The sequence below is a fragment of the Nyctereutes procyonoides genome, unplaced genomic scaffold (assembly GCF_905146905.1).
Source record: "Nyctereutes procyonoides isolate TBG_1078 unplaced genomic scaffold, NYPRO_anot_genome, whole genome shotgun sequence".
Lineage (NCBI taxonomy): Eukaryota > Metazoa > Chordata > Mammalia > Carnivora > Canidae > Nyctereutes > Nyctereutes procyonoides.
In genome coordinates this window covers 30957957-31209588 of record NW_026575020.1, presented here as the reverse complement: position 1 = coordinate 31209588, position 251632 = coordinate 30957957, and the positions used below count along the sequence as shown (strand labels likewise).

Below are 251632 nucleotides of genomic sequence, written 5' to 3'. Positions count from 1 at the left end.
CTTTACCTCCTGGATACGAGCTGGGGTGCGGTGCTGCCCGAGTGCCCGCGGTCCGGCAGAGCGCCGCGGCGGTCTCTGCAAGCCTGCTGTCCGGGCCTCCCCCGGCCTCCCCCGGCCTCCCCCGGCCTCCCGCGGGGCCGTGGCCGCAGCACCCTGGGCCAGGGGCTGGGGGCAGGGGCCCTGGTGACAGCTCTACCGGCCGTGGGTCTCTGTATTTGACTTGACTTTTTTTTTTTTTTAAGATTTTATTTATTTATTTATTTATTTATTTATTTATTTATTTATTTATTTATGAGAGACACAGACACACAGGAAGAGGGAGAAGCAGGCTCCCTGCGGGGAGCCCCATACGGGACTCAATTCCAGGACCCCGGGATCATGCCCTGAGCAGAAGGCAGACGCTCAACCCTCAACCCTGCGCCACCCACGCTTTCTATACCTGGCTGTGGCACTCCATCCCAGCGTCCTGGGACCCAGGCCCCTGGGCCAGCCTTGCACGCTCTATTTTCAGTTTCTTGTGTCTTCCTAAGACCCCTCGGTGGATTCTTTGCTCAGTGACTCCTTGTCCGGTCTCAAGCATGTAGAGCCTACCTAACGCACAGATGCTCGTTTGTGTGCAACATGTTGCTCAAGCCCAGCTCCCAGGCTGCCTGTCCATTCCTCAACTCCCACTGCTCCCTCCTCCAGAAGAGGTACCCCCACTGCTGTTAGGTATAAGGGACACCTGCTGCTCTGGCTGCTTCCTGCCACTGCATATGGGCCTGGTCAGTGGAGCCACTGTCCAGGGAGCCCTCAGAGGGTCTGCCTCATGGGCCTCTGTAGTAGTTGAATTGTAGGTCCCAGCGAGATTCCATTTCCATGACCACGGGGCTTAATAGAGTCTAGGCGAGGGACAGCTGGGTGGCTCAGGCACATAAGCATCTGCCTTCTGCTCAGGTCCTGGGAATCGAGCCCCCGCATGGGGGCCCCCTCTCAGTGGGGAGTCTGCTTCTCTCTCTGCCTCTCCCTCCTGCTCATGCTCTCCTCTCTCGCTGTCAAATAAATAAATAAAATCTTTAAAAAAAGAAACAACATCCTTCCCCCAATATAGTGCAAGACCCTCCCCCCCAGCCCAGTTAGGATATCCAGACCTCACCAGTTTTGTAAGACAACCCTGGAGATCACCAAGTGCGTGTTTTAATATCTCAACGGAGTCTCTCCATCCAGCTGATAGATCCTTTACAATGATCGATTGGGGTGGCAAATCCTGCTATACCCATTGCCATTCCCACTGATCTGCCTAACGCAGCAAGGAGGTTACCAGTTGGACAGGCTCTCTTTATCTTAGTTTATTGTGGATAGCTGTAAATAGGGAGAGGTATTCAATATGTGCCTTGAACAACAGAGATGGGGGGAGATAAATAAGCAAGGGTGCAGGTTCCTGTCCAATTGGCAGGTTAGGCAAGTATATACCTGCGTTCCACATAGGAAAAGCAGTCCCTCTTGGGTTACACGTGAACATAAAAGAAGGGAGGCAGAGAAATTCCAAGCGAACCAGGAATTCTTGAAGTAAGGCCAAGTGATGTGTTTGCCTGCATGTATGAGGTATCTAAAGAGAAAGTATGGCAGCCCCTAATGGAGCCAAGCAGGGTTCGATGGGTTGAACAACATCCATGAATTTTGGGTAATATTGTACCATGCATTTTTGGGGCACTTGTTAGGATATGTGGTTGCTAATTTGATGTTGTTTGGAAGTGGCCTAGGAGGGGGAGAAGTTTGCCCATCATCTCCCAATGTCTATAAAACGCCAGCCCTGAGTATCTGCCATCGTTATGGTGTGGTTACATTAGTGACTGGATAGGTAGGGTTCCTACCTTGATCCCCTGGGAGTGGTCATTCCTGACTTAAATATAAGTAGTCACTCAAATCTACAACAAGTGGAAGTGGTCCCTCAATGTGGAATGAGAGGTTGGCCTGTGCTGTTGCCCATTCCAGTAAGTCAGTGGGGTCAGCCTTCTAGTTTCCTTGTGGGGACGAACTCACACACAGAACAGTCCTAAGCATGGACTGGTGTGGTGGTGGAAGCTTTTAATAGGCTTCAGACTGCCTTTATTGCCTCCAAACATGGGTGTTGGGGGTTGCCAGCAGAAAGGAGTTGCTCATTAAGGAGTTCCAGACAGATGAGTTTGATGGGCGGAAGGCCAAGGCAGCCCAAAGGGCTAATATTATGAGAATAGAGGAGGAGCAGGGGCACCGGGGTGGCTCAGTCAGTTGGGTGTCTGACTCTAGGTTTGGCTCAGGTTGTGATCTCATGGGTGGTGGGATCGAGTCCTGCTTTGGGCTCTGCACTCGGCGGGAAGTCTGCTTGAGATTCTCTCCCCCTATTTGTGCACAAGTGCTCACACATAAATAAATAGATCTTTAAAAAAAAAAGAATAAAGGAGGAGCATATCCCCAGCTTCTGACAGGGTTCCCAGTCCTGTAGAGATACTGCATATAATCCTATGGCAAAGATGAGAAACAAGAAAGTGCCTAAAACTACGAACGACTGAGAAAAGCTAATAGTCATTACTTACCTGGCATCAAGGAAAGGGCTAGATTTTTCCTGAAAAAGAGCTTCACGTCTTCCAGAAGTTCACAGGTATGCTGGTCGCTTTTTGTTTTTCTTTCTTCTCTCTCCAAGAGCTCTTTATCAGGGATCCAAAGCTTCCCCCTTGAATGGTGTATCCAGGAGTCAATACCGTTTGCCTTGATTGCAGTTGAATGGATAGGAGCACTGTATAGGGTCTGCTCCAGACAGGATGTAATGAAGGGGTAAGAGAAGGCAAAGGCTTGGCCAACACCAAGTCCCCAGTGTTGTAGACGGGGGTTCTGTCTCCCCAGGGTGGGCACCAGAGAGATGTTGCAAGGTCCGCTAGAACTTAGCCAGGTTGTTATGTCCTACACCACCACGTCTGAGCTTTCCCCATCAAGCAAGAGATTGTTGTTAAGAAAGGGGCATCCACATAGCATCTCCTATGGAGTCAGGCCTATTCCCTGGGGAGTAGTCCTAATCCTTAACAGAGCTGGCCTTGGAAGATGTGTCTCTTGGGAGAGTTCCTTAAGGTGCCTTTGGTGGAGTTCGTTAGTTTTTTCCACCTATCCTGAAGATTGTGGTCTCTAGGCCACGGGATTCCCAGTGTCATGGAGACACCCCCCCCCCCCGAGTAACAGCCGCTGTAAAAGAGGGGCTGCTGTCATTTTGTTGGTTCGGCGGGACCTGGGGAATTATTCTGAGGCTTGCTCAGTTCTCTAGAGAAAGCCCTCTACCCAGTTAGTAGAAGTGTCTGTGCAGACTAGACTCAAGATCTGGGTACGTGGGTGAAATCCATCTGCCAGGCCTCTCTAGGGTAGTTTCCCTTTCATTGTTTGCTGGCGGGGGGCTATTCCTCTATTGTGAAAAATCTTGGTAACCCTCTTGAGGCGGCTGTCCAGAGTCCTCTGGTCCTCTAGGAGATTCTTGTTGCTTTTTCCTAATGTCCAGAAGTAGACCAGCTGATAAATTTGTCCCGAAGAGTAAGCTGTCCCTGGGAATTATCGGGGTCTAGGTTGGAATGTTTAATCAATGCCTCTCGCAGCTTTTCCAAAAAGTTCTAAAAATAGGGGTTCCTCCTTTCCCTGCTCGACCTGAGAGAGCTGGGCATAATGGAGAGGTCTGTCTCCAGTGCTCTTGAGACCCTCAATGATGCAGTGAAGGGATGTCTGGTCCTCCCTCTCCCCCAGGATCCTAAGTCAGGAAGGCCTGGTTCCCAGTGTGATGTGGAAGGGCGTCACCTCCTCTGTAGCCTGTCTTCCTTCTCTTCCTTCTGTGGGGGTCTGCCCCTAGTCTAGGGCCTCCCCATGTGAGGGCAGCTCCGAAGCAGGCCGGATTCCGAGGAGGGCCTGATTCGGAGAAGGAGCCTGACATCCTTCCAGGTAAGATTGAAGACCTGGCTGACTTCCATGAGGGCCTCAATATACTTATCAGGATCTTCTGAAAGTTTTCCCATGTCTTTTTCTATTTGCTTCAAGTCCTGGAGCGAGAAAGGGCAGCAGACCTATATGGTGTTCCCTCCTCATCAGGGGCCTGTTTCTGCGAGGGTAACGGAGAAGGGTGGCAGGATGCTCCGGGCTCTGGTTTGTATGGGGGGTGCTCCGTGTTTTGGTGGAGCTGCTCCCTGTCTGCTTTGGTCAACACCTGGCTTCTCTCTCTCTCATCTCCCTCCCTTGTTCTGTTCTGTTGCACGATGGCCAGAAGGGCCGGGTGCATTGCACACTTTGTATAAGAGTCTGTGCCACCCCAAAGACGAAGACTGTCAAGATCCTCATACCATTTGCCTTGGTGGGTTGTTTTTGTTTTTGTTTTTTTACGAAAGGGGTCCGATCGCAGATGGTGTCATAGTTGGTACTTCCCTCAGGCCATCTTTCTCCATCTTCCAGGTGGTGCTTAGGCCATGCACGGTAGCAGAAGAATATCGAGCATTTCACTTTGAGGGTCTGAGGGGACTGAATGGTTGCCAGTTGTTGAGGACGCACTCTGGGGAGTGTGAACTCCGGAGGGAGGGTATATTTCCCCATCTACAGACGAAGGAGGAAGTCCTGGGCGGGAGGAAGTCCTGAGTGTCCCCCAGGTTCTCCAAATCTTGAGCAGGGCCTGAACTGGACGTCTCCTGCCATCCCCATCTCCTCTCCTCCTACCTCTGTGGCTAGGGATGGGGGTGAGGCCGAGCGGTTGCAGCAGCTCTACACCCATGTGCCCCCTGCCCCCATTTCCTTTCTAACACTAGAGTTGGCCTGTGCACTGTGGGCCTCTCCACACCTGAGTCTCAGGTGCACAGCCCTCGGTGCGTCCCAGCCCGCATCTGCCAACCATCTCCTCAAGGTGATCATCGGCAAGCCGAGTGCCCTCCCTGACTTAGAGCTCCAGATTCAAGTCCACAGCCCCCAAATGCTGCTCACTCTTATGAGCCTGAATGGTCCAGTGGCCCAGTTCCTTTTGCTTTTGGCTTCCACTGAAGAGTAGCCTTGGCCCAGAACCCTTGGGCATCAGGAGGGGGCGCTCCTTCCTGCCCAAGGTCCGGTCTGCGAAACCCTGAGGGAGGCGATGGGAAAGCCCACTGACTCTGAACTTCCCATTTACTGGCTCGGTGACTGGTGTGCTCCCACTCCCCAGAGCAATGTTTATAGGGCAGAGATGGCCCTGAGAAAGGAAAGGAGGAGCCAAGCCATAGTCACTTTGTCACGCTATTACTTATCCTCTGTATCTGGCAGATGCGTCCCCAGAGAATGTCCCCAGCACCCTGTGTTCCCCAGACCTGTGTCCAGGGGTATGGGGGTAAGGAGAGCCCCAGACAAGGCAGCGGCTTGGTGGAGCAGAGAGGACTCCCGCCCTGGAGGGGCTGGGGGTAGTGGCCGGGCTAGGGCACTGGGCAGGGGGCCCTGTGACAGCTTTCCCAGGGGTCAGTCTAAGAGCTTCTTATACACAGCTGTGGCACTCTATCCCAGCCTCCTGGGACCCGGGCCCCTGGGTCAGCCTTACACTGTATTTTCAGCTTCTTGAGTCTTCCTGAGACCCCTTGGTGGATTCTTTGCTCAGTAGCTGCTTGTCGGATCTCAGACATGCAGAGCCCAACCCGCAGATGCTCGTTTGTGCAGCGTGTTGCTCAAGCCCAGCTCCCTGGCTGCCTGTCCATTCCTCAACTCCCACCGCTATGACTTTATGCTTAATCCAACAGGAGACCTGATTTTTACATTGCTTTTCATAATTGTTATGCCTATCAACATTTTCTTCGAACTGTGGGGCTGAAACAAAACAGAAAGGAAGTAGCTCACAGACCAGATAATGAGTCAGCAATAGACATTGGCCTCAAAGTTCAAATTGCTATGTTTCAGGCCTCTTGGCTCTTCTGCAGCCCAGGCAGAGGGACTGCATGTGCAAAGGCCCTGAGGTAGAAGGGGCAAGCATGTCAGAAGAATAGCTGGAGCTGAGTTAGCCAGGGGAAGAGAAGGAACCAGAGAACCAGCCAAGGGCAAGCCTGGGTGGGGCCTCACTGGCCAGGCTGCAGGCCAGGGCCCTGGCTCCCAAAGCCATGGTGGCCACCAGAGGATTTGAGTAGGGATGTGGTTCTGCCCTTCTGGCGGCCATGTAGGAGGGGCAGGAGGGGAAGCAAGAGACAGTGATGGGCCATCACAGCCCCCCAGTGGGACTCAGATGAGGAGTCTGTGGCAGTGCCAGAGACGAGGTCAGACATTGGGTGAGTTTTGAAGAGAGGGAGGGGCATGGGAGGGCAGTGTTGGGATGAGAGTGGAAATCGGAGCTTGTTTGAGACCCACTGACCTTTTCAACAGCTAAGGGAGGTACCAGACCCCTGGTTGGCTGTGGGAGAGTGGGGCTCAGAGGGCAGGGCAGGGCAGGCTAGTTGAGGTCAGCCCAGGAGGCCGTGCAGGACAGAGAGGACTGGCCACACCCTGAGCCCTGGGCTGAAGCAAATGTGGCGGAAGTAGGGGGCAGAGGAGCAGCGGTGAGGCGAGGCGGGAGGGGGATGGGAGAGGGCGGAGAGCAGAGGTCAAGGACAAAGAATGAGCCTAGGTCAGTCTGGGGGACGGCTCACACATGGCCGGACAACAGTGCTTTGAGTGGTGCATGGACAGGGTATGACTGGACGTGTTTACAGAAGGTGGAGGAGAGAATGAGAGGTCCCTGAGGACCCGATGGTGGCCCTTCCCAGGGGGTCTGCCTCAAGGGCAGCAGGGATCTGGTGTGGGGTGCAGCCTGGAGGGACAGCCCTGCCCACAGGGAACAGGCTGGGAGAGCCGGGGTTGGCTTAGCGGAGCTCTAGGAGCACCAGGGGAGGTGAAAGCCTGCCGCTGAGGGACCCAGACTGGGAGGGGACCCCACATGCCCATATCCGCCCAGCTCAGCCCCTGTCCACCTCTCTCTACTGAGGGGACTGCTCCAGCCTCCTAAGAGAGCCCCCCTGCAGCTTGTGCATCCTGGGGTCCCTCCTACTCTGCCCTCAGGGTGGAGCCCAGCCTTCTCTGGGCCTCCCCTGCTCCCTGCCTCTGCCCCTCTACCTGTGACCAGGTAGGCCTCAACCTGGTCATCCATCTGGCAAGGACGGGGCAGCTGGGCTGTCGGACGGGGTCCGGGCTCCTTCCAGGAGGGTTTTTAACTCTGAATGCCATCTCTGCCCACTCAGGCTACCTAACAAAACCCCACAGACCAACAGACATTGATTTCTCACAGTTCGGGAAGCCAGATGGTCCAGATCAAGGTCCACACAGTTGGCTCCCAGTGTGGCCCACCCCCGGGCTGGCAGATAGCCGGCCACCTTCCTGCCATGTCCTCCTGTGGCCTTTCCTCCGTGTGCACTCATGGGCAGAGGGAGCGCACTCTCTGAGGCCTCTTCTCACAGGGGCACTGATGTGTGGGGTAGGGCCCACCTGCATGACCTCATCAAGCCCGGATCACCTCCTGGAGATGCCTCCTGGCACTGGCACACTGGGGGTTAGGGCTTCAACAGAGGAATTCTGGGGAGACACAGTCCAGTCCACAGCAAACCCAAAGCCCCTCCCCTCGGTCCCCCGTGACAGCCCCACTGGCATAACTCCACCCCAGGACTTGTGTGTCCCCCATCTAGGTGCTGAGGGAGCCAGAGCAGGGTTCTCTGGGGGCAGCCAGTGGGTGTGCACACTGGCCCTGCTCTACCTCTATGGCCTTGGGGTTCTCCTGGCCCCTCCTTAGCCAGCAGGTGGCCGGTTACCTGCTCTGCCAGCCACAGTCCCAGAGACTGCTGGCTGCACCCCCTCCTGCTGTGGGTCTCGTCAGACACGTAGCAGCAGACTGTCCCTCCCCGGGGACCAGCCCCACCCCATGGGGGAAAAGGCAGGCTGGTGCTGCCAACACCCTGAACCCAGGCGCCTGGCTGAGCCCAGCACGGAGAGGCTGCACCCTGAAAACAGCACTGTCCTATCCCAAACCCAAAGTACTGCCGGCCCCACGGCACAGGTCGATTTAATAAAGATTCTTTGGAAAAGCACATGTCAGTTGTAAAATGCAGCCAAATTAGGAAACATTGAAACGAGGTGGGGGTGGATTGTATCTCAGAATCGGAGATGTGGGGCAGCATTGCTCCTGTTGGTTTTCCAGGCGCGGCCCAAAGCCCCCCCAACCCGACCCCAGCACCCTGCTCAGTCGAGAGGCACCTGCACTCTGTGGACACTCAGCCCTGGCATTGTGCTCCTGAGGAAAAACATGCAGCCAGGGGTAATTCTGAGATGCCTCCGGTAGAAAGATGTGCTTTATCTCACAGGGATTCGCATGTGGGGAGGTTTGCGGCTCAGAGCCGATGGAGTGAGGGATTGGTGTTTCTGCTTTACAGGGGTGGGAAACTGAGAATCAGAGGGCTGAGGGCTGTGGTCAAGGGCACGCTGCACAAATTCGACAGAGGGGTCTCCAACCTGGGTGCCCCGACACTCAGCCTTCCCTGCTCCCAGCGCCACTGCCAGGCCAGGCTGTGTGGCTCGATGGCACCAGCCCCCAACGGCAGGGCCACTGAGGCTTGGCTGCACCCCCCAGGCTGGGCAGGCTCTGCACGGGGCAGAGACAGGAACTGCAGTGCAGCCGACTCCGGAACAGGCCCTGCCCTCCAGCTGGCACTTGGTGTCCAGCACCGCTGCTCAGGAGCACCACCTGTTCTCTGGAAAACTTCAAAGAGGAGGACTACTGCAGAACACTGCCCATGCCAGGGACAGAACCTGGCGGGGACAATCCTGTGCCCTCCAATGACACCTTGAGGAGGGCAGGGATGGTGGACACAGTGGCATGGGACAGGGGTCCCTGCTGTGCCCCAAGGAAGAGGTGGACAGTGGGGTTTGGGCCCCTGAGCATCACCACGGCCCTGCTGTGTCCTGTTACAGCCTGGGTGGACAGGGCTGCAGCACAGGAGCAGCCAGGGGAGCAGGGGTGCAGGTGTGTGTGTGTGTGTGTGTGTGTGTGTGTGTGTGCGCGCGCGCGCAGTCACCCACCATCCCCTTCTTGTGTCCCAAACCTGCAGTTGCATTTTGCAAACACTACAGCCTGTTCCCAGCGGTGCTCTCGGGGATGTGGGAGGGCCTTTGCTGGGGGGCAAAAGTACATTGTTGGGGGGACAGATGTAGAGAAGCAGCTTGGCGTTTGGTGCCTGGCATAGGGTGGGCAGGTAGAGACCACGGACACAGATGTGGGGCTTACAGACATTTTTCTGGGGCCCGGATGCTGCCTGGGCAGCCAGCAGGAACTGGTCTGACCTTCCCAACCAGGTGTGTCCGGGTACTCACCCGACAGCCGAGAGAACCTGGTCCAGGCCCACTCAGTCCACTCACCTCCCACCCCCCGTGGGGGGCCAGGGGCCCGGGCACAGGAGGGCACCCTCTAGATAGGCGCTGCTGGGTTCCCCTGGAGCTCCCCATACCTGCCCTTGTGGCCCTCAGTTGTATCTTATAGGAGTGGCCGTTACAGGCACTCCAGAAAGGGATTAAAAGGCCTCATAAATTGGTCTGGTGATTTGGGATCTGAAGTGCCAAAGGCTCATTCAGGGGCGTTTTATGCAGGAGGCACAGTTGAGCAGGGCAGTTGAAAGAGACAGATCACTGGAAAATTAAATGTGGGCTTTAACTGAGAAATAATCACTTTCTATGAAAGATAATGACTTCTCTGGAGGCTCATATAAAGATTTATCGGCCCCAGACATTAGTAGGGATCAGAGCCAAGGTGAGCAAGGTGCCGGCGGCAGCAATCTTGGTGTGGAAGTCTCACGGGCTCCGAGACCCAGATGCCAAAGCCCGCGCTCTGCACTCGTGGCGCCAGCTGAGATTCAGGGCGTTGCACATGGTGCTGACCTGAACCATGGATGCTCCCTTGGACCCTCGGACCTCGGACCCTGCTGTCGTAGGTGCAAGGCCTCTGGCGCAGGCATCTCCAGCACCTGCCCGCACCAAGGGAAAGTCACTCAGGAGGCCTTGGGTCAGCTGGGAGCACGGCCACCTCACGGCAACCAGAAAGGAGATAATTGAGTTTGAGGCAAATCTGCAGGGTTTTGATGTTGGAGATTTATTACCATGCCAAACGCGTGTGTGTAAAATACATAATTCCTCTCTCATGGCCTTGTAAATCCAAAAGAGTCAGCAATAAACAGAAAAAAAATTACAGACTAATCTGTTCAGAAAACGAGAAGGAAATCGATAAGAAAGCTGTAGCTCAGAATCTGTTTGGAAATCGTGTACACAGAGCGGGAACACAACCCCTGTCCCCCATCCAAGCCTCTCCTGGGTGGAATCAGCAAGAACTGTCTGAGCTGGTGCCTTCCTGAGCTGCAAAACAACTCAGTGTGTGACAAAGGTTGACCTGGCCAGCAGCCGACCTGCACACGCGGCTGCCCCAGAACTGGCGCCTGGGGGAGGGCTTCCTGGAGAGGGCCCCTCTCTGGAGCTAGAAGGTGGAGGGCGCAGGCAGACTTCAGGGCTCTCCCAGGCCAGCTTTGGGGACAGCTCCCATCTCCACTCCAAGTCACCAAAGTCTGGATCTTCCTAGGGCTCCACATAAGTGCAGTCAAGGGGAAGGGGATGAGCTCCTCTCTAAAAGCTGGGGATGCCTAAGGCTCTGGATGGGCGCAGCCAAGCCCTGGAGGGATCAGCACCCTGCCCCCACCCCTGAAGATGGCCCTCATTCCACAAGGGGCCACAATGGATGGCCACCAGGGCTCCGGTGTCAGTCTGTGGCCCACCTGCTGCCAAAAGACAGGCCAAGCTTGGCTGATGACCTTTGGCCCTTGAGCTGGTGGCTCCTCTAATCCTCGCAGGCCTGGGCCTTGGGCGCCAGCAGAGCTGGGGGGTGAGTCAGTGCAAACATGCCCCCCGCCCACCTCACCCATGCTTCCCCAGAACCTCTCTCTCCCGGCCATTGTGGATAATGCTCTCAGTCCTGGCTCATGCTCTCCGTGGCCTGCTGCCTGGCTCAGCCCTGGGAGTTGAACCCAAAGTTCAAAAAAATACCGAGCCCACTGCACTTGATGTCTCCCACCACACTGTCCTCGGCCTAGTGTCAGATGACCACCAGCACGGCCAGCTGTAGGTGACTACTCTGAATGGTGGCTCTGCCCTCAGGTGTCCAGGCTTCCAGAGTCTTCTGCACACGTGGGCACATGTGGGCACACACGAGTATAATGTCACAGGTGCCTGCATGTCACCACGGGGGCTGCACTGTCTCCTCAGGAGTCTCATCCTCCCGAGGCCGCCGGGTCAGCCTAGGGGACAGGCCAGCTCCTCTGTCAGCGGGCCGCCGGCTGGGCCAACTCCGAGACCACAGCTAGTGAGTCGCACAGGATCCTCCTAGTGAGCTGGCTGGAGACTAAATCGACCGCCTCGGCTCTCTCTGCACCGGGTGGGTCGATGCAGGGGCCCCTCTGCCTGGTGCCAGACAGCCCTGTGCCACCAGCCACCGGCAATACTGGAAGACCATCCCCGGCCATACAGGACACTCTGGATGGGGCTGGGGGCTGCAGCATCACCTGCCGTGCAGCATCACCTGCCCCCGCCCATGAGGGGGAGCCTAGCCAGCCAACCAGTTCAGACCACCCGCTGCCCATGGCCTGGGTTCCCCCATCAGACCTTGATCCACCCAACTTGTCCTCAAAGCTTCCACTGTGCGCACCTGCCCCCAGGAAAAGCCCTGACTCCTGGGACCCCAGAGACAGGGCCTCAGGCGGGGCCTTCTTAGACAAGGAGGGCACCTCTCCAGTTTTGATGGAGGCGTCCTCCTCTGGGGGGCCCCTAGGGAACATGGCATCTTCAGGTGGGGGAGGGAAGTCTTCTGAGTGGGGGCTGGTGGGGCTGGCCTCACTCTCTGCTGGGAAGGTGGGAGGCGGAGGAAGGAGGCTGGCATCCCTATGGGTAGAGGACTGGAGGTCGGCACTGCTGTAGGACAGCACGTCGTCGACAGGGGACAGGATCTCAGGCAAGACCCTGCTGGCCAGGGTGGGGCAGGCTTCCTCCAGGGCAGGGGAGTCTCCATCCCCACTATGCCCAGGAGCCCGGCCCTCAGGTGTCAGGGCTACCAGACTGCCAGGGTCCCCAGGAGGAGCCCGCAGGCTCACAGGGACCTTGGGTTCAGACCCGGCCTCCTGGGGTTTCTTGTCATTGGATGGACTCAGGTCAGCATTCCCGGGCTCCTGTGGGCGGCCAGCTGAGGCCTGCAGAAGCACAGGCTCTCCTCCTTTGGCAAAATCCACCTCTTCGGATGTCAAGGACCCCGAGGGAAAGGAAAGGGACAGATCTAAGTCACTGGAGGAAGAGGCTTTGGATGGGAGTGGATTTCGGGCAGCCTCGGGGGACTTCTGTTTGGCTCTCTCTGCATGTAATCCACTGATCATGCTCCCACTGGTTCCAGAAGCTTCCTGCTCCTTCCCAAGGTCCAAGGAAGGAAGTACAGAGCAGGACACCCCACCACTTTCCAGGTGGGATGAGCCTCCTGCCAGCGAGGAGCGCCCTAAGGCTGGGTCCGCACCAGGGCCTGGCTCCAGCAGGTTCTCCTCGTCCCAGACTTTGCTGGACGCCTCTGACAGCTCTGACCCTGACCTGGAAGAAGGCATACAATGGAGAGGCAGCAGCTGGCCCTCTTGCAGGAGGCCTGGACCTGGCTCTGGGCCTCCTGCCTCCATGGAGGAGCAGTGCAGGGCACTGGCCCCAGTGCCCCCCAGCCCCTCCCAGGCCACCTGCCCCCCACCTCCATGGAGCCCCTGGGTGTCTTGAGGAGAGAACTCCCCGGACCTGCCAGGTTCCCCGTCTGGGGCATCCCCAGCTGCCCAGTCCAACAGGGACGTGGAGCTCTCGGAAAGCTGCACCAGAGTGGCGGACACTTTCTGAAACTCTTGGAGAGAGGGGCAGGACAGCTCTTTCACAGGGGACGCGGTGTGGGACCGTGCAGAAGACCCTGAGCAGCTCCAGGGAGTGTACTTGGACTCAGACTCGGGGCCCAGGCCCAGGGGGCTGCCCTCACGCAGGCTGGGTGGTGCAGGAGCTGCAGAGAGAGGGGAGTTTGAGAGTAAGGGCTACCCCTAGGGTGCAGGGATAAGCGGCAGCCCATACCCCATGGCCTCGACCCAGTGGACCCAGACCAGAAAAGCCCAGACAGGCGGGAGAAATGTCCACAGCACCAGCGCAGTGAATCCCTGACTCTACACCGGTTAGCTCTGCCTGGACAGGGGATCTCCCTACGGTCACTCCCCTGCCACTTGGGGACCTGTGGTGGGAGGGTGGGGGTGTAGGCAGGGCTCCCCCGAAGGGCTTGGGGAGAAGGCTGGCTCTGCCTGAGGAACTGGTCTTGGACGACCCTTAGGTGGGGATTCGATGTTCCCTGTGCAAGGCAGGGGCCTCACCTGGAGCAGCAGTGAGCGGAGCAGCTTCCAGCTGAGGGAAGGGGTTGTAGGGGTCCTCCTGCCAACAGGGCTCTATCCTGAAAGCACATATGTGGGGATGTCCCAGGGGCTCCCTGGAGATGGCCCCATCCTTCCTCCCAGCTCAGGGCCTCTGCAGGTGCCTTGGGCCACCCCAAAAGCTTGACAACCGTGCCTGCCAGGCACCTGCCCCAGTGGGAAGTGACAGAGCACAGGACTCCCCAGGTGGGGGGCAGGGGGCCCCGTTTTTAGGGGTTCTGGCCTCAGTCCCCACTGGATTAGGTCTCTGAGGTGCTGTATCCAAGAGGCTCAGGGGCATGTGTTCCCTGGAAGGGCCCTACCTACAGCCCCCACCACTGGAACTTGGGCCGATCCACCAAGTGACATGTGTTTCCATAGAGGCGGTCAGACTCAGGAGGGCATGGAGAGTGCTGGGGGTGCACAGGGGACCCAGGCCAAGATGAGGGGCGCCAGGGGGGTAGTGAGGTTCTCTCAAGGAGAGGACCAGCATCTCCATGCCCCAGGGTCCTGTGCCCTGCCCCAGAGTCACAACCCCCACCCCAGGGTCACACCTCCTGTCAGAAGGTCATGCCCCCAACTCAGGGTCCCACCCGCTGAGCGAGGGTCGCTGGCCCAGCCAGTCCCCCCAAACCTCACACCTCTGTTCCCCCAACCACCAGCTTTCCATTTGGTGGGGATCCTCCATGGGGCTGCTGGAAAAATCCAGCCCCAATTTCGACCCTGTTGGGCTTGTGCTGCCTTCAACCACCTGCTGGAGAAAGACCACAGCCAGGGTATGTCCACTGCAGCCAGGACATCAGCCCGCACCCCTTAGCTGTGGATAAAGCTCCTATGCCCTGGTGGCTATGCTAACAAAGATCATCCCCTTAAAGATGGCCATGGAGCCTCCCACTTACCAGATACTCCTCCCTGCAGCGGGCTCCAGAGACCCCGCAAGGGTTGAATCCACCTGGGAAGGGCCAAACAGGCCCCATCCCATCAACACCCTCCCGTGGTGACAACCCACCCAAAGCCGCATGGTGGAGCCCCACAAAGCAAGGCCAGCCCCCCACCCCTGCAGAAGGTGCAGGGCCAAGCCTTGACTCACACTGGTTTTTGGGGGGCTGCAGGGAGCCCCTCTGCCCAGGGAACACTGGCCCTGGAGTTCCTGTGGGGGGCTTCCCTTCAGAGGCCAGGTCTCCTCCTTTGACGACAAGGAGCTGGGGTTAGGCTGCGGGTTTCCTACGAGCAAAGGGACTGTGAGCATTGACGGGCACAGAATGTGGGATATGGACGGCACAGCATCTGGGAACTCTGAAGCCATGTGAAAAAATCAGCCTCTGGAAATCGGCACAGCACCCAAACTGGCCCCCCATCATCCAGAGGGGAAGACCAAGGCAGGGAGGAGTGCCCCCAGCCAGCCCACCCCATGCTGCCTGGAGGTGGTGCTTGAGGTGCCTGCAGGAGGCCTTCCTGTGGGCAGGCCACTGCACCCAGACACGGAGGGAGGGGTCGGGGACTCCCCAGTTACACAGCTCAGGTGAGGCTCCCCAGCACGCAGGGCTGTCTGACCTCAAGCCCAATATGGCCCTAAGTGGCCAGGGCCCGCAAACAGAGTGACTGCCTTGCCCCTGTTACCTTGGCCCACGGGGCTGTGGCTCTTTGCCAGCTGGCCCCCAGTGTCAGGCCAGCCGCCGGCCACAAGCGTGTCCACTCCCCACACAGGCCTTGGAGGCAGCCGGTGACTGTCCGTAGCTGACGTGGCCTGGGGGGGTGTCCTGTCTTCCTGCCCGATGGGAAGTCTGCAAGGCAGTGAGCACAGAGGGGCTGTGACCCTGCTCAGGCTGTGCCCTCCCCAGGGGATGGGCCCTGACCAGGACACTCCACAGGTGGGACAGCATGTGTCACATCCAGAGCACAGCTGTGGTCGGTGGCCGAGTGGTTAGCACCACGGGTAAGGGAAAATGGGTCCTGGGTCTCCCCACTGGGCAGCTTCCCAAACAGGGGCTGTAGCTGGGGGCTGACTGGGGGGTGATGGGAGGGAGGGCCTGTCTGTCCCCCAGCACAGGGTGCTCTGTCAAGGTTTCTGCATGGGGATGGGCCCACCTGAGCTCTGGGAGGCACAGGGGTTGGATGCTCAGATGCCACACACCCAGACCTGCTGCCAGGCTCTGGGCACACAGATGGGCATCAAGAACCCCCTCCCTAGACACACAACATGCAAATTGCAGCCTCGAGGCGGCCGCGGGGGTACCAGGGGGCCAGGCCCCCTGATTGCTGGGCCAAGGGTCAGTGCTGGCAGGCACGCCTGCTGTACACCGCCACCACTCTCTGCTCAGCTTGCCTTGTTTTTATTCCTAGTCTCGCCCCAGGCGCTCAGGCTCACTACAACTGGGCACAGCTTGCCACACCCCCTGGGTGGCCCTGAGCGTCTCCCACATCCAGCGTGTGAACAGGATGTGGGGTCACAGGGAGCTCTGGAGCTCTGACCTCTCTGGGGTAAGGCCCAGTGGGTGCCTGTCCACCCAGGGCTACCCGGATGCAGACCCCCACTGGCCCCAGGAGCCAGGATGGTGAGGACGGAGCGCCGGGCTGCGCCTGAGCCCATCACTGCCCCCGCCCCCGCCAGAGCTTCCTCAGCAGAACAGGCCAAATAAAACTGGGACAGGAGCCCCCACAGGCTTATCGGCCCTCGCCGCACCCAGGGTCTCAGCCAGGAGCCCCGGGGGCTAAGTGAGGCCTGCCCACCACCCAGACTGGAATTACAGCCACCTGGGGGTCCCTGGGGGTGGCCCCATAGGGACGCCCCAGGCCTACCCTACGAGAGGCCTGCAGAGCTCCTCCTGTTCCTCCTGAACAGAGGAACAAAAGGACTCAGGAGATTCTCCATGGGGCTGTGGAGCTGCACCTCCAGCCAATAACCAAACATGTCTCTCCTGGCTAGGTGGTGGGGGTGGTTCTAGAAAATCTGAAATATTTCCTTATATGTAGACAGCTTCTCTGTTCCTTGACTTTCTTTTTTTTTTAATTTTTATTTATTTATGATAGGCACACAGTGAGAGAGAGAGAGGCAGAGACACAGGCAGAGGGAGAAGCAGGCTCCATGCACCGGGAGCCCGACGTGGGATTCGATCCCGGGTCTCCAGGATCATGCCCTGGGCCAAAGGCAGGCGCCAAACCACTGTGCCACCCAGGGATCCCTGTTCCTTGACTTTCTAACAGGGACGGTGCCTCACTGGTGTGATGGCAAATGCAAAAGAGGCTTTGCCCCCCAGGAGGACGTTGGCTCCTATGGTGGCCCCAGTCCACCGACTGCCTGCCTGGGCTTATGGCCCTGCCACACAGCCTTCAAACGAAGCTCTTGGGGACCAAGAGGGCACAGAGCCTGGAAGCCTCTTCAGACATCCTTGGGCCTGGCAATTGGTAGCAACATGAACGTGAATCTCAGTCCTTTCTGGGTTTATTTGAGAAGCACTCTTGCAGAGAAGCCAAGTGGGGCTTGTGGCCAGGCAGCTGAGTGGGTGATGAGCCCCTCATGGGGTGGAGGCGTGCAAAGGGCCCCACCACGTGGGAAGAGGGTGGCTGGGGGCGCTGGTGCTTCCAGAAGCAGGCAGGGGTCCCTGTGAAGGCCGCTCCTGGGTTGGGAGTTGGGGGATGAGCCCTTCCCGGAGTGGGGGCTGCCTCCCGCGTCCTCACCCCCAGGTGGCTGAAATTCCAGTCTGGGTGGTGGGCAGGCGGCCCTGGGGCTATTTTAGTTACAACAGGAGGGAAGAAGGCATTCCCAGTGTAGCTCGCTCTCTCCCACAGAAGGCTCTGGGGTCAGGTAGCACCAGTCACTGGACACCCCCTCCGCCCTCATGGTGACCCAGCCTAGGCAGGGCCCCTCTAGTCTGTCACAAGATGTCCTCGTGCTGCAAAACGAGGCCAGCCGCCACAGCCTGCAGAACAGCCCCACACCAGCCTGGGAAGGGGCTCCTGGTCGCTGGGTGGCCACACAGGTGTTGCCTGCCACCCTGGAGCAAGGCCAGTCTACTTGCTCTGTCTCACGCACCCCGTCCCCATTTAACAGATGAGGAACTGGGCTCAGAGAAGGGAGGACACCCCAGGGCTGCACCCTCACCAGCACAGCTAGGAATGAGCCAGGCCCTGTCTGTGCTCCTCCCGCTGGGCCAGGAAGCCCTGATGTCGGCCCATATCCCCACAGGCCAGCCAGTTGGAGAAGGGCCCCCTCGGGGTCCCCACTGCTGCCCTCTGCTCAGCAGGGCTGAGAGGTGAAGGGCCCGAAGCCACAAGGAAACAGTGGCCACTCGGCATAGGAAAGGCTTTTTTTGTTTGTTTTTGTTTTAGGAAAGGCTTTTAATGGCAGGCATCGCAGCCAGGGCTGCTGGTGGCGACTCACTGTTGGGCTCCTGGTCTCTCAGGGCTTCTCTGGAGGCCGTGGCTGGTGAGGTTGCGGGGCCCACGAGGTGTCGGGGGGCACAAGGAGCCCTGGGCCGGCCTCTTGGACTGTGGACTTGTTTTGGACCCCTCCATCGGAGCAGGCTTGACTCCGGGGCCAGAGCTCTGTGAGAAGCAGCGCAGGGGAGCCGTGTGAAACACATGTGCTTCGCCTGCTCTCAGGAGGAGTGCGGGGCGGGTAGGGTGAGGTCATTGGCAGCACGGGGCGTGGTGCCGAAGCAGCTGGAGGGATTGTCTAACCCCTGAGAAGCCCTGCATCCTGTGTGAACAGCCCCCAAACAGGTGCAGACATGAGAGCCAGGACTGGGGAGGCTTGGCCCAAGGCTGCTCTAGGTCACCTGTCCTACAGGTCTGCATGAGGCAGGGCACACACCACCCTGCTGCTCATCCCACAGAATCCAGTTCATTTCATCCTCACTCCGCTGGGTGAGGCCACTGGCATCCCCATGTCAACAGAGGAGATGTCCAGGCTGGGGATGTGTCCACACAGCCCCCTCCATGTGTCAGCTGGTGGGGATGGGGAGCTGGAGCAAGCACACCCTTGCTGCTTGGGGTTCCCCTTGGGGCTGCGCCCTCAGAGCCTGGCCACCCTTCCTCCCTGCCTCAGCCCCCACCAGCCCTGGACCCAGCCCCAGCTCTAGCCTGACACCCCTCCTTCCCACTGGGCTTCTCACCTCCACCTCTGGGCCTGGAGCACCTTCCCCTACCATCGGGGGTGGGCAGGTCTGGCCCCCCCTGAAGAGCCTGACAAGGGCCAAGGTGTCCAGGAAACCTCCCTGGCCCCCATAGCAGGTGGCCAGCTGCCCTCCTGCCCTCCAGTGGCACCATTTCCCAGGCCCTCCCCACTCTGAATCACAGGTGTATTGACGAGGGTTCTGTGCCATCCCATAGAGCAGCCAGGTGACTGGTCAAGCCTCCAGCCCAGTGAGTGCACCCACCTGAGGCACCCCGGTCCAGGCCTGGAACTCCTGCTGCAGATGCTTCACAGCCTTCCGCAGGGAGAGGATGTCCTTCTGGTGCTGCAGGAGCAGCATCCTCTCCTTGTGTGAGAACAGGTGAGTGTTTTGCAGGCACCGGATTTCTCTCTGAACCAGCCAGGGGAGACATCAGCGAACCCCCAGCCCCGCACAAAGGAATGCATTGAAGACAGACACATGATGAACGGGGAGAACGGGTGTCTTGGGGGGGGGCAGCCCAGCTCCAGAGGGTCTTCTCTGAGCCTGCCCACATGCCCCCACCCTTCTCATCCTGCTCAGCATGTTGGCACCCCTCTTGGGTTTGGCCAACAGGAGGCTTAGCAAGAGGCAGGAGGGAAGGTGGGGTGTTGGTCCCTGGGTCCCCCAACCTGGGTGGGGATGGGCAGGCTGCTCCTCTGCCCTCCCCAACGCCGCCTTCCCCCATGCAGCCCTCTCTCTCTGCAGGCTCTGGGCACTGTCCCCACCCTTTATTAAACTGTCCCCATCTGTCATCTGGTCCTCGCCTTGTCTCTGATGGCGCAACCTTCGGCAGGGCCATCTTGTCCAGAGTGGCCCCAGTGGACAGGGGCTCAGCCCCCAGTCCCCACCACAGTGGCTCCACCCGGCTCACTGCCTCCTTGCCGTGTGACAACTAGAGCCCTTTCAAAGCCCCCTTCATAGCTCACAGACTGGGGCATGCCCTACAGATGGTGTCGCATCTTTCTCTCTGGGTCTCCTCCCGTTGCCCCTCTGCCTGGAATCCCCACATCTGCTGCCGTGCCTCCCTAGCCCATACAGGGCAGGGGTCTTCTCTCAACCCAAAGTCCAGCAGCACCCCTCACTTCCCCTCTGAGGGTCCCTGAGCAAGCTAGCTGCCTACACTGAGCCTCAGTGTCTTCATGTGCATAAGCTGGTCCCATCACATAGCGCGCTGGGAGACTGACATGAGGTCACGAGTAGAGCAGCCCCTGGACACCAGGCTGGGAGCAGCGTGAGAGCCCCTCTGTGGTCCAGCACCTCCGCCCTGCTCAGTGCTGACTATGCTAAAGTCCCTGCAGCCTCGCAACAGACACTACTGTTACTTTCCCGAGCTTGAGCCTCCAATGTGCTATAGGAGGCAGGACTGCAGGGCTACACTGCACCCAGGCCATGCTGCTCCCTCTGACCCCTGGGCACTCCCCTTGCACCACAGGGTCCTGGGCTACATCGGACGGTGGTGATGCCTAGGAATCATCAAGGTGTGGTGCAGAAGGCTCACATTCCTGCCCAGCCACTGGGGTTGAGCTTGCCCTTACCTGCTCCTGCTCTAACCGGCTGAGGGCCTGCTGTTGTCTCTCTGCCAAGGCTGCCAGCAAGGCGGCGCTCCCCTTGCTGCCCAGACACCTGAGGGACAAGTCAGGACCCACGGCTCACCTCATGTCCAGCAAGGGGATGTGAAAACCTGCAGACACAGCCAGCCCTGGCCAGCCAGGTGGACCTGGGATGGCCCCCTCCCACTGCTCGGATAGGCTGGGGACCCCTGGGGACCTGGTGGCACCCAGGCTGTCACTCTTCCCGCCTACTCTTCATGACCACTTTCCAGAGACAGAGGGAGGGCAGCACCTGGCACCCTGGAGCTCCAGCCCACCCAGAGGTCCTTTGCGGGGGAAGGGGGGTAGGGGAGCGGGAGCCATTGTGGAACTGCAGGCCCAGAGCCTCGCACGATGTCCACTGCATAGAGGACCTTCACCAGCCTAGTCCACCACCTGGAGGACCTTCCCTGGCCTAGTCCACTGCCCTGTAGGACCTTCACCAGCCTAGTCCACTGCCCCTAAGACCTCTCGAGGAGCACCCTCTGTGGGAGGCCATGAGGGGCGCAGAGAAGCTATCGGTGCACCCAATATCAAGGGTCACTGACCAGCAAGCCCCAGGCTGGCGTGTACGTTGAGGGAGGTCTCTCCCCCTGTCCACTTGTAAGGACAAAGGGGCCCCCTGTGGGCGGTGGTGTCAGGCAGGGGCAAGGGCAGATGTTCCCGGGCCAAGGGAGACCCGGGCTGCAGGGCAGCACCTGCTATGCACCTGTCCCCCGACGGGCTGGCGGCGCAGAGGGCACTAGGCCTTGTTCGCGGTGCGTCACCGCCCTATCTAACTTTCGGCAAACATCGGTCACTAAACACCGGTCACTATCTGGCTCCATCTGTTCCTTGCTTCGCAGTCAGGCCCGGGGGCGGGGCCAGAGGGTGGGGGCGGGGTTCGGGGGCGGGGCCCGGCGGCGGGGGGCGGGACCGCGCGTGCGCTCACCGTCGTTGATGCTCCAACCAGGCCAGCTCGGTGCGCATCTTCTCCTCCAGAGTTTTCTCGCGCAGGCGCAGCAGCGCAGCCTGGTGCTGCGCGCGCAGCTTTTCCTCCCGCTGGCTCAGCTCGAGCATCTGGATCGTGAAGCGGCCGGGGCGTCCGGGGTTGGTGTTCCAGGGCCCCGCCAGCCTCCACTGGGGCGGGGCAGACCAAGCGGGCCGCTCCGGGACTAGCTTCGCTGGGTGGGAGGAGTGCCCAGCCCACGGGAGGCCACCGCCTCCAAGAAGCCCTCCCAGACTGCCCGCCTCACTCATCCCCTTGTGGTGCCTCCCTTCCTGGGGCGGGGTACCCCCCCTCCCGACTGTGAGCTCCCAGAGGCAGGGCAGGGTCCTCATCGTCTGGGTCTCCTGCCCAGCCCTGATCCAGCCTGAGCACTTGTTTGTGCCCAAGAGAGTTGGGGAAAGACTGGACCGCCTGACCTGCAATGTGCGCCCTGACAGGTGCAACCAGCCCTGCCTGAGCACTTTGTTGAGATGTCTGCTCTCACTCACCGACCCAGGAAGAGAAAGGGGCTTCGGTGGGTGTCCGTAGGAAGGATGGTGCCTGGCAGAGAGTGTCTCCCCCCGCCCCAGACCTGCAGCGGAGACCCCTTAGGTGCGGGCTCTAGGAGAGGTGGTTCTCAGCGCCTGATGGCTCCAGGCAGCTGAGGATCTAGGTCTGAAAGCTGCTGCCGGGAGCACCGGGACAGCTCAGTGGTTGAGCGTCTGCCTTCCACTCACGTCATGATCCCTCAGCTCCCTGCTCAGCAGGGAGTCTGCTCCTCCCTCTCCCTCTGCTGCTTCCCCTCACCCTCCGCTCATGTTCGCTCGCTCTCTATTTCATATAAATAAATAAAATTTAAAAAGATAAATAAAAGGGGCCAGCAGTGCCTCCCCTGAAGCCCCCTCCCCAGTGTTCCTCGCCCTGTACCTGGTGGGTGGGGTTGACCCGAGCATAGAGCCTGGCCTGCGGCAGCTGCAAAGACACTTGGTCTGGTCCCACTTCCTGCCTGGGCTCTGGGGACAGAAAGCAGTCTGTGGTTGGGCTATGTAGGGGTTCTGGACAGAGTGCTGGGTCGGGTAGGGGTTCCAGGGGGCTTTCAAAGGTAGAATGTCTGGGGTAGCTTAATACCCCGCATATACAGAGCTTCACGTGCCACATCTTTACTCCAGGAGGATTTGACCACCTCCTTTGTCCTGATGTGAGGTTGTGTGTGAACCCACTGATCATACACAGGACCAGACCCAAAGTAGAGAGGCCTGCAGGATGACGAGTCCTGTTGCCTCTCTTCTGTGGAAGGAGAGACAAGGAGTGACCTGTCTGAGGTCAGCACCAAGCAGATGGGGTGACAGCTGAACCCAAATTCTGGGTGTAAGCAGCCCTCTTGCCACTGACTGCTGCTCGCTGTCCTTCAGTGCTGGGTGGGATGGAAAAGAGACTCTGTAGTTTTAAAAAGTTCATTTGAGGACTTGTGCTTTCCACCAAGAGAGTAAAAGGAATCAGACTGTGGATTTACTGTCCTACTAAAAATAACTTTAGAATGCAACAAAACGGAAAAAATTATATATATACATGTACACATATATAAATGTTCACACACACACATATACAAAAGAACAATTTTCTGGATGCTGAACATCAGGCAAATGGCACAGACCCCTGATAGTCAGAGTTAACTGCCTTGAGAATGTTTCTAGGCTGCAGTGCAGGGAGGGGAAACTGAGGCAGAGCCCAGTAGATGCCTCAAGAAGAGGACATGGAGCTGGAAGTCTGGAGAGACCCAGGCAGCTAAAGTTTGTGGAAGAAGGACCAGGGAGGAGAGAGAAGCATGGGGAGAACCCAGAGATTCCGAGTGCTCCCCATGAGCCCTCATTGGGAACTGGTTGGCGAATGCATGAGGAAGCTACCCACTCTGGGGAGAGAGCGTCGGGAAGGAGTCCAAGGCCTGGGGTTATGCGCGTCTCTACTGGCCAGGCTGGAAAACCTCAAGATCTATGGGTCTTAGGGCCACAGACTGAGCCCTGCTTCACGGCCACCTAGCAATTGTCAAAGCAGCACCTGGAAGGATCCGACCTTCCGATCCGATCATTCTGCGTTCCATAATGAAACTCCCAATCGTGCGTGGGGGCTCGCACACAGAGCACCCAACAAGACAAAACCCAAACCATCCAGCAGGCATGCAAAGAAGCAAGAAAGCGTGACCTATAATGAGATTAACCTATCAAAACCGACCCAAATGGTAGAATGAACCAGAGAAGGACTTTGGAAGCATCTGTAACTGTATTCTCTACATTTAAGATGTCAAGTAGAATTGGGGATGACAGAAAAGTGTCCAGATGGAACTTTTAGAGACCAACACCCAAGTGCCTGAGACAAAAAAAAAAAAAAATACACTGGCTGGGACTAGTGACAGAGAGGATACCGCAGAGGATAACAGAGACACTGTAGCAGGAGCTCCCCAAGAGGACGCGCAGGAAGAAAACAAACACACGAGAAGAACCAAGCCTCCCAAGCACACATGCAGCTGCAGGTGATGAGCCATCCAGGCGAATGGAGGCCTGACGGCGAGGACACAGATGACACGGCGGCTGGACATTCATAAGCACAAGGAGGATGGTGAGCCCACAGGTGCAAGGCTCACAGCACACCCCAAGTACAAGAGACAGAAAGAGAAGCTACACCCATAGCAATCCTATGGAACACTCCAGAACGCCTACAGGAAAGCCACCAGAGGAGGAAGCGCCTCCCGTGCATGGGAAGAGGGAGTCAACCCCAGGTTTCTTGTCGCAAACGACACAAACCCAATGGCCAGGCAGAGTTGCTAACAGGAAGGAAATCCATCCACCTGAGTCTGCGTTCAGGGAAGGATATTTCAAAAGCAATGATAATGGAGCTCTGTGATGGAGTGTCTCCCTTTGGCTCAGGGTGTGATCCCGGGGTCCTGGGATCGAGTCCCACATGAGGCTTCCCGCAGGGATCCTGCTTCTGTCTCTGCCTGTGTCTCTGCCTCTCTTTGTGTGTGTCTCTTATAAATAACATCTTTAAAAAAAAAAAGGAAGAATGAAATGAATTTGTCCTCAGACTTTACAAAAGCTAAAAGGATTTGTCACCAGCTCCACCAGAACAGTTACAGCAGGTCCTTCAGGCAGAAGGATGGTGACGCCAGAGGCAAATCGGGTCTACTTGAACGGACGAGAGCCACCCCAGAAACAGGTGCACAGATACCTTGAAAGGTGACTGAGTGGAGTTCCTGAAATATTGGAGGTGGAAGGATGCAGACAGCAGGGGCAGAGCCCAGGAGAGAGAGGGACGGGAGAGCCTGTCCTACAGGAGGAGGTGGCGTGTCCCCAAATGCCAGGCTCCTCTGCCTGCCAGGGACGGTGCCTGCCAACTCTCACCTGCAGAAGCTGACTTGTCCTGCTGCGCCCAAAGCCCGTCCTGGGGACCCTGCAGGGCTGCAGCAGTCTCTCTGCTCAGTGCTGGGTGTGATCTGTGGGGAAAAGCACAGGTGTCGCAGCCCCAGCAGCCCTAGTTGCTGCCACTGGCTCCAGACAGCCTACCCGCCCTCTTCCACCTTGGGAGGTGGTGTGGCCAGCCCACCTGGGGCCCCACCTGGGTCTGGCTGTCACGGTACTTGGTGAGGTCCTCGGCTGCAGGTCTCTGCACACCTGTGGCTGCTCCCGCTCCAAAGCTGGATCTGGCCTGGCCTGGGTGGAATGTTTCTTCATCAGCTGCTGCAAGGACAGGAAGTTGGGGGATGTCATGGGGGCCCCAACCTCAGAAGTCTCCTTTGTCTGCCCTTCACAGGGAGCTGGCGGGCCCTCCCTGCCCCCCAGACATGGCTGGATGTGGGGGTGGGGCAGGGCGACAGGTGGGGCGAGGCTGGGGCTGGAGCATCCCAATGGGCGATCGAATGGCCTGTGGGGGCTGCAACAGCCACAAGTACCCAGCAGTTGTGATGCTGGTGACAAGGAGGGGAAGGAGAGAGATGGAACCCGGGGCGGTGTGTGTGGTGCCCGCATACAGGCATGTACGTGTGCATGTGTGTGCATGCACTCCCCCAGGCTGGGGTACCCTCCTGGGAAGGTACTGTGTACTGTGAGTGACTACATCCCAACAGTCCCCAAAGGTTTGCCACATCCAACCAGATCACAGATGTTGGCCTGGGTCTGGGTCCTGTCTGAACCCCGACCAACAAGCACAGGGCCTGGCAGAGGTGGTTCGGGGATGTGGGACCCCTTCCCCACAAGCAGGCGCTGACATGCCCAGGACACAGACAGGGAGGAGGCTCGGCACTCATCCAAGCCCTCTGCCCAGTGCCTCAGATGTCCTGCTTCTGCCTTAAACTAAGCTGGCCTTTGGCAGGTAGCTCTGCTGTCCTCCTCTGGGCACCAGTATAGCCCATGGTTCAGGTGGTGTGGCATCTGCCCCCCGCCAGCTTGACCTTCCGCAGAGGCAGAGGGCCCCACTCAGCCAGAGCGCCCAATCCCCCTGCGAGGGCCCCGGGCTTGGGCGGGCAGGTGGGCTAGCACTGTCCCTCTGCCCGTGAAGAGCCCCCGGGATGGGCTGGCTGACCTGTAGACAGTGTTTGAAGAGCAGCTGGTCCAGGGCCTTCTGTGTCTCCCAGACCTCCAGCTCTGCCCGCTGCCGCAGGAGGGCCAGCGCCTGCTCTTGCTCCTGCAGGTCCGGCTGCAGGGAGGGCCCAAGCCTCAGGATTCCAGGGCCCGCCCCTCACTGCTGCCCCCATCCTTCCTGGCTCCCCCAAAGCCCTGAGCCCAACCTCTGAGAATGGGACACTTCTGGGAGGGATGCCCTGAAGGCCCCCCTCATCCAGCTGGCTTGCTCCCATCGGGGCTGAGAAGGCCTGTGTCCTAAGGCTGCCTGTTCCTCGCACTGCAGGCCTCCCTCATTCTGCAGTTCCCCGCTTTGGAGCCTCTCTGCTCAGCCTCAGGGGCGAGGGGATGGGTCATAGCTGCCGTCAGCCTGACACAATGGGGGCAGGACACACCTGCAGTGACTTGAGAAAGCCCCGGGATTTCCGGGGGATGTTGGCAAGGTGCTGGAGACATTGACCTGTGGGAGCCACAGAGAAGGGGCAGCTGAGCAGCCTGGGGCACCCCTGCTCAGCCTTAGCACTTGCCTCGCAGGATGGTAGGGTGCCCCGACCCCGGGCACCACAGCCCCTTCCCCACACTTCCGGGGAGGCCGGGCCAGTACAGCCTAGGGCAGGAGGGGCCAGCTGGCTGCTACAACTCCTCCACCTCCCGGGGGCTCGGTCTGCCTGACCCGCAGCCATACCCACCCCCCTGAGCCACTCCACGTCTGCAGACACAGCGAGAGCCGAGCACGCATTCCCTGGGGGGCCCCGGGGAATAGAACACTAGCCCCTTGGAGCTTCAGCGGGAAGATGAGGTGCCCATCTCCCTGGCAGAGAGGTGACAGATGGCAGTTGTTGGCACTGTAATCATGCTCACGGGGGAGGGCCCCTGGGGGTCCCTGGGATTTCTGGGGTTGCCCCGAGAATGAGCACAGAAACCTCTGCCTCCCTGCCAGGTCAGGAAGTCCCCAAGGGCAGTGAAGGGGGTCTTCTTTCCCTTTGACGGCCCCCGAGGGTCCAGTGTGGGTTCTGCACACTGTAGGTGTTCCTGGCTCCTCTGGAGCTGCCCGTAGGGGTGGCCAGTGTGCCCCGTCCTTGGCCATCCTCCTATCTTCCCGGCCCGGCCCTGGTAGGGGCGGGCAGGGGGGTGCATGTGGGATGATCGGCACAGGTGCCAAGGCCCTCCTGATGGCTCTCAGGTGCCCGGCGATGGTAGTGAGTGTGCAGAGTGAATGCCGTCCCCCGAACTGTGCTCCTCTTCCAGAGCTTCTCCTGGTTCAGGCGGCAGGGGCCGAGGATGGCAGCAAAACCAGCTCCGGGGCATTTCCATGGCACCACCAAAACTCAGAAGCGCAACCCGGAGGGAGAAGTGGGGGCTCCGGCCACCTCGCAGGAGCTGAGCATGGGGCAGCCCTTCCCTCCCTGCCGGCCTCCACAGGGGACGGACCCCCGTCAGGGAGAATGGTTCCCAATGTCTCTTCTGAGCTGAAGTTCCCCTGGGAAGGACACATCCTCCTCTGCTTTTGCTTCATGGCTATTGAGAGAAGCTGGAGCCCGAGAAGATGCCCCGGCCCCGCAAAGCCCCACCAGCCCAGGTGCCCACTGACCATCCTGCGGGCACCCGGGAGGCCGGAAGCCTTAGCACAGGGTGTTCCTGTTACCTCTGGCCACAGCATACCAGCTCCCCAGACGGTCATCTGGGGGACACAGGCTCTGTAGTCCTGCACTTGTAGCTGTGACCCAGGAGAGAGCAGGCCGTCCCTGAGGTGGGCATGTTGTGACAAGCGTGTTCTCAGTTGGGTGGCTGGGCTCGGGGAACCAGGGCCTGAAGCCAGGAGAAGGCTGGCAGGTCACAGTGCCCAGGTCACAGCTAAACTTGTCCAGGCCACCCTGGCCGCCGGCCACACACTCACCCCTGATATTTACGCTTAAATGAAAGGGAAAGAAAACCTAACGTGCCAGCCTCAGGTCCCGCTGGCCTGATCAATGGCAGGACAGCCACGTGTGACTGATGGCTACCATCCTGGATAGCCCAGAACTTAGAACATTTCTCTCCTTCCAGAAGGTTCTGTGGGACACCAGGGTCTCTTGGGCAGTGCTAGGCTACATGTTAGTCTAGTGGACAGCACTGCCTGCAGCAGGTTAAAAGCCGCATCCGACCCCCTGTTCTGCCACTGATGAGCTTGGAGTGATGGTGCCTCTGCGAGCATCAGGCTCCTTCTCCACGAGCAGGGGCATGAGGACGGGACTCACCCCAGGTGCGCCAAGATGGGCGAGACCCCCACGTGGTGTCACAGGCTGCCTGGCTTGGGGCACTCGGGACCCTCAGGACATTACTCATGCTCCCGGCATACATTTCCCCAGCACACATACGCGGCAGGCCTTGACTGTAACTGCAGGGAGAGCCAGACCCTCAAGTCCTCACGGCCTACAGAGCCAGCTACGATCAGGATGAGTGGCAGGACCTGGCCCAGACCAGGTGTCACATGGGAGGCCTTCTGGAAGAGGTGTCGGACACAGGCCCAGCATGGGCACTCTGGGTGTGCACACTGCTGGATTTCTCTGGCTACTGGATATCCTGCTCTGAGCCACTCCAGGCAGGAGCAGCTCAGGTATCAAATGATTCTTGGGGAGGCTTCCCATGGCCTCAGGATAAAGAGATCCTGCAGGGAACTTGACACCTAGATAAGCCCTTCCCAGTAGAGAGTGAGGAGGGATGCGGGAAGGATGGAGAAGTTGGGGGAAGCCTGCACCCCATCATCCACCCTGCTCCCCGCCTCTTGCAGAAGCACCTGGAGGCAGAGCCGGCAGGAGGAGCAGGTTTTTCTGGAAGGCCTGGCACCTGGCACCAGGTTCAGCGTGTGGAAGCTGCCAGGGCCCCTGGCCAACTGCTCCTCCCAGACCAGAGTCAGAGGCTCCAGGAGGCAGCAGGGCCCTGGGACATTTCTCAAGCTGCCCCATGTCCTCTCTCTGAAAGGCACAATGGGTGTAGGTGGGAGCCCTGGGGACCCCGAGGTCCCATAGCAGGTGGCATGGGTCCCCCTAACTAACCTCTGTGTGAGGGGCACGTGCCAAAGGGGACAGCTCTGCAGGAAGGCCCGTCTTGCCCTAGTGCCCAGGCTACTCACTGACCGTCGCCCCCTGAGTGAGTCAGCGGGAAAGCTCCCCCTCAGTGGCAGGAGTCCACTATGTAGGGATTTTGTCCTTCCAACCAGTGACTGATGGTTCTCCCCCCGTGGGTGTGGGGAGGATCCCCTTCTCTGCCCTAGCTCTGCTTTCACGCCCCTCCCCATGGGCTCCAGGAACGGCTGCCTGACCCTGCAGATGTCGACTACCCCACGTGGGTACACACAATGCAGGGAACGTGAGTCTGTGTGTGTTTGTGGGGGGGGTGGTGCACGTGGACTGGGTGTCCACTGTGAGCAGCAGTGGCTGTCCTAAGGGCCAAGTGCTTCCTACCTCAACCCTAGGCTTCACGTCACCCCTTTGACTGTGGAGAGGGACAGGGGCCACCTGTGCTCTCCCAGCTTTCTGGGACATACAGCTGAGCCCAGGTTCTTGGCAGTGGGTCCAGGGAAGGTCTCCAGGCACCCAAGGCCCCAAGTGTGGAGGTGATGGACAGGGGGGGGGCCTGTACCCACTGTCCCCTACAGCTACTGAAGCAAGTGCCTCCCAGGTCTTCACCCCAACCTCGTTATAGGGACTGTCATGCTTACTCCTGCTGGAGCCTCACCATGGCCCCCACAGTGGACATCCCTCCCAAGAGCAAGGAGCCACTCCTGCTGCACACCCCTGTGGGGATGGTACATGGGGCTGAGGTGAGGGCTGAAGAAAGGGCTATCCCCTTGGGAGGGAAGGCCAGAGCCTGACAGGATCCTGGCCAGGAGGCAGCCACCCCTGTGCGACTAGGAATCTCCCTTGACCCTCACAGCAGCCAGCCATCCCCCTGCTCAGCCAACCTTCCAGAAGGACAGTCAGGGATGCACAAGTACTGGCACCTGCGTCCAACCCTGAATCCCAGCTCACCCCTGGGTGCCCTTGGGCCCTTCACTGCCCCTCTCCGGGCCACACTTTCTGGGACTGGAAACACGGTGGAAATCTCTTCCAGGAAGCCAGTCACTTGTGGCTCAGAACCTGACGTGCTGTGTGCTCTCTCTCTAGCATCTCCTGAAGCTTGACCCCACTGAAAACCCATGCCTGGGGGCAGGGCCTGATCCTTCGTCAGTACCAGGCACAGCAGGTGCCATGGGCACAAGTTGGAAAAACAGAGAGGGGTGCAAACAAATGAATTAGTGGGCTGCTAAAGCTGTTGGGGCTCTTCCTTGGGAGACGGGGAGAAGCAGGGTCAGCAGCGCCTCCACAGGCTAGAGAGTCCCCCAGAACAAGAGGAAGGGGAGGAGAGAGAGAGAGCCAGACCATGACATGAGCCCGGCAGGGGCCATTCCACACACATCCCCAGCCTCTCAGTCCTCTGGGCCTCCTACCGCAGAGCCGGGACCCTCCAGCTGCCCCTCCCTAAGCAGGTGCTGGGCGGAGCATCCTCACAGCCCCCCAGGCTCCTCAGCGCACCGGGCAGGGCTCCCCCTCCCGCCCCCACTCTGTGGCCTTGAGCAAGTCTCCTCACCTGAAACCCAGGAACCAAACCCTTCAGAAGCAAAAGGAAAGGCAGAAGCCTGGGCCAGCGGGTGCTCAGAGGAAGCGGTGGGGAGCAGGGCTGCCAGTGGCCCCCATGGGACGGAGTCTCGGTCACAGCAGAGGTGTGGCAAGAGCGATAACAAGCAGCTGGGTCCCGAAAGCCTCCAAAAAACTTTAATACTGAAGTATGGAAGCTCTCCACATAGAAAAGGATCTCTCTACACCCGTAGGACCTCACCGGAGCATCAGGCAGTGGAGGGGGTCCCCAGGGGACCCCCCCGGCCACCCGACCAGCCAGCCCAGGGCCTGTCCGCAGGCTCGCCCTTACCACAGCCTCTCATGGTCCAGGGCATGATGGAGCCCACCCCTCTGGCCGCCGGCATCTCCTCCAGCTGCAGGGAGCCACAGGTGGGGTCCAACACGGCTGGCACCCCGAGGGAGCTAGGGACACGCAAACACACGTGTGAGTGGAGTTGGCCACAGGGAACATCTGCGGGGTACGAGGTGCTGGGGGTTTTGGGGGGGGGCAGTGACCCGGGCTCCCTCGGCCTGAACGAAGAAGCTGCTCTCAGACCCACAGTGTCCAGGGTGGAAGCCAAGAACCAGAGGCCCAAGGGGGATGGCAGTGAGCCAGGAGGATGGCAGCGAGCACGTGGCACCCACAGATGCCAATACCCGCAGTGTCCCGAGCGGCATCAGTGAGGTGGCACCGTGGGGCTCTGCCCTGGGACCCGGAGGACCAGCAGCCCTCAGGAGCTGGGACCAGGACACCCTTCGCCTGGAAGCCCATGCCTGCTCTGGGTCTGTTCCCACGCCAGGCCCTTGGGGGGAGGACGGGCACTCTGGGAATGTGGGGCATCTCATCATTCCCTCTACCACCTGCTAAGGGGCACTGTTCACTGTCCATCAGGCCCAGCGCGGAGCAGGGTGGACGCAGCAACCCTAAGCCTTGCCACCACCTGCTCGTGACCCAAAATGCTGCTCTGTCCCACACCTCCAGGTACCCAAGGAGGCAGGGGCCACAGCAGGCTCAGGGACCTGCCCTTGCTCAGGCCACACTAACCCCTACCCTGAGGCTGGCCGGCACATTTCACTACCAGGATTAGGAGGAAGGCATGGGTCTGGGCCTTTCCAGAGAGAGCAGTCAGCCAAGAGAGCCACAGTGCCTGGTCAATGACAGCAGACACACAGCTCTGCCTCCCCAGAGTGCAGCTGCCACACATACACCCCCCTCCCCCACCCGCTCCCAGCGCACAGCGACTCAGGACCACCAGCATCACCAAGGACACACCAGCCAGCCATGGAGACTCGGACAAGTGCAGGGGGGGACATAGCCCTCCTCCAGCAGCCCCAGCTGTTTGCTGAGTACTTGCTACCTGACCGCTTGGCCCCCGCCCCTGCCGCCTTGGCCTTGCTGGGGAGACATTGGAGAAAAGGGCAAGCTCTGGGGAGGCGATGGATGGGCTGAACCCGGAAGACTCCAAGGTGACCACCAGGGTACAGGAGGGGACACAAGGGACCAGGCCGCTCTGGGGGGCTCATCTTACTCCCTCCTACCCAACCCTGAACTCGGAATGCCAGCCCCACCGGGCGGCTCTCCTCAAAGGCTTAGTCAAGGGATGCCAGCACAGTGGGTGGTTGATAAGCCGGTGTCCCCCCAGCTGTCTAGGGCAACGGTCACAAACATGCTCCATAAAGGGACAAGCAGCAAGTACCGGGCTTTGCAGACACAGTCTCTGCCTTTGTAGACATGAATCCACACCAGCAGGACGGCAGCCACGCTCGGGTAGAGGATGAGCGAGGCCATGTGCAGAACCACTTTATGCACAGAATTGGGCAGTGGCCCGAGGGGCTTGCTCACCTCGGGCCTAGACATTCTAAGGCAGTGGTTCTCACCCTATCACCCACAAGACTGGCCCTAAGACCCAGCCTCGTGTACTGGGTTCAGGGGGGCCAGGGTGAGCTGGGGACTCTGCATGTCTAATGGGTCCTCAGGGAATAGTTTGAGAATGCTGGACTAAGGAATGGGCTCTGGTGCCCAGCCCTATGGGTCTGAGTGTTGGCTTGACCCTCCCATGAGCTGTGTGATCCCGGCAATGTCACTGTGCCTTTCTGAGCCTCAGTTTTCCTGTCTGTAAAGTGGGAATGAGAACATATCTCACAGGGCGCTGATAGCACTGCCCGAGGTGCAGAGAGGCCACGGGTGGCAACGGCAGGCACACAGCTGGGGTGTACCCTCCATCACCCTTCCTTCCAGAGATGCTGGGGTGGACAGGCCCTGGGAGGGCAGGAGCTGGCTGGGTCCCCAACCAGAACTGAACCCCACAGCCCCAGCAGGGAGCCCTGGATCTGGGAGGGCACCGGCCTGGAGCAGCAGAGGGCTGGCCACAAGCTGGACCAGAGGGCCTTGACCTTCATCCTTGGACTCAGGCAGAGGTGAGGCCGCCAGAGCAATGAGCGGCAGCTGCTATTCTAGGAGAGACAGGCCAGGCAGTTTCCCTGGACATGCCAAGGGGCCCTGATCCCTGACCGGCAAGGCTGCTGGGTCATCCAGGGCACGACTCCGCACAGCCTGGACAGGGCCAGGGGATGGGGAGGACGCAGCGCCCGGGGTGGGGGGTGCCGTGGGCAGCGGGGCGGGGCCCTGTTGGCCGTCCAACAGTGGAGTGCGCAGGTGTTGGGTGTCCTCCGGGAGCCCAAGCAATGGGTTGACCTCGGGATCCTCCCCTCCCTGACCTCTCCTCCCAGTGGACATAGGGGTGGTGGAGAACCAGAGGTCCAGCCTGATGCTGCCCCCTGCTGGCAGCTATGGGTCTGCTCCTCCATGCGGCCTATGCGGCCTGAGGAAAGGGCCTGTGTGAGGGGGGCCCCAAAGGCCTCAGGCTGTGCTGGGGGGAAACTCAGCCCATGGGACTGGGCAGGAGGACTCGTCAATCACACAGGAAAGTGTGGCCGACGGTGTCTGGCTGGGGCGGGGAGCCAACATAGAGGAGTGTGCGGAGCGGGTGCATCCCAGGGGCTGTCCCCCCATCAGCAGGGACCTTGGGTCAGGGGCCCACTGCAGCCCAGCCAGAGCAGAGTCTCAGAGCCACTGTGCAGCCTGGGGTCCCTCGCCCTGCCCTGGCCTGGCCTAGCCAGTGGCATCACCAGAGCCATCACCAGAGCCAGCAGGCCCTGATCCCGGTCTGGGGCCTTCTCATGGCCCGGTCAAAAGCGATGCCCCCCAGCAGCCTGGCTGCACCCAGACCCCAGAGCCCAGAGGCCTCCTGTGCATGGGCTGTGCGCCACTGGCATGGCTGGGGTGTATAGAAGGCATGCAAGCTCACCTCCCGATGAAGGAGCCGAGGGCCGGGAATGAAGCCGTGTTTCTTGCCAGCCTGTTATCCAGCTCCAAACACCCGTCCTCAATGAAACCTTTGGAGAGATGGACACCAGGGCTCATTCCCCAGGAGCTGGAAGGAGGGGAGGAGCTGCTTGCGGGTGCAGGGGTTACTGAGGGAGAGGCACCCCCAGTTCTCATGGCAGGAAGGGCCTGGAGAGCCATGTCCACTCTCTTGCCCCTCTTTAGAGGTGGCAGCCATGTAAGCCTCAGGGCTAGGCCTCACCCTCCTCCCACCAGGGCCATGGTCCTGACAAGGTCTGGCTGGGCTTGGCCAGGACTGTCACCTACATCCTCTCTAGTGGCCCAGACACCTGCTGTGGTATTGTCATCGTTATTTTCCTTTTAGGGGCAGGGGGAAGTGGGGTCCCCTTGGCCACTGGTGGGGCTGGTGGTCATGCCCAGGCCCTACCTCGGGGCCTGCTGTTGTAATGGCCCCTTGGGCTCACACTCTGCCGCCGCTCCCAGTCGGGACTCCATGGCAGCGTCTGGCCACCTGGGAAGCAGGTGGGTGAGACCAGTGGCCTGGCCCGCATGTCCGTCCAGTCCCAGGGGGCCTCTCTGCTCCCATTGGGCACCAGAGCTCCAAGGCAGACTGGGTCTGCAGGCGTGGGGTCAGCGGGCACCATGATGGGGTGTGAGGATGACAGGTCTGAGACTGGGTCCCCAACAGTGTCCGGTGCCTCTGACTTGTGCAGCTTGGCCGTCAGGATGTCAATCCGTTGCTTCAAGACATTGGCCATGGTCTCCAGTGCCTGTAGCCGGGCCTGCTTGTACCGGAAGTGCAGGGGCCCCGGCATGCCCAGGCGTTCGCTCTCCTCGGGGTCCAGGTAGATGCATACCCCAGGGCGCGGGTAGCGGGTGGTCAGGTCCTGGAGCTTCAGGGGGCCCAAGGAGGAACGGGCCGACATCAGTACGGGGGTGCCCTCCCAGCCGTCCTGGGGGCCGCCTGTCTCTAGGGTCTCAGTGCGATTCAAGGCTCTGTTCAAACACAGGCAGAAGCTGCAGGGAGACAGGGCGGAGATGGTCAGGTCCAGTGCATGTGTCCTCTGTGGCATGTTTGAAACACACGTGTGCAGGGGTGAGCCCAGTGCAGCCTCTGGGACGGAGTGTGTCCATTCTCAGGGACTGTCTCTGAACAGAGAGATGGCTATAGGGCCTCGTACAACAACAGGCCTGAGAAAGACTGAGTTCTAGGGGTAGAGTACCCAGGAGCTTAGGCGGCAAAGGAAAAGACAGATTGATCAAAGTATTTCAAAATGCACAACTGGTGTGCATCGAAGGCCCAGTCAACCGAGGGAGAAGGCAGCCTCTGGGAGGGGGAGTGTTGTCACAAACCACATATCTCATAGGGGTCAATGTCCAGACGGGTGAGGAGCCCAAAATTCAACGACAAAAACATCACTTTCCATAAAAAAGGAAATCCCAGCACCTGCCATGACACGGATGGATGTGGCGGACATGGGGCTGAGGGAGGTGAGCTGGGCGCAGGGGGATAGATTGTGTATGAGCGGAAGCTCCCAGGAGGCCCCGGAGGAGTCGGACCCACAGACACAGCGGGGGGGGGGGGCGGTGAGGTGTGTGTGTGTCATGGGGTCAGAGTCCAGTCTGGGAAGACGACCACATCCTGGGGATGGATGGAGGGGACGGCCACACGACGGTGTGAGTGAAGTGACAGCCCTGAGATGGTAAATTCTATGTTATGTGTATTTCTTTACAGTTCCTTTAAAATGTGGAGGGAAAGGGGAAATATGGAAGCAAGAGGGAGGATCTACAGCCTGCCCTGTCTGGGGAGGAAGCCAGGGGCATCAGTGCAGGGCAGCCAGGAGCACCCCCACTGGCCCCTCTGCGGAGGGAGGGCGCTGGCTGCCATCTCAGCCCGAGCGTGGGGATTCCGGGACATGTGAGGGGCTCCAGCCTGCACATCCGCCCCCCGGCCCATCCCCTCCCTGGGGTGTTACCAGGGAGTTTAAAAAGTTAAAGAGTAGGGCAGCCCAGGTGGCTCAGCGGTTTAGCGCCACCTTCAGCCCAGGGCGTGATCCTGGAGACCCGGGATCAAGTCGCATGTCCGGCTCCCTGCATGGAGCCTGCTTCTCCCTCTGCTTGTGTCTCTGTCTCTCTCTCATCCTATTTCCCCTTTAGGGGCAGGGGGAAGTGGGTCCCCCTCTCTGTGTCTCTCACGAATAAATTAAAAAAAATCTTAAAAAAAAAAAGTTGAACAGCAGGTGGCCTCCCAGGTGCTCTGTGGACCTGGTGTCTCCAGGAGCACCCCAGGCAGAGTGGGGGCCGTCCCCTGACCCCACCCATCAAGATGATGCCCTGGCTTGATTAAAATACGTGGCATTGAACACAAACCAGAAACAAAGGAGAGATAAAACCAGGAGTGTTGGAGAGCTGGCAGAACAGAGAAACCGGGATCCTCCTCCGCTGCCGGTGGGGACTCAGCCAGTGAGGAAAACCACCTGCCAGTTCCTCGAAAAGGGAAACCGGACCAAGGTGCCGGTGGTTCCACCCCTGGGCACGTAACAGGAGACACGGAACAGGTGTTCCAATGGTTTGTTCACCACCGCCCAAACGTCCTTCCCCCGACCAGTGCGTGAACTACCCATGGGGTGTCCTACAGTGGGGTATTATGTGGCCACAGAGAAGGAAGGACGTCCTGGCATGCGTGACCTCAGGGATGAACCCAGAAAACATGCTCCAAGAGGGAAACCAGACCCCGCAGACTCCATCTGCACAGATGCCTCTGTAAAGGCCAAAAGCAGACGCGCTGCTGGAGGCTGCAGGGAGGTTCAGGGAGAGCTGCCAACAGGTTCGGGGTCTGCTTTTAGGGTGCGGAAATGTTCCATGACCAGAGAGGCGGTGGCCACAAACCCCTGTGGAAATGCACCCCCCATGGGACGTGGGAACCGGCACCCGTGATCACCAGCTCGGGGGGGTGGGGAGGCCGCCTGGCCAGAGGAGCCCCTGCCCCCTGCCTACCTACCTGCCTGGAGCCTCCTGGTCCCCCAGCACCATGCCCGATGTCACCTTGCTCCACTCCAGGACAGGGGACCCCAGGCTCCCGGGGGCTTCTAGGCCCTAGAGCAGAGGAGGACACAGTCAGAACCCTGCCCGGCCACAGGACCCTGGCCCCCATGTCTCAGCTGCACAACTAGCCCTGACCTCTGGATGGTCTCAGGCTGGATCCCTGGCAGTCCCCTCTGTAGGGCTGGGGCTGAGGCAACGGGGTCCCTCTGCAACCCCACCAGACCCAGGGAGGCAGGCACTGGGGGGTGCTGGGGCACGGTGGCAGAGCTGGCTGGCTCCTCGGCCTCACCACACCCATTGCCTACCCTGGACTGTGCACAATGTGGGAAGAAGGTCACAATGCCGGGGGTTGTCTGGGAGACCACAGGGACGGCCTTGCTGAGGACGGCCTCCCTCTGTTTCCTGTAGACGTCCTGCAGCCTCTGGTTCCTCAGCTCAAGGGCCCGCACAGCCGAGGCTTTCTCCTTCATGGCCTGCTGCCGCCGGGCCAGCGACTTTTGGTGCATGAACTCCCGCAGCACCTCAGAGCTGTAGGGGTGGCCCAGGACCCCCTGGGGCTTCTGGCAGGGTGGCGGCACCCGTACCTCTTTCTCCTTCCTCGGCCAGCCCCGCTTGACTCCCGAGGGAGGCAGGAGGGGTCGTCTGCCCTTGCCTGAGGTGCCAGTGCTCTGCATGAAGGAGGCACTCCAGGCCCGCTGGGCAAGAGGGCTCAGTGGTCTCCGGGCGGGGGTATCCCAGTCTTCATAAGCAGTCCAAGTCCCCTGGGGCCTGGAGGTCTGCCCAGCGGAGGCACTCCAGGGCCGCTGACGGAAGGAGGTCAGCCTTTCAGGGGGGCTCCCAGACCTCAGGAAGGAGGGGTTCCATCCTTGGGCCTCCCCGGTCCTCTGGAGCCTGGAGGCCTGCCCGGCAGAGGCACTCCAGGGACGCCGGGGGAAGGAGGTCAGCCTTTCAGGGGGGCTCCCAGGCGTGAAACCTCTCTGAAAGGAGAGGTTCCATCCTTGGGCAGTTCCAGTCTTCTGGGGATAGGACTCCCACCCAGCCAGGGTGTTCCGGTGATGCCCACTGGGGAAGCAGCCAGCCCTCTCTAAGGAGGAGTGCTTCCCCTCCATCCCAGCTTGAGGACTCTTGGAAAAGGGGCCCCGCACATCCGAGATGCTCCAGGGACCCTGCTGTTTCCTCCCTGCCAGGTTCTGCAGCCACAGCTTTGACCTCCCCAGCTCTGGCCCTGCCCTGGGGTGGCGGCTCTGGGCCAGCTCCAGCCCAGTCTGGATTTGCTGGCGGAGGTCTCTAAGGACAGCCAGGGCATTTTGGATGGTCACAGGCTGATCATAAGAAGCCAGGCTGGGTGCGTTGGCAGACACCTGCAGGTCACCGCGGAGAAAGGCTGGACTAGGCATCCGGGGGCGGACAGGGGAGCTCTTGGCAGCCCCCACTTTCCTGTTGTCCCCTGCAAAGACAGGCAGTCACGAGGGTCAGGAGCTGCAGGGCCCCAGAAGGAAAAGAGCCAGCTCTCTGCCTGCCCACAGAGGCACCCTTGGCCCAGTGCTGAGGGAGATCCCCCCTTGGCCCTTACATGCATCATGGATTTGCAGGAGGTCAGGTGCCACATATGGGTGACTCGAGGCTGTGCCTAGGCCCCTGGCACAGAGCCACACACTTTGGACATGGTGAAAACAGCAAGAATGGGGTTGACATGCGTCTGCTAGAGGGGCCCCTGCCGTTCCCATCCTGCACTCCCTGTGTTGGCAAAGCCTAGAGGGCCGTGCCCTGCCTCCCAGGAGCCTAAAACTCCTTGAAAACTCCTAAACTCCTCATCTCTCAGGAAAGAAATCCTTCTCTTAGGCTTTTAAATATAATGATTTCTGTAAGTCCCATCTGACAGCAGATGTAGAAGGCGTTCAACAGGCCCCTGGGGAGAGGCCGCTCCTGTACCCAACGCCACCTCCTTCTCTCTCGCCACCCACCGCCAGATGCCCCAGCAGAGCAGGGAAAAGCCCAGGCAGAGGCACCAGCTACCTAGTTCTGCAGTGGGGGCCTGGTCTCTTGAGGGCTTGCTCTGGAGCCTGGGGAGGGCAAGAGGAGGCCCAAGCAGAGCCCTCACCAGAGCTGGTCCTTTCCTCCAGGTGTGAATACCAACCAACTCAGAATCTTAAACAAAGAAAATGCACACACACAGCTGAGCGGCTGGGCCTTCCGGGTGAGGAGGCTGTGGGTGCCAGGCAGCCCCCAAGCCTGGTGCACATGCTCTAGAGGAGCTGGGGTGAGCCTTCGCTACCTGCCAGCAAGAGACAGGGCTGAGTCCCAGGATGACTCCATGAGGTGACCTGACCTCTCAGACCCTTGGAAGCTGGGGTAATAAAGCTTGGGCCTTGCCTTGGGGCGAAAGGGAGGCCAACTCCACAGCTAACTGCCGCACCCAGCCGAGCCGGAGGAAAGTATTTGGTCTTGTACGCTGGTGAGGCTCCATGGCAAAGGGGATGCGGCACCTACGGGGGTGTGCGGGCCGGCACGACCAGGGATCCCAGAGAGCACAACGCAAACCTGCTGCCTCCCAACCAGGAGTGAGATTTTGTTCACAGATGTTGTCACATAGGAAACATCATTATCATTATCAAAGCTCTACTTCATAAATCCCAGGTTACGCTCGCCCAATGCCGACATCAGCCCTGCCATTATTACAACCTGGGGCGCTGGCAAAGGTCCGAGGCAGTCGCCAGCCTCTAGCTCACACGCACACACACGAATACACGGACATGCACATACACATACACACACACAGACATACACACATGCACACTCACATGCACACAGACATGCACATATACACAGACACGTGCTCACATGCACATGCACGCACACAGACATGCACACAGACACACAGACACGTGCACACACAGACACACACGCACATACATACATACAGACATCCACGCATACAGACACGTGCACACACACAGACATGCAAACAGACACATGCACACAGAAACACAGAAACACACATACATACATGCACACAGAGACACATGCACACACATATACACAGACACACGCATAGACATGCACACACACAGACGTGCACACACAGACATGTACACACACATGAATACACATGCATACATACAGACACACAAGTCCACACACATATGCATATACACACATACACATAGACACAGATACACAGACACACATACATACAGTCACATGCATGCACATGCATCTGCACACACACACACACCCATCTGTACACGCACGTGGCATCTCTCCTCGGGGCCAGCCCTGGGCAGGAAACCAGATCTCCTGGGCCAAGACCTGTCCTGCGTCTCATAAAGGAGGCGTTCTTGCTAGCAAGGGTACAGCAGAGACCCTGCAGAGCTGATCCCCGGGGGTCAGGCAGCCAATAGGGTCAGGGTCCTCTCTAGCACACAGGAGGAGACCCGTCCCCGGCCCCAGACCTGGAGATAATCACAGGCCTGGAGCTGTGGCCCCAGGAAAGGGAAGGGGCCACACAAAGCCACACACTTCGTAGCCCACTCCTGTAGGAAGGACCTCAGTCAGTCCCCAAGCTGAGGCCTCTGTGGGACACGACCAAAGCTACACCACCCTGCAATCTTGCCCTCGGTACAGCCACACCCCTCCAGGACCTGTCCCCAAGACCACCCCTCCACAAGCTGCACCTCTCTGGGGGGGCCCTTGAGGCCACGTCCTCCCACGCCAGGCCCTGGGACACCTGAGGTCAAGAGCATGGTCCCAGGAGTTGTAGACCCAGTCTGGCTCTGCCTGTTTCGAGAGACAGGCTTCGGGGCCAGTGACTCTACGGAGAGTCCCCATCTGTGAGCACTGCCCCACAGGACCACCAGCATGATAAGTGGTCACTCTTGCTGCAGGAGTTGGGCTGGGAGGGGTCAGGCTGCTGCTGGCTCCAGGCAGAGTCACAGGCCAGGGCTGAGGCTGGCACTGCCCAGGGGCCATATCTGGAACTTGAATGGCATGGGGGTGAGGGACTGGGGGCTGGGCTCCTCCGCTGCTGAACTGCACAAAACTGGCAGCGCCACTTCCTCCCAGGGGCACCACGCAGGGACCCCCCACCCTGGGCAAGGGGGCTCCCCGCTGGCCTGGCCCCTCCCCATTGGCCCTTCCATCACTAGCCACTCATTCCCTGTTAGCTTGCCAGAGGGGTCTCGGTCAATAAATGGGTCCTGATGGGCACATTTTTCCTTCCGCTGAACAGTTTAATGGCAATTAATTTTTTTACGAGAGGATTTTTAATCTGTGGAAATGGATGAAGTCCCCAAGTGCCCTGTCAGAGTTCCAGGGCCAACCTAATCTATAATAAAAAATGCAAAGTGAGGTGGTATAATCTGAAATTAAATATTGGGCTTCATTTTCCTTCGGCCCGGATGGATGAATATTTTATAACTATTGCGATTTAATTTTTTGTTAACTACGGCAGATTCCTAATTCATCCAATTCCCAAGTCCTGTGGCTCTGACCTCTGACCCCAAGCTCATCTCTCCTTAGCCCAGCTGTGCCTTGGTCACTGACAGAAACTAATGGTCAAGTCCGTCAGGGTGACACAGTGCTTACGATGATGGATGCAGCCCATGGCACGCCCTCTGACCCAGTGTCAGGCAGAAAGCAGGTCATTTGTCAAGAGGGCCGTTAAAATAAAGCAAACCAAAAAGCCGAAGGGTGGGAGGAGACAATGATGCAGAAAACTGTTATACCCAGGAGGGCTTTTCCGTGGGCTTCTGGAACGTTCTCCATGGCTCCCAGCACCCCTCACTGTCAGGCTCAGGCGGAGGTTTTCCCACCTCTCCTGTGGCCTCTTACCTTACTGAACAGAGGTGTCGGCCTGGCAGCCCATGGCTGCCCACCTCCCTTGAGGGTCCCTAAAGCCAGCGTGCAGAAGGAAGATGTTCATTCATCCCACTGGAGCCAGTGCTGCCCCCAGCTGAGGTGGCAGGTCTGATGGTGCAGAGCAGAAAGAGGGGCGCTGGGCGTGGGCAGGGCACATATCCCTGGGCCCCCTCGGCCTGGAGCTGGCCTCTGTGGGCCTCAGTGTCCCCATTTACACAATGGGAGTAAGCCCAGCTGCGCTGGGGGTCAGCTATGTGGAACACTGAGTCCAGGGGGTGTGGGGCACACACAGAGCCAGCACCAAGTGCAGCCACTCTGCACCGACCACCCAGAACAGTCAAGCCCCAGAGGGATACTGCCTCCCTCCCGGCCACACCAAACTGGGGCCCTCCTGGGGGCTGCTGAATCCTGTGCGAGGGCAGGGCTGCAAAGCTATCCAGACTGGATGGCTGAGGATCTGCGGAGGAAGCCGATGCCCCGACGCCCTGCCCAGGCCCCACAGGAGAGACACCTGAAGTAGAAATTCATCTGTGGCCTCAGGCCCACCACCATCTCCATGTATTCGTCTGACTCTCCCAGTACATGGTCGGCCCACAGGCACTGCTGCGTGAGGGCTCCAAGTCCCCGGAGGGCTGGGAGACAGTGGACACGTTGCAAGGTCTCTCCTGCCACGGGGGGGCTCAGGTGGAAGCTGGTGTCCCACACTCACTGCCTGGAGTCTAATCCCAAAGCAGGCAGGGAAGGAAGCTTCTCCCTCTACCAGATCCCACCCACCCTGTGGAGCGTGGAGCAGACGTGTCCACCAGCCACCTCACAGCCGCCCACCATCACCCACACCTGTTCAAACATGCGTGCAGACTATAAATGTGTGTGGAAGCATGGCGAGTGGCCCTGTGCACTCAGAGACTCAGTCTAGGGGTGTGGGGAAGACAGCCCACAACACAGGGCTCTGTGGACGTTCACTTCATCACAGGGGGCGTCCCCTGCACAAGCGGGGACACCCCACCGCACCCCGGGGACAACCAGGGTCTATGGTCACTCGAGATGCGGGCACCAACGCCGCTCCTCCTCCGTGCATGGCCGAGTCCCCACTCAGACCCAGCCCCTGCCAACCCCAGAGCCCTGTGCCCACAGCACACAGGCCTCTGCTGGCAGCCAGCTGTCCCCAGCACCGAAAGCCATGTGCCCACCTGGTGAGCTGGGGTCACAGACTCTCACTCCCAGGCCATGTTGTGACCCCAAGTAGGCAGACCTTACCTTTGTCTTTGGCAGCTCTTCTGGGGGTGGGTGCTATGAGGGCCTTCTCCCTTTTGCAAGGACTACTTTTCATCCTTTTGGCTTTCTCCCGTGGAACTTCAGGGAGAGGAGAGAAAGAGGGACGGTGAGCAGGGACGTATGCAAGGATGGCCATGCTCATATTCCCGGGCTCCCATGGGGCACCACGCCGGTCCCGCCGGCTCCCTGGGCCTGGGCAAGAGTTGGCTGCTGCGTGCAGGACCAGAGGGGTGCACCTGACTGCCTGCCCCCCCTTGGTGGTCTGCCTGCAGCCACCCTTGGGGAGCCCTCTGCCCCAGCAGGCCTGGGATGCCACACCCTCCACCTGGGTCTCCCCCGCCCACGTCAGGCTGGCCTGCAGCCCTCGTGTTTGTTGAGTTAATCAAGGCCTGAAGGGGCTGTCACGGACAGGTGGCTGGACAGGGGCTCCATGGGGTTGCTGGTTGAGAGCTAGGGCCATGGGGGCTTTGCGTGGTAGGGTCTACCCTGGCTGGACAGGTGGGGACATGGAGATAAGCGGTGGAGATTGTCCAAGTCCCATTGTAAGCACAGTGGCCGCTAGGAGTGGACCAGCTTCTTCAGGGCCAGTGTGGCCACCTCTCCCTATGCCGTTTGGCTTCAGTGTGTCGTCCACGGCTGGGGTTGGGTTTCGTCCTCCGGGGAGCGCCAAGGAGCCAGTCAGTCAGTGACATGTGCACAGGGCAGGGGCGCTTGGGAAAAAGCTGGCCCCAAAGGACTGTGCAGGTTCTGTCCTTAACACCCAGAACCTGCTGGCAGGAAGCACGTCTGGCACCCAAGCCCACAGAAATGCTAGTTCTGTAAGATCTACTCACACGAGGCCCTAGAGGAGTCAGACCCACAGACCTAGGGGGCAGGGGAGGGGACAGGTCCCTATGTCACAGGGGCTCGGTGTGGAAAGATGACTATGCTCTGGGGATGGACAGGGGGATGGCTGCACAACAAGGTGGATGCCCTTGATGGCTCTGGACTGTGCACTTACAAGAGGTTAAGATGGTAAATCTTATGTGTATCTTGCCATAATTAAAAAAAAAAAAAAGACCTGGCCCTGCCCCACGCCTGCTTCCAGAGAGACATGACAAGAGCTGGTGACTGATGACAGCAGATGCTGAGTCCCTGAGGGACCAATGGCCAAGTTCTGACCTTGGTGAGAAGCCAGAGGGGCCTCTGTGGGGTGGGGGTGGTTGGGGAGCTGGGGCCGTTGGGGTCCCCGCGGATGGAGGGGGAGAAAGGGTGATCGCTGTGAGCCTGAGCCAGCCTGGGTACCAGGCCGTGGGGAGCTACTGTAGCTATGGGCAGGCCACAGTGGACCTGTCCCCCTGGCTTTGACCTACAGGCCCCTTGGCCCTGGCCTCACATATCCAGCTGGGATGGGCTAGTGCCCAGGGGGTCCCAAATCATATATTGGCTAACCTCCACCCCACCCTGGCCACCCTGGTGCCCCTGCACCCATCCCAGGCCTCTGTGCTAAGGAGCCCAGGAGCCTTGGGCATCCCAGGGCAGCTGGACTTCTGCCCCTGAACCCGTCTCCCTGCCCCACTCTGGGGCCTCCAAAACCTTGCTGGAATGAGGCTGCCTGTCTGCAATAGAGGGATGTCCCTCTCCCTGCTCCCCACTCCCCATCCTGCACACAGCACCAGTGACCAAATCCCAAACCCGCTGGGGGGCCCTGCTCAAAACCCTCCAAGGTGGTTCCTGGTTCCCATGGCCAGCAGTGCAATCCAGACTCTTTAAATTAAATGCTCCTGGCCCCTGGCCTCCCAGAGGGGTCCTGTCTGTCCCTCCATCCTCACCCCTGCTATCTGTCAAATGGGAGTGAGCCAAAACCTTCTCTTGGCCCCTGGAGCCTTCCCACTTGCAAGAAGTCTGCATACCTAGTACGGACCCCCCAGCATCTCTCAGGCAAGGTTGGGCCATCTTTGGGACAGGCTGGCAGTGCCTCCTGTCTGCACGATGGACCCTGAAGCCCGGGGAGGGCTTAGCCATCCTCTGTGGCTGATAGGTGACCATGCAGGCTAGATGTCACCTAGTCTGTGCAGGAGACCCCTGCACTTTGAGCCCTGGCCTGCCTCGCAGCACCTGCCTGCATTCCTTCCCTGGGTGGATGCAGAGCTTTGGAGACCGTGTTCCAGAGGGTGGCAGGCTGGGTCCCCATCTATGCTTGGCCCCTCTGTGGCGGGGGCCCCTTTAGTGTCCTCATCTGGGCGGGATAATAATAGAGCCAGTCCCCCAGGGAGGGAGAGAGGTCGCAGGATCCAGGACTGTGCTGCCCTGACGACCTCCCGCATGTCCAGGCGGGGCTGCCAGGATGGCCAGCCGGGCTGCCCCTCACCTGAGGCCTGGCGCTGGGGAATCCCCGAGGGCTCTCGCCCCCGGCCAGGGATTGCCTTGTCTTCTACTCCACACAGAGCCACACTCAGGGTGCCTAAGCCTGCAGAGGAGAGACAGGGGGGCATCGTGAGGACGGGTCTCATGGAGAATATTCAGGACAAAGTCCCCATTCGGCAGCTACTCAACAGTCTTCAGAGCACCTTTGGCGGAGGACCTGAGCTTGAGGGTGTCCCATGGGGCCGCAGAGGGGGTCGTCAGCTTCCTGGCCTTCCTCTGGGGGTCTGCCTTGGGGGCTCCACAGAGGCGTGAGGTGCTGGACCGTGTGGAGGTGCCCAGGGAGGTGCAGCTGGCCTGCCACTGTGCCTGGGCCCGGATCCTGTCCCTCAGCTGCTCCAGCCTCGGGTTGCTCTCTCTGGCTGGCCGCCAGGGCCCCAGCACCTTGGGGGGCTTCTCCTTCCAGGGTCCAGGGGGAGATGTGCAGGACTCATGGCCCCCAGAGGAGCCAGACAGGCGGCCCGATGACACCGAGCTGTCCCCATCCTTGGCCTCATCGGCTTCGGACCACACTGGGTAGCTGCAGGCCTTCCCCTGGGGGCCTGGCTGCTCGATGTAGTCGGACCAGGCCACATGGGTAGCTCCCCGCAGGTCACCTGGCTGATGGGAGGGCCTGGGCCACCTCAGGGCAGCCATGGCCTCATCCTCAGACACAGGCGGACAGAGTCCAGATTCCCTGGGGAGAGAGAAGTGGACCAGCCAGTCTGGTGAGGAGTCTCGGCCGTGCTGAGCAGAGCATTTCAGGCTGGGCGCTGTGCCCCCTACCCGGCCCAGGAGCCCGCCCTGCTCCCTCACTTTCCTGTGTCAGAATGCCCACAACTGTATGCCCACAACAGAATGCCCACAACTGTATGTCCAGTCAGCTGGACAGTCCCTTGAGTTGCCGCCTGGAGACTTTGAGGCAGGCACCTGATCGGCCCAGTTTACAGATGGGGAAATGGGCTCTGGAGAAGGCAGGCAGCAGGAGCAGTCTGGCCCCCAAGTTCTCCACCCTCATGCTGGCCCGGCCGCCCACCTGGGGAAGGAGGCTGCCCCTCACAGTGCCCTCACCTGGCCTAGTGCATGGATATAGACACCTAAGTCACGGACACTACCCGGGCTTGGCTGTAGCCCTTCAGATGGCAGATCTGCCCGGGGCCCTGAGGGGGAGTGGACAGCACCTCTGGATATTTTTGGGGTGGGACTGGTTCATTTCTCCGAGGCCGGCGGGCAGCATCCCTGTGACCAAGGTCAACATGGCCACAGCGCCAGGTGGAGGGCAGAGCCCAGTGAGCCCACCTGCCCTGGGTCAGCTGGTGCTGTCACAGAGCAGCCTGCTGGCCTACAGCCTGGCATCCATCCCCCATCAGGCTGGGCTTGCCACTGCCTGCTCCAGGGCTGGCCTCCGCCCGTCCCCTGGCCCACAAAGGAAACCCTCAGGATGGTGGGGGAAACTGGGCTGGCATGGTGTGCTGCCAGGCCCCGGGCTGGATGCAGCCTGGGGGGCCTTCCTAACCAGCTGCCCTTCAGCAGGGTGGGAGAGAATGCTGGGTGGCCTGTGACAGCATAATAACCCTTGTCACTCAGCGACAGAGCTCCTGCCGGGGCCATGGGCAGGCGCACGCCTCCTCCCAGGGCACTGGAGCCAGTAGCTGTGTGTGGGTGGTGAGCGCACTGACCAGGACTAGGGGCCCTGGCGCAGGAGCCAGGAGCCAGGAGCCAGACCGAGACATGGCCCCAGCAGCCAGATGAGAGGCTCCGTGCTCCAGCTTGACACTGCCCAGGAACCACTGCCCAGGCCACTACCCCCGGCTTCTCAGGGTTGGTCAGAGAAGCAGGCCGTGGCTGCTCAGCTCTCCCTGCTGCATGCTCGGGACACCATGTTGCCCACAGACGTAGTAGCTGACAATGCCTGAGCCCCAGGAGCCCCAGGCCTGCTTCCTTGGCCCTGCAGTTCCAGGAGAGCACCCCAGGCTGTCCCACCTGCAGTGGGCCTCCCGTTGCCTTCTCACCGACCCTGGCTGGGCAGTGTGGGGTGGGTAGGACATGCACTGTGAAGTCAGCTGGTTCTGAGCTTGGCATGGTCCCCTGAGGAGGAGAGCTGGTTCAAATCCCCACTCTGCCCCTAGTCGGCTGAGTAACCTTGGGTGACTGGAGACCCCACCCTGCCCCTGCCTCTGGGTATTGTGAGCTTCTGGTGAGTTCACTTCAGCAGGAGGGCACTAAGCAGTGCGGCCCATGTTCATGGGCAGTGGGACGGCCAAACTGGCCATGGACACTTAGTTTTCAGGATGCCCCAGAGAGAGGGGTTCTGCAACCAAAGACCTCATTTCAGGCAGGATGGAGAGCCTCCTTGAAGCTTCTTCTAAGAGCCTGTCCTGGAAAGCCAGGGGTGCCTGTAGACGGCTGCCACCAGACATGGCACGAGGCAGGGCTCTGAGCCCCACAGGGCCCTGGTCACAGTGGCCACGGCCCTAAGTTCAGTCACCAGCAGGAGAGAGGAGCCACTGCAGGTTCAGGCCCACCTGGAAGGTGAGGTGCTCCCTCTTCTAATCCATCCAGCCTCTCCTGTAGCAGGGACATGGGTGCCTCAGGCCACAGAGCCAGCAGGACCCCAAGTCCAGCCTTGGGCTCCAGGGCCCTTGGCCACACCAGGGAGCCTGGACTGATGACCTGCCTCTGCAGCTCGGTCCCCCTGCTGGTGGCTCCAAGGCCACCACTCAGCTCAGCTTCGTCCGCCTGGCTGGGAGTCCCGCCCTGCCCTGGCCTGCTTGCTCCTGGTGAGCCCAAATCGAAGCAGGTCCCGCCCCTGGCTCTCTTTACAATGTCTGCGTGTTAGGGAGGGGTTGGTGTCACAGAGGGCTGACCTGGGGTGGCACAGGGAGCCCCAGGAATTTGGGAGAATGGCAAGGCACACGCATGTTCCTGGGACATGTGGGGGATACACGGGACCTGCACACAGCCTCTGCTCCACAGGTCCTGGGGGACAGCTCCAGGCAGGGGGTGACCACGGTGTCCTCCACACCACCTTTAGAGGCTAGACAGCCAAGGAGACTCCCACAGGCAGTCAGCCTCCTCTCGCTCACATAGAGCCCCTCTACGCTGGAGCAGAAGCCCCCCAGCCTCACCGAAGGACCCCACTGTCACTGTGGCCCCAGGACCTTTCTTGAAGGGCCCCCCTCATCAGCTGAGGTCCTGGGGGGTGCTCTCCCCAGCAACTTCCTGACTTTCTGGCCCTGCTCTCTAAAGGGCAGAGGAAGAGGGTCATTCTGAGCAGCATTGGTGGGAACCAAGTGCCCCTCTCTCCTGGAAGACGGCCTGGTGGTCCCTGCTTTGCAGGAGCAGGAAAACTGTGTACAAAGCCGTGGCCATCTGCAGCCAACCCATAAAAGCAAAATCATGAAACCAGTGCATGTGACATTGTGAAAAACCCCAGCATCACGCCGCCCTCCCCCTCCTCCTGCCCTGCCAGCCACTGCCCTTCTCCGTGGGACTGTTTCACCCCACTGGGGGGCCGGAGCGGCTCTGAATCAGGAGACATGCTAGCCTGCCCGGGTCTCTCCCTGCCCAGGACCAGCTCTCCATGGATGCCTGGCCTGCAACTGCCCACTCGGCTCCAGTTCCCCAGCACCTGCTGGGGCGACCACATCTCTGTGAGCTGGGCCACGGCTGGGCCCCAGCAGCTCTGCTAACCCCATTCAGACCCCGGGCCTCCCCTGGCTACAGCCCGCACTCCCATCCTCATCACCGCCTGACTCAACCCTGGCTCACTATCTATCAATGCCACCATGCTGTGCCCTGGTCCCCATTCTCTGCCTTGCCCGCGGTGGGGGAGGGGGACTGAGGGGCAGGGGAGCACCCTGTAAGAGCCCCTAACACAGCAGCATCCAATGTGATTTTATCTCCCTGCCCACAGCCCTATTGGAGAAGCTGGCTCCATGTTCAGGGTCCCGGGGTCAGAAGCAGCAGGGTTGGGAAGGCCACAGTGGGGGGTGAGGGGGTTCTTCTTGGCCTAAGGCTTCGTGTGAAGAGCAGAGCTCCTGCATGTCCCCTCAGCTGGCACTCACACACGTGGTGGGGAATCTAGCCCCTTGGTGTACCAGGTGCCCACCGCTGACCTCAGACAAGTCATTTGCTCATCAGTAAAGTAGGCAAAGCACTAGCAGTCCCCACTTGAGGTGTTTTTTTTTGAGGGAGGCACAGGAACCACAAATGCTCACCTGGGGCAGGGCACAGGCAAAGAAAGGAAAGCCAGTGCTCCTCTGCCTCATTTGGGCCCCCTTGAGCCTGGACCACCACCCAGGCCCCCACCCACTGTCCCCATCCATGAGACGCCTGCACAGTGCAGCCAGGAAGTGACAGCTCAGCAGGCTTCTGGCCCTTGCCCCAAGGGCAGGGGGAGGCCCGGTGTGCCTACCCGCAGCTCCCACAGCCCACTGCTCTGTGCCCACCCCGCTACTGTCCTGGCCCAGGCACCTGCCAGGCTGCACTGGGTGGAGGGTAGGGTGGGCGGAACAGGGTGGGGCTCCTCTGGGAGCCAGCAGCAGCTTCTCACCGGCTCGTCCCCAGGGAAGCGAGTCCTAAGCAGACCTGAGCAGGCTTGAGGGACAGTCAGCAGATCGTGAAGGAGAAAGGCCCACCATGCCCATAGGCCCTGGGCCCCAGGGTTTGAGATCAGAGACGTGGCCAGCCACCATAGCTGGCACAGGACTGGCTGTGGATGTGACACCCTCTAGCCACCCGCTCAGATACACCCAGTCAGAGTCTCCAGCTGCACACGCCCTGGCCCCAAGCCCCCGAGCAGCAGGGGCCTGGAGAGGTGGGGTGTAGGGACTTGGAGGTGCAAAAGAAAGCACTTCGGAGGTTGACTCAGGCTGGACCACATCTGGGGAAATGACATGCAATTGACAAGCATCTGGCATACAGGGCCTCGCGGCACGAAAGCACACATCTTCCCTGTTAGAGACCGCACACAGACACACACACATGCATGCACGCGCATGCACACTGCCCAGGTCTGCAGAGTGGGGCGAGCAGGGCAGGCCAGCCTGGGTTGCTGAGGGCCTTGTGAGGGGGTCTGGCCAGGGCGGTGCCCCCAGCCTCTACCACCCACTTTGCTGCAACACCCCCAGTGTCTCCACCAGCTGCTCCCCAGAGCTGATGAGCTCCTTGCAGCTGGTGAGGCCCCCAGGGTGGCAGATGTGAGGGCGGGGACGAGGTGACACAAGGCCAGCGATTTGGGAAGACGGTTGTTGGGAGGAGGGCGCCACGGGGGAGGGCAGCTGGAAGCACCAGTGGGCGAGGCGGGGCAGAGATAAATGGCCAGGCCTCCAGCGGTGGGCTCTGTGGGTGGAGGTGGCTGTGGGCGCAACTGAAATGAAGTGAAGCCGCACCTTCACGGCCTCTCAGCTCCACAAACCACCCCAGATACATGGCCAAGACCCGTGGTGCCACAGCCCACGAAACCTGCCACCCAGGGGACCCCAGGGCCACCATCCACTCTTGCCAAGGACTCATGGCCACGCCCACGGAGCCAGCAGGGAGCTCTGCCCTCCCCCAGGACTGCCACCTCCTCATCCCCAACCCTCCCTGCCCCGAACGACTACCCAACTACCCGCAAACCTGCTCGGCCTCCTCCAAGGCCAGTCAGTCATGGAGCCGGCCACCACTGGGGCACCCTGCCTGGGGCCAGGCCCTGCGCCCAGCCCAGTGCATTCCCCAGGTGACCTGGGGCTCCTCCCCCCAGCCTGCGAAGAAGGCATTGTAACCTTGCCCACAGTCACACAACACAGAGCAGAGACTTGCCCTTGGCGCCACCTCCTCCAAACCGGGAGCACCAGGGCAGGCCGGCAGACACAGACATGCCCAGAGGCCAAAAGCATCTTCAAACAGCTCAAAACAGTCAACTGGGGGCCACGGCTTTGTGGGGCACGGCAGGGGTCTCCTTCCACCTGCTGAGCCTTCCAGCAGGACAGGACAGCCTGAGGGGCCTGTTGCCTGAGGAGTTGGCTGGATCCCGGCTGAGCGGCCTTATGGTCAGATCACGGCCTTGCCGGGTGGGACCAGTGCAGAACCGCCCATCAGCCCCATTCAGGAGCTGGGAGAGTATTTACCCCCATTGTCCACATGGGGAAACTGAGGGACAATTCATAGGTGAGAATCTAGCACTGATACCAGAGCCCAGAGGCAGGGCAGCCCAATGGGTGGGGCTCGCGGGCATCATACTCCCAGGGGCAGCCTGGCTTTGCCCTGAGACTCCCCTAAGCCCTCAGAGGGACCCCCAGACAGGAAGACCCCTCCTCAGGAAAGCAGGACAGAAGAAGGATGGCTACCACGTCCATGGAAGAAGGAGAGGTGAACATGCTTCCCACCCTGCCTGTGCCCCCACAGAGCCCTCTCCCCAGGGCAAGGGGCAGGCCAGGTGGGGCTCAGGTAGGGCCCCCCAGGGTACTCACCAGCTGAAGGCCATAGACTACGCTGTCTGTGGGAGGGCGCCAGGCAGCAGCCGCTGGCCAAACACAGGCACTCGGGCACCTGCACCCCCAGGTGTGCAGGAGGTAGGGCAGGAGGCTGACAGGCCCGCCCTGATGTTGCCAGAGAAACCCAGGCGTCCATCAGTGTAGGCTCCTCCTCCAGGCCAGCTTCCTGGAGTCCATGGGGACCGAGACTCACAGGCACATCCAGCTCACTTGGGCAGGGGACACACATCTGGGGCACACTCATCCCCCCTGGGCCCCGTGACAGGGGGCAGGGCAGGAGGCAGGAAGGGGGCTCCCTAGTGTGGTCCAGGACCACTCCCTCTCAGCCCTCCACCCCTACTTTCTCTCTGCCCCCCGGGACCCTCCAGCAACCCCCGGCAGCGCAGCCTGGCAGCTAGAGCCCCCTGGCCCCTCTAGAGACAATGTTGGGGGGCACCTGAAACAATCCACAGCTTGGAGACAATGGGGAGCAGCCCATAGGGGGAAATGGGAGGAGGCAGGGCAGCAGGGCAGCTAGGAAGTCCAGCGACCAAACTCAAAATCTGAAAGTCTCCTGCCTCCTTGGAGTCAGAGTGGGACCCTTGGCAGCGGAGGTTCAGGAGGGTCTTGGGGGTCCCCGGCAGCACCTGGACACTCACATGGGTCCTTGGGGTCTTGTCTGTGGCTAAGATCTGTGGCCTCACGCACAGTCTTTTTCTGAGGTTTTCAACTACGGGTCCTGGTCAATGTGTCTCGGAGGCTGTGCTACGTACACCACCTGCCCAGCTCCAAACTCACACCTGCAGGGGCCGGGGGAGCCTGGGAGTCCTGGGAGCAGGCAGCCCACCCAATGCAGGTCAGCGTCCTCCCCGGTGCAGCCCAGGTCAGCTATGGGGGTGATGCCAGCAGGTGGTGCCCTCTCTGTTATGGCCAGGGGAGCTGCCCCCACATTCCTTGTGTCCCTACCACCACCTTACCCCAGGAAGTAGGTCTTTCCCTCCCAAAAAAAATCTACTAGAGTCTCTCTTTTTTGTTTATTTTTATTTTTTAAAAGATTTTATTTATTTATTCATGAGAGACACAGAGACAGAGGCAGAGACATAGGCTCCCTGCAGGGAGCCCAATGTGGGACACATCCCGGGAATCTGGGATCATGCCCTGAGCCAAAGGCAAATGGTCAACCGCTGAGCCACCCAGGTATCCCTCCTAGAAGTCTCTTCCAGAAGATTCCTCTTGGAGTTCAGGAAATTTGGGTTTGAGGCCAGAGAACCTCAGAGCTCAGGGTTACACCTGCCTTCCCCAGAAGTGGTATGGAGGCAGCAGCTCCTCAGCCCCGGGGCATTGCTTGGCACAGATCCAGGCATCCAGCAAGGCCACCTTGGCCCAGAGCTGGGACTGCCCAGCAAGACCACACTGGAGGCAGCTGCACCCTGAGGCCAGAGGGTCAAGAAGGTGGAGACCCTGCAGCCAGCAGCCTGGTGTGGAGCTGGGTGCGCTGGCAGGGCCCCTCCGCCTAGAGATATCTGGCACCCAGAGGCGGGTGGGTTCAGGGATGTCAGTTCTGGTACAGATGGGTTGACCCTGCCCACTAATGTCAGAGAAACAGAGGAAGTCCACGTGGCCTGAGGTTTGTCACATGACCCGAGTGAAGACACAACCCTGTTCAAAAGGAAGTTCTAGGGAACAGCTGGGACCCGAGACCGATGCCTGGCCTGGCACTCAGCATAGTGTGGCAAATGGCAAGCATGAGCTGAGTCTGCACCCCCCCAACCCCGCCTGGGCACAAGGCCACGGCTCCACAAGGCCTGCAGAAGACGGAACATCAGAAGCCCACACAGACAGAATCATGCTTGAGCCAGTGGCCGGGGCCCTGTGGGCCCTCCACTGCCCTCACACTGGGCCACAGAGGGGAGCTGGTACGCCAGGCCAGCTGGGGGGAGGGCGCACTGAGCTGGGCCACCGGGTAGCTCAGTGTCAGACAGCAGCAGGCACAAACAGCAGGTCACTCTCCTTCCGGGATGCAACAGGGCTGGAGGCTGTGGAGATAGGACAGCCCCCCAGGGGAAGAGCTTTGCACCTGGTCCCCCTTTGTGTGCAAGAGAGATGGTGGAAGGGTAGTGGCAAGCGCCCCATGCCCCTCGCGGGTTAGGGACCTAAAAAGGGAAGGATGTCTGGGTATGGGCCCACAGGGTGGGTGCGGGGCGTGAAGGTCTCCCCTGCCCTCAATTTCCTGCCTACCAGTGAGCACCCACTCAGAAGCCACATGAAGCCACTCAGGCATAGCAGCGCCCACCAGCTGGGGTCATGGGCTGCCTCGGCGCTGGACTGATGGGCAGTGACCACACTGGCAGAGATGGAGGCCACCTGTGAGCTCTCAGGGACCAAGGTCAGTTCAGCTCACACAGTGCTGAGCCTCCTGCTTCAGAAGGGCAGAACTTCCTCCTCACAGGAGTGTGTTCAGGGCATGGGCTGGCCCGTACTGCCCGCGGGGTCCCCCTGGGGTGACAGGACCTCTGACCCTGCCATATGGGACCCCCCCCTACAACATTGCATCAAACTAGGGACCCGCTTTCTTCAGAGCAGGTGGGGGGTGGCCCTGTCCACAGCTGCCCTGGCGGCACTCAGTCCAGCTAGGCTGCCACCTCCAGGGAGGGCACAGCCGCAGGTGTGAGCCGGGTCGGACCCTGCGAGAAGAGGGTGCTTCGCTCAGGAGCTCCTCATGGGGCTGCGTCCCCAGTGGGAAGAACTGTTGGGTCTGGGGACCAAGGGCTGGAAGCAGGGTCTCACCACTCACCCAGACCCCCACGGGCCTGGCTACCTGGCAGCACTGCTTCTCCCCTACAACCCGACAAGCACTGGTCCCTGATGCGTCATGCACCCCAAACTCTGCTTTGGCCTCTCCTTCTGGGGAACCAGCCCTGCAACAAGTGGGGCCAAGATCAAACTGGTCACTCTTAGGGACAGGTGGTCTGTGGACTCGAAACCTTTGGGGCTGGCCAGACCCTGAGAAGACCCCTCCATTCTTCTGCTTGGGGGTGGAGGTGGAAGGAGCCAGCCCCGTGAGCACCCCACTCCCTGGCTTCCTGCCTCTGTCAGGCAGGGGGCCCTCATGCAGACTTCCTGCTCTGGGGGCACCTCAGAGTCCAGCACCCGCTCTCTGATGCACCTGAGGGTGGCCCCCTCTCCCATCTGCTGCACCTTTATGAGCTCGTGACTCCACAGAGAAGCTTGTTACTGTCGTAACAGTCCTTCCAAGGGGATCAAAAGTAAATGCAGGGCAGCCCCGGTGGCGCAGCGGTTTGGGGCCGCCTGCAGCCTGGGGTGTAATCCTGGAGACCTGGGATCGAGTCCCACATCGGGCTCCCTGCATGGAGCCTGCTTCTTCCTCTGCCTGTGTCTCTGCCTCTCTCTCTGTGCTAAGGAATAAATAAATAAATAATCTTTTTTTTTTTTAAAGTAAATGCACGTGGTGGGTTTGACTCCAGTGAGTCGTTTCCCTAATTTCCCAATCAGCCTGGCTCTGAGCTCTGACCAGTCCTGCAGGGAGAGGAAGCCTGGGGTCCTGTGTCCAGGGAGGGAGGCTGAGGACCTGTCTCTTCCTCCTTCCTGCTGCCTCCCTTCTTGGCTGTTCTGGACCAGATGCTCAGACGCTCTTTGGGGAAATGTCTGTGCTCCCACCTGGGGAGGTTTGTGATTTGAAGGACCAGGGTGATAGGATTCCAGATGTTTGGGGACTGAGGATTCCCGAGGGCCTCACGTGGATGCCCCAGGTGGAGGAGGGCATGCAGGATCCTGGCGCCCAACATCTCCAGCATCTGCCCCCAACCCCCACCCCACTGGAGGATTTGGAAATGAGGGGAAGGACCCGCTGTCCTCTTCCTGGGGCACCTGGAAAGAATCAAGCTGTGAAAACAGCCCGGCCCTGAGGCTACAGGGGGCTGGAGAGAAGGTGGCCTGGCTGAGCTCTGGCAGAGCCAGTGGGAGGAGGGCCCCCCTCCCCCGCAGGATGCAGGGTTTCCATGGCAACCACAGCTGCCTAGGCTGGGAACCGCTGGGCGGAGGCTCAGGGAACAGACCCCCGTGTGCAAGGGTGAAGGTGGGTGGGGACCAGGAGGAGGTGTGGTTCCCCTCCCCTGCTCTCCCTGGGCTTCCTCGCCACTGCTGGACACAGATGGACATTGCAGGGGGACCCCTCTCGGTGGCCTTCCCGGTGGCCTGCGGCAAGTCCAGGCATAGGTGTTGCTGGCACAGGCAGGGGTGCCTGGTGCTTCTTGAGACGACCTGCGGCCATGGCCCTGGGTCCAACTGTGCCCTGGAGAGCTGGCCGCCTCCAGGCTCTGCCCCAAGGCCCAGGTCCTCCACAGCTTCCCAGCACTGCGTCCTTGTGCCAGGGGAACTGGGCACAGCATCCTGCCCTCTGCCTCCCCTGAGCACCCCCTTACTGAGTAGTGGCCATGGGTCCTCTGTGTGCCCCTCTGCTGCCTCAGCTCCAGGACTCAGCACTGGAGCACACCCCTCTGGCCTGCCGGCTGCCTGAGGCATAGGTACGGGTGACCGCTTGTGAGGGCAGAGAAAGGGCAGAAACCAAGGTCCTTCTTCCTCCACACCTGGCAGTAGGTGAGGCCTTCAGGGGGTTTGGCTCCCACGGAGGCAGGTGTGAGTGTGCATGGGGGGCTTCTGCAGGAGCAAGCAGGCCCCATGGGACCAGGCTTCCTCCAGGCCCTGTGACCACACCCCAGCTGTGGCAGGTGGCACGCAGGTGGTGGGCACCCGGTGCTCAAGGCCAGGGCTGGGGAATGAGGAAGAGGAGGGGAGGGGGCACCAAGGAAGCCCCTCTTCTGGGCCCAGGACCCTGGGGATTCCTCCGGTTCTGGCCACCCTCCCAGGTTCCCAGCTAGCAGGCCGGCCCAGTCCCTCAGTCCGGTGGCCTCAGAGGCCCCCAGGCCCCCTCTGGTCCTGCTGCCAAATGGAGCACCTGTGCCAGAGACACAGGCAAACCCCGAGCCCACTGGCCCCACACACAAAGTCTGTGCCCAGGGATCCCTGGGTGGCGCAGCGGTTTGGCACCTGCCTTTGGCCCAGGGCGTGATCCTGGAGACCCGGGATCGAATCCCATGTCAGGCTCCTGGTGCATGGAGCCTGCTTCTCCCTCTGCTTGTGTCTCTGCCTCTCTCTCTCTCTCTGTGACTATCATAAATAAATAAAAATTAAAAAAAAAAAAACAAAGTCTGTGCCCGAGGAGGCAGGAGGGGGTCAGACCAGGGGTCAGGCCAGGGAGGCTGGAGGTCAGAGCCAGAGCAAGCTTCATGGCGACAGCTGTCCCTTGCAGACTGTGTGATGTGTCCTAGGCCCATGCCAAGAGCTTTGCGGGCAGGACTTTATCCTCCAGCCTCCGTTTGAAAGAAGAGAGACTCCAGGTGGGGCTGGGGCCCCTGCTTGTCAGTAGCTGAGCTAGGCCTGGGCCTGCTTCCTGGCTTGTCCCCTGCTCTGGTGGCCATATGGGCTGGGCCTGCAGTGTCCCAAGCCCCACACCATCCCTGCATTCTGAACAGCCAGGGTCCCCAAGGAGAGAGGTTTTCTCACGGACCCATGAGTGTCTGTATGGCAGCCCTGCTGAAGGAGTTGCAGGAAGGGATAGGGGCCCTACTGGCTTCCACGAGACAAAGGGGAAAAGGAGGGAGCAGCGGGGTGTCCACTGCGAGGGCCTGGTTGAGGAGCCAGGTCAGGTCCAGGGATGAATGTCACACAGCCCCACCCCAGTCGTGTCTACGCAAACCTTTCTGAGATGCCTGGGTGGCGCTCACGAGATAATGTTACGTGACCACAAGGCCACAAATCTACGAGCCTTACGTGACTCGACTCACGTGACAACCATTGTAAGTAAACACAGGGGAGTGAGTGTAGTGTGGAAAATGGGTTCCCCAGAAGACACTGCCCACCCCCCAGAGCTGTAAGCATGACCTGCTTTGGGAAGAAGGGTCTTTGCAGATGGCATTACATAAGGAACCCCAAGGGGAGACCGTTCTGAAGTTGGTGGCACCGCATTGATGGCCAGTCCTTCCAGAGGAGAAGGGGACGGGCCTGCTGAGGTCAGAGCAGAGGTGGAGGGGCGCCCAGGGCCCTAGGCGCTAGTCAAGCAGAGGGGACACTCTCCTGGAGCCTCGGGAGGAAGGGTGGCCCGCGATGTCTCGAGTGTTGCAGCCTGTTCAGAACTAGAGAGAACACGGTGCTCATTTAATCCTCCCCGTGTGTGGTCGCTCATTGGCACAGTAGCCCCAGGAGATAAGCACAGACGACCTTGCCCCATCTCAGGAGGGTTTGGTGAGCACTTGCTGTACCTCACTCACTTCCTCCCACATTCACCACCCCGTGGCCACCTGGGATGAGCGCCAGAGAGTCAGGGAGCCTGCCAAGGTCGCAGGGCAGGAGGATTGGGGGTGGACATGACACAGGCATGTCAGCGGCAGTCCTGGAATGGGGAGCTAAGGGCAGAGACCCCGAAAAAGGGGTTTGCCATTGGTGGCTTCCTTGGATTTCTTTGGGGCAGGAAGTTGGCTTTCCTAATTCTGTACAATTTGGGCTCATGTGAAGACTCCCCCTCCCAGCACACACCACAGTGGGAACCCCAGACTCTCCCCTGCAAGTGTCAGCCTCCCTCTCTCGCTATCTCTCTGTCTCTGTGTGCCTGTGTCTCCCTATCTCTCTGCATCACCCATCTACCAGGCCCACCAGGCGGGGCGGCGGGTGTGCAGACAGGCAGGGCAGGGCTTCTACCACGGAAGCTGAGGCTAAGCCCTCCCAGACCAACCTGCTGTGGTCCAGCCTCATGGGGCCCCAGGGGTGTGAGCAGGCTGCAGCCACCAGCCAGGGAAACAGGAATGCTGGGTGGCCAGGTGTTGGGGATGATGTGGCTGGTGGCTGGCTTCCCTTGGACCTCCAGCTATTTCCTGGGCCCACAGTCTCCCAGGGAGGCACTCAGCCCCCGAAAGCAGGTGGGCAGACCGTTTCCTGCCAGCTCCCTGAGTCATGTGCTCGTGGATCCATTCACCTGCCCCGCAGACACCACTGTCCAAGGACTTTTGAGGCCCTGAGGAAATGGCTGTGGGGTGACCCATGGGGGCCTCGCAGGCTATGGGGGGCCTCACCCTGCAACCTTACAGGAGAATAAGTTACTTCCCAGAGTAACGAGGTTATCCAGGATGCAGTAAACCTGAGTGATCTTACTTAAGAAGGTTCATGCACTCACGGTTCCTCTCTCTTTCTCTGTCTCCCTCCCGTCCTTGTCCACCTTTTCCCTACTCAGTTGGGGATGCATGGCACAGGTTGGGCCAGGAGTCTTCACGTCTGCTTTGGGCTTGGCTGCTGTGCTGGTGGCTCTGGTAGTGCTCCCAGCCCCCACCGGGCCCTGCAGGAGCAGCTCCGCTGGAGAGGTGGGAGTGCAGGGGGGTAGGGAGGGAGGGAGGGAGGGAGGACACAGGCCAGGAGCTGCCATGCTGGCCAAGGGGACACCCCAGTCTACCCCTGGCCTCAGTACATGCCTGGGTGGGCCTTAGAAGTTGCATGCCCTGCTGGAGCTCATGGGCCCATCTTTTGTCCCTAGGATGTCTCCAGGCAGCCTGGCTGCCACCTCCTGCTGGACTCGCCTTCATCCCGGGCCCAGGGGACCTTGAGAGTCCACCACATCTCCCCATTTCCAGAGGCTCAAAAGAACCCTGCAACTGTCCCCTGTCTCTCCTGCCAGGCCTGTCCAGGGGATAGATCAAGAGAGGAGTGAGTCAGGAAACCAAGGTTGACGTCAGCTCCCTGGCAGCCCAGTCTGGAGACCTGGGACACCAGGGCTCCATCTGTTCACCTTACAACATGATGGGCGTGCCGATGAGGCTGGATGCCAGGGAAGGCTGAGTAGGGAAGGGCAGGCATGTGGCAGGTGCCTTCAGGTAGAGGTGACACCGTTGACTTCCTACAGGGCTCTGGGCGTGCTGGCACTAAACCCTGGTCCTCTGAAAGCAGCGTGTCGGCCCTCCAGAGGTGGTGCCTCCTGGACCCGGCCCAGCACCATTGTCTGTGTCTACGTGTCACATTCCTTCCAAGGATGTATCTGGTCTGGAAATTGCTTTTCTTTTTTTTTTTAATTTTTATTTCTTTATGATAGTCAGAGAGAGAGAGAGAGAGAGAGAGAGAGAGAGAGAGAGAGAGGCAGAGACACAGGCAGAGGGAGAAGCAGGCTCCATGCACCGGGAGCCCGATGTGGGATTCGATCCCGGGTCTCCAGGATCGCGCCCTGGGCCAAAGGCAGGCGCTAAACCGCTGCGCCACCCAGGGATCCCTGGAAATTGCTTTTCTTCCCTCTAAGGCTCCTCTGGGAATAAGGCCCATTAGGGATGGATGGAGGGGGCGTGCTTGCGGTCTCCCATCGGAGCCCTGTGTCGGCTGGTGCACCAATGTCCCGAAGTGGGGAGGCAGTTAGTTACATGGCAGAATATGAAGAGGTGCTTCCACCCTCCTGCCCCCGGGGAGGCTGGGAGGAGGGAGAAGCAGCTGGGGAGGGAGAGCAGAGTGAATGGAGGAAGGCCGGGTGCAGCGCCAGTAGGCCGCAGTGGTGATGGAAGGCTGGTACCCTCCAGGAGCTCCTCCTGGCCCAGAGTGTCAACCAGGAGCCCCCTGCTCTCCGAGGACCAGGGATGTGCTCGTTCTCACAGGTCGGGGCTGTGTGGGCAATGTACGTTGGGCCTGTCACTTGGTGCCAGTCCTCATCATGCTCTACGTCCCTGCATGGGTTCTCTGGGCAGGAGGGAGTCGAGTCTCCATGACACATCTCCATCAGTGCAGGTGCTGTCCCGATCCAGCCAGGACCCAAGACCACCAGCAGGGCCCAGTGGGGACCAGGCACAATGCACAGGCAGACTGGCCCCAACACTGGCCCTCCCTGAGTTCTTACTGCGTACCAGGAACGGAGACCAGCACTATCCAGACCCCAAGAGCCTTCAGGGTCCCTGTGGGATGGAGTCACTGAACCCTATCCACGGGTGGCAGAACCAAGGCTCAGAGAGGGAGAGCAGCTTGCAGCAGGTCACCCGGTGCCAAGGGCAGGGGTGGCCCCTGTCCCGCCTGGCCTGCCAGCCTGAGCCGTTGGCCTGCTCACCGCACTGCACCCCCAGAAGGTTCCAGTTCCTCCTGGGAAGCTCTGATATAAAGCGGAGACTCTTCCAGCCCAGGGACCCCAGCTCCCTAGGCTCCCTGTTTCCAGAAAGGAAAACAAGATGCTTTCCCCGTGGTGACAGCTATAGGGCCACATGCGTTTCTCTTTTATTCTGTCATTCATATCATGTCACCATGAGGGCTTTCTTGGCACCAGTCACCTGGCCACAGACCCAGGGAACCTGTGGGGGCTAGCAGCTGTCGCCTCCGGGGACACTGAGCTCAGTTCTGGCAGAGGCAGGGCCCCAGGCAGCCCTGCCCTTACAATGAGGCTGGTGCTGGGGGCACCCAAGGTTGGAGGCCTGGGGCTGTGGCAGATAAGGGAGGCAGCCCTGCCCACTACTACCCCCCCCGCCCCCCAGGAGCCAGCAGGCAGGGCATTGCGGCCACAGCAGGGAGCAAGGCCCTGCCCAGCTCCTGTGGTCACAGGGGAGGGCGAGTAGGATGAGCTGCCAGGCCGCCAGCGCTTCGGGCGCAGATGGTTCTCATTCCCGCTGCCTCTCTTCTGTAGGAAAAACAAACTAGCCCAGGGCCAAAAGGCCCTTTTTTATCTTCTGTTTATTTTTGTTGCCATTTGCCTTTGCCTGTGGGCTGCATTCTGCTGAGGGTCCGGTGTGGAGGCCCTGGCATTTCCCTGACCTTGGGGCAGCTCCCCCAGGAGGGGCCGCAGAGCTCTGGAGGCAGGGAGCCCACTTCCTGCTCCCGGAGCTGGCACTGTCCCGTCAGGCCTCAGTGACTTTGCCAGGGTTTGGAGTCTTCTGGCGGCACCAGGACTGAGAACCGCAGGAAGGAACTGGGTGAGACCCAGGTGTGCCCTGAGGGCCTGCCATGTGCCCATTCCTAGGTCAGGCACTGCCCTGGAAAAGTGTCCTAAGGCCCGGCGGAGCCACGAGTGGGTGGCCAGGAGGCCGCAGGGTCAGGTCTCAGCCATCAGGGCTCCCAGGCGTTCACAGAGGAGGAGACATCGGGCGCTGGGGTGCTGGGTATGGGCTGGTGGCTGGGGCGGGGGGGTGGGCCCAGTGTCCTTCCAGGTCCTCAGAGCCGTCCAGACTGCACACATAAGGCCAAGGTTGGGAGGGTGAGGGGGTGACCCCAGGTTTCCGGGGTGAGAAACAGTGGGGGGCTGCCCAGTCCGGCCACACAGGCCCTGGTAAGTGTCCATCCCCTGGCTCCCTGGGTGCTCCCAAACCAGGGAGTCCACACGGGGCACAGAGCGGGCAGTTTGTCGCCAGGTCCCCAGGTGTCCCTAAAGGAGGCAGGGGGTCATCTCCCATGGCCAGCACCCCTCCCCCCACCACCAGCCTGGAGAAGGAGTGGGCAGTTGGGGCTGGACAGCAGGATGGCGGGAAGGCAGCGGATGACCGAGGGGGGCTGGCCGCCTGCCAAATCAAGGCAGGGAGCCTCAAACGGTCCCTGGAGCGGGTGGGCAGGCGCCCGCGGGTCCCAGGAGAGGCCGCGGCCCAGCCGCCAAGCCAGCACCAGCTCGGCCCTCGGCCCTCGGCGCGGGCGGGGGGCGGGGGCGGGGGCGCGGGCGGGGGCGCGGGCGGGGGCGGGGGCGGGGGGCGCGCTGGCTCCGAGGCCCCGCCCCCTCCCCGCGCGGGCGGCGGTGACATCACGGCCACGGCGGGAGGGGCGGCGCCCCGCGCGCATCACTTCCTCGGCGCCTCCCGCGGGCGGGTGGACCGACCGACGGACGGACTGACGGTGCCGGCCGACGGCGACCGGCGCAGGGCGGCGCGAGCGGGGGAGTGCGCGGCCGCGGCCCTGGGCGACCCCGGCCCCATGGCCGGCCCGGCCCCGTCCGCCGCCGACGAGCTGCCCGGCCCCGCGCGGCGCCTCTACTCCAGGTCGGCTGGGCGGCCCGGCGGGGGCCTGCGGGGACGTGCGGGGGCCGGCGGGGTGCGCGGGGACGGGCGAGAGGCGGCGGGCCCCGAACAAAGGCTGCGGCGGGCGCACGACGTGGCGGGGACGCGCCCTCCCTGCGGGCCGGCGGCCGAGGCGCGGGGGAGGAGGCGTGCGGGGCGGGGGAGCCAGGATGGGGCCGGGCATGCAGGGGGGTGGGCGCGGAGGGCGGGGGCCCTGGGGCTCCCAGGGCTTGTGCCCTCTGAGGCCAGGACTGGTGGGGGTCAGGGTGGTTGGCTGGGATGGGCTGCTGCTGGCTGGACCCCCCTCACCCGCACAGTGCCTTGGGACAGGGGGCGGGAGACCTACAGCTGTGCGCCTGACAGCTGGGTGGCCTGGCACAGCAGGTGTGTGGAGGGGGGCTGCCAGGAGCTTCCCCTGAGCTGGGCACCACCACCCCACTGCCCTGGTCTGGGTTCTCAGGAGGCAGCATGGCTGAAGGGATCGGGCTTCATCATGGGTGGGGCCTTGCCCCCCCACCCCCCGCGGACCCACCAGGAATCTGGGGTTGGGGAGGTGCCGCAGGTTCGCATCCAGGCTGCAGAGCCAGCCAGCCAGGTGAGGTGTGTGCCTGCCTGAAAACACACCTGCCTCGGGGCAGATTCATGGATGATGCCAGCGGTCCATGCTTTGTGCTCCACACTCATCAGGGATGACAGGGCGGCCCTGCCCACCTGCAGTGCATGCCTGCTTGGTGACTCCCAGCCTGTCCAGGGTGTTCCACACGGTGATGCCATGTGCTGGCCCCGGGCAGACACAAGGTCCTCTGAGGGGAACAGACTGTGCCAGGGACTGCACGGGCCCAGTCCAGCAGTCAGCACCAGTGCTGGGCAGGGGCCACTCGCTGGTGGCAACTCCCACAGGCAGGCCTGGCTGCCTCTAGGGAGCCTGACCTGTCCCCAGCTCGCACGGACACCATCATCCTGGGACCTGGCAGCCTCCCCAGCTGCTGAGCCTTCCGAGGGCCTGGCCTTGCCTAAAAGGATCCTCCAGCCCCAGCTGGGCAGAGTGTCAGCAGCAAACCTCTGCTGGGCGCCACCCCCCCACCCCCCCCCACCCCCCGGCAGAGTGAGGCCCTAGTGGCGAGTGAAAAGGAGGCCTTGCCACTCCTCCCACCTCGGTCTCTGTGTGACTGGCCAGAGACACAGCCTCCATTGTGTGGTCCCAGGATTGAGTGCCGAGCCCTGGCTGCTGGGCCCCATGGGGGCGGGGGTGTGCGGGTGGGTTTGCTGGCAGCTGACACTGGCAGCCCGCCCTGAGGATCTCCCCCCAGCACCCCTGTGGGAATGGCAGGACTTGATTGGGCAGCTCCCGGCCATGTGTGTGCACATGTGCGTCGGGGTTTTAGTCCTGGGAGACCTTGCACCGCTGAGCATGGGGGCCGCATCATGTTCATGTCCACATCCAGCATCTTGGCTTGGGAGTCTGGGGTCGGGGCCCAGCAATAACACGCCACACAGGACCCTAGCCTGGGGGAGCTGTCCTGGGCAGGGACAGGCTCTGAGGGGATACCGGAGATGCCCTGGGCCCAGCCTGACATCCTTGCAAGCTGAGACCTGAGTTGAGCTCAAAGGGGCAAGCCTGACATAGATTTGGGGTGCATGGCCCTAAGCCCTCCTGTGGCCTATAAGGACACCCCTAGGGAGTTTGTGTAGCCACAGCTCCAGGTGGGCAGGGCAGTGCCTGCTCAGAGCTGGCTTTGGGAGGCTGGCAGGCAGGGATGGGAGTCGGGGAGCCATGTGTGAGGGCATCCTGGATGGGTGGGGGCCTTTAGCTAGGGAGGAGGGAACTGCTTCCTCAGTCCAGCATCCTTGGGCCACAGTGGCTCGGGGCTGGAGGAAGGTGTCAGAGGGTCATCGGGCCAGAGAGCCCACCTGTGGCAGGGCAGCTGAGGGGTGCAGGGAGCCCGGCCTGTGGATGCCCCATGACAGGATCTACTTGGTTCGACCACTCTGCCAATGGCTGTTTGGGGGGACCTCTGGGCTGGGCCTAGCGTCCTGGCTCTCTTCCCATGCCAGATTCCTGCCTGGTGACATAGGGGTCTGGGGGACATGGGCTTGGAATGCACTCTGAGAGGGACTTGAGCCTGAGTGTGCCCATGGGCCCAACAAGTCCCCAGATGGGGCCCTGGGGAGGATATTGGGTCAGGGAGACAGAGGCAGGTGAGGCAGTTAGTGCCCAGAATTCTGCTCTATGCCCCTGGGCCCACTTGCCAGGAGCGGGGGTTTGGGAGGGAGGGGCCTACGGGCCTGGGGGAAGTGGTACAGGGGGTGGGCAGGTGGCCAAGAGGTCCCTAAAAGTGAGGAGGCCCTGGGTGGTCCTCTCCCTGTTCCCTTCAGGTAAGCACCTGAGTGTTCTAGAACTGGGGAGGCACCCCCACTGTGGGGTGACATGTTAGAGGAGTGCCCCAGACATAAGGCGGCCAGACAGGGGTGTCCTCAGGAACAGGTCGGGCACCCTGCCATCCACCTATCCCCACGCACCTCCTTCCACAGGTGCCTGCAGGCACTGGCCCTGGTAGGGCCTCTGGGGAATAATGGCCTGGCCCCAGGGCTCCCTGGAAAGAAAACCCTCAGGTGCTTTCCTGAGCGAGGTGACACTCATGTCCCTCCACAGCAATACCTGTCCCACTGTGCTCCCCGCCCTGTGCTGTCCCGAAATTTCCATGTGGGAGTCAGGGTGGCTCTGGTTTGGGGGCAGTGGGATGGGGTGAGCTGGGGACCTGGAGCATCTGCTCAATGGCCCAGTCTGGGGGTGACATCCCTGGAGAGGAAGGACAGTGGATCCATTTAGCAGAGAATGGGGCCAAGGGGGATACATGTGGTGGGAGCTGGGGGCCTGGCCTGGAGACCCATGGTGCGTAGTGCTGGAGGACTGTGTAGGGTCTGTGGGATAGACAAGTGGGGACAGGGGCCCTGAAGGAGAGCAGAGCAGTTTGGTCCAAGTGAGACTGGGCTGATGGCTTCTTCTGGGATGCTGTCTTGCATGCCAAGGCCAGGCTAAAAGGGTGTGGGCTTAATGTGGTGGCCAGAATAGTAAGGCTGGCCCCTGGGGAGTCGATAACCATTTTATTAACCGGTAAGCCTGTGGGCAAGCAGCAGGAGCTTGGCAGACAGTATCCTGCATCCTGGCCACTGTGGTCTGGCCACTGGAAGAGCTGGCCTGGTGGCCCTTGCAAGGAAGGGCACATTGGGCAGTCACAGCATGAGGGTGGATCGGTGCAGGGAGATTTGGTCCCCCTGGGGCAGGACCTCCACGGAACAGTCCCAGAGGTGTGGGGTCTAATCTCTGCTGGGCTGGTGGAGGACTGCAGGTCACCCGCGAGGCATCCATGTAGCCTGGATGACAGATCCCAGGTGGGAAGGCTGTCCCTCCCAGGGTAAGGGTGGTGAGGCTGCTGCGGCCCTGAGATCTCTGGCCAGCTCAGCCCAGGCCTGCAGAGGGTCCCATGCCCCCAGGATAGGGCTCTTGGTGGCCCTTGGGGTAGACAGGCCATCTGGAGGCTCCAGGCAGCCCTGCAGGGGGGACGTGGAGGCAGTGGGCAGGAAGGCCAGCTCCACAAACCAGCACTGGAGTGAGTGGTCCAGGGTGGCTGCAGACCAGCATGTCCTTGGGGTACACGGGCAATGCCAGGAGATAGGACCAATACCCACAGGTCTGCAGGGGCGGTGTGGGGAGACAGAGGCCCCAGAATCTTCTTCACTAAGCTGGGTCCTGGGCCTGGCCAGGCTGGGCACGTCTCAGGGGAGACAGGAGAGGGTAGGGAGAGGGTAGCCTGCAGTTCAGGCGGGTCCTGGGAGGCAGAGTAGGGGGCCTAGTGTTGATGTGAGGGTGCAGGGTTGGGGGCCCAGCTTGTTAATAGGAGCTGGATAAAAAGGAGGTGATGCAGGCCCTGCCCTGTACCTGAGCTGTCCTGAGGAGTGGACAGGCGTCCTGAGGGGTAGACAGGCAGCATTGGAGAAGCCTCAGGGCAGGGAGGAGGGTGCTTGGTCGGGACACTCTTGGGAATAGGGCCTGGTGAGGCTGGCAGCCTGGGACCAGGTCCTCCCACCTGTGCTCACCTGCCAGGCCCCCCTTGCCCCCCCCCCAGTGGCCAGGGCCTACAGAGCTGAAGCTGGCGCTGGCCCTGGCACCTGCCTTGACTTTGTATCTCTGGAATGGCCTTTGCCCTGGGCCTCGCACTCGCCCTTTGACTCGGGTTCCTCCATATGCTCTGCTCCGACTCTGGGTAGCTTCGGGGACCAGGGCCCACCCTGGCTCCCCAGTTCACTCTGATCTCAGAGCTGCACACCCTCCTCTTCCCAGGGTCCAGAGCCTTGGAGGCCTCTGCTGCCCCAGTGCCCGTTGCCAAGCCAGGCAAGTGGCCTGGCAGAGAGTCTCCACCCCGCGCCCCACCCCCCCTGCAACCCAGACCTGCCCTGTCTGCTGACGATGCTAATCCCCGGCTCTGAGCTGCCCTGATCCCTTGATCCACCTCAGTTGCTGGAGGCCCCAGACACCCTGCCTAAGGACCTGGGGTCTCTTGGAAGCCAGAGCCTTTGGCCCACCACTCTGGGGTGGGTGGAGGCAGGGGACCACGAGGCGGGCACATCCCCAGGGCCAGCAGCCCGGGTGGGGCAGTTGTCGGCAGGCCTGGAGGGAGGCCTGGAGCCCCAAGATGCCGGCTGCCTCCACGGAGACCCAGCCTGTGGCCCTGAGCTTGGCAGAGAAGGCTGTCTGCAAGGTGGTGTATGGCGCCCCCCGTCCCCGCCCCCTGCTACTGCCCGTGGGCCTGGAGCTGTGGCTGCATGTGCAGAAGATGCGCAACCTGCGGAGGAAGAGGTGCGGTGGGCAGTGGGGCAGGGGCCGTGGAGGTCAGGGTCTGGAGGGTCTCGGGCCAAGTGGAGGACACCTGCCTACCACCTCCTCACATTACTGGGCCCATGTGGGACCTGCCCGTATGTGATTCAGGATGCTGTGTTGGGCACCCCCTCACTGTGCCCCTGGGCCCTTGACACAACCTCTCCCACGGTGGTGATAAGGACACACGTCTAGGCAGGAACGCTGGGCTGGGGAGGCCACTCCCCCAGTCGTGTCTGTCAGCCAGCAGGGTGTGCTGGGCTTGGGACCCAGCAACGTCAGACTCCAGGCCCCCGTCCTCCCAAGTCACTTGGGAGGAGAGATCACTCAGCCGCATCAGAGAGCTAGTGCCAGCTGGGTGGGGACGAGCCGGCCTTAGTTAAGGAGCCGTCTGCACGGTGGTGGCCAGGCCAGGGGATGGCTGCTGGGGGCTCCTGCCATATGGCATCCGATGTACCTTCCCAGAGTGTGGTGGGTAGGAGGCCGAGACCCTGGCCCCCAGCCTTCCGAGAAGCCACCCAGGCTCTGCTTGAGTCTGGAGGGTGCAGGGCAGCGCCAGGTCCTGGAGCCCACTCTCCCCTGGGGAGTCCAGGCTGGGCCAGGGGCACTGTGATGGAGACCTCCCACAGAGAGCCCTGAGCCTGTGTGGTGTGGGGCTGTTTGGTACGCGGTCTTGTTGGAAATGTGTAAAGTGCCCATTTTCTTGACGATGCGGGAGTCAAGTGGACAGGGCACTCTGGTTTGTATCAGCAGGCTATGTGGGCAAAACAGCCGAGAAGTATGGCTGTGGGCAGATTTGTTTGTTGAGAGGATATGTGTGATTCTCCTCCAGTAACTGCTGGTCACTAGGGGGACATGGCCAATTTGGTGTGGACACCTTGAATTACCCTGCAGGCTTTCCCTGGACCCCGGTGACTGGGGTTGGCCCTTGGCCATGCAGAATGTGTCTCTCACTTTTCCAGGGCCATGTATGTGGCCACTGGGCCCCTCCTGCCACCTGCCTGGGTGCCCTGCAGCCTGGAGCCCCACTCTTCCCACCCTAGGGCAGGGAAATGTGCCAGGCCTTGAGGCTGGAACCACAGGACCAGCTGGAATAGGGCAGAGGAGGAGACCGAGGTTCTAGGTGGTGATGTGTCCTACCCGGGACCCCACAGCAGGGAGAGCTGGAACCAGGGCCAGCCTGATCAAGTGACTGCCCACACAAGGCTCTTCTGACAGCCCTGTCCTTGGGGCAGCTCACCCAAGGCCCAGGGGTCATGGGGCCCGCAGTGAGCAGGGCCCAGGTAACAGCTGGGGGGCTTGGACCCCACCTTGGGGGCTAGAAGAGCCTAAGGGTAAGGGGCTGCTTCTCTGAGGCCCCTGCCCAAAGGTCGGGAGAGGAAGCCTCCAGCAAGGGCACTAGTTGTCCCATGGAACTCCGGGCTCTTGCAGTTGGGCTGGGTTCAGGGCCAGGAACCTGGAGCAGTTTCCCACGGGTCCAGGGGTCGTCCATCCGGGATGGGCCCTGTCATGTCCTCCTGCAGTAGCGCCATGGGGATGGGGAGACCTGGGAGGTGGCCAGCTGAGCACTTCTCAGCCCGTGGGGCTGGCTGACCCTTGGCTCCCACACAGCCATGCCCCCGAAGGATGGGAGGTGAGGACAGATGATGGCTGAGCCCCCAGCTGCCCACAGAGACCTTGGAGGGCGGGGCCCATCCTAGGACATGGGATGCAGTCAGCTCCTGCCCATGTGGCCTTGACCAGTTTTCTCTGAATCTCCCAAGGCCTCGGCTGTCCTGGGTGAGAATCAGGGCCTGCCACGGGCTGCTGTGGCTGCTCTGGAGGAGGGACGTGGCCCCAGGCCTGGGGGGCCCTCATCCAGGTGCCCAAGACTTCTTGAAGGCTGTGGCCACCGTAGCCTGAGGGTCTTGCTATGGTCACAGACTCATGCCTCTTCCTGGGCTGAGCCCTGGGAGCGTGAGGGGTATGCAGTGCAGCTGGGGCACAAGTGAGCCCACCTGGGGACAGGCACAGCACTGGAGCTGGCACTTGCTTCCAGGCAGTCCTCCAAAGATATTTCCGACTGTGTGCATGGGGATGGAGGGGGGCACTGCCCCCCGAGGGCCTCGTGGTCCCGGTGACACCTGGGCAGGGAGCACAGAGGCCCCGTAGGACCACGCAGAGGTGGGCGGTGACATGTGTCCCCTGTGCGCAGGATGGAGGCCTCGTGCCTGGAGCTTGCCCTGGAGGGGGAGCGTCTCTGCAAGGCTGGGGATTTCAAGGCGGGCGCGGCCTTCTTTGAGGCAGCGGTGCAGGTGGGCACCGAGGATCTGAAGACGCTGAGTGCCATCTACAGCCAGCTAGGCAATGCCTACTTCTACCTGAAGGAGTACGGCCGGGCGCTGGAGTACCACAGGCATGACCTGCTGCTGGCCCGGTGAGGTGCCCTGTGTGCGTTTGGGGAGCTCAGGGTGCCCAGGACCCCGGGGCGGTGGGGGAGGACCACACAGTGCCCCCGGCATCGTGTGTTGTCTGTCGGCCCGTGTTCCCAGTGTGTCCGCCTGCCCAACTCTGGAACCCCATGCACACCTGTGTGTGGGCTCCATAGGCCTCACTGTTCTCTGGCCTCTGGGCCTGGGCCCGAGCTGCTCTTGCCCTGGAACACGCTCTGCTCCTTCTGCACGTGGGCAGTGGGTGCCCCACAGGCCCTTCCCTGGCCAGCAAGCCCCTGACGGCCTCTGACACCCAGCCAGCCTGTCAGAAGTTATTCACACCACCGGGCCCCATGGCTCTCCTGGGTTCCATCCAGGCACCTCCCCAGGCCCTGACAGTGGCAGGCTGGGCCCAGCAGAAAAGTGACCCTCCCCTGTTCAAGCCGGGCTCCCAACCCGAGGGGCCCTCCCCACCCACCCCAGGACCCCAGCCCAGCATGGCCCCCATTGGCCCAGGGCTGGTCCTGCCAGGCCTCCCCTACCCTCACCTGGGCTCCCTGCAGCCCGCAGCATCCTGAGCCTGGCCTTTGGCCTGGCCGCACACTGCCCCCTGCCCTCCAGGACCATCGGTGACCGCATGGGGGAGGCCAAGGCCAGTGGAAACCTGGGGAACACACTCAAGGTCCTGGGCCGCTTTGACGAGGCCGTCGTCTGCTGCCAGCGGCACCTGGACATCGCCCAGGAGCAGGGGGACAAGGTGGGTCAGCGGCTTCCAGGGCAGCTGCCCCTCCCAACCCCATGACCCGGGGCCTCATGGGAGGAAGATGGAAGAGTGATCCCTGACACACTGCAGGGCTGAGTCCCTAGCTCCCCATCCCCCTTGTCAACTCTTCCTCTCACCGACCTCCCAGTCTGGCTCCAGAGGGAGGCAGGGTGGCGTGGCAGCTGGGGATAGAGTCACTCTGGGCCTAGCTCTGTGCCGGACCTTAGGCTGTCCCACTCGGTGACCTCCCTCCATGACCCTGTGACATAAGCACAGACGAGGAAACATGATGGCTTGCCCCACGTCATATCTCATGGCAACTGGGCCCAGCTGGGAGCCCCCTCCTTCCCCTGGCACCACACAGAGGCCTGGCCACCCTGACGGTAGAGACTGAGGGCTGTGGGTGCCAGATCTGGCTGCACCTCCTCTGCTGAGTCAGTCCCAGGGTCGTTTGGTTGCCTCATCCTCTGTCCACAGAATGGCAGTCACGTGCCAGCACCCCCACCCCTCCTTGGGGCCCCAGGCCTACCTCAGCATCCACACTTGCCTTTGGGGCTGTGTCTGTGGGTCCCCCCAATGTCGGTGCTGCCCTCAGGTCGGGGAGGCAAGGGCCCTGTACAACATCGGCAACGTCTACCACGCCAAGGGCAAGCAGCTGTCCTGGAATGCTGCCCAGGACCCCGGGCACCTGCCACCTGACGTCCGGGAGCCACTGCGCAGAGCCTCCGAGTTCTATGAGTGAGTGGGGCGGACAGGGGCACCTGCAGAACCAGCGGACCGGGCTTTGTCCACGCTCTCCTGGCGCTTCCTGGGCCACCGCCGCTGGCCCAGGCCCAGAGCACCCATGTCCGCCCCATCACCTCTCCACAAAGCCCGCGTGGTGCTGGCCAGTTGACTCTCCTTCCCCACCCCCCCACTGGCCCTGTCCTCAGGGCCTGCGGGGAGTGCACCAAGCCTCCTGCCGCTTCCCCATGCGTCAGTCCCCCACCCAGTGCAGAGAAGCAGGGAAAGCACCAAGCAGAAGCCATGGGTGGTGTTTAGAAAGCACATGGCTGGAAGGGGGGCAGGGACATCGGCCAAGCCTTGTGCGTGGGAGAACGTTGCCCCTGAAAACCAGAGTGGGGCAGGCGAGCCCCGGATGCACGCCTTGGAGCTCACGGTACCTGCTGGCAGTGGCACCAGAGCTGGGGGGCCCACCCTGAGCGGCCCTCATTCTGGGGCACACTCCTGGGAGGAACTGAGCAGAGGCCACCTGTCCGTCACCCTCTAGGCTAGATGGGTGGGTCACAGGGCCCCTGCTTCCCGGGCATTGAGAGGGACACAGCTCAGATGGATGCGACCCCCAGGAGGAATCTGTCCCTGGTGAAGGAGTTGGGTGACCGGGCGGCCCAGGGCAGAGCCTACGGCAACCTAGGCAACACCCACTACCTGCTGGGCAGCTTCATGGAGGCCACAGCCTTCCACAAGGAGGTGAGTGCACTGTGGGGCCCCCAGCCACTGTGTCTGTGCGTCTCATCCACATGGGGTCCCGCGGCTACTCTGTAACCACCCAGCCTTGGGTCTGTATCCTCAGCGCCTGGCCATTGCTAAGGAATTCGGAGATAAGGCAGCCGAGAGGAGGGCCTACAGCAACCTGGGGAACGCCCACATCTTCCTGGGGCGCTTTGATGTGGCCGCCGAGTACTACAAGTAGGCAGGCCTGCCCCCCAACCCCTGCCCACCTCCCCACCCACACCCACCCCTGCCCACCCCCACCTGCCCAGCCCGGGGGCCAGGTGGGGGGGTTCTGGCCTGTGTCCTGGGGCTATCAAGGGCAGAAAGCACCACAGCCCCTTCCCTTGGTAAGTGCTGGCAGAGGCCGCTGTGTTCCGGGGACACAGTTGGCCACAGCTCGGGGCTTTCTGGTGCTAGCTGTGGGGGGGAACCCCCAAAGTGTCTTTACTCCCCATGATAGCTCTGGGTGCGCGTATGATCCTTGTACGGACTCAGAAGGTCATGACCATGTGGGCTCCTGGGAGTCCCTGACCTGTGCCCGGGGAGCCCTGTGAACCATCTGCAGAGCGGTGGCCACCATGTAGAGACTGGGTCATCGGCCCCAGGTCCCGGGCTGAGCCTTACCATCCTGAATCAGGAGCCCGGGCTGGGCTGTGTTGTCCCCCAGCCCTCTATGGAGACTCTGGTGGGATCCTGGGGCTGAGGTCACAGAGCAGGTGGGCTGCATCTGCATCGCCCACTGCCCTCAGATGAGGGCCATGCACAGTGCCACGCCCCCTACATTTGGGACTGACCCTCTGTCCTCTCCGCAGGAAGACACTGCAGCTGTCCCGGCAGCTCAAGGACCAGGCAGTGGAGGCACAGGCATGCTACAGCCTGGGCAACACGTACACGCTGCTGCAGGACTACGAGCGCGCAGCTGAGTACCACCTGCGGCACCTGCTCATCGCCCAGGAACTGGCCGACAGGTTAATGGGGGGTGGGGGTCAGGCCTGGCCCACAGGCCTCCAGACAGTCCTTGAGCTGCAAACTGCTTTCAGCGAGGCCCTGCCCTGCTGCTGAGCACCAGGAGGCCTCTCCGAGCGGGACGGCCTGCCTGGCCTCAGCCTCCCTCTGCTATTGGGCCATGCTGTCCCGAGTGGGACCGCATGAGACCAGGTGGGTGCCGGCTGGCCACCTGTGGTGACTGTCAGGGTAGGCTGGTTGGGGATCAGCCCCCTGAGCACCCCGTGTCTGCATAGCCTCAGTCTCTCAGGAGACACAGAAGTATCCTACATGCACGGGTGTGGGGTGGGTGGCCAGGGCAGGGGCAAAGGGGCTGCTGGCAGGCTACTCTATTGGGAGGCTCCAAGTGGCTGGCCCTTGCTCTGGCAGGCAATGGCGCTCTGGAACTAGATGGTGACGGCTGTGGATCAGAAGTACACACAGAGCTGAGCATGTGCCCAAATGGTTAAACTTATGTTTTGTGATTTTTCACCTTAATTGAAAGATTGATGACCTGAGGGACTGCCCCTACCTCCTGCCCCCACACCCAAGGGTAGAGGAGAGCCTCACTGGCTGGTAGGGGACAAGCGAGACCCGCAGGAGCCCCAGGCCTGCCGGCTCTGCTCCTGTCACAATGGGCCCGAAAACCGGGGGCTGGTGGGTGGGCTGGCGGGCCTGGGGGCTACAGATGTGAACTCAGTGTCCCACCCTGGCAGAGTGGGTGAGGGCCGGGCGTGCTGGAGTTTGGGGAATGCCTACGTGTCCATGGGGAGCCCGGCGCAGGCCCTAACTTTCGCCAAGAAGCACTTGGAGATCTCCCAGGAGGTAAGCCAGGCCCGCCCTCCTGCCCTCCCCAGCCAGTGCCTTAGCGGCCCTTGGAGGTCTCCAGGCGCTGCCTGGCCCACTTTGGACCAGGCTAGGTGCCTCCGTGCACTCTGGGCTCCTGCCGGCACTCCTCCTCATCCTCTCCAGGCTGTTGCACCCTGGCCCTGCCCTCAGAGGCCTAGTGGCTGCTTCTCTGCCATAGCCAGGGGGTGCGACAGGGGAGGGGGCCCTGTTTGCACCCCTAGAGTGTTAGCATTCCCTGTGGGCCGGCCCTCGACCACGTCCTTTGTCCCCAATGGAACTGGGCCGGGCCAAGGTGGAAATGACCTGCCACAGGCAGCCCAGGGCACGAAGGCATGGCCGCCCCTGGGGGCCCCTCCTCTGCAACTCCCTAGCTGGACATCTCCTTAGGGATGGGACAGGGTCTCTGAGGGCCTGTCCACCCAGGATCCTCCCACTATGGTCAGCGCAGCCCCTGATCACAGGGCCATTACAGGTGGCCTCCTGTGTCCTGGGTCTTTATCTCAGCCCTACACTCCTTGGGCCCCAGTGGCACCTCCTTCCAGCACATGCCTAGTGCCTGCCCTGACCCACCATAGCCCCAGGCCTGAGTGGGCAAGACCCATAGGAGCCCAAGTGGTAGGGGGAACAGGGAAGCTTGGGTCAGAAGAGTCCCCCTGGGGCCACCAGCAGGGCTGGCCCCCATGTTCCCCCTTACCCGCGCCCCCAGAGCTCCACTGGAGGTCCAGCCACGCCCCCCCCCCGCTAGTTCTTGGGCAGTGCACTTCACCCCTCTGTGACAGGGTCCTCCTGTTGAGCCTCTGCTCTGAGCTAGGGGCCTGCAGAGTGCATGGGTGGCTCAAGAGACTGGGAAAGGTGGAGTCTGGGGCAGGCCACCCACCTTTGGGCGGGTGCTCAGGAAGGAGTGCCCCACGTGGCACAAGGCTGGCTGCCTGAGGCCCCAGGTGCTCCCGGGGTGTGAAGGGGGCCCATGTGGCCCCCCTCACCCAGGGACAAACACCCAGCCTCCACCCCTGAGGCGTAGTGAGGCCCAGTTTCCTTGGAGGCTGGAGGCTCAGTGGCTGTCCACAGGAGCCTCCCAGCCCACCTGCCCACTAACCTGGCCCTGCTTGGCTCTAGATTGGGGACCGCAATGGGGAGCTCACCGCCCGCATGAACGTGGCGCAGCTACAGCTGGTGCTGGGCCGGCTGACCAGCCCAGCGGCCACAGAGAAGCCGGACCTGGCTGGCTACGAGGCCCAAGGTGAGCCCCCAGGCTGGGTGGGCAGGGGCGTGGCAGGAGAACCACCCAGAGTATGTGGGCCTTAGGGCAGTGCTGGTCTCTGGCAGTCTACAAGGAGGTGGGCTCTGCCCCCCGACAGGAGAATCTCTGACAGAGCTGCCCAGTAAAGGTGGTAAGCCCCCTTCCCTGGGGGTGTCTGCCTCTGCCCCACTTCTCCGCCCTGCCCTGGAGCTCCCCGTGGGGGTGGAGGGTGACTGGGTGTCCAGGGTTCTCAGGGCACAGAGGGAGGGGCTTGTTCCCCCAGGGCAAGTTAGGAATCAGGACTGGAAAGTACAGGGGGCAGGGACAGTGTGGGAAACATGTGGCCTGGACGTGAGGCCTCCAGGCCAGGGCTTCATGGTTGCTGGGGCAGTGAGGGCCCATAGTCACCCTGAGCCCCCCAGTTTATCACCCCGTGACACTGTGGCCCGCATGAGGAGGAGGAGAGGGCCACTTGCTGCCCCTGACTTAGTGCTCCACCCGCTCCAGGCTGAGGGCTGGGCCTAGGGGCCGCAGTAGCCAGAGAGGCCTAGAGACCTGCTTGTGCTCAGGGTGCTAATCAGGTGAGGCCCGGGAGGAGCCAAGGCAGCTATAATGACCTCATTCACGGGCCGCTGGTTGCCCCATACAGTCAACATTGTCAGGCACACAGGGGCACGCAAGGACAGAATGTTCCTTGTAGAGCAAATGGATAAAAAGTACGGGGCCTGGGGAGGGGTGGGCACCCTGAGCTGGCTTCCCAAATTGCTGTAGGTGGGTGGGGTGGGGCAGGCTCCGCTTGGGGGCTAGTTGCCCCCTCCCTGCCTGCATGGACCCCGACCTCTGGTTCTTGAGTTTGGGGTTCTCAGTCTGGCCCGAATCCCCTCGTGGCTGTGTTCCTCAGGGGTGCCTGCCCTGCCCCCGCCCCAGGAGCCCTCCAGGCCTGCTGAGGATGAGGCTGGGGAGGACGAGGCCAGGGAAGTAGCTCTGGGCTACAGCGGGGCTTCTGTGGGTTTCTAGGAATGGCCTGTCCTGGGAAATGGGGCACATGAGTCACCCCCTGCCCCCGGACTGAGGACAGAAGCGAGGATACGAGGTTTCTGGGATCTTCAGCCACCTTTGTTTTGGGGTGCTGTGGCTGAAGGGGATGGGATGGAGGAGAGCTCAAGGGGCGGGACTTTCCTGAGCCTGGGTGGCTCTGCTTGGAGCCCCTGGCCTTGCACACCTCGGCCTTGGCCTTGGAGGAGCCCAGCAGCAAGGGGGGGCAGGGCTGGCCTGGGCTTCTGGATAGGCTCCCATGGGGCTCTCCTGCCATCCTCCTTCGGAGCTGAGGAAAGGCGGGTACATCACGAGAACAAGGCGGCTCTGTCCACCCCCACACCCAGACCCTTCCCAGCCAGGGCTCCCGGAAGCCCCCTCCCTGCCAGGCTGCCCGCAGATGCTGGGCTGCCGGCTGTCCTCCGGAGCCACCCACTCAGGCCCATGGAGGCTGGTGTGGGGGCCCCAGGCCACCTATGCAACTGCTGGAGGCAGCGAGGCGCCCTGAGTCTGGGCGGCCCTTCAGGAGACCCCCGCCCAGGTGAGCCTCACTTACTGGGTGTACACAGAGTGGGGTGGTGGCCTGGCCCAGTGTCCAGAAACGAGCCTGGAAACTGACCCTCACGGCGCGGGGGAGGGTATGGGGGGGCACTTGTATGTGCACAGCCTGTCAGTCTGGGGGAGAGGTGAAGGGGGCCAGGGGAGCCCTGGGAGACGTGTTAGTGGGGCTCACATCCTGGGGCCCTGGGAGGAGGCCCAGGCCTCCAGAGGATGAGCGCACCTTCAGCGAGGAGGGTGGGGCCGTGGTGGGTGGGGCCTGGCTGGCTAGCCCAAGGCCGGACCCAGAAGGGTTTTCCCCCTGTCCTGATAAAGACAAGGGCCCTTTCTGCGGCTGGAGAACCCAGAACCTGGCTATGGCTCAGTTTGCAGGTAGATCTCACCAGCCTTGCAACCCTCATCCCAGCAGAGGCCCCAGAAGGAGTCTGGGTGGGTGGGGGCCCTCCCTGCCACTGCTGCCTGGGCCTGGGTCAGTCCTTCCAGGTCTCCTGTTAACTAGCTGACCTGGTGATCTGCCCCAGCTGTGCCCCATTGTCCCCATCTGGGAACTGGGCCCACTGCTTGTCCTGAGGATAGTGCCTGGCAGGGATAAGGGCACTCCCTGGGAGTAGACACCTCACCGTCCATCCACACTTGGCATTTATCCTGCAGTCTGTTCACAGGCCAGGCACTGCGACACACGGACTGTCCTCATGTCTGTCCCTTCTCTGGCCGCTCCTGCCTCAACCTCCTAGAGCTTGCCAAGTGGGCCTGACTTCCCACATCCTGACCCTGGCTCTGCCCCTCCATGCCCTGTGACCTTGGCTGGTGATCACTTTTCTTGAGCCCCAGCATCCACAGTCCTGGGAGGGCAGTCAGACATGACAGTGCCTGGAAGCCCTGGACAGGGACCCATAGATAAGTGCCAGGAAACACTACCTGCTGGTCATCAGGGAGTGGGTCCAGCGAAGGTGGCCAGAGATGACAAGTGTGCAGTGAACCTTAGTGAACAGATAAGAGGCTACGGCTGTTTGGGAGGAAAGAATGGCCATGAGGCTGGGTGCAAGTGTGCGTGGCCATGTGGGGGCCACTCCCCGTGAGCTCAGGCTGCAGATGAAACACCACAGACCAGGCGGCTTAACGATATGGATGTTTACTTCCCACAGTTCTGGAGGCCGGAGGCCCGAGAGCAGAGGGCCAGCATGATGGGGTCCCGGTTTACAGATGGAGTGGGGGGCCTGTGGTTGGTGGGAGCTCTGTGGTGTTTTCTCATAAGGGCACTCACCTCGACACTGGGGCCACCCTCGTGACCTGGGGTCACCCCAATAACCTCTCAAGGCTGCACTTCCTGGTATCAGTGCGTTGGAGTTTGGGTCTTCAGCCTGGGACATGGGGGACACAATCGTTCGTTCAGTAGTGGTGACTTGTGAGCAAGGACTTGAAGGGGAGGAGGGAGTGAGCCTGAACTTAGATGGAAGACAGCTCTGCAGAATCCCTGGGGCCTGCACAAGCCCAGCTGGGAGGAGCTTTGGGAGGGCTGAGCCCCTCCCTGTGTCAGTCCCCCCTTCGCCCCCCCCACAGGGTGAGCAGAGGAAGAAGATCCCACTCAGGCCCTGTGGTGTGTCTCTGGGGCAAAGGGAGGAACAGGGAGGCAGGCTCAGATCCCAGCAAGGTGAGAAGGTTGCATTCTGGATTTGTTCCGAAGGCAGAGCAGCTGCTGGGATTCTGGACGTTGGGATGGATAGTAGGAGGAGCTGGAAGGACACAGCCAAGCAGTTAGGAAGCCAGGTTGCCCGCCCAGGTGTGCGGGGCTGCACATAGGAGGGGCCGGGGGGCGCATCGCGAGCCTGCTGGGAACAGAAGCAATGATAATGACGAGGGAGCCGGTCAGACTCGCAGGAGTGGGGTGATGCTCAAGGAAGTTTCCAGACCTCACCCTCACTCTCGGGGTGGGCAGGACGGGAAGCCCGCTAGCGTTGCTCTGGCTTGAATGCTGCGGTGAAGGCAGCATACCATCCAGACAGAGGGTGCATTTAGCCAGGCTCAGGGGGCCCTGGGGGGACCCGCCCTGGAGCCGGACACATGCTGTGCGTCACAGGGGCGTTTCAGCCTCCACCACAGCCTGGGCCGGACCGTCCAGCCAGGCGGGGCCCAACGGACCCGGTGGGGAAATTGAATATGCCCCTGGGTGTGAGGGGGCAGCCAGCCTGCCCATGGGGGGAGATGGAGCTGACCTGTCACCGGCTGTGGTGAGTAAAGGGCCAGCACATAGGCCTGCCGGTCCCGACAGGGCCACCCCACTGCCCCCGAACTACTCCCAGGGCTGGGTGATGCCCAGGCCCCGACTGGAGTTGGATGATCCCACAGTTTCCTCAGAGCTGCCAGTCTGCTCCAGGGGGTGCTGGGCTGCGGGGAGCCCTGCTCCAGCTCCTTTGGCCTCACAGCACAGAGTCAGGCTGTGTGCCCAGAGGCTGCTGGCCAGGGGCTGTTTGCAGTGGGCAGAGGCAGGCCTGGCACTGACCACCTCAGCCGAAGGGAAGGGGGGGCCCTGCTTGGGGGGCGGTAGGAGGGACGGACAGCCCCAGGTCCCGGACCCTCAGGGCCACTGATGCTTCCTGGAGCTGGCCACCTGGGACAGCAGCCACCGACGTCCCTTCTCCGATCATCATTGCTTTTCCACCCAAGGCCTCTGGAGAGTGGGGAGCAGTGGGTAGCATTCTCAGAACCTGGAGGTCAGGACAGGGACTAGGGCTCGGCTGCCCGCACCATCGCCTTGGACACCTGCCCAGCTCTTAGGAAGCCTGGGGCATCTGGTTTGGGCTAGTCTGAACACCTGTGCTCCTGAACCAGCCCCTCTTCCCCTTGGGGACCAGGTGTCAGGCAGCAGGTGTGGCCCAGGGTGGGGTTGGGGTGCACACCCCATACTGTCTGCTGCAGGCGTCTGTAGGGCGGCTTAGTGTCACATGTGGAGCTCGGTGTAGTGCAGGGGTGGCCACAGAAGGCAAGCCTTCCTCATGATGCAGCCTGTGGGTGTGCACAATGTGCCAGGCGCTGTAAAATGCTTCCATGGGTTCCTGCTGCATGGCCAGCTGCACACTTGCAGGTCCCGTGTGATGGGTGGGTCATGGGTTCAAGGTCCGGTGGTGCCAAGACAGGACCCCGGAGCATCTGCCAGCACCAGAAGCCTCGCACATGCCCTCTTATACCCAGCACGTGTCTGCAGCAGGAGGGGCGCTTAGCTCCAGGGAGGACCTGGCTGCCCCCATGCGTGTAGGTGAAGGGGTGAACTGAGTGCAGCTGATCGGGGTGTGAGGCCCCATCTGCATGGAGGTAGGGAAAGCATTCCAGGAGAGGACGTCACTGAGGCCAGTGGGGAAGCCAGGCCTGGGTTAGGAGTTCAGACACGACCTGTGGGGAGCACCAAGGCCAGGCCTGGCTGCCTGTCCACCCCAGGGGTACAGGGTCATGAGGACATTGCACACTGAGTCTGCCTCCATGGGGGACAGTGAAGTGGGAGGTTCACCTGCCAGCCCACCTCCTGGCCAGGGGTCAGTGCCAGGCTGATCAGGCCCACTGTCTTTCAGGTGCCAGGCCCAAGAGGACACAGAGGCTGAGTGCAGAGACCTGGGGCCTGCTGAGGCTCCCCCTGGAGCGGGTGAGTGGGCTGAGGGCGGACGGCTGGGGCCCCAGGGCTAGAGGGCAGCCGTCCGCAGTTAGAGGCTGAGCACGGGCATTGGGTTCATGAGGCCGGCACAGGGCTTGCAGGGCTGCCCCCACCCACCCTGTTCTTGTCTGTGTCCCATCCCCGCCACCAGTGACCAAGGCACCCTCCAGAGCCGGAGACGCTGGACCGGCCATCGGCCCCCAGAGAAGCCCCCACAGGCCCTGTCCCCTCCCACTTCATCCCAGGGTCCCACCAGCCACATTCCCAGTGTCCTGGCCGGCCCCCACTCCTGTCTGCTACCTGCCCCCTCAGACTCTGCCTCATGGGGAAGCCAAGCTGTTACAAATGGACCAGCAAGGTCTTGGCAAACCCCTCACCAAAGCCAGGCAGGGTAGGGCTCCGGGTCCACTCTGTACCTGCCAGAGGTGGGTGCTGTGTAGCCCCAGGGGATGAGCTAACCTCTCTGAGCTTCTGGTTCCTCCGATGTGGACTGGTTTCAGGCACAGGTGCCCATCGGGAAGTCTGTTGAGGGACAAGGCTTGGGGCTGCCGTGGTCACTCATTGTTCCATGTGGGGTCAGCTGTCTAGCTCTTCCAGGCCCCGGCCCTGCCTCTCCTTCCCCCCAGGCCCTGTCTTCGTCTGGCACCCAAGTGCCCAGGTGTGTGTCTGTGGGTCAGGGCCGCTGCATCTGCCAGCCTCCCTGGGGTCCTGGGACGGGGAGCATCGGTTCGGGATTACTGGCCACTCCCGCCCATGCCTGGCCTTCCTCCCCCTCCCCAGGAGCAGAATGGAGACAGCCACCAGGTGGGGGAGTGGCGGGGGCCGGGCAGGGACATGCTCCCTCTCCCCATGAGGAGCAGGAAGTACCAGGAGGGGCTGGAGGCTGCCGAGAGGCCCCGAGAGGGCGGCCACTCCCCGCTGGACAGCGCGGACGTCCGGGTGCAGGTGCCTCGCACGGTAGGCGACCTCTCCTGGGATGCCATCCCGTGCAGCAGACCTGGGCCAGGTCAGGCCACCCCCAGGGGCAGAGGCCACACGGCCCTGTGTCATCCCCAGGCCCACTGAGTGCAGGACACAGAGCACTTGGTGCAGACACAGCGTTCCATCAGTTGCATCCAGTCTTGGTGAGGCCCAGGCCACAGAGAAACTGGACCGGAGGCCTTGTGGGTGGAGGTCTGCGGGGCAGCCTTGGGGGAGCCTTGGGGGAGCACAGGCCCCGGGCCTGGCCAGTTGCCCTGGTACAGGCTGATGGGGGACAGAGGGATGGGCCTCCTGCTGCCCGGCCAGTGTCCCTCTGTGTCCAGGAGGCAGGGTTGGCCTGTCTGGGCTGCTGGAAGCCATCAGGGTTTAGAAGGCAGCGGAGCCCAGGTTCAGAGGTCAGCCCAGAACACCCCACCCCATGCACTGGGCTCCAAATCTCTGGGAATTACTCTAAAAATAGTTTCCTCCAACGGCTTAATCAGCACCTTCCAGCATGGGCACGCGCTGGGTATGCCTAGCCCCACACGGCTGCTGTGTGCCTGTCTCCCCCGCCAGGCTTGGAGGGCCTCTGCCAGCCCTCACACTGCCCCTCAGCCTGCCAGCCAGAGTCATGTCCGTGGAGTGAGGGGTGAGCACGGTGGGGCCACTGTCACCATCACATGGGGGTTTGGGGTCTAAGATGGTGTGGTTGGCGTGGTCGAGGGCCCTGGGCCCTCCTCCCGGGCAGGACTTGGGGGGTGGGGCTGGGTCAGCCCCAAAGGTCAGCATCCACCTAGAAAGGATCTAGCAGGGGGCCCCTCAAACACTAGGGAGCTGCAGCAGGCTTTGGGACACGAAGGCCCTTTCCAGCTGGTGACTTGGCCCCCAACTGGTGACCTGGCCCTGGCCAGGTCCCTGTTGTCACCATGGTGGGGCGGGGGTGGGGGGCTTCTAGCAAATATGCTCAGGCTTGCCACGAGTACTGCATTCAGAGGAGCCCTAGGAGGGGAAAGTGAGGCATGGGGCAGCACAGAAGCTAGCCTGAGGGCACCCAGCTAGGAATGGTGCAGCCGGGGGTCCCAGCGCAGCCCCTTGGAGAGCGCCACCAGGCTCCAGGCCATGTGTGCCTCTGGAGGGAATTTTGGTGGCAGAGCCCAAGCCTGGGCGCACTGGGGGGCTGGAGCCCAGTGCCAGGCTAGTCCCCTGCCCCGCAGACACTGGCCCGGCTCCCTGCGGCCAGACCTCCCACCACCCAGGGCTCTGCGCAACAGGAAGGTCCTGGGGATGTCTCCATGCCGTCCGTCCTCCCCTCCTGGCTGGTCCCCTGGATGCTCTGGGTGGGGAAAGCACCCCACAGCGAGCAGCACGGGGTGGGGGGTGGGCCACGAGGGCCCTGGGGCTGCCAGCAGTTCTGGCTGCGTGGGGAGTGGCCGCGAGGCCCATGCCCGTGGGAAAGGCCGGCTCTTTCTGGCTTTTCGCCCGGCCCAGGAGGCCCCAGCCTCGGGAGTCGGGGCTGAAAGGAGAGGTGGCTTTCCCCGGGAGGACCGGCTCTGGAAGGAAGGCGGCCCGTCAGCCAACTACAGCTTTCCACATAGGTTCCGTCCCCCTGGCCCTCTGACAGGGCCCCCCCAGGGCGGGCGGGAGTCCTTGTCCTGGAAATAATCTGAGTGTTTACAGAGCGTGTGCGCATGTGTGTGTGCGCGCGCTGCGCGCACGTGTCTACATGTGCGCGCTAGAACCCGGGCGAGCAAGTGAGCGCCGTGGGGGGGTCAGGGGCCAGGGCGGGGCTGGCGCTCCCCCAGGGCCTATTTAAGCGCTGAGCTAACGGGGGCAGCACAGGCGCCACACGGTCGTGAACAGCACACAGGGAGCGGCAGATCCAGCGTGAGTGTGGGGTCCCCGCTGCGGAGGCTCAGGGAACACGGGGCCTGCATGACGCTGGCAGGGGGCAGAGCCCAGCTGCCCTCCTGGGGCTAGGGCTGTCACCCCTGCAGCAGCCCAGCTGCCCATCTTGTCCACTGCAGGACCACCCACCCTGGCCAGCAGGCAGGAGGGCTGCACAGGGGCAGCCCCGGGCCAGGGGGTGCAGGGAGTTTGCGAGCCCCTGGCTGGAAGTCCAGCAGGAAGGGCTTGGAGAATCTGGGATAGAAGGAGCCAGAGTTGGGGGCAAAGGAGAGGTGGAAGCCTGACCTGCGAGGCCCCAGGTGGCCTTGCTGTCCAGAGCTCCCCCTGTGCTCCTGTGGCCTCAGCCCCAAATCCCCCAGACCAGGGAGGCTGTGGCCCTTCTCAGGTGGCGGCAGATGGCTGTGCTCCTGGAACCCAAACTCAGCCCAGGGCGGGTGGGAGGAGTGCCGGGAGCCCAGGGTGACCGCCCTTCCAGGAGCAGCCTGGCTCTGTTCAGCTGGCCACAGGCCACCCGGGGTCCCCTGTAGTGGGCTGGAGCCTACCCCACACCCTCCTGGGGACGCAGGGCCCCTCTGCCCTTGACACCAGTTTTCCTTTCGCTCTGGGCTCCATGGGGTCTTGGGCCAGGACGTGGGACAGCACAGCCGCGAGTTGAGGCTTCCTGAACTATCTCCAGCCTTGGCTCCAGGCCTGCCCTGGTGGGACAGGGGTGTAGTCTGTCCTGTGAGCTCCGGCCAGCTGGCGTGGCTCATGCATGAGCTGTGCTGTTACCACCTGCTCTTGGCCTTTGGGGAGCCCAAGGCAGGCGTGTTTGTGGGGGTGTCCCCCACCCGCCCCTTGGAGGCATGCAGCCTCCCCTGCCTCAGGACCCTCCTCCACAGTGGGCTCTGAGGTTGTCAGCCAGCACCCAGTAGTGACATCTTGCTGTCGTGGTCTCTCCATGAGCCCAGCTCTGAGTGACCCCAGGAGCACCCCCCCAGCTGACAGGTGGACAGGCCAGGGCTGGGTGGGGGACACTAGCGTCAGAGGGGAGGTGCCTGCAGCCAGGGTGGCCTCTGGAAGCCATCCCCTTCATCAGTCAGCCCTCTGGGCCCTGGACCGGATGCGGATGGGGTGAGGCTGCTGGGGGGACCCACCCTGACCCTGCCCTTCTGGGGGCTCCAAGAGACCACCACCTCCAGTCTCCCCTGTGTAGATGTATAAACTGAGGCCCAGAGTGGGAGTGGGTTTGCCCAAGGTCACATGGCCCCTTGGGACTCAGGCAGGCCCAGTGGCCTGCTCACCTACTTCTCATTCCCCCGTCCCCTCCCCGACCCCATCAGCAGGGCTTGCCTAGACCTAGCAGGTTGCCCAGGTCAGCCCTCCCCAGCCCCCCAGAGCAGACCTTGGGCACCTCACTAGCACATGCAGGGGGAGGCTGGGGGATGTGAACACCTTCTCTTTAGCCTGAACACCCCACACCAGGATCACAGCCTCTACAGGCTCTGTCTGTCTTCTGGGCCTGCCCACAGGTCTGGTACCAATCTCCAGAAGGGGTGGGACTGGGGTGGAACAGAGGAGCCCTCACCTACCCCAGCTGTGGTTCCTTGCTTTTGATGATGTGACCTGATGGTGCTGGCCACACCAGGGCCACTATCACCACTGCCAGGGTCCCAGCACAGGCCAGTGTCCTGTGTAAAGTAGCCAGTGAGGCTTCCTGCCTGCCGAGGGCCTGGTCACTCACACATTCAGCAGACACTGGTGAGTGCTGTGCTGGGTGCCAGGCCCCAGAGGTGTAGGCACAGGAGGGGCTCACTGCAGGGCGCTGACAGTGTGGGACAGTCCCCCCCCGGTGGGGGCGGGGGGCTGGTGACCCGCATGGGGCCCCTGTGGCCAGATGCAAGCCAGTGTGGACACTCCCCCAGAGTATCCCTCGGGCACCATCCTCCGATGAGGAGTGCTTCTTTGACCTGCTGAGCAAGTTCCAGAGCAGCCGAATGGATGACCAGCGCTGTCCCCTGGAGGAGGGCCAACCTGGGGCTGCAGAGGCCACAGCCGCCCCCACCCCGGAGGAGAGGGTCGGTGAGTGCCCCCGGGGACACGCTGCACGTGCTGCACTCCATCCCCACTCCCAGCCCCCAGCCTGGTGGCCCCGGGAGCCCTCACTCCTGAGGGGCAGGGAGACCAGCTGCAGAGGTGCCCCCTGTCACCACAAGCTCCCTGTCCCCCGCCTCGCCCAGAGCCGCATCCTGAGAAGCGTGTAATCATCCCCGTCCTCCGGAACAAGCAGTGTCAGGGTGCGTCATGGGCGCAGAGCGGGCGTGGGAAGCCAGGCCTCCCTCCTGTCACTTCAGCACCCCCTGGGGGGGGAGGGGGGCCTGCAGCAGGGACAGCCGAGGCCAGCTCCCAACACTGCTGGGAGCCCCACGCCCCGGAGAGTGTGGAGGGAAGGCCTGGCTCAGGCCTAATCAAGCCCGTGGGCCCCCGGCCTTGCCCTGCAGCCCAGCCCTCGCTGACGGCCTCCCCGCAGACCGAGGAGCTGCTGGACCTCATTGCCAGCTCCCAGAGCCGCCGGCTGGACGACCAGCGTGCCAGTGTGGGCAGCCTGCCTGGGCTGCGTGTCACCCACAGCAACCTGGGCCGTCTGCGTGGGGATGGGGACCCCCAGGAGCCGGGGGATGAGTTCTTCAACATGCTCATCAAGTGCCAGGTGGGCCTGCGGCTGGGGAAGCTGGGTGCTCATCCCGCCCACCCCGGCCCCAGGGGGCTCCAGCTCGTCTCTGTCAGGCTGACTCAGCCGGTGTGGCCGGGTGCCTGCGGTTGCTCAGACCTGAGGCCCTGCTCCCAGGGCCCCAAAGGCCACCCAGACATACTCAGGCTGGCTGCTCCTTACAGGCAGGGGGGCCAGTTAGGGGGCACCAGGCCCCCTAGGGTGTGGCCTTGGCCCAGACAGCACCCCCAAGCCGGGAGGGCAGGAGGGCTCTCCTCGTCGTGGGGTCCGGCTGCCTGCCCCTCTAGGCAGGACAAGATGGTGGACGGGATGTTAGGGATCCTGTGAAAGGCTGCAGGAAGGGCAGCTCCATGGCTGGCCTGGGACAGTGTGGTTTCCAGATGTGACGTTCGTTCCCACAGAGCAGAGGGAAGCGCAGCCCTGGGCGAGTCCAAAAATCCTCAAAACTGGCCCACCCCTGCACCTCTGACCCCGCTGCCTGCATGGTCCAGCAACTGCACCAGCTCCCAGTCCTTCTGCTCCAGACCCTGCACAGAAGCCCAAATGCCCCCACAGCTCCCACCCAGCCCCAGCCCCCTGGCCTGATGGGGTGCTCTGCAGAGCTCTGTGCCCCAGCTCCCGAGCTCCTGAACACTTAACTGTCGGTGATCTTAGGCACAGTGCTGGTCTTGGGTAGGCCCCGCAGCCCCATGCCCGGCAGGTCACTCAGCCCTCACCCCAGGGGGCCCAGCCAGAGGCCTCGGAGTCAAGGCATTACCTGCGGAGCTAGTCTTACCGGTAGATGCCGAGGCGGCCTGACCAGCCCTCCTGAGCTGGCGCCGCCCAGGTCAGCAGCCCCTGCCCAGGTGTTGTCCCCGAGACCGCTGACCACCGGGCCCTCCGACACCACCAACCCACGTGTCTGTCTACCCAGTCCTCCAGGATCGATGACCAGCGCTGCCCGCCTCCTGACGTGCTGCCCCGAGGCCCCACCATGCCCGACGAGGATTTCTTCAGCCTCATTCAGAGGGTGCAGGCCAAGCGGATGGATGAGCAGCGGGTGGACCTTGCTGGGAGCCCAGAGCAGGAGGCAGATGGGAGCCCTGAGCCCCAGCAGCAGTACCAGCCTGGTGCCAGCTGACTCCATAGCCTCAGCCAGGCTGGCCCCACCCCAACTCCTGGACTTGGGGCCAGGGGGCTTACACCTGTGATGCCCACGGCCCCTCGAGAAGCCCATTCCTCTGGAGGCCATGGCTGGGTGCAGGCTCTGCACCCTCTGGCCCTTCCCACTGTGCAGATGCTAGGCACGGCCCTCACGCTGTTCCCTCCCAGGGTGGTAGGCTCAGGCAGGGCTGCCCTGGGCATGCGGGCTCACCCCAGTCCTGGACCCGCCCCCTCCCCGCCCTGGGTCCGGCCTGCTGCTTGTTGGTCCCCAAACCCTCAAAGGCCTCTCTCCGCCCTGCCCAGCTCCATCTCTCCGTAGCGCCCAGCAGATGTGAAGACAGCTGCCTCCCCTGTGCCCCCGAGGGCTGTTCTAAAGCCTTTGCTGTGGTGTCTGCCAGCGACACGGACGTTTTTGTCCTCCCAAAGGGCGTCCCAGGGGTGACGGAGCAGACATGCTGGCCCTGCCCCCTCACCCCTCCTCGGGCCGCAGCATCAGAAAGCCTGGAGCCTGACGAGGCCATGCTGCCAGGCCAGGGCCAGGTCGCCATGCCCTGGGCACTCAGCCCCCAGCCCCAGCCGGCACCCAGCCCTGAGCAGGGAGAAGGCAAGGGTGGGGCTGAGCTGGGACACCCCTCGGCTCCAGCCCCAAAGCCCAGAGACACAGCGGCCTGGTTCTGGACACCAGCCAGCAGCAAAGTCAGCACCCTGACCACGCCAGGAGTGAACAGCAGGAATGGGCCCCCAGGTGAGCACCCAGCCCTCCACTGGGCAGATGACATCACTGCCTTCTTGTGGGGAGGGTCCGGTGCCCACACGCCCACGTTGGCCTGCGGGCCAGGGTAGGAGGCCAGCGCTCCAGGGACTGTGGCCACAGCTCTCGTGCAGGCCTCTGCCTTGGCCAGCCGCCAGCCCCTCCAGTGAGTTCCTGGCCCCACAGCACAGCCCCTAGGGCATGAGGGGCGCCTCCTCCCCAGGGGGCACCCAGCTGGGCTCCTCGGTCTTTCTCAGTGGCTCTCCAAGTATGGAGAGGCTGCTGGACCCCCATCCACCTGCAGTGCAGCCTGGGGCCCAGGGGCCATGCCCCGAAGGGTGTGGGTGGGGGCCCAGGTGCGGGGTCAGATGCACAACACAGGCTTCTTCTTGGCCGCCCCACATACTTGAATGTACATGCATATTTATTGCTCACATGTGTTTGCCATGCTGTCAGTGGGTCCTTTCCAACCCAAGGTACATTTTTTTGTTTTTTTCCCAAAAAAATAAAGTCTGCCAAGTGAATGCTGTGTCAGAACTAACGCTAAGGATGAGGGGAGGTTGGTCTTTTGGGGGGGCCCCAGGTGACAGATCTTATGTGGGTAAGTGAGCCTGCACTGTGCAAAGGGCCTGGGGCCACCACCCTGCTCCAAGCACACAGCAAGGTGATGTAGCCAGTGATGCTAGCACCTGCAATGGCACCAGCCAGCCACTTGGTGGCAGGTTGGGACCCTTGTTCACCTGGCTGTGGCGTCTATCCTGACTGGGCAGTCGCACATGGTCCAGGTGCCCACCACTCGCCTTTCCAGTCCCAAGTCCTCCCCAGTTAGAGCTGTGGCCCACCCACCCAGGACGTGCTTGGGGCCACAGAGCAAAGGAGGTGCAGAGTGCCCGTGACCTCACACCCTGAGCCCTGCTGGCTGAGGAGAGCAATGGAGCCATCTTCAAAGAGGGGAAGTTGGTGTGGGGAGGACACCCCCAAGCAGAGACCCCCAACCCCAGAGCTGTGTCCCCAGAGGCATGGTGCAGCATCTGGGAACTGGGCGAGGCAGGAGGCGTCACTTCACTCCTTGTGACCGGCTGCATGGTAGGGTGGTAGTGGGGGAGACCCCTGAGGTGAGGGTGGCACGAGGAGGACAAGACAGGTGGGAAGGGAGTCTGCAGGGAGGAGCTGCAGTCAGGGCACACCTGCCCAGGGAGGCCCTCCAGGGTTCCCCACCCACCGGTTCTTGGCGCTCTGAGAAGCCTCCACAGCAAGTACCACGGGGTGCCACGCTCCTTCTTGGTGGTTGCCCTGGGAAGCCACAGTGTGAGCCATCCTTGCCGCTCTGAGGGCAGGGGCTGCCCCTCACTGGCTGGCACCTGGCCATGGGGTGCACTCAAGGGCAAAGCTATGACTGTCTCTAGGGCCTGGCCCTGCGCAGGGCCGTCCCTCCAGGGTCAGCAGGGCCTGGATGTCCAGCATCAGGATCAGGAACTGTAAGTCGTGGTCTTACACCCCAGGCCTGGTTCCCTACCTGCACCATTGCGTCAGCAGGACCCCAACCCCCAGGGGACAGGGAGTCAGCGGCAAGGGCCCAGCCCTGCCTCCTGGGGCCATGGGGAGGGGCAGGCTCAGCCTCCAGGCCGACAGCCTCTGCCAGCAGCTCCGGAGGCTCCGGGGGAGATAATAGATGGTTGTTTGCCAGGGGACAGACAGGGGGTAATCGAGTCACCGCACACGCTGCCAACACCCCCGAGAACGTGTTGCAGCTCAGGGCACCGACGCAGGGCAGCTGTCAGCTGGCATCCTGCTGGATCCTCGAGGCCATGGCTGGTGATGAATGGTGAAGGTCACACTAGGGAAATACACGTGCTCCCATAAACACAGGAACATCCTGAGGAGGCCATCAAACAAGGCTGGGAGACAAACCACACGCCCTGTGGGGGCAGGGGGGAGGGCACCACATGGGGCACTTAGCGCCCGTGAGTCCCACCCCTGCCCCATCATGGCCACCTGCCCCGCAGCGGCCACAGCAAGCAGCCCAATGCACCGACTCTGAGGCCGGCCACCAAGGGTCAGGGCTGAGGTGGGCACTGGGGCCAGTCTGTCTGGGTGTCGGGGTGGCAGGTGGTGCAGGAGGAAGGAGGATCTGTAGGACCTCCCCGTGTCTGGCCAGAGGACCAGGACCCGTGGTGGGTGCTGCGCCCACCCCCAAAAGGACAGTGGCTGAGTGGCCATCCCTTCTGGCAGAGCACATCCGAGCCACCCCCACCCGTTCCAAGCCTTGTCTTCCCGCCCTTACACCTGACAGGCCGCCACCATTAGTGTCTTCATGTGATGGGAAGGCAGCTTCAGAGGAGCTAAGGGACCTGCCCAGGGCCCCTGGTCACAGCCAGGAGGGGCTCAGGCTCCCAGCAGCCTCTTCCCACAGACACAGCCGGCAAGTCTGGGCTGGTCCTCTGTGCGGAGGGGCAGCGGAGGACCAAGGTCCTGCAGCACCCGCAGGTGATTCCTGGGACTCACTGATTCCAGAACCAGGGACAACAAGAAGGCCCCAGACCCACTATCTCCAGGTGATGTGTTTATTGATAGAAAACAGGCCAGCCTGGAAGGGTCCCAGTCCGAAGCATCTTCTGGAAGGCAGGAGATGGGGTCAGCTGGGCTCGGTCTTGCCAGGATGAGTGGGATCCTGGTCCTCACCCCCTTCTGGGTGGGAGGGGATTTGGGGTTCCCTGCAGCTGCTAAAACCAGCTCTAAGGCCCCGTCGCCAGCCACTCGGCACACCTTCTCCCCTCTGGCTGCCAGGATTTCTTCAATATTCCTGAGAGAGAAGGAGGTGTTGTGACACTCCCAGCCCTTGGTCCTTCAAGGGCACCCCAGGGCGCCCAGGCCAGGCTGGAGCCAGGAAAGCAGGTCCCCACACTGGCGGCCCCCACAGGCTGACCCTTCAGAGCCCCCAGAGGCAGCTGCTATCTGTCCCCAACCCATTCTCAAGTAGAACAGCCACTAAGAAGCCCGCGTGAACTCCGGACCACGGCCCCAATTGCTGTCCACAGGAGGGGTGCACACTGCCCCCCACAGCTTCAATCTGGCCTGAGAAGGCAAATGATGCACCAGAACCCTGCCTGGACTCTGGCACCCCACATGGGGACAGAGCCGCCACAGTGGACAAGGGTCACTGGTGCAGGAGTCAGGCCAGTGTGGGGGGCCCTGGGGCCCAACATGGCCACTGGCTGTGATGGTAGAAGGCGGCTGCCAAGCAGGACCACAGGGGCCTGGTCCCAGCCCTGCCCGGCATCTGTGGGTTCCCCAAAACTCAAACATAACAACCCCTGCTGCACCGGGAAGGCTGTGGGGAAGGCAGGCTCCTTGAGCCTCCCGACAGGAAGGGCCCCCCCCCGAAGAGGGATGGGGCCCGACCCCCGCAGGCCTGTCCCCTCACCCTCCCCAGGGGGCCTCACCTCTTGCCATCCAGGTCTGAGAACCAGCCCAGGTTGTCGGCGATGACGTGGTGCTTCTGGCAGCCGGGGCAGGTCACGATGACCACGCCCCGGTGATAGGCCAGTTTGGAGATGCGCTTGGAGGACCGGCTCCCACACACCTGAGGGACACCGGCAGCCCAGGTGACGCCTGGACCCGCCCCCGGGAAGACCCCGCCCCCTCTGGGGAGTGACTCCACCCCGGGGCAGGGCCTGCTCTTCCTGAGACAACCCACCCGTGTTCCAGCCCCGCCCCTTGGTAGCCCCACCCCTCTCCCGAGAAGGCCCCGCCCCAGCCATAGCCCCACCCCTCTCCCGGAAAGTCCCCGCCCCAGCCATAGCCCCACCCCTCTCCCGGAAAGTCCCCGCCCCGGCCATAGCCCCACCCCTCTCCCGGGAAGGCCCCGCCCCGGCCATAGCCCCACCCCTCTCCCGGGAAGGCCCCGCCCCCAGTTATAGCCCCACCCCTCTCCCGGAATGGCCCCCGCCCCAGCCATAGCCCCACCCCTCTCCCGAAAAGTCCCCGCCCCCAGCCATAGCCCCACCCCTCTCCCGAAAAGTCCCCGCCCCCAGCCATAGCCCCACCCCTCTCCCGGGAAGGCCCCGCCCCCAGCCATAGCCCCACCCCTCTCCCGGGAAGGCCCCGCCCCGGCCATAGCCCCACCCCTCTCCCGGGAAGGCCCCGCCCCCAGTTATAGCCCCACCCCTCTCCCGGAAAGGCCCCGCCCCGGCCGTAGCCCCACCCCTCTCCCGGAAAGGCCCCGCCCCCAGCTATAGCCCCACCCCCTCCCGGAAAAGCCACGCCCCCGGGCAGCCCCACCCCTCCATACTGTCAGCGTACGCGGCACCGCTGCCCGCTGCGCCGGCCAACCCGAATGCGGAACCAGCTTCGCACCCGTTGCGCGCTCACCTTACAAGTGTAGACAAGCTGGTAGTGTGCGGCCCCGGGCGCCGGCTCCGAGCTGAAGCACCGCCAGCCCCAGAGCCCCGCCCCGGCCCGCCTTCTCCCCGCGGCCTCCGGGCCGCCCCTGCGTCCCCACAGCCACCTCAGGGCGGGTTCCCGGGGGCGCAACGCGGCTCAGTAGCGGCAGCACGCGGCTCAGCGCAGCCCGCAGCATCCCGCCCTCCGACCTCGGCCGCGCCGCCCCGCCCCGCCCCGCCCCGCGCCGCCGAAGCCGCCCCGCCGCCATCTTGGAAGCGGGCACGGGACGTAATCGGCCCTTTCCGGCTGCGGTCCGCCGACTGGCCGGCTGTGTTCTGCTGCCCCCTGGAGGCGGGAGGTGCGCGCGCGGCCGGGGGTGCACATGGGAGCGAAGTCAGCGGAGGCGGCGGTGGCGGGACCGCGGTGGTTTATTATGCATTTCTGACACTGCTGCCCGCTCCGCACCGCGCACACCGAGCACGCCCTGCCGGCGCGCCGGGCCGGCTAGGAGCCCTCGGTGTCCGTGTTGTCGCTGCCCGTGGTGTTCTCCCAGTCCACCTCGCCCTGCCTCGAGCAGTGCTGCATCTTCCGGAGGGCGCGCTTCCTGCAGGGGCGAGCGCGTGTCCGCGGGGCCGCCCACCCCGGACAGCCCGCCCCCTGCCCCGCCCGCCCGGCCCGGGGCTGCACCTGCGGTAGTTCTCGAAGCTCTCCTTGAGGCGTCTCCGCTCCTTCTCTGGGGGCTCCCCGCCGCTCAGGCCTGCGCCCTGGGGGCGGAGCGAGGCTCAGGCCCCGGGGGCGGGGGGCGGACCCGGACCCACAGCCGGCTCCTAGGGTGCCCTCAGCGCAGCACCCCCGCACGGAGCACTGGCCTTCCGCCGCTGCCCCGCCCTGGCCCCGCTCTGCAGGCTGCTCCGTGCCACAAGGGGCACTAGGCTCCTTGTTCCAAACAATGCCCCCCAGGAGCCAATGGCAGAGACCCTTGCCTTCATCCCCAGGCATCCAGGCTGCACAGACCCCCTTCCTGGGCTCAGTCACCCCGAGGCATGTGTCAGGGGTGCCTAGGGCAGTGGGGACCCCAGGGAAGCCTTACGTTGGTGGTCAGTGGAAGCTGCTCCTCCTGCAGGGCCACAAACGATTGCTGTGGGCTGTCCTTGTTGGCCGGGCCTCCTAGAATGGAGAGTTGGGCCTGTGAGTCCTCCCCAGCTGCGGGGACCACACTTAGCATGGCCAACCCTGGCCACCGCCCCTCCCCTGAAGCTGGGGCCAGTCCTGCAACATCCCCTGGGTCCTTACTTGAACCCTAAAAGGGGACTGGGGTCAGGGACTCCCCCTAGGCAGCCAGAGGCTGCCAGAAGCCCACCAGGCACTGCCCCACCATCCAACTCAGCTCCTGGGTCGGGGCTGGGGCCCTGCAGCAGTTGGCAGCTGAATGTTCCAAGCTGCCAGCTCCCCAGAATTTGCCAGGGCCTGGACAGGCCCAGGGCTCAGGGCCCTCAGACAGAAGGTGCTCTGATGGGTTGGCTCCCCTAAGCTGGCCAGGAGAGGGGCTGGACGTCCAGTCTCCACTGACATCATGGGGGGCTAGCACCTTCCCTTCCTCAGCCTCCGACCCTGAAGCCTGCCCCAGTTCCTTCAAGGGGCCATGCCACCCCTGGGTTAGGGCTCCCAGGGCCTCCCCCTACCACTCATTGCCTGCGGGGTCCTGCCTGCTTGTCCCCACGTTGGGGCTCTGTGGCCTGAAGCTCAGCCCCCTGCCTCTGCACTGGCTGTTCCTCTTTTGCTTCCTTTGGAGGCTGGCAGCAGGCCTGACACAGAGGAGGACTGAATGGCTTTCCATGCCACCTTCAGAGTGAGCCCTTCGATCCCTTGTCACCCCTCAGCACCCCCCAGGCCATGTTCCTGCCACCTCTGTGCCTGGCCCTGAGACGGCCCTGCTTTCCCCACGTTGCACCTCCGACACTCACTGTTGGACTTCCCCTGCCCCCTGCCCAAGAGGAAGCTCAGGGAGAGCAGGATGCCTCAGCCCTGTATTCCTGGGCCCAGGGTGGGCTCTCAGCATCAGAGCTGGGGCACAGGCCCCACACACCTAGCTCGTTTGTTCATTGGGGAGCCTGAGGGCTCCTTGTCTCTCTCCAAGCCTCAATGTCCCCATCTGTAAAGTGGGGTTGTGAGAGATCTGTGGGACAGGGCTATGCCCAGTCCAAGTATGGGGACAAGGAGGCCTCGGCTATCTCGTCCCTGAAAAGCTGCTCTGCTCCTCACCTTTGTCCGAGAGCTGGACGGCTTCCAGGTCCAGGGGGAGCGAGAGCTTCCGGGAGAGAAACGGGCATCAACGACCTGGCAGGAAGTCCCTGCTCCAAGGACCAGGAGGCGGGCCAGCTGGGGCCCAGCTCCCAAAGGGGACTGGGGGGACAGTGGTCTGGCAGAGACTGTGGCCTGGAGCCCACCCTGGGGGGCGTACTCACCTCCTGAGAGTTCCTGGGTGAGCTGTCATCCAGGTCAGAGCTCTGTGGTCACAGAGAGGAATCAATCAGCAAACAGGAAACCCAGCCACCCCCAGGGTCAGCGTAAGGTGGGGCACAGTGAGGGGTCCCAGGCCAGAACACCCCTCCCTCCTCCTCATGACACCCAAAGTGGCCTGCCAGGCCCTGAGATGTGCCACACCCCCACACTCCCCAGGAGGAGAAAGGGGCCTGGGAAAGGCTTGGGACCTCCCCGGACCCCCCCGCGGAGCAGTCTCCAAGCCAGGCCTGGCCCTGGGCTAACCAGCGTCCCTGCCTCTGGGCTCTGGTGTCTCGGGGACACGCTGGCATCTGAGGACCTATCCCATGTTCTACTGTGGCTGCATCTCTGACCAGTGGGCGCTGCAAAGGTCCGCAGCCCTTGGGAGGCCCACCAGCACGAGCGTGTCCAGCTGCTGCCGCTTGAGCCTGCCCTCCAGAGCTAGCAGCTGGCCCTCGCGCTGAAACAGTTGCAGCTGCAGCTCGTCTGCCTTCTCTGCCAGCTCCCGGACCTGCTTCCGCAACGTGTCCTTCTCCTGCAGGCTCCGCGAGTGCTGTGCATGCAGCTCCTCCCGTGTGGCAATGGCCTGTGTGGACAGGATGGCTCAGGGTGGGTTGGGTGGCTGCTGGAGACCCCCAGGACCACCCCCACCTCTTAGCACAACAGTTGAGAGCTTCCTGCAGGGAGTCTGCTTCTCCCTCTGCCTGTGTAGTGCTTGAGGGTTTGTGTAGTAATAACAGCTCCCAATGGGAGATGGAGATGAAACCTCCAGCTCTGATCTCCGAGCCCTCCACCCCACCGCACATCCAGCCCGCGCTTCTGCCCTCCACGGCACTTAGCGGTGTGATCGGGAATATGGCTGTTGGCAGCTGTGTTACATCCTTCATCACAGCTGTCCCTCTGGGGGACACGGCACACCGACCAGAGCACACCTGATGCAGCTCTGACCCATAGCCGGAGTCAGTCAGCTGCCTATGTGCCCAGGCCTGGAGCAGGGTGGCAGCTGCAAGCAGCCGGCCCCTGCCTGGAGGCCAACCCAGCCCTAGACCCGTCGGCCCTCAATGGCCAGAACTTGAGGAATCACTGAGAATTGCCTTCCTTTCCTGCTGCCCACCAGGGACACCCAGAGAGAAGCCTACCCGTTCACCTGGGCTGCCGGGCCCCAGCATCCCTGGCTGGCGGCCTGCCTTTGGCGGCACAGCACCCTCCCTTCCTCTGCCTCCCCCAGGGAAGGTGGGAGCACTGCTTCCCTGCCCTTCCCTGCCTGTGGCCTCCAGGCAGCTCCCTGGCAACAGGGACCAGGCACCACACCCTGGCACCACGACCCTAGCACCGTGCTTTCTCTGCACACCGTCATCCCCACCAGAGGCATTCAGATGGGTAACTGCAAGGCTAGAGGCTCTGAGCAGGCTTCCAGTCCTTCCAGAGTGTTGCCAAAGCACCGACTGACACTGATCAGAAAAACCCTGGTGCTGACGAGAAAGAGGCAGCTTCTGCCTCCAGTTCCCAGGAGCACAGCCAGCCAAAGTGACAAGGGTTTGGGGTTTTTTGTTTGTTTTGTTTTTTAAATATTTTATTTATTTATTCATGAGAGACACAGAAAGAGAGGCAGAGACAAGCAGAGGGAGAAGCAGACTCTCTGCAGGGAGCCCTCAACTGCTGAGCCACCTAGGTGTCCCGCCCAAGAGTTTTTTAAGTCAAAAAAGCTATTTTAAGGGTGCTTGGGTGGCTCTGTCAGTGGAGTGTCTGCCTTCAGCTCAGGTCATGATCCTGAGGTCCTGGAATGGAGTCCCGTGTTGGGCTCCTTGCTTGGCAGGGAGCCTGCTCCTCCCTCTCCTCCCCTCTCTTGCTGTTTCTCTATCAGATAAATAAATAAAATCTTTTTAAAAATTTCTCCTCAGGTTGTGATCTCAGGGTTGTGAGATCGAGCCCCACTCAGCGGGGAGTCTGCTTGAGGTTCCCTTTCCCTTTGACCCTCCCCACCATGTGCATGTGCTCCCCCCCCACCTCTCCATCTCAAATAAATACATCTTAAAAAAAAAAAAAACCCAGAAACCCAAAATGCTGTTTGCCAAACAAGACGGCTTCCATTTTTGTAAGACAAAAATGAAACTGTATGTGCACTAGAAAGAATCTGAAGGCACGACCTGCCGGCAGGGCAGTTTTTCTGGCAGTGGGCTGGGGTGGCAGGGGGTGGGAAGGGGTTACCCTCATGATTGTTCACGTTTTTTTCAACGAGCTGATGACAGCCCTCCTGCAACAGGGCGAGGCACCACAGTTGTGGGAATCCCCCCACCCCACCTGTGCCCTCACCCTGGGCTGCTCCTCGCCAGCAGGAGGCAGGAAGCGGCGAGGTGCCTACCTGGTCCCTCTCGATGGCAACCTCCTCCATCTGCTGCAGGATGGCCTCGATGCGGTCCTTGTACATCTTGGAGTCCTTCCGTAGGGCTAGGCACTGCAGCTCGAACATCTCCTTCTCCTCCATGCACTACGGGAGCCAGCAGCTAGCCCCCACCGCCCATTCTGGCCCCTGTTCAGGCCCAGCTGACAGGGAGGCTGCTTGAGTCTCTGGGTCCCTGCCAACCCAAAGCCCGGGCCTGCCCATCCTGTAGGAGTGCAGGCCAGGAGTGGGGTGGGAGGCCAAGGCCCCGCACCTCCAGGAAGGGGTGAGGCAGGGCTGTGGATCCCAGGGGCTGCGTGAACACAGGGTGGTCCCTCAGCCCACCCAGCCTGGCTTGGCCCAGGCTCGTGTCCACTGGCCCCAGCTGCGTACCCGGGCACGCAGGGCCTCCCCCTGCCGCAGGTCCTTGCGCAGAGAGAGGATGGTACTGGCTTGCTCCTGCTGGCCACGCAGTGCCTGCCGCCAATCCTCCTCCAGCACCTGGATGTAGGGGCTGCTCCTGTCTGGTTTCCCCTCCTGTGGGTGGTGAAGGGGAGAGTGGCAGGAAGGCAGCTAGACTCGAGGGGGCCCTGCTCTTGGCACCAGCATCCTGCCAGATCTCTCCAGCTCCCAAAAGTGCTTATCCCATCCGCACAGGAACCCACCCCTGGCCCCTGCCCTGGGCCCGCCCCACCCACGCGAGGCCCCCCCACTCCTGCCCTGGGCTCCCCTCACCTGCACTGTGGCCTCCAGCTCCTGTACGCGGGCCTGCAACAACGTCTTCTCCTGCTGCAGCTCCCACAGCAGCTCCTGGCTGGGCCGCTGCTCCATGGCATGCCTGAGCTTCAGCGTGTGCCTGCGCTCCACCCTGCAGTCGTCTTCTGCCTTCATGAGGCTGTGCTTAAGCCGCTCAATCTGTGAGGAGACACCATCAGCCGCCAGCCTCGCCCCGCACCTCTCCACCCCCAACCCGGCCTCAGGTGCCAGGACACCTCCAGCTGCAGGTCGCGGCTGCGCATGAGCGCAGCCCCCTTCTCCTCAATCTGGCGGGCCAAGCGCATGGCCAGGTCATAGTTCTCATCCTTGCAGCGCTTGAGCTCGTGGCTGCCAGCTTCGCACTCCTCCTTGAGCCGCTGCACGCGCTCCTGGTGCTTGCGAAGCAGGCTGTCCTTCACCCGCAGCTCCTTGATGAGGTCGTCCTTGGAGCTGAGCAGCTGGCTCAGATCCTGTACCTTCCTCTGCAGCTTCAGCACCTCGCTCATCAGCAGCTGCGTCAGGCCTGACTCCCCGGATGCGTCTGCAGATGGCCAGGCCGCGTCAGAGGATCCCCTTCCCTGCTGCACCCCTTCCTGGGCCTCAGCCTTGAGGACCCACTCCGAGGCACACAGGGCCCAGCGCTGATGCTCCCCATGGAGGAAGCGGGCTGACCTCCTGACTTAACATCCCCACTGTCTTCCCGCCCTCCAGGACAGCAGCAATGAGACCAGGTACCTACCCTCCCTTTTCCTGTTATAAGGGCCGGTGGGCACCCAGTCCTTCCGGGAGCCAGGGCTTTGGTGGGGTCAGATGGAGGGGTTTTGTGCCCTCCTTGCATGGGTCCTCCTTTTCTCCACCAGAGAGAAGGCGCAGCATAGGGCCCCGCTGTTGGCACTCCCATGCAACCCTCACACTTCCTTTTGCCCCCAGTTTATCCATTAGGAGCTCAGCCATCCGGCCTGCCCGTGGGGCCCCCTGCCTCACCGATGATCATGGAGAAGACGCGGGTGGGCTCCTTGCCCGTGACCTTCTTGTAGAGCTGGGGGTAGTACAGCTCCAGGCTCTCAAGGAAGGCCACATAGCCCTTGTGACCGGTCCGCTGCAGGATGTCCAGGAGCACTCCTGAAACCCACAGGGCCAGGCTGGGGCTGGCTGGGCTTGTGCACTGAGCTCCTATAGGCCCAGCCAAGGTCAAGATCTACCTGCTGCCCACCCACCCTTGCCCTCCCAGGGGTGTCTGCTGTGCATGGAGGCACCACGGCTCCCAGCAGACAGGACAGGGTGTGGGGTGCTGGGGAGCGCCCATTCCTGTGCCCAAAGCTCCCGGCTGAGGCAGCACTGACCCACTTTCCGCTTGCGGATGACCAGGTTGGGGTCACTGAGCACCTGCTCCTCATCATCGGGGTTCAGCACCTTGCATTGTCTCAGGTAGGGCGTGATGCGCGAGGGGTCGATGACGGAGATGAGCTTCACTCGGAAGCTCTCCAGGGTACTCCAGCACTGGTCTTCGTTCTCATAGTCTGACATGGTGGCGGCCACTGCTGCGATTGGTGGGAGAGCAGCTGGCAGGGACAGTTGCACGCTGGGCCCAGGGGAGTCTAGGACAGGTAGGTGTGAAGCCTCACCCGCCCTGGCCCTCCCTCCTCTGCGCTGGTGCTCTCACCGGGGCACCAGCTCAGCCAGGGCGGCCCTCCCGGCCTTCTCTAGACCCTGCAGCCACTCCCTCAGCAGGTGACCTGGGCTTTCTCTGTCCAAGTAACCCTGATAAGTGTGAGGGAAGATGTGGAGGCGCTTCAGGGACTGGCGGCATCTGAGAATACCCACCCCCCCAACTGTGGCCTTGTTCTTGCCTCTGCACCCTCATCCCTAAAGCGTGAGGCTGGTAGACCACCACCTCCTACCCACTGGCAGGTACAGGGAGGTAGGCGCCCAGGCTGGGGAGGCATGCCTGGGGCATTGACCTGCCCACATACACACCAGCCTGTGTGCTGTAGGACTTCCTCCTTCTTGGACATGGCTCCTGCTCAGGGCCTAGCCCCACCGCCTCCTCTCTTTCCGGCAGCTGGCTGGTGGTGCAACAGTGGCCCAGGCACCGGTTGGCTCAGGAAGGGCAGCTGTGGACCGCTGCACCAGGAGGGGCCCAGCTGCATAGGCATGGCCAGCACGCACGCCGCTCCTGCGCCCTCTGCAGACTCCCAGGGCCCAGGCACCAGCCACCTCTGGGCTCCTCTCCCTGTTCCTGGGCACGCAGGGTGCCAGCTCCCTGACCAGGGCCATCCGTGTTGGGACTACCCACTGCTGCTCCCTTCCACTGGCAGGCACGGGCCACGCTTGAGGCCTGGGCCAAACCAGGAGCCTCCTCCCAGTGGTGGGGACAGAGACCCTGACTTGCCACCTCAGACTGCCCTCAGCCAGCGTAGGAACTGTGGGCGGAGGTTTGCTGCCCAGAGGAGCTAGGGCCATACTCCCAGAGAGACAGACGGCAGCAGGCAGGGCCTCTGGAGGAGCTTCCTGAACTTCCTGCAGCCCTTGGCCACACCATCCAGCCAGAGAGACACCAGCAACTCAGTGGATGGCCCTTGGAACGTTCAGCCCGCTTCCTGCCTTTCCCACCTACATCCACAGGTCCCACACCTGACCCCCTGCCACTAGCTGAACAAGCAGGTATCAGGTGGCTGTGAAGGACAGGGCAGGAGTGGAGGCCCTGGGTGCTCTTCTGGGGTATGTGCCCCAGGAGCCCTGAGCAGAGAGATGGGTGTCTCCCTGGCCACCCTGAGAGGGCAGCCGACCAGCCTACCTCAGGGTCCTCGAGAGGCACCTGTGCAGTGGACACTGGTCAGCCCAGGCTGGCCTGATCTGATGAACAGGAGGTGCTGCTGGCAGCCCAGTGGAGCTCAGGAGGAAAAGCTGTGCACTTCCTGATGGTGCTGCTCAGCTCCACAGAGCCGGGCAGGTCCTCCCAGAGGGAGTGGGTCCTTGGGCCTGCCTTCTGATTCGCCCGCCTGGCAGGGCCCAAGAGGCGGGGCAGAGGGAAGTGGAAGTCCTGCACAGAGGCCTGGAGGCCCAGCCCTGGCATCCACTAAGTGGAAGTGTGAGCAAGGACCCTCCCCGGAGCTGGATGAGGCCAATGCACTGTCTAGTCCGCTCTGGCCTGAACGCAGGCTTCTGGAGGCTTCTCCACCAGGGGCTGGCTGGGAACCTGCAGCGTGGGCCCTCTGCAAAGTGCAGGAGATCCCAGGGCTTCAGGCCCAACTCTGGGATTTCAGCCAGATGCCCACACACACAGTAGGCCAGCCGGGCCTTGATCACATGAGGGCTGGTGTAGCATCCAGAAGGCATGTGGCTGGAGACCCCACTGTGGCCTGTCCGTGCTTGCCCCACATGGCCACCAGCCCCTGCTACACTGCACACCCTATCCCTTCCTGGGAGTGTCTCCATTTAGCAACCTCTTTACTGGGACACTCGGGACTGTGACAGCAGGCTCCCAGGCCACTCATCATGGCCCCGCAAACCAGTTTCAGAAGGGCTGTTGACCAGCCATGAGCTGGACCCAATAGCCAGGATAGCAGGCCTCCAGACCAGGGTCTGCCAGGAAACCCCCAGGCCAAGGCCTCACTGGCGCAGCTGGGCCGGTTGGTCCAAGTTGTTGGCTGCCAGGCTGAGGCAATTGCTAGGGAAAGGCCAGGATGGTCCTGAGCAGGGCTCCCGGCCCCACCTTCCCATGGCAGTTGCCTCTTGCCTGACAGGCTCCCCGCCTGTAGGCTCTCGGACCTCTGACCCTGGGTGGATGGAGGGCTGCCATCACGCCTCCAGAACAGCCAGTCCTGGGCCCTCCAGGAGCTATGACCAGCAGTGTTTCCCTGCTCTGCAAAAGCAAATTAATAAAGGGTGTCTCCCTCACGGGGGTGTTGGTAAGAATTCAATGACAGAAATGTTCTGTTCTCTGTATCAAAAGCCAGAAATCAATAACAAAAGGCTAACTGGAGAATCCCTAAACGTTTGAAAATAAGAGACCTCTAAATAGCCATAGGTCTAAAGGAGCCCCCAAGGAAAGCAGAAACGAGCTGAAAAAGCACCAGGTGCAAACTGAAAAGCTAAGAGCTTGTGCACGAGGCTGCATGGTGGTGGGTCAGCCCCTGGTGGGTGGGTACAGCACCCCAGGGCATGCTCACACTTGGAGAGCACAGGCATGAAGCCTCTAGAACCAAGCACCTCAAAAGGCTGCACACCAAAGCCAAGGCTGTGCACCGTGTCCCTCAGAGCGCGAAGGGTGCTGGGGCTTGGCCTCCCACCAAGAAGTAGCTGCTTGGGAGGAAGGCGATGTCCGCCTGGGGCCGCTGCGTGACTTGTGGGCAGGCAGGCAGCCGCTGGTTCCAGATGCCTGCCTGGGTCGGCGGTGTGGTCAGGAAGGCAGTGAGGCAGGTCCACCCTATTCCCTGTGGCCCCACCAAGGCAGCAGCTGCCTGGTAGCTCTCGGCAGGCCCTGGGGCTCGAGCCACAAGCGTGTTCTGTGCAAAGGTCACTCCCCATGTCCTACACTGTGGCCCGGAGCTCAGGGGGCTCCTCAGACCTCAGGGCCCAGCCATCCGGGTCCTGGCACGGTCAGGGGAGCCCCAACCCTCTGCCCAGTCTCTTAAGGCAACAGGAATCTGGGGCTTGCCTTTTAATAAAAAAATAAGCCATTCACTTTATTCCTTCAAACATTCCTTCCGATTTGTGCTGGAGGACCAGCTAAGCCCCAGTGGCTTCATGGTCACACGGCGAAGCCTCCCCCAGCCTCCAACTGCTTTAGGCTGCTTCCTCCGGGAGGGTTGGAGCTGGGCTCCACAGGCAGGTGGGCTCACTCGGGTCCAGCATGGCTCCCGCCTCCTGGAACACACAGATGCCCAGATGTTGGGGACACCCTGACCCCAGCCAGACCCCAGAGACGGTGCCGTAGGATAGGAACCAAAGGTGGCATTAGGACTCCTCCGAGGGCGCAGAACCAGGTCTGGCTGCCCACCTGCAGTCCATGCAGGGGGCCATGCTGAGGGCAGGCCCTAGAGCCTGGGTGGGCTTCTGATGCCCGCCCCCCCGCCCCCAGCATCCCCTCTGTGGACCCTCTCAGGGCGCAACCCCACTACACTCGCAGGAGCTGGCTCCCACCTCTGGCTCCCAGACGTCTTCCCCCACATGGGATCTCTGCACCATGAACTCAACTAATCCGTACTGAGGGCCTACTCGATGCCTGCTCTCTGGGCACTGAGGACCCGGCAGCAAAAACCAAATCATATCACTGCCCTTAAGGGCTCACATTTATGGCAGACATGCATGTAAACCATGTCGGGTGTAGAAGAGACAGTGCTAGCAAGACAGACATTGACAGTGGTACTGCCCCAAGAGAACAGTCAGAGAGAGCATCTCTGAACAGCCACACACTGAGCAGACATGATTGGGAAAAGGGAACAAGCCTTACAGACATGGACGAAGGCCAGGCAGAGGGGACAGCAGTGCAAAGGCCCCAAGGCACACGTGGGTCAGCAAGAAGGAAGCACCAGAGCCCGGAGTGTGGAACCCAGTGGGCGAGGAGGTAGCTAGGGGAGAGGGATTACATGGCCCTCCCCACAAACGGCTCCCATAGGCCTGTATAACCCTCCCCATCACACTTGATGTGAGCTCCTAAGGGCGATGATAGTCTGCCCCACATCTGGAAAGCTGTGGGCTCTTGTGTGCCCAGAACATAGGCACAGGGAAGGCCCATGGTATAGGGGTACCTGCACCCACCCCTGCCCCTCCTTACCCTGCTGCTCACACCAGCCGCCGCCTCTTCCGGGCATGCCAGGCATGCCGGGTTCTGCGCACATCAAGGGTGTCACAACCGTCCAGGCTCTGCCCAGAGTCTGGGGCTCCCTAAAACAAAAGCCAGGCAGAGGGCACAGGAGTGAGTCCCCACTAGGACAGATAGGGAGAGCAGTGGCAGCAAGCAGTCACGCCAGGGGGTAAGCTACATGCTGACAGCACAGTGCAGGGTCAGGCTGCTCCCCACACCTTGTCCTTGCAGACAGTGTGGCTCACAGAGGACCAGAGGCCCCAGCACATGCAGGGGCCACCCGTGGGCTCTTGCTTCCCTCCACCCCAACATAGGGGCTCCATTGCCCTTGAGGACACTCCAGAGCAGCCTCCTACACTCCGGTCTTCCCAGTCAGGCCAGCAGGGCAGTGGCCGAGAACACAGGCAGGTGGCAGCGGAGAGCCCGCACATAGGGGACAGGAAGCTCTTTCCCCCCACAGCCCCCCAGCCACAAACCCTGCCTCCTGCTGTCCCAACGGTGCAAAGGGGAGCCCCAACTGGGAAGCCTGTAGGAGACCCCACAACCTCCCAGATCTGGCACATGACTAAGTGGCCAAGCTCTCCCATGGCCCCAGGAACAGGTCAGAGGATGCCTTGCCAGGAGCCCCGTAGCCCCGTGGTACACATGGCCACAAGGACACAGGGACACCTGCCTGCACATGTCAGGCTTCTTGCCAGTGAGTAAGGATAGTTTTGCCCCCACAGGTTGGAAAGCTCTTCTGGGGCAGCTACTGCCAGAGCCAACAGCTAAAGATCTCGGGGTCCCCAGATAAACAGGGACAAATGCAGTGCCACCTTTGTGGAGCTTGTGCCCCACCACAGGAGCCCGTGTGTGCATGGGATGCATGGGACCCAAGATCACCCACTCCCTCCCTCAAGCAAGGCCACGAGTGAAGAGGTTCCTCTTTGTTTCCCACAGTGGCCTCAAAGGAGGCCACATCCGTACAGACTGAGCAGGCCCAGAGCCAGCTTCCTCCTCAGCAAACCGTGGCCAGCCCTGGGGGCTGGAGCTCCCACCACAGCTGGGTGTGTGGACATGGCTGATGGCCACAGGGAAGCAGGGCAGGGGGCCCGTGCCTACCTGAACAGGGATGGTAGCTGCTGGTCCTGCCTGAGGACCACATGTGAGCTCCAGCTCCCCTAGGTCATCCTCACTCTCAGGGTCAGCCCTTGTGGCCACTGACAGGGTAGTGGGGACGCCGTGGGGGGACAGGGTGGCCAGGAGTGCAGGGAGGGTGAAGGCAGCCAGGAACCGCGCCTTCAGCAGCAGGTAGGCCGGGCTGTCCTGGAGCTGCCTCCGCACCTGTCCCAGTGAGGCCTGCAGGGCTCCAGCTGCCCCACTGGGCATGAGGGATGTAGCTCTCTGCTCTAAGGTCTTCTTGTGGAGCAAGAGTCCAGACAGGGCCCGAAGGCTGCACAGGGCAGGTGGCTGGTAGGGTAGCCTGCTCCCCAGCGGAGGCACGCACACCCCCTGCTTTCCCCGCAGCCACTCCCGCACAGCTGCCTCGCTCTCCTGGGACAGGAGGTCCAGGTCTAGGGCACCCTTCTCAGGCCTAGGCCGCGGTGGGGGTGGCCTCTCCAGGCCCAGAGGCCCTGGGAGTCCCCCTGGCCTTGGGGACCCTGGTGTCTCTCCTGGGCCACTCTCAGCTTGCATAGGTGGCTGGCTGGATCTGCAGGGCTTTGCTTCAGGGTGGTCAGCCAGGAGTGTGGCTTGGGAGGGTATCCTGGGCATAGCTATCTCTCGGGCCACTTGTGCCTCTCCAGGGAAGGCAGGTCCCCCAGAGGCATGGGCCACATCACCACCCATTTCCACAGAATTTTGGGACTGGCAGAGCACTGGAATGGTCAAGAGGTCTGTCCTGGAGGGAGGATCTGAGTCTGTGTCCACGTTGGCCGGGGCTGCCAAGGGTGGCTCAGCCCAGAGGGCCTGGGGCCCCGGCCTACCTGCATCCCAGGCAGGGTGGGTGACAGAGTCACTGACAGTCCCTTGGGGTCAGAGGTCCCCCCTGCTGGGCCTCGAAGGCCCACCACAGCTGGCACTGAGAGCAGCCCCTGAGCCGTGAACACCCAGGTGACAGGCAGGGGAGTGGTAGCCACCACGTGCGGCCCCTCCTTGTGCATGCCCAGAGCTGGCGTCAGGCTGAGGGGCTGGACAGGCAGCTGAGTGGGGCTGGGGGCTGCAGGGAGAAAGAGTGGTGCCTCAGGCAGGCCCTGCTTCCGAGACGTGGCAGGGGCCTGGGACTGTCCCAGACCATCTTGATGGCCATTCACAGAGACCTGGCTGGGGCCCAGCACCGGAGCTCTGGAGGCAGCAGGAACAGCCTCTGTGGAGGCCAGGGTGCGGGCCACGACTGGCAGGGTGGAGGGCCGCTCGTCCTTGGCTGACGTCCTCAGCCCAGTCACTGCAGGGGCTCCAGGCCCAGAGAGCACCATGTCTGTGACAGCCAGGCCCGAGGTGGAGGGGTGGTGGGGGGTCTGTGGTAGACTGGGCTGGAGGATCAGTGGTGAGGACAGCAGCAGCGGTGGGAGAGCCACAGTGCCCTCGGTGGCCTTCTGGGCCCGGGCCTCCCGAAGTCGCTTCTCCCGGAGCAGCTCGGAGACGGTCTTGGGCTTGGGCCGGGGGCCACTCGGAGCTGGCAGGGGCGCCTGTGCACTGGACTTGGCACGGCAGGGCTGCCAGCTCCTGCTCCCCTTGTGGCCGGTGCTCTGCTTTGCAGGATCTCGTGATGGCAGGCTGCAGAAGCTGCGGCCTGCAGGAGAGACAGAGCTTACGTGAAGAACTCCATATATGTGGACCGGACATGGGCTTCCCCCACGTACCATCAGGAGGCCCCTGTGGAAGGCGGGTGGCTGCTGGGAGCATGGAGTGGGAGCCCTGGCGTCTGAGCTCCCAGACCTCCCTGAGCTCTGGCTGTGGCCAGGGCACTGGGTGCTGGGCAGCAGGGCCCATCGCATACCACACATCAGCACCGCACCTTCAATGTCCCCAAGACAAGGACGGCTGGGCAACACCGCCCACCTCACGTTGTCTCCCAGGCCCCAGTTCCTCGCATGATGCTGCTGGTGTGGGGACGCTGGTGGCGGCCAGCAGATGCCCCTCCCTGATGCCTGGGACTGGCTCATGTGCCAGGTAGGTAGGAGCCTAAGGAGCTGCCTCTGTCCCCTCCTGTCAGCCACGCTACTGTCCTTGCTTTGGGATGCAGAGGAGACCTGGCACCAGGGCCACAGTGCTGCTCAGAGCCCGAAATTCAACACCCATGGAAGGTTTGCTCCCTTCCCACTACAGGAGATGATCAACACAGAAGCAGAGAGGCAGACAATACCTGTGGCGTTCTGTGTACTTGAAGACATCTGAAAAGTAAGTGTAAGCGCTTCAGGGAAGTACCCAGGGTCCAGACCCACTTCTCTACCCCCAGGGAAGCCTTCCTTCTGCCCTCACCTGCAGCAGAAACAGGGCCCCAAGCACCAGAGCCTCCCTCCCTCCCACCCACATCCACCTACAAGTACCACTGGGTGAGCTCATCACAGTGTGGTCAGGGCTGCATGGGGTGGAGAGAGAGACAGGAGCTTGGCTCTCCAGGCAGGAGGCCTCAGGGGCTCCGGGGCCTGGATGGGGCACCACAGGGCTGACCTGGTTGGTCCGCCTTTAGCTGTGATTGGACTTGAGGACATGGGCTCTCACAGACAGAGCCCACACCTGGCATCCCACCCCAGCAGGGCCAGTGCCTAGAGCAGCAGATGCCCAAGGGCTCAGAGGCCTCCACGCAGCACAGGCTGTGGGACCAGGCAGGCCTGAGTGCCAGCTCTGGCTCTGCCTCCCCTGGACTTGTCACAGAGCCTCGGGGCTCCAGGCAAATGGGCAGACACCAGGACATCTCAGAGCCAGCAGGGCTGTTCTCAGGAGCTGACCCAGCCCCTAGGACACCTGAGAATGCCTCCAGTCTCTGGAAAGGGTTGGCATTGCCTTACTCCCCACCTGGGCAGCTGCCGTCCACCCCAGCACTGGCCCTGCCATGTCAGGAATGGGAGGGAGCCTGTGCCCAGCGCTCACCCCTACTTCTCACCTGTAGGAGCCCAGGCCCTGGGTCCTGAGCACTAGTCTGGAGCAGGGCAGATGACTGGGCCTTCCTCTCTCGAACAACCTCCATGCAGCCAGTGGTGTCGATCTGGAACAGCTTGAGGGACACATGTGACACATGCATGACATACTTGTGACAAGAGCCCATCCCCCTTCCCTGCCAAGGACTGAGATGATGAGGGTGTCTGCAACCAAACTGCACCAGCTCTGAGCACGGCCCCCAGGGTAGGTCCAGAGTCCAGTACAGCCCCTCAATGCCACGACCCCTTCACTTGACCCAGCTGGCCTCAGGGCCCGGGGGCATCGGAGCAGTGCTCCCACTGCACCTGGGTCTCTTTCCTGAAGTTTTGTTTATGCACTGGGGCTCCAGGCACCCCGTCCCTTTTCAAGATGGGGTTTAATGGTTGCTGGAACGCGACTCCAGCACTGTCCCTTCCATGGTGACTTGCCTGTTAAACGTCACAAGCCACTGAAAAACCCATTCCCAGGGCCCAAAGCTTCAGAATGTTAGACTTTAACAAGTGAATCCACCACAAACTTCAAAATTCACCGGGTGAAACAAAGTACAAGAAAAGAAACTTCTGCATCACGGGCTTCTCACCTGGATAAAGAGAGTGAACACGGGGGTGCTGGTCAGCTGGGCATCCTGCAGCTGCTTCCTGAGGCCATCGGCTGAAGGAACAAGGGCTCACGTGCAAGGTGGTTCTGGCTGCTGGCCCTGACTGGCCTCAGCCCTGACCCCCCCCCCCCCCCCCCCCCCCCGGAAAACACGACCAGCTCTCCAGAAACCCAAATGCAGATATCATGCACCTGAGCCCTGAGAAGACCCTTGCTAAGGCCTGAATGGCTGTTTGCTTGCCAGGCCATCCCCTGGGTGCTAAGCATATTGGGAGACAAAACCCAACCAGCCCTCCAAATGGATGCTCTTTAGAAAGATGAGACAGGCACACGGGTCCCTTCCCTCCCTGTGCATTTCCTCCCCAGCAGGGTCACCCATCTGCTCTGTGTCTTCCCCCACTCCAGTCCCCACAGGAGCTCTCAAAGGAGCCCTAGGGCAGTACCTTGAGTGTGCACTGTGACAGGCCTCTGGGAAGTGCAGGGCAGGACATCACCCACCCACGAGCTCATGGCCATCAGGAGCTGGTACTCAAGGAGCCTCCTCTGCAGGGCCTGTCCCCGCCACCGCCGCCTGTTCCTGGTTGTCCTGTGCCACAGCTGCCGTACACGGGGCCTGGCCACACTGCTATCACCGGGGCTGGCCCCCAGGGATGAGCTGAGCAGGCATGACTGCCTCAGTTTCTCCTATATAAGGAAGAAAGGCACTTGGGCTTCCCAGCCAGGCTTGGCTCTGGGGCTGTCCGTGCCCCACCCTTACTACTCCACACTCCTTCCCTGTACTGGCAAAAGGGGGACCAGGCCGAGAGGGCAGTGGCTATGGGGGCTGTGGCAGGCAGCAGTTGGGGGCCGGCTCCTACCACCATCTGACGCCAGCAGGCTCTGTTGGTTCTGAGCACCTGCAGCAGATGACTCCCACTATTGCAAATGTGAGGCTGGACACATGGGGAACCCTGGCACGGGGCCTGCAGGGGCAGCACACACAGCCTTATGCCCAGGTTCCAAAGCAGGGTGGTGGGAAGTGCCCTGAAGTGCCCTCGGGCAGGTCCCTAAGGCCTGGCACAAACAAACCTGGCTGGCTTGGCTGCAGCCAGCACTAACAAGGTCCCCGACCACCAGCAGGCCCCTGAACTAATGGTACCACATGCTCATAAATCCCATGGGCAGCAGCCTCTGGACCGGTGCCCAAGGGCCTGACAAGTCACAGATATGGCAGAGGAGCCATGCAGCCCAAGAGCCGGCACATGTAGTCTGCCCCGACAGCCCGCTGTCTCCTCAGGTGCCACAGAGTGGAGTCTCCAACTGCTCCCAGGACTCAGTAGCCTGTGTGCTGCAACCCCGCACGCAGCCGGAGCCAGGCATGCCCCAGGGCCCTGACACCTCAGACACCAACCAGGACAGGCACACACAGGGCTGCAGGACAGGAGACCCTCCTGCTTGCCACCCCTGCCTCACCACCGCTCAGGGACAGACTGGTCAGAAACAGCTCTGAGTCCAGGAGCCTGCCCAGTAGAGGCCTCAACAGCTCTCCTGCATGGCTGGTAAAGCAGACCAGTGGGGAAACGAGGCTGCTGCCCTACACACCATTCACGAGGTGTGAACACTGTACAGAGCCAGGACATGGTGTCTGAGGCCCCTCCATGCCCAGGAAAGCCTGCTGTGCCTCAGCACCAGTCTTGCTGACCCTCGAGTAGCAATGTGGGATGCAATGGGGCCTGTGGCCCTACCTTGTTGGCTGGCTCCTCTGAGCTCAAGGGATGAGTGTCCACCAAGTCTGGGTGCCCGATGCCTCCTGCACTGGTGCTGTGGGTCCTGGAGGGGGTGTGTACCCTGCCCACCTCCTCTGTGGGAGCCGAGGCTGTGGGGTGAATGGCCCCGCTGCCATCCTGAGCCTTGCTGGAGCCTTGGGGAGGGCTGGAAGGTGAAGCATGGTGTCCTGGCCAGCCCCGGCCCCCCGCTCCACACGGCTCACTGGCACTCTGCCTGGCAGGCACCCACAGGTCCATGTCCGGCACAGTGTGCTGTGTGGATGGTGGTGCCTGGCCACCTGCCTCAGTCTCTGGGGCTTCCTCTGGCTCTGAGTCCTCGCTGTTCCCGCTGCCGCCCTCGCCACTGATGTCCTCACTGCTGGTGTCCCCGCTGCTGGAGCTCCACCGCACACGGCGAAGGGGACGCCGCCTCCTCCTCCCCCGATTCTGCTTCTTCTGTGGGAAAGGGCTATATGGAGGCCTTGGCTGCCCAGGGCTTGTGGACCAGGGATAAGGGGCAGGCAGGCTGGCCCTCTGAGGAGAGACCCTGAGCAGTCTGGGACATGGCGTGCTGAGAGAACAGTCCCCCTGGCCGTTCTGAGGTGATAACAGCTCCCTGATAGAGCTCAGGGGCTCTCTACCCTTGGCCTCTGGGAAGAAAAGATGCCAGGACCAGAAACCAGACGTCCCTCTTCCTCTCCCTGCCCGGTGGTGATGCTGGCCCCATAGGTGATAGGGCCTTTGGACTGACTTTTAGTAAAGCCTCACCCTGACCATGATCTTCCACTTGCTCAGACACTGGGAGCCCGTCCGATGAGGTAGTTCAGAAGCTATTTTTGCCCAGTGACCTACAAAACAAAACAACGTGGGGGCTGCTTCCCAGAATCTGTGACAACGTATTTGCCAGCTTGGACAACGGACTCTTCTCGAAGACACGCTCTCCCGTAAAAGACAGACACCATGTGCCATCGGAGTGTGTGCTCACCAGCACACCACTCCCTGCATCTAAGAAGCTCAGGGATAGCAGGGTGATCGGCCCTTTAGCAAAAATCTAGAGAACACACAACTGAGGCGAGGAAACACACTCTGCGCTTATGTAAATGTAAATCATCTCCTCTGTCCTGACAGTACAGGCAGGAGGACACTGGGGCCTTCTTTATAGGATTGTGTGACCAGTGCAGCAGTCTGAACTCTGTGTGCACCTGAACTTGGCTAAGCCGCGTCTAAGGATCTGCTGTGGATAAGAGCAGATGCAGAGACCAAGCTCTTGGCTCATTCCAGCTTGGGGACAGAAATGAGAAATGGAAACATCTGTCAACAGATGTGTGGCTGAGTAAGCTCTGTCCTCTTCCTCAGGGAGATGGGACACAGCTGGCGATGCCAGGAGGTCACAAGACACATAAAGACAGAACATTCATAATGGATAGCAGAACGCTGCATCATAAAGTGGAAAAGAGCAGACTCGGTGAACTCACACCAAGAGACTCAATTTTAAAAAGCTTCCCTAGAAAGGCGCCCAGAGAGCGGACCAGGCAGGTGCGCGTGGCTGGTGGCAGCCTTCTCGAGGAGAGGAGTCACGGCCCTCCTGAACTTTTTTTTTTTTTTCTGAAGATTTTTTATTTATTTATACATGAGAGACACAGAGAGAGAGAGGCAGAGACACAAGCAGAGGGAGAAGCAGGCTCCATGCAGGGAGCCTGATGTGGGACTCGATCCCCAGTCTCTAGGATCACACCCTAGGCTGGAGGTGGCGCTAAACCACTAGGCCACTGGGGCTGCCCCCTCCTGAACTTTCCATCCCCACTGTGCGTCAGTGTGCAAGGGGGAAAAGTGGGGACAGGGAGACAGCTGGGGTCGCCACAAGCTGTGCCTCCCAGGGTCTCAGGGCTGACAGAGGCCCAGGACTTACCAACACCGTACTTCTCGATCAGCTCAACCAGCTTCTCCTCCTCACTTGCATTCCATCTCCCCTTTTTCAAGCTGAAGTGTAGCCGTCTGAGATACCTGCAAACAGCAAGGACACGGGGGCATTTCAGGCGCCAGAACGCCCTCCCTCAGCCATCCTGGCTCCAGCAAGGGCTTTGAGACCCAGCACTAAAAGCTCAGGTGATGAACAAGGAATAGATTAACTGGACTTCATCAAAATGAAAACCTTTTCAACACGTCTCACAGGATGCCATCGAGAAAGGGAACATGCAGCCCCCAGACTGGCAGATGTGGCCTCTGATAAGGAACTCTTAGCCAGAACACGTATCAACTCACAAACCCGTGACACAAGAGCGTGCAGGTGCCTGTGTGGCCCAGCTTTCCGCTGTGGGGGTGCAGTGATGCTGGACGACACGGCTGTCCCCCAGCTAACTCCCAAGGAAGCACCACACTGCTTCCACAGCACCTGCAGCATGTGCCCTCTGCACCCTCGTCAACAGCTGCCTGCCCTCTCGTGCAGTTTTTTTATTTTTTAATTAATTAATTAATTAATTTATTATAGTCAGAGAGAGAGAGAGAAAGAGAGAGAGAGAGAGAGAGAGAGAGAGAGAGAGGCAGAGACGTAGGCAGAGGGAGAAGCAGGCTCCATGCACCGGGAGCCTGATGTGGGACTCGATCCCGGGTCTCCAGGATCGCGCCCTGGGCCAAAGGCAGGCGCCAAACCGCTGTGCCACCCAGGGATCCCTCTCGTGCAGTTTTAAAGCAAATGTCCTGATGCAAGTGAAATGGGATCTCACTGTCACTCTGATCGTGTTTTTGCAATGACTAATGACACTGAGCACCGTTTTTGTGTGCTCTCTGGAGAAACGACTATTTAAGCCTTTGTCCCTTTCCGGAACTGTGTGCTGTGGTTGGCAAAGGGTGTTTCTCTGGGTGGTGGTCACAATGTCCTGAAGTTGGGGGGATGGGCTGCACGCTCCCTGAGGACAATAATCCCCCCAGAACACCACTTTTCACGTGAATGTGCCATATGGCACATGGATTAAGTTGTTAGAAACCGTAAAAAAAAATAAATAAAAAATAAAAAAAAACAAGAAAAGGAGATCACCAAAGCAGCCTTCCAAGGATCTTGCTGTCAGATCAACAGGGTCAAGGAAATAAGCCTTGAGCCCAGTGGGTCAGGGGCCACCTCAGGTTAAGCTCGGACAAAAGTCTGGTTCTAAAAACCATGGACGTCCTGCTTCCTGTGCAGTCACCGGCACATAGGGCTCCCACGGCCACCCTAGCTTCCACCAGCAGACCACCCGGGGCCATGGGCTGCTTGCCTACCGAGAAGTGACCCCAGCAAGGCCTCCCTCACCCAGCGAGGTCCAACTCACCGATCTCGGCACTGGGCATCGCTCCTACCTGGCACCTCTTCCCGGATTTTAAACCAATCCTGCTCCCCATATTTGGCAACTGCTTGAAGCAACTTCTGCAGGAGAGAAAGCAAACAAGCAAGGCCTCTGCAGGCAGCTATAACCTCCGCAGCCCGCAAGAGCCCATTTCAGAAGGGACGGTGGGCACCTAGGCTCACATCCCGGGATGGCTCTCCTCGGCTTCCACGGCCATACACTCACCGCATCTTCCTCTGGGGCCCAGAACCCCTTCTTCAGGCTGGGGTCCAAGCTCTTGGTCCACCGATAGATGAGTTGCATGGAATCTCTCCCTTCCATGTAGTAGACAACTGGAGACAGAGGAACCTGGTGGGCACTGTGCTTCCTGGGTCATCCGGCAAGGGGCTGCATGACCTGACTTCCCCTCCAGCCCCTTGTGCCTGTAAGGACTGAGTTGCATCCGCCTATGAGGGGCCTCAAGCTGGGCGGCATGCAAGCTGCGGCAGGAGCACAGGTGGCAGGACCTACACGGGCACTCACTTCTCCGGTAGGGGATGTGGCTGCCGACACGCATCTCCTGGACGAGCTGGGTGAGCAGGCGGTCCTCCTCCCGAGTCCATTCCTTGCGCTTCAGAGCCTTGTTGTGCTGCTGGTACTTTTGCAGGCACTGGAAGGCACTGCGGTTGGTCTTCCCAAGACCCAAACCAAAACAAAGTGGGTGTTACTGGGCGGGCACCGCCTGCAGAGGGACGGCCAGGGTGCAGGTCATTTGTGCCTTGCAGGCCATGCATTTTTGTGAACCAATGACCTAGTTACTCCTACCAGACCCTGCAGGCACAGTGGAAAGCATGATGGCAGATGACGGCGAAGCACCAGTTTGCAGCTTCACCAGATGTGTATCCAGAAAATTCTGTAATGCTTCATTTATGTGACCTCAAGGTGACACTGGACTACTGGATGGCAAACGCCAGCTCAGCAGCCTGTGAGAGGAGCCTCCCTGCAGAGCTCATGCCTCTGACGACATGGGGGATGCAGTGCTGCCCTAATTTTGGGGCCCTGACCGGTCTCTCTGAAGCCTCCATGGAGGGCAGCTGAGAGGAGCCTGCATGTTGGGGAGCAGGGGGCCAGTTCTTGTGGTGCCCACATCTCTGAGGAGGCCATCCTAGGAGAGCTCTGGAGCAACCGTATTCCAGGTTCCACAGGTGCTCCAGTTCAGCATGTAAACCGCCAGTCTACACAGCAGAAGCTTTTGCCTGAGCATGTCCCCCATCACCCCCTTACTCCCCTTTTCCCAAAAGCTAATTAACTTTTAAACACTCTTTTTTCCTAAAGAAGACTCTCAAGTTAGAGAGAACATGACATGTATGGTTGGATGTAAGCAGTCTGCTGGCCTACGAGGTCTGGGTTTGGTGATGCCCTTTCAGACTCAACACCAAAAGCATGGTCCTTGAAAGAAGGGATCAGCTGGGCTGTGCTAAAAATGAAACCTCCTGCTCAGTGGAGACATCAGGGGAACGAGACTACAAGCTGCACACACAAGATGCATCTGATAAAGGCCTGTCATTCCAAATACACAGGAGGTTCCTTAAAACTCAGCAACAAGACAATCTGATTTAAAAAATAAACCAGAAACCTCAACAGACTCTTAACCAAAAACGACCTGCAGATAAGAAATAAACCACCACGTGTTTGTCACCAGAGATGCAAAAGTAAACGAGACACCACCACACGTCTGGGAGAATGGCCCGAATCTGGAGCCCAGATGCCGTTGCATGCTGGCAAGGACCCTCATTTGTGGCTGGGGGCTCACAGCCCAGGGCGGCCACTCCAGAGGACAGGAGTAAACACCCTCTTAGCATACAACCACTCCTTGATATTTCCCCAAAGGAGCTGAAAAGTCACATCCACACAAACACCCTCACACAGATGTTGACAGGAGCTGCAGTAAGGACTGCCAAATCCCAAAATGATCAAGAGGCCCTGCAGCAAGTGGGTGGACTAAGCGAGGTCCATCCAGATAATGCGCTGTTATAGTGCTCAAGAGAAATGAGCGGTCAGGCCGAGAAAAGGCACAAAGAGGAGTAAGTCGTCCATACAGGCTGCAGGCAGCAGGGCCCCAGCCCCGTGACATCATGGAAGAGGCACCGCTGTGGAGGCTGCGAACTGTCTGTGTGAGACTGCCCCGGTGGACACATCCCCCACACTGCCCAAACCCAGAGTGCACCGTGACACAGCCCCGACGTCCATGCTGGGCTCTGGGTGCCCACACGCCAACACACATCCAGCCTGTTAAACAAAGCACCATTCTGGTAAGGGATGATGATGGGGGTGGAGCAAGGGATAGAAGGGGAGCCTCTGCATCTTCCTCTGTTTTACTAGGAACCCAAACTGCCCTCAACCAAAAACCTTAAAACCCAAGAAACTAAGGAAATAAAGACTAAAAACAACCTTAAAAGCACAACTCAGGGGATGCCTGGGTGGCTCAGCAGTTGAGCATCTGCCTTCGGCCCAGGTCGTGACCCCAGGGTCCTGGGATCGAGTCTCACATTGGGCTCCTCGAGGGGAGCCTGCTTCTCCCTTTGTGGGTGTTCTCTCCGTCTCTCGTGAATAAATAAAATCTTAATTTTTTTTTAGAAAAAGCACAACTCAGGAAGTGTGTAAAGCATACGTGTATGGAACAGGTTACCTGGCTGCTCAGGATAAGCAGTACATCTCCTGCTTCTTTTTTTTTTTTTTTAATTTAATTAATTAATTTATTTATGATTGTCACAGAGAGAGAGAGAGAGGCAGAGACACAGGCAGAGGAAGAAGCAGGCTCCCTGCACCAGGAGCCCGACGTGGGACTCGATCCCGGGTCTCCAGGATCGCGCCCTGGGCCAAAGGCAGGCGCCAAACCACTGCGCCACCCAGGGATCCCACATCTGCTTCTTTGCAAGGGGGGGGGGCGTGCCTTTCTGACATTGGCGGGGCGCTCCAGCCCAGCGCGCTACAGATGAGCTCGGCAGGACAGACCACAGACCGTTAGCCAGGTATGCGCTGAACCCTGTGCCCTCGGGGTCTGTGCGGCCTCCGCACAGCTTTAATCAGGTTTGGTTCAGTGGCTACGATCATGTGTCTGTCTACAGAAGCAGTCAATCCAAACACCTGGACTTCATGGACGACCTTCTTAGGTCGTAAGCCAGTAAAGCTCAAAGCCAGCACAACATGGAGGATTCTTGAGACACCTAACTGCCTAAGACCCTCCCTACAGAGGGCCGAAGCGGTGGCCAGAGTCCCAGCTCATGGCGAATTGTTCTTGAGAGGCAGGCCTTCAACACCTTCGCAGTGGAGACAGAGGCTGAGCGGAGCCCTTGGTCCTTACCTCAGAAATGAGGAAAACAGAAGAGCCCAGAGAAAACTGGGAAGAGTGTTCCCCTCAAACCCCATCAGACCAACCCCTGGGCTTCACGGGAATAAGGAAGGATCCAGAAGGAAGCCAAAAACAGGCCCTGGGAAGGAGGGGGAAGGTGGGTGAGCACTCAGAGACAGATGGGGGCTGAGGAGCCAGAAGCTTCCGGAGATTCAGCCCAGGGGGCTGGAGAGGCTACTCTTCTCCTTGTGGGCCACACCCTCAAAAGCAGCACGTTGATGAACCTTGGCAGCTCCCAGGGCTGTGGCATGACAGGCACCCCGCGGCGACCCCAAGCCCGCCCAGTCTCCCAGCCGTGGACCCGACCCTGCCTGGTCTCGGGGGCCCCTCCGGTCCTTACCCCTAGCTCCTTGGCAATCGTCTGCCACTGCAGGTGGCCATGCTTGGCGGCGATAGCCTTTAGCTGGTCTACCTCCTGCCCACTCCACTCCTGCTTGTTGATGCTTGGGTGCTCAAAGTTCTGCCAGAATTTCCGGATCTCCTCTGCGCTGCGGCTGCCCTCAAACTGCACCCACAGAGAAACAACCCAACCTGAAAGGACTGTCGTGCTCTGGTGGCTGGTGGCCTGGAGCCCCAGGAGAAGCAGGGTTTGGCTGCAAGCACATGCCTGAACCCTCACACCCTTCTGTCTCAGGAAAGGCACCTCAGGCCAGCAGGATGGGCCCCGTAAAGCCTCTCCACACCGCTGGATAGGCACCTGCCCAAGGCTTCACGGCAGATCTGGTGGCCACTGGGGACGTGGCCTAACTGCCTGACGCTGATTTGCTCATTCTAAGCCGCCAGCCCAGCACTGCCCCAACTTACATTAACGTTGGAAATCTTCTCCCAATCGTGGTTGTCAAGCCTGTTCCCCAGCAAGGCCTCCTCTGGGAGCTTCCTGGAGGAAGGGACACGCTGCCAGCGTCATGCCTGGCCTTCCACGCCTCTCCCAGGCCACACCATCCCCGTAAGACCCAGCTCACCGGATGTCTTGGGCCTCTGTCTCCGCCTCCCTGCTCTGCTTCTCCAGGACCTGCCTCTCTGCCTCGCTTGTCACCCTACTCTGTTTCTGGTGCAAGTACTCAAGCCTATGGGCAAGCAGAGGCACCAGGGTTATCTGTGTCACCCCTGGGGGGCAGGGGGTGGGGTCTTGGGGCCAGTTCGGCTTCCCCATGCACACAGGCATGCGCGTCACTCCACGGAACGAAGCTCCACATCAGGGGGCCCACGCCAGAGCCTGGCTCCAACTCCAAGCCTGCCTTACAGGCAGGAGGCTACCCGGCTTCCCACCCACAGGAAGCAATGAGCTCCCCCTCTGGGTGCTGCTGGCGACATGTCATCAACTAGTGTGGCTATGGGTACAAGGACACACAGTAACAAACCCCAGCTCGGCGTCCCAGCTGCCAGCCTTGGCCTGGCATGCAGTGAGATGTACTGTGGGTAGCCTGGCAACAGGGCTACTTAAGCCTGCAGTCGCACCTCCTGAAGGCCAGGGAGAAGGACACCATCACGGAAGCAAACCCTGACCCGCCCATCAGCCGTGAGACCATGGGCAGCCCCAGGGAGCCCTGGCCCAGCCAACAGGCACTGTGAGTTGATCACATGGTGTCACTGCATCACAACACAAAAAGGTCTCGAGAACGGCCCATTTCAGACCAGCGAAACTGCCCGAGCTGCGTGAGTGAAGACGACCATTCAGCCTGCCTGGTTCTTGCACGCAGGATCTCGAGCTCAGCTGCCTCGCTGGGGACAAGTTCCGGGACCGGCGCCTCTCCCACTGCGACCAGGGGGTTGTGGCCACATCGGAGCATCTGCCCATCAAAAAGCGTCTGGCCTGGACACCCTCCCACCCCCGCCAGCTCCCCGGGGAGGCTGACATCTGAGGCCATGCTCAGACTTACTTCAACAGCTTCGGCTGAAGCAGGCGCTGCAGGCGGTCGCTCACCACTGACCTTCGGAGCAGAGCCTTCTCCCAGTTTTTCCCTAACGACAGACAATGACCTCAGCAGTGCCTTCCCTGACTTCCATTCGAAGAAGTGGTGGGCACACGACCAGTCCAGGGCCGCAGCACTGGCGGGGGGACCAGGCTACAGGCACAAGGGCCGCTGTCCAGCAAGGACGCCCTGGCCCACGCTCACAGCTGGGCCCCTGGGGCTGGGAGTACAAGGATGGAAAGACAGACCGGATAGTGAACTGTGTGGATCACAGCCCTAACATGGCGTGGGATAGGCAGGGGTTTCGAGTGGCCAGTCCCAGTGGTCAAGGCCTGAAGGGGGAGGCACCTGGGGAGAGGCAGGGCTGTGGTGCTGAGGCCCAGGTGCTTACACTTAGTCACCAGGAGCTCCTCAAAAGCCTTGATGCCCTGGGCGGCCTTCTCTCGTGTCTCCTCGTTGGCAGGAGGCCCCTGCCAGATAAAGTGGTGTCACAATGTGGACAGAACCCAGGTATGCTCACCTCACAGGCCGAGCATGTTGCTCTGAGGCCCCACTAGGACTCTGGAGCCCTTCCCCTTGGCCTCCTTGAGCAGCTCAGCCTCAAGGGAGTCCGGGCACTGGACACCTGGGCCCAGGGCTACTGCCTGGTGACTGGCTGAGGGCCACGACCCAACCGGCATGGGGTGGGCTCAGCAGTTCCCTGGGACCTTGCAACCAGGCCGCCATGATTCTGCCAAGCTGCCCCAACCTTGGCACCACCTCTTACAGAAATGCCCCCAGGCTTACTTGTGGAGCTGAGATCACCTTGCCACGTTCCAGGGCCCAAGACCCTGACTTTCACCATTGGCAACAGTGGAGAGTTTGAAAGAGGCTAGAGAACATTACCCTGAACAATCCAAGGGAAGCCACAACACCCCCAGCAGGTGAGGAGACGAGAGACCCTTCCCACACAGCCTGACCTTCTCCCCAATGAGGAGAGCGGAGAGACAGTTACTCACCACTCCAGTCACTCTATCCTTGAAGTAGGGCTTCATGAAGTGCCCTATGTACAGGTTCGGGGGCAGGATCTTGCCGTCCTTCACTTTGGGGCCTTTGGACCCTGCCAGGTCACTCATGATCTCTTCCTGTGGCAGATACAGAGGGTCCACTGGGGCCAGGCAGTAGTGACTGCCCTTGTGGAGAAGGGGAACCAGGCAGCCAGGGAGCAGACTTAGCTCAAAGCCATGGCACTGGGGTGTCCGGCCATGAGGGTTCTGAGGGCCAGGCCCTGTCCTACCTGCTGCTCCCGGTTCTGGGCCAGCAGGAGGCTGACCTCCGCCAGCCTCTCCTGGATGACCTCCTGGTAGACCATGTTCAACTGCAGGCAGGTCTCTGGGTCTTCAGGGAGGTTCTTCTCCTTGGGGTCATCCTCACCATTGCTGGCCTCACCCCACCTCTCCTCTTCCTGGTTGCAGGTGAGAAATGGCAGATGAGAAAGAAGGCATGCAAACACCATCCCTCTTGTGACTCAGGGCAGCACAACGAGCGTGAGTTCACGCTCCGGTCCCTGGAACAGCAGGAGACCACCCCGACATAGAGCATGTGCACGTTCCACATCTTAAAACAGAAAACAAGCTTCTGAAGGCACCTCTGGGATTAGAAAGGATAAGGAGGTGAGTGCTTTTCACTTTCCACAATAAATGCTTCTGTGGAACTAAAGGCTCTGAATGGGCTTGTGTGCCCTCATCCCTGGCAGGGGCAGTGAACACTAACACGGGTGCAGAGGACCACTGTGGTGTCAACAAAATTGAAGACTAGGAATAATCCACAGGTCCATTAGGTGTGGAACTATGTAAATCTAAGCCAGGGGGACTACCTGGCAATCAAGAAGAGGCATTTCTGTACCTATTGCCTCATTGAAAGAACAAAAATCCAATCATAAAGATTCTCTAAGTTAACATGAAATTCTAAAATAAGCAAATAGCAGCAATAAAAACTGGCGTGACTTGAGTACTACCTGCTAGGCACCGTCTTAGGTGATCACACACATGGGCTGAACTACCTGTCCTGTGACTACCCCACTGCACCCTGCAAACTGAACACAGACAGGCAAGCTGCAAAGGGCCAGACTCCAGCAGTACGCTCAAAGCCTTCCACCTGTGATGTCATACCCAGATCTGTGCGCATTAGGAGGAGCTCAGGAAAGCCAGGAGACATACACCCCAAGCTATAGACAATGGTTATTTCTAGGGAGAATGTTAATTTTGGTGACAGACGCTCTGTGATATGTCACCTCCACTAACAAGCACATGGAAAACCCAAATGAGCTCAAAGCACCCCCCTTGGTCTTGGGCCCACTGGCAGGGTGGGGTCTGCCTTAGCAGGCACAGACAGTTCAGGCCAGTAGTTACCGAGACAGGGGAATCAGCAGCATCCGAGTCCTCCTCTGGCAGTGAATCTGTGAGAATGCAAGCACATCGTGTGGATGACCAGTGACGGGATGCCACACCCACCAAAGGGATGACCAGCAGGTGCAGCACAGGGTCGTTTCCTGATGGTCAGAGGTGGGTGGGGGCTGAAACTGGACCTTCCCTTCCCATCAGCCAGTGTCTGAGCACTCACTGACCGGACAGGTCAGGCCCTGAACCAAGGGCAGGGTCAGCCAGAGAGGGAAGGTGGACCATGCTGGAGGCCAATACAAAGCTCAGATTACAGGTGAAAGGCAAGCCCTGGTGTAGCCCAGAACACTGAGAAACAGCCTCAGGACTGCTCCCCAGGGCCGAAAAGAGGCAGGTAGGCAGGAGGCCCAGTTTCTCATAGTTTCATAGTTTCTGACCACACAGGCAGGCCTCCAATCAGATCTCTGGCGAGGGCCCTGAGGGCCCAGGGAGCACCAAGGACAGCCCCGGGGCAGGGGTGGGTGGGGAACGGGACTCTCAGCTGTCTAGTGTGGTGGTGACTGACAAGCAGAGCTCTGGAACCTTCCGACTCCTGAGGACAGCATACTCACACCCAACCAGCAGGTTGGCCAGCTAAGGAGGAGCACTAACAGGCCATCCCCGGGAGTAAAGGCAGAGGTCGGTGTGGGCGAGCACTGGGCTGGTACGGAGGCCAGATGGATGGGTTCCAGCCGTGGCCCGTGGAAGCTTACCTGCATCAGAATCCAAAGCAAGACCAGACTCGGAAACACCCACACCAATGCTCGAGGAACTGGGATCCAAAATCCTCTCAAGCTCTGCAATCTCCTTTGCTATCTTCTCTCTTTCAGCATCTACGTCCATGACTCCTACTGGTCAACGGGACAGATGACAGGATTTCAGGGACCCATCATCCACACACGCATACCCGTGGGTGGGTGGGGGGCGACAGAAGCCTGACCAAAGCAGGCGGTCCTGCTCAGGGAGCCCTGGGGCCCTGACCTGACACCCCCCACACCGCTCCAAACACCCGCTATCTGCTCCACCAGGTGCTGAAGCCACGTGAACGTGCCTGCCCGCTCCCAGGCAGGCTGTGAGCAGGATGGAGGCAGAGTGATGGGCATGGAACGGACGCGCCCCAATGCCGGCCAGTCACCGGTGCAGACACGGCTCTGCGTGGTAGCCCAGTCACCAGAACAAGGACGAGGCCCAGGCCGAGAAAAACCTGAACCCAGGGCTACCAGCGGCTGCGGGCCGGTCCCGGGGATGGTGGGCCGGGCCCCGCACCTACAAGGGCTCCCGGAGCGGCTGACACCCAGCCCGACCTGGTATCTTAGCAGCGCCAGTCGGGAAGGCCGCAGAACAGAGGAGGCTCGTGAGGCCTCGGCCCGGACCGGGAGCCGGACGCCCAGCCGGAGAAGCTCCCCCACCCCCGCCGCAGCCCCGGCGCTGGTGCACGCTGCGAGCGAGCCGAACCGGCCGAGAGCCGGTTGCCCCCGCCGCCCGTCCTCCCGCCCGGCCCCCGGCCCGGCCCCCTTCCGGACAACCTCCCCGACACCGACTCCGCGGCTCTCACCCGCCGCCAGCGCCGCCGCCAGCGCCGCCGCCCCCTACACTTCCGGCGGCCTCAAGACCGGAAGTCGCGCCCCGCGGCCGCAGCGCGAGGCACGCCGGGACGGGACCAGCGTCGGGCGCTTGCTGCCCCCGCGCGCCGGCCGCGGGGTTGGGGGGCTGTGGGGTCGGCCGTGCGAGGCCTCCTCCTTGCGGAATCCCGCTTGCTCCTCTCTACCTGTGCTAACTACATCGGGCTGTTGCTGCGGCCAGGCCCCAGGGCGGGCGGCGCGCAGGACCGGAGGCCCCCCCCAGCCCCGCGCGCACCTCGGGGCCCATCCGGGGCCTCCCCGGGCCGGGCGGAGCCAGCCTCCGGTTGCACGTCCTCGGGGCGTGTGCGGAGCTGGGGCAGGGCAGGGCAGGGCAGGGGGCGCTAGTCCCCTCCCCGAGTGCCGGGCGTCTCCGGGGTGGGGGGTATGCTGTCTGGAAACCCGGAGTGCGCCTCCCCTAGTGGACAGAGCAGGCGGAGCTGGCAGGCCGAGGCGTGGGGAGAACCAATTGCAGGACCGGACTGGCCGCGAGGCGCTGTAAATCCAGAGCCCGAGCTGCACGTCCCCCCAGTTTGAATCTTTTATCGCGGAACACCAAGCACACGCGGGAGACGGAGCAGTAAGAGCCCGAGCGTGCATCCAGCTCCTTACTTCATCTAGACCCTTCTGGCGCCCGCAGCCTCTTCCGCAAGCCCCTGTGGAGGTGGTAGGGGTCTAGCGGGCTCAAGAGCAGGGGCAGGAGCAGGTGGAACGCATCAGGGGCGCTACGAGCCACCCCCTTAAGATGCTGCGCCTGCAGCTGTGGCCAGAGGCATCCTCTCCGGGAGTCCCGCCCCTGCTTTCTAGCTCACTGGCTGGCCCTGTCTGCTGGCCCAGAAGAGAACCGCATCCTAGCACTTCCTGCAGAGCCCAGACTGCTTCTTACCAGCAGGCTGGAGCAAGAGGTGAGGGTACCCTGAAGGACATGTCTGGCAGGGATTTCTGGAAAGCTCGTACCTGTAGCTAGGATCAGAGAGTTTAGCAGTCTAAATGTCTTAAAATTCAACCATGTGAAAGAATGCTGCAATACTAGACTCCAATCTGTCCCAACTCCAAAACACGCAGCTCCGACCCCTAGTGCACTGGCCACTGTGATCAGGCCCACGCAGCAGTGGTCAGTCTCCCCTTGACCCCCAGGGCATGGGACTAAGGCTTAACCTGTCAGCACAAATGACCTCTTGTGACAAGATGGAGGCCCTGAAGTCAGAGGCCAGTACTGAGTCTCAAGCATGAAGAACTGGTTAAGTCAGAAAGAAAGGGGCAGTTCGTAGACATTTTATAATTTATTAAGTAGAAAAGCTGTCCATTGGAACAGGAAGGTAAAAGGGAAATTTATTAAAAAAAAAAAAATCTACAGAAAAATCGCCAAGAAGGCACATAGTGTAGGTTATGACTTCCCTATGTGGGAAAGCATTTGGAAAGGCACCCTGGCAGACCTTGTGCCAGCACAGGAAGGCCTGCACACTCTATAAATTCCTCGATTCTAAACTTCATTGTATAAACCACCCCTGGCAACATATATCAGAACTCTCCAGCCCAAGCAGTTTTTAAAACCTAAAGGCCCACAGGTGTGTTTAGATGATTGCACAGAGCGGACAGCCTGTGGGACCTGGGGCTCATGTGGGGCAGTGGCGCTCAGGTCTCCCAAGGAAGGCACCACCCATGGGGCCACAGGATGGACTCCGAGCCAGCTAGGGACTAAATGAGGTCACAGAGGCACCAGGACCTTCTGAGGCTTCCTATGACTACAGCTCACCTACTTTCTCTCTTTCAAAATTAAGGACAATTGACTTATAATTAACATTCTAAAATGACAACGGAAAACATTATAAAACTGGTTTTCAGGTTTAGTAACTTCAAAAAATCACTGGCTTTTATAGAAACGTCTTCCGATAGAGCATCAGTCTGTGACGTAGTGGGAGCTCACCCAGAAGGGTTGCAGAGGAGCCAGGCGCGGCTCTCACACGTGGCCTGCTTGTCCTTGCAGTCGGCTGCTAGTGCTGTCGGGTTATGAAATTAGTATGTCATGATAAATATCTTTACTACGGGTGAGGACGACACATTTAAAGATGCAATGGCACTTCCAAATCCAGAGCACAGGGACGTCTGAGTGTGAGTGGTGCTGCAACCTGGAAGCACCTCAGTGCTATCAAGACTCCTCCTCTTCATCTTTAATTTCAGAAATTCTGTCTATAGATTTAAGGATTTCAGCTACAAGATTCAATGTTTCAGCTCCAGAAATCAGCTGCCTGAAACGGAAACACAGACATTACGGACCCGAGGCTATGACTGTCCAATGGCCCCAACAGGAGAGGGGCCCAGCCCGTGGCAGGCAGATGGGATGCTCGGGGAGGTCGGCACCAGCCATCTCGGGGGAGGGGGGGGTCCTCCTATGAACTCATTTGCTTCTTACGACAGGATGTAAACTGTTATTTCTCTCTGTTCAGAACTGAGATGTTTGGCAGGTGTGGGAGTAGGGACCGTGATCCATCTGAGGTGAGGGCTAGGTAAAAATGTGATTACTATGCGGATGGTTTGAGGGCCTGCTGGTCCCGCACACAATGTGTGGTCTAGAGATTAATGGGACCATTGAGTGCACTCCTGCCCCTAGAGCCCTGTCTGCTGTGAGCTGTGTCCCGGTTTCAAACACCAAGCTGAGGACTGCCCCTACTTCTGTACCCTGAGCCCACTGGCCATCTTTGCCTCACCCCATCCCATGCCCCGGCACCCTCAGCTCCCCCACACTCACTTTATTGAGGCGTGGGCATTATTCATGACGACACGGAGGTTCTGCAAGGCCACATCGGTGTTCTGCTTTACCACCATCAGGCTGGCGCCCTGGCCAGACCGCAGGGCTTCATTCTCACGCTTGAAGTTTGAGACCTGTGCCTGGGGGTGGGCAAGAGCAGTAAAGCACTTTGGTAGCTGAATGGGAGAGTGTCTGGAAGGCAAGGCGGCTAAAGCCAACCTCAGCAGCCTCAGCAGAGCAGCAAGTAGATGGGGTTGGCCTCTCCTGAGAGGGCTCTTGGGGCCCACGGGACTCCCTGGTCCTTCAGTCCACCCTCTGCACAATGTGCAGAAATGGGAAAGCCGTGCCAGGGTCCACACTGTTCTGGACAATCTGGTACATGCCCACCGCCCTTACGTGGAGCAGAGGAAATGGGGCCAGGAGGACCAGGCTGCTTCCTTCATCTGAGTCAGGGTAGGAGCTGCAGCTGCTAGGGAGGCCCCTGGAACCTGTGCACGTGCTGTCCAATCACCTGTAGCAAGTTGATCTCTTGCTTCAGCTTCATGACATGATTTTCTGCCTTCACAGCCCGTTTCTGCCACCAAAAAAAAAAAAAAGGCATCAGCACAGTATACCATGGTGAGCCCCCAATGCAGGATGAAGCCAGCCCTTAGCCCCCACCCCAGGGCCCATTATGAGAGATCCATCCTCACACCAGCCTCTGCGGGCTGATATCGGAGGAGCCAGCCACACCCAGTGCATCACAATGCCCCCCCGCCCTCAGACACCCCCCTCTCCCCGCACCGTCATCAGCTCCAGGTTCTGCTCCACCTGCTGGACTACTGACTCCAGATCATGGTAGTCGCTTTCCTCCTTGATCATCTTGGCCTCCAGCTTCCGCTCTAGTGTCCTCACCCTTGGGACAGAAAACACCCAATTTTTAATACTCCTGCACCTTACTCTCAAAATACACCCAAGAGGCAGTTAAGTGGGGCAGGGTAGCTAACACCACAAGGGCACTGGGCCTCGAGACTGACTGCTCTCTGGTTCTCAGCCAGCGTGGTGGGTTTGGGCCTAGTGTTTGAAATAAACTTTCGCTCAGAACACAAGACACATACAATGAAAGCCAAGCTCGGTTCCACCCTGATCACTTCGTTACTGACGGAAGACTGACTTGAGTGTTAGCAGGTGTTTTGAAGTGCAGCGCTGACTCAGAGCCTACGTACATTTCTGTTTGAGTGTCAGAGAAGCTCTGCACCTCAGTGAGCTTTCTTCTCAGCTTAGAATTTTCATCTTTCAGCTGTAGAAAAAGAAAATCCTATTAGAAACTGTATCTCAGGCAGCCCTGGTGGTGCAGCGGTTTAGTGCCGCCTGCAGGCCGGGGCCTGATCCTGGAGACCCTAGGATCGAGTCCCACGTCAGACTCTCTGCATGGTGCCTGCTTCTCCCTCTGCCTCTGTCTCTACCTCTCTCTCTGTGTCTCTATGCATAAATAAATAAAATCTTAAAAAAAAAAAAAAAAGAAACTGTATCTCACTAAAAAGGAGTCTGCACCTCTGCAAATTGGCTCTGGAACTGATGAAAGAATATTCTGGAAAGTCAACATACTGTTCACTTACAGAAGAGAACCATGAATAGAATACTCTCCCCTTAAAAGCCTATGATCACGGAGGCCGGTTTTACTCCTCTTTTAGGTGATAATCATTTCTAAAAAAAAACTTCTTCTACTCCGAACACAGCGAGATGTCCCTGAGCTGATGCCTGGAGTGGGTCCTTTCCCGAAGGGTGGCCCTCGAGGGACCTGAGAGGGGCTGCACCTCGCTGCCCCACACAGGGCTCTTCTGGTGGCACACCATGTACGGAATCTGCCAACTCAGGGGACTGCCACATGGAACTCTAGCAGACCATCTTGTCCCTGGAGCCAAGACCCCAGGCCCCCAAGGCCATTTAGAGGCTCCGGGTTGTCTGCTCAGACATGAGGTGCTGGCCAGGCACAGATGCAGAGCCGTCTCACTTACTGCTTCATAGCTTATCTGCAGTGTCCGGAGATGCCTGTCCCCCAGAGACTCTCCGTGAGCTACGAAGTCTGCACTGGGGCTCCCCGCTGGAGAGGTGTGAGAGTCAGAGTTGCTCAGTGTCCACGGAGGCAGGGTCTCGGGCCCCACCAGCTCCGATGGGGTGGAGAAAAAGGAGACATATGTGCTGCAAGGTGACGTGCTGGTGGCGACCCCTGAGGAGTGGGTCTGTTCCACAGTGGATGGCAAGTAGGCCCCATTCCATCCATCGTCCTCATCCTCGTCTTCATCCTCATCCAGAAGGTCACCGGCCCCCGTAGGGTCTTCAAAAAACGGCTGCTGATATTCCAGGCCATACCCCACAGTCTGGGAAGTTGGGGAGTTGCGGCTGAGTCCCAGTGAGTGTCTTGTGGGTTCCTAAAGAAAACAGAGGCACAGTTCAGACTCAGTAACCGCTAGCGGCCTATCTTCCAAGGTGCTCAATAGTGGAACAAAAGGCCCTGTCCTGTCTAGCAGGGAGGAGGAGGGCTCCCAGCAGCTTCTCTACCCAACTTTCCCAGCAGCATGAGGGGCGGGCTCCCTTTCTCCCCCAGCTCCTGCCATGTCTCCCACGATGGAAGAGAGAGGTCCTCTGGATGTTTTTCTGTGAATAGACATTGCAGATGATGCCTTGGATCTACCTTTGAATAAATCCTGTTGTTGGCTGTATCCTCTCCTGACAGGGTGAGGTTCTTGGTTTTCAGAAACTCTTTAAAGGAGAATGGATTGGCCTCTGTAAGATCTTCAAGTTTATCACCTGAAACAGGATCATACAACACAATTGCAAAACGTCTCCTGAAAATCATTAAAAAGGAAGCTCCACTTTAATTTTTCTAGAACACAAGAAAACAAAAACAAAAAAAATTTTTTTTCTAGAACATGACCACATCTAAAATCAGGACTTCACCCTTATTGCTCGCACTGATGCTAGGAAACGAAAAACCTAGCCAATAAAAGAGATGTACTTCCACACTCTGAATTCTCTTTCCTGGGGCACCTGGCTGGCTCAGTCAGTAGAGCGACTTGGGCTTGTGAGTTCCAGCCCGGTAACAGGGGTATAGTTTCCTTATGAATTCTCCTTCCCGTTCCCAACCCCTTGGTTCCCCCACCTTGCTGCCCATGGAGACCACCCTCCGGATCTTTGGGAGGACAATGGGCCTCTACTCCCATACAAACGGAGTTAGTTGGCTTGGGGCACAATATGTGTTAGGGGCCGTCAGAGTTCTAATGGTACAGCCACATCGGGAATCAGTGCTCCACCTCTGTCCTTTCCCTGCTCACCCATCCATCCTTCCAGCTCTCCTGGTTCCTAACCAGTAAAACTGTGGCCCTTTCAGTCCACAGCCATCGAAGCCCAGGTGCCAGCCTCGTGTAAAGCGGACTCCTGTTGTCTGGGCCTGTGAAGGCTCCTCAGACCCCTCTACTGTTACTTTCCATGTTGTGTCCTGCATGTCCCAGGTTCTCCCATCCCCATACCCTCTTTCTACTCTAGGGTCAAGAGTCCATCCTTCGGACTCCACCCCACTTGGCAGACGAATTATATGCTGTCAAACTGACACCCCAGCACAGGGCACGTGCTTGGTACTAGGTGTTGGGGAGAGGGAAAGAGAGGACTGCTCAACCACCATACCTCCGAAATGTGTCTCTTGGGCTCCAGGAGGACCTTGCTTAGTACATTTCCCCTTTCCGTAGCCAAAATCTGCAAAGAGACATCACTGCTTGACCATGATCATGGAGGCCTCTGTGACAACTTTTTTCCAACACGGGGGTCTCTACTGCCATGATTCTCACAGGCTGGGGAACTTTTCAAACCCGAGGCCCCAGGCTCCTGCCCATGGAGACGGTATGGCTTCCGTGGGCCCTGGCGTCTGTGATTCAGAAAAAGCTCCCTGTCGGATTTGAGGAGCAGTGTTCGGTAGCGCAGGCCCTCCTGTGTCTTGAGATACCTCCTGAATACCCTCACAGGTGGCCACTCTCCTGAGACCCTGACACAACCACCGAGCTCTCCCTACGCCCTGTCTGCAGGGCAGCCTGAATGCTCCAGGGAGAGCAGGATGAACTAGCCCAGCCGCTGCCAGGGTCTCCTGGAAGGAGGTGGTCTGCGGGGCTTCTGCTGGGCACTTACCAGCCTACAGTGAGTGTCTGTACTTGGGGGGGGGAGCGCCCCAAGGCCACACTTAAGTCGCTGGGTCAGGGGGGACTTAAGGCCACAGCAAGCAGCCTACAGGCCCAGCCAGCTCGGGGCTCCCTGAGGCTTGTCTCTCACCTGTGTCTCCCACGGAAGCTAGCACCGGGCTGGGCACATAGCACATAAACGTCGGCCGAATGCCGAAGAAGTGGGAGTCCAGGTCCCTGCCATGGGGGCGCTCACAGTCTAGCTGGGGGAGACAAGACCGGCGCTCATAGAACGCTGGAGCTGCAATAACAACGAGAGCGATTGGCCGCGCTCTTCGCGGCCCGCCTCACCTGCAGCCCGGCCCGGCGAGGCGGGGGCGGCCCCGGGGTCCGGCGGGCTCGGCCCCGCCGCCCCGCCCGGCCGCTCACCGTCCGGAATGACGAGGCTCCGGGCTCGCGACAGCGGAGGGACGCCCGGGCGACGCGCGTAGCCCGCCATCGCCGCGGGCCCGGCGGCGCCGGCCCTCCCTAGCCCGGCAGCAGCGGCTCCATGGCCCCGGCTCCACCCCGGCCGCGGCCCGAGTCGCCCGCGCCCGTCGCCCGCAGCCCGGCCGCCGCTCCCAGCCTCTCGCCGCGGCTTCCGCTCCCGGCACCGGAAGCGCGCGACCGAGCGCTGTGGACTGACGCCGCAGGGGCGGGGCTTCGAGGGCGGGGTCGGAAGTGACGACAGAAGCAGGGGGCGGAGGCCCAAGATGGCGGCTATGGTACTGGCGGCGGCGCGGGTGCTGCTTCGCGGCTCGGGCTCGTGGCGCTGCTCGCGGCTGAGGTGAGCCGGGGGCGCGCCGGGGGCCGGGGCGGCGCGCGTCCGCCCGAACGCTCAGTCTCTGGCTTCCCCACGCCCAGACGCGGCGCCGCGGGTTGGGGCTGGGGCTTCGGGACCCCAGCCTCGTCTCCGAAGCGCTGGGGGCGCTTCCCTGCCGGGACCCCCGGGCCCGGGCTCCGAGCCTCATCCGCCTGTCTGTCCTCTCCCAGTCCGCTGGGCCCTCTCCCGCCCAGTCCTCCTGGCCCGACGGGGCCGTCGGAGGCCACGTGTTCTCTCCGCCCCGGCCCGGTCCTGCCGCGGGGCCCCGTCGTGAGGCCGAGCCCGCGGGGCCTCGGTGCCGCCTCGACTGCAGCAGGCGCCGCGCTCTCCCCGCCCCCGCCGCCCTCCCGCCTTCTTGGCGGCGAGCAAGCCGTCTCAGGCCACAGTTGGTGGGGCCCCTCCCTGGTCCCCGGCGGCGGGCGTGCGGACCAAGCGGGAGCGGTCGCGTGAAGGCTTCCAGCTTCAGGAAGGATGGTCTGGCGGCAGGTAGTGGGACAGGGGCTTCAGGCAGCGTGCGGAGGGTGGCCTGTCCGAGCAGGTGGCATTGGTAAGTCAAGAGACGAGGAACTTCTGGAGAAGGGGCAGCCGCGGGGAAGGCGCAGGTAGGAGCAGGACAGGCCAGACCGGGAAGAACAGCTGCTTTGCGGTGAGGACCGAGTGTGTTTAAGGGTGCCGCCAGCAGGCCACCACGAGGGGCCCTGGGGGTGGGGTGGGGAGGGCTCTAAGACAACTGGGGGACAGGGCGTTGAGAGCTTTGGCTTGTGTGTGGACCCTAGAGGGGCTGTGTGTGAGAGGTTAACCCGCATCACAGTGAGGTGCTGTCACTACTGTCTTTTACGAGAGACAAAGAACTGATTTCGGCCCAAAGAACTGATCAACTTGCTGCAGGCCCCTGGGCCGAGCCTGGATTTGTACCTAGCAGTGGGGCTCTGATCACTCCTATGTGTCGTCTCAGGGTGTGTAGAAACAAATCCGCAGAATGGGATGCACTGAGTTTTAACGTGGGCAAAACGTGACTGTGGGCACCCGGATGCTCACCACAGGCTCCGCGGTGTCAGGTGTGCTGTAACTGGGCAACCTCTCTGTTTAGGTCCGGTGCCCCTTCGCACAGACAGTTCAGTGGTGGTGGCGCCTATCCCCACGTCCCACTCTCTTCCCCCTTACCCGGAGTGCCTAAGCCTGTTTTTGCTACAGTCGACGGACAAGAAAAGTTTGAAACCAAAGTCACCACGCTGGACAATGGGCTTCGCGTAGCCTCCCAGAACAAATTTGGACAATTTTGTACGGTAGGAAGTAAGTACTGTTGGTGGTGTTGTGGGTCATCCTGCTTGTTTTCATGCCCACATACTTCCGTTGATCGTTGTGCTTAAACACATTGTAAGTTGTGTTCTGTGTGGAAAAGTGTGATACAGGCCCTAAAAACCAAGTACGTGAAGCACTGAGGCGCCATGGTGGTGATGGGTTTTTCCCCTTTCTACCTTCCTAGAGTTCTAACACTTTTCTACCACAAATACAAAGCATACAACTCCATACAACTGTACACAGTGCAGCTGTGGATATGTAGCCCAGGTAGCGGACACACTGTCACCCTCATGTAATTAGGTCGGCCTGTCTGATCATGTTCAGTGTTAAAAGTTTTTTTTCATTATAACGTTTGGCTTAACCTCTCAATTTTCTCTTTATTGCTAGTTCTTATTAATTCAGGATCAAGATATGAAGCAAAATATCTTAGCGGAATTGCTCACTTTTTGGAAAAATTGGCATTTTCGGTCAGTGTCTAATTTGTAATTTTTGTAACTGTATTTGAGAAGAGCCTACCAAGTTTTATTGTTTCTAAAACAGTTGTTTTATAAGTGACAAAATTGCTAAGATAATCCTGCTAAAAGATATTTAGATTAAAAGATAATCTTATTTCAGATGTTTTAAAAATAAAAGTAAATTTTTTCCTTAAAAATTGCATATTAGAGTTGGTTTTGGATTGCATACTTAGGTGTACTTATTTATTTTCACTAGTCAACTGATCGATTTGAGAGCAAAGATGAAATTCTACTTACATTGGAAAAGCACGGGGGTATTTGTGACTGCCAGACATCAAGGTACGCCAGCTTACTTTGCATCCATGGGGAGCTGTGGTTCTTATCCTTGGTCTGAGTCCGACTGAAACCCATGCCCTGAAGAGGCTGTGGAGGTTAGCAGTGAAGAATGGGCCTGGGCTGGGTCGGGTGGAGAATTTGATGGGCAAAGCATGTAGACAGCGACGCTAAGAGCAGAGAACATGCTGGAGGGCCAGGCAGCCCCCAGAGACTCCAGCTGGGTACTAGGGACACAGCAGAGGGCTGCACAACAGGTCATGGTTGCGAGAGCCAGACACTGAAGACTGGTGGGAGCACTGGGATGAACGAACAACTAACCTGATCTGGAGTCAGGAGAGGAACAACTATAGCAAACTTGACCTTGGACTGGTCTTGAGTTTGTCAGACCAGCTGAGGGGAGGAGGCGGCTCAGATTCTGGGAACAGCATAAGGAGAGACTCAGCCAGGGAGAGGCAGTGGTCTTCTTGTGGACAGGGAGAGGTCCAGAATGTAGCCAGCGTATACATGTAGGGGCCTGTGGATAGTGCAGGTGGTGTTGGTCTGCCATATGTGGCTCTGTCCGTAGCCACATGCGGCCAGGTATACTGCATGTGCACCAGGTGCACCAGACAGTTGGGGCCACAGATAGGAAGCACATGATGACCCCCCCCCCCCCATGGCAGGTATCCTGTGCTTGGGACGTCTCAGAACTGGCTCTTGTCCATCCTGCCTGGGCGTCTGCTTTCACTCCAGCGCATGCTGGAAGTTATGCTGTGAGATGGGACATACCAAGTGTGTGCTGGTCTTCAGTGTAGAATGGGGAATGGCCCCTGCTGGTGTCTCCTGCTGTGACCTTTGTGCCTGCTGTCATTGCTGCTTTCCAGGGACACGACCATGTATGCTGTGTCTGCTGATTCTAAAGGCCTGGACACAGTGGTTGGTTTGCTGGCTGACGTGGTCCTACACCCCAGGCTCACAGGTGTGCCCTGGGCTGCTGCATGAGAGGGCTGGGGGCTGGGCTGTTGGGAGGCACGTGGAAACCCTGCCCCTGAAGTTGAGCACTGTGTGCAGCCCTTGGGGTCGATTACCAGTGAGTTGGCCCGGTTCCCTTGGAAATAACTCTGATGGTTGGAAAGGCCTTTATGTTTAATACATTGACAAAAGTCTGTGTCTTCTGATGTTTTTAGTTAAATTGGGTCTTTCATTTTTTTTTTCTAAGTTTTTATTCATTTAAGTACTCTGTACCACACCCAACATGGGGCTCAAACAACCCCAAGATCAAAAGTTGCATGCTCCTCTGAGTGAGCCAGCCAGGTGGCCCTGGGTCTTTGACTTCTGAAGGACATTTCAGACTGTATCTACTTATTTATTTACTTTTTTTTTTTAAGATTTTATTTATCTATTCCTGAGAAAGAAGAGAGATTGAGACACAGGCAGAGGGAGAAGCAGGCTCCCTGCAAGGGAGCCTGATGCGGGACTCGATCCCAGGACCCCGGGATCATGCCCCTACCTGAAGGTAGACGCTCAACCGCTGAGCCACCCAGGCGTCCCTTCAGACTGTATTTAAACAGTTGGGCTGGTGTGCTGCCAGAAGCTTCTATGTCCCTGTCTCCATCCCTTTCCTTGGCCTGGTAGTGGCAGGACTTTGAATTCTATGCTTGAAGTGGGCCAGAGTGGGCTATGCTGACTATTGCCACCACCGTGGCTGTACTCTGGTCACGTTAGCCTGGCCATGTGGTTCAGGGCCTTAGTGCTGAGTTAAGATCTTTCCAGTACATACTCCAGGTAGCTGTTGAGGTGGCAGTTGTGATGCTGGACTGTGCCTCTTGTAAGCACCTTCCCGCATCCCAAGTGACTTTATCCTCACAGTGGCCCTTTGGGGCATACAGGTCAGGGGCCTGAGTGCCTCTCATGGGAGGGAAACTGGGGCTCAGAGTAGGTCCAGGTGGCTGCCTCAGGGCCTAGCTGGACAAGAGGCCCACCTCCCCACATGGTGGTACCCTCCTCGCTGACACAGGTGCCCCTAGGTCTACCCCAGATGAAGGCCAAGGAGACTGCCAGTGTTCTCCAGACAGGGACACTTGGCCCAGCCTGGCAGCCTAGGCCCTGCACCATCTCTCTGCTGGCTGGTGTGGTCTGAGCCTTGTCTGGGTTCTTTGTAGACGAAGAAATTGAGATGACACGAATGGCTGTCCAATTTGAGCTGGAGGACCTTAACATGCGACCTGACCCAGAACCACTTCTCACGGAGATGATTCATGAGGTACTGGAAAACTCTTAAACATTCTCCCCTACCTCCGTGTCAGCGGCCCTGAAGCTGCTCACAGGTTATAGGTGTGGACAGAAGCTTCATTTCCATGCCTGCTTCTCGTGCAAGTTTCTCACGTTCTCATTTTTTTTTTTTTTTAATATTCATGAGAGACACACAGAGAGACAGAGACACAGGCAGAGGAAGAAGCAGGCTCCCTACAGGGAGCCTGATGTGGGACTTGATCCCAGGACCCCGGGACCACGACCTGAGCCGAATGAAGGCAGACACTCAACCCCTGAGCGACCCAGGCGTCCCTGACATTCTCATATTTATAGTAACAAGATCTTTTTTTTTTTTTAAGATTTTATTTATTTATTCATAGAGACACAGGCAGAGACACAGGCAGAGGGAGAAGCAGGCTCCATGCAGGGAGCCCGACGCGGGACTCGATCCCGGGTCTCCAGGATCACACCCCGGGCTGCAGGCGGCGCTAAACCGCTGCGCCACCGGGGCTGCCCTAGTAACAAGATCTTAATCTGTTTCCACAACGATCTTTTTACTTGATGTGGGTTTTTTTTTTTTTTTTTAATCTTTTTTGGAGAGATAGACCTTATTGCTTTTATAAACACACAGAACTACTGCCAAACTAGTGAAGCTAAGCAGCTGTGGGTTTTTGCTGCCACAGCTAAGGTCATAGTACCTCAAGGGAGGAGACTTGGCCATGGCCTCTCTGTCATCTATTTCTCCCTCTTTTTATTAGGCTGCTTATCGGGAAAACACAGTTGGCCTCCACCGTTTCTGCCCCACAGAAAACATAGCAAAGATTGATCGAGAAGTGCTTCATTCCTACCTGAGAAACTATTACACCCCTGACCGCATGGTGCTGGCTGGGGTTGGGGTGGAGCACGAGCACCTGGTGGAATGTGCCAGAAAGTACCTCCTGGGAACCCAGCCGGCCTGGGGATGTGAGAAGGCTGTGGATGTCGACAGATCAGTAGCGCAGTACACTGGGGGTGTTGTCAAGGTAAAGCAGTTTCTGGACTGTTTTTGGTTTTTGGGGTTTTCTTAAGTATCTGTTTTTGTGTGTTCTCAGCTTTATCCTGCAGGTGTTAGAATTAGCTATGCTTTTGTGGCTTTACCATAACACGTCGTGCCAGAGTAGGACATGTTTCTTGCTTAAACCCAAGTGCGTGTTAGGAGTGAATTTAGCTTCACTGGAAGGCTAAAGGATCATTCTTGCCTCTAGAGGGAGTTTATGGATGTTGATCTAGGATTTCTATAGAACCATGGTGGGGTTTTTTTGCCTATTTTTTTATTTTAAAGTAGGCTTCACACCCATGTGGAGCCCACCGTGGGGCTTGAAATGACAACCCTGAGATCAAGATTGGATACTCCACCTCTGAGCCACCAGATGCCCCTGGAGCTGTTTTTAAATTCATGTGACCTGAGAGGTTTTTGAGGCCTGCTTATTTTTCATGTGGAAACACTCTTCACTCTCTTTGGTTACAGCTGGAAAGAGACATGTCCAACGTCAGCCTTGGCCCTGCCCCATTCCCCGAGCTCACACACATCATGATAGGACTGGAGAGCTGTTCCTTTTTGGTAAGTCCTAGCCGGGTCCCACCACATCTTGGAACTGGGGGTTACCTCCCGGCCAAGTTCTGCCCTCCCATGTCCCGCAGGAGGAAGATTTCATCCCCTTTGCCGTACTGAACATGATGATGGGAGGCGGTGGCTCCTTCTCAGCTGGCGGACCTGGCAAAGGCATGTTTACCAGGCTCTATCTCAATGTGCTCAACAGGTAGGTTGGATTCCTCTCACTTGGCTGTCCCAGGGTCGCCAGGCCTGGCTGAGGGTGCTTTTGGGCTGTGACACCACCTTCCAGGTGTCCCTTTGTCCACGCTTCCTACAGGCACCACTGGATGTACAATGCAACCTCCTACCACCATAGCTATGAGGACACGGGCCTTCTGTGCGTCCATGCCAGCGCTGACCCCAGACAGGTGAGGGCCAGCCCCGGAGCTAGCAGCTTCTACTTCCTGTGCAGGTCATGTCTCAGTATACAGAGCTGGTCTCTGAGAGCAGGGAGGTTGTTGCCACGGTTGGAAAAGATAGGCTATCAGGCCCAGATCACACTCTTCATCTGTACCTTCTTTCTTAAAGGTTCGAGAAATGGTAGAAATCCTCACAAAGGAATTTATTTTAATGGCTGGAACTGTGGATGTGGTAAGTATGGCATAGAGCTGTCTGCAAATGTCCCCACAGTGCGGGCAGGTTAGAGAACATAATGTGGGGGTGGGTGGCAGCAGGTCCATCCTCTGTGCCCCCAGCACCAACATCCCAGCCAGAGCAGTGCAGCCCCCTGGGTGGCTGGGGCCTACAGCTGAGCTCCTCCCCTCCTCCCTTGTCAGCATGGAGAACAGTTGTTGCCCTGCCAGCACCGGGTGTGTTTGCACCTTCCTGGCCCTGCATCCTCCTCCAGCTTCCTGGAAGGAATAGTGCAGAGCGGTTTTGTGTGTCCTTTTCAGCCACCCTGCAGAACCATGTGAATTAGAGGCATGCCACATGGATCAGTAGGCCACTCAGGGTAGTTCTTGAGCTCTCCTCTAATTCCCATTTTGTGTTTTGTTCTGCTTTTTTGTTTTTATTTTGTTTTGTCTTTAAAGGTTTTATTTCAAAGTAATCTCTCTCCCCAGCATGGGGCTGGAACTCACGCTCCCAAGACGGAGAGCCATCTGCTCTGTGGACTGAGCCCGCTGGGTGTCCCGAACTCCATTTTATGTTTTAATCTAAGTCTTTGTTTCCTTGTTGTTTTTTTTTTTTGGCATAGTTTTGATCACCTTACGCATTTAGAGATCTTGTTTCTTCCTGGACTGGTGCTGGCATGAATAAGCAGGTTCTGTATGCACGCACATAGAAGGCCCCAGAAAAAGAGCCCCAGTGTGTGGGCTGAGTGCCTCTTGGGGTTGACGCACAGCCTTCACCTGTAGATCTTCTTTCCTATTCAGTTCATGCTTTTTGCAATAGTCCCATATTCCCTTTTTAGTCAGAGAAAGAAGGGTAGTTTATTTCTGTATTTTACTTTAATTTTCAAGTTTTTATTTATTTGAGAAAGAATGAGCTGGAGGAGAAAGGGAAGGAGGAGAGGGATAGGGAGAAGCAGATTCCCCATTGAGCAGGGAGCCCCATGCAGGACTCCATCCCAGGACCCTGAGATCATGACCTGAGCTGAAGGCAGGCACTTAGCCATCTGAGCCACCTAGGCGCCCAAGAAGCATTGTTTAAAAAAAGATATATTTCAAAAAAAATTTTTTTTAAGATTTAAAAATCTGGGGGTAGGGGGGCTCCATTAGCGGCCCACTGGGAAGAAGTACTTCCCACTAACATGAAGCTAATTTGAGGTATGTTTTAAGTATTTGCCTGGAGTTAGAAAAATGGAAAGGACTTGTCTGAAATCAGGAGTCCTCATGCATAGACAATGACATGAAACCTCAGCAGCTGCTTCATCTCTAGCGTGTGTGCTCTGCTCGCGCCTGGCAGCTCCTGAAGGCAGGGCACCATCATCTCTTACCCAGCTGCGTTTCTGTGCCTTCTGGTTTCCAGCTGACCTTTGTGAATGGAACTCACCAGAGTCATGGATTTCAGTTTCAGACTTGGTCAGAGAGGCTCAAGGCCCAGACTTAGTATTAGTAGATCAAGTTGGTCCCCTCAGAGTTTCCCTAGAGGACACAGGGAACATAGTTAACCTGGGCGCCATGCCTGGGGTCTGTGTGGTCTGTGCCCCCCCACCCCGGTCTTCACCCACCCCCACTCCCACCGTTGAATTTGTCTTCCTTGTGCCTTGCCCATGATTGGGCAATGGTATGTGAACTGCTGCGAACTGAACCATGTGACTTAGTGGTTGAATCCCAGGTGGAGCTGGAGCGGGCCAAGACACAGCTGATGTCCATGCTCATGATGAACCTGGAGTCCAGGCCTGTGATCTTTGAGGACGTAGGGAGGCAGGTCCTGGCGACCCATTCCAGAAAGCTGCCCCACGAGTTGTGTGCGCTCATCCGTGAGTACTGTGCTGCTGTGCCCAGACCGGGCTCCCCCTTTCCCTCCCAGGACACAGCCATGGCCCTGGTTAGGTGTGGCTCCCACACTCTTGAGCCCTCGTCCTGGACCGGCTCTGCCTTGTTCACTGAGGGCAGACCCCTGTGACCCTAGCTTTTTTCCCCTCGTGAAGCGGCCTTTATCACTGCTCCAGGTTTCTTTCTTTTTTTATTTTTTTCAGATTTTATTTATTCATGAGAGACACAGAGAGAGAGAGAGAGAAACAGGCAGAGGGAGAAGCAGGGGGGGGAGAGAGAGAGAGAGAGAGAGAAACAGGCAGAGGGAGAAGCAGGCTCCACGCAGGGAGTCCAACATGGGACTCGATCGTGGGTCTCCAGGATCAGATCATGGGCTGAAGGCAGCGCTAAACCACTGAGCCACACGGGGTGCCCCTGCTCCAGGTTTCTAAGCAGATTCGATGAGATAATGGACATAAACAGGCCTCATGTGGTGGTGCCGTCTGTGACGCTGTGGCAGGTGTCCATGGCCTCCTGTGAGTGACCTACAGGAAGTCCCTGAGTTCTCTGTCAAAATTTTACTTACTTGTGACTCTTGGGGGACAGGTTTATCTCTGCTGCATCAGCTCTTCAAAGGGTCTGTGACCCCACAAGGGTTAGGATAGTTCTGTGGTGACATTTGTTAACTCGTGGCCACTCCAGCACTCGCTCTGTCCATAGATGGATCCTTACCCAGCCCCTTGGGGAGCCCCTCAGACCATGGAGCATGGCAGCACCCGATCTCCCTAAGGCCTCATTTTCTGTAGCAAAATCAAGCTACCTGTCATTGTGTTCCCAGGGTGTGCTTTTCATGCCCAGGCAGCTGTGCTTCCCGGGTCCCTCCTCAGAAGGCCAGTCTGCGTGTGTGGCCACTCCTCTATGAAGCATGGGGAGGGGAGTGTTGTTTCCTTCCTTGCAGACTCTCCATGGGGGTAGTTCTGTAGACAAGGAGCTTTTCTGTTTTAGATGCATCAACCTCTCTGGGTGGGCACATGTTTCTGCATTTGAAAATGATTCTAAACCATTGGTACTTCCCTGTTTACCAAGAAAATCTCCTGTTACTTCACCCTGACTCACAGTACAGTCTACACATGGCTGAATCTGGATCCCCTGACGTCCGCAGCCCTGCCTCGGACCCCTGGGTCTGTAGTGACCACAGCCACACCAGGAGACAGAGTGAGTGCAGGAGTCAGGCGTTCCTCTGAGGTCTTTTTGTTCCCTGTGCCAGGCAGCGTGAAGCCAGAAGACATCCGGAGAGTTGCCTCTCAGATGCTTCGCAGGAAGCCTGCAGTGGCCGCCCTGGGTGATCTGAGCCACCTGCCAGCCTACGAGCACATCCAGGCGGCGCTGTCCAGCAGAGATGGGCGCCTGCCCAGGACCTACCGGCTCTTCCGCTAGAGGCTGGCCAAGATCTGGCCTGGCTGTGGGCTGTGGACTCAGCGTGTGTTCACACATGTCTCTTTGGGTGTGAGTTTCAGCAAAGATTCATAAACGGTGCAAACCATGGGACTTTTCTCTTAAACTCAAGCAAATTTAACGTTGCTGAGTATAGCTCAGTTTCTGATTCTTTTTTTTTTTATACATTTCTTTTTTTTTTTTTAAGATTTTATTTATTTATTCATAGACACAGAGAGAGAGAGAGAGAGAGAGAGAGAGAGGCAGGCTCCATGCAGGGAGCCTGACGCGGGACTCGATCCCGGGCCTCCAGGATCACACCCCAGGCTGCAGGCGGCGCCAAACCGCTGCGCCACCAGGGCTGCCCGAGTTTCTGATTCTTGGCTATCAAATAGGCCACTTGGTGGAATAAAGGTTTGCTTTCACAGCAGCTAGAAACCGGTGGAGCCCAAGAAGGTTCAAGGCTAACTGCTGTAGGCAAGCAGGTTAATGTTCTTAACCTGTGCTCTGTGCTCCTGGAGACAAGCAGTCACGAGGTGGTCAGTGCCAGCCTGTCTCCCCACAGAGGCTGCTGGCCTGTCCACCCTTCCCAGCCTCCCTGGGCCCCCGGGGAAGGGTAGGAGGACCTGGTTTGCTTCATGGAGTGTTTTCTCAGCACAGTGTTTGCCTTCACGCTCAACCAGCAACGTCCCTGAAACAGGGCCAGGAGCAAGCGAGATCTTTCCCTGGGGGTCATCCAGGTGGACCCAATATTGTGAGGCCCTTCATCCTTTAATTGTAAGATGTGTTCCGATTGCAGATGTGTCTGAATGCACAGGATGGGAGATGGGATTTCTTAGATCCGTTGGGAGAGCAGAACTGGGAGCATGCTAGGAGGTGGAGCATTCGGTGGCCGTGGGAGGAGTGCCATGGGACATTGGGTGGCTTTGTGGTTCTCAAACATGAATGCACACAGAGCCCACGTGGGCCACCTATGGTGGCTGCAGGGCCGCTGGTGGCCCCAGCACTTGGCAGTGGGGCTGTGCAGCATGTGGCTGCAGTGCCTGTGGGAGAAAGCCTCCTGCAGCCTCAGCCACCCAGGCAGGAGGGCAGGGCTGTTTTGAGGAAATCAACACATAACCGTTACTTCAGTTATTTAATCCACTACTCTGCCGGAGTCCATCATCCTAGTTTGATGCCTTTCCAGCATCAATGCCAGCGCTGGCAACTGTTTTGGGGACACCAGGCTCTCCGTACCTGCTGGGATGGGGCCTGAGGGAGACAAGCCTGGCTCAGATGGCAGGTGGGCAGCAGTGTGGACTATTTGTTTCTGTGGTTACCCCGGCGGGGATGGGATGGGTACAGCATCTCGGGGATAGAGGTCAGGAGCTTAGCCTTGTGGCAGGCAAGCTATAAACTGGGGCCAGAGCTCAGGAAGACACGAGCCCCGGATTGGGGGTTGAGGGGGTAGCCAAAGCACCAGCACCACTGTACTTGAGCCCCTGACCAGTCTGGTGATACCCAGACCCAGGGGTCTGTTTGGAAGTTGGCACCAACCCACATGGCCTCCTTCCCCACTGGTTCCTTCCCTGACTCCATTAGGCCACCCCTGCTCACCCAGCCAAGCCCCCCTCCCCATTCTCAGCCCCAGGGCTATCCAGCTGCAGGCCCAACAGGTGCCCAAGGGAGGCCTGGCACAAGCAGAGCCTCATGTAGGCGATGAGAGCCGGGTTGTAAAAACCACCCTTGTCTCCTATTTCTCAATTCTTTCTGAAACTGGTTTTCAGAGACTGGCCTACTTTGTCTTCATTCATCCAAATTTTAATATGAATTTTCAAGTGAAACCTGTTCATCTAAATTCTCCTGGCTGCTCCTAAGTGAGTGTCCTGACTTGAGACCTGTGGCCTCTCGGGTATGTCATGATTCTTGAAGACAATGAAGCCCCAGCTCAAGCCAGACTCCACACCAGCACCACCCCATTACTTTCCATCCAGTAGGGCAGAGACAGCGCCTGGGAAAATGCATAACCGCTGCCCCATCTCCAGGCCTTTCCCCACAAAAATCTGTAACAGACATTTTCAGTTTGTGACTCAGAACTCAACGGCACATTTCTTTGAACAAAATTTTATACAATCTGAAGTTTCTTAAAGTCTGATGACTCCCATGAATGGATTCTCCCCTCTGTCCAGAGACTGGGCATCTGGCTCCTAGTTTTGGAAGCGAGCACTAATAAAGTGGGTATAGTCTCCTTAGGAAGTGACTTCATTTCCTTGTGGTTCACTCAGGTCTGGGGTATCCCCTTCTCTCTGAAAAGCTCTTTCCAGCCAGCCCCTTGACTGGGGAGGTGGCCAAGTGTGGAGCAGATCACAGTGGGGAGCCGCAGTGTACACATTTCCTGCCTTTGAACTGGACACCTTTGTTTTTCTGAGAACATGAGAACAGGCTGAGTGTACAGATAATTTCTAGGACTCAATCTTTCGCCAGAAAGAATTTAAGATTTAACATGGATTTATTTAAAAATATAAAATATGGAAAAATAAATAAAAGACCAGATTGCCCCTTGGTTTTCCCACATTCACAGCCTGTCTCTAAGAGCCACTGTGGGCAATGATAAGCTCAGCCCTTGAAAGAAGAGATCTGGAATGTGGCGGGGACACTCTAGCTTCCCCTGCTTCCTCAGCCCGGGAAATGCGCTACTTAACGTTCATGCTATTTGAGGCTGGCAATATGTAAAATGGTCTGAAATCACCAAAACCAGGATCGGAGAGGGAGGTGGTTTCATGGCTGGAGGGGCCAGGCCATCCCTCCAAGACAGGTGGCCCTAAAACAGGCCAGGCCTCATCCAGCAGACTGGACCATGTTCCCTCCTTGGAAGTCAGTAGGCTTTGGCCTGACTCCCTGGGCCTGGGTTTGGTCCTGGTGTACTAGGTGGGAGGAGGCCCCTGTTGCTCCCTCGCTTAGGGACCCAGCCCCCTGTGCTCAGATGGGGTCAATTCGAGTGCTGCAGACATGGGCTGGGGGGGGGGGGTGTGGGCAGAGGGTGCTCCAGGCCATGTCCCACCCAAATGTCTGCTCCGAGGGACCAAGGGTGCAGCGTGGCCCGTGCATCCCATGTGTGTGCTGCCCGCGGGGTAAAGGACATGCCGTTAGTGAGTGGGGCTGGTTTGTCTCGGGCATTGCCACGCTGCTCTTCAGCCACCTCTCAGGTTCTTGGAAGGAAAGCATGTGAACCTCGAGCGGTCAGTCGTCGGCTGCCTGGATAGGGGGAAAGTCCCCGACAACCGCCTCTTCCATCTTTTTAGGGGCTTTTGGTCAGATAACCTTGCGTGGAGGCAATAGTGGTCCTCGAGCAGACCTCAAGACACAGTACAAATCGTACTCGAGTGCTGATTCTTCAGTGCTTGCTGTCTCTGGATTTCTTTGGAAATCCGTCTTTTGATTCCTATCAAGTACAGCTCTCGGTCAAACTTGCCAGCAGCTAGCGGGATGCTGTGGAAGAAGGGGCGTCAGCCAGGCAGGCCCGGCTGGTGGCTCAGCCACCCGTTCCCCGCGGGCCTTGGGGACCGGCCGCGAGCAGCAGGACTCCCCCCAACCGCAGGGCTGCCACCTGTGTGACAGCTGCTTAAGAGCAATCCTGGACCCACCTGGGGTGCCGCCCGTTCCCAACCCCCAGGCCCCGAGGCCAGGACATAGGAGGACATGTGTCGAGGGTATTGTACTGACTTGTCTCTCCCCGGCCTCACTTTGACCCGGAACAGGCCGTACACGGGGCGGTGGTCAGACGTCTTGATGCCAGGGCAGGAGGAATACCTGACTGGACAGATGTCACCCTTGTGGCGGCTTCTGTACATGACCCGGTCCTGCAGGAAAGACCCCATACACAGGAGCCCCAATGCCACACAGCTTGGCCTGCGTCTGTCACCTCGGCCTTGCTCGCACAGTCCCCAGGCAAATCCAGCTGGAGCCCATGCCCGGAGCCCCTCACCAGAGCCCGTTGCACCCACAGGTGTCCAGGCAGCAGGTGAAGCCTGGCTGTGCTGCAGGTGGCATCTGCTAACGCCCAGGCCCGTGAGGAGGCTCCAGCCCTGTGCCCCAGAGCCAGGTGCAGGTGCCCAGCCTGGAGCTGCGGGTCCCGTGGGGGCCCCTCCCTTCGCCCGTGCAGCCAGCAGCTCCAACCAGTGATGGCGTGGGGCATGTGCCCCACTGTCCCGGGCCCAGCAGACCACCCTCAAAAGGGCCTGTTGGGAGGGCACTGAACCCAACCCCAGCAGTCTCAGAGAGGTGTGGTCACTAGCCCAGGTCAGGCACCGAACTCAGGGGTCCAGTCTGGCTCAGGGGCCCATGTCTGGCTGTACCCCAACAGGCCCTGTGGCTTGTGGGTGCTGCCCTCACACCCAGGCCTTGGCCACAGAGCAGGGCCACACGGGGAGGACAGGCCAGCACCAGGCGCGTGCTCACCGTGTAGGATGGGGTCCTTTGCTTGGAGGTGGTGTCGTAGGAGTCCTTACCAATGTCGAACTTGTAGGATGGAAGAAAATGGATGTCTGGCTCCTGGAAGCCCTTAAAGATGGACCCTGGCACAGTCACAGCCTCTCATCAGCCCCCTCGCTGCCCCTCCTTGGGGATGGGAAGGCTGCACCTCGCCCCCGAGACCTCACCTTTCTTCATTTCCTGGGTGAGCTGGTCATGCTGGAGCAGAGCAGACACCTTCTCTACCAGGTCCTGCTTCAGGATGGCCTCCACGGCCACGCGCCCACCACTCAGACGGAAGTTGAAGTCTCCAAACCAGAACACCCCATCGAACCGGGTAGTGACATCCGCTGCAAAAGGAGAATGCCCATGAACCCAGCCCTCCCCGTGCTCACCATGCCTTAGCGACAGGGACTGGTCTGGTCTGTGTCCCGCTCCAGCTCCCTGAGCCACAAGCAGGGACTCCCCAGGGCAAGGGGGGAGCGTGCACCACGGCCTCCTGGGCCCACAGTCGCATTCACCATCTCTTGTTTCAAACAGCAGCAAACACCGGGGACGGCACGGCCCTCACACTCACAGGAGCCCACCCTTCCCTTGCACACTGCCTCCACCAGGGCACCGTCCCCGAGGGGCAGCCAGGAGGCAGGAGGGCCCTGTTGGAGGGGCTAGTGGGAAGGACGCAGACCCAGCTCGGGAGGCTGGGCTCCTCGTGGAAGGGTCACAGCTTGTGAGGAACCCACTGCCAGGCCGTGTTCAGAGCTAGTGACTTTCTAGACTTTTCTGACCTTGATTCTCAAAAGCTCTCCAAGTTTACTCACACTCAACTACTTGGAGAATAAGGACATGGACATGGGCACATGGACAGGGCCTCACCGGCATCAGAGCGGTAGGGGCTGGTGTCAGGCACACTCTTGGGCAGGGCCAGGCCCTGGATGGTTCTGCTATAGTCCAGCAGCCTCTCGCTCACCTTCCCGTCTCCAGCTGTGAGAACAGAGCATTAGGGGGTGCTCTCCGGTGGGGCTTCTGGACATGAGGGAGCCCCTGCCCACCAGATGTGCTCGGCAGGGGTCCCATACCCTCCTCCTCCCTGTAGCAGGGCCAAGTGCCATGAGACAACATGGTCCCAGGTGGCGGGCCCCCTGGCTTCCAGGCCTCTCCTGGCGGAGACAGGGGAGCAGAGTCCCTGATGCCCGGGACTTACAGGTGAAATGGGATGTGATGAAGAGAAAAGAGGTGCCGAAGAAGGTGAAGCTGACGCCCAGGGCCCCCTTGGTCTTGATGTGAGATACCATGCGCGTGGTCACCGTGGAGCTCTCCACCTCTGTGGGACAAAGGGGTGGGCTGACTGTGGCCCGGAGGCTGGGTGGGGTGCCCAGGGTGCTGGCGCAGGGCAGGGCAGCCCGCATACCTGAGCAGAACCAGATGAGGTCCCTGCGGATGAGCACGGACATGTAGAGTGCCCCATGGGCTACTGAGTACAGCGTGACGTAGCGGGGACCCAGCGTCTCCTGCAGGCGTGTCTCCCACTCCCGCCTGTGGAAGTGGGGACAGCTGGGGAAGGGGCCGGAGCCTCCCAGCCCCGCAGCGAAGAGAGCCCGGCCATCTGGCCTTGTCCTGCAGGGCCAGTGGCGTCCAGACAAGCATATGAGGGCTCCTGGGCCACCTTGTCCATCTTCAGTGCAGGCCCTGCAGCCTGAGTGTCACCCCCCACAGGGCTCTTGGGCCACAGCAGCTTCAGCCCCAAAGGCCACCTCAGAGCCATTCACAGGGCCTCGGGGGGCTGACTGGGGCAGGGGTGCCCTACCTGTCGGAGCAGCCCTCCTGGACCCCGATGACATACAGGTCCTGGGCGTAGTCAGCCTCAGCAGGCAGCAGGAGCTCATCCAGGTTTGGGGGCAGCTCCTGCAGAGGACCGTGCCTAGTGGGGCTCCCACTGGGACTGTGGTCCCAACCTCCCCCGCAGGACGCATCCAGGGGTGCTCAGGCCTGGGCTGGCATCTGTGCCCCTCCCTCGCCATGCGGCCCGTGCCCCCAGATATGCCCGGACGGGGCACGGTGCTCCCAGATGTGAGCGCTCCTCCACCCTGCGGCCGGGTGCACGTGCACTGGGCTGGCCTCCAAGCCCTCAGGGCCCTGGACGAAGAGCGCCATCCCACGCATGGGCACGGCATCCGAGGGACAGCTGTGCCGCCAGCCTATGCACCTGCCTCCTTCAGCCAGAGGAACAGTCACTTCTCTCTCCTTCTGGGGGCTGTGTCGTCAGGGCTCCTGGTTACTCAGCCAGACCTCGTCCCCTCCCCAGGGTCTGTCCCCAGGGCCAGCCTGGGGCACTACTGTGTGGAATGAAGGGCCTTCTGTGCTGTTGTTCCCAAGCACGGTGGCCCGTGTGGGCAGCAGAAGGCACTCGAGACGCCACCACGGCAACCACTGCCCCACTGGGCGCTAGGATCGCCCACCAGGCAGGAAGTCCACACCCAGCCCCAGAAATTAGAGCACCCCATGTGCAGGGCATGGCACCCACCAACCCAAGGACGGTCCTTGCAGTGATGAGGGAGTACTAGGGAGACACAGCTGAGCTGCAGAAAAAGCCAACGACCCAGCATCCAGGGGCCCCTAAATCAAGAGCTGGAGATAATGTGCAGACCTCTGGGCTGATGGCTGTCAGGACACAAGGCGCCTGTCACACCAGAGCGGCTGGAGGCCACCACTGTCCCCTCCTCACAGAAGCTGCCCAGTGACCCCGAGGCGACAACTACCAGACCAGGCCGTGCAGGCTCACTGATGGTCACAGTTGGCCCCGCAGTGGGGAGTAGGCAGTGGGGAGGTCACATGGGAGTAGGGGCTCTTGGGAGTCTCTGTCCCCTTCTCTCCATCTGCCGCGAGCCTACAGCTGACCCCAAACAAACGTACACATAAGTCATTGGTCTCTTCCCCATCAGGCCGTGGGTGAGGCAGGTACCTTCCAGCCAAGGGGCTTCTCTCGGGGTGACCCAGGCATTAGGGAGGCCGGGCAGATGGTGCACAGCCTGGAGGCCCCAAGAGAGGATCTGAGTGGGAGCGGGGCACATACCTTCTGACCTTGCATGTTCCAGGTGGCCACGAAGAGGGCCAGGTTGCGGTCTGGGAAGTACCGGGCCAGCTCCTCCGCCCCCATCAGGGCCCCACTTGCCAGGAGACTCCCCTCGAGGTAGCTCCTGCAGAGAGAGGGCAGGTCCAGAGGGGACCAGGTGCAGGGACACACCGGGGCACACCTGCCAGCCTCAGGCCCCTCACAACGTGGAACCCTGGTTTGGGGAGCTTTCCCAGAGCTGGGGTTTCCTGAGGCCCTGCGGGTGGCATGCGGCATAGCCACAGTTCACTGTCCTCCTGGAAACCCACTGCATTCACAGCCCTACAAACACCAGCACGAGTTCAACTTTTTCGTCACCTCCTGTGACAAAGGACATGAAGGTGACGTCTGGGCTCTTCTAATGGGGCCTGTAGGCCTGGCCCTAGCCCGAAGCACCCTCTGCCAGGGGCTCGCCTCTCCCTCCACGTGGCATCGGGGACCAGAAAGCTTCAGGGGCATGTTCACCCTCATGACAGTGGACGCTCAGGACACACTTCAAGGGTTGAGCAGCACAGTGCATGCAGGGTCACAGCCTTGGCCGTGGAGCACCTGCCACTCTGCCCGCCCCCGCCAACGCGGCCTACAGGGCTCCGGGACGGGCCACCTGTCCGTCAGAGCCCTCGAGAAACCAGCCCAATGTCCATTAGCAGACCCGGAGTACTTTCCATGCCTGCTGACTCTTCATGCCAATTCGCTAAGAAAACCTACACTTTACTCTTGCAAGTAGGAACCGTGTCCTTTGAAGGAGATCATATCAAGGGCATGGCTGCATGGTCTGGCTGAAGCAGAATGCTGTTCTAGGAGGTCCCACACCCTCCGTCCTAGGCCCTGCTGGCTCAGCCTCACGCCAGGGACTCGAGGGCACCTTGTCCTCTCGGGACCAGTCTGTCTGCAGGGTAAGCAGGACGCAGCCGAGAGCGCAGTGCTGCAGACTCCGTCCCAGGCCCTGCAGCCTGTGTGCCCCATACCCCCCCGCAGCAGGCAGCCCTCCTGGCATAGGGGCCACTGCTCCACCCTCAGCCAGGTCCCACCCTGGTTGTGGACAGTCCCTGAGCTGAGAGCCCTTTCATGCTTTCTGCTGGCCAGGGCAAGAAAGCCAGGACCTTGTGACCTGGGAGGAGTACGTACGACGCCACCTCAGTGTCCCTGAGGAAGAGTTAGCACCACTTGGCCATGGATGCTGCTGTACAGGGGCCCGTGCCCTCCCCTCCCACCTTACATAGCGGGAGACAGCCACTCTCTAGTGCTTTACAGGACCGTGTGCTCACACCCATTCCGGAGCCCACCAAGGGCTAGAAAGGTAGGTCGGCGATATCCCCATCAACCTGCTGTTTGCTGCTTGTCTCGACACAGTGACTCGAGGACCCAATTCTGAACGTGATTCTCATTCCAAGGAATGAGCGGGCTATGGGCACAAGTCCCATGCAGCGCACCCAGGGCAGGATCACTGCCCGTGCACCGGGAGGCCTCGCCATCTACAAGCAGCTGTGACTCCCTCTGCCTCCTGACCCTCAGAACCTGTGCAGGGAACCCCCCAGCAATGGCCTTGCAGAAGTGACCAGTTAAGAAGCGACATGAGAGCCTCCCAGGTTTAGGGCAGGCACTGGGTCCAATGACCAGTGCCCCTAAGAGGAGACGCAGGCATGGTGGGCAGCCGTGTGAGGGCAGAGGCTGAGGGACGTGGCCACAAGCCAAAGGATACGGGGGCCCAGAAGCTGGAAGAGCCAGGAAGGACCCTCCCCTGGAGCCTCTGAGGGAGCATGACCCTGCGACATCGTGGTATCTGACGTGAAGGCTCCAGATCTGGGAGACAATACAGTCCTGTTGTCCTGAGGCTTGTGGCCATTTGGTTCCAGATGCCCAGACACCAGTGCACTGACCATCCCAGCTTCCCCGGTGCCCTGTCCAGCTGGGCTGGTGCTGGTCTGGATGGCGGAGGGCAGCAGGTGAGGGAAGTGGGGCCAGGGCTATACCTGGGACCTTGGGGGCCATGTTGGGGAGTGGGTGGCACAGAGACCCCCAATTTAGGGCCACGGCCCCAGCTGGGAGCAGAGGCCAGGGCCGACCAGTAGGAGGGGCCAGAGCTGTGAGCGGGCTGGTCCGGCTCAGGACCACGCAGGGAGGCCTTTTCAAGCTGTAGCTGGGCACCTCGTTGTGCACCCCACAACCATGGTCCCCAGAGACCAGACGCAAGGGCTTGGGCGTGCTGGGCACAGAGGGATGTCGGACACCTGGTGTGTGAGTGAGGCCAGAGGCACATGGGAGAATCCTGAGTGAAGGGAGGACCGCAGGGGAGGGTTCTTCTGAAGCTAAATAAAGTCAATGTGCTAGTTGACAAGGTGGCTACTGAAGTCCCACAAAGGCTGGACACCAAGCATCCTCTGTGTGCATGGGGCCAGTGGGGTGTTCAGCAAACAGTCCCAGAGCCTCAGAGGGATCGGGAGAGACTGGAAGCAAAGTGCAGCCAATCCGGCCCTGCCTGCCATCCTGCCGCCAGCAAGTGGGCCCCAGGGCCCCCCTATCCCACCGTGAGGTCAGTGCGGTCACAGCCCGGGCTGCTTGCCAGCCAGGGGCTCCAAGGGCTCCTCCTCCGCAGCCACATGGGGAAGTGGGAGCACCACTCACGGTGACAGCCCCACAGCCGCACAAATGGTGGCACAGATTCACGCGCTGAGCCCTGGCCCCACTTCATGACCTGACAGCGCAAGAACAAATGACACACGGCACTGTGCACAGGTCACGTCCACATCTGAACCATGGTTCACAGGCATGTGCGCCCCAAGTGCTGCTGAAGCATGGGGAAAGTTCTGGAAGGGGTGCCCCTCTGGAAAGGAGCTGGGAGGTGGGCACTTGGCCTGCCCGTCTCTGTGCCGCCCCATTCTAGGAGAATACCCTCCCATGCTGCTTGTGGAGGTCCACACACGCTAAAGCAAAGGCCACGGTGATGCCCCCAACCCCCGGAGCCCCTACCTGCTCCGGACGTCCTTGGCGCGGATGGGCGCCAGGAGGCTGAAGGAGGATCTGGCCTCACAGACGAGGGGGCTAGGGGGCCAGCCAGGGCCCAGGCTGCTGTGGGCACGGAACAGTCTGCTCTGTAGGTGGGGCTTGCCATCAGCTGGACCCGAGTCCACTCTGTGTGTGGGCCGCAGGGACTCGGGGGCCACCTTGGGGTCCACAGGAGGCAGCCTGATGCTGGTCCCGGCCACGGCCCCGTCCCGGTGCAGGAGGTCCAGGGAAGTGCTGATCATTCCAGATATACAGTGGCCCCATGAGGGGCTGCCACCTGCGCTGTCCTGGGCCCGGCGGGATGTGGGGATCTCCTGCAGGGAGGTACTCAAGCAGGGTGGGGACCCAGGGGGGCCGGGAGGCCTGGGGACCTCGTCCTGCAAGGAGCCCCTGGAGCCACCGGCCCCACTGCCCGCCGCCAGATCCTCCGGGCTGGTACGAAAACGCCGCCGCCTCCACGCTTTCTCATCCAGTGACAGAGCCCGCTCCAGCCTGGGCTGCGGCGGGGGCTTTGGGGTGAAGGGCTTTGCCTTAGCTTCTGGGTCCTCGTTGCTGATTTGTGCTGGAAAGGTCAGAGGGAGCACTGGGGTCCTCTCAGGATCCTGACCGTGGTTGATAGGCGGGGGCCCCAGGTTGGGGGCGACGTCTTTGCCTGTGCTTGGGAGCTGTCCCTTGAGCATCCTGTCCTCAGGCTGCGGGGCAGAAGCCTCTGAAGGGCCCAGGCACGCCAGCTTGCCAGTTTGGACGGCATAGCCTGGGGCCAGAGCTCACAGGTAGGAGCTGACCGGCCCAGCAGGGACCCGGCTCCTGCTGGGGCTTCCGGTGAAGCCCAGGCTCAGAAGTCGCTGGGCAGGCTCCGAGGAGAGAAGGCGCAGGGTCTCCCGTTGGGGCCTGGGGCGCACCGGTAGGGGCAGGGCCAGCTGCTGCATGGCCAGGAACCCTGAAATCCTGCAGTCCACACAAGAACCTAAAGTAGAACAGTGCTATTAGCCTCCTACAGCCTTGGCCACGATGCCACGTGACTGCTCCTGCCCAAGCCCCACTGCAGGGTGACAGGGACAGGCCAGCAGCAGGCTAGCAAGTACACAATCAGACGCTCGGCCTGTGTCTTCCTCCTGGGAGGTGGGTGCAAGCTGGCACCTCTCAGGATGGGCCTGCTCCTCTGTGGGGCGTCAGGGGCGACCGCAACCCCCCAAGGTCAAGGCCAGTTCGTGCAGCCTCGAGGGGTCTGGTCCCTGCGCCCTCACTCACTTGGGGGCCCATCACCATCACTTGATCCCACAGGCCCCGCCCAAGAGGGGCCCCTTTGGCCGGTCGGCGGCCCCGCTGCCGCCAAAGGCCCCCCCTCAGCGCCCGTGAGCCCGGGCGGCCGCCGCAGGTCCCCTTGGGGTCCCCAGGGAAACCACCGTGGCGCAGGGGGCCCGCCCCCAGCCCGTGCTCCGGCCCAGGGGTCACCCCGCGCTCCGGACGGTGCCCCCGCCCCGCCCAGGGGTCACCCCGCGCTCCAGACCGAGCCCCCGCCCAGGAGCCGCCCCGCGCCCCGCACCTCTGCCCAGAGCTACCCCGCGCTCCTGCCGAGACGCCCCGCGTCCACCTCAGCGCCGCCCGCTCCCCGACCTTGCGGGCCCGGCCGCTGCTCCCGGGCAACGGGCGTCCGGGCTCGGTCCCTGCAGCGGCCCCTGGCGGCCGGAGGACCCGGCGCGCCCGCGAGCGCAGAGACCCCGCCCCCCACCCGCGGCTTCCCAGGCTCGAGGGGGCGAGGCACGCGGCGAACCGCCGGGCCGCAGCTCGGCTGCGGCCTTGGCTGGGGTCCCCAGGGGACCTACCAGCTACCAGCACCCAGCACGGAGAGGCGGCTCCTGCGCCCCCCACCCCAAGAGGACCCACAGACAAATGTAAACAAGAGGTGATAGCGCCTGCGAGCGCAAAATACTTTATTTACCAATTTGCAGTGTAACAATTTGCACTTAGGAAAATAACAGCTCCCGCCGGGCCGGAAGGGAGCTTCTTGAACCAAAAGTCGGTGGAAGTCGGCGCAGACAACGGTGGGCAGGCCAGATGGGGGGCTGCCGAGGGTGCCGGGAAGGTCTGGGGGCCCAGGACCCCCACTGCGCACCAAGGGACGCAAGGATGCTGCCCCTTCAACCCGGACTCTCTCAAAGTGACAGGAACAGATGTATTGAGCCTGCCCGTAGGCGACACACGAGAAACCTTCAGTGGCCTTTCCTGGATGACCCAGGGACCCGGGGAAATGGGGAGGCCTGCACGAATTCCACGTTTTTACCATTTCTGTACTCAGATTTAAAACACCAAGCAAACTACGTTCCCCAGCAGAACCTACAGAAATTATTTCCTAATGATTCTTATAAATATTTAAATCTTTTCTGCAGTCTCTTCAGACCTAACAAGAATGTGAGTAATTTCAGGAACAGTCGATGAAGCCGTAAAGCTTGGAGTCCAGGGGGAGGGCTCTCCCTTCTGGTTTCCTGTGACTGCAGTAGCACGCTGCCTGCAGAAGATGCTGAGGTGGGTAGAACAGAGGCAGAGCCTTAGATGCAGAGCACGAGTCAAGAAGTATTTTCCACCCCTCTCTTCAAGATGTCACCACCCCCTGAGAAAGCAAGGCAAGTGGATCGCACCGTGAGGACCAGTCGTGACTCTGGCACAGGCAGCGTGGCCATCCCTAGCGGTTCCCCGAGGAACCTAATCCCACTACTCACATACGGAAAAAACCCAAATCAGATTTGTTGTGGTGACAGTTTTAGTACCGGTGGGTTAACATGGACTGGTCCTGGGTGGGAAAGACAGGGTCGCCCCTCGTGCACGGGCAAAGCCAGTCCCCCTGGGTTGTGTGGGACACAGACAGAAGAAGCTGGAAACGTCTTTGCTACCGGATGGAGATGCACTTCAGCGATTCGGGCCTCCCTCAAAAGCTAACCGAATTCTTACTAAACCAAGTCCACATTTCCTTGAGGGCTTTGATGCAGAAAGGACCTCCCAGGGCCACAGGCGGGCAGCGGAGCCTCCTCTGGGCCCAAGGCTCGCTGTTCACTGTGCATGGTTAGGTTCTCAGAGACACCCGGGTTCCTCAAGAGCGAAGTCCTTCCTGTAACAAAAATGCCTCCAGCCCCACCCAGCATGACACTCTTCCACAACTGAGCCTGTCTGACCCTTAAGTCACTGCTAGGTAAAAAATGACAGAGCCAGAGAGCTCCCGTCCCAGCCAGCGTCCTTCTGGAGCTGCACCTGACTTGGGCCATCCTTCAGGGACAGAAGCGGTGGAGGAAGAGCAACTATGTCACGTGGAGACACAGCTGCCCATCCAGGAACACAGGGATGCTGCAGGTGGTCTGTTGAAGTTCTTGGTGGAGCATCATAAGGATTTCAGGCTTCAGGATACGGCTCCAGGATGGGGACTCTCCTAGCTCAACACTGGGTACTTCCTCTGGCCAGTCCTCCCCATCCTTGAGCCTCCCGAGGTGGCAGAGGCCTGGAAAGACAAGTCAGAGTGCTGACTCCCACTCACCCAGCCCCCAAGGCCCGTGGCACCTTCGAACACCCGCCACTCGGGTGTGCGGGACCATTTACACCAACACGCAGCCCCGGTAATGGACCAAGGCAGGACCAGGTCAGGGGGTCTCTTTAAAGGGGTCTGCAGTTCTGTCAGGTGGTGAGAGGGGAGCTGACCCCAGGGGCCGACCCCCAGGGAGGAGAGGCCATGGGCCTCTCCTGTGCTCCCTCGAACATCTTAGCTGGAACAAACATCAAAGAATTTCTGTAAAGCACAAACCACAAGGCAGAGATAACAGAAGAAAACTGCATCGTGGAGCAGAAAAGCAGATGTGTGGCAGCTGGGTGGTACCCTGGGACGGGATACAGTAGCCCTGGATCAGGGTGGCGGGGGCCAAGAGCCTGGTGCAGAGGGAGCAGGCTGGCCACCCCGGGCAGTGAGGGCAGGGGCTGCACCAGGACACGTGGGGTCAGCTGAGAGTTTACACCCTGAATGCCAGGACGACCCCTACACCACAACCTTCCCTCTCCCTGGCTCTCCCCAGGCTGGCTGACGGTCTGTACACTACGGACAAGAACAGGGAGGGGAGGGGAATGAAAGGAAACATTTAAGAACATTCCTCAGTGAAGAATGGGCTGCCGGGTGAAGGGTGGCCAAGGGCCACATGGGAGGAGGGAGGGCAGTGTGCAGTACACCGGCAGAAAAGTGCGGGGCCCCAGCACGGCTTATGCCAGAGCAGGGTCTGCAGGTCAGCGGGTGCAGTGGGGGCAGGCCTGCCGCCGGTGTGGGGATGGGGGCAGGGATGCAGGGGGCACTGACCTGTGCAAACGGAGCATGGCTGTAGAAGGGCACGGCCGGCCCGGGGACGCCCCCTGTGGGGGCGTGGTCGCTGGGAGCCTAGAAGCACAGAGAACCCACATGAGCGCAACGACCTCACTGGGTGCTGTGCTCCTCGGTGCACACAGACACTACTCCTGGGGAGCCACTGACAGTACTTCTAGGTAAGCCACAGAAGCAGGTCTAAGACGCTTCTCGCAACACTGGATTTAATTACTTCATGTTTCAAAGAAAAATAGTAAACATAAAGCAGCATGCAGAGTAAAATGCCTCAGAAACCAGAACATGCAAAAAAGTAAGGAGTGCACAACACCAAGACATCATGTTAGTGTCTATTTTAAGTGGTTAGTAAACATTTTCGATTACTTCAGACCTAAAAAATCCAGCTATAAAATCCAGTGTTTTCATGTGCAAATAAAAAGGTCAGAAGACGCCTTCTATCAAGCCAATGGAAAAGCTTCAATGCATGATACACATAAAAGATGAAGTATTCCTTTATCTCCCGCCCAGGCTGGCCAGAGGACAGCCTCCCTGCCGCCCTCTGCCAGGCCACTGAGACCAGGAATCCCTCCTGCCCCCATGGGCATCTGAAACCCACTCATACACGGTGAGGCTATGCCTGAGGCCGGCCATTTGGAAAGAAATCAATCCAGAAAGAACACAATTACAAACTGCATTCGTTTACTAGGAAAATCTTGGGGTCCACACGATCGCCAGTGTATCAGGATAGCTCACGACCTCCTCTGAGGACATGGGGAGAAAGGAACACTGCATCCTCTGGCGTGCAGTGGATGGGGGGCAGGGGCAGTAGGTCGCGTTAGTGACAAGGGCACGACGGCCAGCCAGCACAGCGCTCTCAAAGGGAACACAAAGGCGACCCAGTTCAACTCGTGTTCAGTGAGAATTGCCAGCCACAGGTACCTGATAAAAATGCTGGCTTACTTCACGTGATAATGAACTCATTGAACTACAGCGTGAAAGCTACAAAACAGCAAGAACACACACAAAACAGACAAATAAAAAATCAACATGCATGTTGCTGCTCCAAGCTGTCAGTTTAACCCCAAAGAGCTTCAGGATGCCATTAGAATCAGGGCAGTCCAAACGGGAGAAAAGCCAGAGTTAGCGTAAAACACCTATTTGAATGGACAGTTTTTATGAAGAAATAACCACTAGCTGGGGGGACTACAGTGGTCCTGCTGTGCTGAGTGGAGCCTGGGGCATATGTGCTCCAACCCTGCTCGACCTGGGGCTCCCGAGAGGTTCTGCGCAGACAAGTGGGACTGTCTGTGTCATGTTCCCACGACACCCTGCAGGTTCTTAAAAGCTGCTAACCTGCCTTCTACTCAACACTTGCTTTCAAAAGAAGCCATTGGACAGTACACGTGAGCCATGTGCCAGCCGGGCTTCGGGTCAGGGAGCCTCCTGCAGGGGTGCCTTACCTCCCCTCCTTGGGAGCTGTCCTCGCGGGCAGGTGGGAGCTCAGGACCGGGGAGTGCCGCCGCCGAGCTAAACACCTGCCAGAGGAAGGAGACATGCAGCCCTCCATATGGGATGCTCCGCCCCACCTAAGGCGCCCCTTTGAGCACTGGCAGGACCCACGGGCTCCAGGGCTGATGGCCAATCTCCAGGGCACACGGACGCTGGGCCCTGCCCGCAATGGCCTTGTCATCCCATCTCAGAGCAGGAGACAGGCTTTGAGGAGTTCTGTGACCCCGTCAATGTCAGGCAGCTAATTAACAGGGAGCCAGGCTTGAAATCCACTCTGTCCACCTCATATACCATACTCTGAATGATCCTATTTTACATGCAAATTCTAAAAAATTTTAAAAAACTTTACAACCATGATTTCAGGAAGACCGAGTTAGCTACCCTGCACACGTGGTTACTCTCCGCATCTCTAGTAGCCGTTCATTCAAGGAGAGAGACTTCCAACAGAAACAGGCTGAGTGTGGGCCCCAGGTATACGGTGGGCCTGACCACCAAGTTGGCAAAGGTCAGGGCCAGCCTGCCCCCGTGGGGGAGTGAGGCAAACCCTCACCGTCACCCTGCACGTCCTGCAGCCCCACTCACCTGGGGCTCTGAGGCAGGTTCTGGGTTGGCCGAACCCCCTGCGGCACCCTCTGCGGGCGGGGCTTCCTCTGCGTCTGTGAAGGGGACAGTGCGGGAGACTGTCAGTCCCACAGGAAGGCTTTCCCATGGTGCACTCACTCACGGGGACAGAGAAGCGAGTACACCCCTCTTACAGGGAGATTAAAGCCAGAGGCTCACAGAAAAGGGGTCAGAGGTCAGAAGGCCCCGTACCACCTACCTGCATTTGGTCCAAACAAGTGAGGAGGAATCGGGAGCGGGGCAAGAGGAGCAAAAAACTCTGCAGGAGCAGGAGCTGCCTCGCTCCGCTGAGGGCCCCCTGGGTTTAAAACGTCCACGTAGCGTGCTCTGGCTCCAGCTGCTTCAGGAGAAGCGGCAGGTTCAGGTTGGTGCACCCCACACCCCCGCCTCCCCATGGTCCCACCTTCCCCCAGTGGAAGAGCGAGCGGGGATGCAGCTATCCACACAGCACTGCCCACCCCACGCCCCGAAGCTACCGGTGCTGCACTGCCCACCATCTGCGCCGCCCAACATCAGCATGGAGTCTGCTGAGCTGGGCCCTCCCACTCCGGAAGAGGAGAGCTCTCCCTGGGACTCGCCCAAGGGAAACCAGGATCCCTCTGCAGACAGATGGCCTGCCATCTGACGCCGACTTACAGACCCTAAGCCCTGGCATCACCGGAGGACCAGCAGGTTCTCAAATAAACTCTAACCTCTAGCTTGACTGTGTTACCTGCTTTCCTAGAAAACATGTTCACAGAGGCCCTCGGGGGCCCTCCAGGACCAGGGGGCCCAGCAAGCGGAACCTTGGGGAGCGAGGCTGGTGGGGGGGGCGGAGCCTTCTTCTGTGGAGGGAGAGCATCTCAGGGAGTCATGTGAGGACCCGAAGCCCCAGAACAGCTGGGGCAGTCCCCCCAGCCAAGCAAACCCTGGGAATTCCGACTCACCTCCTCCTCCGGCTCATTTACATCCACCCACCGGTTCTTCTTTTCATCCCAGACGATCTGCCACGGTTGTGAAAAGTAGAGACAGACGTCAGGAGACACAGCTCAGGGGACGCAGAGCCTGCTCCCTCCACACAGCCCACCCTCCCGGAGATGCCACCCAGGCCTGCTTGGCTGTGGAGACACTACACACCAGCACTGGCAACGTTCCTCAGGCTGCACTCCATCATACTCACCGATTTGTTCTTGTCGTCTGGCAAATAAGCTTCTGTCCTTTTTTTCCCCGGGAGCCAACGGAAGAACCAGGATTCACTACTCTAAATGTAAAAACCATAAGAACCACCTTGAGGACACGGTGCTCGGTGACAGAAGCCCATCACTGAAGGACGGATTCTACTGTCAGGACGCCCCAGAGGAGTCGGGCCCATGGACACAGAGCAAGAGGGGACGATGTGCAACAGGGACTGAGGTTCAGTCTGGAAAGGGGAGTCCTGGACACAGGCACAGACGGCAGCTGCATAGCAGCTGGGGTCTAACAGCATAGAACCATGACCTTAAAAATGACTAAAATGCTAAGTTTTATGTTACGTGTATTTTGCCACAATTAAAACCTCTGAACACTGAGCCTTTTAGAGCTTTTCCTGTCTAAATGCCAACGAGTGGCAGATTCTGGCATTGTTCTGGACTAAGCAGTGGCGAGCAGGCTGGGAATGTCCTGTGGGACCTCCTCAACACAGTCTGTCACCCTGCGTCCTATGCTGGGAAGATTTAGGTGTCAGGGACGCTTACCTTATTCTTCATATGCTATACTTCAGTTTATCTAAAATATGGAGAAACAAGGAAGCAGCAGGTGTGTGTGTTCTCAAACCCGCCACTCTGAGCTCCGCGGTGGAGGCGACACAGTCTGCACGCTCACAACGGGTCAGAGCGTCATATTTTAGCCCAGGCCCATGCACACTCTGAATTAAACTTGTGTTTCCTTAACGATGCTGGCCATTAAGGGACACCTGGGCAGCCTAGTGGGTTGAGCATCTGACTCTTGGTTTCGGCTTAGGCCGAGATCTGAGCTGTGGGATTGAAACCCAAGTCGGGCCCTGTAGAGAGTCTGCTTGGGTCTCCCTCTGCTCCTCCCCCGAGTGCCTGCTCTCACTGTTTCTAAAATGGATACATCTTGAAAAAACAACAACAAAAAAAACCCACCAAAAACCACTAACCATTAAAAAAAATTCAATATGCTGAACTGCAAGAAAATTAAGAATGTGTCCTACATAAGCTAACATTGTGAGTAAAAAGGTGGTCTGCAGACTGAGGGAAGATCCTGGTGACGCACACATCTCACAGAGGACTCGTGGCCAGGACATGAAAGCGGGTGAGACACAAGCCAACACTACAAAGGAAAACACACAGGTGGTAACGGCACATGACAAAGGTGCTGGGCAAGGAAGCAAAGCGAGAGCATTAGGAAGCACCATGAGCCCCTGCTGAGAGGCTGCTGTGGAAAGGCCTGACAACCCAGTGCGCATGGGGAACAAGGATTGCCCTGCTGGTGATGAGGAATGACTGGGCCCCTCCGGCTCTGCTGGGGGGAAGGTCACCCAGTACAACCGTCCAGGAAAACGGCCTGGAGGCACCTCCCTGAGAGAAATGAGCGCTTTCGCCAACAGAAGACAGAGAACGCTCACATGGGTTTCACGTAATGACCCCAAACTGAAAAACCGCAAAGGTCCATTACTGGAAAAAAGGACGAACAAAATTATAGCACCTGCATAAAACAGATGCTATTATACAATGACTTAAAAATCAACCACTGTTATAGGAAGTTCTGGTATAGGAGAAACTAATGGTGACAAAAGTCAGAGAAGGCCATCTGTTAGGGGTGGGCCTTCACAGGCCCTGGATACACAGAGCCTTCTGGGAGGCTGGCCCTGTTCCAGCTATGCTCTGGGTGGTGGTTATATGGGGACAGACACACAAACACATATTAAGCTGTGCACACCTCCCTGTCCGCATAGCACGCTTCCAATGCCTTTGTCCCACTGCCAGTGTAGGAGGAAAGTTGTCTGTGGGAGCTGAGCCCCCTCCCCAGGCGCCCCCACCCTGCTAGAGGTGGGCTCTGTGTCACCTTCTTAGGCTCCTTGGCCTCTTTCCTGGCTGCTTGTGTAGGTCTCTTCACTTCGGGAGCGGACGTCAGTGGCGGCTGCAGAGCACCTGAGCTGGCACACTCCCACCCTGGAGGGACCTCAGAGTCCTGGGACATCCTGGAGGGGCCCTGTCCCAAGACAAGAGGGGACAGGTTCACCTGGGGCACTTCCCCAGGACCCTTTTTCTTTTTAAAAAAAAAAATATTTAATTTATTCATGCCCAGGACCCTTTAAAGCATCACCAAGGGGCCATATCACTAGCGACAAGAGCAGAGTGAGGAGAGGGCAGGAGGCAGCTGCCACTGCCTCCGGACCTGCTCTTACAAGCAACCTGGTCAAGGCACGTGGCAGAACTCAAAACGTGCCAAGGCACGTGGCAGGGGGACCATGGAGTCCAGGAGGCACCCATGGGCTGGAAGAAGGGGTGTGCATGTGAGCACCAACGGGCCGCTGGGCAGAGAGGGCAGGAGACGTTTTAAAACACAAGATTCTTTTTTTTTTTTTTCTTTAAAATACACATGGCTGAGGGAAGACTGTCTTTTTTATAAACTCTTTTTTTTACGTGAAAATAAAGCATTTTCATGGTAGAACACATAAGGAAAGTTTAAAGTACAGCAAGTGCCTGTGACAGCGTGGCCACAAAGGCCTGGGTTTGTGGGAAGAAGGCTGCGGGACCCACTGCGCAGAAAACCAGGTGTCCCTCTCCGCTGGGGCCAGAGCAGCAGACCCAGTATGTCTACCCAACACGTCTAAGAAACTCGGTGATTTCAGGACAACCAGTGAGTTTCCGGGATTCTACTGCAGAGAAAGGGGTGCAGAACCTGGGAGGCCTCTACGTTTTAGAGAAGGGACTGTACACCAAGTGATCATCCTCCTCAGCAGTTTCCACCGACCATTCACACTGTGAGGGTTCGAGCTACCTTACAAGTGCTCTCCTGCTGAGGAGCAACTTCAAAGATAATCTTGTTCACACCATTCTCCCCCTACTCACAACTGGAGAACAAGTTTGGGCTCCTGATCAACGCAACTTATGGAAAACAAAGAGCTTAGGGGAAAAAAGTGGGAGGGTACCAGATTAGCAAATTTTCCACCAAAACCCTCTTCTCTCAGCTCCAGAAGTGAGTTTCTACCAAGCGCCTCTGGTGGCAACACCCCTGTCAAGAGAAGAGAGAACTGCCATAGTCTCTATGCTGACACAGCACAGAGACCACAGCACATGGCAGACGGACGCGCTCGCGATACAGCAGTGCTCCGAGCCCAAAACCAGAGATGTTCCCGAAATAGCTTCCTTTTGAAAGCCAGGCCAATGTTTTGCTTTATTCGTGGGCGCACAGGCAGGCAGGTGCCCACCGGCACAAGAACCATATCAATTGTGGAGGAGGCTTTGGCCTGGGCACAGCTCAAGGCCAGCTTGCCACAGCTGCATGCCCACTTACCCTCCTTACTCTAACACGCAGCCACATCACAAAACAAATGAGCACTGACATCCATGAGCCACCCAGCCTACCACTTCCAGGATCCTCAGCATGCCCTGGCTAGGGAACTTGTCTCAAGTCCAAATGACTCATGGCTTTTCCACCAATCCCCTCCTTGAATGCCAAACCCACTATAGTTCTGCTCTCGGGGTGGCATTAAGCAGGCCTACCTGGGTCCTGGGTCCTGGCCTCCTGCTCACTTCCCTGCAGAGGTGGCACACCAGGTGGCAGGCCAGGCCCCAGGTACGGAGCCACAGGGTCAGGCCCAGAGGGCTCTGGAAAGCCAAGGGCAGCCCCTTGGGGTCCACAGCCAGGCCCCAGCTCAACAGGGCCCTCAGGTGGCAGCACCGGGAACAGTGGCACCCTGGCAGGGACGGCTGACTGGCTGGCAGGGAGCGTTGACGGAGCTGCAGCAAGAGAGCAGAGAACAGAAGCCTGCCGTCACTGGTGCTAACTCCAGTCACTTGAAGAAGCTAACCGGTGGTGGCCAAAAGTTTATCACAACTTTTTGTGTGGCCCCGTTTCTTTTGTTATGGGCCCAGGGAGCAAATCGTCAAGACAGAAAGTGCTGATGATGCCAGGGCATCAGTGATTTGGAGAAAAGCAGAACACAAACTTTTAAGATCAAGAGGAGGATGTCATTAAATGTTACATGGGGCCCAGGCTTTAAGACTCAGCAAGACCCCAATGCAGCCTGGGGAAGAGCTGCCTGCAACAGAGCTCAGTGTTCGTGGATCCCTCCCCACCACCTTCCTTCTCCTCCGCCAGGGCTCAGTAGGTCACCCACCCAGCGAGACAGATGTCTAAGGCCGTAGGACCTGACAGGCTCACGAAGGGCGCCAACCCCAGGGAGAGAGGAGGCTGACGTGCTGGGAAGACCCATCCCATCCACTCTCCTGGAAGCAAAACGACAACGTTCCACATTGGGAAGCACCTGCTGCGTGGGGGAGGTGGGCAGGTGCGCTGCTTCCCCGGTGTTAGGGGGCTCACCTGAAGGCAGCAGCCGCACACCCTGGCCAAAGTGCTCAGCGCTGGACAAGGGCGGCGCCAGTAGCGGATTGCTGGTGCCCGGGCCCCCTGGCTGGGCAAGCGCTGGGCCATCGTAGTGCCCTGCCTCGGAGCTCGGTGTGCTGGGGCAGCGCTGGGGGAAGGTCCCATCCTGACTCCACACTGTGGCACCCTCCTAAGGGAGAGACATGGCGGGCATTTCCAACACCATGGCACCCGGCCCCACTGACCCGCTGCCCACTGTGCCTTCCCTCTCCTGGGGGTTTAAGTATCCTGATGACTGTGCACACTCCTAAAATCATACTGTTCACAGCTAACGCATTGGTGTGAAAACAGTAGGGGCCCGAGTCACACTTGTCAGGATGTCTCTGACCTCCTGGTCCCGAGACTGAACATGTGCTTCACACCTTGACCTGCTTGTCCACGCGGTGCAGCTGGGCCAGCCAGGCAGGCTCAACAAAGGACTCCTCCTCCGGCTTCTCTCTCAGCTGTGGGTCAAAGAGCCGCAGCTGGGACGCAATCTGGACACACACAGGGAGGAAAGGGCCCCGTCACTTACCAGGAGTGACAACGAAGGCTGTTTCCAAAACCTACCATTACCTGGAACAAAAGCATCTGTGGGGCTCAGCAAGATTGTCCTCACCACCTAGGAAGGCTTCTGAAGCATGCGGGGGACCTGCCCTGAAACCTCCACACACTGCCGAGTCATTAGACAGGGAGCCCAGCAGCCTGTGTGCCACCAGCACCCGGACCCTCCGGAGAGGAGTTTGCTGCCACTGCTGTCGACTACACAGACTTAGCTTTACCGACCAACTGATCAAAATGCTGAACAGACCCAGACCTGCACACACTCTGATGGGCTATGGGGGGGTGGGGTGGGGGGAGAGGGGACAGTGAGGGATATGGGTACAATGAAACCAGGTGGCCTTGAGTAAACAGTTGCTGATGCCGTAAGGACTCGCTAATTATTCTATTTTCATAGACATCTAAAGCTTCCTATTCTCCAGTGTCATGAGTATATCTCCCAGGATGAAGCTCCTGGAGGGAGGGGAACATAGGTGTCCCCATGCACATGGGGCACCACCCACCCCATCCTGTTTGCACCTCACCCACACCTTGCACAGTGTCCATTTTATAGAGCAAGAAACTGAGGCTGGCCCTGGAGCAGCCAAGACCCCAACCCAGGCTACTGGACTCTAGAAACTCACACTCTTAACTGTTAGATTAAACTGCCCCACGGAGGGGATCCCTGGGTGGCTCAGTGGTTTAGTGCCTGCCTTCAGCCCAGGGCGTGATCCTGGAGTCCCGGGATCGAGTCTCGTGTTGGGTTGCCTGCATGGAGCCTGCTTCTCCCTCTGCCTGTGTCTCTGACCTCCCCCCGACCCCCGCCATGAATAAATAGATAAAAATCTTTAAAAAACAAAAAACTGCCCCATGGCAAGCTTCCCAGAGACGGGGTCCTTCTTCTTTCAAAGCTTATAGCCCAGCGTCTATACCAGGTGAGGCCTCTGAAGACTTCCTACACGACTTCCTGACGTGCACATGGGAAGATGCCACTGGAAGGATGCTGGAGAAGACGTTACCTGAGCCAGCTGGCTGATGAGCACGGGCGAGTACTTGTGGGGCTGCAGCAGGATGCTCTTGGCAATGACCTCGCAGTAGTGGAAGGCCTGTGTGGCCAGCCCCATCTCAGCCAGGCGGCACGAGTAGATGAACTTGAACACCTGGGACCAGGGAGTGCAGTACAGTCGTCCCACTGCGCCTCCCCAGCCCCCTAAGCTGGAGCTACTCCAATGCCTCATGCCCCTTGTGCTCCCCACGGCTGCCCAACAGCACTGAACCCCAGTCCTGGAAGGATTTTAGATGTAAGTCAACAACTAAACTTCTTAGAAACTCACTTCTTTTCTTCAGCACACTTACCAGGCTAGTCACACAGGATTCCTCACCCTGTGCACCCAGGCCAGCCAGAGTGGCAAGATGGCTGTCCCCACTGACACCCCACTACACAGCATCTACACCCACACGACCCCAGGTCAAAAATACTCTCCTTGTGACAGTAAAAAAGGCAGACAGTTAAGTACCAAAAACCAAATACTCTAGGAACTTTTTAAATGCAAAGAAAAATCCTCAATTCCATAGGGTTTGCTTCTCAAGCATTACAGATCAAATGTCTCAACATTTCCAAAAACACTTTATCGCCTTCTGTGTAAGAGCTCAAAAGCCCTCAACGACCAAAGACTTGTTAGCACTGACCACCCCCTCGTTAAAAGCAGAGTAGCTCCAGCTTACCTGGAAATTGGGGAAGGAGCAGGTCTGTGCCCCAAGAGACTGGGCATATTCATAGGCTTCTGTCCTCTGAATAGCTTCATTGGTTGCAAACTTTGAAAACGGCAAACTGTTGAGCAAATAAATAATTTTAATGTATGAGCCAGTTACCCAGAAGCACATCCTGCCACGTGACTGACACGGTGTGATCAAGATGGGAGACCATGGCTGCCGGGTCTGCGAGAGCCGTTTCTGGGTTAGCTGATGGAGGACTGCTTCCTTTCTAAAGGAAAACAGATACTAGGACGTTCCTCACCTGTGGTTCGATCCAATTAAGACGAGTTTTGTGGTTTTCTTTGTATAAACTCCCAATCCGACCTGGGCCATGAGGTAGCAAAAGTGTGCAGCATCTAAGAGACCTTTTGAAGCTGAGGAGACATAAAGCAGGCCGAGACTCAGTGGCTGTGAGTTCTCCCAGAAATCTCCACAAGTGGACAGGAACACCAGAGGAGCTAGCCGAATGATGCACCACCACCTCTGTGCCTACATGCAAACTCAACCTACCCAGAGTGTCACCCATGGTGGCCATCGCCCTGGACTCCACATCCACATTGCTGCTCAGGTTGGACAAAACCATAGCAAGATGTGGCCTCCAATCTCCCCACTTCTCATCTCCGCAACACTGAGGTCAGAAAAAAGCATAACAAAGTCAACCCTTATCCTTGGAAGAGCGTGTCACTATCCTCTTGTAATAGGGGAACTTGAGGAGCCTAACAGGAGAAAGCACTGGGTTTGCAGCCTACAAAGTGCCTCTCATAGGAGCGCACTTCACAGGGAGCCCTGCACACTGACCGTGGATGCGGCAGGCATCCGCCCTGACATCAGCTGGTACACTGTCTGCAGAGGGTCATTGATGGGAAGACTGTTGGCGAACCTAGGTGGATACAGAGAGAGAGCTAAGTCAGCCCTGTTTAAAAGACCAAGAAAAACCAGTCTGGCTTCATCCTGGCCCTCTGGAAACCATCTTGTGCCTCACCCAAGCAAAGCATACAAGTCCCAGTATTTCAACAAAAGAACTAAGAAAGACTAAAGAGGGGATCCCTGGGTGGCTCAGTGGTTTAGAGCCTGCCTTCACACCCAGGGCGTGATCCTGGGGTCCCGGGATCGAGTCCCACATCGGGCTCCCTGCATGGAGCCTGCTTCTCCCTCTGCCTGTGTCTCTGCCTCTCTCTCTGTCTCTCGTGAATAAATAAATAAAATCTTTAAAAAATAATTTTAAAAGACTGAAAAATACAGAAAACTGCAGTTAATAAAATTTTTTATTTATTATTTTTTTAAAGATTTATTTATTTATTCATTCATCAGACACAGAAAGAGAGTGAGAGAGGCAGAGACACAGGCAGAGGGAGAAGCAGGCTCCCTGCAGGGAGCCTGACGTGGGACTTGATCCCGTGTCTCCAGGATCACACTCTGGGCTAAAGGTGGTGCTAAACCACTGAGCCACTTAGGCTGCCCTAATAAAATTTTTTAAACCACCCTTCTCCGTACAGCCGCAGGGAAGAGGGCCCAGCAGGCCTGCACCAGTGTAACAGCAGCACAATACAGAGGACACTCCCCAGATTGTGACAAGGGCTGCAGGTCACTGTGCTTCCAAGAGCTGACCAGGCAGCGCCACTGGACCAGCCTGATGTGTCCAGAAACAACCTATACCTTAATGTCCTCTACCTGGTCATGACGCGGGCGTGTGTCCGGCTATCCATCTTACTTGCAAGTAACAGAGCATGACCCCATAAGGCATTCTTCATCGCAGACTCTAAAGCATCCTGCAAAATATTTTAGTGGTTACCTGAGTTATCAGAACAATTTCTGGGACATAAACGAGCAGAAACAACAGCACGTGCTGTTACGTGCTGTCGGGAAGGCAGGGGAGAGGGGCCACGGGGCCCATGAAGAAGGCGTGAGTCAAAGGCCCACCAACACAACACAAAGACATCCGCCTCTCACAACTTGCCCTCATTGTGAAGTCCCTGCAATAGGTCTGTGCATGCATACACTAGTTTGTGATCTGTTAGCAGCCAGCAGACGGAACATTCACACTAACGAGAAACAAGGACGACGGAGCAGCAGTACTGCTGCCTCCCAACTGTCCTTTCTGTTGTGACAGATGCCACAGGCATGCATCCCCCGTTCCAGGACACACAAGGCCTCCACAAACCACATCTCACACAGACAGCTTTTAGTAACGTGGCTTCCCTACACCCAGAATCCTCTGGGGTAGCCCTGCGAGGACTGCTTCTTCAAGGACAGGGACGTGTCGCAGTAGAGGAAAATGTTAAGCAAACCTGGCAGATTCTCCGATTTCAATCCGTCGTAAAACGTTGTGAAGATTATTTATCAGATACGAGCTTTTGGAGTTTATCATGACATCCAAGTACCAAGAACTCTAGCCGCCAGAGCGGGGCGGGGGGGGGGGCTTCCCCCTGGGCCCTTGAGCGGCTCCCACCCGACCCCTGCCTTGCTGAGAGATGGTGAGCGCACGCCTAACTGTGTGAGAACAGTCTGACTCCTGTCCCGAGCCCAGGTCTGTCCCTGAGACACACACACAGCAGGGGTGCGGCTCAAGTCCCTGAACACTGCACCTGCAAGTCTCCGACCCTGGCGCCCCTGGAAAGACAGCCTCTGCAGTCGAGGGCGGACACCTTGGACCCAGACACACTTCATAGAATGAGCCCACCAGCGCCGGGTCGCAGTCAAGGTGCTGATGCTCCCGAGAACAGGACCGTGCACACCAGGGCCCGCCCATGGACCCTGCGGGTTTGAGGCCTGCTCACCTTCTTGCGGCCATATAGCAGCAGTTCCCGGAACCTCTCGGTCTCCTTCTCAAGAGCACTGCTGCTGGCTGCCTGGCTGTCAGTGAGAAACGAGAGCTGGGCCTCCCCAGACTCCTCCTCCTCCACTTGCTCCACAGCCTCGTTAGTAAAATCAATCAGGTTGGCCTCGTTGGGTGACTTCCCAGGAAGCCACACAGTTTTGTGGTCTTGTAACAAAAGCTCCGCAAGGTCTGTTCCCACCACAGTCTGTAAGGGCCGCAAACAAAAGTGCTTCACTACACACAGAATTCAGGTCAGGTGAGGCCCCCAATAGGACTCCTCTGATGAGCATGTTAAACTGCCACGGACACAAGCCACCACTTGTGATGTGGCCAGGAGCAGGATGGACAGATCAGACGACCTGAGAGGCTGACAAAGTGGACCCAAACCTCCCTTCACCCCAAACCACATGCTCTCAAATTCCACTTCCCCCCAATCACAGGTGGGATACTCTTCCTGAGTAAGCCCCTGGACAGTGACCCTCCTTACCGCACAGTCTGCCGCAGAAACTGCTCAAGACAGCCCAACAAGAAACTTACCCCATTCTGTCTGCACAAGAGAACGATAAAATTCCAAAGAAGACTTGCAGACTCTTTGTCAATTAAATTTTCATTCTGCAAACATTTTGTAGCTTTATTCTGTGCAAAATTAATAACATCCACCTTATGGGTATCATCTCTGAAAAAAGAACAGACACTCAATGAACAGCAACAACTGCATCTGTGAGGCCAAGCACAGCAGCCACCCCCTCACCAACGTCGTGGTATGCTTCGACGGGGAACATACTTGCCAAGCGGTCCTGGGAACGAGCGCAGCTCCTCCTGCTCCGGCGTGTGCTGCAGCAAGGTCTGAGGTGGAACGGGTGGGGGCAGAGAGAGAGAGAGAAGCTCACGGGGGTCAGGTGCGTCTCAACACCAGCCCATGTCTGCCGGCTACACCTCCCTCACTGGGTGCAGGCACAACTGCTTTACAACCATTATTTTCAAACTCAGCAATAAGAACCATCTCTCCTCTCCAACTCTGAGGCAGGGCCCTAATACATGCGCAGAAGAGGGCTGCCAGGGCCGCAGGACAGGGTGCCCCACACCAGCCTCCAGCGCCCCAGCAGCAGACAGTCACCCCACTTGCCACCAGATCATGAAGCTCTTCTAGCTGTGGCCAAGAGCCACCACCAAGATGGACACAAGCAGGGTCCTCCCCACTCAACCAGAAATGCAAATAAAGACACAATAAAGATACAATAAAATGAAGTCAAACGTGACACCGGACGCAGGTACCCAATGCTTAGAGGAGAGGGAGATGACCCAGCACAACAAAACCCATAAACCCAAGATTCACGGTAAAAAACATTTCCCAAGGTCACCACTTCAGGGGCAGTCCTGCGATGCAGAATCTCTACTCGTGCAATTACCTCCATGCTGTGAATCTCAACCAGCGCAGGCTGTCCTTCGGAAGGCAGATTTGGGATCACTTTAATGAGCTGCCCCCCAGGACCGAACCTGGCACAGACATGAGGCACGGAGAACTTCTCCGGGGAAGTTGGTCTTGATGGAGCTACGTTTAAACAAAGTGAGAAAGAAACCGTCGGTTTGTCACTTTTTAATGCTTCTGAACTGGACCAATGGTACAGATTCTCCAGGTGTGCACACAGCTGGAATCATAGGTTGGATCATTATGACAATCAGATTTCAACTGCAAACTTAAACTAAATATCCCATTAAAAAGGAGAACTTAGGCATGTGTCAGAAGAATGTTTCAGTTGTAAAAAACGAGAACCGTTCTCTCCTAAAAAATACTTTAAAACAGCCCTGTGCACCAAGCATGTGCTCCTCAGAAGCAGCGTCTGGCCACCTGGCTAGAACCTCCACACCTCCAGCTCTCCTTCACAGGCCGGCTCCTGGCAGTTAGTAGCACGGGGCACTGAGAACGACGATGATGGCAGGATGCCTGAAGTCAAAGGAGATCTTCCCTAGAACACACCCTGCAGGAAGTGACATATACTTCTGCACTTCCCCAAGGAAAAGCATTTGATGGAACATCTTAGAGATAAGCTGAAAATGTGGCACAAGCGACAAGTCCACACACAGGAGTTTCCTTCACCAACTGCTGACCCAAGTGGCACCCGAGAACTCGGCAGGTAACCTTGTCATCAGAGCCACGCTAACATGGGCACCATGGACAGGCCGAGCAGTGCTTGGGTCTTGAGCCTGAGGGAGGTGGCCAGCCCCTATGACAAGCTCTGGGACCCCCAGCAGTCCTGACTGTGCACAGAAGACCAGGCTGGTGCCGATTCCCACACAAGCTGAAATCCACGTCAACACCCCAAGCTTATGAGGCTGCCTCAGCAGTGACTCAACATCCCCGCATACCTATAGGAGCCTAGGGTCCCCACCACACATATACCTTGCTCCGTGGCAGGCCAGCCACCTTCAGCAGGGTAGCTGTACTCTGGGAAGCCCTGCGCACTGCCAAAATTGCTGCCATAGGCGCCGTAGGCATAATCGCCAGGCAAGGAGCCGGGGGGAGGCGGGGCCTCGTAGGAAGCAGCAGTCACACCATGATTTCTGTAAACCTGACTCTGAGAAAACATGCAACAAACCAGAAAAATCAACTCCTGGGAGTGCGGGGCACTCAAGAGTGCTGTCAAGACAGGGGAGGGCGAGAAGGCCCCCACCTGACGGGAGTGGGAGCTGAAGCTGCTGCGCAGACTCTGGGCCGAGCGCTCGCTGTGCACGCTGCGCCTGTCCACGTCTTCCCCGTAAGGGTCCCTGTGGGGCTCGGGGTCATCGTCAAAACTGCCAGTGAAGCGAGGGTCATATCTCCAGGGGTCATCATACCTCTCGGTCCTGGAGGAGGCAGCAACAGAGGTGAGGAAAGGGGAGGGTGGGTCGGTGACTCCAGGACGACAGCCCTTTGCTGCACAACAGTAAGGCCCACCATGTCGTCACCCCCTCACCAGCCTCATGACCTTAGAAGCCCAGTTAGAGCCCACCCTCAGGAGAGTGGCCGTACCCCAAGCCCAAGTTCAGATCTCTGCTTTCAGATTTAGAGAAACACCCTTCACAGGCACGCTGCATGCGGCCACGCCTCTCCCAGGCCCAAGAAGAGGAGGAGCTGACTCCCAGGGCCTGTCCAACAGCCCACTCGGGAACTGCCAGGAGGGCCTGGCTCACCCTTCTCTCTCAGACAGTGACCCCAGCGTCAGTTGCTCACCAGGATCCCAAACACAACTGTAGCCCTCAGGTGAAGGACAGACACGAGGGCAGAGACGCAGGAGCAACCCTCCGTATCGAAGTGTGCTGTACCAACCTGTCGCCATAAGCATAGCTTTCTTTCCTGTACGGATCGTATTCAGCATCATACCAATACCTCCGGTCACAGGTGCGGGGATCCCGGAATCTGGAACCATAGTGGTACCGCTCCCAGCGACCTGGGTCTGTAAGCAGGGGGTTTATGGTTTATTACAACAGGCAAAGGAAGACACTCCTCTGGCCTTCGCTAGAGAAACCACACCACCCCAGGACTGAGGAACGTCTGTCTCCAGGCTCTTAGAGGAACAAATTTTCCTCCCCAAAATCAGCATAACCTTGGAAAGTATTAACTGTGAGACAGAGGACCCCAGGAAGTGTCCTGCCTGTACGTGTAACACCTAATAGCCATTGGCTGTTCTCTCGACACTCAATTAAAAATAACAAAAAAACCTGCTAGAAGACATCTTTGTTTAATTTTGTTCGTAGTCACTACCTTTTAACACTTAATCCCATGACTACAAATTCTCCCTGTAGGTCTCCTCTCAGCCCAGAAAGTTATAAGAAATACTCCAAAACTAAACAATTAAGAAAAAAGACATTAATATCATAAATCAGATGCACCACTTTTGGCAGGTATGAGCAGAATTTATACCTAAAGTGATACAAATGTACAAGGGAGAGGCCTGAGGGAAGTGGCAGATGGGGTGGCCGTGCTGAGACAACCAGAGGCTGTGGGCCCAGGACCCTCCCCTGCATTAGGTGGCAGGGACCAGCAGGGCCGCTCAGAGGATGTGCTGACATGTACATGCTGCCCAATAGGACAGCATCAAGGCCAACAGGCTGCACCAGGTGCAGTGAGGCCATCTGATGTCTGCACCACACAACTTTGGGGCTCCCGACCACAGGAAGCCATAGGAGGCCACTGGCACACCTGATGTGGCCAGTGTGATCCAGAAGCTGGTTTCCCACTATACTTATTTTAATCAACTTTAGTAGTCACATAGGGACAAGGCCGCTCTGGGACTACTCACAATTACGCTGTGCTAGAAAATCAAAAGAAACTACTAACGTGATAAAGAGACATTAACATTAGAATTAAAACATACTTTCCTAATGAAAAATAGCAATACAATTATTTCCAGGCACAGCTCATTTTCAACTACTTTGGCTCTCAGGTGAAAAACATAGAGACTAAAAAACAGTAAGGCCTCCTGAGAAACAACCACAGAGTGCAGCTGAGCACCTGGCTGTGCCAGTGGTTGGCCATCTAAAGCCCTGAATGCCTGGGATGCCTGGGTGGCTCATGGTTGAGCATCTGCCTTTGTCTTAGGGCGTGATCCTGGGTCCGGGATCCCTACAGGGAGCCTGCTTCTCCCTCTGCCTATGTCTCTGCATCTCTCTCTGTCTCTCTCATGAATAAATAAAATCTTTAAAAATAATAATAATAGGGCAGCCCGGGTGGCTCAGCGGTTTGGCGCCGCCTTCAGCCCAGGGTGTGATCCTGGAGACCCGGGATCGAGTCCCATGTTGGGCTCCCTGCATGGAGCCTGCTTCTCCCTCTGCCTGTGTCTCTGCTATTCTCTGTGTCTCCCGTGAATAAATAAAAAAAATAAATAAGTAAAAAAATAATAAAGCCCTGAACATACCTCCATAATCATACTGGCTGGAGTAACAATCTGCATAGCGGTCACTTTGACTGCTCCATCCACTTTTGGAACTGTAGTAACCTTCGGGGTACCCCTGCCTGAAAGCAGACACAACACTGTTAAAAACAACTCAGCTCCTCCCATTAGGATGGGACATTAGTCAGTATAATGGGCTGCCAGAGCATCAGGCACTCAGTGAAACACCCTGATTGTGAAAAAACTCAAAAGAAGATTGGAAACAGTAACAAGGATATGATGGGACCCTCTCCCACAGAGCCCAAAAAAAAACCTCATCTCAGAAGTACCTATTTAAGTGCCGTGCAGTGTGAAAGAGCGGGCTGCCCTCTGCGTGCTCAGCGCCGTGTCCTGCATGGCCAGGCTCAAACAGGTTCTCGACTTTCTGATACCATGCTTAACAGGAGCAAAACGCATTGAGCTGTCAAACTCATCCTAATACCAACTTCGATACCCACTACATAGACCACATGCTGTGTCCTCTGGATGCATAAGGGTGGGCACACTGGCATAGGGCAGCAGCTGGCTCAGCCCTTGGCGTTGGCCTCTTAAACGTGACTGGTGTGAGACCTGAACCACAACTGATGGAGGCCAGCCTCACAGACCAAGCTACAAGGCGGACCCTCAGCACAGAGAAAGGAGAACTTAGGAAGGTTAAGTGTCAGACCTTCTAAGGTAATAAAACTTTTTTTCTCCAACAGTGGTGGGTAGGGGGAGAGAGGGAGAGAGAAAATGTCAAGCAGAATCCACGCCCAGCATGGGGGGCTCAATCTCACAACCCTGAGATCAAGACCTGAGTTGAAATCAAGTGTTGGATGCTTAACTAACTAAGGCGCCTCTGGGGCAGTTGGTTTTTAGAAGAGCTTACTAGCATTTTTGTTTCTTAATAACAAGTTTTATACAATATTTGATTTTTTAAAATATGACTTTTCTCATGCCCCTTCAGAAATGTCTCACTCAGCTAAGCTTGGGGGCTCAGTTGAAAGCAGAGCCCTTTGACAGGAGCCCTTGTGAGGAGATGGCCTGTGAGCAGCACCCACTGCCCTGGGCTCAGCTATAAGAGCAAGGCATCTTCCAAGTGTTTTGGAAGAGAACCCTGAGACCCCACCCATCTGCAGAGTTGGGGCCCCTGAACACACCAGTGGTGGTCTCAGAACAATGATGTGACACAGTGCACAACCAAGAGCATGCCACCTCCTTGCTGCCCTCACCAACTAAGCCCATTCATCCATCAGCAAAGACACAGTCACAAAAACAAAGTATGTTCCTACCTCAGCAGTTCCTGCAGGGACGTGATCGCACCAGACGTGAGTACACACACAAGCATGCACACACGTGCATATAAGAGCACACATCCCCCAACCAAAGCAGGGCAGGAAGAAGGACAGGCTGCTCTCCAGAGCTGTTGCAAATGAGCAGTGAAGACAGCAGGAGGATAGAAACACTGTAAGCCCAGGGACAGAACTACCCCCATGTACCCCGGCCTAGCTTCTTGTTGAGTGACTTTTCAACAGCATGTGGCCACCTTTGGCCTCTTGGAATTGACTGCTACATTAATTTGCAGGTGGGCAAGCAGAAAGAAAACTGGAACAGCAAGATGCGCCCCAGCTTTGCCCCTCCCCCACCTTGTCCCTTCTGAGTTCCAGAAAACACCTGCCCGTTGTTTTCCCTGAATCAGAATACCTATTTTAACTTCAAACCTCACATTCCAGGTGGTACACAGGGACTAAACCCTCAAGAACTTTCTTACACAAAGGTCTTAGAAAATTGGGCCACATGTAGATCAGCGATACACAGAGAGGCCAGCTGACCAGGCAGGCAAAGGCTCACAGAGACAGTGCCTTGTCTCCAGCAAAGCTATCAGAGACTCGAGGACCAGCAGTAGGACCCCACAATTCTGAAAGGCAATTCACATACAAAGTCTTCATTGATGATCAAACTTTCTCTGTTATGAATCTGAGAAACCACATACTCTTATAACAAAAACTACACCTCTGACTTGTCATTTTTCCAACCTGATGAGCAAGTACAGGTGAAGGCCCTGGAAGGCAGGCAACGATGCACATGGGAACAGGTTACACACCCTGCTGCTCCGCTGGAGCACCACCTACATCTCTGAGTGGGAAGACCGTGACCTGCTTCATTTCCTAGTTGACTGAAGGTACCATGCCAGGGCTCTTTCAAAATCCCCCATCCAGGGCCGCCTGGGTGGCAGTCAGTTGCATCTGACTCTTGGTTTTGGCTCAGGTCATGATCTCAGGGTCCTGGAATCGGCCCCGCGTTGGGCTCCCTCTGCTCAGTGGAGAGTCTGCTTGCTCCTCTCTCTTTGCCCTTCCTCACACTCGTGTGTGAGGGTGCGCACTCTCTCTCCCAAATAAATAAATTTTAAAAGATTTCATTTATTGATAGAGTATGAACGAGAGAGAGGAGCACGAGCCCAGGTAAGGGCAGAGGGAGAGAAAGCAGCAGACTCCCCGCTGAGCACAGACCACCCCCGTCCATAAGGCCAGATCTCAGAACCCCGGGACCATGACCTGAGCCAAAGGCAGACACTAAACCGACTGAGCCACCCAGGTGCCCCTCAATAAAGAAAATCTTAAAAAATAAAAATAAAAGTAAAAAATAAAAAAACCTCCCTCCTCTATAATCGCAAAACCAGGACAAGCTTGGTCAGCAAAAGAGAGCAGTAGCTCAGGAGTGTGCAGGGGCCTTCTGGCACAGGAGGCCATGCTAGGAAAGGGATGTGGGCAGGTGTCCTGGCCCATGACTGCCTGGCCTAAGAATCAGGCATCTCTGTAATTAGCAGTAAGGAAGAGTCTGTGTAAGGGCAAAGCCGCCATGGTCTAAGGGCCCTAAACACCCAGTCAGCAAAATGCCAGAGTTGTGTGTGGGCTTCAGCACTGGATGGCCAGTTGGCCCAGAGAAGACCCCACCAAGGCTCTAGGCTGACGCAGTGCGGGCTGATAACGCAGCATGGCTGTAGGGGAAGGCTCTGACCAATTTCAAAGTGCTCCTGTGCTCTGTCCGCGCTGATCAAACATAAACACGGAAGAGATAGGTTGGTGTAATTCTTTACAATACAAAATATCATCTTTTCCAGATCAGGAAGTTACTACCATAGACAGCAACGCAAACACCAATCACCTGGCAGGTGGCCGGTCTGAGCAGTGACTTGCTCGGGAGCTGGGTCGCTCAGGCTCGGGGTAGCGGTAGCTGTCAGCATAAGCAGGCGCCACGCTATCGTAGGACCTGTACCTGGGCTCATACAGGCCGTAGATGTCCTGCTGGAAGAAGGGTGTGTGCAACATTAGAAACCAACAGACACAACTCATCCAGCAGCTGGTGCTAGCTCTGCATGGCACCGATGGCCTTCTAGGAGGAGCACAGGATGTGGGGCTTCCTTCAGGCAAAACAGGAAACCTACAATTTGAAATCCACAGCCGTAGGCAGGCAGCAGGATCTTCCTCAAAGGGACTGCCCTGGTCTGCTCAGGAGATGGCCAATATGTCAGCAGGTGGCCCCTATGGAGCCATGGAGACTCTACAGGGCTCTGCCGAGCTTCTATTCCCTCATGTCTCGAATGTGGAGATGCTATGACTCCACAAGCTTGTGTTGTTTCAGACACCATCTCACATAAGCAAAATAACCAGGGTTTCTTCTCAATGGGTCCTGGAGCTACAGGTAGCCTCATAGAGAGGACTGTATTTTATCCTCACAAGGCTTTTGGCCCTGTTATGGACCCATGAATGACTACAGCTCTATCTCTAAAAAGTGGCCATGTGAAGAACCAAAGCAGAGATGAGGTGGTCTAGGCAGGAGACAGAATCAGTCCTTTGGTCTGAGCCAGACTCTCTGCCATCACCTGGCAAAAGAGGAGAAATCACGTAAAACGGACTTATTCTTGACCCCTCCTGGAGACCATGGCGACAAGGCCAAAGGGCAGAAGGAAACGGGCTTCCACAGAAGTGTGCTGGACTCTGGCTGGAGTTCCCAGGATGCACAAGTAGTTGCTGCACAAAGGATCCAAAGCAGGTACACTGCTCCCTTCATGCTCTATTGGCCCTTCCTGGGCTCTGGGCAGATCAGAAATCAATTTCCATGTATGGAAATAGGAGTCCTTGGGGCCCCTTCCAGGATCTAGAATTCACGAGTCTCAGTGATCAGTTGTACACTATTTGTACATTCCCAAAGATGCTCAAAGCCTGTGAAGGAGACCCAAGCCTCCTATCGCTGGGGGCTGCCACCCAGCCTGGGCCCCAGCAACCCTGCACACCCAGTCACCTCTAACCTCGAGGCCCCCAGAATGACCATGGCTCCTGCCTGCGCCCCCTTGTAGGACAGTGCTTTTCAAACTTCTGGTCCACACTCCTTTGAACTCAGCTAACCCTGGGTGATGCTGGGCAGGGACTAGAGCTGATAAGAAGCAAATAGTGATCCAATGTGTATACTTGAACCACACGGTTTCAAACTAGGGGACTGAACAGAACTGGATTTCAACATTCGTGCACTTGTGCCCTGAAGGGCAAGGCTTCTGCAGCCCCGAGGCTGGTGTCTGGTGCCCCCAGACACCCCGTTGGGACTGCTCTGCCAGAGTTTATGGAATTTCATCCCCCTTGGCTGTTATGCTAGGATTAAAACCTAAGTTTTTTTCTCTAAATGTTTTTATTCTCAAGGAAGAACTTCAAAGACTATAGTTTCCTGTTACTGGTCAGGTAGACTTTTCACATCAAAACCACACCGAAGCTTCAAGGGGCTATCCCACCTTCCCGAAGTGTGCAACCCACAGCTCTAGTTCTGCAGAGAAGACCCTGGTGGGACAGGAAACAGAGGGCTTCTCAGTCAGAGAAGCTGGGGCATGCTGTGTTAAAAAATTAATCGAGTATTCTATGAGATTCAATACACAAGCGTGCAGAGTCAATTCCAAGAGATGGGCTGCACTTGGCAGAGCAAGCTCTGTGACCAGGGCCACTTTCCTCATGCAGTAGCATGTGGAACTGGCACTCTGCACAGTGGTGGCACTAGAGATTACTTCTGAATTGAGCAACAAAAGCCTGCTATGGAGCACAACTCGAGAGAAAGAAACTGCTGGTCACAGGATTCAAGTCTGAGAGCTTGACCGTACCTGGTAATAGAGGGAGACCGTGCCAGGATCCGGCGGGTAGGGCGATGGGTAATGGGACTGGTAGCCATCGTACAGGGGTCTGTAATAATAATAAGATGCCAAGTCTGGAGGCGGTGGCTGCAGCCAGTGCTGGTCCGACCGCACAGCTGCCTGGCTCGAGCTGGTGGACACAACAGATGCGCTGGAGGACCGAGGTGGCCGCGGTGGTGGCAACTGCTGACCCGTGTCAGCCGGAGCTGGACTTGCAGGTGGTGGGACCGAGTTTTGGGGCTGTCCCTGTATGGGTGGACTTCCTGGGTTTGAAGGTTCTGAACATGCTGCTTTGGGCCCTTGTGGGGGAGGCGGTGCGGGCTCCTGCTGGGCTCTCTCTAGGCCACACTGGTCCTGAGCATCTTTTGTCACCTGTTGGTAGAAATAGTCTGGGTTATGTGGCCCAGGCCCTGGTTGTCTAGGATGACTGCTGACAGTGTGTGGACAAGCAGAGCTGTCAGAATGGGACGGGCTATACATTCTTAGAGGATTTTCCAAAGTCCTATTAGGCGCAAAGTCTAGGGCTCCGGCAGTTTCTTCCCGATTACTGGAGTGATCTGCCTTATTACCAGCAGGTACTGAGGTAGCATTTGCAGGTGGCACTAACATCATGCCTATGCTTCCAGCAGGGCTACTGACCAACTCAGGAAGAACATTCTCCACATTATGAATCTTTTGGTTTTCTGGAAGCAAGTTCTTTGGAACTGGATGAGGTGGTGGCTGAACCAGCAAATTAGCAGGTTGATTAGAAACTATTTCCAAAGTGCCAGGAACTTGTGGAAAACTACTTTGCATGAGACTGCTGGGCAGAGGCGAGCGGGTGAGAGAGCCAGCCGTGATCCCAGACACAGGAGCGCTGTCTCCAGAGTCACCCCCCACAGCCCGGCTGCTTGTGGAGGGTTTATCCCCAATCAAAGCATCTCTCCAGGGCTGATTCTTCTCATTAGGACTTGATAAGGACACAGAAAAGTTAATGGGCTGAGCCAAATTATAGCTTTGATCAGGCTGGGCGATCAAGACTGGTTGATTCTGCAAAGATTCAGTGGGTGGTGAGGATAACAGACTGGCATAGCCAGAACTTGCCTGTGACGGGAGGGCCTCCTCTTCTCCCATCTTGGGAGGATTCTCGAGGTTCTCAGAAGCACCGATGCTGTCCCCACTCTGCAGAGGGAGGCCGGAGCCTGGCTGCCGGGCCTGCGGAGCAGACACGCCCTCATCTGGAGGCTGAATCACTTCAGATGGCTGTGGTTTCACAGGCACATGCAACGCAGGAGCAGCTGGGGCTAGAAGGACGTTGCCTCCAAAATCTGGCAGCTCGTTCTGCGCCCACAACGTCGTCACTGGGCTCTCACACTTCACAGCTCCCTGGGCTCTAGCCAAAGGCCTTTTCTCAGCTGCCAGAAGCACAGTTTCCAAGGGTGGTCCAGTGGTGTGCACGAGCCCAGGCCCGGCCTCCACAGGTACAGTAAAGGGCGGAGAACAGGCCTGGAGTGTGAACAGGGTCTCTATGTTGTCTGGCGGCTGCTCCAGGTTGCCAGGGGAGGTGTCAGGTGGGGCAGCAGTGGGTCTGCGCTGCTTCTGGTAGACAGCGGTTCCTCTCACCTCACCCACCACATTGGCCCGATCGGCCTCAACTGGTTTTACTCCAACTAAGTGGGATTTCACTGGTTCAAATGAACTATTTGCACTTGTCTGAAATATCCCAGTGGGTTTTGGGGGGCTGGGGGTTGAGGGCTGAGACAGGCTGCTGTGGTGATTCTGGCTCATGGTGGTCCCGTTTGTCTCACCTCCCACAGGAGAAGAATCTATTTGCTTAAAAAAACTTCCCGAAGACTCATCTTCAGGTTTTCCAACTTCTTGCTGAATGAAAGTACCTACCAATTCTTGGGGCCTGGCTGCACTCGAAGGATTCCTGTGGCTCTTGCTGCTGTAACTGGATGACAGGCTATCAGATCGTACAGGGTGCGGTGCTGAATCCGGTGCCTCGAGATTTGGGCCCCCGCCTCCAGCAAGGCCCACAACACTGAGCCTGGGGATGGCTGGCCTGGGAAGGGGCCCATATCTGACCTGATCACTCAGGGTGGAAGGGTCCAAGCTCAGGGGCTCACTTGGCAGGACTTCCTGATTCTGAATGAATTCAAGGTCCTCCACGTTCTCAGATTGTGAGCTACTGGCAGCGTGCGTACCTGCATTGGCTGTGCTGCCCCACAGGGTGACGGCAGCATTTGCTGTGGTGGGTCTATCAGGCTGGGCACCTGCAGACTGAGAAAAATAAGGTTGTGGATGCCCTCCTGGCTGCGTGGCCTCACTGCTGGAACCTTTGGGAAAGGCCTGGTAAATGCTACCTGCTCCCATATGGGCAGGAGCATGACCGAGTGCAGGACTGGGGGAGAAGCCATCGAAGTCACACTGACCAGCAGAGCCTATTTTTTCAGATGAGAGGTTCTCCTCATTTTCTGCCTCCCCACCTTGGAAAAACATAGAGAGAGCTCCCGAGTCCACTTCTGGCAGGGCCCGGCTGGTCCCAGCCCCCGGGGGATAGTGCAAATGGCTTTCTGGGCTATTTCCCTGAGTGAGGGGATTAATGAGAGCAAGGTCTGGCAACTGCTCTTTATTCACTCCTGGACTTGGCCTGAGCTCCTGGCTCACCCGAGTATTCCCAGCTTGAGAATTTTGCCTGAATGCATTTTCAGGATCAAAGTTACTTGTTGAGTGGTTTCCACTTTGCAGGTAGGCTGCCTCGTTGCTTCCGTCACTGGCTAAGGGCCCTGGCAAAGGCATCAGTGGGTTGAGCTGCTCGTGGCCAGGACCATGGTGCGGGTTGGACGGAGCAGGGAAATGAGGAACACTGGAGGCATGGGGCACCGCATTCTGAACAGGTCCTTCTGGGCGGGGCCAGTAGTGCTGACCTGAGGGTTGTGGACTGCTCTGCCCTGGCCCCCACTGGCCTGGCGTCGGCTGATGAGGCTGAGGGATGAAAGGGGGCGGTGCTAACGCCGGAGCATCATCGTGCGGGTTCTGCGTACTCAGGGGCCTATCAGGCCCAGGCAGGTTTATGGGTGGATGCCCCCCGTGGGAACCGTCAGGACCCACTCCTGGAATGTACTGAGGACACGGCAGAGTCTGAACTTCGGGTTCTGAGCTGGGAGCACCGTCGGCACTCCGGTTCAACTCTGACTCCAATGGTGCTGAAGGGGTCAACACACTGGAAAACAGACCACCATCTGCTCTGGGCTGTGACACAGGTCCTTGGGGAGTATCCCCAGCATTTGTGTGAGGCACAGGCAGACCAGGGCGCTGAGGGAACGCTGCTGGGGCCGGGCCTTGCAAAATGGGCAGGCTGCTTTTGGATGAACTGCCCAACGATGTGCTTTGTAGCGCCTGTCTACTAAAAGCAAATGGATCCGTCACCGGCTGCAGTGGGCAAGTTATTGGAGTCACGGGTGTGTTATTATTTGCCTGTCTCCTATATGGTCTGTTGGACCAGAACATGCTCTGAGGAGTCCCAGCTGGAGGTGGCCCAATCACGCCTGATGGGGCTGCCTGGGGTGGTGGCTGCATGACTGATCTTTTGCACAATTAGATCCACTTACAGAAAGAAGCAGGATATAGGGTTTCCTTAATTTGAACTGAAAAAGAAAAAGAAGAAATCAGCATAAAATCCATATATTCAAACTCCCAACTAGAATTAGGGAAACTAAAAAAACAGAGAAAGCCTGGAAACTTAAGAGTTTGCGTGTCCAGTCCTGAGGCCCGCCGCTCCTGTTCCCATCCCCTCCTAGCCAGAGGAGGAGCGGGTGAGCGCACAGGCAAGCACACGGACACCAGCCCAGGACACAATCACAGGCTATGTGGGAGCTCACTGACCAACTTCAGACTTCACACAAGTCACTACCTTCTCTGGGGTTGTTTCAGAGCCCTGCTGAATACCCACCTGGAATGCCTGATGCCTCTGTGATGCCCCCACCACATGGACACAGATGAAGCACAACCTAACTGCTGGTCTGATTTACTTCCAGCTACACTGATCTCTCCTGTAAATTATCACCAGATCCAGAAACAGCCAACTCCTCTCTTAAGATTACATATCATACTTCTCATACAAGTTAATGTTCAATCCTGAAATGAAAACGAAAGTTTAAAATTTCCATTTCCAGTGTAACGAAATAGCATTACAAAGTACAGAGTAAAGAAGTTGCAAAATCGGAAATACATAGAAATACCTCTTATGACCCCTTGTAAAATATCTTATTTTCTGCACTGTGACTGGTTGAACGCCACTAGCAGGTGCCCCTGACTGCTAGAGCTACAACAACTATACTCGGAATGAAAACCCCAAGTAAACTTAAAGCAACTTTAAAGCTGACCAAATGGGGACCTCTGGGTGGCTCAGTGGTTGAACATCTGCCTTTGGCTCAGGTCATGATCCCGGGGTCCTGGGATTGAGTCCCCCATCGGGCTCCCCACAGGGAGCCTGCCTCTCCCTCTGCCTATGTTTCTGCCTCTCTCTGTGTGTCTCATGAATAAATAAAATCTTAAAAAAAAAAAAAAGAGTCCTGACCAAATTACTTGATTCAAAGATTTTCAATAATAGAATGCCAACAAACTTTAGAAACAACAAAGGGGCAAAAATCATCTTTACAGTGTCTTTTGTTGCTGGTCCTAGGGGTGGGTTTATCTAAATAAGATACATTAAGTATAATCTTAAATAGTTAACCTGTACTTCTAAGACAAGAACCCAGGTACTGTCTCTTTACAAAGTTCTTTTCTACGTGGAACTTCTTCCTCCAGTACCATCCTCACAAACAAACAGGGTTAAGTCTAGCCAATCACAGGGAAAAGTAAACACCAGAGGGAGAAATCATAGAAGGACTCCAGAGTTTAACCCACACATTTCTGCAGATGTACGATGTTTTTGCTGTTGGAAATCTGATAATCAGATACAAGAACACATTTATGAATGTGTTTTTAAGTAAAGCTACTTACAAAAGAAAGCTTCTATGCCTCTCTGGAAACCCAGGTGCTTGGAATCTATTAATTCACTACCATTACTGCCCACACATGCTCTGTCCTAAGCTAACAGGGAACCCCTTCTGATGGATGAGCATTTCAAAACTCACTCAAACTTAATGGACCATATTAGGAATTGCATCGGAGATCTCACCAGGTTACAAACTGCCATTTCAAAACAAAAGAATGTTTACAGCTCAGCTGGACTGACAGTAGAACAAGCAGAGCCTCCTCTTATCTGTGAAACTGAGGCACCCAGGACGTCCTCCAAGACACAACTTCCTCCTGTAAGGCTTCAGCAGAGGACCCTCAACCATCTTAAACACATTGAAAAAAGAAAAACCCCACATGGCAGAGGTCCAGGGGGTGTGACAAGAGAGCAGGGCTGGGTGTCCAGCTGAATGGCCCCAGGGAACACCACTTGTCTTTCTGGGACCCAGCCTCTTCATCTGTGAAGTGAAAGAAGCAATATGACCATTTCTAAGGTTCCTTCTGGGTTTCATCTTACAAAATTCTATTCACAGTAGGTTCTGGGATGCCTTAATCAACTGCTGCTTTTTAACAGGGAAATGTTATCAAAGAGTAAATTTCACAGGTTTATACTTAAATGTTTTCCTTGAAGAAACTTTCTTTAAAAACTATTTTCTCAGGGATCCCTGGGTGATTCGGCAGCTTAGCACCGCCTTCAGCTAGGGCGTGATCTTGGGAGTCCCAGGATCGAGTCCCACATCGGGTTCCCTGCACGGAGCCTGCTTCTTCCTCTGCCTGTGTCTCATGAATAAAAAAAGAAGGAAAAACCTTTAAACAAAACTATTTTCTCAACTCCTAGACTAAGAACCAGCTTTTAGGCAAATGCTATTACTTCCCTATAAAGTAAAATCCCCTACTCTCCCTCTCCCATAATTGAGAGCTTTTTGGCAATATGTCAATTTCATTCAGAACAATCTTGAACAGGAACATTATTCTTTTGTTCCTTTCCTCAATTCATAAACAGAAAAACTGCCTAATATTTCTCTCCTGACCCTAGGAGCTTAATTCCAGCCCGGAAGTCATCCTGTATCCCCGATCATTTAACAAAAAACAAAAACAAAAGCATTATTTTAGAGAAACCAGTTGTGTTTCTTAAAGATGCATTACTCATAAACGTAGCCCTTCAAGTAGACTGCCTTGTATCTCTGTGAAATGCTTAAGCACAATCTATTTCCAATACACAGTCCTGACTGGAGAACTGAAACATTCAAGCTATGAGCGTATAAAACCAACAGGAGCACCAGAAAGCACCCAAGAATCTATCTACCCTTTGCCTACAATCTCCCTCACAGTGACCGTGAGTGTGACGTCCCTGTCAGACTATGGGACACTTCACCCAAAGACACCATAAACTCCAGCTTTCCTAAATACACAAACACATTTACATGTTAAACAACAAGAAAGGGGAGTCTAAACACTGCTAAAAGTGACAAAAGATCCTAAGGGATGCACTGACAGTCAGGGAAGAGCTTTACAGAAGCAAGAAGGCTTCATTACAATCCACACTCTACCCTTAGGAAAGTTCTGCATAGGATTTTGGGACTTACTGCTATTTAGGGTGAAGGAATCACAGGAACAAGAAAGCCGCACTATTGTGCCTCTTGCCTTATCTTTGCAAGATGACACCACCCAGAACCCTAAGAAGAGGCATGGAAGAAAACAAACACAAAACTGCAGGGAGCCTGGCTGTGCTGAAACTTGCAAAAGTATCTCTGGAGGAGCAACTGTCTGTGACCTGGTTTGCTCCTTGCCCTACCTGGAGTGGGAATAGTGGCTCTGGCGAAGAACACCTGCACACATGTATCTAACACAGAATCTTAAGCAGATCATGCCCAATCCCTAAGCCATGTAAAAGTGTTTACAGGTGAAGCAGCAAAAACTGATTTCAAATAGCTGTGCTGTGCCCAGACGCTGGACTGTGATACTTCTGCCACGAGAAACCTACCGAGTTCATTACTCTCGCTCTAGCCCTTAATGTAAAGCAAGTGGCCGACCTCCGCTGCAGCATCTCGGTCACTCCGCCACGAAATTACCAACAGACAACAACAATGCGACTCTCTCAGCAGCTCGGCTCAGAACAAATCTCCCAACCAACGGGACTAAACTACTTCCGAAGCTTCCGAGCAAAGGACACGCACAACTGTGAGGCAAATTTCGTACACGTTTGTGCTCTTTGAAAAGTTGCACATCTGGTCTATCCTCCACCCCTTCCAACACAACCCTCCATCCAGGCCGCCGGGGCTGAGCCCGACGGGCACCTGCCACATAGTCGGCCATGCCTGCGGGGTCCACGTCGGTCAGTCTGGTCCCCACCCGCAGGTCCCCACCGGCCCCCGGGCCCCGGGCCGACCCCTGGCGGCCCCCGGAGACGCGCCGTCCACCCGGGGCTGGGCCCGGCCCGGCCGCTCCCCCCCCGCCCGACCCTAACCCTCACCGGCGCGCCACAGGGCGCCCGAGGCTCCCTCCCGGCCCCTCCGCGACCCCTGGGCCAACCCCTCAGGAGCCGCGGGTGGAAGCCGGCCCGGCTGTGGCGACGAGCAGAGACCCGGCAGCCGCAGCAGCCATCTTGGCACATCCGGCTCCGGCCGCCGCGCCGCCGACGTGTCCGACCACGACGTCAGCGCGCGCCACGCCTGCCCACCACGCCCATCGGCCCCGCCCATCGCAGCTGCCTCGTGACGCTACGCCCGGTACGCTAGCTCCGCCCCCTCCCCCGCCGACCATCCATTCGTCCGCCCCGTTGACCCGGCCCCCCGCTTGCGACCAATCTCTCGGCGTTCATCCCTTCGTCCCGCCCCCTTGGCCTCGCCCCTCAGCCCCGCCCCCCCGTGACCCGCCCTTCGCCCACCTTTCGGGCGGGGCGCGCGGCGGGCTACCCGGAGACGTCCCCTTCACGCCAGCTCTTTCTCTCAGTCTTTCCTTGTCTTAGGATGGGAGAAGAGTCGGGGCTCTTCAGTCAGACCCAAGTGAGGGTCTAGTCTTGATCGACCGAAGCCAGCGGGCGCACCCACAGAGATCGGCTACTCGGCGACGCCGAGAACCCGAGCGGCGCCCTGGCGCAGGCGCGACCCTCCCATTCTGCCGTTGGACTTCCTCCAAGGCTGGAGACGGGCGGAAGGCGACTGCGCATGCGCCGGCCGCCGCGGCGGACTGCGCCTGTGCACCGCGCGGCGGCTTTCCAGTTGCCTGGTTACGGCCAGCTGCGGTTCAGGGTTCCGGTTCTGCCGGGAAGTTTGTTCGGTCCGCGCCCGGCCCTCGGGAAACAGACTCCTGGGAGCCGTCCAGGGGGCAGGCCCCGGCCCGGGCTACGCTGCCCCGCCCCCTCCCCGGCGCGGCCGCTACCGCCGCGCACGCCCCGCCGCGTCCGTCGATGCCCCGGGTCCCCAAGCCGCGGGGACGAAAGCCAGGGCTGCGTGCGGCCTTCCGCAGCCGTTGAGCGGGTACCGGGACAGGCGGGCCGCCGCGCTCAGCCTCCTGCTCCTTCCCGGGGAGGGTCTTCGGGACTGGGGTGCTGCCGTGTATACCCGCATTTCCCCCTGAGAAAGGGAGGTTCAGAAGGTGGGGAAGCTTCCAGCCAGCAGGGCCGGCCCACTCACCTGCACCCCTGCCTGGCAAGGCGCGACCTGCCCCCACGTGCCCCAGCTCCTTCCGGGGTGGGGGGAGCGTCCGATTGCATAGCCCCGCGAGGCCAAGCTCCCAGCAGCGGAGCTGCTCACCTGTGGGACGCGAGCCTGGGCAGAAGGAAGGAGTGTGGCTCAGCCACCTGTTTGCTCTGACGCTGGCAGGGAGCAGCCACGCTGTCAGGGGGTGCGGGAGGAGGTTCAGCCCATCTGACGTGGCCACTCTGCTAAACTAACATTTGCCTTGCAGAAATCAAGGTCCCAACCTATTTCAACACAGTGAGAGATCGTGTACTGGAACTCGGCCCCGGACCCTGCCGCCCTTGATTCACTTCCTCCTGCGGTCACTTTGTCCCAACAATCCGCTCCACAGAGACAGAAGTCACTGTGAACCCCCCTGAAAGAAGGAAGCAGAGGCAAAGGTGCAGGGGCCCATCCCCACCTCCCCACTGCTAGGCCTCTGGAATGGAGGCCCTTGGGTCCTTGGCTGTTCGGAGCCTGGTGTGCAGGAGAAGGGTCTAGGCCCCCAGCAGAGCCAGAGGTGGTGGAGGCTGGGCTCTGAGTCGCAGGTCCTCCACTTTAAGCTTCTTTGCCCTCCCTGACCATCGTGGCCTCATCAGCCTAGAGTCCAGGCGGGGTGAGCACCTAAACAACATGCTGTTGATGCATGCACCAGAACAGCAGGCATGAGCTTGACTGTCCTGGGCCAGTCAGGGGCAAATGGGCATAGGGTGACTGGCTGAAGAGCACATGAGGCCTGTGCAGGGGGCGAAGGGTGCACTGCTACGACAGCTGCTGCTGTGCCTGAGGAGTCGTCCATCCCTTTACCTGCAGCGTGTCCCTCTCCTTTCTCTTTGTCCTCCCTGGCTGGTGGAGGCTGCATACAAATGCCACCACCTCCCTGAAACCCACCTACAGGGGCTAGAGTCAGCCTCTTTCCTGAGGGCAAAGTTATTAGTTGCTCATGCAAAGCTCCGTAACCAGAGCTGTAGTCCTGTGACCCAGAGCACCCAGACACAGGGCTACGTACTTCCAGGACAATGGACAGAGGCTGTGCCAGGGAGCCGGGCTGTCCTTTCCAGCATTACGGCAGTCTGTCACGCTGCATTTTCAACAGCACAATCGTCAGCCCCTCCCAGTAGCCTGCACTGTCCAAAGATGGCTGCCACTGGGCACCTGCAAGGGAGGCCGGGCTGAGCAGAGGTGGGATCTTAGCAGCATTAGAGGCCAGAGTGCCAAGAATGTCAACTAGCCCACTGATAGCTTTCTTTTTAAAAAAAAAGATTCATTTATTTATGAGAGACACAGAAAAAGAGAAAGAGAGAGGCAGGGACACAGGCAGAGAGGAAAAAAAGGCTCCATGCAAGGAGTCCAACATGGGACTCAATCCCGGGACTCCAGGATCACACCCTGGGCCCAAGGCAGGCACCAAGCTGCTGAGCCACCCAGGGATCCCCTTCACTGGTAGCTTTCTATTGCATGTTGAAATGGTAATATTTGGGGTATATTGAGTTAAATATACTATTAAAATTTATTTCATCTGTTTCCCTTTTTTTTTTTTTTTTTTTTTTTTTTTTCTTTTTTAATTTTTATTTATTTATGATAGTCACAGAGAGAGAGAGGCAGAGACACAGGCAGAGGGAGAAGCAGGCTCCATGCACCGGGAGCCCGATGTGGGACTCGATCCCGGGTCTCCAGGATCACGCCCTGGGCCAAAGGCAGGCGCCAAACCGCTGCGCCACGCAGGGATCCCTGTTTCCCTTTTTTAATGGAGCTCATCAGAAGTTTAAAATTCCATACATGCTGGGCATATTGCCATTGGACAGCGCTGGCCTAGACAGCACATGGAGGGAGGGGGTCGGGGACCCCAGGCAGGGGCCCCAGCCTGGGGCTATAACTCCCTAGATTGTGGATCTGACAACTGACCGTTTCGGTGACTGGAGAAGGAGCCCTCGGAGGGGTGGCCGCAGTCTCAGTGTCTGAGCCTCTGCCCCTTGCTTCCCCAGGGCATAAAGTAGCTGCAGTTGAGGGGTCTGCACGTGGATGTTTATAGGACAGTCCTGCTCCACACTGGGCACTCCCCTGAGTCAAGCCTTCAGCCCTGGGTGCTGAGACTGGGGGTGTCGGAGGGCGCTTGCTTGATTCAGCCTGGAGAGAGCAAGGTGTGCCTCCATGCAACAGGACTGGCTGAGTTGTCCAGGGAAAAAGTGCATTGGGGCCTCAGAGATGGAAAAAGCTGGGAGGGAGGGCTTCTGGAAGAGGAAGGAGGCCATACAGCTGAGGAGGTCCAAATGGAGCTGAGGGGCTCAGCTCCTTCAGGAGAGGGCAGGTCAGGGGGGGCAGAGAGAGTGAGGTGTTCAAGCCTGTCCCGTGGCCCCTGTGCATCGGGCTCCCATGGTGTGGAGAGTTGTCGGTGGTGTGTGACCAGGCTGAATGTAAGGAGAGGGAGGTGCCTCCGTGGGGGCAGCTGGGGTACAATCCAGCCCCCTGGGGCGCCTTTCAAGAGAAAATCCACACCTGGGCTGAGCTTGAAGAATGTCCCCACCATCAGCGTCCTCATTAGCTCTCATCTCCAGCATGCAAACATGCGTGGCACCTGCAAGCCTCAGATAATTATTTTTTTCCTTAATCATTGAGCCAAGTACTAAACATGTAAGGTGACACATAAGTAAGAGGAGTGTCCTAGAAGCACGGGAGGGATGCCATTTCCATGTGAGTCAGGCCACAGAGAATCAGAGCCACATGAGAAAGTGAATTGTGTCCCATTAGCTGCCGCCGGGCCGAGACCTCTTTCACAAAACTGTACAGTCATTTGCTGAGCCCCTACTGCGCGCCAGGCACCACTAGGAGCTGGAACTGTGGCTGTGGGACTGCTAGGCCGGCCCCTGCCCCAGGGATCATGCACTCTGAGCAGCTGCCAATGCACCCAGTGGGGGTGGGGGGGGCATGGGAGCACCTACAAGATGTGGATCCCACCTGCGGGTGACAGAGTAGAGCCCGGGATGGAGGAAAACGAGCATTTGTGGCTGAAGCAAGCAGAAGCTTGTGTAGGAGCAGCAAGGGGCGGAAATCCTTAGGTGGGTGGTGGCATCAGGCGGTTATGCATTGCCCAGGGCTCTGCAGGCCCTGCACTAGATTTCTGAGGGCAAGGAAGCTCTTGGGAGCTCCCACCAGGAATGACATGGTCAGTTTGGCCTTCCTCTGGCTCTGGCAGGGTGCTAACAAGACCTGGGAGTCCAAGAGGGTGCCCCAGGGGAACAGTCAGGCTGCTAGACCAGACTGGCCGGGAGAGCTGAGTCTCGGTGACTTAGATGCCAGCGGCATCTGCAGCCACCCCCCACCACCACCACATCAGCCGAAGTAACAGGAGGGCGTGAGCCCTGAGCATGGACTCGGAGGCCTGGGGGCTTGCGGATTGAGAAGGCAGAAAGGCCACGGTGGAGCACCAAGTGCCAGGCTGGCTGCAGCACTGACTCCTGGGCGTCCGAGTTCCGGTCTGGAAAGTGTGTGACCGAACCACAGAGGCTCCTCGAGTGGTTGTGAGAACGTGGACCAGGGAGCCATACCACCCTGGCTCAAATGGGTGCACCTGGGGAAGCGGCCTGTCTCTTTGAGCCTCAGCCTCCCCGTCTGTAAAACGGGACAATAACACCAATAACACGGTGACTGGGCGACCTTGAGACAGTTGTGAGCTGCAGGTGTGAATGATGGAAATCCCCGCGGGAGCACCTGCTGGCCGAGGGGACACTGGCGGGAACCTGCCAGCAGGGGGCGGCAGAGAGCCGCCTCCCATTGGAGGCAGGGTCTGGGGACCTCGGGCCTCAGAGGCTCCTGCAAGATCTGGGCCTTCCTGCAGGATCAAAGATTCGGGCTTCCCCCCAAACACCCCCAGACTGGGACCCTTTCCAGGGGGAGTATTTCCGGACTCCTTACACCCTTGGACAGCAGGCGTTGTTCTGTTCACACAACAGGTGCTCCGTAGATCCTACAAGTTGAGCTCGATGCTGCCACAGAGACAGGGAACGTGTGTTTTTCGAGCTGTGTGCTCAGTGGTTTCATCCTCACAGCCCAGGGGCTGGGAAGTGTTTCTTTTTCATAAAGAATACCTATAATGCGCATTGCCCTGCATCACCTTCACCAGGTGTGGCCAGCAGCCTTCCCTTTTCTCCACTGGAAGACAAGGAAACAGAGCAAAGAGCAAGTCACTTATGTAAGGTTACACCTTTCAGTGGCTCAGGTTTTATTTTATTTTATTATTTAAAGATTTTATTTACTTATTCATGAGAGACACAGGCAGAGACACAGGCAGAGGGAGAAGCAGGCTCCATGCAGGGAACCCCGATACAGAACTCGATCCCAGGACCCCAGGATCATGCCCTGGGCTGAAGGCAGATGCTCAGCCGCTGAGCCACCCAGGCGGCCTGTCAATTACAGGTTGAGATGCTAATGTTCCAGATATATTGGATTATCTAAAACATATTCATAAGTTTTTTGTTTCTTTTCACTTTTTTAAAATGTGGCTACTGAGATGTTTAGCACTGTGTTTGTGGCTTGTGTCACACTTGCTACACTTTCGCTGGAAGGTGCAGCTCTGAATCACCCCTTGAGGTGCTGAACAAAGTTATCCCCCTCCCCCGCCCTGTCCCTCCACCCAGTTCAAACAAGTTGTCCCGAAGGAAGGAAGCCCGGGGGTGGGGGGAACTGGGCCTGCAGCTCTGCTGTAGGTGTCATGTGCTTTGTGTTGCTGGGCCCAAGTCTCCAGAGGAGGGACAGGGGCTCCGGGTATGTGCCTGGCCAGCTGGCTGGGGCTGCTGGGGCTGCTAGGGCCCCTGGGGAATGGCTCTGGCACCCGGAGGTGAGACCCGGCACCCTTGGCTGGTCGGCTAGGGCTGCCTTAACCAAGCCCCACAGACTGGGTGGCTCAACAGAAACTAATTCCCTCACATCTGGGAGACTGGACATTTGAGCAGGGCAGGCCTGGTTCCTCCAAGGCCTCCCTCCCGCGTTTGCAGATGGCCATGTCCTCCCGCAACCCACCTGGTGGCCCCCGTGTGTGCGTCTGTGTTCTCTTTTTATAAGGACAGCCGTCAGGCTGGATTGGGGTGTACTCCCAGCCTCCCGTTACCCTGATTAGCACTATAGACACCACGTCTCCCAATAAGCCACATCCCAAGGTCCTGGGACCTCAGGTCTCAAAACAGAAATTCTGGGGGGAGGGGACACAATTCAGCTGGAACAGGCCCCCTAAGTCAGGGCCTGTGTCCTCTCTGGGAGGCCTGTGGTGTCTAGTGGGGCCTCCTAGGGGTGGGGACTGGCTGAGCCCGCCAGCCCAGGGCATACATTGAGGAATGAGGACCACAGGGCAGAGGGAGAGCCTGATGGTGATGGGGTCTCTGCAGCCAGGGCGGGGGAGCAGCTCTGGGCCCCAGGGGACACTGGCTGGGAGTCTCAGAGCCAGGTGGTGGGGACAAGTCCCTGAGGGGCGGACTGCAGGGCAGGACAGAGCACATGGCCAGAGGCTGGCGGCTGCCAGGACCTTGTCCACTGGGACACAGGCAGGGCTCCCCACTCTGTGCTCCGTGTGAGCTGGAGCAGGGTGATACTCTGAGGGCTCCGTTCTCTTCTGTGGGCTTCCATCCAGCTGTCCAGGGCTCTGGTGACTCTGGGGACTCCCGAGGCCCACCCTGCTGCATTGGGGGATCCCACCACCTAGATGAGCCTTTTGGAACTGCAAACACTGCTGGGACTTGGTTGTTTCTTCTAAAACAGTAACTGAGCTAAAACAGAAGTCATCGTTGTTGGAGCGAGCACACCAGTCTCAATATGTTCAGCCTGCTATGCAGCCAGCACCCCTGGGGGACCCTGCCTTCCGAGGCACCATAGGCACCCCCACCCTGCTTCCTGCCTCTCTGGGCTCTCCCGTTCTGCACGTTCATACCAATGGAGCCATATGTGACGAGGCCTCCATGTCAGGCTCCTGGCACCCAGCATCACATGTTTGGGGTTTACTGTACCCTTGTGCTAGGCCTCCGTTCCTTTCTGGGGCTACATCATACCCCATCGTGTGCACTTGGTCTGGGTTCTCCAGACAAACAGAACTGAAAGGCTGCACATGTGTATAAAGAGGCCTATGATCAGGACTGGGCTCATAAGATTACAGAGGCTGGGAAGTCCCAGGGTGTGTGGTCAGCAGGCCAGAGCCTGGGACAGGTGATGTCAAAGGCTCCTGCCTGAGTCTGAAGGCATGCAAGCTAGGAAAGCTAACGGTTCGGTTTCCATCTGAGAGTTCTCAGGCTTGAGACCCAGGAAAGAGCTGATACTTCCATCCGTGCTCAAGAGCAGCTCTGTTCTGGGGCCAAGGGTGAGGCAGGAGGGCTTCCCTCTCAGTCTCTTTGTTCTAGTATGGTCATCAACTGATCAGATGAGGCCCACCCACGCTGCAGAGGGCTTCAAGTAACTCCATCCACTGATCTGAATGTTAGTCTCATCCACAAACAAAAGGCCAAAAGGCTCAGCCAAGGGGATACATGAAATGAACCATCACATGTGATCCACACATCAGCTGTTGGGCATTGGGGCTATTCCCACCTCCTGGCTGTTATGGATAGTGCCGCAGTGAACAAGTGCATGTGGGAACTTGTTTGGGCCATTTTCACTTCTTTTGGCCACCTAGATGTGGCATCTTGGGTGCTGGGAGTTCTTGGGGCAGATTTCAGACTGGCTCTGCTCCCTCCATACACAAAAGTTGGGCCATGTACCCTATTCCACATCCTGGAACCTCTCATCTGGTCTACACAGCCCAGGGCCTGACACGGGGCCAGGGCAGGGGTATGTGGGGAGGGGAAGGAAGCCTCCAAACTCAGCAAGGAAATCTTGGGATCACACCTGTGCTTGGGTCTCCTGGGCCCACGGGGCAGGGGTCGTAGTAGGGGCCATCTGACATTCCCTCCCTCAGTTAATCTGGCTGGAACCTGCCAGCTGGGATGTGGCCAGGTAGAGATAAAGGCACAGGTAGGAGGGAGAAGGGGGCCCTGCAGGTGCCTGTGTCTGACAGCCGTCAGCAGCTCCTCGGCCTCACATGACCTCCCCACCATGGTCACCCCTATAGCTCCCCCCGCCCCCGCAGGGCTCCCCAGGTTGGGCAGGTGGTGCCCTGCCCCTCTGACGGACAGGAGCCCCCTGCCTTGGGGCTGTGTGTGCCTTGGGGCTGTGTGCGCCTTGGGGCTGTGTGTGCCTTGGGGCTGCTTTAGCTGCCACGTCCCCGGCCCCCTGCACAGGATGGGGCCAGGCCCACACAGATGCAGAGAGACGCCTGCAGAACTCCTGGAGATGGCTTGTCCCCAGCATCCCCAAGGGCCAGGGCCAGGTGGTCTCCATCACTGCCCATCAGAAGGGGCAGAAGAATTGCTGTTTCCCTCTGAATAGAGCGGCCTGCCCACCCGCCCACCCGCCTGGCCTCCAAGGAAGGGAGCGGATGCCACAACCAGATTTAGCAAAATTGGGATGACCATCAGCATTACTTTTATTGCAAATCAGTTAACAAAAAAAAAAAAAAAAATGAAAAAAAATACAGCATTTTCATCACCTACAGTTTTGCACTTAGATAACTTTTTTAAAAAGTTTCCTTTTTCCTGTAAACTACACTCTATTTTTACAAAACACAGTAAGAATCAACATCTCAGGGCATGTCTGGTCATGCCCACTAGGGATGGCACACGACACTGTCCCTTGGCAAGGCCGGAGAGGCTGCCTGGCGGAGGCAGCAGGGAGGCCTTCGCTGGGTTTGCTCTCAGGAGCTACGGTCCCGGCGGCTTCAGGTCAGGCCGCCAGACCTGGTGGTGAGCAGAGCCATGTTCTGACATCCCTCATCAGCATGACCCCAGACACACCTGTTCATTCAGATTTTTTAAACAAAATCCACCTTTAAAAATGTATTTACAGACGTTTACTTTGCCACAGGCTTATACTTGATATTGCAAGAATCTGCTCCTTCCCCGGGCACACGCACCCCTCTCCAGACCAGGAGGGGTGGCCCCGGAGCTGGCTCCCGTGACCCCGGGGGGGACCCTGGAGCTGTGTCAGGCCCTGGGATGAGCTGTCTCTGCAAACCGAGGCTGGACACAGCCACAGCGCTGGGAAGTCTCCCATGAGGACGAGGCCGAGAGCTGTTCGCTCTGCGAGCTGAACCCAGGCCAGGGGGTAGCAGCTGATCTTTCGTGGGGTCTAGTGAGGTGCCGGCGTCTCCAACGGGGTGGTCCAGGCAGTGTCTTTCCCCAGAAAAGGATTCTCCCACATGGCATCCCCGGGGGTCAGGGGGCAAGGTGGGTGCCCCATGGAGACCTGACTCCTCACTCTTACACAATGGTTACATATCAAGGCCAGGGTGGGGTGCAGAGGAGCTTCTAAAAGAAACAGGAACTCACAAGACCAATCCACAACTATGTAATACTGAACCTGAAACAAAGATTCATGATCGGTACCATGAAATGTGCTCACAGGACACCCCAAGAACACATCTTTAAAAGCACGTTTTCAGAAAAATCGTTAAAGAAACCACATCATTTTATATTTCACACTCCTAGTTTAAACGCGAATTAATCCACATGCTAAAGGTGAGGTGAAGGTTCTGTCTTATTTGCATCTAGATACGTCTCCTCCCACAAAGTAGGTGACAGGTGATGCTGGCAGGAGGCTCAGGACCAGGTGCGGGGTCGGGGGGGTTGCAGGGGGCCACGCGGGGACAGGGCCGCAGCCCCCGGTCACCCTGGCACCTTTCTGGACAATGCGGGTTCAAATCTCCCTTCTCCGACATCATTCTTTTGGATTTTGAAGGAAAAACAAAATCAATAAATAAGTGGCATTTATAAATCATGAATCTTTGTTCATATTTTACAAACACGTAACAATATCATAAGTAGTAAAATCTTGGCTGAGCACTAGTTTATTTTCTCGGAACAGATAAAAATTGTTACCTGGAGCCATAGAAAACATTAAGTATAAATAAAAAAGGCAGTGTTTCCTCGTAAAATAAAAGTACATAAATAAATACTAAAAAAAAAATTAAAATCCTTGTCCTTTTATTTTGTATAAAAACATGTTTCTTAAGAAAAAGCCCCTTCGGTCCATCCCGGTGTCTGCGGTGCGCACGCAAACGCCCCAGCAGGGCTTGGGAAAGGAAGCCAGGGTCCCACCGGGGCGCTGGCTGTTTACTTGAGCGTCTCCGGAATGTGGGCGATGTGGGACTGCGTGCTGGTGGGCGGGCTAGAGATGCCCTCCGACCAGTCAGAGACGTGGGAATGTGGCGACGAGCTGGACCACTGGTCCGGGGACTCAGGGGACGGGGTGAGGAAGGGGTGCTCGGGAACCTGTAGCTGGTGGCTGGGGGTGTTGTCCGCAGGGGAGGAGGAGTAGCTGTGCTGCGAGGGCGGGGTCAGGAACTGGGCGGTGGTCATGGCCGGGGCCAGTGCAGCAGGCAGTGCCGTGGGCAGGGCCTGGCTGTCCTGCGGCAGGATAGTGTGCACCGCCAGGCCACTGGCGCCCAACGGCTGCACATCCGCCTGGCTAGGCTCCCCGCCCAGGAAGCTTCGGCCCACGTGGCTGCTGGCAGCCGAGCTCACCCCGAGATGCGGCTGGGGTGGCTGGGGTGGTGCCGGCAGGCTCTGTGGCTGCTGGATAGTGGGTGGCTGCAGGCTCGGCGGCGGCTGCAGGCCGGGCTGTGGCATCTGTAAGTTCTGCTGCTGCTGCGGCACCTGCTGCAGTGGCTGGGTCTGTACCAGGTGAGGCTGGCTGGCCAGGCGAGTGTTGGGCAGGGCCTGGTAGCTCATCATGTGGGACAGGGCAGCGGTGGTGGGGAGGCCAGCGTGCAGTGGGCCCATCAGGCTGTGCTGGAGGCCAGGGGCCTGCGAGGTCAGGGGGCCCGGTGCCACGTTCCCTCGCAGTGGGTTGTACTGGTTTGGCACCAGGCCATTCTGCAGCCGGGACAGCCACTCACACTGGCCGTTCAAGGCCGTGGCCCCACCCATGGTGAAATTCACGGCCCCTCCGCCACTGCCACTAGTGCTGCCACTGCCGGTGCCCAGGACAGTGCCGGTGCTGGAGGCCACGGGCAGGTGGGAGAGCCGTGGCGGTCCTGCCTCGAAGGCCAGCCGGCCACCCCCAGCCAGCGTGGTCATCTCAGGCTTGGCGGCCACACTCAGGTGGCTGACACCTAGGTGGGCATCAGGCATGCCAGGCAGGTGGCCAAGAGGCACAGATGGGGATGGCTGGAATGGAGACGACAGCAGAGGTGGTGAGGCCACGTCTGACAGGTAGCCATGGGGTGACTCCAGTGAGTCCACAGGTGACAGCACACTTGAGCTGTCCAGTAGGCAGGCCTTGCCGTCCTGGGATTTCTTCCTGCGTGCCTTGAGGTCCTTGGTCTCCTTGCCGCCACAGGCCAGGCCCTTGGTGCTGGGCTTGCGGGCCTTCTTGCCCGGCACAGCCGGCTTCAGGTTGCCCAGGTAGCCATTGGGGGAGCAGAGCGGGGGGGACAGTGTTGGCGTGCCGCCCAGGGCAGGGCCGTGCAGCTGGGGGCTGCGTACGAGGCTGTACTCATCCAGAAGCCGAACGATGTCGTGGTGCATGCGCTCCTGCGCAATGTCGCGAGGTAGGCGGTCCATGTGGTCTGTGATATCCCGGTTGGCGAAGTGGTCCAGCAGCACCTTGGCGGTCTCATAGCTGCCCTCCCGAGCGGCCAGGAACAGGGGCGTCTCCTCCTGGGAACAGGCAAGGGGCAGGTGAGGGGGTCACCCACACCAATGCCCTGTCAGCAGAGGGACCGCACAGGAGAAGCAAGCTCATGTGGGCCCTGTCCCCAACTTCACCATGACCTGACCAATTAAGTCTTACAAATGCCCTTAAGAGGAATCCCAGGAGACCTGCGCTGAGGCCGTCTGTGGGGTCTGTGTTCTAAGTGACTAGGCTTGACCTGTATGGGGGCACAGACCCCCCAGAATCTACAACCGTGGCCTCTCTCCCTCTCTCTCTCACCTCCATAACAGCTACAAACGGTGCAGCCATTTCAGGGACTGGAGGATCCCTGAGGGGGCACCCTTGGGCACCAGGCTGAGAGGGTCCCGTCCCCAGATGGTCCCCAAGTGACCCTGATGCTTTAGCACCTCTCCTGAGTTACGATTTCCCTGTCTGCACAGGGGATACACCATGCGTCCCCGTGAGGGTGCTGCGTGTGTGGCAGTGGGGAGCAGGTGGCCTGGTGGTGCCTTCCCGGCTCACACGAGGCACCGGCCATGGCCCAATGCCTTCCTGGCAATCCCCACATCTCTGAGGTTCAGTCTCCCTAGCAGGAAGGGGGTTCACATTGTGGGCACTCCACACCAAGGAGACCCAGGTGGGGTCAACACGCGCAGGAGTCAGCCAACAAGGAGCACCCCGTGCTAAGCACCCAGGGCCCAGGTTGGGAGTTGGGAAGGAAAGTTTCCTTGGCTTTGGGGACACACTGAGCAAGATGGTGACAGCTCCACACACAGGAACATGGCTTGGGCATCCCCCGAGTGCCAAGCCCCCACACCCACCAGGCTTGGGCTCCATCTGCGTCAACCCTCCCTGCCTGTGACAGCTGAGAACAGAAGGTGCTGTGAAAGGACTTGTAGCCTTGCCCCGGCCCGTAAGCCCACCTTGTTGTTCTGCATGTCTTTGTTGGCCCCATTCTTCAGCAGCACAACGGCAGCTTCCACGTTGTTCACAGCAGCGGCCCAGTGCAGGGCAGACTTGCCTGCAAGGGAAAGACAAGGGTCAGTCAGGGTGGGCTGGCAGGGACAGCGGGCCCATCCTCCACACCCGGGGCCACAGCCTGGCTTACCCAGATCATCCACAGCGTTGACATCAGCATGTGAGTTGATCAGGTCCTCCAGCATGCCCTCCACTGCCAGGCGGGCCGCCAGGATCAGTGGCGTCGTGCCGTCATGCATGCGGGCGTCCAGGTCTGTGGCTCGATTCCGGATGAGGATCTAGACAATAGGAGACGGTCTCAGGCTTGGCAGATGCGTCCGAGGCTGCCGGCCCGGACGCAGTGCCTGCGAACCCACCCGCAGCACAACAGAGCCTCTGTGAGTGGAGTCCTGGGAAGTGTGGATGACGCAAGGAGCGCAGGGAGGGCGGCACTTCACTGGCCATAGCTGGAGGGGCTGGGGTGCAAGCTGCACTGCCCACACACACCAGGCATTCGATCATCAGGCATGGCCTCATCCCGTCCGTGCTGTGGGCCTGGCCACCACCACCAACACCCAGGACAGAGGAGTTAAGTGTGTGCCCAACCACGGTGGGCAGAGCCATGCCTAGACCATGGACTCAGAACTCCTGAGCTGTGCTGTGTTCACCCAGGTTCAGAGAGAGCATGCAGTCCTTCAGATGCTGCTGCACCCCAGGTCACCAATGGGAAGGGCGGTCACCATCCACGGGTGGGTGACAAGGGCTGGCCTCACTCCCACTGAGAGCCCCTGGGAATCCCACATGTCTGTGTGCCAGAAGGGCTGTCAGAGCCAATATAGCCAGAGCCGTCCTCCGGGGGGCTCGTTTACAGGTCCTCCCCCAGCCAGCCTCGCTTCCTTAGCTCCGCAGGCGAGTAACGCGTTAAAAATCATTACATCAGCAGCTTTGTGAGGGCTCTCCCCCAAATGGCGCCATGCCTTGCCTGTCTGTTCAGGGCAGGGCTGCCCAGAGCCTGGGAACTAGCTGGTGGTTTGCAAAGGGAGGGGGGGGTCTGTGCAGAGACAGCCCCCCGAAACCCACACATCCAATTCCCTGAACCCACCCTACCCCCAGGCTCCCAGTGAGGCCAAAGCCTCAGGTCCACAGGGCCCCAAAACACTCACTGCCACGGGCTACGCCTCCAGCCATGGCTGAGCAAGGGGGCCGTGAGGAGCTGCCACAGTGGGGCCAGGAGGCCTCTCACCCCCACGCCCCCAGGCCCTGCAAGCCTCCTGCACACCTGCCTCCAGCCTTCCTTGGAGCTGTGTGACTCAGAGCCGCAGGTTCATGTGAAGCCACCAACCATCCCCGCTCAGGCTACACTTGATGTCAGGGCTCTGGGGCCCGTGAGCCCAGTCGCCAGCCAGACCAGGGGCAAGGTGGGTGGGCCAGGGGCTGGTGGAAGGGCACGCTCAGCAGCAGCTGCCCACCTGGAAGACGCCCTGTGCGTCAGCGGACACGGCCGCGTGTAGCGGGGTGCGGCCCATGTTGTCCTGGATGTTGGCATCTGCGCTGGCTTCCAACAGGCGCTTGGCCGCATCAGAGCGCGAGTAGCGGGCGGCCAGGTGCAGGGCGGTCTCGCCGGTGCGGTCTGTTTGGTTGTGCAGGCTGGCGCCCTGGTAGATGAAGTCGGAGATGACTGCTGGAGCGTCCTCTTCCTCCTCGCTGTTGCCCGTCTCTAGGCCTCCTCCACTGCAGGAGGCGATCATGAGGGGCGTGAAGCCGTCTGTATGAAGGCAGGGGAGGGCTCGGTCAGGAGGGCAGGCCCCAGGCAGCGGCAGCAGCGAGGGTGTCCATGGTCTTGACTTGGTGGGCGGCCATGTGGATGCACAGCCCAGCCTGTGGCACCCTCTACCCATGGTGGGGCCACCAAAATCAACCTGAGCTTCCCAAGGGACAGAGCCAGTCCCGCTGCCAATTGGCTAGTGGGTGACGGCAGCCCCACGGCCTGACCTGCCTGAGACCTTCATCGGTAACCCATCCGGGAAAAGGTGATGTAAGCACCTCAGACGTTTCAGAAGGAATGAATCTGATGGGCAGAATGCCTTCCCCAGATGGAGCCAGCTAAGGTAAGGAAGGAGCGTCTCCCGGGACATCCTGTCCTGAGAGTGCACCTTGCCTACCCAGTGCCTGGCCTCCAGCATACTGACCCCAGCAAGCTGCCGGATGAGGGTAACCCTGTCCCAAGAGCCTCTGGGGTGGGGGGCAGTGGCGGGTGGCTGGCTGTGCGCCTACCTGGCCCTCGGACATTGACGTCCATGCAGTCGGCATCGGCTTCACCCTGGGGTGGCGTGGGAGCCATGGCCGACACGCGCAGATCGGCAGCATCCAGGTGCTGCTGCGTCCACTGCCGGTGGTCTGTCTGGTCATCCAGATCAGGAAGAACCACCGGTTCCTCGAACTAAGGAAGGGGTGAGCAGAGAGCCCATCACAGGGGGCCCAGGAAGGGGTGGAGCCGCCCAGGGACGTCCAAGATCCCACCAGACTCACCCGGAACTTCTTAGCCTCCAGGTCCTCGTCACCCCACTCGTTCTGGTTGTCGTCCATGAGCGCGCCATCTGAGACATTCTTCAGGGGCCTGGGAGCAGGAGGGCGGGAGAGTGAGACTGAGCAGGGCTGCCCGCAGGGCCGGGGCTCAGGCAGCCGCCCCGTGCCCTTGGACCAAGCAAGGTGAGGCCTGTGGGTCTGCACGGGACGGGACCCGTCTCCCCCAAGCCCCCCAGAGGCTGCGGTGGCGTCCACTAACTTGAGACCCACGGAGTCCTCGCCAAGGGGCTCCCGCCGCTTCTTCTTGCTGGCCTCTGACACCTTGAAGCCTTCGGGGAACCAGAGCTGTCCATGCTGCCGCCGGCGCTTGCGGGACAGCAGCACCCCGCAGCCCACGAAGAAGAGCAGCACGAAGGCAGCCACGGCCACGTACATGAAGTGCAGCTGTGGGGGCGGGGGCAGCTCCACGGTCTCACCTGTGGGCACCCAGATATCAGGCGGCAGCTCCACGGCAGGCCGGCAGCCGGGGGGCAGCGGACTGGCTCCGTGGCTGGGTGCCTCCTCACCCGCTCTCCTCCACCCCGCCCCCCAAAATAAGGTCATTTTCTACGCGATTAATCAGAATTGCAAACTATCGCTAAATTCTCTCTTGCACCAGCCGACTATCTGGAGACGGCTTTTACTTTTTTCTCCTTTAAGGGAGAAGGATTAGCCAACTTCAAATCACTGCACTTGCATTGAGCTGTTAAGACAAAGGATTTACAGGGATTTTCGAGATACAAACTTCAACACTTCACATGACACCGATCAATTCTTCTCTCTCTCTCTCTTTTTTAAAAAGCTGTAATGATTTTGAAATAATACCCAACAAAGAAAAATCAGGGGAACAGGGAGGGGGAGAAAAAGGCTCCCATTTTCTGGCAGATGTGTCCATCCCCTGGGCCAGCCACCCCGACAGCTGTCACTACGGGTAGGGAGGGCGCGCCAGACAGAAAATCCCACAGAAGGGCTTCCTGCGCTCTGGACGGCATGACACGCACTGCGTGGGCGGCAAATGGCACAAAAAACAAGAACATTTGCCAGGGGGCGGGGGGGGGGGGAGGCTGGGAGACGCAGCCCCTCCCAGGTAGACTTTCCTTAGAAGCCTGCAAACTGTCCCCCAGGGAGTGGGGCTAGGGCGGGCCACTCACTCTGCACGGCCTCAATCTTGTAAGGGATGTTGAGGCTCCCCAGCGAGGCAAGAGCACCCAAGAAGGCAGCCACGTCCGTGGCGCTCTGGAAACACTGCGAGGATGACTGGACGCACTGCCGGTTGTCGATCTCCAAGTAGACGATAGATCTAGGGGAGTACCCAGGTCAGGGGGCTCAGACCTCAGGTGCACCCCCACAGCTGCTCCATTTACTCCTTGGGCCCATGGCATCATCCCCATGGGGGAGGGGGCACTCCCAGGATGGGCATAACTGCACAGAACCACCTAGGAGGTGGACAGCACTCCCTCCAGCCGAGCAAGCCCCACATGGGCACACACAGCAGGTGCTTCTGAGACACTCCTCAAAGTGCTCCCTCGGCCACCCTGCCACCCTGTACATCCCACTGGGAGATGCAACCACCCTTCTCCCATCTCAGGAGTCTGGTCCTCCTCTGGGAACTGACCCCAGGTGCTGGAGCACCTGCTGGGGGTGGATCAGGAGCTTGGGCAGGTGGGCCCTGGAAGTCTGGGTCTTGTGGGACCCTCTGTCTGTTCCGCCATCAGGTTGGGAGGCAGCACCTGGCCCACCGGGGGAGTGGGGAGCTGGCTGGAGCATGCTCACCCGCGGATGTCCATGGGGTCCAGCTCCCTGCGCCGGCGTCCAGCCCCACCAGGGAGCAATGCAGCCTCCACCCGATTTAGCAGGGCCCCAGGCACGGCCCAGCTGTCCACCGCACGTTTGATGGGGTGTTTGCGCAGCTCCTCCTCTCGTCCGTAGTATGGGAAGATCATGGGCTGGCCATGGGCATCACGCTTGAACACCACGTTGGTGTGCAGCAGGCGGCTGAGCTCCCGCAGGAAGTGCAGCGAGTTGTTGCGCAGCTGCGCAGGCGGCGTGAGCACCACCAGCACCAGGGCACCAGCCGCCAGCCGCTCGGGGACATGCTCTGCGCAGTCCAGCCCATCCCACTCACACTCCGCGCTGTTGCAGCCCTGGTCGCAGTGCCCATCACCGAAGTGGTCCTTGCAGTACTGGTCGTACAGGGGGCTGTGGACAGATGGATGCAGGCACGCTCAGGGCCCTATCCAGCCCTGCGCCCCCGCCGGCCCCTCCCAGAGGCCTGCCTGCACCCGGCTCTTCACTTATGCCCCTTCTGGGACCCCTCCCTGCACCTGCTTCTCCACCTGTGCCCTGCCCCGGTGCCCCCTCCCAGAGCCCTGCCCCCAGAGCCCCACCCGTTGCTCACTTGTGCCCCGCCCCTACCTCACATGTGCCCCACCCCAGCCCACCTCCTGCCCACCTGTACCCCACCCCCTGCCTAAGCCCCGCCCCCTCCCCACCTTCCTCTGCCCTGCCCACCTATACTCCACTCGCTCTGCCCAAGCCCCACCCAAGGCCCCGCCCCCCCAACGCCTCACTTGCACTGGCCCTCTGCACGCTGGCAGTCGAAGCCATCAAACAGGCAGCCAGCAGAGTTGCACTGGCTGTCGCAGTGGCCGTTGCTGAAATACTTCCAGCACTGCAATGACTGTGAGCAGTTCTGCCACGGGTCGTTGAAGTTGAGCGAGCAGTCGCCGCCGTCCCAGCCGCACGCATGGTTGTTGCATGCCAGGCTGCACACCTTGTTGCCCGCCTCTCCGTGGCACTCGGGCAGCTCGCAGGCCTCCTCTATCTGTGGCGGGGGGATGTCGAGGCCCAGGCCACCCCCAAAGCTGTAGTCCAGGATGTGGCACAGGAGCCCATTGAAGTTGGCTGGGCACAGGCAGCGGTAGAAGGGGCTCTCAGTGGTGGGCTCGCAGCTACCCTGGTTATAGCAGGGGTTGCCACCCACACAGGGGCTGCCGGCGGGGAACTGGCACTCGGGGCCGGTGAAGGGGCCCAGGCACAGGCAGGTGGGGCTGCGTGGGCCCGAAATGCATGTGCCACCATTGAGGCAGCGCCGGCTTCCACAGGCCCGGGCATCATTCTCACACGTGGCACCCTCAAAGCCCTGGGGGATGGGAGATAGCGGGGTGTCAGGAGGACAGGTAGGGCCACCTGTCCCCGTGCCTGGGACAGCCCGCAGCCGGTGCCTTGGACGGCACATTCTCCCCACACGGAAGCCCAGGGGTTGCTGGGGGCCGGGAGGGGGGTTGAGGATGACACCAGGCACTGAGATGCTCACAGGCCGTGGCCCTGGAGGGCATGTGGTGCTGCCTTTATTAGAGCCCAGAGCACACACCCTGCAGGAGCAACCCCGACCAACACAGCTGGCCCCAGTGTGCTCACCCACTGTTACCCCCATGTGTGACCCCGAGGTACAAAAGCCACATGGGGATGGTGCAGACAGGGGCATGGCAGGTGCCTGCACCATTTCTCTATAAACCTGAGTCAGCTCTGCAAATAAACTTCGGCCAGAAAGCCTGGATCTCAGAGCCAAGAGGACTCAGGCCAGCCCCAGCCAGCCCTCCCCACCCTCCATGTGCAGTGGCAGCGAGGGGGCACTCTCCTGCCCCCCGCAGACCAAAGAGCCCCTGCAGCAACACCTACCGCAGGGCACTTGCAGATGAAGCCACGAGCTGTGTTAGAGGCCACGGCGCAGGTGCCCCCATTCTGGCAGGGCCTGCCCTTGCAGCCATTGATGATGGACTCACAGCGGCGTCCTGGGGATGAGAGTGGGCATGAGGGGCCCGTCCTTCCCCGGCCCTTGCCCTGCCCCACCCTGCCCCAGCACCCACCAGTGTGGCCTGCGCGGCACTCGCAGTAGAAGTCATTGACACGCTGTACGCAGTTCTGGGTGCCTCGGGTGTCACAGGGATTGGACAGGCACTCATTGACGTCGCCCTCACAGCGCTCACCAACGAAGCCAGGTGGGCAGGTGCAGCTGTAGCCGCCCACTTGGTCCACGCAGGTGCCGTTGTTAAAGCACTTGGGGCCCCGGGAGACAGGGTCAATGGGGGGACTGCAGTCGTCCACATTGACCTCACAGTGCACACCTGCAGAAGCCGGGCACCGTCAGGGACCAGCCACGTGCTGGCCCAGCTCCCTCTGTCAAACGGTCAGGAGGACGGGACCCCACAGATGTTCAGGAGAGGGGACGCGGCAACAGGGCTGCACCCCACACTTGTTGCCCTGTGCCAGTGGCCTGCTGGGCTCCCTCCCTTGGCTCCATCCCCAGTCAGTCCCACACCTGTCTCCTGCCCCATAGGGCAGAGCGGAAGCTCTAGGATGCTTGTGACCAGTGCCTGACTTGCCCACTCGCCCCCTGGACCCCAGCCCCAGGGTGTGGGGATCCTTACCCTGTGTGCCCCGGGGACAGGAGCACTTGTAGGTGTTGATGAGGTCGATGCAGGTGCCCCCATTCTGGCATGGGTGGGATAGACACTCATTCATTTCCTCAGAGCAGTTCACCCCGTGGTACCCGGCCACACACTGTGCGGGGAAATAGACAAGGGGTGCAGCTGTGGATCAGTGGGAGGCTGACCTGGGGCCCTCTGCACCTGTGTGGGTGGGCGGGGCCACATGAGCCACCCTCCCGACCAGCTAAGCCTTGAGGTTCTCACACCCAGTCTATCCAGAGGGAGACCCAACCCAGCTGACACTAAGGAGGGCCCTGGTAAGCTGAGTCACTGCTCGGAGCAGGGACTAGAGCTTGTCTTGCGAAATAGAAGTGGGGGCCTTGAGGCAGGTATCTGCTGAGCCCAGAGGGACAGCTCTGGGGAAGGAGACCCAGAGGAAAACCATATCCTGTATTTCCGTGTAGTCTTCCTCTTCTAGGCTTCCCCATGGGACACCCTCAACAGGCAGTCTTCCCTGATTATCACAGCCCTCCCTTCCTGGAACCACACCTGTTGGGTTTAGTCTCCACTGCTGTCTCCCTTGTAGCCTAGGGCTTGGCACGCACTGCACACACCCCCTCCCCACCATGAGGATGGGTGCCCACCTCACAGGAATAGCCACCAGGATAGTCGGTGCAGGTGGCCCCGTTCTGGCAGGGGCTGGGTGAGCACTCATCCACCTGGTCCTCACAGTAGCTGCCTGTGTAGCCTGCCTGGCAGCGGCAGTGGTGCGTATTGCCTGCATCCATGCAGAGCCCCCCGTTCCGGCAGAGGTGGGTGACATTGACGTCTGCAGGGGATGTGGGGGGAGGGTGTAGGTGTGAGGCCTTGGGCTGCAGGTGGGGGGTCAGCCAGGGCGGAGGCAGTGGGGCACCAGGGGACACAGCCAATTACCTTGCCGCTGGGCGGCCACTTCACAGGACACATTGGGTACATCGCAGTAGAGGCCAGTCCAGCCACTGTGGCACTCGCACCGGTACAGGGTGTTGCTCTGCCAGCATTTGCCGCCATTCTTGCAGGGTGAAGAGTCACACCAGCGCACAAGGTTCTGGGGATGGCAGGGGCACCCATACTCACACCACCCACCCGGGCCCATCCCACCCGGCAGGTGCACCATGCACATCTGCCAGAGACCTGTGTACCCGGGGCAGGCTGTGAGCCCATCCTACAGAAGTGGAAGCTGAGGCTCAGGGGCTCCCCTGCAGCTGGGGCGGAGTGGCTCACACTCTCTCTGGGCCCTTGGCTAATCTAGACCTGCGTTCCCTTGAAGGAGGACTCTTCTTTGGAACTATATTTTGTTGGGACTATCTATAAACAGATATCTTATGTGAAAATCTTTAATAAAGATACATGTTTGATACTTTTATATATATATATTTTTTAAGATTTTACTTATTTATCCATCAGAAAGAGAGAGAGAGAGAGAGAGAGATAGGGGCAGAGACACAGGCAGAGGGAGAAACAGGCTCCATGCCGGGAGCCCAACGTGGGACTCGATTCGGGGTCTCCAGGATCACACCCTGGGCTGAAGGCGGTGCTAAACCGCTGAGCCACCAGAGCCGCCACTTTTACATATTTTCTCAAAAAAAAAATGGTTTTTGAGAAAAAACCAGCTGCCTTCCTCCTCTGCTTCTTGGTCTCGCTCCATAAACCTCTGCTCCTGACCCAAAAAAGCCCCACTCCCCACTAGATTCCTTAGGAATCAACATGGCCTTGGGCCAGGCACTGGGCTGGCCGTCAAGATCCCCAGAACCACGGGACCATGGCCACTCCTGCCCCTGCTAGCCTGGCTCTTGCCTCACCCACTTGCCAGCGGCCTGGGGAAGCCAACAAAAGAGGGGCCTGGCAGGGCGGCTGTGAGGATGCACTGTGGGTCGACACCCCACCCTGGCCACCTTCTGCCAAGCACCGTGCAGCCCACCCGCTCACCTGGCAGTTGAGGCCCGTGTAGCCCTGCGGGCAGGTGCACCTGTAGGTCCCGTAGCTGTCCTGGCAGGTGCCACCGTGTAGGCAGGGCCGGGAGTCACACTCATTGATGTCGTGCTGGCAGTAGCTGCCCGTGAAGCCCGGTGGACATAGGCAGGTAAAGGAGTTGATGCCATCCACGCAGGTGCCACCATTGAAGCAGGAGCTGGACAGGAGCAAGCGGCAGGGGAGATGGGTGAGCGGAGCATGAGACCTGCCTAAGCAGCCTCCCTCAACTCAGACGATAAAAGGGGCCCAACAGCTAGAGCGGGCAGGGAGTAGCCTGGCTGAACTCAGGGAGGCCCCTAACACAGCGCCAGGGACCTCCGGCTCTCCCACCACCTGACACCACATCCTCTGCCTTCTTTACAGGTTGTGCCAAGAGCAACTTTATGACACCCACATGGGTGGTGGTAAGAGTAAGAACCAGGAAGAAACCAGAACACACTCAGATACTGAGGGAGATGACCATGTCAGAAACAAAGGATGGAGAGCACTGAGCACGGAGCCTCCTGGCACCCCGGGCACAAAAGGAAACAAGATGGGTCATAGAGTTGATACCGTGGCATAGAAGGGGGCACACCAGTTCTTCAGGAAAGACCACCTGGGCTCTGGTTCTCACGCTGGTCAGTGGACAAGGGCCTTTCCAGGACACAGTGATTGCCATCTGACTGGTTATACAGCGAGGGCTGACCAGCTAGATGCCTGCTGGGTGCCCCAGGTGGTGCACCTACCCCCCACCCCAGCCTGCTGCCCTGCTGCCTCAGCCTGCACCTGGACAGCCTTGCGCACTCGCCTCTCTGTGCAGTCGGGTGTGTTGTTTTCACAGTGGATCCCACTGAAGCCCGTGGGACAGGTGCAGGTGTAGCTGTCGACGCAGTCTGTGCAGTTGGCACCGTGGCGGCAAGGGTTGCTGGCACACTCATTGATGTCCTCCTCACAGAAGGGCCCCTGGAAGCCAGGCAGGCAGTCGCAGAAGGCTGTGTTGACGCCATCTGTGCAGGAGCCACCATTGTGGCACGGGTCTGAGAGGGGACAAAAGGGCAGGCCTGAGAGGGGCTGAGGGGGGTGCACCACTAGTGCCTGCACTCCCCCTCCAGGTGCTCTCCGCAAGCACTCCCAGCCCTCAGGCTGCAGGCTTGAGGACTGACGGAGTTGGTGTTACCATCTCCCCTGCTTGCTGGGTTTCTCTGGGTCTCAGTGGCTTGTACACCATGACCCGGGGTCGGGGGTTGATAGCCCTCCTCCCCGGCAGGTCAGTGAGGACGGAGACCACACTGGGTGGGGCCAGGCACCACGCTGTCGGAGGAGCTCCCAGAACCCACGGTCTGGCTCCAGAGGCTCAGGCTCCTAGGCCACCCAGAACCACTCTCCTCGGGCCACGTGAAGCCACCCGCCCCAGGCACGCCCCCCTCAGGCCTCCCAGTTGACAGCAGCCAGCTCCCTGCCCCACAGCCGCTTGGAAACCTGCAGGTCTGAGAACACTCAGAGGGGGCAGAGCCAGTGGGCCGTCCGGAGGGGGTACAGGGCAGGAGGAGCCAGGCAATGGGGGTGCAGAGCCGGGAAGTCACTCACTGGGCCGGCAGTCATCCACGTCCGTCTCACAGTTGCGCCCCGTGTAGCCGGCGCGGCAGTGACAGCGGTAGCCGCCGTTGGTGTTCTGGCAGGACGCGCCATTGCGGCACGGGCTCTTCACACACTCATTGATGTCGACCTCGCAGGTCTGTCCTGGGGGAGTGAGGGGGTGTGTAGGGTCAGCCCCCACCCTCCCAGCCATGGGGCCTCCTCTGCCCGGGGACAGTCCACTGGGGACACCCCACAGGAAGGAAGGGCTCTCTGACTCGCGACCCCCACCCCCCAACCTTGCAGATTACAGAAATCCAGGGTGGGAAGGGCCCCATCAGGCCCATTCCTGCTTCCAGAGCCCCCTGCCCCAGGGGAAGGAACCCAGGCAGGGCCACAGGGCCAGGAGGCCTCACCTTGCCAACCCGTGGGGCAGATGCACGAGAAGCTCTCGTAGTCCTCAGACTCCTTGCACGCACCCCCGTTTCTGCAGGGGCTGGGGGCGCACGGGGCCAGCACCACCTCACATGTAGCCCCTAAGTGGAAGGGGGACAAGTGTTGAGACCCAGAGCAGAGGGTCTGCGCCCCACGGCATCTCCTGAAGGAGACCCTTGGGCTGGGGGTGAACCCTAGGCAAGCTCCTGGCTGTGTCACGACCCAAACTGGGGAGCTGAAGACAAACCAGAGGGACAGTCGGCTCCAAAGCAGTCCCCACAGGATACAGCCTGGGCCTCGACCCCTCGGGAGCACCAGACCCCAGACTGGAGGCTGCCTACCACATCACAGGGCCCCCCTGCTCCCAGCCTCAACCCTCTCCTCCCAAGGGCCTTGTACAGCCAGCGCCTGGTCAGAGGCCACGGGAGCCACCAAGCAGAGGACAAGCTCCAGCGGCACAGGACCTCGGCACGGGGAAGGGGGTCTCGCTAGAAGCATGTCACACTGGGGTGACTTTCCTCCCCGAGAGCCCAGTAGACAGCCTTCCTGTTTACGGCTGTGGGGGCCGACTCCCGGAGAAGAAAGGAAGTGCTATCTTCCCCGAAGCCCATTATCTCCCAGGCCTGCTGGGGTGATTTTCCAGAGCCTTTCTTTCTGTCTGTTTCCACGGTGACCTAGGCAGGCAGGAAATTCGCCAGAGTTTCCGACAATTGTGCAGAGGGAAGCAGGAAGTGGGCAGACGGGAAGTGGGTCAGCACAGGCCGGCTCCTCCCCACCAGGCCCTCCAACCTCTGATACTGTGTCCGAAAGGGACCCGTGTGCCCCCAGCGAGAGGGCCCCTGGGCGGCCACCAGCCTAGAGCTTCCTCGCTGACACAGGACAAAATCTAGGCCCCCAACTCCCGTCAAAGAAAATACGACGCTGGCCACAGCCTGCCCCATGTTGCGGGGCCAGCAGCACAGGCACAGGCCCCCTGCTCCCAGCCCCCTCCGCCTGGCCAGAGAGGGCAGCCTCTGGACCTCCAGCTGGTCAGTGGTGTGGTCTGAAGCCATCCCCAGAGGTAGCACCCTCTGCCCACTCCCAGTGGGACCCAGGGGTAGCAGTGGTCGTGGACGTCTGTCTTTCAGCTCTCTCTACAGAGGGGACCGTTTCCTGCAATCCTGTCAGCCAGGCCAACGGTGGGTGCTGGGACGCCCAGGGAAATGCCTCCCGCCTCTGCTCAGCACTCACAGAGGACTCCTTGTTCCCCAACACAGAGAACGTCCCGCCATCAAAGGGATCCCTCAGGCCTGGCCAGCAAGGGCGGGGGCAGCCTGGCCCCAGGGACCCATGCGGTGTGGACACCAGGTTGTGGAGGCCAACAGTCTAGGCCCAGCTCCTGGCCCCAGTGTGGGAGACCCCACCTGCTGGGTGGGCTGACCAAATCAATTATTTGGGATGGGCTCCTATTAGAGTGTCTCCCCGGCATCCCGTATGTTCCTGGTGAATCTGGCAGTGACACCAGTGGGGTGAGGCCTGAAGGTGGCCAGGCCTGAGCCCTAGGACCTGCAGGCCCTGCCCTCACCTGTGTAGGGCAGCGGACAGTTGCACTTGTACCCAGCCACGTCATCAATGCACGAGCCCTGGTTCAGGCACGGGTTGGACGCACACTCGTTGATGTTGGTTTGACAGTTGGGACCTGGAGGGAGGACCAGCAGTTAGTGTGCCCATCACCTCGGGGCCATGGACAGGTCCTGCAGTGGGGTCCTCCTCATGCCCTGGGGTGGAGGAGGAGCCCTACACCCACCCCAGCGGCAGCAGGTGACACCATGGGTCACTCCGTCCCCCCACCAGAGCCCCCGCCAGCCCCACTCACCACTGAAGCCTTCCCGGCATGTGCACACATAGCCGCTGGTCATGTCTCTGCAAGCGCCCCCATTGGCACAGGGGTTGGACTCACATTCGTTGTTGTTCACGTCACAGTTTGCCCCGCTCCACCCAGGGTCACAGTCACATTTGTACCTGCAGAGGTGACCACAGAACCATCCACAGGTGCCCACACTCCCGGCTCTGCTCCTGTCCTGCAACCCCGCAGCACAGAGCAGCAGGTCCACGTTGACCCTCAAAGTGGGAGTAAGAGCACCCACCGTGCTCAAGACAGCAGCAGGGTTTGGTTATACTACCCCCGGGGCAGCGCCTAGTCCAGGGCAGCAGTCAGCAAGCCATCTGCCGCTCACCCACCACATGGCCTTGAACCGAGAGCGAGGGCCCTGCTCAAGTGGACACCTCTGTCCCCAGGGCAGTGTTGGGCACCCAGCAGGTGTCAGGGACAAAGCCAGCCTTGGCTGTCCCGGGTCCTCACCACTGCCTGACACCCCATGTGTGAGGTCCTCCCATGCTGGCTGTTAGCACAGGCACCATGGGAGACAGGCTCGGGCCCACGGCGGTGCCCATGTCAGATGCCCACCATGTGGGCCAGGCTATCACCTATAGCTCTGACCAACCCCCCATAAGCTGGGGGCCCCTGCACCTCATCCTCGGGGCTGAGGTCTTGCCAGAGTGAGTCACAGAGCTCAGAGGAAGAACTTGCGGGGGCAAGCGGTTTATCACCCAAGAGGAGCCTCAGGAGAAGCCGCATGGGAGATGCACACTCTTGAGCGCCACCCTCCACCCCGAAGCTGTCCCAACGCCTGTGCCTGGCCGGGAGGTCACACTGCTGGACCTCCAGGCCCCTGCCTTAGGCAACCTCAGCCACCTCATTAACCTGGCTGCGGGCACTGCAACACATGCCCCTTTCATCTTTGCAGTTGGGAGCTGGCTTAGCAGCCGGGCCGAGGAACAGGCCGATGAGTGCGTCACAGAGGTGCCTAGGCTCACCTAGGACCTGCAGCCTGAGTCCATGATGGCATGCAGCCCGGAGCTGCACCGTGCACATGCCAGGCCCTGATGAGGGCCCGCATGGTCATCGGCCCACGAGCGGGCACCCACTGCGGCATCTCCTGGGCCTGCCCCCCCGGCTACCCCCCCACAGCCCCAGCGCCTACCCGTTGAGGCTGTCCCGGCAGGCCCCATGGATGCAGGGGTTGCTGCTGCACTCGTTGACCTCGGACAGGCATGTGGGGCCATGGTAGCCCTCGGGGCAGCGGCACATGAAGCTATTGATGCCATCCTCGCACGTGCCCCCATGGTGGCAGGGGTTCCCTGCGCATTCGTCGATGTTCACATTGCACATGCTCCCTGTGGCCAGGGGCGGGGGTTAGGGCAAAGCTCAGATACCCACGTCCTGGGGTTGCCCCCAGAACTGGAGCTACAGTGAGCAAGTCCTGGCCCCTGTGAGCCTCGGTGTCCCCTCTGTGGAACTGGGGATGACCACCCACCCCTCCCTGAGTCCTCCTGGGGCATAAACCCAGTCAACAGGGACTTCAGCCATGAACGCAGCGCCACCCTGCCTAGTCCGGCAGCTCCAGGAACAGGGCCCATGTCATCCAGCTGCCCAGCTGGGCCTCTGGGGCGGACAGCGGTGGTTGGCAGACAGGGAACGTGTGCCTAGGGGCTCGAGGACGCCTATCCTGGTGCCGGTCAGAGCCCCAGGGCTCCCGTGCCCTCTGCTGCAAGAGGCTGCCCTGGTCTGCGGGCCCTGGCCGCTCACCCGTGTAGCCCGGCTCGCACGCACACTCGTAACCGTCGATCCTGTCCAGGCACGTGCCTGACTCACAGGGGCTGCTGGCACAGTCGTCCAGGTTTGTCTCACAGTTGGGTCCTGGCAGGGGCAGCACTGGTCAGCTCTGGTGCCCCGACCCCATGCCCCGACACCCCCCTACCCCCAGCCCAGGCCCCCCCTGGGCACCTGTGGTCCCCTTGAGGCAGGAGCAGAGGTAGGCATTGTCACGGTCCTGGCAGGTGCCACCGTGGCGGCAGGGCTGGCTGTGGCACTCATTAATGTTGCTCTCACAGTGGTGGCCCGTGTAGCCCGGCTGGCACAGGCAGGTGAAGGTGGCCACCCCATCCTTGCACACCCCGTAGTGGCAGGGGTCAGGGTCACATTCATCAATGTCCACCTCGCAGTGGGGGCCCGTGTAGCCTACAGGGTAGGGGCCCAGGCTGTCAGTGCAGTTCCCAGAATGCCACCTGCCAGACCTGGTGTTCTCGTCCTCCCCCAAAGGGGAGGACCGGCAGGTGCCTTTCCTCAGGGATGCTGCCCCCCACGCTCCGTGCTCAGGCTCTGCAAGCCCACCCACCCTCCTCCCACAGGCCACATACCTTCCGTGCACATGCAGCTGTAGGTGTTGGGCCCATCTAGGCACTTGGCGCCGTTCTTACAGGGCGTGCTCGCACACTCATCCACGTCATACTGACACAGATGCCCAGTGAAGCCTGTGGCCAGGAAAGGGGTGGCAGTCAGATGCAGTGGGTGCCAGGGGGCCCCCTGGCCAAACCCCAGCTGGACCAGAGCAAGGGGTTCCTGGGAAGGGTTCTCCAGAGCCTGCCCTGGCCAGGGCTCAGAAAACATTCTGATCTCTCCTCTTGCCCCCTTCCTGCCTCCTCTGAGGGGACCCTGGCTGCTGTGGGCACAACCTTGTCAGGCTGCAATGAACTCCCCCTCAGTGTCCTGGGATGGCCGACTGACACCTTGCAGACTCAGCCTCTGACCTGCAAACCCTCCTGGGGCTCAGTGCCCCCGGACCTACACCCCTCCTGCTCTGAGCTCCTCAAGCCCCCATGACCATCAGGCCAGTGAAGGTGGGGAGTGCAGGCCAGCTGACTCCTTCCCAGCACCGCCTCCGAGAACCAGGCTGGCACCTCCCCTCAAAGCCCCTCAGGGAGGACAGGGCTGCTCCCAGAGTGTACTCACCCTCAGGGGAACCCACAGCAAGGAGGATTTCTGGGGTCCCCTCTGGGTACACCCTGCCCAGCCTGGCCCAGCCTTTTCATTCCCGAAGTGAAGTCCTTGCAGCCCAGCCCCGGGGCAGTGGCCTGGCACCCCCACCCCAGGACAATAGGGAGGGGCTCCTACAGGACAAGGCCTGGCCTGAGTGGAGACCCCCCCGCAAGCAGGGCGTCAGAGCTCCTGGTCCACCTCCCCTGAGGGATGGTGGGGACTTGGTGGCAGCCATGCAGGGGATGGGTCTCACCCGTGGGGCACTCGCACAGAAATTCATTGATTTTGTCCAGGCAGCGGCCATTCTGGAGACAAGGGCTGCTGGCACACTCATCCGTGTTGACTTCACAGTGTACGCCCTCGTAGCCTGGCGGGGGAAGGGGGGCACAGTGGTCCATGAATGGCCTCAGGGAGCCGCGGAGCCAACATCCCCACACGTGTTCTTCTGCTGTGTACCCAGCAGCATGGGGCTTGGTGGCTGGGCAGGCCCCGGGCTGCTCTCCGGGCCTCTGCGGAGGCCAGGCACTGCAGGGCCTCAGGCAGGCTCCACTCACCAGGCATGCAGATACACTGGAACTCCCCGATCTGGTCCAAGCAGGTGGCATCATTCTGACATGGGTTTGAGATGCACTCATTGACATCAATTTCACAGCGGGGGCCAGTGTAGCCCTGCAGACACTGGCATTCAAAGGAGCCCAGCGTGTTGATGCACTTGCCTGCGTGCTCACAGGGGTTGGCACCTGGCGGGGGACAGGAGTACACAGCTCCAGTGAGAGGCTGCTTCAGATGCCCTGAGCTCCAGACCATTCTGGGGCATGCAGCCTACCCTGCCCTGAATCGGGCCGGGAACACCCTTCCAGCAGCCTCCACCCCTTGGGCCAGGAACGCCTGTCCAGCAGCTGTCCCCCTGCCGCACATCCCAGCCCGACGCACCCAGAGAGCACTCATCCACATCCTGGCTGCAGGCTGGCCCCGTGTAGCCCGAGGGACAGGTGCAGATGGCTTTGCCATTGACAGGGTTAGTGTCACAGTTAGAGCCCTCATTGCAAGGGTTGCTGATGCAGGCGTCGTTCAAGTGGCAGAGCAGACCTGGGTGGGGTGGCAGCAGTCAGCAAGGCGCGCTCCCCGGCCTGGGCAGGACAGGCCTCCCACAGCCACACTGCTGAGCGGCCCCAATCAGGCCCACAACACCCAGGTCATTCCAAGAGGGTATAACCAGCGGGCCTGCCCTGGGCATACCCCTGGCCTTCGTCCCTCCAGAAGGGCCCCTCTCGGGCCATCTCAGGGGGCCCTACTCCCTGACGCCCGGAACAGCCCTGCCCCCTCCAGCCTGGCACTCACCCGTGCGGCCGTGGGGACACTCGCAGTAGAAGGAGGCCACGCGGTCGTGACATGTGGCACCGTGGAAGCAGGCGGCGCTGGCACAATCGTCGATGTTCTCACTGCAGTCCTCACCAGTCCAGCCATTGACGCACACGCAGTTGTAGCCTCCATGCGTGTTGTGGCAGGTCCCACCGTTCTGGCAGGCGTTGGGCATCAGCTGACACTCGTCCACGTCCTCAGTACAGTACTGACCTACAGGCACCGAGACCATCAAGCTGGGCGAATGCTGCCAGGCCCTTGACCACATTGTGCAGGGCCCACCTCTACCAGGAAGCCTTCCCAGGTGGACTCTTCCACCTGCCACCAGCCTGAGTCACTGCTCTGCTGTGGGCACGCTTGTCTGCTATCCCTGGACGTGAGCCCCCAGCTTGGCCTTAACCCAGGAGACCCAACCACAGGGCCACCCAGGGCCAGCCAGGGCCAGGCTACAGATGGCCCACGATGAAGAGCTGATGCCATGTCGGTGTGGCCACTGGGATGGGGGCCTCAGACCCTGGCTCTGGCCAGGGACTACCCCAGGTCACGCCATCTTTCCTGGCCTAGACCAGGCTCACGGGCCCCTGTCCACATGCGGGTGGTGGGACTAGTGGGGGGTGCCCCCGGCCGGTGCCCCAGCACATGCACCTGTCCACTCTGGAGGGCAGCGGCAGTTGTAAGTGTTCACGCCGTCCACACAGGCACCTCCATTCTTGCAGCTGTTTCCAGGACAGTCGTCAATGTTCTCCTCACAGTTCTGGCCGGTAAAGCCTGTGGCGGGAGGAGCCCAGGGCCTGGTCAACAGGTGGGTCCACTCTGCCATCGCCCTGGCTGGACCACAGCACCCTGCTCTGGGCAGGGTGCTGCCCCTCCATGGCCTGCCCTGGGAGGCCCACTGGCTGGGGGGCCAGGCCCTGTTCCCCTTCTTGGCGACTGCCCTGGGGTTGGTGGGGGGGGGGCTCCAGGCAGAGGATGGCAGGTGGCAGTAGACATGTGGCCCCCAGATTCCTGGGGACAGAGGTGTGGCGTCCCACTTTCCTCCCAGCTGGGGCCGACCTCTTCATATCGCCTCCACGCCAGTCAGCTATTAACCTGCTCAACTCCCGCTGGTTCAATCATCAACCAAGGAAGGTGCTGTCGGGCAAGAGCCCAAACCTGTAGCTGCCTACTAATTAACACTCCTCCTGCGGTGCCTTTGAACCCCTTTCTTGCCCTGGGAGAACCAATCCTCTCCCTTGGGCTCCCCACCCCACCAGTACCCCAGGGCCAAAACAGGAGGCCCGGAAGCGCCAAAGTGCAAAGTGGACAGGGTTTTGCGGGGAGCACCCCAAACAGAAGCCCAGGACCCGAGGTCTGAGTTCTGACTCCCACGTATACTGTGGTGGGCCTGGAGTGCTGCTTCTCCGCACTCCCCATGCCTCGAGAGGCTCTCCTGCGGGGGGGAAGGGGGGAGGCGGCACACGAGCTCCACGCATGGGGTATCCTTTGGAGGATAACATGGCTGGATGGGAGGTTCCAGGCCTGAGGTCACCGGGCTGGCAAAAATGGCACGTGAACCCAGAACCCAGGGCTGGGCCTGGCAAGCAGGCTCATTAGCTCTCAGCCAGCAGCACCCGGGTAGTCGGGTGGCAAGGGGAATACCCAGTGCCCCCCAGGAAATGCACGCACCCGGCATCTGCATACAGAGGCAGCTGATGTGGTGACAAGGCCCCAGACTCTGTGGCCAGCAGGCACATAGGACACTTCCCCTTTGCAGGGGCCGGGGCATAGGCAGCTGGGGCAGTCCCTCCAGGGTCAGCTGGGCCCTGTATACCCAGTGCCCAAACCCCAGCACCCCCAGATCCTGCTCCTCCCTGCCCCAGGCCCCCCTAACCACCAGGGCATGCAGCTGACAGATTATGAGGTTTTCAAGCCTCCCATCTCACATCCCTGAGAGCCAAGCCATGGGGGTGGGGGTATAGGGATGTGCCAGCTCCGGCCCCAGCAAGACCAAAGGCCCAAGGCGACACAACAAGCATCCAGGCAGCTGTGGTAAGTCTCACAACCAGCACATGGTTTCCGGGGAATTCAAGATGAGGGAGCTCTTCCCTGCTTCCCCAGGAGGCTCAAAGAGGGCAGGGGTGCCTGGGGGTGGAGGGAGCCCCAGGGAGGGCTGCAGGGACCCCAGGTCCTGGGCATAAGGGGGATCCTGCCTCCTGGCAGATGTGGGATGACCAGCGACGGGGGTGACACCTGGACCCTAAGCAAGCTTCCTCCTAACCCCACCAGACCTGCCCCTGCTCCACACTCGGGGCTGCCTGCTGGAATGCACCCCCCTCCCTGTGCCCTGGGGTCTCCCTTGGGGCCTGCCACCGGCAGCGGGAGGCACAGTGGGACCATACCTGGCAGGCAGGTGCACTCATGGGTGGTGTCCCCCGTGGGGCGGCAGGTGCCCCCGTTCTGGCAGGGGGAGGGGCTGCAGGGCACATAGGGCAGCTCACAGTGCGGGCCGGTGTGGGTGGCACGGCAGGTGCAGCGGTAGGAGCCCACCTCGTTGTGACAGGTGCCCCCATTCTGGCAGAGCCCGGGGCTCTGGCTGCACTCGTTCACATCCTGCCGGCAGGTGGGGCCGTGGAAGCCGGGTGGGCAGCCGCAGATGTATGAGGCTTCAAAGGGCAGGCACTGGCCGCCGTTGGCACAGGGGTTGGAGGCACATGGGTCAGCCTGCTGGCATGTCTTCCCTGGTGGGCGAGGGGCAGCGAGGAGGTCACACAGGCCATCTGGATCCCCGTGGCCAGGCCTCCTCCAGCACCCAGGGGCAGCTTCCAGGCACCATGGAGGTGCCAGCCTGGCTCGGACCTAACAGCACCGTCCCTTTAGTCCCCAGGACCCCACGGCGGGACATGGCCATCTCTCTGTGGACCAGGACCAAGGTTCCCAGGATACATGGCTGGTGGGGGGGAGGTGGCCTCGAGACTTGACCCCTCCAGAGCCCAGCCCCCCATGTCAGAGCTCCTGATGGAAGGATAGGGAGGAGTGGGGGCCCTGGAGCAGGGCAGCCAACATCGGGCAACTTCTGGGGCTGGAAAGGGGCCTGGGGACCCTAGGGTAGCGATCACCCACCCCCACAGCCTCACCCAGATGCATAGACAGACCAGGGTCTGTGAGTGCCCGCTGCCACCCTCACCTGACCAGCCCGGGGGGCAGCGGCACTTGTACTCAGTGAGTGTGAGCAGGTCACAGGTGCCACCGTTGCGGCAGGGGGTGGAGAGGCAGGCGTTGTCCCGGGGCGTCAGGCAGAGCGGCCCAGAGAAGCCCAGGCGGCAGGTGCAGGCATAGTCTACCAGGCCACCGCGGTCCACCGTGTGGCACGTCCCAGCGTTCTTGCAGGGGGCGCTGAGGCAGGGATTGGGTGCCTGGCATCGCTGGCCCACGAAGGCCCCGCTGCAGCTGTGACAGAAGCCAGGGTGGTTACTCACACCGGTTCCCCCACCAACCACCCCCCTCACCCAGCACAGGCATGGGCCGGGGTCATAGCTCCCTGGGGAGTGCTTGCAGCCATCGGGCCCCACCCCACCCTGGGCACAGCTGGCCTGGGCTGGGGGGTCCTCGGGGAGCTGTGATGGGAGCCAGACGGATGTGGTGGTCGCATAACACCATGACAGTGCCAAATGCCACCGCGCTATAATGCTTTAAAGTGGTTAATTTTACCTTCAATGAATTTCACCTCAATAATAATAAAAAAAATGATGTTAATTGGGGCAATGGGCTGGCCTTCAAAGCCCTGGTGAGCGTGTGTGAGCACCTCGACGAGCCACCAAGAAGGGGCCACACAGGCCGTTCCCGCCATTCCCAGGGAAGAAGAGCTCAAGGCTCTTTTGTTTGGGGGGCTTGTCTGCTTTCCCTCCCTGCTCTCGCTTCTATAACCAACGTGCCTTATTTGGGTAATAAAAGAGCTTCCAGCTTTTCTGCTTTCAGCATGGATGCTACCGCAAACACACAGAGGGCTGCAGACAGAGCTGACCAGTGCCGCTTCCTTTCTGATGTGGAATTCTTTCTGCTGGGTGTGTGTGTGTGTGTGTGTGTGTGTGTGTGAGATCCCACAGGAATACCGCCCGGGACACAGTTGGCGCCCCCTCCCCCCACACTCCGCGCCCAGACAGGGTCAGCCACCCTCGGGATCAAGTCTTCACAAGGCCCAGGCGACGTCAGCCCAGAGCAGACATCCATTTCACAGCAAGAGAATCAAGATGTGGGGAAGAGCATCCTTTTGGAATTCTTGGTGAGCTGTCCCGGGCGGGGGAGGGGGGGATGGCAAGGGAAGATGAAGGCCACCAGGTCTGTGCCCTGCCCCCAAAACACTGCCCAGGCTCCAACAGGAGCAGATGAACCAGGAGGGGCGGGCATCTCATGGCTTCCTTGCAGTGACGGGACTCAGGCATGCCACCCCCCACCCTGCGCTCCCCCAGCCACCTGTTGGCCCCACTTCTGGAGCCCAGGCCAAAACGTGCCCACCAAGGTCACCCGGTGGCATTCCCTGGAAGGGGAAGCTCATTGAAGGCTCTGGGACCAGCCAGGCATTGTTCTTCCCAGGGGCGAAGCCTCTGAGGCATAACGTGCCCCCAGCCCGCCCCCACCTCCGTGGCCTGGGAAGGCAGCCCTGACGCTACACCCACAGCTCTGGGCACCAGGGAGGCAGGGGCTGGGAGGGAGCCTCAGGGCCCCAGATGAGGAGGGAAGGGCTCTCCTGAGCATGGAAGCATCCCACCTTCCAGAGCCCAGGCAAGAAGGGGCTGCCCAGGGGTGCTGGGGACCCCCACCCTCAGCAGAGGGCAGCCTGCCGGTCCTCACGTCCTCACAGCCTCCCCTCCCGTCTGCTAGGGGCTAGAACCACACCTGCAGGGGTGGGGTCTCGGGGTCTCAGCAACTGGGCTGTGCACCCCCCACCCCCGCCTGCCCCCAAGGCCTGGGACGCATCTGTCTCCCTGCAGGTTTTCAGAGGTGGCGGCAACACTTGGGGAAGGCAGACGAGGATGACACAAAGTGGCTGCCAGGAGCCCACAGCCCCAGACCAAGTGGCTGAAGGAAAACCTGATGCCTGGGGCAGATGGGGCCCCAGGGAGGCAGCTGCCCTAGGGAAGTGGGCCGCGGGGCATGGGCTCTGGCAGGGGTGAGGGTCTCCCGCACTGCATGACTCAGGGAGGGTGGCCCTGGGCTCCAGTTACAGACAGTCTGGTCCCGGCCTGAGCAGCACAGGGAGCCAGGGAGAAGCGGCAGGGGGATGGGGGGGACACCAGGCAGCACCTCCCCCAACCCATCAATGCCACCCATTGTCAGGCGGGAGCTGGCCACCGCTCCCACTTGGAGAAAAGGCTCTTTTTTCTTTCCCAGCCACTAACCGAGTGGCCTGGAGGTGGGTGCTGGATAGGGGGCGCTTGGTCATCAAACAAGGTGGCAGCCTGCCTTGTCTACTCCGCACCCCGACTCTCAGCCCTGCTGGCTTTGGGGGAGGGAAGCCTCCGTGGTCCCTGAGGGGTGTCCCTGGGTCCCCTCGACCCTAGACTGATCCTTGTCAGGGTGTTGGGTATCCCCCGATGGGCCGGAAAGCTCAGCCTGGATGCATACCCCAAGGCCTCCAGCCATGGGGCGGTGTCCCGGTGAATGGGCCCCTGCTCTCTGGTCACCCCTGCTCCCAGGCAGGGCTCCCGCAGGAAGACTGCGGGACAACCCACCTGGACGGGTCACATCCTAGCCAATGGGGCTGGGTTAGGCCGGCCAGCGAGGGAAAACATGCCAATAAATCAGGCGTCGTTGGTAGTGTGGACAAAGGCTGCCCAGGGAGCAGGTGCGCCTGTGGCCAGGGACGCGGGCGGCAGCTGCTCCCAGCCGGGCGCGGCGGGCCGCCAACCAGGGCGGGTGGGGCAGGAGCCAGGAGGCTCCTCCGTGGGGGGAAGCGGCCTCTGAGAAGGCCCATTGTCTTCCCCACTCCTGCCCAGGCCGGGCAGACACCAGCGTGAAGGCATGCTGCCCAGCCCGGGCTGGCTCCATCCACCACTGGCACCCCAGCTCCAGGCCAGGCAGGGCCACGAGGGGAGGAGCAGCCCCCGGAGGCAGGACACTGGAGGCAGATGCTGTGTGGAGACAGCGTAGGGTGCGAGGTACAACCAGGACTCGGCCGGGAGCCTGAGCCAAAAGGAAACACTGAGCCAGGCACGGGGTCTGGGACTGGAGGCCAGTGGAGCACCTCTGGGCCAGTTCTGGAGGCCGTCCTTCCCCCACAGTGGGGTCCCCCCAGGTCCTGGAGGCCATCTTCCCCAGCTCCTGGAGGCCGTCCCTCCCCAACCAAGGGACTCCCCCCAGATCCTGGAGGCTGTCCTCTTACCCACCCCCCAGCTCCTGGAGGCCATACTTCCCCCACTGTGGGAACCCCCCCAGCTCCTGGAGACCATCCTTATCCTTCCCCCACATGGACCCCCCCTCCCAGCTCCGGGAAGCTTCCCGCCGCCCAACCACCTCTCTCCTCTGCAGCCATGCACACCTTGCACACCTCCATCCCCACCTGTAGCATTAGCACTTTCCTGAACGATGGACTCCTGCAGCCCCCTCTGCCCACGGCAGCAGACTTCCCTGGGAGGACTGATAGGTCAGGAAGGCCCCTTCTTGGACCTGGCCAGTCGGGCCTCCAGGCCTGCCCCAGGGGGCAGTGTAGCACTGGTGGGGATGGGCACCATGCCTGGCAGAGGACACTGAACCCAATGCCTGCCGTGGAGGTCAGAGACTTCCCAGAGGGGCCCCCACTGACCCGAACGATACTTCCCGCCAACCTGCACCCCCCTCCTGGCCGGGGCGTGGAGAGCCCCCTACAGCACTCCCAGAAGCCAGGGTTCCTCCCAGAAGCCAGCCAGCACCTGCCCCTCAAGACCTGCCCTCTCTCCCTCCCATCCATCCGTCGGGTTGGCCCATGCTGGCCTTAACAGGTGAGTGACAGGTCAGGTGGGGGCTCCGGGAGGGGGGCAGCTTCTGGCAGACACCCCACCCTGTCCAGCTGACAAGCGCCAAATGGTTGATGGGGCCTGTTGTCACTGGCCTGAGCGGGCGCACTTTGTTCCTCAGTATTTCCACAGTGGGGCTCAGGGCTCCGCCCCCCAGCGTCCTCTCCCCGCCCAGCGCCCTCCCCTCCCCCCCAGCGCCACTCCATAGAAATGCAACTCCAGAAAGCATCCGGAGGCAGATGTTGCTGTGACCTTTCACCCGGGACTAATTCTAAATTGTGCTGTTTTCCTAAGCCAAGCGGCCATCTGCCAGCCCTGGGGGACGGACTGGGCCTGGGACAGGACACAACAGCTTCCCAGCCCCAAACTAGGAGAGAGAAGGGGTGGGAGCAGCCAGGGGTGCTGAGTGGGCTCTACCCTCAAGGAGTCTGTGGCCCCAGGGTGAACACGGGGTGAACACAGGGCCTGTGCCTTGGCCAGCTGGGTGGGGGGCGGAATTACGTGGCACCCTGTCTGCAAGAGGAGCCCGAGAGCCCCCAGCAGAGGCCTTTCTGGGACACAGCTGAAATGCAGTCCCATCAGAGGAGGGATTCCCCATCCCACTCTGCCTGCCTGGGCCTAGTTTCCCCTGAGTGTAGCAGGCTGGCCCCTCAGAGGGCCCTAGTGCATGTCACCCGGCGACCCGACCATTTGGGCAGAGGGGATTCACTGTTGCCAGCGCTGGATTTGTTTCGTGCGTGATTTACCGCATCCCTGGGAATGTGTTTACTGAAGCTGCTCAGTTACATGTTTAAGGAAAACTGTGGAGACACAGGACGACCCTGCACAGGAGGACCCACCCTGCCAGGACAGGAACATGGCAGCAGTGCTTGTGTGCAGGGCCAGGCGGGGGGTGGGAGGCCTCCAAAGGTGCCTCCTGATGCAGTGAGGGACAGCCTTCCCCACCCCACCGGGCACCCTGAACCCGGGGCTCCTTGCTGTAAGGACCCATCTGTATGTAATCAGACCTCCCCTCCTTCACCAAGTCGACCTGTCCCCAGCAGAACAACCTCTGGTATAGCAGGGAAGACCTGCTCCCCCCCCCCCACCCCTGTCTTCCTGCCACCATGGCCACCACAGCTGCATCCTGGCAGCAGAATGGTTACCCCAGAGCAGCACAAAGGGGTTAATTCCTCACCAGACCCTTGCCCCCAAGCTGCCTGCCCTCAGGGAGGCCTGGGCAGGGCCTGGGGGGTCCTGCCTGCCACCCTAGGCACTCCCTACTCCCCACAGGGCCCTGGCTCTGCCGGCAGCAGTGTGCCTGCCTAGAAGCCCCCTCCCCACATCCCCCTGCTGCCGCCTGAGCCTTCTGCCCAGGAAGGGGTCTGGGGCCCTGCTGTGTGGGGGCCAACCAACTCAAAGATCTGATCCTGGAGTCTACTGGTGACAACGGGTGGGGAGCACGGCTGGCTCCTGCCCCTCCCAGAGCCCCATCCTGTGATGCTCAGCAAAGGCCCACCAAGGCCCATCACTTTCCACCCAAACCATGGACACGGGTCACAAAGCTAGGGCCCACCCACCCCGGGCAGTTTGGCCAGGAGTTTGCGAGCCTCCTGGCCCGGGGAGAAAATAACCTCCCATGTCCCCACCCACCTGAATGGGGTCACCTGTGGACTGGCGGGGGTGGGGGGGTGGCTCTTGGCCACATGGGCAGACTGGGGACAGAGAGGCATCAGACCCCAGGTCCCCAGACATACGGCCATGAATGATGGGGTCAGTGAGCCCAAGTCTCTCTCTGGTCAGGGCTGGGGGGGATGGTTCCTGGGACCTCAGCCCCTCCCTTGGGCAGAGGCCAGTCCAAGGCCCCGCCACCTCCACCCCAAGGGGGCCATCCGTCTATCGGTCTTCAGGAGGCATTGGCTAAGTGATCATGTGCTCATTGCAGGTGGGGAGCTGGGTGACCTCTGTGGGCTTCTCCCAACTGTGCCTGGCCTGGGGACCTGGGGTCCTTTCCAAGTGGGAACAAGTGGGACAGCTCAGCTCTGGGGAGAGATGTGAGAACCAGGACAAGGGAGCCCTGGTCCCCTGCCCTCACCCCAAAGTCCCCAGACCAAGAGCCAGAGCATGAAAAGTCCTCAGCTCCTCCTGTAGGGCCTGGCCAGCGCCTCTGCCTGCTCCAGGCCCCAAAGATAGCCCTCTGCAATCCCCTCCCCACCCCCACCTCGACAGCACAGGTGGGGGTGGGTGGAGCCAGGACCCTGGCTTCCAGGGCCTGAGGAGAGGCCAGGGGGGCAACACCCCCTCCCAGGCCAGCAGGGCGGCAGCAAGCAGTGCAAGGCAGCTGAGGGTGTGCAGCCTGCCCACCGCGACCCAGGGCCCAGGCTTTCCGGCCCCAACAGCTGCTGACGGTCCTGCCAGCACTTTGTCTGGAATCTTTTCCCTGAGCTGCATCTTTGGAAGGTCTAAAACATGCTGGGAAGAGGAAGTGCAGGAAAAGCACCGGCTTCCTTCCCTGGCCCTGGGGGAAGCCCTTTGTGTGGGGGATGAATCTGCCCTCCTGGGAAGCCACCTTTCCCACCACAGAGAACACAATGCCCCCGATGGCTCATTGTCCCCATGTCACTCAGAGCCACCCCACCCTGGACGTGGGAAGCAAGCAGCTAGCTGTCTGAAGGGAGGGAGGGGCCAGCGTGGAGGTCAGCAGCTGCCTGTGATGGCCCAGCAGCAGGGCACGGGGTAACCCTGGTTGGCACAGCCAGGAAGAACAGAGTCCTCCAGGGTCATAAGAAAGCTCTGTGGTAGTGAGGCATGTGAGAAAAGTCTGCTGTCCACCCCCCACTCAGAGATCGCACCCATGGTCCCTTCAAAATTCAGCCCCAAACTAGAGGCAGGGCTGAAACATGTGTCCTCTCCTGGGCTCTCCCCAAGGCCTGCCGCTCCCCCCTGCCAGCCCCTCTGCTGTCAAGCGGGGCAGAGCTCAGACCCACACCCCCAATCGCTCAGATGCAACGAAGGAATCGACAGACTCACGGGGCTACCGGGAGGGCTTAATCCAAAACTCGATTAATTAAGTCAGTGATTGCAGACTGAGCTCCCCACCAAAGCCAGAACCAATTCTGGCAACTTCCCACCTCTGCTCCCGGGAGCAGATGCCATTTCAGGGGATGTGGGGAGAGAAGGCCACATGGTGATGGCCTGACCCCCTGGATGGGCAGGGCAGACACTCAGGGGTACCTTAGCTCCTGCCCGTCGTCTGGGGAGGACACCAAGGACCCCTCACATAGGGTTCCAGGATGATGGCCCCAGCAGCCTCACCCTGCTGGATTCCCAGGATGGCCCTGCAGGTACACACAGGGTCCGATTCACAGACAAGAAAACCAGGGTTCAGGCATATTTTCCCACGGATGACCTGGATTAGAATGTGGCTCTTAACCTCTCCTGTCGCCAATGGTGCCCAGGAGCTGGTCATCCCGAGGCTGCCAGAGCAGGGCCACCCCCCTAGGGGCAGCCAAGGGTCCAGCAGGAGCTCCATGGGTAGAGGAGGAAGGAGTGTGTCCTTTGCACCCCAGATGCCCTGCCCAGGAGCCTGGGCTTCTCACCTGACCATCTGATCTAGGGCTCAGAGGACTGGAGCAGACAATGCATTCTTATATCCCACAAGCTCAGCTCGAAACACAAATCCCCGGAGGGGGGTGGGGGGGTGGGGAGGGGCTGGGGTTCTGGGTGAGAGGTCTGGGAACCAGGAAGCCTCCCAGCCAGCCGGCAGGTGGGACGCTGCTGGGCCCCGGCTCCTCTGCAAGCCCTGTCAGCAGGAGGGTTGGTCATGCGGGCGCTGGACCCCCGGGGCTCCCACCCCCACATGTTCATGTCCCACCTGTATGCGTGCACCAGGGCAAGCTCACGCCCAGCCTGCCCCCCACTGCACGCCGCCAAGGCTCCAGGGACACCACAGGGATCCTGGCAGGGCCAGCGGTGGCTGCCTCTGGCTAAGCCGGACCACAGGCACATGCTCAGTGTGGCTCCCGGGGTCACCCCCACCCTGCACTGTTCACCAGCCCCTTTCCCACTGGCCTCCTCTCCCCACTCAGGCCCCCACAGACCAGGCCCCACACCCCTCAGGTTTGCGCACTGGCTGTGGTGCCCTAGGACACAGCAAATGCCAGAAGACAGGACCCGGGCTGGCCTTGAGGAGGCGAGGGTGGGATCTTCACAATCACCATCTGGGGACACCCAGGTGTCCTGGGACAGCTGGCACAGGTCCAGGGCCCTCTGGAGGCAAAGTGGGAGGGGCAGGGCCTGACCTCCCCTAGCATCACCTCGCCCAAATGCTGGGGCAGAGTCAGTCTCTGGGGCAAGGCCTTGGAGTGTGAGGAACCGATGGGTTCCATCGGGGGAACGGGGTGGGGGGCACGTGGGACCAATCCACATTAGAGCCATGTGTGAACCCACACAGATGCTGACTTAGGAGAACCCCAAACAGGTGGTGAGGGCCACACCTTCACCTGCCAGGGCTCTGTGGGGCACTTCAGGGGGCTCAAGGCGCCAGGTCCCCACCCTCCCTGATGGAGAGGAGCTCAGGGAGGTGAGGGGGTCACCCACTCCACAGTATGCACCTGCCTCCAGCCTCCACCGCCTCCACGTCCGGCTCTGTGCCCACCCCCCTGCCAGCCCAGGCTCAGGTGTGCACCTCTCAGGCCTTGCCGAACACCTGTGTGGAGCCAGAGCCGAGTCCGGGCCCTGGGCCTCCAGGGAGGACACTGCCTCGCTGAGCCCCAGGCCACAGGCAGATGTCTTGACGTGTGGCCCGGCCTGGCCTCCCCACCTGGCTCCCAGCAGACGGGCTGAGGCCGCCCTGCCCTCCTTGCCCTCATTCTGACCACCAGACAAAGGGAGGGGAAGTAAGGGGGGGAAGCCCCACCCTGTGAGAGCCAAGGCCCTGTCAGACAGGTGGAGGCGCCCTCCAGCTGACCCGGAAGGCACAGAGGTAGTCAGCTCACCCAGAGGGAGGGAACATGAGGCCCCAGGGGAGGGGTGATGGGCGGCAGGACCATCCCCACCACAGGGCCTGAGCTCTGCTCTCTTACTGAAAAGCCATCAGGGAAAAACACATACTCAAAACCCTGGCTTCTTCCCCAAACCTCTCATTTCCAGTAACTGCAGTTTCCGCTCACCAGCAAACGACGCAGAGGAAATGGTGGGAGGCAGGTCCCCAGCCCCAGGACGGGCCTGCTATGCAGGCCTGGACAGACCTTTCCAGAGGCCACCAGCTGCTGCTCCCCCTGCCCCTGTCCTTCGGGGACTCCTCCTAACCCCCTCGCCCCCCCACCCCCCTTGCCCCTGCCCCACTGCTCCTATGCAGCCTGGCCCGACTGGTGGGGGGCCTGTGCTGCTCCCTCCCAGCAACTTTCTGTCCTGGGCCCCCAGCTTGGCACAGAGCCTCGCCCCCCCCCACCCCCCCCCCCAGCAGGCTCTGGAAGCCAGACGGTTCACAGCTCACAGCGGGTCTAGCCAGGCACTGGGTTCTAGCTCCTGGGCAGACGCCTGTGGCTCAGCTGTGACACAGACCGGGCCACGACCAACAGGGGGTGAAGGCAGCAGGAAGCCAGCAGCTGAGTTACTGCCCAGGCCAGGACAGGTCTCCAGGGGATGGAGCAGCCGAGGGCCGGAGGGCCCCCGCCGTCACTTCCTGCCATCCTGCCGCATGACCCCCATGTGGCTCCCAGAATTCTCAGGGTGAGTGGGTGGGTGGGGGTGTCTCACAGGTTCTGTGGCCACTCAAACCCCAGCCCTCCCAGGCCCGCTGCTGTCACAGGGAGATGGACATGACCTCTGCTTGGCTCTGCCCGTGGGGGAGTAGCTTGCTCAGGAAATCAGCAGTGTCAACAGAGCAACAAGAGGACCGTTTAGCGGCTTAAAACCCCAACTAAGTGCAGCACTGGGGACCCACCACTGATGGCCACACACCCCCTCCCCAGGTAAGCAGGGACCACTGGGCACAAGGTCTCTCACCCACTCGTGAGAATGTGGCCAGGACGTGTCCAGCCCCAGGCCCACATGGCACAGGCTATAACACGGCCACTTCTCTGGTGAGCATCTCTGTGACCTCCAGCTGATCATAGTGGCACCCACCCGGCACCCAGCCATCTCTGAGCCACCTGTGTATGCGTTGCCAGGCGAGCTGGCAGGTATCCCGTGGGTGGTCGAGGGACCCCATCTTGGCAGGGTGAGCTCTCCAGGTGAAGGGTCCAAAGCAGCATTTGGGCCAGTGCTGTATGGGGCCTCCCACATGGAGGCCGGGCTGGGGGCTGGCAGCTGTGTCTGAGGGACGCTGGGGTTTGGGAACTGCAAGTGTGCAAGCTGGGCTGTCCCCCCAGCAAGGCCCACTGGAAACCAGGACCCCAGGTGCTTCTTCCTGGAAGCTGTGAGCCCCACAGAGAGCTGCCTCCGTTGCTGGGGGAAGGAGGGCCTGGGTCTGATCTCCATAGAAAGCCCCCAGCCCGCAGCCCAGGAGAGCTCAGGACCCATAGCACAACAAATGGCTGTGGGGGCTGGAGGGGGCAGGCTGCCTGCTGAGGGAGGCTCCACCTTCCCCTCTGCATCAGGGAGGAAGCAGGGAGAGGACTTCGCTTATCCTAATTCACTCTAAAGTGCTAATCACTTGCCATCCTGATCCCTGCTGAGCCCTGCCTGGGCTTGGGGGGAAAGTTTGGGGGACACCTTTGCCAGAACGCTGCCCTCCTAGGAGCAGTGGGTGCAGGGTCAGAAGAACCACTCAGTGGGGAAACAACAGGGGGAAGTTTCTGCCCCAGAATTCCACGGGTCTTGGAAATGCACAGAAAGGACCCCCCCCCCAAGGGGATGAGTCAGGATGCTAACACTTGCAAGTAGGCCCAACCAGGAGCCTCTCAGCCAAGGGCCCCCAGCCCACTCTGCTGCCCTACAGGAGACATGGGGCCTCCCTCAGCCCAAAAGGCAACTGGAGGGTCCCCACCTGTGTCGCCGAGCAAGGGACCAGGCACCTAGCCCCTCTCACCTTGTGTAGGGCCACACCTGGTACCTCTGAGCTGACCCTGAGAACCCAGGAAGAGACTGGGAAGCAGGCAGGGGGTGCTGCTGGGGACCAAGGGCCTCAACTGCGCTCCTGCCCTCCACCCTCTGCTTGGGGCTGTGCTGCCTGCTGACCTATCCCGCCCCTGTGCTCGCCACCCACCGCTTACCCCCCCCCCCCCCATGGATGCAGCCCAGGGCTGCAGCAGGCCTGGCACATGCAGGCGGGGAGCCCTCCCCACAGCACCGAGTTTTTCAGGCAGTGGGTGATGAACGCACACACTCTTCTCAGGCCTGCTGTCTGCCCGGGAGTCTGGCTTTGAAACACTGTGTCTCTGCTCCCACATGGTGGGGCCTGCAGTGGCCTTGACGCTCCCAGCACCTACTAAATGCTGTCAAAGCCCTCCTCCACCACGTCCCTGCAATGCCAGCTCCGCAGCCCCATGTGCCTGGTGGCCCGTGGGAGCAGAGGCTGCAAGTAAACGTGGACCCTGAGCAGGCTGGGACCGCGGGCGTGTCCAGCTTTCCTGGGCGACTCCCCCGGGGACACGCCAGGGGCACTAGCACTGCTGGCTGGTCACACAGGTCCAGAAAAGAATGCCAGTTCTTCAGGAAGCCATCCAACACCCACTGCCCCCACCTCCTGTGAATGTCAACCCCAGACCGTAAAGGACCTGGGTGCTGGTGCCCTGTGCCAAGCCACCCGTGACAGTCCCGGGCAGGCTGTGCCCTTGCTAAGAGGGCAGAAGCCCTGACGTGACGTCCAGGCCAGGTGGGCTCACACAGACACACAGCAGCCGCCAGGGCGGGACAGGAAACATCCAGGACGGGTACCTCCAGAGACAGGGAGCAGAGCAGGCCCTGCTAGGGCTGAGCCGCAAGGACGGGATGCACTTTGCGGGGCCAGCCCAGGGGAGGAGCATGCAAGGCTGCAGAGCTGGCACTGCAGGGGTGTGGCGGGAGGAGGGCCATTATGGAGCACTTAGTAGGTGCTGGGGGCAAGCAAGGCCAATGCAGACTCGATGTTTCAGAGCCAGAGAGCAGCCCTGAGGAGAGAGCAGGGGCCGGGGTGGAGGGCAGGGGGCAAAGCTCTGGAAGCAGACCACGCTGGTGGTGGCACAGCCTTGTAAACGTATTAAATGCCCCTGAATTGCACACTTGCAGTGGCTGAAACAGCAACATTTATGATGCATGTGACTGATCCTGGCACCCCCAAATCTACCTGTCAACCCCCCGTGTCCTCGGAGCAGGGCAGGGGGGGCAAGGTCCTGAGGAGACCCAGAAGCCTGTTCAGGGAGGGCCTTCCTGGGCCTGCCTGCACTCCTCCAGGACACCTGGGGATCTCTAGCCCCTCCCCAAAAGGCACTCCTTTCCCTGCAGGGAACCCAGAGCTTGGCCCCAGACTGGTAGAACCTGCCCTGGAACCTGCCCTGCCGCATGGCCAGGCCTGACTCCCCAAGGGGTGCCCTCTGCATCCAGGGCTTTACAGGCCCATCCCCAGGTCCTGCTGGGACACTGCTGGGGGGCGATCTCCAGGGGCCACCAAACCCAGCTCCCTCACACACAGAGGGAGAAACTGAGGCCCACGGAGGAGATATGTGTCTGAGGGGGCACAGCCAAGCAGAGCCAGGCTGGGCCCACGTCTCCCATCAGCCCTGTCAAGCCTCGGCTGTCTCAGGGCACTTCAGGACCAGCAGACACATCCGGACCTACAGTCATGATACCCTAAAGCTGGCCGCCCCCTGAAGCCTTCGGGAAGTTATGGATGTGCCTGAACACAAAGGTGAGGGCTGATGTAAGCTGGCTTCAGATCCCCACCCCCACCCCGGCCTCTCCCCTTGTCGGCCTCAGTTTTTCCCACCTGTAAACTGGCTTTAAAAGAAGAGACAAGCAGAGCTGGCCACCCCCTGGAGGGGGTGTGGGCCAGTTGAGTAATGTCTGCCAGGGGTTTTATGAGGCCGGATAAAAGCACTGTCTGTGCGTGGAGTTATTACTGTTACGTTGTTGAGGAAAGCAATCTAGATGCTCAATCAGCTCTGCAAAGCCACATCCTTTCACTATTTATAGACAAGACATGAAACAGGAAAGGTGCCCTCCCCACCCCAGAAGGGTGCAAGCCCTGGGCCCAGCGCTGCCTGGGGGGCCCCACCGGCCAGCCAGGCTCCCCTACCCGCCAATGGCACAGTTAAGAGGGGCCAGGGCTGGCTCCCGGGGGGTCCTGGCTCTATGCCCTGGTGCTGGGGACCTGGAGCAGGGTCATCCCGCAGGCCCCTCTCCTGCCGGCAGCTGCTGGGGGTCCCCACACCCAGACCGTGCCTCCCGCGTCCCACTGAAGGACTGCTCCTCCGTCAATTGCTGGCCCGGCTCCACCCTCTTCCTGCTAAGGGCATAGTTTCCTTTCTCTTTTACAAAACAGATATTTATTTTCAGTGGGAAAACTGTTAGCTGCTGTTCAGAGGCTGGGCCTGGCCCCAGGAGGCGTCCTCCTTCCAAGGAGGTATGTCCTTGACATCTCCCGCACAAAGCAGGTGGGTAGAGGAGCGGGTCTGGCTCACACTGGGTTAGGTGTCTAGCACATGTGTTTCTACCCGGGGCCCGGAGGCCCCAGCACGGCAGACGCAAAGGAAACCCCACAGCAACTGTGAGCGTTGGCCTGTTCCTCCCCCAAGACTCCCAGGTGACTCAGTGGAAACTGCCGACCCAGGACCCAGGTGACAGGAGCCCAGGGCCGATGGCCAAGTCACTTCCCCCACCCCGCCCCCCCAGCCTCTGAACCTCCTCTTGGAAAGGGAAGTCGTCCATTAGCTTCCTTGAACAGTGGCCAGGGACAGCTTGAGGCAGCGGTTAGGATCGCAGGTGTCGGGGACAGGGAGAGGCAGCGCCAGGTACCACTCTGCACTCCACAACCTTGGTAGGACACCCATGTGGTGCCACAGGCTTGCTAGGGGCCATGTCAGGCCTGGGTCGGGCTGCCCCGCCCACGGCGCTTACCTCTGCCTGACTCGTCACACCCACGTGCTGTCGTCTGCTGCCCCACAAAGTCACCTCCACGAGGGCCGGGGCTGTCTGACCTGAGCCCCAGAGCCGACGCCCAGGGCACAGCCCAGCACGTGGCGGCGCTCAACAGCCTCTTTGGAAAAAAGCAAAGAGAAGCACGGGGCAGAGCCAAGGCCATGGTGATGAACGCCTCAGAGTCGAGGAGCCCTCCCCAGGCAGCACCTCCTGGGTTCTCTGAATTAACTCATCCACCAACTAAACATTCGAGAATGAGGATCCTGAAACCAGCCGTGTCAGCTCAAAAGGAGAAGACAGGGAGGCCAGAGGGGCGCAGACCCTGGTGGCGGGGCCCTGAAGCTCGCCGCTCTTATGCAATCCCCGCACCATGGCAGAGATCAAACGTGGGTCAGCCGCACATTACAGATGGGGAGTCAGAGTTCAGGTGACCTGATGACCCGGGGTCACAGACCTGGTGGGTGGTGGGGCCAGACCTCAAGGATGGGATGTTCCCAAGCTAATGGTCACCACCGGCCACCCAGCTGGCCATCCCTCCCAGGTGCTCACCCTGCTTCTGCGATTGCCTGGAAGACGCCCCAGGGGAGAAGACTTCCCTGCAGGTAGGGGGACTCTCTTAGCCACTCTGGGGCCCCAACGCAGGTCCGGGCAGCTCCTCTGAGCCTTTCACACCGAGAATGCATGCTCACCCAGACAACAGTCCCTTCAGGCCTCTCCCTCCCTCAAACAAAAGAGGGGGGCCCACTTGAGCATCCCCCCTGTGCACTGACAGGCCTGGCAAGGGCTGCGATGACCACCTTGGGCCCACCTGCAGGGCCACCGCATATGGCAGCTGTCCAGAAACAGCATTCTGCCCATAGGGACAGGCAGCCCTTGGTCCGCCATGCCTCAGCCACCTGGTGACATCCTGGGAAGGCGTTCACACTAATCCTGAGCCCTGCAGCCACCTAACTGGTGGCTTCTGGGGAGAAGGTTCCTTCTTTTGGGGGTGGAAACATGATTCACCAGGTACTAACACGCTTGGCCCTGTGACACCACCGTTTCCCACATCTGATCCATAGGGAGCCAGCAAACCAACCCAGAAAGTCAAAGAGCTTCCTGAGAGTCCAGGATGAGCACTACAGAATTGGAACTCATACTCTCAGGTTGGCACCCTAACACCTTTGAGAAAAGAAGGTGCTTTGCTGCTCAGCCAGGAGAGTGGGGCCTCCCACACTGGCAGATGTTCTGGGGTCTCAAGGGAACAGAAGGTCCCAGCAGAGGGCACAGGCCACGGGGCAGAGGGAACCACGGCCCCTCACAGCAGTGGCCACAAGTGGCCTCTCCATGGCGGGGCCTGGCTGGAACCCTGTCCCCGCTCTGGTCCCTGGCCTCCAACACAGTGCCACCCAGAGGTAGGGCCTCTGAGGATGGTGCTTCCGTTCCGCCTTCTAAGTGGATCTGTGGGGTGTGCACAATGGGGTCTCTGTGGGCCGAGTTTGGCTGAGTGCCAGGCGGGACTGAGGCAGGCTTCCCGCCAAGGAGGGGGGGGAGCACCAGGCCCCGGGGAAGAGACAAGGCCAGCACCCAAGCCCTGAGCAGTGGCCGGGCTTGGGCAGGCAGGCTCTAGGATTGAGGGGCAGGAGAACATGCTGCATTATTGCCCTGTCCCCTTGAAGTGTCTCACTCCAATGCCAAGGAGGGGGCTGCAATAGCCTGCACCCCAAGGCATCCCCTTGTGGCCCAGGCTCAGCCCCCAGACACCCCAGTGTCCCCTGGGGCTGGGCTGTCCCTGCTCCTCAGTGGCAGAGATAGGAGACCACTCCCACCCTCCCCAGCACAGCACCCCTCCTGCCTTCCCAAAGCGCTCGGCAGAAGTACAGAGACCCCCCCCCCACGCCCCATGGGTGAGCAGGCAGCCAGAGCAGGCACAGGGCCGGCGGGAAGGGAGTCGTGCATTCTGGGAAGCCACGCATAATTAATCACACGGCATTAATCCGCCTCCCAACAATAGCCGCTGCGCTTCCCCTGAATCCCAGCTGTCGGTCTCTGAATGAAAGGAAACAAGATTTAGGGCATCAAGCGTCGGTGAGGCTTCTGGAGGAAAAGAAAAAGGCCCCAAAAAAGCAAAAAAAAAAAAAAAAAAAAAAAAGTAGTGTGCATTCATTAGCGTCTGACAAAGACACAATCCTCTTTGTCTATTAAACTGCTCACAGACCTGTTTAATTGGCTTCAGTTTGGGGAGGGTGGGGGCAGCGAAGGAGGGGCTGCCTGCCCACGGGCCAAGGGTTGTCAAGGGAAGGGGCCTTCAGCAGTGGGAATGCAGCACGCTGAGGAGGACCCAGGACCGGCTGGGGAGCCCTTGCTTCCTTTGTGCACCCCCCACCCCGCCTGCGCCCCAGCGGGAGGAGGGGACCTTTTTCCAGCCACCAAACACCTCCTCGTATTCCCTTCAAGGAAGAAGTCAAGCTGAAGGGCACCAGCCGCAACAGAAAAACTTTGGTGAGGCCGCTGCGCAGGGGCAGGCAGGGCACACAGGCGAGGGTGCATGAGCAGGCAGGGTGCAGACTCTAACAGGACTCCCCAAGCGAGGTGGGGGCGCCCCCGCAGGACACACACATTCCCACTCCAGCTGCGGACCAGTGATGGGCCGGATGGCAGCAGGGCTGAAGCTACAGATGCCAAGACAAAGACCAAGCTCTGGCAGGTACACTCCCACCCACCCCTAACCTATGAGATGGGCTCCCGAAGAGTTCCCCAACCTCACCTGAGGTTGGAGAGGGGGTGCTAGAGGCCGCAGAGGGCCCAGAGGGGTGGGGCTGAAACAGCCCATTTCTGTGAGGGTCAGCACTGGCTGATCTTCGGGAGGCACCCCCATGGGCAGGGCGGTGGGGACCCGGCTTCTCTAAAGGTCCACAGCCTCCCCTAGCAGGGCAGTCGTTTCTCAGAGACTTTAGGAAGAAACAGGGTACCGGGAATCCCCACCTAGCACCCCAGGAGTCCAAGGTGGTGCACAAGGCGTGCTCGAACCTCCAGCGGCCAGACCAGCTCCACACGCAGCATAATTGCTGGTGATTAAGTAATTGCCAGACTTTGTCCAATAAAAGTAGCACGTGACCGCGCCCAGCCTTCTGGGCCATCTCCAGAAGACAATGGCCTAGTGTTCTGTCCCTGCTGGCCCCTGCTGGAGAAGGCAGGGGCTCTGCTCCCGACAAAAGCAACAGGTCCCCAAAGGGGCGCAGGGGTGCGTACTCACACACAGGCTTCTGTGCCGTTGAGGAACACTTCACACTTCCCGCCATTCAAGCAGCTCTCACTGGGCTGGGAACATCGCAGACCTGGGAGGGGCGAGGCAAGAGATCAGCCTGGGTGGCACAAGGGCCCTCAGCCCAGGGAAAGGCCCACCCCAAGGGGTACAGCAGCCCCTCACCTAGACAGCTCTGCCTCATCACGGGGTTGCTGGGGGCAGGGGACCTCAGGAACCCTCCCAAATGGGGACCCCAAAGGGCTTCCACACTCTGCCCAGAGTTCTGTAGTCAGAAACGGGGCAGGGGGTGGGGAAGGCAACAGGTTGGCAGGGTGGCAGGTGGACAGGTCATGCTCCATATGGGCCAAGGAGGCCTGAAATGCCATCTGGACAACAATGAAGGGAATCTGAGATGTCCCTGGGCCACTCTTCCAAACTCTGCACTCCCAACCCACCTTCAACGGGGAGCCCAACTGGGCTGGGGCCCCTATCCAGCCACCAAGATTGTCTTGCAGTTCAAACATGTTCTGGGAGGGGGCGGTGCTGAGGGGTGGGGTGGCCACACTGCCCCCCACCCCAGCTCGTGGGAAAAGGCGACAGCTGCAAAGCTCAACGCCCCGCCCGTCGAAAAAGCGCCAGCCTCGGAATCAGAGCAGCCCATTGTCAACAGGGCCGCCTCCTGGGGCAGTGGGGCTGCACCTCGGGGACCCGGAGCCGCCTCCAGGACACCCAATACCTGCTCTGCGTCGGGCACCCCCAGATACACCCAGGGGAGGAGGATGGAGATGCCCTGTTTGGAAAGAATTCGACCCCATTCCCGAGAAGGGATTAATCCAGTCGTTCCCTCCCCCGTGGTACCAGCGACCTGTGAATTAAGCCCCTGGGGGGGGGGTGCAGGTACCGGATGTGACTTGGAACCCCACCTTCTGGAAGCAGGGAGCTAATTCTCCCCACGAACTTTCAGGGGATGAGAGGACTCAGTCACCACTGGATCCCTGATGTGAAGTGGAGAGAGAAGCGTTCCTTCTCCTCCACGCCTCTCAGCCCTCGCTACATTTCTAAACTTGAACTCCGCAAAGTGAAAGTCAGGCCGGTAGGGGCTGGGTGTTCCGCACCCCGCACCCCCCCCCATCGGCAAGCTGCATGGGAGCGGGGACGGGGGCGGCGATCGGGCGTGGGAAGGGGGTGCTGCGTCCGCCCCCCTCGCCAGCCCTCCTGAGCGCGGAGGCCGCCCGGCCCCACCCGCCCCGCCTTGCTCGGTAGGGGGTAAGGGCAGCGCGGCGCCTGGACCCCACGCTCCGCGCCCGGCATCCGCCCCCGGCGCGGGCCAGAGGCGACGAAAAAGATAAATGGTCCCCAAAGCAACAGGAAACCAAAACCGACTCGATTCAAATCGAAAAGGAGTAGGCAGCCAGCCCGCCTGCCCCGGCGGCAAGCCCCACGCGTGGCTGACGGAGGGCGAGCCCAGGGCTGGGCCCGCCGGGGTCCCAGGCGCTCCGAGCTTCCTTCACACCGGCTCCGCGCGCGGGCGGCGCGAGCCCTTCCCGTCGGTCCTTCTCCTGCGCCCGGGGTCGCCCCGCGCCCCTCTCCCACCCCTGCCGCCGGCTCCGGGCCGGCCGGGGCGCGCGCGTAGGGCGCCGCCAAAGTTTCCGAAGGGCGCAGAAAGTTGCGGGCTCGCGGGCGGGCGCCTACCTCGTGCGGCGAGCGCGGGCAGCAGCGCCAGGCAGAGCAGGGGGGGCAGGAGCGGCGGCATGCCTGCCCGCCCGCTGCCCGCTGCCCGCGGCGGCCTCCCGAGCCGGGACAGCGGGGCTGCCGCGCACAGGGCGCGCCGGACGGTCCCACGAGCGGCGGCGGCGGCGGCGGCGGCGGCGGCGGCGGCTCCCGGCTTCCCGGCGGGCGGGCGACGCGGGGCCCTCACGGCCTCGGGCCCGGCTCGCGCCCCGGCTCGTTCCTCCGCTGCGCTCGCGCCCGTGCCCGCGCCCCGCGCCCCTGCGCTCCCTCCCGCGGCCGAGGCACTAGTGAGGCGCAGGCCGCGGTGCGCTCCGCCCCCCCTCCGGCCCCGCCCCTCGGGCCCGCCCTGCCGATCCCTCCGCACCCTCGCCTCGCCCTCGCCCTCGCCCTCGCCCTCGCCGGCTGCGCCCCTGCGGGCACCGCGACCTCCCCGCGGCTCCCCGCAGCGGGGCGCGCCCCGGACGCCCGGGCCCCCGGGGGCTGGGGGCCGCGGCGGGGCGAAGGGGCGTCGGAGGTCGGACCTAGGGACTACTTCTTGTTCGAAAGTTTTCAGCGGCAAAAAGTTTGGTCCAGGACTGCGGAAGGATCCGCCTCTGACTTTCGCCGCGCTCGGCGACAATTGACAAAGATTTGCATCTCAATAGCGGAGGAGGAGGTGCGAGCAGAGTGGGGCGAGTGGGGCCTAAGGGTACCGTGCGCGGCTGAGGAGCTGGGACGAGTGGCCAAGGCCTGTGGGGGACCCGGGGCCGTGACTGGAGCTCGGGGAGGACTCGTGCCCCCCGCGGCCTTAGGGAAGCCCCCGACCCCGGGGCTCTGAGGTCCCCGTGGCGAGCCTCCAGGAGACAGGCCGGGCGCTTGACCCCCAGGGATGGCGGCGCCGGGGCCTCTGTTTCTGGAAAGAGTGGTCTGGGTGCCCCAGTGAAACCACCTGGGGCCAACGGCTGCCCAACGGACTGCGCTACTACTCCCCCAGGAGGGACCCGCTTCCCGACGCTCTTGCTCGCTGACCAGCCCCTTCTTCGGGCGCCTCCCTGGGCGCCTCCCTTTCAGATGCCCGGCAAGCACACGAGCCCAGCAGACCCTCTGCGAGCCCCAGGGCAGCCCTGGGCCCCTCCCACGTGCTCCTTTCGGATGATTTATTTCTCCGCCACGATGCCAGATTTGGACATCCTGTGCCAAGTGGGGTTAAGCTCTGGGCATTCCTGATGCCTGCCACGGCCCCTGCTGAAACCAAAGTTCATGGCCTGGCCCTGGGGACAGACACCCCCATCCCAACAAAGGTTGGTCAGCCCTGTGGGAGGAGGTACAACCACCCAGCCGCGCATGCCCACGGCCTTCTGGAGTGGGTGATGCCAGGCTGAGAGGAACCTGGCTGTGTGAAGGGCGGCAGGCCAGAGCACCTGCAGGAGCCTAGAGGCTAGTAGCGCAGTCGCCTTGCAGGGAGACTTGCAATGTAGGTACAGTGGGATGCCCGGTGGTGGGCAGATTTCACACCTGACTCCTGCCCACTCTTCTTGGCACACCTGTCCTGGCGCACTGGTGGTGGCTGGGATGCTGTGAGTGCCAGAGGGCCAGCCAGGCCAGGCCAAGACAGCTGCCTGCCTCCTTCCAGAAGCTGGCTGCACAGTGCAGAGCCTGGGGTGACTTCTCTCTCGGCCAGTGCCCATGACCTGAGGCGCCTGGAGGCTGCAGAGATGTTTATATAACAGCAGCCTGGCAGCCTGGAGGAGCACATTATCCCTACAAGGAAGAGGATGGCTGCAGTCCATCCCTATCCTCCCGTCCCAGCTCATAGACTCAGGGCTCTACCCACTACATCCCTGTCTACTCTTGGGGAAGGACTGAAGGCCTCAGGCTGGGGGGTGCTCCTCCACGCTGCTCAAGTGCCCTCCACTGGGGCCCTGCATTCTGCCAACAGGCTCCAGGCCAAAGGTTCAGCCCTGGCTTGGGAGCAGGTTTTCACCTTCCTGCCTTGGAACAGCTCTGGAGAGAGGGGAGGAGGGAGCCCTGGAGGGAGGAGGGGAGGGGGAGCCCTGGGAGAGGGGAGCCTTACCTGGGTCTGCCCAGCTGTGACAGCTCTGCTCTGGGCCTCACCCGGGAGCTGGGTGCACTCATTAGCCCATGGTGGACAGGACAGCCGGGCTTGCCAGGCTTCCCAGGCTTCTGACCCCTGGGCCATCTGCTGCCTTGGGCACCCCAGGAGCAACAGGGGCCAGGGAAACCCCAGGCAAACCAGAGTGGCTGGGGCAGGGAAGGGCTCCTGTGTGGCCTAGGCAGGGGGCTGGCCTGAGATGGATGGGAAGGGGGTGGGCAGGGCCCTGGCATGTGGATGCGAAACTTTCATTCACACGTTAGGCTTCAGCTTTTTCTGGCCTTGCCTTCTTGTCTGTCCTGATTCAAGCTTCCCAGGCCAGGGGATTCGAGGGAGGGGAGGGGAAGGGAGGGGAGGGTTTTCGGACCTAGGACCTGTGGATGTTTGGTGTCTGCCACTGGGAGAAACAAGGAAATAGAGGTAGATGAAAGGTGCAGGCCACCCCAGAACCGGATGGAGGGCAGGGGCGGCGTGGAGCTGGATGGGGCACCTACCTGGCTCAGGATGGGGGCTGAGACAGGGCCGCGGTGGGGATGGGGAATCTGGGAACCAGTAGGGGTGAGGCTGCAGGGCTGGCTTCCAGAGGGGTTACTGGTAGTGTCCAGGGGACCTCAGTTCTTGGTGTCTCCCGCGTCAGCTTGCCAGGCCCTGTTGGAGCTAAGGCCCCCACGCTCTCACCTTAGGCAGACTGACTGACGCGTTCTGCCTGCTGCCTCCATGAATACTGGGGTGCCTTGGTCGGGGTGGGCTGAGGAGGCCATGCTGACATTTGGCCCATTCCTGCCCCCAGCCCCACTTTGAGGGGGTAGTGCGCAGTGGCTGGGTCTGCTTGGGGGGTGTGCTTCAAGCTCCCAAGCTATAGCAAGGGCTGAGTGTCCTGGTCATGGAGGGCTGCACTTGTTCCTTCTGGCAGCGATTGGTGTGGTGCTTCTGGTGTCCTTGGACCCCTCGCAGCCCAAGGGGGTTGGGGGAAGGTAAGCACATGCTCCTGATATTTCAGAAAAGCTGGGCCAGGACTGGCTCCCTCCCGGTCCGCCCAGGTCTGGGCACCTGACGGCTGCGGAGGGCAGTGTGTGCACATTCCCTGCTGTCCTGTATGGTTTGCGCGTGGGGGGCAGCCCACCAGGGAGGCTATGGGTTGCAGGCATCCTAAAGCAGAGGGGAGGGTGCTGGGGGGAGGAGCAAGAGCTCACAAGTTGAGCCATTGGCCTGACCTGGCACGAGGGTACCCTCCAGAGTGACTGTGGGAAGATTCCAGAACACAGGAGAAGGTCCTCACTCACCACCTTTGAAGTTCATTGTAAAACATACCTGACCTGCTTGTGATGAGAGCCCAGGGGCCTGAGGAGCGTCCAGCCTGTTCCCCACCCGTTACAAGCCCTGGGCCCGCCCTGATAGATGCTCCCCCCGTGCCCCCCTGGGCCTCAGTCCCTCCTTTGCCAAGTCTTTTCTAAAGTCCTATCTAGGGCAGCCCTGGTGGTGCAGCGGTTTAGTGCCGCCTGCAGCTTGGGGTGTGATCCTGGGGACCCTGGATCGAGGCCTACATCAGGCTCCCTGCATGGAGCCTGCTTCTCCCTCTGCCTGTGCCTCTGTCTCTCTCTCTCTGTCTCTATGAATAAACAAATAAAATCTTGAAAAAAAAAAGGAATAATAAAAAGATAAAGTTCTCTATCTACTCAGCCCAGGGTGTGATCCTGGAGACCCAGGATCGAGTCCCACGTCAGGCTCCCTGCATGGATGGAGCCTGCTTCTCCTTCTGCCTGTGTCTGTGCCTTTCTCTCTCTGTGTGTCTCTCATGAATAAATAAATGAAATCTTTAATAAATAAATAATAAAGTCCTATCTACTTTTTTCTACTGAAGACCAACCAGGAGCATTTCCCAGAAGTTTGAGTGTTTTCCCAAGGTGTGGATGTAGTGGCTCCATGATGTGGCTTCAGGTGGACAGGCCAGGGCCAGCTACCCAGTCCTGAGCAGGACGCTGGGCTCCGGCAGCACATCGCCACGTGGGGGGTATGCGTGGGGGGCTCTACTGGCTTCTTGCAGCGCTTTCCTTCGGGCGGACCTTGGAGGGCCCCCCCTTGTTCTGAGGAGGTAGGGCATAGGTGAGGGCCTAGAGCTTGCCCCTGGCACTTCATGCAGGGGTCCCCAGGCCCAGGTGTGCACCCAGCCATCTGCAGTAGGAACGGACCAGCCAGGCTTACCTGCAGGTGCTGGGCATCTGCCCAGGGCCAGTCTGCATGGGTCAGTTCCCCACCCTGCTGTCTGCACATCTTGTCCTCTGCAGAAATGACTCCTCCCTCCTTAGCCTCCTCCAGGAAGCCATCCAGGGGCACTTGGGATGATCCCTGCACTAGATCATCTAGGGAGTGTGCAGTCCTGGACCCGTCCCTGTAGCTCCCAGTCCACCACAGATGCAGCTATGACTCCCAGGACTGTGGGGCTCTGCTGGGGGCCCTGCCTGTTGGTGGGGGGCTTGTATGCCTAGCTCCCCTGGGGCCATGGCTTGGGAGCCCCACTGCCTCTTGTCAGCACAGGCCGGGGGTCAGCTCCCTCCTGCCTGTGAGGTCCAGGGAGGAGAGCTGGCATCTTGGAGGCAGGCCCCAGAGCCTGGGGAGCTGTTATGTTATGCCCGGGCAAGTCCTCCAACAGGTAGCTTGCCTCCCTGAGCAGGTGTGCTCATGAGAACAGGCTGGTGTGGCCTCTGAGGGCCACAGGACTTGTCATTTGAGAAATAGGCTGCAGGGCGGCCAAAGCGGTACTGACCCAACAGAGACCACCTGCCACTCTCAGCAGCCCCCGGACTGCTCCGAGAGGAAACCCCAACTGCAGGTGGCCCTGGGCATGGTATCCCAAGCCCTGAGAAGGAGGAGCCCCAGCCCCAGAAGGATCAGGCCCCCAGATCCCCTCCGTGGTTCACAGACCTGGGACTGAGCCCAGCTGGGCCTCGGGTTGGGGTCACTCAGGGTTTGGTGGCTCACATCTGGTGCTCCTCAGAGACCAAGACTCCAAGGAGGAGGCCCTGCAGGGACTCCTGGGCCTTGTTTGGGGGCTGAGAGAATCAGAGGAGCTTGGCAGAGGAGGGACATGGTGGGGGCAGGCTCCGAGAAGGCTCCAGCGCTCAGAGGTGAGCGAGCCCTGCAGATCCCACAGGCCTGAGGCAGGCAGGGGCTGACAGAGGGGCGTAGGCCCCCCAATGGGGAAACTGTCACCTGTCACCATGCCCATCTGATGAACAGGGCACCAATGTTCTGAGTGTGCTTGCAGAGTCCAGCCTGGCCCCCGGGGTCTGCCCACACCAGGCCTCATCCCGTCCCGTGGGACCCAGGGCCCCACAGAACCTGCAGGGGATAAGCGGGGGCTCCAAGGAGGACAGCTCTGAGGACCTTCCCCCTGCCCAGCCCTGTTGGCTGCAGCCCAGAACTTTCTCCAAAAAGAAAGGGCCCCAGGGGACGAAACTGCTTGGCCCCACCTCTCAGGCTCTGGGTAGAAACGGAGCTTGCACGGGCCTGAGTCACTCAAGGAAAAGCCAGCCACTGGAGTCCCTCCTCCCTCTCCCCCACCTCCCTCCTCCCTCCCTCCGTCCTTGCCTCCTCCTCCCTCCCTTTCTTCCTTTCTGGGGTTAAAAATAGCTGCAAATTTCCCTTTAAAAGTAAGTTCACTTTAATTTTTCAAGAGAAGAAATGCTCGAGAGGGGCCAAGAGCCCCTGCAGACCAGACCGCTGACAACCAACTGGCCCTGCGCCCCCCACACCCCCAGCTCCGCCCCATGCCTCCCCCCCAGTGCCCCCGCCTCCTGGCCCAGGTGGGGCTCCGCCATCCTTGGCTTGGCCTGTTTCTCAGGGCTGCCTGGCTCCCTCCCGTTTGCTCCGTACACATTTAAACATGTTGAGAACTTCCGTCCTCCCCCACCCCACCCCCACCCCCCACCCCCGTTAGAGGCTAGTGGGGCTGGAAAGGTGATTTGGGTTACAGGGCGCCCAGGGACTTGCGTTTCTGAAGTAACACGGAGCACAAACATTAGCAGGTACGGCACATCTGTGAGTTATTTCCATGTCTCCAAGGGGAAAGGGAGAAAAAACCCTGACCGTCCTTAAGTGAGACCAGAATTCTTCTATATTTTTGCCTTGACAGCTAAGGAAAAAATTTGCCAAAAACCAGAGGCGCTGCTGAGTGTTGGCGTGGGAATGTTAGTTTAGTCAGACTTGCTCTGGGCCATTTAAATAAAAACAGGCACTTTGGTGGCAAATTCCAGGGGGACGTGCCTGGGACTGGAGCTCTGCGCCCAGAAAGGGGGTTTTGTGACCTCCCTCCCTCCTACCCTGGGCTCTTTCTCTTGCTTCTCCAGCCTCTTTATCATCACAATCAGCGTTTCACTGGCAAACATTTGGTGCAATAATTTTCAAAAATCAGCAAGGAAAGTCAAGTCTTTCATGTGGTCTGGAGTGCGTTGGCCCAGCTGGAGGAGAGGGCTCCGAGCCCTCCCCAGCCCCGAGCCGTCTCTCTTCAGCCACCTGGGGGTCTTTGCACAGCTTAAATCAGTGCGGCCATCGCCCGGGGCAGAGGGAGGATGTGCCAGCCAGCAGGCTGAAATGGGGTTAGATTGTGTGTCCCCCGGGGGCCCACTGTCCTGCCTGGTCCAGGACACTGGGGACCTGCTTTCAGGTCAGCACCCTGCTGGGGTGGGGGCGGTGTGTGGGCAGAGCACTCACCCTGTGGGCACACTGCACTGTGGCTGCCCTGTGAGGCTGGGTGGGGAGGAACGAGCTGGTTTTGTCACTTACTGGTTCCCTTACAGAAAGGGAGAGCTGGTGCCCCGAGGGCAGGGCTGGGGAGGGGTGACCTAGGCTCTGCTGGTGTAGGGTGAGAGGGTGCATGGGGCGGTGGCTGCCCTTGTGCTGCCCACCTGGCAGCAAGCTGGGAAGTCCCTCTGCACCAGGGGACATTTGGGCGCCAGGAGAAGCAGACTACTGCCATGCGGGTGACAGCCCCCCCTCCCCCCCCTCCCTGGAGGCCCTTGCTCATGAGGCTATATGGCCTCCTTCCCCTTAGAACGATGAGCCTTGGAGTCAATGTGAGAGAACAGGCAGGCTGTCCCTGCCCCTCCAGCCCACAGCCTGGGCTGGTAGGGGCTCCATGAGCTCCCTTCCGTCCATCCCACACCCCTGCGGAGGGCCTGCTGGTCCCAGGGAACCTGATGCAATGTCTGTGGAGCTGGGCGCCTCACCCAGGCCAGCAGCCCCACAGCTGGTCAGTCACGTGCTGAATGGCCACCTGAGCTGACCCCAGCCTGGGCAGAGGTACACACTCGGCATGTGGGGCTGGGGGAAGCTATCAGACAGATTGGAACCAGGAGCATTGGTGCTGAGGTCAGGCCTTTTGTGCAGCAGGACATGCTCCAGGGGGCAGGGAGAGAGGACAGCAGGGAGGCAGAGTGCTGGGGGAGCCATTCGGGTAGTGGGGTCAGTACCAGAGGTGACCCAGAAGGTGACCCAGGAGCAGAGACCCAGGGAAGCAAGGGGCAGGTGGTGCAGGTTCCTGGGGGGAAACATTCTGGCAGAGCAGCTCCCTGCCCTCCCTACTTTACTGTCCTCACCCACCTCCCTGCTTCCTTGGGGCCCACCGCGGATGCCACAAGGAATTGGTGACCACACATGCTCCCTGGAGAGCCACAGGCCCGAGATGGGTCCTTGGATAATCCTGGGGGAATCCACCACTGTCTGCGGCCACGATTCCCTCCCTGGGCTTGGTTCTTTTTTTTTTTTTTTTAAGATTTTTTATTTATTTATTCATGATAGTCACAGAGAGAGGAGAGGCAGAGACACAGGCAGAGGGAAAAGCAGGCTCCACACCGGGAGCCCGAAGTAGGACTCGATCCAGGGACTCCGGGATTGCGCGCTGGGCCAAAGGCAGGCGCTAAACCACTGAGCCACCCAGGGATCCCCTCTGGGCTTGGTTCTGCCCCTGAGGTCCCTGTAGATGTCATGTAGTTGAGATAAGGTAGGACTGGAGCAGGGAAAGTCCTGAGGAGACAGACACTTGGACCCAAGGCCAGAGAAGGACCGCATGACCAGAGAAGCAGAGAACCTCGGAGGACTGCCAGCTGTGGCTGGAGGCACCCCAGGGCCTCAGGAGGGAGTACACTCTGTGACGCCTCCATTTCAGACTTTCAACCCCAGAACTGGGAGAGAATAAAATTCTGCTGTCTGAAGACTCTAAGTTCATGGTCACTTGTTACTGTGGCCCCAGGAGACAAACACGAGGGCTGATGGCAACACAACTGGGGGGAGACAGTGTTTGCATGCTGTCCTCGGTCCTTGGTCCAGGGCTGTGGGGGTGCAGGTGTCCCAGGAGGATGGAGAAGGCGAGGTCCTTGGTGTGCTGCCTGCCTGCCCACCGTGGGCACCTGGACACAGCCAGGCCCTCTTTAGGTGAAACAGGTGCCCAGATGCCTGGTGTTGGAGAAATGATGGTATAGGACTTTGCTCAGGGCCACCGAGAGCAAGGAGAGTGAGTGCAGTCTGGTCCCGACCCCTCTGTTCTGTGCCCACGGCCCGGCTCATGGTGCCCCATCACCCAGCTTCAGGCCCCAGGGAAGGCCGACAGATGATGGCCTGGCGCCCCATCCACCCACCCACCGCCGCCAGGGTGAACCTTCTGCTGGACTTGAACCAGCTCTGTCCTGACCTCAGACTCTGGCAGGGCTAACCCCACACCGGAGGCGGCATGCCAGGCTTTCCACCTGCTCTGTCCAAGCCAGGCGACCCTCCCCAGGAAAGGACTCATCTTCTCAAGGAGGCAGCCGGCGAAGGAGCCATGCTTTCTGCTTCCCCAGGAAGAGGAAAGCGTTGGTTCTCCCAAATGTGTGTGAACTGGCTTCTGGAAACCCGCGCCTGGGCCATTCCCGGTATCCATGCCCAGTGTCTCTGGGGGCCGGTGTCCACACTGGCTCCTGACTCTGATTTAAGGAGCGGTGGGGAGCCAGGGAGCAGGGTTCACCTGGCTCTGCTGCCACCCAGTCCCCCAGTCTAAAACCTGGGCCTGGCCTCCTCTTCCTGGGCTGGTCTCCTCCTCCTCCTCCTCCTCCTGGTCTCCTCCTCCTCCTCCTCCTCCTCCTCCTCCTCCTCCTCCTGCAAAGGCATGGAGGGCGGATCCCAAGGGGACAGTGGATGGCAGGAGGAATGGGCTCCTGGTGGAGAGGCCCGGCCCCAGGGTGACGTCTAAATCCTGCTCACAGCCACTAGCCTGGCTCCAGTGGTCACCGTTTTCTCCAAAGGATCTGAACTGGCCTGCGCTCGGGGCAGCAGCAGTGGGGCCAAGTCTGGGGTGGCTCTGGAACAGAACAGGTGGGACTTGGGGGCATAGGCCGTGCTGTGGGTGCTCCCCCCAACTCCCTTCCTCGCCTTGCACAGCCAAGAGGCCACCAGCTCCCATGGACACGTAGCGGGGACCCGGGAGCCTGATGCATGGCCGAGGCTGCAGCCAGCTTCCCTCTGGATCCAAGGGTTGGAGCCGGCGCTCACCTCCCAGAGGCACTTGTCCTCCCCTCCACTGACTGCTTCCCCCCCACCCCGCCCCCCTGCCCACGTGGCCAGCCTGAGCTGGGCCCTGTGGGTACAGTGGCCCTGGCCTACATCCAAAGAGGCCCTGAGGAGGGGAGGTGCCATGACGTGTGGGGCATCCAGTCTGGGCCAGTGTTGCCTCCAGGGGGGCAGCCTGGCTGCCCCCTGCAGCAGGAGGCCCCATCTCCTTGGAGCCCAGAACCTAGCACATGGTTCTAGTGCTGTGGACTAGAACATGGGACTGTGGACCCCCACCCCATGGGACATACTATGCTTGGGCCTGTACAGGAGGGCCGTGTGACCCTTGAGCCATGCAGGCCAAGGCCAGGGACCCCATGGGCAGAGTGGGGCATCCTCCTCCTGGTCACAGCTAGCTGGAAGGGGGGGCGGGGCAGCCTCAACTTCCCAAAGGAAGAAACTGCTGTGGCCTGGCAGTTGCCATGATCCATCACTGCAGCCAGGGCAAGGGAGGGCATGTGGTGGGGGGCACTGCTAGCTTCTGAACCGTCGGGGCAGGCGCAGGGCCTCCTGGGCAGGGCTAGAGTGGGCGAAGGGGGCCCAGGGCCTGCGCTCCTTGTGCCCTTCCCTTGGCCTCAGGTCCTTCGCTCCGTGGTCTCCCAGCCTGGCACCCTGGCATGGACAGAGACACCTACCAGGAGCCTTGGCCGTGGGGCCCTGGGGGCCCTGCCAGGGAGCGCCTAGAAGCTATATCCAACCACACATCTGCTTAATTGCTCCTACCATGTTGAGTGTGCATGTTCATATTTTAAACAGAGTTGACATTTGCCCCCAGGTAAGACCCACCCCCAGAACAAACAGGCTCTATTCTGTCCCACAGGTTTCATTCCCTCTTATGACCACACAAGCACTCCAGATCGAGAAGCTTCACCTCAAATGTTGACCCCAAACAGGAGGGGCCGCGGGCAGGCAGGCCCTTAGAACAGCATGAGGAGGGCATCCTGTCTGGCAGTTTCCAGAATCACTCCTAATGCCCTTTGAAGATGCGGGTTGTCTGTCAGGCTCTGGGATCAGAGCCCCTGATCCTTGTCTCCTGTCCAGCAAGGGGGCGGGGAGGGGGGCAGGTGACTTTCCTGCTCTGAACCTCAGGCTCTCCTCTGTAGAACAGACTCACTGCAGGGACCCAGGAGGGGAGAGCACGGGCCCCACGGATGCTCAGTGCGTCTGGGTCTAACTCGTGGTCAGCACTTTCAGGGGATAGTTGCAGTTTACAGACCACTGCCCCACTCGTGGGTCCATGTGTTTGCACTTCCGGGTCCAGGGAGTGGCAGGTAGCCCAGGCTGGCCAGGACACAGTCCTGAGGGCTTCCTGAGCTGACCTGGCTAACCTGTCAAACCGATGCTAGCGACTCCTCCAGGAGACCCGGCACTACCCCCACTGGTTTCTGTGCACAGCCAGGCCAGCCCGAAGGAGCCCCTGCAGCTTGCAGCCTCAGGACAGACCCCTGGCCAGAGACTGTCAGGCACCAATGCCATCCACTGTGTTCCCAGGTAGCCAGTGTCGGCACCACAGGTCCTCCCTGCACAGGCCCAGCACTGGACACCCTTGCCCCACCCGCCCTGGGCTCACTTCCTCGAGCAGGGACTTGGGGGGGGCAGTGGCGTCTGGCCAGGCAGCCAGGCAAGGGGGGGGTGTGGGCTTCACTTGGGAAGCGGCCTGTCCCCAGCGCTCCCACACGCTGAGCCATGCCGCCACTGCAGTCTGGGGCTGAGCAGGTGTTTCCTCATGCAGGGGCTTGGAGACCTCAGAGCCCACAGCAGGAATCAGAGGCCCCCCGAGGCCCTTCGCCAGGTTCTGTTTATGCCTAGAAGAAAGTTCCCACCTTGGCAGCCAGGCTGCGACGCGTCCTCCTGGGGCCCCCTGGACGCTGCCCAGCCCTGTACCCAGCCCCAGAGCTGGCTGGGAGCCAGAAACACCGGCCTGGGCCTCAAGACTGCAGAGCTGCTCCCTGACTCCACGCACCCTCACTGTTCCTCTGTCGGGCAGGTAACACCCCCAAGAGAGTGGGGGCAGGCAATGGCAGGTGGTGGCCCAAATCTTGCCCTCGGGTGGGACCACTGGCAGGTTTAGATGTTGTCCCTAAAGGGAGCAGACCAGTTGCCGCAGAGGCTCTGCTGCCCACACTAGGCAGAGGGGCTAGGCTGTAGTCAGGGGGCTCGCCTGGAAGGGGTCCCCCACTCGTAGGTGACAGCCTCACCTGGCTTGGGGCTCATCAGCCAGCCAGCCGCAGGGGGCTCCTCCGGCCCCCTGTCCCCCACTTCCTGCTAGACCTCCCAGGACAGGAAATGACCCTCTGGGACTGTCCTTTCCAGCCCTGACAGGAGAAGGCCCAGGTTCCAGGCTTCATTCTGTCACTCACCAGCTTTGTGACGACAGAGAAGTCACCTCACCTTTCAGAGCCTTTCTTTTCTCCTCTGGAAAATGGGAATGTTTCTTCCACCCCACTCACCCTACAGGTTTGGTTGAAGATTGAAAAAGGTACCTGGGTGGCTCAGCGGTTGAGCATCTGTCTTTGGCTCAGAGTGTGATCCCAGGGTCCCGGGATGGAGTCCCACATCGGGCTCCCCACAGGGAGTCTGCTTCTCCCTCTGTCTATGTCTCTGCCTCTCTCTCTGTCTCTCATGAATAAATAAATAAAATCTTTAAAAAAGAAAGAAAAGAAAGAAGAAAGAAAAGAAAGAAAGAAAGAAAGAAAGAAAGAAAGAAAGAAAGAAAGAAAGAAAGAAAGAAAGAAAGAAAGAAAGAAAGAAAGAAAGAAGGCAGCCTGTGCTGAAAATGCTGGATGTTATGAAGACTTTAGACTTCTGTGGCCCAAGTGTCCACACTGCCTGACTGCAGGCCAGCCTGGGAAGCTTCGCCCTGAGGCCGCATTGGACGTGTATGGTAATTCACAGAATAAGGCAGACACTTTACAGTTTCTGTGTATGATGGCACAGAGCCCTTCCCCCCAAGCACCAATCCTTGAGACACGGAGTGGCCCCTTCAACACTGACCCCCAGAAGGGGCTCTTCTGGGAGTTTGGAAGGTGGGGGTCACCACCACCTCACTCCCCAACCAAACTGACCCTTGAACATGTGTTTATTGGGATGGGGGTGGGGCAGACTTGGAGAACATTCACTGAACACACCCCTGGACAAACCTGGCCCTTGCTCTGGGAGCTGGGTTTTAGCTTTCAGGAGCCAGGGTCTCGAAGGCTGTGGGCAGGTAGTAGCCTGTTGTAGCTCAGCTGTTGGGGGAAGAGTAAGGGGAGGAGGGATGGGTGTTGAGCCCCCAGTCCAGCGGGGCTCCTCCTCTGCTGGGGTCCATGGAACAGCTTCTTGCAGGAGGCTTGACTGTGGGGCTTAGAGAAGCCAGGAGGGGCCCCCAAGAAGGGGACAGTGTGGCCTGGAGTCACAGCTGACTGTGGGGTGTGGACCCTGCCCCAGCTGGCTCAGCCGCTTGCTCACTTGGGGACCTGAAAATGGCATCCGACAGCCCTTTCTGAAACCAGCCCCAGCAGAGCCAGGTCAAGGCCAGTGTCTGGGGTGCAGTAAACAGGAAAATCGACGGGGGGCTGGACGCCCAGGGAGAGGAAAGGGCTGGGCCAAAGGGTCTCACAAAATGTTTAAAATGAGCAGGAAACGAGGACTTATTCATGTCTCTGCCCCCAACCCCCCCCCCCGTCCCCCACCCCCACCCTGGCCCCTGCACTGCTGAGCCAGCTCTCCAGCTGAGGGGCCCGCGGCACAGGCTGGATGTGTCTCCTTGACGCCCCGTAAAGCCCAAGCTCCCACCAGCCGTTGGGGCCTCTCTGTGGCCTGGCCCCGGGCGGTGGACCCATCTGCTGCCTGCCTGCCACAGCCTGGCCCCTCCTCAAGCATCGTGACTTGGCCAGGCCCACTCCCGCTCACCACCTGGAGCCATGAGTGGGATACGGGCCCAGCGGGGAAGGGGCTGGCCTGGAGTCACCTCAGGGGACAGGGGCAGGTCTCTGC

The 251632-nt window shown here is 59.7% G+C and overlaps 11 protein-coding genes across 41 annotated transcripts; 2 read left to right on the top strand and 9 right to left on the bottom strand.

The window, feature by feature from the left end:
- Positions 1-10088: 10088 nt before the first annotated feature.
- On the bottom strand, positions 10089-62749 carry CCDC187 (coiled-coil domain containing 187). The gene is made up of 33 exons (XM_055307896.1): positions 62653-62749; positions 62261-62344; positions 53062-53197; positions 50423-50484; positions 49727-49798; positions 46826-46961; positions 45477-46006; positions 45278-45376; positions 42910-43005; positions 42164-42317; positions 39169-39281; positions 38812-38943; positions 37101-38242; positions 36752-36846; positions 34178-34767; positions 33713-33800; positions 30661-30827; positions 27413-27484; positions 26163-26227; positions 25730-25843; positions 24767-24888; positions 24553-24644; positions 22085-22170; positions 21122-21249; positions 20137-20224; positions 18824-18970; positions 17827-17990; positions 17573-17691; positions 15066-15308; positions 14536-14669; positions 14087-14196; positions 13410-13486; positions 10089-13051 (listed from the first exon to the last, which is right to left on the bottom strand). Exons 1-33 carry the CDS (start codon positions 62747-62749, stop codon positions 11304-11306), a joined length of 7302 nt encoding a protein of 2433 aa, XP_055163871.1. The 3' UTR covers positions 10089-11303.
- Positions 62705-88676, top strand: GPSM1 (G protein signaling modulator 1). Of its 3 annotated transcripts, none has more exons than XM_055322197.1 (14): positions 62705-62812; positions 69901-70122; positions 70739-70874; positions 71476-71618; positions 72227-72350; positions 72454-72569; positions 73187-73342; positions 74075-74183; positions 75324-75447; positions 80604-80674; positions 81464-81640; positions 85453-85609; positions 86029-86237; positions 87172-88676. In XM_055322197.1, the coding sequence occupies exons 1-14, from the start codon at positions 62748-62750 to the stop codon at positions 87376-87378; spliced, it is 2016 nt and encodes a 671-aa protein (XP_055178172.1). In that variant the 5' UTR covers positions 62705-62747; the 3' UTR covers positions 87379-88676. The 3 variants fall into 3 exon arrangements, with proteins under 3 accessions (XP_055178172.1, XP_055178182.1, XP_055178192.1); XM_055322217.1 differs by lacking the exon at positions 62705-62812 and adding an exon at positions 65157-67688; XM_055322207.1 differs by lacking the exon at positions 81464-81640.
- A 2026-nt stretch (positions 88677-90702) lies between these two features.
- Positions 90703-92804, bottom strand: DNLZ (DNL-type zinc finger). The gene is given in 5 exon segments (XM_055302135.1): positions 90703-90852; positions 90855-90955; positions 91596-91735; positions 92524-92682; positions 92684-92804. Coding segments are annotated over 5 exon segments (585 nt in total). The 5' UTR covers position 92804; the 3' UTR covers positions 90703-90787.
- Positions 92805-93004: 200 nt separating this feature from the next.
- CARD9 (caspase recruitment domain family member 9) lies at positions 93005-101118 on the bottom strand. Of its 5 annotated transcripts, none has more exons than XM_055301651.1 (13): positions 100971-101118; positions 99517-99771; positions 99158-99295; positions 98410-98714; positions 98153-98332; positions 97811-97954; positions 97400-97525; positions 95432-95623; positions 95001-95042; positions 94798-94843; positions 93626-93702; positions 93223-93299; positions 93005-93139 (listed from the first exon to the last, which is right to left on the bottom strand). In XM_055301651.1, the coding sequence occupies exons 2-13, from the start codon at positions 99698-99700 to the stop codon at positions 93040-93042; spliced, it is 1611 nt and encodes a 536-aa protein (XP_055157626.1). In that variant the 5' UTR covers positions 99701-99771; positions 100971-101118; the 3' UTR covers positions 93005-93039. The 5 variants fall into 5 exon arrangements, with proteins under 5 accessions (XP_055157626.1, XP_055157717.1, XP_055157811.1 ...); XM_055301742.1 differs by having other exon boundaries at positions 99517-99735; XM_055301836.1 differs by having other exon boundaries at positions 99517-99714.
- Positions 101119-102809: 1691 nt separating this feature from the next.
- Positions 102810-105951, bottom strand: LOC129508080 (snRNA-activating protein complex subunit 4-like). Its single transcript, XM_055322987.1, has 3 exons — positions 105084-105951; positions 103953-104062; positions 102810-103042 (listed from the first exon to the last, which is right to left on the bottom strand). The coding sequence occupies exons 1-2, from the start codon at positions 105807-105809 to the stop codon at positions 103961-103963; spliced, it is 828 nt and encodes a 275-aa protein (XP_055178962.1). The 5' UTR covers positions 105810-105951; the 3' UTR covers positions 102810-103042; positions 103953-103960.
- Positions 105848-123408, bottom strand: SNAPC4 (small nuclear RNA activating complex polypeptide 4). Of its 7 annotated transcripts, none has more exons than XM_055322969.1 (21): positions 123342-123408; positions 122198-122332; positions 121458-121504; positions 120344-120511; positions 120066-120191; positions 119459-119537; positions 119035-119116; positions 118117-118221; positions 117959-118031; positions 117495-117659; positions 114286-114433; positions 113989-114095; positions 113749-113843; positions 112353-112447; positions 111212-111291; positions 110423-110899; positions 109142-109382; positions 108682-108752; positions 108067-108177; positions 107326-107353; positions 105848-106752 (listed from the first exon to the last, which is right to left on the bottom strand). In XM_055322969.1, exons 2-21 carry the CDS (start codon positions 122325-122327, stop codon positions 105848-105850), a joined length of 3333 nt encoding a protein of 1110 aa, XP_055178944.1. In that variant the 5' UTR covers positions 122328-122332; positions 123342-123408. The 7 variants fall into 7 exon arrangements, with proteins under 7 accessions (XP_055178944.1, XP_055178953.1, XP_055178907.1 ...); XM_055322978.1 differs by lacking the exon at positions 123342-123408 and adding an exon at positions 123040-123292 and having other exon boundaries at positions 110423-110896; positions 122198-122335; XM_055322932.1 differs by lacking the exon at positions 123342-123408 and adding an exon at positions 123040-123290 and having other exon boundaries at positions 122198-122335.
- Positions 123409-124371: 963 nt separating this feature from the next.
- On the bottom strand, positions 124372-130629 carry ENTR1 (endosome associated trafficking regulator 1). Of its 3 annotated transcripts, XM_055337866.1 has the most exons (10): positions 130430-130629; positions 130152-130301; positions 129516-129584; positions 128527-128642; positions 127850-128263; positions 127058-127131; positions 126636-126747; positions 126364-126426; positions 125853-125992; positions 124372-125352 (listed from the first exon to the last, which is right to left on the bottom strand). In XM_055337866.1, the coding sequence occupies exons 1-10, from the start codon at positions 130497-130499 to the stop codon at positions 125253-125255; spliced, it is 1308 nt and encodes a 435-aa protein (XP_055193841.1). In that variant the 5' UTR covers positions 130500-130629; the 3' UTR covers positions 124372-125252. The 3 variants fall into 3 exon arrangements, with proteins under 3 accessions (XP_055193841.1, XP_055193852.1, XP_055193860.1); XM_055337877.1 differs by lacking the exon at positions 130152-130301 and having other exon boundaries at positions 130352-130629; XM_055337885.1 differs by lacking the exon at positions 130152-130301.
- Positions 130630-130744: 115 nt separating this feature from the next.
- On the top strand, positions 130745-142906 carry PMPCA (peptidase, mitochondrial processing subunit alpha). Of its 3 annotated transcripts, none has more exons than XM_055321180.1 (13): positions 130745-130826; positions 131953-132155; positions 132552-132631; positions 132876-132958; positions 133819-133913; positions 135097-135197; positions 135946-136209; positions 136695-136787; positions 136868-136986; positions 137098-137188; positions 137349-137411; positions 139098-139242; positions 140505-142906. In XM_055321180.1, the coding sequence occupies exons 1-13, from the start codon at positions 130753-130755 to the stop codon at positions 140672-140674; spliced, it is 1581 nt and encodes a 526-aa protein (XP_055177155.1). In that variant the 5' UTR covers positions 130745-130752; the 3' UTR covers positions 140675-142906. The 3 variants fall into 3 exon arrangements, with proteins under 3 accessions (XP_055177155.1, XP_055177165.1, XP_055177172.1); XM_055321190.1 differs by having other exon boundaries at positions 140509-140648; XM_055321197.1 differs by lacking the exons at positions 130745-130826; positions 131953-132155 and having other exon boundaries at positions 132576-132631; positions 132876-132962.
- Positions 142907-143140: 234 nt separating this feature from the next.
- INPP5E (inositol polyphosphate-5-phosphatase E) lies at positions 143141-152875 on the bottom strand. Of its 4 annotated transcripts, none has more exons than XM_055321149.1 (11): positions 152798-152875; positions 151200-152202; positions 148191-148314; positions 146925-147022; positions 146529-146734; positions 146322-146441; positions 145994-146101; positions 145309-145470; positions 145109-145224; positions 144374-144510; positions 143141-144139 (listed from the first exon to the last, which is right to left on the bottom strand). In XM_055321149.1, exons 2-11 carry the CDS (start codon positions 151913-151915, stop codon positions 144007-144009), a joined length of 1920 nt encoding a protein of 639 aa, XP_055177124.1. In that variant the 5' UTR covers positions 151916-152202; positions 152798-152875; the 3' UTR covers positions 143141-144006. The 4 variants fall into 4 exon arrangements, with proteins under 4 accessions (XP_055177124.1, XP_055177115.1, XP_055177132.1 ...); XM_055321140.1 differs by having other exon boundaries at positions 152782-152869; XM_055321157.1 differs by having other exon boundaries at positions 146529-146653; positions 152782-152869.
- Positions 152876-153142: 267 nt separating this feature from the next.
- SEC16A (SEC16 homolog A, endoplasmic reticulum export factor) lies at positions 153143-187101 on the bottom strand. 12 transcript variants are annotated; one of them, XM_055325170.1, is made up of 33 exons: positions 185916-186085; positions 182376-182560; positions 179525-182070; positions 178412-178813; positions 176434-176573; positions 173275-173372; positions 171687-171813; positions 171052-171223; positions 170781-170955; positions 169789-169931; positions 169164-169225; positions 168917-169055; positions 168339-168584; positions 167233-167330; positions 166360-166441; positions 166072-166189; positions 165824-165935; positions 165532-165637; positions 164826-164966; positions 163650-163763; positions 163225-163417; positions 162405-162641; positions 161831-161913; positions 160741-160887; positions 158855-158935; positions 158622-158678; positions 158408-158519; positions 157895-158035; positions 157657-157730; positions 157026-157100; positions 156505-156564; positions 155566-155643; positions 153143-154725 (listed from the first exon to the last, which is right to left on the bottom strand). In XM_055325170.1, exons 3-33 carry the CDS (start codon positions 182000-182002, stop codon positions 154657-154659), a joined length of 6360 nt encoding a protein of 2119 aa, XP_055181145.1. In that variant the 5' UTR covers positions 182003-182070; positions 182376-182560; positions 185916-186085; the 3' UTR covers positions 153143-154656. The 12 variants fall into 12 exon arrangements, with proteins under 12 accessions (XP_055181145.1, XP_055181065.1, XP_055181101.1 ...); XM_055325090.1 differs by having other exon boundaries at positions 178412-182070; XM_055325126.1 differs by having other exon boundaries at positions 157895-158032; positions 178412-182070.
- Positions 187102-194605: 7504 nt separating this feature from the next.
- NOTCH1 (notch receptor 1) lies at positions 194606-238224 on the bottom strand. The gene is made up of 34 exons (XM_055325075.1): positions 237949-238224; positions 236266-236347; positions 219188-219450; positions 218403-218741; positions 216670-216792; positions 216004-216237; positions 215596-215751; positions 215217-215402; positions 214916-215029; positions 214044-214157; positions 213631-213864; positions 213433-213543; positions 212828-213020; positions 211660-211805; positions 211369-211482; positions 209786-209905; positions 209382-209534; positions 208603-208831; positions 207771-207972; positions 206736-206889; positions 206447-206631; positions 205803-205935; positions 205242-205499; positions 205054-205166; positions 203943-204514; positions 203146-203571; positions 202524-202672; positions 201593-201809; positions 201337-201424; positions 201082-201247; positions 200277-200572; positions 198959-199106; positions 198774-198871; positions 194606-197855 (listed from the first exon to the last, which is right to left on the bottom strand). The coding sequence occupies exons 1-34, from the start codon at positions 238007-238009 to the stop codon at positions 196308-196310; spliced, it is 7725 nt and encodes a 2574-aa protein (XP_055181050.1). The 5' UTR covers positions 238010-238224; the 3' UTR covers positions 194606-196307.
- Between the last annotated feature and the right edge of the window lie 13408 nt (positions 238225-251632).

Excerpts from the sequence above, each read along its gene's own strand:
- SEC16A (XM_055325116.1), bottom strand. The coding sequence starts at position 182,002 with ATGCAGCCACCACCCCAGGCAGCCCCATCAGGCGTGATTGGGCCACCT. Across the intron at positions 170,956-171,051 it reads TCAGCTCCCACTCCCGTCAG|AGTCAGGTTTACAGAAATCA; the intron begins GTGGGGGCCTTC and ends ATGTTTTCTCAG. Across the intron at positions 163,764-164,825 it reads TCATCAGCCAGCTGGCTCAG|ATTGCGTCCCAGCTGCGGCT; the intron begins GTAACGTCTTCT and ends GTGTGTGTCCAG.
- PMPCA (XM_055321180.1), top strand. The coding sequence starts at position 130,753 with ATGGCGGCTATGGTACTGGCGGCGGCGCGGGTGCTGCTTCGCGGCTCG. Across the intron at positions 132,156-132,551 it reads ACAATTTTGTACGGTAGGAA|TTCTTATTAATTCAGGATCA; the intron begins GTAAGTACTGTT and ends CTTTATTGCTAG. Across the intron at positions 133,914-135,096 it reads CCTACACCCCAGGCTCACAG|ACGAAGAAATTGAGATGACA; the intron begins GTGTGCCCTGGG and ends GGTTCTTTGTAG.
- INPP5E (XM_055321149.1), bottom strand. The coding sequence starts at position 151,915 with ATGCTCAAGGGACAGCTCCCAAGCACAGGCAAAGACGTCGCCCCCAAC. Across the intron at positions 148,315-151,199 it reads GCCAAGGACGTCCGGAGCAG|GAGCTACCTCGAGGGGAGTC; the intron begins GTAGGGGCTCCG and ends CTCTCTCTGCAG. Across the intron at positions 145,225-145,308 it reads CACCCAGGAAATGAAGAAAG|GGTCCATCTTTAAGGGCTTC; the intron begins GTGAGGTCTCGG and ends TGACTGTGCCAG.
- CARD9 (XM_055301651.1), bottom strand. The coding sequence starts at position 99,700 with ATGTCAGACTATGAGAACGAAGACCAGTGCTGGAGTACCCTGGAGAGC. Across the intron at positions 98,333-98,409 it reads GCCGCGACCTGCAGCTGGAG|ATTGAGCGGCTTAAGCACAG; the intron begins GTGTCCTGGCAC and ends GTCTCCTCACAG. Across the intron at positions 95,043-95,431 it reads AGCTGGACACGCTCGTGCTG|AGCTCTGACCTGGATGACAG; the intron begins GTGGGCCTCCCA and ends CTGTGACCACAG.
- GPSM1 (XM_055322217.1), top strand. The coding sequence starts at position 67,525 with ATGCCGGCTGCCTCCACGGAGACCCAGCCTGTGGCCCTGAGCTTGGCA. Across the intron at positions 72,351-72,453 it reads CCACAGCCTTCCACAAGGAG|CGCCTGGCCATTGCTAAGGA; the intron begins GTGAGTGCACTG and ends CTGTATCCTCAG. Across the intron at positions 81,641-85,452 it reads GGGTGCAGGTGCCTCGCACG|AGTATCCCTCGGGCACCATC; the intron begins GTAGGCGACCTC and ends ACACTCCCCCAG.
- CCDC187 (XM_055307896.1), bottom strand. The coding sequence starts at position 62,749 with ATGGGGCCGGGGTCGCCCAGGGCCGCGGCCGCGCACTCCCCCGCTCGC. Across the intron at positions 42,318-42,909 it reads AAGAGCTGCCAAAGACAAAG|GAGAGACCTTGCAACGTGTC; the intron begins GTAAGGTCTGCC and ends CCCCCGTGGCAG. Across the intron at positions 13,052-13,409 it reads TCCGCTCACTGCTGCTCCAG|CTCCTGCACCACCCAGCCTG; the intron begins GTGAGGCCCCTG and ends CTCTCTCTGCAG.
- LOC129508080 (XM_055322987.1), bottom strand. The coding sequence starts at position 105,809 with ATGGGTGGTGATGTGGCCCATGCCTCTGGGGGACCTGCCTTCCCTGGA. Across the intron at positions 104,063-105,083 it reads CAGCTACCATCCCTGTTCAG|GGAGCCCCAGACTCTGGGCA; the intron begins GTAGGCACGGGC and ends CTTTTGTTTTAG.
- NOTCH1 (XM_055325075.1), bottom strand. The coding sequence starts at position 238,009 with ATGCCGCCGCTCCTGCCCCCCCTGCTCTGCCTGGCGCTGCTGCCCGCG. Across the intron at positions 215,752-216,003 it reads GTGTCCCCACGGCCGCACGG|GTCTGCTCTGCCACTTGAAC; the intron begins GTGAGTGCCAGG and ends CACCCCACCCAG. Across the intron at positions 211,483-211,659 it reads ATGCCGGGAAGGCTTCAGTG|GTCCCAACTGTCAAACCAAC; the intron begins GTGAGTGGGGCT and ends TCCTCCCTCCAG.
- ENTR1 (XM_055337866.1), bottom strand. The coding sequence starts at position 130,499 with ATGGCGGGCTACGCGCGTCGCCCGGGCGTCCCTCCGCTGTCGCGAGCC. Across the intron at positions 128,643-129,515 it reads CCAAGAGACACATTTCGGAG|GTGATAAACTTGAAGATCTT; the intron begins GTATGGTGGTTG and ends ATCCTGTTTCAG. Across the intron at positions 126,748-127,057 it reads TCTGACACTCAAACAGAAAT|GGTGAGGACACTAGAGCGGA; the intron begins GTACGTAGGCTC and ends TTCTGTCCCAAG.
- SNAPC4 (XM_055322969.1), bottom strand. The coding sequence starts at position 122,327 with ATGGACGTAGATGCTGAAAGAGAGAAGATAGCAAAGGAGATTGCAGAG. Across the intron at positions 121,505-122,197 it reads TGCTTTGGATTCTGATGCAG|ATTCACTGCCAGAGGAGGAC; the intron begins GTAAGCTTCCAC and ends GCATTCTCACAG. Across the intron at positions 118,222-119,034 it reads CTTCAGCCGAAGCTGTTGAA|GCTTGAGTACTTGCACCAGA; the intron begins GTAAGTCTGAGC and ends GCTTGCCCATAG.